Source organism: Drosophila bipectinata, chromosome 3R (assembly GCF_030179905.1).
Source record: "Drosophila bipectinata strain 14024-0381.07 chromosome 3R, DbipHiC1v2, whole genome shotgun sequence".
NCBI lineage: Eukaryota > Metazoa > Arthropoda > Insecta > Diptera > Drosophilidae > Drosophila > Drosophila bipectinata.
In genome coordinates, this window is record NC_091739.1 from 9,249,414 (window position 1) to 9,502,382 (window position 252,969).

Here is a 252,969-nt window from a genome sequence, read left to right on the forward strand (position 1 = left end):
GCGTCATCTGCATTTGTCGTAGCTTCCACTTGAAAGGGCCATAATTTATGATTTACGCGTGTAAATCATTTTTCAAGCACCACCCCCGCCATATTTGTGTGTGTGACAGTTGCAACGCCTCCACCCCTCCAGCAAAAGGACTCTGCCGTGCCCTGGGCTTGGTCCGCCGTTTCTAATTGCAGACATTCGCAATCACAGGCAAATCGGTCAAAATCGTGGCAAATCGCCTAATCAAGCACTTCAATTGACACTGCATTTTATCGCCATGGAGCCCCGAGTCAGTCGTGTGTTCAAGTTGTGTCGAGTGTGGGTACAGGAATTCACCCACACACACTCGTACACACATTTATCCGTACTGCCTTTGTGTTTTTGGCAGACGTTAAGGGCCTTCCTCATCCATTGTTGGCCAATCTATAGTCGAACTACAGAGCACTGATAGTGATCGCGGCACTTGCACCTCCGAGAAGTCTGACTGTAATTGCTATTTTGGGATTTCAAAAATTTATAAAGCTAAAAACCCCAGTAAATTAAACCTTAGAAAAAAAAATTGATAAAATAAAAATAACATACTAATTCTATTGAATTTAAAAATATGAATCACATCTTTAATGAAAATAATTATTGTCAATAATTAAATAATAGATCATGTGAATCGAAGAGTTCAAAAGGTAATTACATGACTCAAGTGAAAAGAAATGACAACACTTGAAAGGGTTCAAGTCAAGGGTTGTTACGAGCACTTCCAGGAACTTTCGATACCGATCTCAGGTTTTGGCTTTATTACGCATTTGTGGTAGGTCTGATTAGAATCGGCTTCGTTGGAAATACATTTTGCCATTTGTACAGTCCTTTGTTTATTTGTACCATTTGTACTACAGTCTTGTTTAATTGTTTGTAGAGTTGTTGAGAAAATTAAACCATTTTCTTTACGAATATATTACAAAGTTTCTATATACTGAAGGCACTTTAAGAATATACACTTAATTGGCGAGGTAATAAATTATTAAATTACGATGTTTTAATAGGTATTGTTTTAATTATTTCTTTCAAGATAATGTTGTAACTCTTGACAAATTTTTTCTACATTTTTAAACGGCTTTAAGCTATTGAATAAAGTAATTTAAATAGTAATTAGTAATATTTTTTCACTTGTAATTTTTTTTACACTTTTTATAAAATTCTTTTAAGCATATAAGAATATTTTAAGCTTCAAATGTGATTTACTTTTGAGATCAAAATATGTACATAAAAGGTTAATATGTACATATTAACATATTAAAATAATTTACAATTTTTACGATTCTTCTCCTGAAAAACTATTTGATTTTCAACAAAAACAATACCGATAGACTTATTATCTTCAACCGGAAACTGTTATCGAAAGTCGCGCTCGAATGGGAAAAGTCTTCGAATCGGAATGTAAACAGCGAATGAATGAAACGAAACGTCGGCCAAGATGTAACGGTAAATTTCACATGTGCCAAAATGACAATAGAAGCTGCTGCTGGTGCTGCTGGTCCTTCTGCTGACGTTGCTGCCTCCGTTGGCGTCGCTGCCGCGGCGACCGCGAAGCATTACCAGAGATTTTCCGCACTAACAATTGTGGATGCTACTGTAGATGTACTGTTAACTAGCTGTCAAGAGCTTAACAGTGCATGTTGCGCAGCGTCGGCGTTGGCGATATCGCTCATAAACGTCATTCAATGCCCATATCTTTATGTGTGCGACTGCTTCGGGGTGTGCGTGCAAGGGTGTGAGTGTGCCTGAGTGTATGAGTATGAGTGCCCAGCGAAGCGTTGCTAAATATGAAAGCATAAAAATTAATGTTATATTTATAGTGTGGCATCAAAAGTTGCGGCAGGAGGCGTTGCGGTAGCTGCAGGGCATCAGCCCAAGTAGTAGAGTCAGTACACTGAAAGAAACCTAGCCATCTATACAAGCTATCTTCTGGTACGATAATGCACATACCCCATTAATAACGGATTTGGCAATAATTCCAATAAATCCAAGAACTACTTTTGTGACATTTTAATGAAAACAATCTATATAATATTAATTTTATTTTCTGTGTACCGCCAAAAGTAACTGTTCTGGCCAAGTGCCGGGCCATGGATGTGTTAGCTGTTGTATTTGTTGGTATTTGCTTTGCCCAAAGGCAACTTGGTCGCTTCTGCTACTCTCCAGTCACCCAACTATTTGTAGTCCTGCCAGGGGGGAGTTATAAAATGCGACTGGGAGGGCACAGGCACGGAAAAAGGAGCCTCCGTTTATCCTGTTTGAATTTCAATAAACAGAGGAAAATATTTTTTGCGATAAATCGCTAAAATAAATATGGCATAGTATAGTTATGACTCGATAAAGAAAACAGGATAATGAAGCTGTCGGATGAAGCAGAGAAACAAAAGCTTATAAATGAGGAAACTAAAATATATCCCTATAACAGCTAAACTTAAGATTCCTACTTAAATATTCTTAATCTAAGCAGTTACCCACAGTCGATTACTTACTGTGAAGCTCCCCCGGCGGAATTTGTGGCATGCATTTGGTGTGTGCCCCACATACATACGTGGCATGCCTCGCCAGCAGCCGTGCGAAAGGGTTTGCGGCCAACGTGGCGTATGATGAATTCTTTTGTCTGGCAGAGCTTTGCCAGTCTGGCCGATCAGTTTAGTGAATGTTAGTTGATTATAGATAATAGTTGAATGGTTTTGGTTTTGGGAAGCCCGTGTAGCTCATGTAGTTCGGATTTTAAAGCTGATTTTGGAACAACGAAGAGCTGTAAGCCTCATCCTTTAACTGTTATCCTTCATCCACTTTCCTTTTTTGTTTCCATTTTATTGCTGTAAAAAAGGTGCACTTTGATTTCTGATTGCATCGCACTCAATTGGTCCACTTCCGTTTGGACCGTGCCAGTCCAAAGTACAAACGAGGAAACGAATCGCCAACCACTGGTACGTGTGCTTAGCCAGCATTTTTATTTTAAAGTAAGCCGCATCAGAGCTGTGGCTGCCACACCGGGCACAAAGGCTCTGGCCCGGGCCAACCAAGCCGCAAACCAGCCGAAAAGCGGCATCGTCCCTCACATTAGCAGTCGAATAATCATACGCCGCATTGTCGTGGGCCCAGAGATTGGTGGAATGAATGGGCGGGAGGACCTGTCACGGCATCTGTTGTGGATATTTGAATGTGCCATCAACAAGGTCCATGGAAAATGTTGGCATATCACAGGGAGTGGAAATGAAAATGCTACTGGGAACGGGTGAAGGGAACCTTAAACTGCGGGCCTCTTTTCGGAGAGGGAGGGGCAGGACGAATGCGTCCTCGGGCAGAGATAGCAACCACTCTGGCAGCAGTCAGGACTGCTAGCTGGCTGGTTGACAGTCCCTCAGGCCCCATCCCCATGCTGACTCCTGTGTGTGCAGGACAAAATTTACCGCTAAGCATTTGCCAACAACGTGCGACTGTTCAAAGGACAACGCAAACAGTCACCAAGCAGGATAAGGGAAGGCATGAGCCTGGAGCTGGAGCTGGGACTGGGACTGGGTCTGGAACTGGGTCTGACAGAATAAGGGAATGCTGGTCGGGATCATAGGGGTCATTGTAATCATAACGTGGCTCCTTTCTCGAAACGGGACAAAAAAACACACTGAAAAGGCGCCAAATTAGTCAAATCGTATAATGGCCAAAACAGGGTGCTTAATGCATAATGTCCTAAGCAATGGAATAAGCAATACCGATATCCTCGTCCCGTTCCCCATTAATATTTTCATCGCTTTTGGCAGGCTAACAAAAGCAATCGAGCGAAGAGAGGCTTTTCCTCCTCAACAGTTTCTTCTACTCGCTGCGCGCTGACTGCGCTGCTGCTGCTCTGTCGCGTCGCTGCCATTATCCTTGTTTTTTTCGCTGGTTTTCCTCTGCTCCTGGATGATGGACAAACACCAAGTACGGCGAGCCAGTAAGCAGCGACAGTTTTTACGATTCCAGCTGGCACATTCCCAGTGTTTGTTTTGCAATTATTTCCCCTAACTTTCCCCATGCCGAGTGGGCTGTTATCCTTTTCTGGTGGTGACTAGCCACTTTTCGTACATTAGACGCGGACATTAACATCCACACTCGGACAGAGTGTGCGCGCCTCCACCCCATCTACCTTACAGATGGCTACTTACCATCCCACACCCGAAAAACAGTCAAAAGTTTGGTCAAATAGGCAAACAAACAGCCAAAGAACTTATCACTTTCCACCTAATTGATATCAGTTTCTGATTCCGGGGCCCGGAAAAGTTTCTGATCTCCCGAGGGAGCCGCGCCAAGTGTTGCCCAATGTAAATCCGCTTACAGCGAAGTGGACTCATAAATTATTGATTTGATTATGTCACCCACTGGCCCGACACTCTCCAGTCGGTCGGTAGTCAGTCACTTTCAGCAGCAGCTGCTGTCCTGCTTGGTATTTATAAAGGATCAACAAGCGATTATGTCCTGCTGGCATTTGGCGGAAAGGGAAACGGAAATACGGAGATGGGGTTGGCTCGTTGGGAAGTGAGGTGAGTCGAGGTCGCAATCGAAAGTGCCAGTGGATTAGTTGACATATCAATGTCGGTTCCTTTTTCGCCATCGATGCATCGATTCAATATCCTCTTTCTTTCCCCCTCCTTCCTCCTCACTTGTATCTGTATCTCAATCTGAGCTTGTATCTGATCCAATGCGGAATGCATTATTGATGAGTGGAATCCGTTTTTAGCGCTCGTCCTTTTCCTTGTGGCCATTTGCATGCATGCTTGACGCTTGGCTATTTATAAGCCCTTCTACGGTTAACTCCACTCCAAGACCTTGGCCGAAGGCTTAACCCACGCACCGCTTCGCCCACTACACCCACCTTCAATGGCCTTGCCACATGTTTGCCATTTTCGTGCTGATTTCCATTTTTCTGTTTTTCTCTTCATATTACCTGAGTTGCCAAAAGTTGGACGGGTATATACAATATCAGCAAAAACATGTATTTTTGAGAATTAATATGTTAATGAATGTTTTTCTCAACGGTTTGAATACTCCCTTTGTACAAATTGTAGTCGGGTTTCTGATCTTATAGTTTAAATTCTGTAAAAAGTATGTATTTCCAACGAAGTGTATTTTGTAAGCCTTATTTCCGATTGGGATAAGTCCAATTTTGGCTACCTTGGCTTTTATTTTCTTTTTTGAATATCCAGCTCGTGCCTTTCTTGCTCCGCACTTTCCCACATGTGCCTCCTTTCCCTCCACCTCCTTTGACCATCCTCCATGTCCTGCTTGTTGGCCATTTGTGTGCCTGCCACGTTGGCCGGCCAGGAGCACATCGCATTCCATGTGTCCTGTTTGGATGCCACTCTCAGATTCCCCCTAGTCCTTGCGCGGCTGTCTCCCATACCGCACTTTGACAAGCTCATAATTAAACCTTCTCCCTGCTGCGGTTAGTGGTTTGCATATTTTGCGTGTTATCTTAACCAGCTCAGCCACGCCCAGGCCGCAAGGACCTTGACTCGAAAGCGCGCCACTCCATCCAAGCCGATCCATCCCCAAACCCTTTTTCACAATGTGTTAATCATTCCACTTGGCGCACGTTCCGTCTTGACTGCCTTGGGTCACTTGAGGGTCTTCCTTTCAACGGGCTCCCCTAGCCTTAATTTGTATCCCTCCTTCCGAACATCCTTGGATAGCGTCCATGCCCATTCCCACTTCCAAGGCCTTCCGTCGTCGACCATTTGTGGACATATTTGTTGTGCGGTCCGCCCACTTTGTCACTTTTCCGTCCACCGTCGCCCACGTCGCCTTTGGATGTTGGCTTTTATTTATTTGTTTGCCTTTTGTTGACAGCAATTTAAACGCTTCAATGGACTGCCACTGCCACCGTTACTGCCCCAGACCCGGCTATCACCCCCTGACCGTTAGAGCGCAAAAAGGGTTTCGCAAATAAGTTTCACCTCGTAAATTAATTTCTCCAGCTCTCTCGGCAAGCAGATACAATTTGTTTGAGTGTGCTTCCTGGGAGGGTGGGAACGAAACACACCTGGGGTGGGGCGTCTCTGCTCAAGACACGACCTCCGCCAAAGGTCAAAAAGCTTTCGGACCAGCGCCAGGCAACTCATTAATTACCTCTCCATCCCAAAATTGCAGTGCAACAAAGCACCAAACAACACCAAATTGCCACAAAATTACAAAACAAAATACCTTTGAAAAAGAATAAAAACAGTAATTGTTTGGTTGTTTGCGTTTCGATTATTTTATTTGATAATTCTGTTTGTTTAATATGTAAATCGTATATTTTTTTTCGGTCAGAGCTAATTTTCATTTGCGGATTACCAGACTGAGTATCTAATAATTTAAATGGTTTTTCGCATGAATTCTCGGGATGGGTTTTACAATTCAACGATGGGATGCTGTTAAGACCCCTTAATTTATTATTGCAATGTAATTGAACGCATATTTATTTATTTGAATTTAAATCGAGTATTAGAAAAGTTTTCACCCGAAATTGCTAATACCTTAGCCTCATAATCCCTCATTAAAAGTATGGAAAATATATGGCATTTAAATCGAAAATTAATTATTTAGCACAAACTACTCTTTTGTATAAAATGGTTCTTTAAAAACGGTTATTCGGGCAACCAAAGTTGCCCTTGATGTGTTTAATATTCAGGGGAGTGGGAGACTTCCTTCCTTCCTTTTTATTGGATCCTGTCACTTCAGCCAAAGTCAGATTAATGTCCCGCTGGGAAATGTGTGCTCCTTCTGACAGTTTTCACTTTCCATACGCACATAACACACTTGATACGGTCGCTGCTCAAGTCATTGTTTTTGGGACCCGATGGGCGCGTTTATGTGATTCAATTTACTTCGATTAGGAATGCCATTGGCCGGAATGGCGCGAACGGAGAATGGAGAGAGTGTGCGGCAAGGACATACATATGTGCCTTGTCATTGCTGACAGATTTATAGAAAGTCAAGACGCGGAGCGAGTGAAATTAAAATGGCTTTTGCTCATCCAGCCCGTTTCAGGACCAAGAGTAGAGGGCAGAGCTGTGACAGCTGCTCCGGGCGTGTGTGAGTTCGTGTGTGCGATATTTGGATATTAGGATAAGGCATTCCGGCAAACAGCCAAAACTGTTTGATATCCGGTGGCGGCGCCGGTTCCAACTTTACCGACGTCGTCCAGACAACACAGCCCGGCCGCCAGGAACCGGTCCTTGGCCCTCGGCCGCTTGAGTCCTTAACCCCGACTCTGCTTAGGGACTGTCACGTTTCGTTGGATGGAAAGCTGTCAACCTTATTGGTCGTACAGAGAACCAAATTTCAAATAATAGAGAGCTTAAATATTTTTGTAAATATATTTAAGTAGCTATTTCCATGATGTCTAAATGACTCCTGTTGGGGATATATATAAGTATGAAATAAGATATATATATTAAACATATTTCAAAGACTTTAATCTACATATAGATAGGTTTATAACTTTTTTAATTAACTTGAAAATAATACCCTCTTTTTCTATTTATTTCAAGTGTGGCAACTGTCTAGTCTGTCAATCTCCGTCACCACGTATCCCAAAACTTCCGGCCAGATCATATTTTAACTCCAGCATATGGCGATTCGGCAGCCTTCGCTACAGTGCAGCAATTTTCCCGAGGCGCCTCCATTATGTCCAGGCATTGCACGTGCCACGCGTGTTATGGCATCGGGGTGGGGTGGGGAGACACGCAGGCCGTTAAGCGGCCAGGAGAACAATTGAAAAATTAACAGTATTTATTTATGATGAACAACAAAAAAAAGAAAAGAGTGAAAGGGGGAGAGTGAAAGGGGGAGAGTGTCAGCAGCAGCTCATTCGCAATTCCATGGCCGAAATACCACTTCGCACCCCCACCCTGCATGCAACCACCACCCCTCTCATGCATCAGCCACCCCCTCGTGCGTGCGTGCCGGGCATGCAAAAGTGGCGAATGCCAAGGGCCAGAACCAAAAGCGGCCGGTTGCAACAATTTTTTAATTGGCGCGGAAATTGCTGATGGAATTGACGCTATGAAAGGCAATTTCGGGCAACAAGCTGCCCGGGCGTTGGCCAATTTGTTACAGAATGCAAGCGAAAGGATTGCAAGGATGGGGAGCAGCCGTGAGGCGGATGGCCGAGTAATGAAACGCTGCATAAGTAATATTGGCCGGAGAAAAGTCTACAGTTAATATTAAATTCGTATTTCTTATTTTTAAGGTTTAATGTAAAAAATAAAATTCCTTAATATTCTACATGTTTCTGGTACATGCTTCTTGAAAACTAATGCCTACTTTTAGGGATTTCCTATTAAAAACTACCATATCTTTATATTTAAACTGGATAAAATCAAGGTATTGTTATCCAAAAATACCAAAGTATGTATAAAATTTAATCAAAAATAATAATATTTTAAAATAGAAGCGTTACTTACATAAAATACCTGATTGAAACGTTAAAAGCGTAAAAAAGGGATAGCCACTTAAGTGGCTAACTTTAATCAGCGTCCCTTAGCCATAAATTTAAAAGGTAAATGGAAATCAATGCAAAATTATAGCACATTGAAGCCATAAATAAGGTGGAAATAAAAGCGAACCCAATCCAAATGGGAATGGGAAAATCGAGATGGTCATTTATTTAATTTTTCGCACGATTTCAGCATTTGCCGTTTGCTGGCCGGAAAAGGCCGCAGGATAAGAGAAAGCCAGAGCGAGCGAGAGAGCCATGTATGGTAAAGGAAAGAAAGACCTGGACGAGATAGAAACATCAGTTAAATGACCGCAATGGAATGGGAGGGGGAACTACGGAGAAAGTGCGGTGGAAGAAGAAGGAATGTGTGTACGTGTGTGTAGCTGGGGGTGGGAAATGGGAAAGTGGCAGCGTGTGAAGTGTCGGGCAAACAAAATGGGTGGAGGAAGTACTAAGAACGGGTTACACCGATGAATGCAAATAAAGGAAGAAAAAATTGGAAAAGGGAGGAGATGTTTTAACACACAAGATGAGCCAAGGCGAACAAATGAAATTATCCGAAGACACACAAACAATGTCACATGGATACTTTCACAGAAAAGGAAAAACTACTTAATTTTTGTGTTTTAAATAAAATTTAAGGTATACCGCTCAAGGTTCGGATGAAAATTGGCAAAGGTGTGGATACGTCTGTGGGCAATATGAGTCCCCATATATAAAACCCCCAATTTTCCAAAGGGGTCTCACCGGAAAAATTCTGAAAAAAATTGAAAAATATTATTGCATAAAAGTTTTTATGCAGATTGGTGGGAAATCGATCTACAAAACTTTTTAACTATTCCTCTCAAAAATCGGATAAAAATAAATAACGATATGGACATCACTGAGTGTAATGAGTCTTCCCCCTACATTCCCCAATTTTTAAAGGTGTCCACTAGAAAAATTGGTAAAAAATTGAAAAATATTTTTGCATGCGTGTTTTGATGAAGAATGGTAGGGAATTGATTTACAAAACGTTTAAGGTATTCCGCTCAAGGATCGGAGGAAAATTGGCAAAGATATGGACATCACTGTGGGCCACATGAGTCTTCCTCATGCATTTCGAAGGGGATCCTCCATAAAATTTGCCAAAAAATCTAAAAAATATTTTGTTTCTAGAATTTGATACAGATTAATGGCGCACCGGTCCACAAATCGTTTAGGGTATTTCGCTTAAGAATCGGATAAGTATTGGGAAAGATATAGCCTTCGCAATGAGTCATGGTATCCTCCCCATACATTTCCCACATTTTGAAGGGGATCCTCCCAAAATTTGACAACAAATTTAAAAAATATTTTGTGTATAGATTTTGATACAGATTGATGGTTAATCGGCCCACAAATCGGTTAAGGTATTTCGCTTAAGAATCGGATAAGTATTGGCAAAGATATAGCATTCGCAGTGGGTCATGGTATCCTCACCATGCATTTCTTAAAAGAGGAAGAGGAACCTACAAATCTAGAAAATTTGACAAAAAATATGAAAAGTATTTTGTATCTAGATTTTGATACAGGTTAATGGTGAATCTGCCCACAAATCGGTAAAGGTACTCCTCTTAAGGATCATATAAAAAATGAGAAATGCATACCATCGCCGTGGGCCATGGTACTCCATATTATTCCCCAATTTTCAAAAGGGGCTCACCGAAAAAAGGAATTAAAAACAAGAAAGGAAAGCTAACTTCGGGCAGAGCCGAAGTTTATATACCCTTGCAGTTAAAACCGGATTTATATCGCAAACATCGGATATAGTCGGCCGATCATTATGGCAATAGGAATATATAATCCAATTTTTTACAATACAAAATCTAAAAAAAGTCCCAAACTTCTATCTTCAAAAATACGAAAGTTGATATTTCTACCAAGTACCATTTCCGATCGTTCAGTTATATGGCAGCTATAGGATATAGTCGGCCGATCCTAATCAAATTTGGTAGGTCGGATCAACTGACCAAATATATAATCTGTAGCAAGTAATCTGTAGCTTTCTATTTTCTAAAAACACGAGTTGGGTCAAAGTTGGGTCATTTCCGATCGTTCAGTTATATGGCAGCTATAGGATATAGTCGGCCGATCCTTACGAAATTTCGCATGTCGTATTATTTTGCCAAAAATAGCTCTCACCTAAAATTTGAACTCTCTAACTTTAAAAACACCAAAGTTATATCATTTCCGATCAATCAGTTATATGGCAGCTATAGGATATAGTCGGCCGATCCGGGCCGACTTATATACTGCGTGCAAAGGAAAGAAGGGTGTGTGCAAAGTTTCAGGACGATAGCTTTAAAACTGAGAGACTAGTTTGCCGGACAGACAGACGGACAGACGGACATGCTCATATCAACTCAGGAGGTGATCCTGATCAAGAATATATATACTTTATAGGGTCGGAGATGTCTCCTTCACTGCGTTGCACACTTTTGACCAAAATTATAATATCCTCTGCAAGGGTATAATGAAACTATAAGACGTGGGGTTTGAAAAGAAAGGGTTGAGTTGCATACGGATTGATCTGACACCATTCTCTTTGGTGTGAAAAAAGTACCTAAGTGCAACTCATATGAAATGTATGCAAATGTTGCAAAATGTAAGTAAGACAAGGTCTCAAATTTCAAAGAGTAATGCCAAAACAAAGTGCGACAATTGAGGCAAAGTGGGGTTCATCGGAATTGAAGATGAGCCATTAGGGGTGAATGAAAGGACACTACAACAACAGCCACCACTGGAAAAGGACAGAAACATTAACATTGAAGTCCACACTCGTCGGCAGGGGAAATAATTGCAAAACAAACAAAAGAAAAACTGGCGGCGACCGAAAAATCATAAAAACTGTCGCTGCTTAGTTGCTCTTTTGGCGATGCCATTTGTCCATCATCCCAATCCCTAAGCAGAGGAAAAACAGAGGAAAACAGGAAAATCACAGGGCTGAGCAGAGACGAGGCAGAGCTGGGGCAGCGCAGTAGCTGAGCAGTCGGCGTAGCAGCCGGCAGAGGAAAGTCTTTGAGGAAAACACCAGCAGCAGCAGAACAGCGGTTGCTATTGCTATCCTGCCAAAAGGGATGCGTACTCGAAGACTGGGATTGGGTGCTGAGATGGTTCTTCAATTACAAAATTATTTCAAATTTCTGGGACATTATGTCCCAAGCACCCTGTTTTTGTTATGATATGACTAATTTGGCGCCTTTAAGGTCACTTACTTACAGTGCCACCATTAAGACTGTCATGACCCCCAAGATCCCAACCAGCATTTCAGTGTTCTGAGTACTTATCGCTGCCCTACCACTCCCCAACTGACTCCGTATTTGCGATGTCCTTTGAACAGGAGCACATTGCTTAGTGGTAAATGCTGAACGCCACACAGGAGCTAGTTTCAGAATGAGGTTTTTAAGGGACGGGCTACCAGCCCGCCGCTCTTGTCCTTGGTTCTGGGAATGCCTAATACTCCCTTTTACCACGAAACCCGCAGGTTAGAGGTCCCATTCCTTTGCCTGTCGTATTTTCACTGCCCGTCTCTGATATGCCAACGTTTTTCAAGGCCCGAGCTGATGCCACATTCAAATTTCCACAACAGATGTCGTGACAGGTCCTGTGGCCTGCTCCTCACCAGGTTGAGGACAATGCGGCGTATGATTGTTCGACTGTTGGTGTGAGAGTGGCCTGTGGTCTTGGACAGTCTTTTACTAAATTTCTGTTCCTGTTTTAAAGCACACAAATATGGCAGCAGTTGGCCAGCATTTGGCCAACGGAAGTAGACCAATTGAACATAGAACGCCCTGCAATCAGGAATCAGGAATCGCATCCCGTATCGGAGGTCATCATCAGGCATCAGTCGTCGGGGGGCGGATAGAGGATGGCGGATGCCTGTCGCAATAAGCCATGGCCGGAACAAATGTCGCTGGCTGAATCCGGAGGGGATCCCCGCCTTCCGATTGGCCAAAAAGTGTTGACAATGCCATTTCTCAGCGGAGGAGGAATCGTGCCTTCGGCCGGAGGCAGCTGTCCCGACTTTTCCGAGTGCGCTCATTTTTCAGAAGGACTGAGCACCAGTTTTGATTAATGGTCAGCCGGTCTAAGCCGGCGGGGACTTTTTTATTTGGCAATTATGTTGTTTAGACCTCGGCAACAGATTTCGCACCTCGAACATTTTTCATGCACCGAACACGCCCAAAGCCCAACGCCCAATGGACTTTGATTTCATGTTTCGAGGCTTGTCACTGGCATGCGCCGTCATTAATTCTCCCACCGCCTGCGCTCTCCTCGATATCTCTACCTAACATTGTCTATCCGCTTCCCTGTTATAGCCACTTTCATTTTTCAAACGGTTTTTGGCTTTTTCCGACACTTGACAAGTGTTTTCGACTTGCGGCAGAAGGTGTCACAAGCAATAGACAGACTTGAGGTGACGGCCCGAAATCTGCCACAAATCGTTTCCTCAACGCATTTTGGGGGCGTTACATTATGCAAATTTTTGGGGCTTGAGCCAATAATCTCTATAGACTATGTTTTATCCTAAATAATATGGCTTATACCATTGTCTTTACTTTGTTTTTACTATAGATATTATACTTAAGATATTTTCTTAGTGCCTGCTTTAGTGTACCATAATGCCCAGTTCACCTAGACATGACTTCAATTCGCAACCACAAATGGCAATCGGATAAAACTGACACGTGCCACTACCACCCCCATAGCTTTCCCACTCCCCCCAATATCCGCCCCGATTTGCAATGGTAATTAGCACATCGACTGCGGCATTAAATGGAGCGGAAAACTCGATTGTCTGGATTGCACGGGGAAAGGGTGTGTTTAATTTCCGAGGACAGACGGTCGTCAACGAAATGATAGTGATAGCCGTATTAGATTTGGTCAAAAGTTATCAATCGATATATGAAACTATAATGATAAATATTATATTTTCAAAAGTATATTTTGAAGATTTTAATAGAAGTTCATTCATTTTTTAAACAAAGTATTTTTTAATAAGAATAAACTACTGCCTCCTAAATTTTGAATAAATCCGAGTATCCAATCTAATCGATACTTGGCTTAAACCGATTGCTTACATTTCCATTGGGTTCCGTTGTGGGCCAGGGGACTATTGATTGTGGGCGAGATTATAGTCCAAAATCCCCGAAGGCCCAGCACCTCATGAAAGTTCTCCCGGAATCCCATATCGTAACTTTCTTTCGATTTGCTGCAAAACATTGTGTTATTCCGGACTAACCACATTTGATAGCCAAACTTGACTGCCGCAAACACGAAGGACACGACGTTGACATAAAAGATGACAAAAATGAAATATTTTAGATGTATCTCTTCCTTTCCAAGACCCACCAGCATTTCAACAACAAGGACATATAGGACTATAGGATCTATCAGGGTTAATTGTCCGTAGTTCACAGTATATATGAGATTGTAAACCAAGGCCAAGCCGGTGCCGAAAGTAATGTAGAACAGAAACCAAATAAAGTACCGATGGTTGTTGTGGCCGATGCAGCAGCCCGTGAAGTTGCAGTGGTGATCTCGCTTCAGAACACAGCGGTTGCATATCTTGCAGTGCCACGATCTGGGGGGCATAAGCAAGTTGCAAGGTTCGCAGCGGCTCCACGAGTACTCCTCCCCCTTCCGTGGGGTCAGTTCTGTTGCAGATAGACTAGCAACCCAGTTCTTGGTCCTGTTGCACGCCCACAAGTTTCCCAGGATATTAAAGACAATCCACGCACCGAGAAATCCATGGAAGGTCTGTCCAAACGATCCCATCATGGTTGGCAGCACGATGTAAATACCGTATATGTAGAAGAAAATGGTCAGAAAGATAACCACTGTGATGGCGAGGGATTCCAAACAGGACGTGGAGGCTTTCATGAGGCGGTTTGTCGAGTAGTGGGATGGCTGGCTCTCCTGACAACCCATGGCGCGAAGCTTGATCGAGTTACCCACAAAGTACATCAAAAACAAAATTGTTAACTTGTTGTGTTTTTGAGAATATTTCAAGTCTGATTAATATTACAAAGGTCTTAAAAATGATCATCTATTGACAAGCCCTTTAGATATAAATGTAGAAAGACTTAACCCTTTTTATTAATACTCATAGTATATAAGCGGATAAAAAGTTTATTGGAATCAGATGAATAACATTCTTATCTCCACACTATAATTTTTATAAAAATACCAATAGCTATCCACTGTTCTTTCGTTAAATATGTAATATGATCCCTTAATGGAAATATTTTTAGATTTTTTTTATTTGATGATCTTCCGCAGTTGCCACTGGGCGCCATCATGGGGCAAAGGGCTTTTTATAGAAGGCGACAGAAAAGTCCACAGGCCAGCTTTTCCCATTATAATATTTATGTTTTTCCGCAGTCCTAGATCATATCTGCCTTCTCTTTTGTAGAAGGACGCATTCCGGTAGATAATGCAAGTTTGGTTTACCAACATGATACCAGCAAGTGCCACGGAGAACAGGTTGAATGAGAATACAACGTTCTCCTTTAAATTGTACTTCACCATGGGCGAGTTTGATCCGGAAATCCAGATAAATATATTAAAGATAAAGGCTGGCCCGTGGAGCAAAATATTGTATTTAACCATGTAGGCGAAATTGGTCACTAAGGCCACGGCAGTTCCCAAGGTCACGTAGAAAGTGAACCAGAAAAAGTACCTGTGGTTGTTGTGCCCTATGCAATTGGCCGTGAAGATGCAGTGGTGGTCCCGCTTCAAGATGCAACATCTGCAAAATTTACAGTGCCAGGATCGTGGTGGTACTAATTGCTTGCAGTCCTCACAGTGGTGCCACAAGTGCTTCTCGTCAGGGCCTGGAACCAGACGATCCTTCGGAAGCCTCGCCACTGAGCAGTCCGTGCGGTAGCAGGCCAGCATGTTGGCCCAAACGTTGTAGGCTATAACCAAGTCCACGATCCAGTTGGCTTTGTAGAACCAGCCCTCTGTTCCAATCAAGTCGGGCAGCAAAAAGAACACCTCCCAGGTGAAAAAGAATACAGTGGCCGCGAACAGAAAAACTATCGAAATAGGATGCGCATATCGGATAAATTTTTTGGGATCGGTTTTTGCATAATACTGTAACAGATCCGATAAAACGCACATATTTATAAAAAATCGAGTATGTTATAGTCGAGTAAAAATGTTTCAATAATTTTTAGATAGTGTTAGTTGAAATTTGAAATAAATATCAAAGCAATGATGGCAATGAGTTTCTAAAAACGAATTTCTTTTTTTTAACTTAATTCCAGGCAGTATATTAACCTTTGAATTTATTTAAGCATAATCTAAATAATATTAATTTTTTTGCCACTGGGCTCTATGTACCACTGGGATCCATCGTGTGGCAAAGGACTCTTAATCGTGGGCCAGAGAAAAATCCAAAAGAGACGATTTCCTAAGACGACCTTAAGGTTTTGCCGCCAACCAAGATTGTAAGTCCGATCAAATATCTTGTAGCATGTACTGTTCCGACACGCCAGAATCATCTGAAAGGAAAACATGACGAGTGCTACCACAAATGCGAACAAATTAAGCTTGAAAATGGTGGCCACTACGAACTTCCAGCTCATAGCGTCGTAGTCGGTGATATTATTGGCCAAACTGGCTACCATAAGCAGTGGATCTGCTACTAAAAATGATCCGTATTTCCAGGTGTAGATCCCATTGTAAATAAGTGCCAGACCGCTGCCGAGGAACAGGTGAAAAACGAAGCCAAGGAAGTGCCGTTGATTTTTGTGCCCCACGCAGTTTGCCACAAAGGTGCAGTGGTGATCGCGCTTCAGAATGCAGCAGTTGCATGCTTTGCAGTGCCACGAGCGTGGCGGAACTTGCAACTGGCAGGTGGAGCAGTAGTGCCAGAGGTGAGCTTCGCCCTCAGCCGGCTTCTGGCGACCTATTGCCAGACTTGCCACCGAAGTGTCGCAGTGGAAAGCAGCCCACATATTGCCTAGGACATTGCAGACGAGGAATACCACCAAGAGCCAGTGTAAGCCATAAACGAGCCCCTCAGGATCGAATATCGTCGGGAGCACATACCACATATCATAGAAAATAAGGAAGAGTATCACTCCGACAAGGACCAAGGCGGAAGTGGAATGAAGAATGGCCATAAAGGTTCTTTTGTGCCTTTTCGTACAGCTCCTGATCGTCATACACACCCGATGTACCATCCTGCGAACGGGTCTACGAGGCCTTCGACACTTCACCTTCATTCGAACAGAGGACTTTTTTGAGTTCTGAGTCTTTTTCAAAAACGAAACTTTTATAATTTGATAAAGACATTAAAAGCGTGAACTAAAGCGATTTGCAAATATGTATTCAAGGCTATATATGAGGCTATAAGTGACTTAATCGCCTCTGCCATTCAGTCGGAAAAATCTTGCAGTCTGCTGGCCTTTTGGGGGCTGGGTTGCCAAATTCAATTTCTTTTCGTTTTTAAGCGGATTAGAGCGAAATTACATTTATAATTGCTAAAAAGGTTTGGAAAAAAAATCCTGAAAGACAAATTAGAAAAGGCATACATGTATATGCGTCTGCTGGGGGAACAAATGAAAAGAGCATTCAAGTAGACTAGAAATTAATGATAGAATTGTTGAAGCTTTAAAAATGTATGTTTCAATAACTTTTCCCAGAACAGAAACTATATAAAAACAAATTCAGACGATTCAGATTCAGTTTTCAGACGAAAAGTGAAATCCTATAGCCGTTATATGCCATGTATGAGTATCATTTCAACATGAAAATATTTTTTAAAAAGTGCACATGTAGAATGTATGGTCTTACAAAAATAAAACAAAGGAGGTACATGGAGGTACAGCTTTAAGGGCCGGGGCAGAATATGATGATTTTGCAGCAGCTGTATATTGTGTAAACAAAGGAGCAGCATAAAAAATAAAAACAGCGAATGCATATCAAATATACAAACCAGCTGGCAGAGTCGACTTCATTGGCCCCACCGACCGCAAAATGGCAGCTGTCAGCCAGGTTTAGACCGCAACAGCGACTGACAGAACCGGCGCAAATGTTGTCTATTTCGCATAAATTTTTATGAATTATTAATATGAACTAAGCATTTTGAATGTGGTAAGGCCACCTGCCAGCCTGCCAGCGCGCCCGCCCGCCAACCTGCCAGTAGATGAAGGTGGAAAAGTCGCGGTTTTCCATTTCATGTTTTTAGGAAAGGGAGTCCTTGCCTACTGAGAGGGTTCCGTGGGTGTCGGCCGAGTGGAATAGAGTGGAGTGGAACTCTGCTTTTAGTTTGCATAAAATATGTGCAAGGACGGGAAGGACTTTCCTCACTTCGTGGCTAAATGTGTTTGCCGTCTTTGGCCCAGACCGGAAGCAAACAAACAGCCATTTTGTGCTGTGCGGCGCTGCCATTTCCGGCGCAGAATCAGCCCCTCCCTCAGACATGCTGTCAATGTGTTTGTCAGTCAACCTGTGGCATGACTTTCTCCCAGTCCCATTTCGCTTTCTCTTTGACTTTGTGCGGGCACTTCAAGTCATTAGCATTTGCTCACAGAAGACACACAAAATGAAAAAAAAAGGAACCAAGAGAATGGTGTGCGGAGTTGGCAACTGCTTTTTGGCCAACTTCTCGCATAATTGCCGAGTTTTGCTGCTAATTTAAGATGATTTTCCCGCCAGCCTCCCAGTTACCCAACTCCCAGTTGGTGTCTTTGTTTCATTTCATTACAAGGAGACTCTCAACTTCAGGCAGCTGTGCTGAAAAGTTTTCGCAGTCTGTAGTCCACAGTCCTCAGGTTTTGTCCCTGTTCTGTTTTATATCCCAGGGTTATGCCCGGTGTGTTACTGTGTAATTTGCAAGCAATTACCTGGTACGGGGCCACCCCCACATACATCAGCTCCATACCCACGGCGCGTCTCCTCGGAATGTAATTGAGTTTGAAAAATGTTTAAAATTAGATATGTAGGGCCCAGGCCGAGTGGTTGATACACGCATGGAATACCTGGTAAGAATTTGTACTTCAGGTACTCAACTGCGAAATACTCCATCTTATGGTGGCTTAATATTTAATTATAATTGGTAGAAAATAGACATACTTTTGGTAAACAGTAAGCCACATGACCCAGTATGATATTTTAAATAAAATATTTATTTAATTTAAAATATGAAAATCACATTATTACACATGTATTTAACCCAAGAAACTGATAACCCCTTTGAACCCTCTAAGCAATATAACTCCCTCTAAGCACGCAATTTATTTATGAACATTATCTTTGTTGGGCCGAGGAGTCTCACAACCGTAAGTATCACAACCGTATTAGATTCCCTTCTCAGTACTTTATTTTATGTTTGTAATTTCATAGCAGGGAAAGATTGTAAATACTGCGACACATGCCTGCCGGGTGTGCTATTAATATTATTACACCGAATGCATACACATGTTTTATTTTTTTTTTGGGTTAAGACCCTCTCGGCAGGACTCGACTCTGCTCTGCAATTAAGGCGGTGGCCAGGATGGGGGGCTTAAGACCAGCAGCACACTTTAATTTATTCTGCTATTTATCTGAGCTAGCGGCAAAACATTAATTTTGCTTGGCTCCAACCTGTTATTGAGCTGGGAATTGCATCGTTCGTCTAAATGCTCGCTCGACACCTGGCCCCGATATATTGTGCTCGGTTGCTTCGAGCCAATGCAGCGAGCAACATTTTAATGAACCATCAAACGGCAATTGAAGCTGTTCAATGCTCCGGGCTCACGTTGCGTATGAGTGATTTTGCAAAGCGAGCCAGCTTCCAGCTGCCAGCTGCCGAAGTTCTTGCCATTTTGCGACTGTATTGGTTTCGTCCTGGAGATTTCGTTTCATATTCCTCTTCTTGGTGTGCTGTTTAGGGCCAAAATATGTTTGGCTGGCTGGCATGTAAAATATTTGGCACTTGGCACACAAAATGGCTTGTCATTTGGGCGAAATGAGTTGGAAGTTTTACGTAAACGAAGCGAAATTTTCATTTTTTTTCTCCTTGGTACGTTGCAAAACATGTTTTATTTTTTACAATCACTTTTTTTTTGTGGCATGGCGACATTTTTGTTGTCAGCTACTATTACTGCTTTTGTTTTTGCTTTTGTTTCATTTCCGTTTTCATAAATTTTTCATTTTGTTTGACAATGTTTTGCGCCTTCGACATGTGTTTGCAATTTGCATGAGGTGAGTGTGTAAGGGGGCCATTGGCTGCTGTGTGTTGAGTGTGTGCGAGTGCAGAAATGCGAACGAACAGGGACCGCTTTTTGCACGGGGACCCTTGGAAACAATGTTTGCTGATTGATACTCTGCGGGAAGTAAGGTATTTTACTTATTTAATAAAAGCTGTCTTTGAATTGTTAGATATTAATTTGAGATATTCTGGGATATTTATTTATTTGGTTTGGAATGCAATATAAAATTCAAAAAAAATCTCATTAGTTATTCTCGTATCCCAGCTATTTTATTGCCATTTAATATGGACACTATTTTACCTTCACTACGATGCATTAAGGCATCTATTGAGAATAGCAAATGATTCTAAATCTATCGCACTTTTGCAAATTTCAGAGTGTATTTTATTGTCGCACTGACCTCTCGGGCGACCCATCCATTTCAATATTGACATTCGCCTATATGTGTGAAATATTGAAATTGTAATAGTAATCCAGAATGGCGGGCAGCACTTTGGGTTTTTCATTATTTTCATAGATTTATTGCGAAAGTTTTCTGATTACATTCCTTTTTTCCCCGCAGCAGCAGCCTCTTTTTGCGTTTTCCTCTTATTGTTGGCGTATTGTTCGCGCCATTTCTAGGGCACCCATTTTCAGTTGACGTGAAGCAGACCCAATTACTGATTGACTTTTCCTCAGCTGGGCCGCCGTAAAGTTTCGAAATGGAAAATGGGAAATCTTTGGGATTTCGCATCTTAAACAAGTGAAGTGAACTATCCCGGGCTCGCATAGTTATGCTGCCTGAAAAGCAATTAAAAACTAATTACAGTAGCTGAAAGCAGTCGCCGAGGAGGAACGCAAAAATGCGCAAAGGCATTTAATAAAAATTTAAAACTTAATTCAGTAAATGCCAGACAACAACAACTGCCAGGTGGGTGACAACGCGGATAATTAGGCCAAAAGGCAAGCAAGGAATGGGGGCAGGATATGGCAGGAGCTGCAGTAACGCACACCTGACTACCTGACTTTCTTCCATCCGGGCAACGTGGCGTATGAGCAATTAGTAGTTAATTGTAAAGTTACCCCATTTGATGTGAAAGGGGCGGTAGCAGGGCGGGGCGGATGAGCATGCAGTCGTGACATTGACGTCGGGAACGAGCAAAGGACAAAGGAAGGGATAATTAAGTAGCAATTTTTGCCACTGCAGCTGAATTTTTAGCAGCGAACGTTACGTGCCAGTGGTGTTTTTAGGGGCGCGTGTGTTTGATAAATTATCGCGTGTAATTAGCGTATCAATGGCATTTATAACAAAAGCCAGCTAAGCCAAGCTAAAAATAATAAATTATCGACAGTTGGGTGCCAGGTGCCGGGTGGCAGGCTCCAGGATGGCGTCCAACTTTGATCTCCGTAAACGTCAATTAAATATTTACCTAATAACTCAGACTGCCTCAACTACCGGATTAACTCTCGCCAGGACAGCACTTTAAGCAGCGCTCCGACTAATTGAAATTGAAAGCCCGACTAAGAAGACTAAAGTCCTTCCGATGGGGGACCAGGGATGTGGGAGCAACAAACGGATAACTAAGCAAGGCGATTAAAAGACCAACTAACCGAGAAATGAACAATGGCCAGTGGGTAAGCCAAATAAAAATCAAACACGCAAGATGCTGAAACAAATAGCAGGAGCAGCCAGGACTCTTATGTAAGCAAGTCGGAGCAACAACACCGAAGGACCGTTGACAAAAATCAAACAATGAAGGCGCTGTTCAATAAAAACAAAAACAGGGGAAAAGCCGGAGCTGGAAGCTGAAAAAAAAAGGGCAGAGATAAGAAGCATCAGGCAGCAAACGGGTAGCCCGAAAGAGGCAAACAGATGATAAAAAACAAAAGCGGGTTGGCAAGCCCGTTTTTCTATCTTTCCGCCTCCTTTGGGCCAAAATGAAGTGGCAACAAAAACGGAGTTGTGGGCACAAAAAACAAGGGTCGTCTGTGCAAGGAATGTGCTGGCTAATGCTAAGGGCATACGAAAATGAAATTTAAGCCAAGTGACACCAACACATATACGGCAAGGACATGAAGTGTGAAAAGCACTTGACTCAATAGACACTCAATGACAAGACTCGTTTTTGCCGAGCGCAGGATTTGAGTATTTTTTCACCCAGCATCCCTGTTTGAGAAAAAGAGACTGCGAGAGGATAAAGCTGTCGAGGAAGAGCTTTTATGCAGGGAGAGGACACGAGAGAGAAAGGATTTTCTCCCATAAGAGAGTTGCTCTTTCATTTCAATTTTTGGCCCACACTCTTAGGACCTGCAAAGATTTAAATTCTTTGCGTGTTTCACAGTTTATAGGATAAATATTAAAATCCTGGCCAAACTGCAGTAATTCAATTAGGGTCAATATCTCGTCGCTCAGGCAAAGTAATATTTTCCCAGCTTCCAGGCGATTGAAAAGCAAACTTGTAAATACACAACATGCCACAGTTTGGTAAATGTAAATAGGCTCCTTGCTGGGATCACATCCTGGCAGTCCTGCAGACTAATAAGTTTTCAATAACTGTCTGGCCCAGGACGGATGGGATTTATCTTAGTGGCCCGGCTGATTACACACGGCTAATGCAATTAGGGTCTTAACCCTTTTGGCGCCCTGGTGATGGATCGGCTTCTGGTTCTGGTTCAGCTACTGGCTTGTGTGTGTGTGTCGTTGCTCAACTAATCCGTTTTAATTTTTGCGCCTCGTTCTTTGAACTTTGACCGGCAATGCCACACCCACAAACACATGTCACAGCTGCAGCGGCGCCTAAAAGAATGCTTTGTTTGCCTTTCATTATAAGGCAATGTCTTTGTTTCTGCTCCATCTTCGCCCCGGTACTGAATAAATTACATTTTTGCTCGGCGTGTAATTCGCATGCCATGTGTCATTGACACCCACTGGCCCATGAAAAGGTCACGACTTCCCCTTGCCCTTGCTCGCTTTCGTTTGTTTGTTTTGGAGTCCAGCTTAGGAAACTCATTTGGCATTTGGTTATCAATATTAAATTACAATTAAAACAAAGATGGGAAAATTTAATGCCGATTACTAATTAAAATGCAAAGTCAGAGCGCTCTGGCGCCCTATTATTATTTTCCTAATTTCGTTCTCGACTAAATTTATCGATTGGCCGGAGTGTTTGAGTTCGCACTTAATGAAATCATTTAGCGCTGGAAAAAGAAAACACGCAATATCAAGCATACGCCATGTGGCAAAATTCATTGACTTCTGGCCGCTCCTAGCCTGGCCAAAATGAAAATGTTTAGTCAAGTGTTGCCTGACCTCCCACACCACCAGCACACACACAACAGCATCACATACTCAACATGGCGGCAGGAAAACACAACAAAAACAAGGAGAACAGGCAGAACACCCTTGAGGCAGGCTATTTTTAAAGGTTGATGGCTCGGGGAAAATTCATTTGCCTAGTCCGGTTCCTGTTCCTTTCGGTCTGGCTTGGCTCTGCTCTGTTCCGCCTAACTGCGGTAATTACTCACACTTGAACCGAAGGTTTTAAGGTCCTGCAGTTTTGACCGGAATCAATTCAGTGGCTCAGCTGGCTGCAGATAAATTGAAATTTTTGGCTTCAAAGTGCGAGTGCTCCTCAGAGCTTCCCCAAAAGTATGCAACGGAACTATCGCAACCTTGTGTTGCAATTGATGAAGTGCGGCTGTGGAGCTTTAGCAATTTGCCCCACCTCTGGGCGGATTTATGGGGCTCGAGTTGATTAGATTAGAGGCAAGACTGTTTCTCATTCCGGTTTCTGATTAAGTGTTGGCCACTGAGCGATAATGCCAGTGGACCAGTGGACCTGAGGGCTGCTGGGCTGGTGGGCCGTTGGGCCGGAAACTGGCCACTGCCCTCCCTTGTGACAAATAAAACCTCTGACCTGGACTCGCCCGTAAGCCAGGCTGCCAGGTTATTAGGTAAATGTGGAACTGGCACAACTTTGGCTTCACATAAATCCACTTGTTATAGTTCACTAAGCAGACACACAGCATACTCACTCTCACACACACAGTTGCGAATAAACAATACTTTATTTACAATGTAACGACATATAAAATGGCTGCCGTTGCCATTTCTTGTGTCCTGTGCCCTTTGTTAGCCAAAGAGTCTGTGTACTCGGACTGTGTTCGCTTTTTCGGTTTATTTGCCAGCGGTCAGTTGCTTAATTTCTCCGCTTTTATTTGCCACAATTTCAGATACTGCATTGCCATATGTAAGTATGTATGTGGCAGGATAGCAGTGTGGCATGATGGCAGGGTGGGCGTGGCCCAGCCTCCTTATGCTCCTCGATTCATTTCTCGCTCTGCTGTGTCCTGCCTTTCTTATTTATTTTCGTAATAACAATAAATTACATTTTTCTTCGGCTGCGCCTCCTGCCCCACCCATTGTGAGTGTGTGTGGTGTGTGTGTGCTCATTTGCTAAGTTGTTTTATGTGGCTGTCGCTTGTTTGTGGCTTTTTGACATTATTTGGATTAAGAAAATAAATCCTGGCCCTGGTCCGACAGCAATTTTAATATTTTACTCCACACCCCGAAGCCAAACTTTGATTTTCATTTTAATCTCGTTTTTTCCCCATCCCATGTCTGTTTGCATTTTGGGGAAAATAGCAAAGTTTTAATCTTCGGAATGGCTTAAATCAAATTTCAGCTTACAGGACTAGAAAGTTTCACAACCTGTGGGTGTCATTGCAGCAAATATACAATTTACGAAGGAAAAACATTATTTTTGTATAAATAATCCATGATGTTGGCAGAGTTATTTATGAAATTAAAGTGGAAATACTACCTATAAATGGAAAATTCCATTTCAAAGTAAAGTTTATTAATTAAATGAAGGAACTCAACCTTGAAACAAATATTTTATATTGGTGCTTGACAATTTTTTCTGGAACACGTGTATGTGACAGAGTGTGTTTGCTTTTTATTATTTCCCCTTGAAAGTCGCCTATCTATCCTCAAAGAGAATAAAACAGCGAGGAGGATGAGGCGCAGGACGACGACAGGATACAAAGACAAAGTTGGCAGCGAGAATTGATGGATCAGACTGTTTTCTACGCTCCACGTCTCTGTCTCGGATTGAGGACACCGCCGAGAGAGATAGGAGGATATAAACAAGCAGATTTGCTCGCAGATACACACACACAGATAAAGACACATCCTGGGAAAGACAATCGTTGGGAGGCATGCATTAGGCTTAGTGGGGAATTGCGAAAATGTTTATGGCTCTGAAACCGCCACCGTTTATATTTTTTTTGCCTTTTTTCGCCATCTGCTGAATCGTTTGCCTAGTTTTAGACACTGCCTAGCTGGCTAAATGGGAAAGTTTAGCCTAATTGCACTCAGCTTTAATGCAGTTTTAAAAACCGCCACGCCGCCGGCAGACACATCATAATTTGGGTAATTTTCCAACAGCTTGGCTTGCATTTCGCACTAAAGTTTTTAATTAAGCCCAGTCCCGTGCAGGATTCTTTAATTTCCATACCCCCCGCTCTGCTCCCCTCTCCAGATTTCTGGCTTTAGCATTTTTTCGTTTATTTTTTCATCACTTTCTGTGGCAGACACGCACTCACAGCTCGGCAGGGCGTCCATTCAGTCACCCATTCATTCCACTCATTCAAAAAGGCTAAAGAATTCAAAAAATGTGTGTAACTATTCCAGTCCTTTGTGCCATTTGCCCTCCTGCTCGGTGGCCACCTATCCTAGCCTTCTCACTTGCAACCAAATGTGCTGCGCTTTTGTTTAAGCCAACTGTGTGTTTCGCTTTGTCATTTTGGCATCACACTCCCAACTCCCATCTCGGCTCATAATTCAAAGAGCTCCTGGCGGCAGCCATGTTTTATGTTTATTAGCCCGTCTAATTGAAATCTGAAATAAGGGAGTTTATGAAAGCGCCGTACAGGGGTCGCATTCCCGCTTCATTTGGCATAGAAACCCTCAAACTGCTGCGGATCCAGGAGTCCTTCGCGCTCGAATTGCACCACCAGCTGGCGTACGGAGTCCTGTATGCCGGCGTGTAGATACAAACGCCTTTTCATGTTCATACCACGGGGCTGGTCGGAGAGCAGGGCTGCGAAATCAGCGTCCGCATCATCGGTGTTCAGTAGCACGGGTTGGAGGAGCAGTCCGCAGTGAACAGCTGGCAGGACCAAAAATAAGCAAAACCATTAAATTATTCATTTTTTAAAATTCATAAGTACGTGTAAAATGAACAGATTCTAAAGTCTTCATTTACTACCTACTCCCTAAATAAAGCCTTAAGTAATATATGCAAATAATAATTTTAATGAGAAAGACTACCCACCGTAAAAGCGCTTCTGCTCCGACTCCAAGTGAAACTGCTTCCGGCTGGGCAGTCTCTGACCTTTGAACCCAAGTCGCCGCAGCTCCCGCACAAACACTTCGTGGTACACGCATCTCATTTCCACCTGAAGGTCGCTTCGCACCCGCTCCACCGCCGAGGTGTTGACCAGATGATGGATGTCCAGAGTGGGCGAGCCCCAGAAGGCGTACTGGAAGTCAATGAGCAGAACATCCGTCGGCACGCCCGCCTCGTACTTAAACATCATGTTGTTGGTCCAAGCATCGCCGTGAGTCAGAACGTTGATGTGTTCCGCTTCGGGCTGAAAACAGCGCAGTCCTAGTCCCATGTAGTAGGGGACAAGATCCTCTAATAATTGCGCATGCTTCTCAAAGCCCGGCTCTGTTTTTAGGTAGCTGGCACAGGATTTCAGGCAGCCCAAAAAATAGGCACTAAAACTTTCGGTGTAGCGGTTGAAAAAACCGCGGTCGTATCTTTTCAGAGAATTTTTTTCGTCTCTGCAATCTGATTCAAAGACTGCCGAGGCTGCTTGCATTTTGGCCAGCTTTTTGAGCACCAATCGCACATGGTCCCCATCCAGCCTCTGCAGTCGCGGAGCCATCTTATATCCTTGATACGTTAAGTCCTCCATTAGAAGAGATCCATGCTGGCGATCAGAGTGCCACACTTTGGGGCAAAGCGGTTCCCCAGCTAATTTTTCCAGCTGGGGGAGAACCCTTTCATAGATCTCCAGCTCTCTGTTGTAGATATCGTAGGGAGCCTTGCGCTCCTTGGTGTCCAAGTCCTCATCTTCCAGTGCTGTCTTTGCCATCAAATGCTCTTCCATTTCTGTACCATTTCCTAGGATGTAAACTAGGTCGATTTTTGTCAGAATGGCTCCATAGTTCTCCCCCTTTTTCAGGGCTGGTTTGAAATCCACAGACTTGACCTTAACGTGGTCATCAGCGTAGTGCTGGCGCAAGGCAGCTTCTAGATATTCCCTCGTTAGCCAAGCAGGTGCAACGGCTTCCATGACTGAACTGAGCGAGTTGAGTTCTGATTGTACAAATCTCGCAGCTGCTGAGATACAATTAAGATTTATTACCAAGTGGCTTTCGGATGATAAGAAAATAAACAAAGGAACTCAGTTGTTCTGCTTGTATACATTTCTAAGTCGTTTATAATTGGCAACATAATATAAGTAGAACAATATCGCCAACTTATTCAGAGCTAGAATTATAAAATAACAATAGTTTTAAGTCTTATGGACTATTAAAACAATTAGAGTGAAGGTATTGATTTATATTGATGAATATACATAGCTTTTCCCGGGGGCATATTGAAACTCTTATAGATAAGAGGTTTAGGTCCAGAGGCAGAGACCTTAATACTGTTACAGCCCAAGTAGCACAATAGGGTTATTGAGAGGCTATGTACAAATGATGGAATTATGAAATAAAAGTTAAGCAACGCAATTAGTGTTAAAGTATTGATGTATTTTAATTAATAAAGCTTATAAAGAGTCACCTGGCATTGTTTTCAATGCACATCTAGTAGCTTATAGATAAGAGATTTGTTTGGTTGCTTTATTAGGTTATGAAATATATATTAAAAGAGTATCTTATATCACGCGGCATAGCAGCTAGCCCTACACAAGATGCATTTGATTGGCCTAGTCATTTCCAGCTTACTGGCTGCCAGAAACAGAACCAGGTCCAGAGGTAGAGACCTTGGCTGATGCAGCTACCAATTCAAGACTCAATTCAAATCTGGCTGCTTGTTGCAAGTGCTGCTACTGGTAATGGTGGGCCGCCTGGTGGCACACTGATAGACGTAGTTGGCCAACAAGACCGCAGGGTGGGCAGCCTCAGAACCAGCATCCTTCCTGGCAAGGATATCCATTGTTGGCGTTGCTGGTGGCGTTACGGGTTCTGCCGTTTCTGTTGCATTGCCGGGTAGCAATAATGACGGCGGACGGTTGCAGCTGGGTGCACCGTGACCGCCGGTGGGCGTTGGCTTTGGCTGCCACATGTGGCGAGTGCCCCGCAGACAGTTGGCCTCCATCGCAATGACTACAATGATTTGGAAATGGGTCTCGAAATAGAATCGGTCGGTAGTCTAACCCACTTACCGAAAGAGTGGCTGAGCATCCAGCAGAGAATAAATTTCCAGTTCATATTTTCCCTTGTTTCTCGTTCAATATCCAGCTCTGTTCAGATCCTTTGTATTTTCTAGTTTGTGTTTTTTATTCAGCTTTTTGTGGCAAGGACTACTGCCACTCTGACTGGGTTTAGAAGTTTCTTTGGTGGAACTTTCGACACTTGTTCTTGTTGATGTTTTTATCTGCCGGAGTTACTTCTGCTGCTGCTTCCTCAACTGAAATCCATTCAAATTGACGCATTGACAATTGTTTTACCAATTTCATTTCGCTTGTTTTTCGACAGTTGGCCAAAACTTTGTACCCTCTGTCCCCTACACTCTGTACACTTCCAACCAGAACTGTGCTGAGTTGTTGCTTCAAGTGCCACTGTTGGCGCATTTGTTGCAGCTTAAAGTTGCTGATGCCACTTTTTGCTCGTCCTCTATTTTTTTGCCCCTTCTTTGCATTGCCAGAGCGCTAGTTTATCAAAACATTTTCAAGTCGGAGTGCGGCTGCAAAAACAAAGGCACCCAAGACATCATCGATTTTCTCAAGTGGAATGCCTCCCCGGGGGCTTACGGCTAGGCGGGGGCCGACAAGGAAAACAACTCAATCTCAATGCATGGCACTTAAGCAGCTGGAAGAGTGACAGCAAAGGCGGCAGCTCCAGTGGCAGCTACTTGGTTGCAAGGTGCGGAAACTTCTACGACAGCAGAATGCAATTTTATGGCGGGTGGCTGCCACTGTCGAGGGAGGGGCAGCTCCGGCAGCTTTCGCAGATTGTTTGAAGCTTTGAAGCCCGATCCTAGGCAGCAAATTTGTGTAATCAGTCAGAGCCAGCTCAACAGCTATCTATTCAGCTTACCATAACTCTCATCTTCGTCCAGGATCCACTTGCGAATAGCTTCGCGGTATTAATTCATTGAGAAAGAAACCAATGCCAGAAACTTTGCTCATTATAATTACGCGGATGCAGTGCAACCTGCAGCTGACTTTACTCTCATACGCGAAAGATACATATTTAACTTAGCTTCATGTATAGTTCCAAAGCGGGCACGAGGGTAGATAAATATAAGAAGAACCTCTTAGATTTTTTTAATATTATTTTTTACAATAAATATCCTACCTCACTTTCGATAAATAGTATATTTTGTTTCTTTAATAGAAACGTGTAAGCCATTCGTAGGAATTCGTGTGACTTCCTAGGCAACCCTCGCGCCCAAGCTAGCCCCGGGCTTTGGCACCTCCGAGAACCGTATTCGGTATCCCGGGCAAACCGAAAAGGGGAAAATGGGTGGCGGCACACGGAAGCGGCGGGAAAACGCCTGGCACGTGCATTTCATTTGATAAATGTTGTCGTTGTCGACGTCGCCTTTGCCTGATTATGCAGCGCAGCCAGCCAAGGATGCTCCAACGGTATCCGTTTCCCCTTCTTCGAATCGTGCCTCCCTGGATGCCAAAACTTGCCCCGACTTCCGTTATGCCGGCTAGGGTATATCTTTTTATTGCACACGCGCGTGAAAATAAACCGCAAAAGGTGAGGAGCGTTACCGAGGCAGCTCCCTCCGGCTCTTTGTATGCGGCATCAGGTTTCTCTGTGTGTAAAATTTACACTGACACGAGCTAACTAGTCGTTTATTTATGCCAGTGTGTGTCCTATGGTGTATCTGTATCTGTAGCTGAGCAGCATGAGGCATGCGGCACGTTGCCGTTGTAACTTGCAACTTAAATGCGCACGTGATGCGCTGTCTGCGTTTGCTTTATTGCGTGAGCTGCTCAAAATTAACAAAGTTTTTTCCACCACTGGCGGCAGCTCCTGTCCCTGCTCCTTTGGACTGCGCCGTTTTTGTGCCCACCCGCCTGCCAGGTTGGCAATATGAATGAAGATGCCAGCAAACAAGCTAGAAACTCAAGAGAAGTGCGAATGAGCACGACCTAACATAATATCACGCATACGACACGTTGTCCTCGTCGTTGTCGTTGCTGTCGTTCCTGTTGCCGTTGTCGCAGTCGATGTCGCTGCGAATTTTTGATAGCTACTGCAATCAGCTAAGTGAGCCCCACGGCATAACAACAGTGCTGAAAATGATTAAACGGAAGCTGGCGGCTGCCAGCTCGGCAGCTCCGGCAGTTCAGCAGTTCGAATTTCCAAGTTTTGAGAGACAACTTTTACGAAAACCAGAAGACGCTGTTCTCAAATTATAATCAAGTTGCAAGGACGCTACAGAGAGAATAAAATAAAGCGAAAAGGATACTTGTAAATTGAGTTTAAAGCTTAAATATTTAAAAATTCCATTTTAAATATGTATCTCAAGGTTTCCTCTCCAAAAATATTCTCGAAATTCAGTAAAATGTAATGGAATTTTTTCCCTGTGTAATCAACATCTTATACTCGCGCCCAGAAATTGAAAGTCAACACGACAAGGCAGTGCGAGTGAGACGCAGCCCAGATATCGAAATCAAATCACAGCGTCGTCAAATGCATTTAGAGCTATTTGCATTGCTTGGAATTCCTTCTGCTCGCTGATTTCTGCTCCCTGATTCCATTCGAATCAGATTCAGATTCAGTACCAGATTCGGATGCAAAGCTAAGAGCACGTCGTCTCATATCCAGAGCATGTGTCTCTGGATATTTTTCCCTTAGCTTTTCGATTTTTTTGCGAGCATTGCAAATTGATTTTTACCGCCCGGGGGACATGCGTTTGACTCGTTTGACAGACATTCAACTTGAAGTTTATATTTTTCAAGTTTTGGGCCCATTTGCAAAAAATGTGCGAGCTTTTCCTGACATGATTTCTTATTTTTAAACAACAATACAAACATTGAAAATAGTGTTTCTGAAAGGACATCATCGCTCTCCCATTGCAGAATACAATTAAGCGATTGAGCTGGTAATTTATTAATTAACCAAATGGCATCCATTTTTGTGCTTAACGTATTTAATATTGCTAATTGGCATAAATAAGAGTAAACAAATGCAAGTGTGAAACAAGGCTTTACGGAAAAGGCAGGATCATTAATAATAAATACAAAAAAGCATCATGTGTTTGCAGCTGATTATGCAAACGCCCCTGAAAACAGCAAAAAAAATTGTAATTCATTGCAGGATTCATTGTCGCTTCATAGTCTTAATTATTGACAATAACTATGCATTAATACGGAACAAATGTATAAATAATGGCTAGGACAATTGTTTCTGCATTCAATATTACGCATACGTAATGATGGCCCGGCATATGTTCTTGTATTCAGTTCAACACAATTTTATGATCGAATTCCAACAACCTGGAAGCTTGTTTTCCCAACTAAATGGTTCAAACAGTAATATGATTTCAGGGGCTCAGCCTCAGGTATCGAGTTATTTTTAACGCAACCTTTTAAGTTGGACGAGGGAACACCGTGTTGAAATGAAGCTGCCGACATAGGATGCTGTATATAAGTGTGCCGAGGAAGCCAGTTCTTCCTTTACTTTTAATTGAACATTTTTAATTTATGCACAATAAAAACTGATTTACCGCCGGCTACCCGTTCGGCTAGAAAAAGTTCAACTTTAACTTTTTATGACTGACCCAAACAGGAAAAAATGACCGAACGCAGAAGGATGAAAAAAATGATGAGCCATAAAAGCGAGCGAGGTGTGCGTTTGTATGGGTTTATTCAGGTGTCTGTTTGGCTGGGCTTGGGGTGTGTTTCGGTGTGCAGGATATCTAAACTAAACTTTTGGTAGAGCGAGCAACTTTTGCTTTTTAGTGCCGGCAGCTTGCTTCATTTTACAGCATTTAAGTGGCCATGAATTTCCTGGCCAGTGAGCACTGAGCGACCAGTGGGCCACTGCCTGCCTGAAAAACGAGCGCGTGGCTCCATAAAGACCCCGTATTTCCTCCTCCTCCAACCTCTGTCCTCCATTCCCCAACCCCAAATCAAACCACCACCTGCTGTGTCCAGGTTTGTTTTAGTTGTGGCGGTTATGGCCAGTTTTCAGGCTACGTGGAACTACAATTGGTTTTGGCCATACTTTCGTCATAGTCATCGGCACACGTGCGCCGGAAAATGATTTTAGTTTGAGTTCACTGGCGGCATTAGATTGAAAAAAGCTATCAAAGCACCTTTTATTAATACAACTCCTCTTGCAAAAAGTATACAGCTAAAAGTCTCTTCTGAATAATTTAGTGTCTCATCAAGTGTTTCTAATTAAATGCGACATGGAATTTTCTATACTTTCGGAAAAAACTAAGACCCTGTAGTTCATCAATAACTTTCCAACCATGATGAACCGACACCTGAGTATTTTCATTTTTGTTCTCACAGTGATTCTATCCGCCCTGAACGCCCAGGAATCGGACTATCCGTTTATATATGTCTGCCACAGGAACAATCCACACTGTATTCTCTTCAAGCCGTTTAATGAAACGATTCCTAAGGACAAACTACAAGAATAAACTCAACCCCTCCGTTGTTCTATCTTAGTCCTCAACGTTAAAAACTATATCACTCCCGTATTATCTTCTATGGAAACCTAAAATAAAGGATAGTTTTTCTTTAAGAGGCTTTTCATTTTAATACAACATAGTACCAGTTATAACCTGGATAAAGCAAACCAGCTTAATACTTATGTATCCTATTTTTATTACTTACCAAAGCATACGCCATTTGCAACATTATTCCAAAGATCTTAGGGTATAAAAAAATATAGCACAACGATGCATCACTCTGTCAGAGGTGGGAGGTTGTGGCATTTTGCATTGCATTGTTGTCCTGACAGCTGCAATGAAATGACGAAGATGTATGGTTGTAAAGAACAGAGGGGTCGGACGAAAAAGAAAGCTGGATGGAAAGTAGGTGAAGTAGCCGGGAGAAAGTGCATGTTGTCGGGCTGGCTACCATGTTGCTGTGACAACTAGCAGGGAAGAAGCCTGGGCGACAGCCATCCAAACGGGCGACACTCGTCCCGCCCTAGATCCTTAACTCACGGATGTCCTGGCCATCTGCATTCAGCTTGTTTAGGATTTTCGCATTTGCCACACATACAGCTCTCACACTGCACCCTCTGACATTGATTTGACGTGCAACACATTAGACTAATGAAAGTTTTTCCTGTTTCCAGCGTGGGAGGTCCCTCCTCCTGGCCGTCCACCTGACTATTAACACTCAAATGATTTCTGCGGCCCACCTATCTGGCTATTATTCCATCCCATAAACGTTTAAGGCGAGGCCCACCACCCTTTCGTACTGGCAGACTTCGAATTAGCCCCCAACCCACTGTTTTAATTACATTTGACTTGGCACTGTCTTTGGGCCTCAAGGCTCATTAAAATGTCCTGCCTATTGCCTGGCGGCCCACGAAAGACATTTAATTTAAATTGCGACCATAAATATACTGTCGGGTTTCTGAAGAGTGTGTAGGTGTGGATGTTATACACTTTAGCTATTATTTCTTATTACAAATTGTTAGTTATTGTTTAAAGTGTTGGACTTATGTTGGACTTGTCTAGCAATACCATACATGATGCAATTATTTGAAGGGATTTTATAGTGTACTATTATCTATTCTACCTATCTAAAAAGTGTTAGTATTATAGAGTATAACATATTTTGCATTGTAGTATTTTTTTTTTATTTTGGGGGCCCAAGCAAGTACACGTGCCACTTGCCTGTAAGACAACCTGGGCCACCCTTTTTCCTCTTTATAGGATCAAACTTTATTATATTTTTTAATGGCTTTGTAATTAAAATGCGGACTGGCAAACACTTCGAACTGGGAAAATTCCATCTTCGAAGGGGGAAAATTCAAAATAAAAACAAAAACTTGAGAGTGCAAAACGATTCCAAGTCTACCGAATATCAAAGACAATTTTGGGCCTCAAGTGGCAAAGGGGCAGCGCCTCTGATTGACTAAATGTCGCTGGAACTGACAAACTGACAGCCAGAATGACTGTCAAGCCGACTAACTGACTGATGAACTGCAGCTGAGAGGAGAGATCTGCGCGTCTCAGTTTCCAAAAACCTTGAGCTCCTTTTTTTCGTAATGGAAACTCAAACTTCAAAACAAGTTGAAATGCTTTGGGCCCCCACTTGGCAAGAGCTATTGTCGATTCCGGGGGAATCTGCCGAGCCGGGCTCAAGGCAATTTGGAATTTGCAAGAGTGGTACATCCCTACCTGATGCTTCTACCACGAGATGCCATGAAGATGCCGCCTCCTCCAGTCATTGCCATAAATCAACCCAAGTGCCTACGCCCCAGCTGATTTATTTTTGCCCTGGCAACTCGTCAGCATGCTGGGGAAATGGATATGGGGATGGAGGACAGCCTCTTGGTAGCTAGGGAGTGCCAGGGGTTAAGGCATTTGCCTAAAATATTTAACCGGCACTTGTGCACAACAATTCCAAGTTCTTCCTGGCTGTCTCTCTCGTGCTCAGCTCCTCTTGGCTTTGCCTTTACCTTTGCCCTTGGTCCTTGGTCCTTTTTTTTATTCTTTTATTAAATTCTCAAGTGGCATTCGAAGTCGAATTTTGTGTTGCCTTTTGCCTGTTTTCCTTTCTGCTATTTTCCAGCCAGAAGCAGCAACAACAATAGGGAAATTTCATTGTCAAATTTCGTATAATGCACAATAATAATACAGCAACGGCAACGGGAGCGCGCAAAGAAACAACAACCATTTGCGGCTAGTGATTACCTTAGACATTTTGCGGCTCACAAATTGCGCTATTCCCAGAGCCGCATGGCCCAAGGGGATGCGTCCTCGACCCCCAAGCCCCGTGACCTCCTGACCGCCCTTCCCCGGCCCTTAACTTGCCTTAAACTCTGATTGTTGTTACAGCCGCATTTGGGTTTTTCGAGCCTTCCTACAGGCCGCGTTTCCCCCCAACGAGATCAAAATCAGCACGCGAACAGTAAATTTAATTTTTAATTTCGTTGCGCATAATAAAAAACTTTACATGTTTTAAGGCCCATCAAAAAAAGACTTGATATAAAAAAAATTGTGGTTTTTTGTTTTAGAAAACTTTTCAACAAGTATCTCTTTCAATAAACACGATACATTCCAAACTACTAGCTTGTCAGTAACTGATATCCGGTAGTTTGCTTTTGCCCGGCAGGATGATTTTCCGGCGGAATAAGGATTAATTACGGAGTTTCAAATTCGGGCAAACAAAAGCTGCAACCTGCCCCCGGAAACCAGTGCAACTGGAATAAAACATGGCCATATTCGGAGGCAAGTTTGATATGCGGATCGGGTGGATGAGTAGCAATACTAGAACCTGCAGCTGGTCGAACTTTGTGCTCTTCGACTAATGCAATTAGATGCAGAATTACAGACGTGTCTAATGTGCATAGTAGAAACAGGGAAAAGGTGAAACAATAACAGGACTGCCAAACTAATTATACGAAACTTTTTTTCACCAAATTTTCCGGCACAAGCGCTCCGGTTTCGGGCGCTGTCGAATTTTTGGGCTAAACAAATACACACAGCGAAACGGAAGCCATAGAAAACAGTGAACCATTACAGCCATACCCGCTCACATCCCTAAACACCCACACACCCATACTGACACCCAAAACAACTGAAAAACTCAAACAAACGCACACAGAAGCCATTTTGTGGTCTCGTGCCACGCGTTGTGCTAATGAGATTTTTATAGAACTTTTTGAGGCGGGAGTTTGAGAGGCAGCTGCCTCGGAAACTGTTGACAGTTGCCTAATTAAAAGTCAATTCCTTTATCTACCGCCTTAGCTCCCTTCCCCCTTTAAAAAAATAAGAACAAAAAAAATCAGCGAAATACATCAACTGCAGATGCAAATTTGGTAGTGGATCTGAAGCGGAGAATTAAATTTCGGCATCCCGGATGGGCTGCATGAAATGTAAAGCCAGTGGGATGCACTATAGGCCGGATGACCACTTTTTCTGGCCAAAATTAATAACTTCTAAACGAAACAAAATATTTGGGTTCTGTTTTTTGATTTGGGTTCTTAGTAAGCTAAGGAACATATTTTGAGAAAATAGGCGTGGCACCGTCACCTCTGGCCGGAACTAGATTTTATGTCTTCCAAAGTTATATAAAAGAAGAAACAATAATATTAAGGTCTGGTTTTTTTATTTTGGTTTTTCAAACCGTTTAAAGTAATTATTATTAAAAAGGCCTGAGAGGTAAAATATAATCTAAACTGTTTCACATGCTCACCTAATCAACATCTTCTTCGGTCTCAAGTTCCATTTCCCTGAACTCAAGTGGATTGTCTTCAATATTTTACTGATACTGATCATCAGCGCTCCTTAAGGGACTGTGGAGCAATTCTAATACTTCTTTTGGAAGAAGCTTGGCTAGGTTAACCGATGATATTGTAGGGTCTGATACATATAATGATCTGTGGAATACGTCCTTTAAACTTTTGCTTCGACTGCTTTTTCTCGGCTTCAAATACAGAACCAGCTATAGAAACTTTGTATCTAGCCAATATTGCATTCTCTTTCGAACATTTGGTCGCAGCAGATCTCCAAACATCGAAAAACTCCATGTTGTCAAGCCTGAGGTTGCGACCTTAAAAAGTGAATTACGCAGAAAGTGCGCAAAAGGGCACTTTAATATTACATTCATATGAACAAGAATTGAATTACCTTCAACCCAGTATAAATATTAAGGTCAAACTAGCTCAAAGACCGTTTATATCTCTAACTAAACATTAGTTTTTGTTATTGATTAACACACACAAAAGCTCTGTTAAAAACACTCAATTACAGGGACAATCCCAAACAAACCAACATATGAGAATCGAAAACATATAGTACAAATCACTCCCTTTCGATGCCATAACAACTTTTTTATAAGATACTAAGTATAGTGCCTTTTTTATTAGCTTTAAATGGACTCTTTTTTCCGATAACAAGCACACGTGATCTCGACACTCCGAACTGCTGTTTTTGAAAACCGATAACTTAACGGAGCGTGGCTATGTCAAAATTTCTGTTACGTAATATTGAAGTCTGATATTATACTAATATAATGACATCATAAAATCTTAATTATAAGAACTTTCGAAAAATGGGTTTTTGGCCAGAAAAAGTGGTCATCCGGCCTATAGTGGGATGGGATGGGGACGCCAAAGAGCATAATTTATAAGCAGCAGTCATAGCGACTCAATTTTGTTGTCATGTTGCATGCAAATGAGTTGAACGAAAGCCAAGGGAGTAGTGGATATCGCATAAAGTATCGTGCCGCAGCTCCTGTTGCAGATTGAATGCTTGCCAAGCACAGGAGCAAGCCAACAGCAAACAGGGAACGGCGAATGCAACTTTAAGTCAATTTTTTTATGGAAAAAAAAACTTGGCGCCATAGGCACTGGATACTTGTCTATGCCCTTTTAAGAACCAGGGAGAATGAAAGGATTTTTTTAAGCCAATTTAAATATTATCACACTTATTATTAGTCATACATCTCAATGATATCATTTTTGCATTACTTTACACAAAAAGGTCTAATAAAAAGTTGAACATTATTTATTATATCATTTGCATAAGAGTTTAAAGGACCTATAAAAAACTTCATATTTCAAAGATTTTTATACATTTTTTTGTTCTTAGTATATTAATGACCTTCATGTCCTTCGTAAGCAGTAAGTGTATTATTTTATGTCCTTATAGTTTGCTTTGTTTAGCCTTCCTTTTTTGTATGCAACCACTTGGCGAAATAACATAAATTTCCGCTTCCTTCCCCCAAACACTTTACTTATTATGTGTTTTTCTTTGCGCTTAGCTTGAATGAAAGGACTTGGAAAGTAAATGCAAGGTAGGACGAAGAAAATGAAGAATGTGCAACAAAAGGGGCAGAGTCAGGCAGCTGACTGACATAGTTTTTCCCAACCGCTTCGTAATCGGTACTCGAAAGGATTCAAATTCTTAAAAAAATAGGATTTCAAAAATGTTTTAAACTTTAAACAGTAATCTCAACTAAAAGAAACTTGTGAAAAAGGCAAATAATAAGATTAATAAAATATAATTGTTAAACAACTATAGGGTATCCTTGGTCTTCTATTTTCACTAACCTTCCAATCCTCGGTTTCCGACTCAAAGTCTTTACTTGCTGTCGTTGCCTTGGGCCTGGGAAGCATTGAAATAAATCTGCGAGAGTTCCTTAGTGGAAAGTTTTCTTCTTGGCCGGTGCAAAGTGCACTACATATCTATAAGGCTGGGAGCTGGGGGCCACGAGCTGGGGCTGGGTGGCGTTGACGGAATGAGGAATGCCTCGTCGTCGTCTGCATCTGTGTCTCGCCGGGGGCCAGCCGAAAGTGTTATTTACCTTTTCTCTTTGTTGGCAAATGCCTTCTGGGGAAACTATGCAAAGTTCACTTGCAGCTCTGACTCTGATTCGGTCTGACTCTCCATTCTTTCCAGCCTCGGCTTTTTCACCTGCACTTTGCTTAATGTTTGTCCTGCATAATTAAACAATTGCTAGGCAAATTGTTGCAGCTTCTTGCAATGCCAAACAAAGGGTTCATTTGGCCCAATGACAGAAGGTGATCAGGGAAATGGCAGCCCCAGGACAACGAAGACGAAGCAGATGCCGAGGCCTGGTACTTTAACGAAATTATATTCCAGCTTCTGAAACACCACTGCTAGCACACATTCCTGCCAAAGATGTTGCCAAATATTTTAAAAGCAACTAAGAATAGCTATTGGCTAAAATGAGGGTAATTAAGTTTAGCCAAACAATTTGCCAACGACAGGCGAACGTGGAGAGAGCTGAGAACGGCATTTGGCCAACTCTCCTTAGTTGCCAATTTGATTAACCGTTAATTAATTTCATTATTAGACAAGGCGGGAGGAGGCTGAGTGGTAGCATAGCAATTAGGATGCCAAACTTTCCGACAGCAGTGAACGGAAGTTCTCACAAATTTTGTGAGGAGTAATAATACACTGAAATAAATGCCATCTACTCGATTCAAAAGGCTACAAGGATATACTTCGTGCGGCTTCCCGATGAACACTAGAGCCGGACCACAAATTGCACAGTCAGGAGGAATTTAAAAGGACTAAGGAATAAAAAGTAATCCACATAGCGCACAAATTGCTGGCCATTGAATGATGCCGAATAAAAAATGCTCGATATCGTTGCAGTGGAGAACGAAAAAACAAAACTGTGCTTCAAATTCACAAATAAAAGCTACGTAACATGCTAGCTAGAAAAACAAGAGGGGGAGGTTAGTTAGGAGCCAGGATCTACCGGGCCAGCAGGACAGACAGACAAATACAGGGAAATATGCAAAAACTGTGAATTTGTATTTCAATTTCTGCAAGCGCACTACTTTCGGAGCGGGTAGCCGCAAAAACGTAACCAAGTGGACGAGAGGCAGAGCCACCGACAGGTTGAGCAGCTATCCTGCCCAACTGTCCGGTTGTCCTGGTATCCTGGCATCGTGGCATCTCTGCATCCTGGCGTTCGTATTCAGTTTTCCCCTCAGTAGATGAAACCGACACAAATGACCGGGGTGGGGCTTTACTCCGAATCCGAAACCAGTGCCTCGACTGACACAGCGCATTTGAAAATTGATCACCGGAACATCCGTGCGCTGACCGGAAATGCACAAATACTGACGTGATTTATGTGTGTGTGAGAGAGAGTGCCAGTGCGTATGCATGCCTGCTTCAGTAACTGTTTTACATTTGGCAATTGTTGAAAATTTGCAAATGATTCACACACACATAACATTTAAAGTTAGGCTTTAAAATATTATTTGATTGATGGGTAGGTCTTAAACGACATTAATAATAATGGAAATCTTTATATCCTTAAGGGTTCTTACGGTTAAGAAAGGACTATATTTTGAAGTGCAACAGTTAAGAGAATCCGCCCTCCGGCAGCTGCAATATTATCTTTAATTCATGAGACTAAAATTGGACGGCAGGAAAATTACAATTCAGCAAGAATCTTCCTGATTAGTTATCTCGCCTCCAGTCGCCACTTGTCCGCATCTCTTAGCCAACTTTGCGCCACCTGGCCATGACCATATTTCAGCTGCTAGTTATTAACTTATTTATATCCCAGCAGCCCAGGCAAGTGAAACCACCGAATGTCAGTCCAGCTTGGCTTGGCTGCCTTGTCCACTGCTAGTTATCCAACTAATGGAAAATTATGTTGTGAGCTGGAAGTGAGCAACTAGCAATATGTCAAGACTGTCCTAAAGTTTACTTCAAGTTGTTGCTGGACTGCTTTTTTGGTCACTTCTCTCTGCCAGCTGGAATTTCTGCTGTCGATTTTTGACAGCTGCACTTCGGGTTTTTTGAAAGTTTTTTCCCCCAGTTCGATAGCTGAAAAGTTCCGCCCGCTATCTAGGCTATCCACCCACCCGAGTGGCCAATAACTGACAGGACTGCAGATAAATCCTCTGCCAGCCACCAGATTCGGCGAATTCGAAAGGCAATGAAAACATTAATTATTTCTGCTGTAACACCAATCCGACAAACTTTACTGACAGCCGGCGAACAACGCCTGCGATGACTCTATAATAGGCATAATTAAGCCGCACAATGTGCATTTAAATTATAAATTAATTGAGCATCGAGTGGGTCTCAAACCAAAATAACATTCCGAAAAATGTCAACAAAAAGATTGAAAACAGTTGTTTACTTTTGGACAAATAGTTTATATATGGTTTAAATGGCAAATTAGACAAAAACCGCTTGCCAAATTAAGAATTATTGGACTCAGCACAATGGCTCTTTTTTATAAGCTCAGTTCAAATATTTAATCAGCAAGTCTGGCAACAAAAAAAGGCTCACCGAAATGAAGTTTTATGACACGTTTTTCAGGACAAAACGCTGACAATTCAATTGAAATGCAACTTCCATGGGCGGGTTGGCCGAAACGGAGTTACCATTTCGTAGGACTGTCGTCAAAACCTCGCCCGGCCCGCTCAGCCAACCCTTTTGGCCAATTCCTTCTCTAACAAATGAAAGAAAAAAGCTGGAAGGGAAAAACAAAACGCCGGGAAACGAAATTAAAACGAGTGCCCGTATCAGGAAAAAATACGGCAGTAATGGAATGGGTTGCATGGGAGGAGCTTTAAGGGGCGGTAAGGCAGTCGAAAAAAATGCAAATATGTATGCCAATGTAAAACAGAAGCTGCAACCGGGGTACCATCATCACATAAAAGTGCCCGAGTACGATCCTCCTTCACAGCGACCCCGCTAACCATCCAAAAAGGACAAAGAAAGGACATAAAAAATGAACGGATGCAGGATGGGCGGGCGGTAAAGAATAACCCTACTGAATGACATGACTAAAAACAAAAAAACGCCAAACAAAAGAAATGATGAGAGTGTTGATGGAAAGCAAGGACGAAGGACTTCTGGAATGAGGGGCATCGAAGTGGCAATGCACTTGCCGAAAGGATAGTACGGGTGAAGGATAATTCAAACCTAAAAGAAAGTGCAAAACTTTGTGAAGGAGTTCCAACCGAAACAGAGAACCGTCTCGTAAAAAAATGGGTTAAACTGGTGGAAAATGGAACTGAGACAAGTGTACTTTTAATTAAAATAAAACACAGAAAAATACTCAATTAGAGAGCAAACGTAAGCCAAAAGCGAGAAAAAGGAAAAATGTAAGGGGAAGATAATAAAAGATACATCTTTAACTAATTTATTATTTGAATTTAGTATTGGCTTCTGAAGAATTCTTCCACTCTACCAATATCTATAAAAACCATAAAACAGTAATATTTTAATGATGAAATTTGAAATGAAATTCATTGCATCTCCATCAGTATATATTTCCGAGCATTTTCCCTTTGGTTTCTTTATTTCGTTTTCCCTCCACCCATGACATAAATTAAATTGCGCATTTGCTTGGTCCCGCAAATGTTCGTTTCAGTGAGTTTTATATATAAAATGTATACATAAATGGGTAGCTTTTCCTTTTGTGCTTCACTGTAAACATACACATTTATGCAAATACATATATGCGAGGACGCGGGATGCAATATAAAAAGCGACATGCAGCCAATAAAATATTGACAGTCAGTTGACCAAAACGGGGGGCACAGAAACCTTTATGTAAACACAACCGCGGTCTCAAGCCAACTGTGAAAAAAGAAAACAGCATGCCAATGGGGCGTATGCGTAATTTTTAGTCGAAAGCGCAGCGACCACACGGCGTATGCGAAATATTCTGTTGGCCTTCACGTTTTTGCCTTAAATTCCAGGGCCTCGACGCTTGGGTGCAATTTGATGCTCATTAGCTGACTTTAAAAAGGCTTAGCTATATTTTAGATGCATAAATTACAAGCTCGCAGCACAGGATGCTGCCATAAATGCAGATTCATAAATTGCCAGCAGCGGGCCATTATTTATTACTACAAGTTGACAGACAACGTCCCCGTCTCACTTTCCACCATTTTCCCATCTGCTTAGTATTTATCTTTTCATCGAGGAACCCTCTTTCCGGGAAAGCAAACAGGTTGGCCAGTTAAAAAATAAACATTTCCTTTTTATATACATTTTGTGCTTTTAATTGGCAATGACTTAGTTTTGTTTTGGGTGAGGGTCGAATAACCGTCGAAGTTTTCTTTTGAATTACAATTTTTAGCCCACTCTGGTCGCAGCGCACGTAGCAGTTTGAGTAATTTTTAATTATTTGCTCTGCGGCAGCCTTGAAGTAAGTTTGCAGGTTAGCCTGGTGGACCAGCAGACACCTGCGGCGTAATTTCCTACACTTTGCAGCATTTTTCTTTCAGCGACGGCATCTTATCATTTATCAGCAGTTGGAAAAGATCAAAAGCGAAAGCAAGCTAGCCATCAAAAGCAGGGATATATAGAGGACGAAAGAACCACCCACCCCAGTCATTTCTCACCCCGGCCTGACCCCCTCAATTTTTATCTAAGCCGAGTCCGCTATGTGGGTCGAAAAGCTCCGACTGCCAAGCCATGCCATTTGGCCAAATGAAACTAATTTTGTTGATTGTACAACCGCGGTGGTGGAATGGGGGCACCAGCAGATGCGGAGCTTTATAGCCATCGACAGTTGATATATGGGCGGATGGGGGCGTGGCTTAACGTTTTAAGAGCTGCTGCCAGTTTAGAGAAATCTCTTCTGTCTTTCTTTTAGATGTATCTGGAGCTCAAAAAGATATATTCCTTAAACTAACCTTGACACTGTGTTAGCTTTACTAAGTATAATTAGGCCAATTTAATCTATAGAATATTTAATGGCAGTCATTTTGTAATTATTTTAGTACACTCTATTGAAGAATTTAATGAACTATTGGTAGATTAAAATGTTCAATTGCTACTAAAAATTGTCCTAAATTGATAGAAATGCCTTTGTTTGAATGAGAAAATTACTTTGACTGCCTAATCGGAGCAAATCAAAATGCCTTCCTTGCATAGCTGCTGCAATCAATTGGAATGGCTCTGTCAGGGGACATCATCAATATAGTTATTTCCATTGTCCCTGGCGAGTCTGAATCTTTGACTCCAACCAATCATTGGATCCTTCTGCTTGTGCTTCTGTCCCCTGGTGCTGCTCCTGCTCCTGCTGCACTGCTCTTTCGTTTTATGACATTTTATTATACCAATTAGAGTTTTCTCCTTTGCATTGTTTCGGGCTCATGCCTCATGACAGACATTTCCCCGGTCCATTGTTCCCATCGGGCAGAATTCGTCCGTTGCCTTTATTCTCGATTCTTTTCCATTGTTTTCCTTATTCCTGGTTTTTCTTTTAGTTTTCCTTACACCTATTTCAGCTGATGACTGCTCAGAATTTACGGCTCTCGATTGTGCTTTAACATTTATTCATAGAGTGTTGTACTGGTGCTCCTGGACGTCCTGGTTGTCCTGTTAGTTCGGGTGCCACTTCAGTGAAAACACTGGCAACACATTCCTTCAAATGCTGCAACACTTGGCCCAGCCAGTTGCTGTTGTTGCTGCTTCATGCTCGACACACAAATGACATTTACATTTTGAGCACATAATGTAGGGAGAATTTGCTCCTAGAATTTCTTTTTTTTTCGTCCTTTTTTGTGTGTCCAGGAGAAGCACTCTTGGCCCCGGTAGTTTTTTTCAGGTGATAATTGCATACGGCGCCGTGCACTCAACAACAGCAGCAGCAGCTACAAAATTCCAGCAACACTACAAGTTGGATGTTTCTGCCACTGTTGCAATTGCCGCTTCTGTAACTGCTGCTGTTGCTGTTTTTCGTGTAGCCAGCAACTAACAACTTCCTACAGTTGGAGAGCAGCTTCATGGCTTTAATTTTGCTGCAACAAGCAAATATTGTTGAGCTCAAGGACACAGTAAAAAACTGAATCCTTTTTGAGTTACTCATCAGTCTCAATGTGATTTTTCAGGTACCTTTACGAAACTATTACATACTTTTTTTTTTAAAAACGTTTAATATATTAAATGTAATGCAAATTTAATAACATTTTTTACAGTGACGCTGAGAGCAAAAACAAATTATTGAAAGCACTACAGGCAGGGAAATTAAAGGGAAGCCTCCTGGCCAACGGCTTAAGCCGTTTATCAAACGAACTGACCAGCATCCTGACAGGCAATAAATTAACGAACCTAAATATAAACAGCTGATACAGTTGAACCTTTCGAAGGGTGGTTGGGCCGTCGGGGCGAAATAAAAGCCCACTTCAAAGAGACTGCCATGAAAAGTGGCTTAGTCGGAATATGTATTTTCTTCGGCCGCCTTGGCGGAGAAGAGGCTTTTGGCTTTAAAAGCGTTAGCAGAGAACGAAAGCCACTTTAGACGCATGTGATGCGATGATCAAAGGCAAGCCAAAAGCTGAGGGCAAACTTTATTGAACCAACTTTGTTACAGGTGGCTCGAAAGAGGTCACAGAAGTGGCAAAAGTGGCAAAGGGGCAAAAGGCAGATTGTGGTCCTAAGTGGCTGAAACGCAAGTTGGATTACAGATAAATCAGCAGCAAGATGAGCAGCTAAAAATAGAGTTGCCGAGCAGAAGACTAACAAGATTATGCACTTCACGGCTAGTTGGAAAACTTTTCTATACAAAGCCATGCGACCAGGAAATGTCACTACCACTTTTAAATTAAAGCGTAAACGAAACGAATTTCCCAACCATAAAAAGTTGTTTCATAATAGTTGGAATACTTAGTTTTCAAACGATGGGCTTGCATACATTGGTTGTGCTGACATTACTCGGCTTCGGCCTTTTAGGCCAACATCTGACGGAGGGTATGTTGGTTGGTCGATTAATTATTCTATTCATTATAACAAAACTCATTGGTATTTGCTTTACAGCTAACTGCGAGGATACCACCCATGACTTTTGGAAAGATGAGAGCCAAGTCGATGAAGGCACTTGCAGTCGTCCGCTGGAAACTCCCCAGGAGGAAGAAGCTATGGGTCCAAAAATAGGCCTAAATGGCGCTAAAGAATCCTTTCCGGAACGGACTAAACATGAAGTCCGGCCGCAGTCTTTTATGGACACCCTTGTAAAAGTAGGCTTATTTTTATGGCAGGTTATAAGGTGGTATTTTAATTTGAAATAAATAATCGTAAGCTGTTGGAAAAAGCCTTGGATGGGCAATACGATTTTTTAGAGTGCATCAGATTCAAGAGAAGACTGATCCATTTAGCCAGTGCGCACTAGTTTTGTGTTTATTTTGAGGCAGTAACATGTTTGTTTCACTTTTCTTTGTGCCTAGTTCTAGCCCCCTTGGTTGCATTTGCAATCTGAGTTATGAAAACGTTTCGTTTGGCTTTGTTGCTGAATTGTTCTCTATTGTGGCTTTGTTTACGTTTCTGCCTTGCATGCATTTCACATGAGCCGGCAGTTTCCGCTTTCCATTTGGTTTATTGCGAATTTTATTGTATAATGGTAGTTTATGCTCAACGCCATACACCAGGCCGTGTAAATAATTGTTCTGTTCTGGGCAAGCCGCTTTCGTCCTACACCAACCATTCATACCAGGATTAAATTAAAAATGGCCTAGTTGACAGAGGATGTGTTTACTGGACTGATGACCAAACTACTCAAAAAAAAGGGAATAAAGGAATATAATCATTAATTTTCATACAGATAACTTCATTTACAGAGACAGAAACAGTTAATTATTTTATTAAAAATATTAAATGTTTGGTAACTAAACAACAATGTGAGCCTGGTAATTAAAACACAGACAAAGAAGAGATTCTTTTATTTTTTTAAGTGGCTCTGATTATGGTTTTTTATGAGCCTTTTTTTTAATCGAATTTAAATCCCTCACTTAATAGTTAGGCTAAGCAGGCCCAAATAGGCTTATCTTCTAGCCATATTAATCTAAAACAAAAGTTAATTATACTAAATAAAGCTGGGCGACTGCTGTTCGGGCTATTAGGCTAATGGGCTTGCATAAAACTTTGGCCGGCTGAGAACAAACTGGCTGAAACAAACAAACAAACCAACTGCAGTAAAAACAAAGCGTGTAGAAATAATGTGCTAAATGAACAAAGCTCTAGTTTTAGTCCTTTTTTGTGAGGGTGTGCAAATACTTGCGAAATACAAATAAAATTAAGTAAAATTCAAACTCAAAGCAGCAGTGTCGGAGGCCAAAACCGAAGCTCTCGACCGAAAAGCGCACCGGAAATTTTTGGAAAGCGTTCAACGAAAAACTCTGAAATAATTAAAAACTAATTAAAGGGGTGGACAGGAGTCGGGCAGTGTGGCATGTGGCAAGCTGTTGTAAAACTTAATTAACTAAATGAGAGCTGGAACAACAAGAGCAATAACAATAACGCCACAGAAGTGTGTTGTCCGAGCGCACACACACGAGGCGTATGAGTAATTTAATCATGTTTCATGCTGTCATGACCAAGCAAAGGCGATCCAAAGAGTTGCGTTTTGTTGACACCCACAGAATGCAATTTGCGCCACAAAACAAACAAGGAAAATCTTAGGAAAGTGCAGGAAAATGGGGCAAAATACGAGGCGGCGAACAAAAGTCAAACAAAGTTATATCCCAGATTGGATTTTAAGTTTTCGGATTTGATGCTGCTCACAGAATGCTTTTAAAATAATATGAATGAGAAAAGCATAAATATTTGCGAAATCCTCTAAGACTGCATTTTCTTTAAAATTCCTGTTTATAATCCTAGTCTTTATAAATAATTTTCAATGTAATTCAAGCTGGAAACCATTCATTATTAAATATTCTCAATTGAGTTGGGATTATAAAAAGTCTTAAAGATAACTTTGCATTGCCTTTACCCATGCTTCCCCATGCTTTTACTTGCTGTACACTTTTCCTCGGGGCAACATACTGGTATTGACTTGGTTATTTGCTTTTCCACTTCAGTCGAATCAACCAGTCGTCTTCAGACACCTTCCCACAGTCTCACCTGGGTCGAGGGCACTTCACGCACGTGCCATCAACCTGGAATAGAAACAAACAAAAACCTAAACCTAGAAGCCAAAGAAGCAAGAGTTCCGCACTTCTTTCTTTGCCATCTGGCTTAAGTACGGTGTGTCTGGCATACTGACTGTAAAGCAGAACACTGAGAAAAAACATAGAACAAACAAAGAAACCTTAAATTTTAAACATATGTGTTTGTGTATATAGAATAAAGTTACTTTGGCACACTCTACAAATAAAAGGTTCATCTTCGCCATAAACTAACTCAATTCTCGCAATGTAAAGGTCATAGGAGTGGGGCCATCTGATATGCAAAAGCAACTTCACGGCCCAAGCAACTCAGTCTAGGGCCGAGGAGACAGTTGGCCATTAATGAAAAGTGACAGCTGCATCGGAGGAGATTGAATGTGAAAACAAAAGAAAGCACTGAAGGCTTTCATTTCTCACAAATGCCTGTTCTCATTGTGGGCCACAACTGATTGCCGTTGGCTATAATTCATTTCCGTTGCTGCACTTGTGACCGATTCCGGATCCGAGTCCAGCTGGGATACCCATCAGGCACTGCATGGGCAGCTGTACAGTGGCACTAGTACAGGCACTGTGGACTCACATATTGAAAACGTTTTGGCATAGACAAATCTACGCCAGTTCAGGCCCCGTCCAGAGCCGTCCCAACCCTTGACTGCAGTCCGACTTGATTGAACGACATTACTCTGAAACCTCAGGCCGGCGACTGAGCGCCTCGGATTCGATTTCTGGCTGTTGGTCGATGCCTGTCTGCCACTGCCCGCCATTCAACATCCAGTGGCCACTCAATTGGATTTCGGAGCAGGCCATTGTTTGTGGTTGTTGGCCAGAATCCGCAGTCATATCCGTAATTGGAGCGATATCTTTGAGAGCGTCAGAGACCAAGCGCTGCCGATTGCTTCGAATTGGAATAACTTTAGTTTAAAGATACAAATTATGAAGTGTTGACTGCACCATTTAATTTCCTTAAAGCATCAACTTAAAATGGTAAAACGTCAAATGGCATTGCTAGTTCGGGCCTTTTGAGGCCAAAGAGCAGTTCACTCGGGCGTATGCGCATTATCATACGGAGTCATTGGCCCAGCTCGTACATTAAGAGATTGGCCCTAGCCAACCCTTCCGTCGGATTGTGTGTCCCATTTCGCTACAGAAATGCAAATTACTCTAATCCCCCGAAGGTCTGTTGCCGTTTGGATTGTTGCCTTTCGTCCTGTGTATGCCTGATCAAAGTCAAACAACGGGCACATTCCTAGCTGCATTTGCCACACATTCGTATGCATATATTCCGGGTATCTGTTGGCCGAATTGTCCAGAGAAATTCCTTGGCAATCCCATGTCGTAGTGTCATGTGGCTAAACTCTGACCTGACTGCTCCAGCCACAATCCCCGCCTTGGCTCCTCATTAGCTGGCCACTCCCATTGATGGGCGCACGTGTGAGAAAGGATGGTCAAGGATATGGCATCCTCTTCTCCGGAATTATGCAAATGACTTGAAATTTCGCATTGGATAATTTTCCTATTAGCACGTAAAGCTTAATATAAAAGCACACTTAATGCCCGAGAGCACCAGCAGTGCCAGTGAAATGGCTGCCTCAACAGTTGTATAAATGCACCAAAAAACAACCTTCCAAAAAAATAAATAAAATTAAAACCAAAATAAAAAAAGAAACAAATTGCGTCGCATTTAATTAAAAATGTAATTACCCATGCTTTGCTACTTTCCCAGCAATTGAAGCCATGCCCGAAGGCCGTACAATCATTTTCGGAGAATTTTTGTAAATTTAATTGTCGAGTTCTTCTTCCCGGGATGTGGTCACTTACTGATGGTCACAAATTGTTTAACAAACTTTATACCCTCGTAGAGGATGGTTCCAAGCTCGCTTAAAGATGTAACATTTAAATATCTTATAGTGCTTAAATCTCCTGCTTCTCTTTGACTTTTCTTTTGACAAATTAAAACTAAAATTTTCATTATTTCCCTACCTGCTAGCTACTATTTCGATTTGTAAAAATTTTAAAAAAATTTCAAAATTCCCGAAAAAATTGCCAATTGAACATGGAGGAACTGTCGGACGTGGAAAAGTCGCTTTACCTCGCCATGAACGAGTTGAATGTCCAGAAACTGGAGGACTACAATCATAGTTTTGACCAACTGCACAAAAACGAACGTGGTGTGGTAACTGTGAAGGAGCTGGGCTCCATGATACGTTCTATGGGCGTAGACCCAACAGACGCAGAGCTGGAAGACATATTCAACGCCTCCGACGTGGATGGCAACGGCGAGATCGACTTCAAGGAGTTCTGCTACATAATGGCGCTTTATGAGCACGAGGAGCGGAACGAGAACCTTCAGGTATTCAAGATGTTCGACAAAGACGGTGACGGTTACATAACCGAAGAGGATCTTCTGAAACTGTTGGAGCACACGGACTTGTCCAACGATGTTCTGGCCGTGAGAAAGCTATTGGACTCTGAGAAAGATGGCCGGATAAGTTGTGAACAATTTTTGGCCATGATGACCATGAGCTCCCAGTATCCTCAACCAAACCACAATTCCTAAATATGTAGAGGTCATTTTTTCCTCAAATTTCAATTCATTCCTTTTTCATTCATTCTTTTTGAATCGAAATTCTGTATGAATAAAATTCCTTGTTTATTAAAAAAAATTTTACTCTTTTAATACCTCAGCAGGCTTTCGAAATATGATTCATTTAAATATGACTCAAAATTTGTAGTTGATGACAAAATTGTAGCCCAGAATTAACCAAATTCACATTTTATTTGAAAAAAATTTGTAATCTAAAAGTATTTTAAGTTCGCCATGGATGATTACGATTTCAGCACACCGCCGCCGGAAGTGCGAGTCATTCACACCCACAACTTGAATGACGAGCAGGTGAAGGACCTTGAGGAGGCATTTGCACTTTTCGATAAGGATGACACCAAGGTGATTCCCATTAAACATCTAAAGGACTGCCTGCGGGCCGTGGCCCACAACCCCCCCGAAAACGAGTTGCAGGATTACATCACTGAAATCGACACGGACAACTCCGGTGAGCTGTATCTCAGCGACTTTCTCTACATCATGTCTAAGAGGTACGAGGACATGACACCCGAGGATGAAGTTATACTTGCGTTCAAGGTCTTCGACAAGGAGGACAAGGGCTTCATTCCTGAGACCGAGTTTCGTCAGATAATCACTAACATGGGCGAGGAAATGGACGAGGATGAAATCGAGGAGATGATCCGCGACGCAGACGCCAACACGGAAATGAACATTGAGTATGTCAAGTTTGTGCAAATGATGATGGAGACTTAGGACTAAACACAATACCCTAAAAAAAGGACAAAGGTTAAAATTTAAATATTATTTTTTTTTTGATACACTCAGGCATTATTTTTATTTAGAAATCCTAAAGGACGGATGGACTCAACTCGGAGCATAATATTCCTCCATGGCTGAAGCAAGAATATGTTTAAAGACAATTGGATGCACATTTATTAACCTCGATTGAAAATTATTTGTTTAAAATAGTGATTTTTACAAATAAAATTATTTATTTATTACCCTTTATTAACTATGACTTTGTATTAATGTCTATTACTCGTAATTGCAAGTATTTTTACCTGAACTGTGTCTTAGTTTTACCTCGTTTTATACTTCAAAGCAAAAATGTTTCAGTAAAAACTAGTTAAAAATTTGAAGTAAGCATTTGGTGACCTACAAAATTTCCCAGGTCCCTCCCCCTAAGCCTAAGTCATGGATTTTACGGATTTTATGACTCCGCCGCCCGAGGAGCGAATAATCCGCAGCCACAACCTTTCCGACGAGCAGCTCAAGGACCTGGAAACGGCCTTTTCGCTATTCGACCATGAAAATAACCAGGTTATTCTCATGAAAGAGCTGCGACCCCTCATGCGGAGTGTAGCTTACCACCCCACGGACCTGGAGCTGCAGGACATCACCAACGAAATCGATCCGGAGGGTCTGGGGGAGCTGCATCTCAGCGACTTCCTGTACGTAATGTCCGAGAAGTATGCAAACATGACCCCCGAGGACGAGATCATTGCTGCTTTCAGGGTCTTCGACATGGAGGGTACCGGCTTTATTGCCGAATCGGAGTTCCGCCACATTATGACGAATCTGGGCGAGAAATTGACCGAGGACGAGATTGAGGAAATCATTCGGGATGCCGACTCCAATATTGAGGGAAACATCGACTACGTTCGTTTCGTTAACATGATGTCCGAGACATGAGGAACCTGGGCAGGCTTGGCTTTAGGGGGCTGGGAAGCTTGACATTTCAGTCTCAAAACCATTTCGACCCAGTTGCCTTCATAAATTCCAATTCCAAATTCACTCGATTTCTCCATACCAGCTTTGAGCTTCCGAACAAATAACACATCTGGGAAATATATTCTTAGATAAATTTTAACCATGAGCGACCTAACGGAGGAACAGGTGGCCGAGTTCAAGGAAGCCTTCACTCAGTTTGACACGGATGGAACCGGCAAGATCTCCACCCGGGAGCTGGGGGCTGTGATGCGCTCACTGGGCCAGAACCCCACAGAGACCGAGCTGCAGGACATGATCGCCGAGATAGACAACGACCCCAATGGCATGATGGACTTCAACGAATTCTGCACAATAATGGCCAAGCAAATGCGCGAAACCGACACCGAGGAGGAGATGCGCGAGGCCTTCAAGATCTTCGACCGCGATGGCGACGGATTCATTTCGCCGGCTGAGCTGCGGTTCGTGATGATCAATCTGGGCGAGAAGGTCACTGACGAGGAGATCGATGAGATGATCCGCGAGGCCGACTTCGACGGCGACGGCATGATCAACTACGAGGAGTTCGTTTGGATGATTGGTCAGAAGTAGTGGGCCAATTCATTTTATCACATTTTACCGAAATAAAACTTACGCAAGGTCATAGTTTAAAAGGGTTTTTTCATCCTGGCAGAAGGTATTAGAAGTATGGTAAAAATGGTGCAACATATAATTGTGACCCTATAATGTATATATTTCTTGATAATGATAAGCTCCTGATTCTTATAACCATGTCCATCTGTTTGTATGCAAACTAGTCTCTCATTTTCAAAGCCATTAACTATCACACACCCCTTCTTTTCTTTGCATGCATGATAAAAGTCGCAACGGCCGAGATCGGCCAAATATTATATATTCTATTAATTTTTTTATCAAATAAAAAATAATAATATATGTTTGTTTATAAATTTAAAATATGGGCGTCTAGAAGTTCGTAATAGATTACAATAATAGAGTAATAGAGTACAATCTTACCAATTTTTTTTGCGTACGATAACATCCAGAAGATGAAGATAATTTGGTAACTATTTAATAAAATATTTTAAAATAAATTATTAAAATTAAACGCCCTCCTCCTCGATTCTCATAGGTTGCACTTAAGCAAACCCGAAAAATCGGAAAAATTCAAATTTATTTTTTATTTTCTTTTTGTTGTCTTTTTTTTTTTATCATTTTTGTTGTTGTAATTGTTGTTTTTTTTGCAAATATAACCGAATATACCTTGTAATTGCCATAGTTGAAACAACGATGGCCAACTATACTGTATTTCCATATATATATTTGCAGAATGTAACCCATCCGGTACGATCTTTTAACATAAGCTGGCACTTTACTCCAATGGTATATTAACTCTGTCCGAAGTAAGCTTTCCTTTGTTGTTTTAATCTATACTTTAATATTAGTCATCTTGAATTTTTTAGATTTTCTAGAATAAATCTTTTACCTACTCTTTAACTAGAATTTTTCAAGTATTCTCCACTTAACATTTTTCGTATAACATTCCGGTTATTGTGGTTGCTTTGAGAATTTTCCTGACCCGTCCCACACTGCCTCGCTCTGTCTCTCAGGTGAAAACTGCCAACATGAAACACTACGAGTGGTTTTAGTCAGCTTTCCCCTTTCCGGGCCAAATGCTCTTACCTCCCGCACACGACGGCACCTTTGTGGCCAGACGAACAATTTTCCTGTTGCTTAAATTCAATTTGCTTATGCATTAAAATTAAATTTTACTGTGGCCTCAACGGCCCCAGTTGGTCCGCTTTCCAGGATGACTCACTCGCAAACGAGATTCGTTTGCATCTCCGGGGATCGAGAGCCTTGTGTCTGACTTTATAAATATTTCGTGTGCATATAGAACGAGTGTACCCGCATACATACATATGGGTATATTTCCAATTTTTCGGGGCAAAAGTTTCGGTTTCTGTTTCGGCCACAGCTCAGACATGTCAAAATGCCAACTTGCTTAATTGAGAGTCCACAAAAACATTGAAACCCAAAACGAGACCTTAACTGCAGTGTGCATCCACATGAAATAAGAACAAAGGGCCGAGCAGATTCCAATTTCAGATCTGACATCAATAAGCACTTACGGTGGCATAAATATTATATATAGTCGTACGTGCAAATATACATGTGTGTCTATATTGCTGGGAGCCCAGCTCCCAGCCCAATGACATCGGCACATCGCCAACTCACCACATAGACGTTGAGTCAGTTAGCAGGGCCCAGGACATTCCGATGTCCTGGCTGCAAAGGAAATTGAATTTGCGGGCAGAGGCCCTGACGGAGCATTCGGGGACATAGCAGTGGCAAAGGACCCATGAACCGGGGCCATTGCAATGTGGGACAGGATATTTGAGTGGCAAGAAAATCAAAAGCAGGCAAGATCAGATCGCCGAGTTTTCTTTGAGCTTGATATATTGGTGTCTTTACACAAGGCTTGGAACTCTTAAATGCGGGATTGGCAACTGCATTTCCCTTGATTCAATAGAGAAACATCAAAAGTATAGTATTTTACTAGCATCTAAGCCCAAAACCTCGCCCTCATTTTGGTGAGTGTGTTCAAAAAAATCATTTAGCTGACCGAAATTTTCATGCACTTCGAACACTTCTAGGAGATGCTTTTTGCGGTTTACCGCCCTCGTTTCGTGCTCAGAGTGTCATTGCGATGGGCAGGGGATGGAACACTTCCGCACAGGCACTTGAATGCCCAAAAAGGCGCATGCAAGTGTCGAGGTCCATGGACAAGGACAAGAGTGTCCTGGCCAGCAGAGGCACACAAATACGTACTGGCCGCATTCACAGTTTAAACTATTCGAGTTATCTGTTAACTCTAATTGGGAGAGAAATGGTCTTGTGTGTGGGGACTTAAACTCAAGTTTGTGATTTTATTACGTATACGCCTTGTGGATCCGGAAACTGAGCAAGGCTGCGGCCAAGAACCCTTTTTTGTGGCCATAACAAACTTAGCCGCTTAATGGCGGAGCTTTCTCTTCGGGCTCTCAATCAAATGGGGGGAAAATCCGAGGCTTTTCGTTCCTTGGGGAAGTTGGCAAACCCTTTCCGGATTAACAGATCAACGCACAAATGACCCGAGCAATCGTCTTGGGCTTTCCTATTCCCTATTTTGCTCTTTTTTCGACCGCTCCTTGTCAGCCATTTCGATAAGGACGAAAGCTTATCGGGGCTGAAGGACTTTGACGACCCAATTAATTCCTGTTCAACAACAAGAGCGGCTGCCGACCAACAAAAAAATAAATTGTTGCCACATGCGTAGTTAGTCTACTTTTCATGTCAGGGAAAAGGGGACTAAAAAACCAAGTGAATAAAGCACAAAAGAAAATAAAAATGGGAAACTCTTGAATGTTGAGTTAAATTGCGCGGAAAAGTTATGCGATGGCAGGTCCTGTGCGCCTGCCAGTTCCAAGTTTTTTTTTCCGAGTACGCCCCCGTTTTTTGTAACAAAAACTTTGCTAAACATTTTATTCCACAGAACTCCGGGCACGTTGGCTTAGCTAGAAACTACTTGAAAATGTAAAAATGTTCGAGCCGGAGCTGAAAAGGCAAACTTGCAGCAACTTTGAAGGCTCACATAATTATGCGCCTTGCACCACGGTCTCCTCCAGCCATGGGTCACCTCCTCCTCCAGTGCATCTGCCACCTGCTGCTCGTCTCCGTCGGCGGCAGTTCCCTCTACCACCGCCCCTGCTCGCAACAGCACCAGAACATGGATTCCAGCGAGGAACACATGCCCCGGAACTCCAAGGAGGCCTCCACCATCATTGCCCAGAAGGCAGCCCAGGAAGCCAAGATGGCCTCGGACTCCCAGCAGCCGGCAGCCATGGCCGCCGCCCACCAAGTGCGTGTCCAGCTGGCCGACAAGGCGGTACAGGCGGCGAAGGCCGCAGAGGCAGCTCTGGCCGGGAAAGAGCAGTTGGTCGAACAGCTCCAGGGAGAAGTGCGGGAGGCGGTCATAGTCGTCCAGGAAGAAAGCGCTTCTTTGGTGAACTCACAGGTCAATCTGAACGCGGCTACCACATCCGCGAAGCAGACTAGAATGCTGTTGGAAACGCTCCAGAAAACCATTAAGGTTGCCCAGGAGGCACTGAGCAACGCCGAGACAGCAGCGACGGGGGCCAAGCAGGAGCTGAGTGAGAAAATGGATTTAGTCGAGGCGGCTCGCAACCGAGCAGAGGTCCTATCCGAACACCTGCGATCCGCCAAGTTGGACTACGAGAACACGAAAAGAGCAGCCTATAGTGCCGCATGTGCGGCGTCCGAGGCGAGGCAAAAGGTTGACAGGGATCGAAGATCCATCAGCGGGGAGAGCCAGACGGCTAACGCGTTGCAAGAGCAGCAGCAGCAGCCAGAACCGAGACCGTGGGAGTCCAATGAACAGGGAAAAGCTATATTTTCTAAATGAAGACTTTTTAAATAGACAGGGTAGCAACTTTTACCACTAAACTTTCCGCAGCAGCTTTATTTTAAAGTTCATCAAACCCAGAACCCTGTTCAAATAGAACACTGTGGCACATTGACACTTTCTCGGCCGAGCGCCTTGGGGACTTTCTGCGGCAATCTAACCGTCCGGAGCCACAGGACATTGGAAAGGCAGCGTATAGCAAGGCCAAAAAAAAGGACACCAAACCCAATTGGCTTGTAAAACAATTTGACCAAAGCTATTTCGTTATAACTTTTGAGTTTTGTATTTTCTTTTCCCAATTCCCTGGCTTTCTGTTTTCCGTTTCGGGTGACAATGGATCCGGGCGTGACACAATAGGACGCATTACAAAACTTTCCAGCACACGTTTTCAATAATGATTAGTTTCGGGCCCTCATCGGGGAATTAACAAAGGATATGCGAAGACATAAAGTTTAAAGTTTTCCGTTCTCCTTCTCCGAATGGCAATAAATACATGTCGGCTGTCAGCGTATTAATTTGGTCATCAGTTGGCAACACAAAGGATTCCCCCTGGAGCGTGAAAAGTCAATAGCTAAAGGGCTCACCGAGGAGCGGTTAACTAAGCCATAAGGATATTTGGTGATTTGTGTCCTTTATTGGAAAACTATATCCCAAAATAATACATTCGATTGGCACTTGCTGGTGGAGTTATCAGGAAAAGGCAATAAACAGAAACTATTGCTAGTTGGCTTTATGATCTGGCCTAATCTGATGTATCTATAAGATAGAAAACTGTGTCCAAATAGCTGGCCAGTTTATTGGTCGGCCATGTTTTAAGAGCTCTTGGCATCCGCTTTTGACAGACGGAGGAAAAGGGTTTCCATGGAGAGGCGGCTTTTGTTTCTTTTTGGTGCGGATTTCACCTAGCTTACCAGGTTTTACACTTGGAGAAAAATATATATATATTTTTAAATTTATTAATATTCAAACAATAGAGTTATTTTAATATTTTTTGTACATTTTTATTAAAAAAACCTTTTGACAAAGCTGAGGTTAGAAGCCATCAATAAAAGGTCTCGGTGCACAGGAAGCTGTGGCTCTTTGGGGCGCATTAAGCCGCATGTGGGGGAATCATAGCCGGAACAGAACCATTTGGCTTCCCCCATACCGGGCATTCAGCTGCCAGATGCCATTGCCATTGCCTGGAATTCCACTCCACTCCACAGCCATCCCGAATATTTGCTGACACTTTAATGCCAAAGCAATCTGGCAAGTGTTGATCGCTCCGACAACTAAATAAACTACTACCAAAAGTCAGGCGCAGGCCCAGGACAACCAAGCATCTGTGGCCGGCAATGTCACTCAACGGCATCACCATAAACCACAATGCCACGCCCCCCAATCCCAAATCCCAGCCACGACCCCCTCGTCACGCCCACAAAACTGGGCCAAAATGTATTCATTTCAACACTCCAATGCGAATGGTGAGAGTTTTTGTTATCCCTGGTCCGGGTCCGGGCTTGGGTCGATTTCTCAGCTCTAGTCCGGTTTCCAATTTGCGTTCCTGCGTATTTTGGGGAAACAAATCAAAACAAATGAAATGAAATGAAATCAATTCAATGAAGCAAATCAAATTTCATGCGTATTTCGTCGCTTTTTCCTTCTGCTCGATGCTCGCTGCCCGACACCCGGTGCTGGACAATAAAAATTTTCGGCCTGAAATCGAAACCAAAGTCGAAACTGAGTAAAATCAAATCTGTTGCTGTTTTGGCCCAAAAGTTGCGGGAAATATTGTATTTATGGCTGGGAATTGTTCAAGGGGGTGTGTGTTAACGGGAAATGGGCGTTAAATTTGTGTGTGTGCGTGGTCTGGCCATTGCCATGGGCCATAAAAATCTCTGGCAACAACATAATTTGTGGAAGTTTTCTTCATTTGCCCCATCTTTTGGCAGTATTCTTGTTCGATTTCCTTGTTCGGGCTCGTATTCTGACTGTGTGACTGGCATGCAAATGAAAATCGACAATAGCATAAATTTTTCGGGTCTTAAATTGACTTTCGAACAAATACAAATGTTGCAACTCTGTTCAGAGCTGTTCCTGCCGAGCTGTCAATAGCACTGCCTCCGTAGATTTTTGTCTGCCGGCTAGTCGGCAAAGAGTCAATTTATTCCGCTCAGCTGGAGGCAGATATCATCGCATATCATTTACATTTTCACCTGGCGGCACCACCACCTTCACCTACTGGCACCCATGAAAACTCTCGAAGGTACCATCCGGAGGTATTGGATGCCATTACTATTCACTTTTATGGCAGGGAAGCCGCTGATATTTGCGAATTAATTTCATATCATTAAACATTTTCCGGGGTGTTATTATTTACCAAACTCCCAGAGACACCAGAGTGGCAAACGTACTGCAGATACCGACCCAACCCACAGTCCCGCAGTTAATTGGAAATGTATTCAGGTGGGTGGTCCTTGGGGTGATCATGGGTTAAGCGTGATGTCCTCGGTTGCGTATTGAAATTTATGCGAGCGACGAACTCTGAATGGGAAAATGTGTTTGTTTAGTTTAATGACGGTTATTATATTTCCACTGATTAATTATGGTCAATGATGCTCCCGATGGCCATAATGGTCCAGTATGTTTGTTGTTTTTCTGGTTAGGCTATTAGCTTGATTAAAGGTTATGAATATTGATTAATAGCTTGCTTTTTGATTAATCAGGGCTTAAAGCAAATAGTAACTACAACAAACTTTCTTTTTCTATTAAATTCCTAAGCACTATTGCTTCATTTCCCGAAAACAGTCGTGAACACATGATATCATTATGTAGTCTCCTAATAAATTGCAGGTCCCTCGACAACTACAACTTTTACGCTGGAAAAGTTTCTTTTCGAAAATGTTACTTTGTCGAGGATTTTAATAAAAAACCCGCCAGAAAATAAAACTTTCCCGCTAAGCAAATGCACCCCAGTGGCACTACAAAGTTTATATAATGGGTTAAGGAAAAATATTAATTTTCCACAACACTCTGGCAGGGAAAGGGTTCTCCAGCTTCACTCCCCGCCAAAAAAACTATGAAAACTCATTTAACAACTTGAAAGGGACAAAAAATAAGGGACACAGAACAAAAACACATCGCCAAATGCAAAACTTGTGTTGACAAGGCAACTGCCCCACCCAAGTTCACCCAACCAGCCACCCAGCCATCCAGCCATTGCCCACCTGGCTGAGCTCCTCCGCCAGGTGTTTGCTGATGTCTCTCCGTGCAAGTGGATTACCGGACGGATGCACTGCACACACAGACAAAGTGTGGCTGTTTCTTTTACTGTTGATGTTGCTGTTGCTGTTGCAGTTGCAACGTTGCTTTCGCAATTTCACTGACGGCGTGACAAACTTCGCACGTTGCACAAAAGACGGTGGGAGAACTTGAGAAGATTACTCAACGGCACCCCCAGCTCGGCCCCTGCACCCTGTGGCTATATATCCAGCGTTCCATTTTTTTTTTTTTATGTGTAACACAAACCCGGTACTTAGTGAAAAGTGAAAAACCAGTGTTACATTGTTGAGCTTTTAACGGTAAATTGTTGCGAGAGCAAGACCAAAGACAAAACTTTCTTTTTCCAAATGAACAACAACAAAGTTGAATGAGGTGAGGAGGTCGCCCCGCCAGGTGGGTGGCTGGATGTGTCAAGTAAGTGCAATGCTTCAAGTTGAAATTTATGCAAAGTGCGCCAGTTTAGGGGAGAAGTACTTCAGTAGTGCCAAGAATCCCCCATCAGATCCCCCGACCTTTCGGGCTCTTAGAGACATTTCTTGACAAAAGCAATTCACAATCTTTATGGAGTAATTTAATTGCGACAGCATTTTTCCAGCTTTGACATGATTTTTTCGCACAAAAGATTATCATAGAAATAATAATCCAAGCAATAGAGAATATACTCTCGTTCGAATACTTTATCATAAGTGTTTAAATTAAAAACTCCTCCTATTAAAACACCTCCTTCCCTTCAAAAATGTTAGGTCTCAGCTGATGTCTGGAACACCCCTGCAACTTTTTAAAGTATCTTTAATATATAATAAGATTTTTTTCATAAAGTCTCCTGTTACAACGAAATGACATTCTAAGAAAGAATCTGAATGGGGCTTCACCCCAGTTTTGTCAACATAATCAAAATTTCTTGCTGCTCCAAACTTTTAATAAGGATCAAGTTGCCAACAAATAGCTGCAATAGCACCAGCTGCAAGTGAAAGCCAGCTAATGGCCAAAAGTCTAGCTAGTTACGCCCTTTAAGACAACTCGGTCAGCTGTAGGAGAAAAATTAAAGATACTTTCAGGACACTTTCTGCAAGGGACCGTACAAGCTGTCAATTGTCCGCAACTTTCGGTCGGAGGGGCCATCACATCGGGCCGGCCGGGCCAAAAGCCAAAACCAATGAAATGCCACACAACTGACATGCTGACTGGCAGCCTAAGCGCTTCCCTGGCTCCTTGGCCAGGACATCCTGCTGCTGTTACTGCTCCTTTTGTTGCTGTAGTTGTTGGTGCTGGTGTGGCTCTAGCTTTGGCATCAGCTCCTTCCACTGACACAGGGAACAGGGTATGGACCAGGCTTTCCGTCCGGGTCGCAATGAATGACATGCAAGTCTGTAGTGTGCGTGATCCATTCGACCCACTCGACGCTTGTTTGACGAAATCGTAGCTGAGAGACGGCGCCCGAAGGACAAAGGAAACGATGTCCTGGCACGCAACATTTGCCTAGCCGCAGGCTAGAGATGTCAGCTTATTAAGAAAATATTGCACTATCGCTTAAATTTCAATTTTTAATAATTTACCAATATTACAAGGATAAAATGTTATTTTTTAAACTAACTTTTCTTAGGAAAATTAAACTAAGCTTCGGTATTACTGCCATCTCTACCGATGCCAACTTCCAATTGATGAGCTTTTGGGGAAGGAAAGAAGCCACTTGGTTGACTGTCTGTCAGTTTAGCGTTGTCACTTCAACTCCGGAGGGACAGGGGCCGGGGCACTTGACTGTAAGTAGCCAGGAGCAAAAGCTGAAGCAGGATGTAAAATCCAGGAAGGACCCCAGCCAGAGCCGATGCAGCTTGCATGGCATTAGGATTAGAAGTGTTTATGCAAATGCGGACAACTTTGAGTGATTGCACGGCAGGCGCTTAAAAGACAGGAACTTGACTTGACAGCCACTCCTTGGCGGAATGCCACCAGTCTCGTGGCATCGGGCCATTTAAAAAACATCTGGACTTAAATTTATTTGAAATCGTTTACATAACTCCGGTTGAATGTTTGCTGTACTCAAATTACCTTCTGGTAATCCAGGCTGGTGTCCAGCACATATTTGATGTACAGGTACGCGGAAAAGTGTTTATATAAAAACACAAATGAAATGCGCTCTCTAAAACAACATAGTTGTGCAAATGGTATTTTTATGAAAAAGTCTATATTGATATTGAAAATCACTCTCGCGAAGCAAATATCATCAATACAACAGCAATCAAATGCAACTCAACTCGTAGATATGCATTTTCCCATCCATTGTTCTTTTTATTTTATTTTTTTCTGTTGTTACCACACAAAAAATTGACCGTTCCGAGCTTTTATTTGTGGTTATCCAATTCGGGTTGCAATTGCAATTAAATTCTCACACATTTTAAAGTGATTTTTCCATTTTTTTTCCCCTATCTGCTGAATGGGTATGATTTTATGGCGTGTACTCGTACTTAACCAATGCAATTTCCGCTCTTCGTTTAAAATTGTTAATTCGATGTGCATTTCGAATGGGGTTTTGGGAGAATGCCGGCGAAGAGAGTTCAAGTGATGGCCACTTTTATCGGCATTGTTGTATAATTATAAATCTCATTGGGGCCACTACGACCGGATGCTGCGGAAGAACCTCTCCCCATTTGCATACCGTCGAACAAAGAGAAGACCACATTAAAAACGCAAATCAAAACGAAGGCAAATGCTTGACACAGTTCTGGTAGAGAAGTCTTTGAGGGGCACTGAGAACCGAAGATTGAAAAATCTTTTTTACAAACAACAGCAGCAGCCCAAGCAACAGCCAAACCGCAACAATGGCAAAGTCCTTGGCAGAGTGTTTCACTTTCACGCCGCAGCCACAAGGATCGAGTCCTGAGCCTGGAGACTCACTCACCCAGTAGCGCCAACAGATTTTGAGTAAGTAATTGCTGCAGTCCTCGATTCCCCTTTTCCCTTCCGGAGAAGGCTGTGCCTTAATTGTCTGCAGTTTTCCTTTCTTTTTAGCCAGCTGGGCAAAGTTTTGTTTTTGCCTACTCCGACTAGTTTTTCCAAACAGCTTTAAAGCGAATCAATTAAGCTGAGCCAACCACAAATCGAGGAACTCGTTTCCGGGGTCTTACTGTCATCGGTCGAGTAATTGAAGTTTAAAAATGACAGTTTCCTAATTGTCGCTCTTGACATTAATCTTTTCTAAGCGTTTTCCGATTTTTTTGGGGATCCCCCAGAAAATTTGACAAAACATCAAAAAAATATTTTGTTTTTAAATTTTGATACAGATTAATGGCGAATCGGCCTACAAATCGTTTAAGGTATTCCGCTTAAGAATCGGATAAGTATTGGCAAAGAAATAGCTTTTGCAGTGGGTCATATTGACCTCCCCATGCATTTCCCACATTTTGAAGGGGACCCTCCAGAAAATTTGACAAAAAATCTAAAAAATATTTCGTTTCTAGATTTTGATACAAATTAATGGCGAATCGGCCTACAAATCGTTTAAGGTATTCCGCTTAAGAATCGGATAAGTATTGGGAAAGATATAGCCTTTGCAGTGGGTCATGTTATCCTACCCATGCGTTTCCCTCATTTTGAAGGGGACCCTCCAGAAAATAGGACAAAAAACTAAAAAATATTTTGTTTCTAGATTTCGATACAGATCAATGGCGCATTGGCCCACAAATCGTTTAAGGTATTCCGCTTAATAATCGGATAAGTATTGGCAAAGATATAGCCTTCGCAATTGGTCATGGTATCCTCCCCATGCATTTCCCACATTTTGAAGGGACCCTCCAGAATATTTGACAAAAAACTAAAAAATATTTTGTTTTTAAATTTTGATACAGATTAATGGCGAATCGGTCCACAAATCGTTTAAGGTATTCCGCTTAATAATCGAATAAGTATTGGCAAAGAAATAGCTTTCGCAGTGGGTCATATTGACCTCCCCATGCATTTCCCACATTTTGAAGGGGACCCTTCAGAAAATTTGTCAAAAAATCTAAATAATATTTCGTTTCTAGATTTTGATACAGATCAATGGCGCATTGGCCCACAAATAGTTTAAAGTATTCCGCTTAAGAATCGGATAAGTATTGGGAATGATATAGATTTCGCTTATATTAGATATTTCGCTTAAGAATTGGATGCTTATTGGTAAAGATATTCCCATCAGGGATTGGGAGTGTTTGGGGGTATTAGGCAAGAACTTATTTTATTTGAACTACAGAAATTACAAATTGTCAATTACAGAATTATAATCACAATGACAAGCTTTTCAATCTGCCACACAATCATGGCATCATACTGAAATGTTTCAATCAAATATTCAGTTTGTTCAACGGGTATGAGCCACAGCCAAGGCTGTGGGCGTGATTAATTCATTGATAGATTCAAATCAAACACAACTCAATCTGTCGGCAATCAACCTCGGTTTCTGTGAATTTCTTATCTACACTCACCACATACATATATACGTACATAAATTAATTCCAGTGCAGCCTGCAGGCATTCGAGCCGTCGCAGGGGTGGCCGATTGGGCGGCGACGACAGTTGGCCAATTGGACACTTGGCCAGTACAATCATGGCCAGCTGATGGCCTTGCAATCGCACTTGCACTTGCTGGCGTTGTCGCTGCTGATTAATTTATGCCAATATGCAATTTTCACACCAACGAGCAGGGTCCTGCAATGACAGCCCAAGCGCATAATTGCATGGGTCTGGGGCTTATTTATGGCGCCCGAATGCCACCAGCCACCAGCTCGCATCTCCCAGCCGCCAGTCGCCCCAGGGTCAAATTAAGAGCTGCTGAAATGGCATGGAGGGAGGTCAACCTTATGGAAAATGCCTCTGAGCAAAGGTCATAAATTGAGCTGTCAGCTGGCAAATATGTTTTAACAATTTCCATGAAAAATCTCAAGAAATTCGAAAATGTCGAAATTTGCTTGCTTTCAGTTAATTGCTGCAAAGGATCTACCAGAAGAAGGAAAATATTATCGTTTTTCTTTAAAGCCTGAATTGAGGTCACCGGCAAATTTATGCTAAACATGTCAAGTTGTCCTGAGTTGTGGGAGTGCCAAGTGAAACTAACTTTTCCACCCAACACGTGTGCACTTTATGGAGCTCAGCAAAAACGAAAAACCAAGTCACAGTCAGGTATTGCATTTGATTAGGTTAAATATAAAAAAATATAAAAAAGAGAGCAGAATGCACATTAGGTTTTGGTTTAGAAATCTGCCACAGGAATCTTGTGAAAAAAGTTTGTTTTAATTAAGATTAATGCAATAAATCTTTCTTCTTAGTTAAAGTAAACAACTTTTCTAATGCAAAACTTTTTAAAACATTGAAGGAAACTTTAACTTAAAAACTCTTAGTTTCTTACTATTACTTTTGTTTTTAAACCTTATCTAGTAAAGTAGTAACTAAGACTAGTTATGGCACTTTATTTACCAAAATAAAAACTCTAAAGCCTGGCAACAGAACTAAAACAATTTAATTGGTTTCCAAGAAGAAAAAAAAGCCGCAGGACTCGAATTCTGTTACCTAGCAGCCCAATTCACATTCAAAATTTTCAAGAACCGGTAGTCCTTTACCACTTATACCATGCCACCCGTTTTTTGGGTTGGATGATGGTTGAAACCTGTCAAAATGCCCGCCCGCCTGTCAACCACAAGACACAACACAAAAAGCATTGGACAATTTGCTCGGCAGCGGATTAGATTGCTCTGGTACGATCTTTACTTATCCGAACTAGGGACGATGGGGGTGCTGGCATGGCAATCAACGTCAGGCATGTTTCAGAGTTGTTGGCCCTCTGATGGATTGCCAGGTTCGTCTAATAAGCAATGCACACGTCTGTACTTTTGTATCGAATTTTTGTGCACCAGCCGCCGCTTAAAGAGCCGTGAAAATTCACTTTTGCTCTGCTAGGTATGACTGTATAGTATTTGCCTTTGGGCCATTTTCCACATTTTTCCCGCTTATATGTGTGAGTGTGTGTTTGCCTTGACAAATGATGTTTGAAGGGAAAGTTAACTGGGGCGGCATGTCGCTGGCCATTTTGTGGTTTTCTCTCGGCTCTAGAAAAAAATACAAAATTTATATACAAATTTGAATTATGGCTAAGGGCGGCTGCATATACCTTTTTCCTGGTTCTGGGCCTGGTCCTGTTTTTCTGTTTTTAGCTTTCAACAAAACTCTTCCCTTGCTTTTTGAGTTTTCTTTTAGGTCACCGCATAATAAATAACTGTGGATGATTTTTTCCTCGTTCTGATACAACCGGTTTTCCGTATAATTTATGCAGGTTAAATTTGCAATTTTTTCCAGGAATGAGCCCATGTTTAAGGGCAATTATGAGGCTGTCAAATATATATTCCGACAATTGCGGACGGGCGAAGCTTTTGGGCCAAGCTTTAAATTGGCTGAAAGAAGCCTCCGAGCACCGAGCTTTTTCCTCCGCCTCCTCAGCGTTTATCCTTAGCATTTTGTTGTCTTTTCATTAGGACAAAAGGCAACTGTCCTTGGCCCCCTTGGGGTCCTTCAGTTTGCCTTGCACTTGAATGTTCCTCCGTTTGCACGGTCCCTGTATGAATTGGGTTCTCCTTTTGTCCATTTCATGTCCTGGCCATAAATTGTAACTAACATCTCGACGGGCAGTGCGGATAGGAGGGATTCCCCGAGATGGTTTAATGCATATTTATACCACCTAAATGGCTAATGAGCAAAACGTGCCACACATGCAGCCAATTTTTGAGGCTTGAATATGCGAAAACACGAAGAAAATACATTAATTAAATTTTCTCGCCGCCCGATCCTTCGCCCAGGAGGAAACTGAAAAAGGCGTAAGGGTGTAACTTGTAGTCGGGAATGTGGGCACGGCCGGGACTCGGATATCAACCGGGGAATAGTCGGAGGACCTATAAAGAAAATCATGCCCGGCCATGTGTGTCTGAATTCTGATTGAGAATAATGCCAAAGAAACAAAAAGCAGACAGGCGAAACAGGAAATAACGTGGCGGAGAGATTTCCCTTTGCATTATTTATAAGAATAAAAACCAAATAATGAAGCCTCATAAAAATGCCAGGGCTTAAACAATATTGCGGATATTACAAACAAAAGATAATAATATAATGAGCAATAAGCCAAAGGCAAATAATAAAGGCTGGCTTCGGAAAAGCCTTCAAGCCCATGACCGCAGGAGAATTCAATTATGTGCGATAAACAGAAGTCATTAAATATTAAAGTGCTAATGGAAAAGGAATCGCTGGCGATTCGAAAGGAGGTCTTTCTCGCAAATAAACGATTCGAAAGAAGCAAATACGGGATTGGAGGAGGGCACTGAACAAAAGGTTAAAGGGTAAAGTGGGAGTGGGGAGGCGAAAGAAGCTCAAATATTACTGGGAAACGACGAAAAAAATTAATGACAATGGGAAAATGGCAAAGTGCAAATACTCGGGGAAAAACAAAATGAGTTTTTCCTGCGCACCAGGTACGACGACTACGTTTCAACCATCTGGCGCCATCCATTTGAGTCACATGCATATTTCTGCCACCGGGGAGGAATTTTACAGTATTTTGATTTGTTATATATTGTGTTGGTTTGTTCTTAACTTTATTTCCTCGCTGTGTGCTTGTGTGTGGGCTGTGTACTTTGTTGGGGAACCACACCCCACCCAACCCACAGCCACACCCACACATGTTCCGGTTTTGGTGCTAATTTTACGCTCCTCTAATTCCGCATTATGAGATTATTATGCTCGTGCTTTTTGGGGCTGCAGCTTTGTCGGCAAGCAGCTGCCCTGTATATTTTGGGGTTTGCGGGCAAATAAAATATTCCATTTGATCCTCTTGTCTTGGTCATGATTTGGCCAACCAGTAATGAAGGTTTCCATTAAGTGACACCATGGTGTGCAAACAAAACAGGAGCCGCAACATGAAATAAATTATTAAAGCACAGAGCTAAATATTACGACACAAACTACATTTTGGTAGGTATAGGGATCATTTAATTGGAAATTCAATATCCTAACATTTTTGTAAGTACAATAATCCTGCTTTTACCCGTCCAACCAACTTGCATCTCAGTATGTTTAAAATTACAAAACTGTATTACTTTCGTTTATTTTACAACCATTTTTCAATTCTGCGACCAACTGTTGAAATGAGCCTGAAAATCACCTGCCGGGAACAAACCGCGAATTTCAAAACCAAAACCAGATTTTATAATCATGCAATTAATACATGGTAGAGTGCTGGACAAACAAAAATCTACGTCACTTTTGTGGCTGCACCTGCCAGCACCTGTTAGCGGCTAGCTGCTAGTGCATAGTGGGCCCCCTCTAAGCCGCTCGGTGTGCGGTGCACTTTCCAGGAAATAAATTATAAATAAAACGCATCGACATCAACACGAAACGCTGCCATGATTCTACTTTGCCCTTCGACACAGGACTCGTTCTGTTCCGGCGTGGCGACCAGATTAAATATATCCATTTTTTGGGCACTCTCCGCTGTGCGGATGCTTTATTTATGCCATGAATAAATGCAAATTTTCCAACGCCACAGCAGATTTTGCAACATATGAGAACGAAACTAGGAGGCGAGTGGAATGCGGGTTAGAGAGAGCACGCCAAAGGACTCCCAACATCCGTAGCGTGTCCTTTGCATAATAATAACTTGTAAATGTCATGTAGCCGTGTCCTCCATCAAAAACAAAAAAAGTAACTGAAGCTTCAGCTTGTGATCTGAAGTCCTGCTCCATCTGGGCTGCCCCAGAATTAGCATTTAATACGAGCCACAGGGCCAGGGTTCTTAAAGTCCTAATATGGGTAAAATATTACCTTTCGAAAGAAAGTCGGAATGCCGGAGAAAGTGGCAAGTGCACTTAAACTTCAAAGAAAATCAGCGCAATGTAAACATTTCTCGGACTCTCGGTTTGTTTGTTTGACTTTCTTAAGCTTTAACTCCTCGACCTTCGGCAAACCGATTAGACTGAGGAGTTTGTTGCTCCGGGAAGGGCGCTACTAATTGACCGGAAATGGGAAAAATTGATTTATTTGCCTGGCTCAAGGCCGTGACGCTCGCATCATTGCGATAAATTCCGAGATAAAACCAATTACGTTGCCGAATTGATTGATTGGAAAGCGATTAAACTAATCCAAGCAATCAGAAAACTTTTATCAAGCTCATTTGTAAGCCAAATTAAAAAATAACCAAGATTAAAACAATTTAAAAGTCGCTTTACATAGACTTAAAAAATTACGTACCCGGTAAGACGCTCTTAAAAAAATTACTCATACGCCACGTAAGCCAAACCGTGAACCATAGTCTTTTGTGGAGGACATCAGGAATCACCATTTGGCTTAGCATTGAATCGAAAATCAGTAACATGTTTAATTATTTATGGTCCTCTTAGGGCCAAGGCCTCTCAATGGCATAAACGGAAAATTGGTAGGAAACCGACACTCTCATTTTTGCATTGGCAAGCGTTTTTTCCCTTTCCTTGAAGCAGGCCACTTGAGAGCGATACTTTTGCAACAAAGACAGAAACAGAATCACAGAATCAGTGGCAGGGAGGCCGATTGGCTTGGAAAAGGAGGAGATGGCACTGGATTCTGGATTCTGGAGGCAGACACATGCGGAGAGCCATTTGAAAACTATTACGCCCAAGAGATTCATTCAAGTAGTGCGGCATTTATAACTCAAATGTTTCCCAAGTAACAAAAAGCCTAAGAACTCAAGAGGAGCGGAGCAGTAGGCAAAGGATTTGCAGGGAATCCAGAAAATAGATAGAGATGAGCAAAATGCTCATGAAGTGGAAGAGATGGAAGATAAATAACCTCTTAATATATAAGGAAAAAAATAATAAAATCCTTATTTTAGTCAATGCAGACTAAAATAATTACTTTGGTAATATATATGATATACTTTTTCTGTGCTTCTTATCGAATTTTTGTCCAAACAATGACTTTCAGTGATATCCCCTTTCCAAACTATAACGATATATGACAGGAAGACGAAGAAACTGTGGAAACAATGTTAAAAACGGCAGCACAGAGAATCCATTCCCTTGCTTTTTATTAGAATGTGTCCATGGGGACGTGGGCGCCAGCCATTGTCTGGCTGCTCTCGACCGAGTGCCTCGTTCCCCATGAATCTCTATCGCTCCCCGCACGGGTATATAATGTATAGATATGTCTGTATAGTTTGCTATATGTTTCTTAGCACGTACTTATCTATGGCAGCCACTGGAACAACAATGCCACTTGAAACAACAATAAAAACTTTGTTGAAAACAGAAAAAGCCAGATACTTTTATATGTGGACAAGTCTCCGGTCCTGCATAAAAAGGAGGTAACACCATAAAATATGAAATGTACGGAAGGTTCAGATTTTAATGGAGAAACCCAAAGATTGTATGATTTACTTGGCATTACTCGTGCACTTCCGTGAGTACCCCTTTAAATAAAAGCTCTCTCTGGAACTTCGTCAATTTATTTATTTATTTTTTATGTATAAAGATCAGATTATTGCTGCTTAGTATTTGTGGCTAAGAATTTTTTAACTGGACCAATCTAGTTTTTGTCTTTGTAATGAAAGTTTGTTGAAAATTATTTTGCATTCAACTGAAAAGATTTAGTAGAGAGCTTACCATTTTATTTCCGAATTTAAGGTATTTTTCAATTTTTTTTCATCCCAATTTAAAGTTTCAACTAAAAACAAGGTTATTCTTATCAAATGAACCAAACATTTGCAGCTTTTTTTTTTTAATAATCTGGAGAAACGCGAAAGCACACTTTGACTTTTGAGGAAATCGAATTGTTTCATTTATCTTAGAAGGCCAAACTGGTTTTTAAGTTAGGTCCATAAGATTTTCACTTATATTAATCCTTGAAAAATTAGTTTCCTAAGTCTTTTTTGACGGAGCTTGACGGGTTCTCTTCAAGTTCCAGGAATAGGCCAGTCTATCTAGATAGGGGTCGCATGCCGGCGGATGACCAAGGAGGGCCCCTTCAGGGTTCTGACTTTCCTTCTGTTTTACACAGTGGAAAAAATTGTGGACGTCAACTTCGACACCGCTCAAATAACGGTCTGCCGCCTGGCCTATTTAAGTATCGAGTTTCCGATAATTGTCTTTAATAGTCAATATATATATTACCCAATGAAGCAGCAAAAATAGCACTAAGCAAGACAAATTTTAGTGTATTTCTACAGCCCATCTTTTACAAAGATACAATGGATACTAACCAACTAGAAAAAGGACTGTAAATTTTAGCCAGTTTCGGATAAGGTCACGCTAAATTTACTTAATCCGCCGTAAATGTGGATTAACAATCGTTAAAAAATTACAAATAAAATTTCTTGAATTACAGTTTTTGTACATTTGGACCAATACAAGTCCAAACTTTTTTTGATTAAGAAATTCTATCATTTAATTTTATTTAAACTGAAAGTTTCTGTGTTTCATGGGCAACTACATGTGTAACATTTACATGGCTTATCGGGCTTGCTGGGGTTTACTTTTTTGTAAATTTTCCTGTTTTAACTCGATACCAAACACCAAAGAAACAAATCCTGCAAAAATTATATATTTTAAAGGGGAAAAAAATGAAAATTTTAGGAATTATTTAAAAAATATATCCTGGGAAGAAAATGCAAATTTAAACACCATTTCTTCAATATATAGATCTAATTAAGTAACTGATTATTAACTGAAAGTCCTTAAAGCAGGACCTGCAAGTCAGATCTAAATGATTAAAATATTTTTTTTTATGTATAAACATTTTTATATATTCAAGAAAAAATACTACCCCTTTTCCCAAAATAAAAAATTCAAACTATGTTATTTTCCAAACTGTTCCTTTATTGTATTGGCCGTCTTTTTAACGGAAACATTTCTATCAACTTGTATTATCGTTAACCACCAATGTCAATATCGTTGTTGTTAGTGTTGGTATTTCCTCCTCCTTGTGCGTTTGTCAAAGCCAGAGCTGCCAGCACGGAGAAAAGGCCCAGGAAGAACTTCATATTTGCGACTCTGGATGGAGTTTGAAGTCAAGTCCAAAGTTAACTCCATTTATAAGTCAAGGGTTATATAAGTAACAGTGATTATTTAATGTACTCGTCACGTCTAATTAAGCGCATTATGTAAATACGTATGTAAATGTCAATTTTGATATATCTAAATCTGTTACTAAATGAATTTAAAACTTCCTAATAATTTTTTGTATGGTATTTCACTTTTTTCTATAGAATTACGGATTTATTTAAACTATGGCTATTTAGGCTACTTCCTAAATAAAAAAATATTTCAGAATATATTTGTTTATTTTAAAGGTGTCCTTTATTTGTTTACTTGTTTTATAAGTTATATAAGTTACAAAATAATTGTATAAAACATTAATAAAATCTTAAAAACTTCATAAAAATCAATTTTATATTTAATGAAATGTTTCATAAAATTTTAAAGGTTTTTCATCGAAACATTGAACATTTTCACATTTCAAATATCTTTCTGAAATAGCTTAAAACTATATTCATAGTTAATTAAAATTAAATTTCATTTTTATATTAAAAGATTTTGGAAGGACTTCCAAGAGATTTCAGTCAAGGGATTTTTTGGGTTTTCCAATTATTTTTTAACTCTTGCAATTACTTAAAAGTATTCCTTCTAGTAGCGAATTTAAAAACCAATTTCCATTTTTTTATATCACCAGTAGTTATTGACCTTTTTATTAAAAAGACTTAACATTGGTTAACATATTTTTAAAATTGTCTTGATTAAAATATATTCTATAAAGTTTATTGTATTGGCCGTCCTTTTAACAGAAACATTTCGGTTAACTACAAACACTTCTATTTTCTACAAATTCTCTAACCAGCAACACTAATATCGTTGACATTTTTGTTGCTATTTCCAGCTCCACTTTGTGGTGAACCCTGTGCATTTGTCAAAGCCAGAGCAGCCAGCACAGAGAAAAGGGCCAGAAAGAACTTCATATTTGCGACTCTAGATGGAGTTTGAAATCGAATCAAAAGATTTCTTCATTTATACCTATAGTGTTGTATAAGCAAAAGTAAATAAATATTAAATGTTTTTAACACGCTTAATTTATTGTGAAATTTAGTTAAATAAGACCATTAAAACGTTAAAGGTTATTGTTAAATGTTAAACTGTGTTACCTAATAAGTTTAAAGGCTTGTAAAATTGAATTTATTTGTTATTTAGATAGATATTCTAATTTTTTTTACCTAAGTCTGTTTGGAATTATTCTCTTAAATAACACAGTTTTCCAGGACATAGAGAGATTATTTATCTACTTCTTTAACTTATTGTATAAACATTATTTAATATGTATTTGCATAAATTAAATGGCAAAAAAAGAATAAGAATTTTCTTGATTAAAAAGATAAATATATAAATAAGTTTGTAAATATAATACAATCAATTTTGTAATATAATATAATATACAAATATAAATAAGATATAGTCATGTTATATAAGCTACTTCCGCAAAAATTAGACAACCCTTCATTCTATATTCTTTATCCTACTTGTATCACGAAATTAGACTTCTAAAATCCTCTGAATTTTCTATTTCAACTAATTCCTATTTAAAAATACACTAAACCAATAACTCAAAACATATATTTTGTTGCTAAACCAGTTTTATTTCATTCAATCATAATTATAATAATTTTTGGATTGCTTCACAGCTATTTCTTTATTTTTACTTTGACGCAGGAGCAGGAGCAGGAGCAGCAGCAGCAGGAGCGTCTGCTGGCTTGCCAACTACAATCTTGTTAGTATTAGTATTATCGTTTTGTCCACTAGCCACGGCCAGAGCCAGGAGCAGGGTAACAAAGGCTGATAGGTACTTCATATTTGCTTGCCAAAGTCGTCGTTAAAGATAAACCTCAATTGGCCCCTTATATATGTGATGGTCGTAAGTATATCTAATCATGATATTAGCTATACTATTCAACGAGACGCTTTCTTTAAATTAGAGCGTAAATAAATAAATTAATGTGAATAAACGAATTACAAAAGGTGACCACTATTACGTGTCCCATAATCAGCAGATGCAACTCATAATGAAAATGGCATGATTACTAGCCATTAAGATTTCTCTTCTCGTTTGTAACCTGAACCTGGATTACAAATTGAGGTATCGATTTCAAAATGGTCCGTGCGGCTCATAGGAGGCAAACGGAAAAAAATCGGAAGGTAAAACAATATTTTCCCAAGTAACCTCACGAGTCAACCTTTAAAAAATCAAACTTCGAGAACGATTCTGGAAAATCGTATCTCTTCCTGTTCTTTTTATTAAAGGCGAAGAGCCAACCCAAGCGCTATTGTATTGCTCTTCGCCGGCGCCACACACCGGATGGACAGTGAAGATCCTTGGATAAGAATCTTTAATTTCTACAAGAATATACGCAGGGTTATCTACCAAAATGCCTTCTAGTATGGTATTCCCCTAGACACAGTAGAAGTAGTCTTCTCTAGAATCAGTTCTCTACATAAAGTTCTTTTTCAACTGTGGGGGACTTTTTCTTAAATCAAAAGACTTCTTAGTTATAAATAATTTAATTTGAAATGTTCTTTTATCTACTTCAAAGCCCAAAACTTATTTTTTAACACTAATCAGCTTAAAACTTTAAAAACAATTATGCTTTCGAATCATAATGGAAGGAACTTATTTTCTGCTAAAATATTCATAATATATTCCTATAGCTCTGCCAATTCATCCTCGTTTCTTTGTTGTCACAGCGCCATAAAGAACTAATTAATTCTTGCCAAATAAAGCCAAAGTAAATGGCCAAAAGCAATTTGACTGCCCGGGCATTATTAAAATTTTATAAAATATCTCGCGGCGCTTTCAAGTTTTGTATAAATATTTTGCCATCATTAAGTATAAGCCATGACTGAGATTTGTTTATGCAAAACGCTATTTTGGAATTTCTTGGCCAGCTATTTATATTTTCACTCTAAACACTTAAAAGGCCGCAGACGTCCAATGACCGTGCCTTCAGCCAACTCTTGATCTACGGCCCCGACCCTGTAGAACTAATGCTCGAATTTATTGTGACTTTTGGCACTGCCTGCAACAGCTGCTGCATATTATGTGGCACCCAGTAAAACTTCACCCAGAAATGGATGGAAAAAAGCTAAAAAACTGGAAAGGAACCAAAGCACACACATGTGTCTCCTGCTCAGTTTTATCTGCTGTGCTGCACGCGGCGCATTTGCATATTTCGGGCACAGGAGTCGCAGCTATAGCCGTGGCAACAGTGGCAGGAGCTGAGTTTTTATTTTTATTCCATTTTTATTAATGCGAAAAATGTAATTTCAAGACTTTGCAACTGCAGCGGGCCTTAGGGGCTGCACGTAAGCCAGACCCAAAAAAAATACAGAATTGACGTGTGCAAAATTGGAAATATTTCATAGAATTATTACATAAGAAAGCGGGTTAACTTTAAGGCGGGGCTGATTTTCAGTCTTATTAAAGAATATATAATTGAGATTGTTGTGATGCCCGAATAGTTACGCTCGATAGTACCATCAAATCTAATGTTTCCCCCAACATTCATAACAAATAGTAATCCAATCAAAACACTTGATTAGATTCTCCTCTTTAGCCTCAGCATTTGACTTTTTGTTATGTCATGTCCACTGGGTCAGATGAAATTCGGAGTCGCAACTTCCATTTGCATTTGTCACGCTCGTTAGGTTTGGGAATTCCCATCGGGAGCTACGTAATTTTCGGATACAGAAAGTCTGCCGCGTGACTTGAATCCCTTTCAAGGACAAAACAAAAAAAAATCCAGTAGGGCTCCTTGGAAAGCCTTAGTAAGCTGAAAACTATCCTTCTAGTTTCAATGCTTGTTTTAATATTAAACTTTCTCCTACATCTCATAAATAAATATTAAAAATAACTGAAACTCTCACTGGCCTCTGCAGGGACCGATGTATAAATGTCCAAGAAAATCTCTCAGAGCTAAAATCCTTTGGCTTTATCTAAGCACTGGTAATAGTATGAAAGATAAAACCGAGTCTCTCTCTCGGCCACAATTCCACAGCCTGTAAGCAGGACTCGGTTGAAAGGATGACAGAAAGCAAAATACCCGGAAAGAGGATTACAGGCAAGACATTGTGCCAAGGAAATTGTAAATACCTCGAATATAAAATGCAACAGGTTGTTTAATACAACTCCCACATATCTTAAATATTAAATTCAAGAATTTTTAATTTTATTCAAGAGCTAACCAAATCAAATGGATTAAATGAGTGGCTTTTCAATCAAGAAATAGTCTGCAAAATAAGAGAACTATTAGGTAAACACGAAAATTAAGTCACAAAATATTTTCACGATTTACCTTTCAAACTGTTTTCCATTTCAATGAAAATACGCGTTAAATGAAGTGCACACCTGTATGCTGAGCGAAAACACCAGAATCTAAAATTTAAATGAAACAAAGCTACTTGATTAAATTTCAGAAATGATTGCACACTGAAATGAATGCTGTGGCACATTGAAATTTTACGAATGAGTACCCCGGAATGCAGCACGTTCTTGCATTATGATTATTGTTGCAGTGGCCACACAACAGAAGAAAATGGCGCGACGGTAAGCGGCAACTGGCGGCAGCGGAAAATATAAAGCCAAATATTTTTGTGGCTGCACAAGGAAGTGGCCAAAAGCGCACTTTTCATAATCTCCTGCATTTTATGGTCGAGCGATGGCGGCAGTGGCAAGCAACCAGCGAACCAACCGAACAACAGAGCCAGCTGAAAATTCAAATGAATACCAAATTGTGGCAAATGCCTCGCGCAGTGCTGCCACAAAGCCTTTGCTGCCCTCCCAGCCCCCTCTAAGGATACCCATGGCTCTACCCACGGACCCCATCCGGTCTTGTTGGCGGAAACAGCTGTTTCCTTTACACAGACAACTTCTGACCCGATCTCTCGCCCCACCACCACCACTCATGCCCCCAAAAATGCTGCGAAATTATTATTACATTTTATGCCAATTCAACGAATTTTCCATGTGCATTGTCTGCGCCTGCAGATGAACCCAATCTCGAGTTTACCGGGAGTGGGTGGGCCTAAAGTTTGCTGTAACTTAATTAAAGCCACCTCCAGATGCACCAAACCGGAAGCTATAAATTTAAAATGCGGCACGAGCTTACCACAAAAATGAAGTTTTAAAATCTTGATGTCTTAGCTGCGCAGTTGTTTTTTTTTTTGGCTGCACAGGAAGTTCATATTTTTGCAATTTTGCCTTTGGACTTAATTTTTTTAACTAGACATTAAGTCAAAGCTTCTAACACCCTAAATAATTTATTAAAATTTAAATAAAGATTCTGAAATTATTGCCTACTTTTATGGTTCTTAATTATCTGTTTCTGATCAGATTTTTAAGACAATGAATATAGTACAAATATAATATATATTTTAAAAAACATGTATGGTCTTTTGAACTTATATTCTCACAAATACAATATACCCTTGTACTCAACCAGTACCCAGTATACAAATGGGCCATGAATGTTCGTCCAGAGTAAAATAAATGAGCTCCGGCCCTGGAACTTAAATTTTTGAAACGCTACCATGCGATGGCGGCGACTTTCCGCTAATTTTGTATGCGGCCCACACAAATCTTGTCATTATTACAGCCAGTCCAGCCAGGACTATACTCCCTAACTCCAACCCCTCCTCAAAAAGAACTGGACATTGCGGTATGGTGTCTGCTTTTTGCTCGTTTGATTTGCTCCATTAATTTTGAGCGAAAGCGGAGTTGGCCCCGGGAAAGTTCTGTGACAACAGCGGGACCCTGTTGGGCCCGTTGATTTGTGTGGCGCTTTTCTGGGTGATTAAGTCATTCATCAGGCGGCTGCTTCGCCTGGGACAAGTGGAAATAAGAAGGCATTTCTCGTTCTTGTTCTCTTTGCGGTATTCTAATGAAGCGTCATGCCGAATAATTAGAGGAGGCACCGCGTCCCGCCGCTGGCTTATCTAGTTGCCAATTTTTCCACTCACTTTTTTCAATTAAAAAGTTTTGCCTTTGTGACGGTTACGCAATAAATTTTGGGATTATTATTCCACTGGAAATAGCATTTATACGTAAATTACTGAAATACCAATACGAATAATTGAATTTTATTTTATTTTAAAGATGTATTCCTCTTGTATTCTATTTTATTTTAATAAAGCTTAACGAACTTCCCATTACTTAAATTTTTCTTTCTGTGACCCACGCGGCGTATGCGTAATAAGCATTCAATGATTGGGCACACGAAGCAGCCTTAAGCTCATTTAATTGGTATTAATAATGGCCCTGGACCATGGCAAGCTGTTGCCGGGTAACCTGCCAGAAGGTTGGCCTGAAAACGAGCTTTATGGGGGGCGGTGGTCTCCGATGGCGCCAAGGAGCATCTGTGAAGGTCATCGCTAAGTAGTTTTGTTCTGGCATTGGCATGCTCGGCAGGGAAAATGCTTTGATAAGCGTTGCAAGCGCCCATTCACTGTAATTTTATAGCTCACAGCATATTTTTTTGGTTTTCTTTAGCTTTTCCCATCTTATTTTTCCGCTTCCATTGTTTTACTTTGCAAGACTTTCGACTTTGAAAGGCAAATTTGCTTATTTATTTGTTAAAACTTAACATTCGGCTTGAGGGGATAGAAAGTAGAGGGCTTAAATACAATCAATTGTCTTAAACGCTGCAAATTGAGCTTAAAATTAATTACATGAAGGCATAATTCATAGTACATATTTTCAAGCGGTTGCAGATAATTACAAATTAAACAATAGGCTACTACACAGTTACCTGAAGAAGCTCTTTTGTGAAATAAATCATTAAAATTCTCACTTTCTAACAAATTTAATCCATAGTTAGCAATCCATATTAAGTATACGCACTGTTGGATTTATGAGCCAAGCTTGGCTTTTGAACATAGAAGAAAATATTAATTTATTCTTTAGGAGTTTTTTATCCTAACTATAAATATAAATTTGACCATAAAGATAATCCTAGTCAAAAAAATTTTGTGTCACCATTCCCTGACCAGACAGGATGTGTGGCAAGCAAACACATCATAATGGTGGACAAATAGGAGCAGAAGTGAGTGGCTATTGGCCACCTCTGGAATCTGCACAATCGTACTAATTTCCAAGCTATTCTTTGGAGCGTTTTCAGCGGTTTTTGTTTCCACCGCCATAAGGAAACGCCGTGACAAAGTTTTGTCCCAGTTTGTTTCGTCCTTCCTCGTTCGTTTCCATTATTAACATGCAGACTTTCAGTTTTTCCTGAACTCAGTCTTGAAATTCGAGTCAACTCACTCCGCCTCGCAGTCGTGTTAGTGACAGAAATTATTCTTGTTGACACATAAAAATTATTTAACCCTTTTTTTGCCACTCGCCCATTCGTGGCATGAAAAATGACAACAAATGATAAAATGTTTTGGAGCGTGTGGGAGTATGTGGCTGAGCAGTTGGCCCAAAACATTTTCCAGACATTGATGTATTTGGGTCAGATGCCAGAGGGATTTCTTCCCAAAAAGGATGCTTAAGAAATATATTTGGGTCGTGGCCACGCCCACTTTCTGGCTCATTAACAGCGCGAAAATTTACATAGTTAATTGCTTTTTAATTGTTGTGTTTGGAATTTTCAATTGCAGTCGAAATTTGTATATAGGTTTTAAGTTTAATCTTCAAGCCTAGCACGTTTTGTGCTCGGCTTTTTTGCGTGGCTATCGCCCCATTAGGCAAATAGAGTTTGCAGCTTGGCTAATGAAGCATAGTTTCGAGATTTGCCACGCCCCCACTCAGACAGACTTCAATTAGCCTGCCAGCAATGGCGGAATTTTTATTTCGCTCCCGGCACTCGGTAGACGTGGTATTCGGTGTTCTCGACTTGGTTTTTTAAGCATTTGCCTTTCGGTTGGTCGGGTGCTTTATTTTTTGGTTTTGCCTTTTGCGGTCATTAAAACTAATGGCAGCTCGGCGGTTCGGTGGCTTTAAAAATTCCACACTCGCCCTCGGGCCGAATGAAGCGCCCAGCGTCGGATATATCATTTGACCAACAAGCCAAACAAACAAGCCAGTAAAAAGGATCTAAAAAAAAGGCGAGAGAGCCCAAAGTTTTGTTGGCTCGCATGCGGTCACAAAAGAGCAGTAAATTAAAATTTACTCGACATGAAATTGAAGCGGCACACTACTGCTCCTTGCCATCCTTCTGCGCTCCAGGCCCGTGGAAAACCATTTCCGACTGTGGGAATCCATTCATTTTTGGCTGCACTTTCCTCGAAAAGGGGGTGGGTTGAAGGACTGGTCCTTTGGCTTCCAAAAGTCGATTCAATCGGCTTGCAACTGCACTCCCAACTGAAATGCCAGCGAAGTATTAATAAATATTAATGCTGGCATTCTGAGAATATACTTACATGGTGATGGTAGAAGAGGTGGAATTATTTCATCAATATTGCTTTACGATTTCAGAAACCATAAAAATTATATTTGTATTTATACATCATAATAATAAATATTAATTAAAGGATTAAAGCCACAATGATTCGTTATTGATTTATAATTATATCTTGATCTTAGAGCTTTTCTTTAATTTTAAAAGAAATGCCAAGTTCAATAATTTTGAATATTTTTACACATTTATGAATTTAATTGCCCGAAGCACTTTTTAGTTTTTAGTCTTTTAATGACGAACTCCGCAGTCTCGTTTCCAAAAGTTTTACATTTCGGACATGCAACTGACATGCAAAGTAGATTTGGCCAAAAAAACAGCGAAACTTCTCGCCAGGTCATGACCGTTGGCCTCTTTGCAGTCGAAGCGCGTGCACCAATTAAGCAGGATACAAAAAGAATAGCCTGCGGAAGCGGTCAGACAGTACAAAAAAGAAAGGACCCTGGAAAAGCAAACAACTTTAAAGAGCTCCAATCAATTATCAAGTTGATTCCACTCCGCTGTTACCACAATTTGCCGTTAAGCGACAATTTCCGCAGCGATTATTCAGTGTCAACTAAAAAGTTGCCAAACTGTTTGAAAAACCAGCAAAAGCAATTAAAAGCAGCTGCTGCCCGGCCACGCCCTACTTCCGCCCCTATGGCCCAAGCTACATGTTTATTTTATGTGGCAAAATATGTTTTCTTTTTTCGGAGAAATATTTATGTAAGCTCTGCTGCAGTTTATTTGTCGAGCCGGACATGCAGATGTCGTTGGTCCAGCCGGGGGATTAGATGGATTTATCGCACTGTGACAAATATATGGCGTAAATCATACGGTTGGCAACTTTTCCAGGACTCTGGATGCTAAGTGCAAAATTTATCGCAAATAAAAATAAATAATACATGCCCATGAATATGTTAAATTTTTTAAAACAAATTTTCCCTATGCAGCAATGAACCTATAATATATTTAATTTGATTTAAAAATATATTCAGCCCGGTACCTAATTATAATTTTGAACACATTTCTGCTTGAATTAGTAATTCTGTTCGAGTAATTCTGCATTTTAATTCGATTTTTTTATGAAACCTCTGCAGCTTGACTGTCAAACACAAAATTAATTCAATGCATTTTGCAGGGCAGGTCTTAATTAGCTCCAGCTTATCCACAGCTCAATAATGATGAATTGGCTTAGTCCCTGACCCGCAATTGCATTCACCCGAGTCCTGAACCGGGAGCAATAATTTCAGCTTTGAAGGCAAATGGAATTTCCCGGTTCGCATCCAAAATGAAACTACACGTCCAGCTTGTTATAGTTAATTGATTTGTTGGCTGTTTGTTTGGCCCTAGATATTGCCAGCTAGCGTACATGCCACATATTAGTTATTGATTTCCCACAGGTTGCAATGAGTATAATACCAATCAGCTAGAAATGGAGCTGGGGCTGGGGATGGGAAAACACATCGCAAACGCTGTGTTTATGTTACAGGTGAGTGTCAGAAAGGATATTCGGGATGATATTAATAAAACTCGTATAAAATGCAATACATGATATATTTAGAAAGTTATATCCATTACGTAGTTAAGATATATTTTATGCTTATCAATCATGCTACTGATTTTACTCTTGGGCTACTGCGATATAAGTATTTTGAATTGAAATCGAATTTGTTAAAAATTGTAATTTTATATATATGAACTGTTCTGTACAAAATCATTCTTTTTAACAAAATTACATGCCTTGTAGACCCAACATTTATACATATACATATATGTAAAAGAAATCGTACCAGCGTTGTTGAGAAAAATAGTACAGACATATGGATAATCTCAAGATGCATTGGGGAACAAAATTGAAGAAAACTACTTGCATGCAGTTGAGTATAAAAAATCTACGCAGTACATAAAAAGCCAAGAAGTATGTATATGCGCATATCAGAAGCGCCTGTGCCGCATGGGGTGATCTTTGAAAGATCCCGATGACGATCCCTGCGAAGTCTCTTTTGAGGTGGAAATGGCAGTTATAACCCCAGTCACATCAGCCATATATGGTGGCTGATTAATCGGGATATAAGATATTGTACCCTCAAAGGTTAAAGAGGTTTGCGATCCACTGGTATTAAGTACGTCGCCAACGTACTCCTCCAAGTCGCTTTCCGAGTCGTATAGGTGATCGCCACCCTCCAGATCGATTAGCAGACGCCTCAAATAACGCATTTCGTCATGCGCACGGGAAACTTTCCTCTCCAAAGCCTTCATTTGTGCCTGTTGTGGTGGATGATCAGTCAACATACATGGTTACCATTCTTATTCAACGCCAATCGTACCTGCGGAATCAGGGGGCATCCCAGCACATGCATAATGTATACCAAGGGATCCGCTGGCGGAGGATCGATATTCACCAGTTGCTTCAATATATCGAGAAGTCTGGGCAGAATTCCCTTCTCGTTCAGATAGTCGATGTATTCTTCCTCTAGCACAGACATATTTGGAACTAGTTAGGTATTATTTAATAGAAATAATAAAAAAGACGTGCAATAGATGCTATGGCGCCAGACTGCGAATAACTGTAAATCGATACAACGCTCGTATCGGCAACTTATGGAACTACAGCCTGCTAACGTTAATCAACACTGAACTGTAAGAACAAGAGAATTTAATTTTCCCCTGCGATATCTTGTAATCACCCTGTGTTTTAAAATACCATAGCTGGTTTCGGTATTTTATAAAAAACATCTGGTAACATCCACCGTCGATGGTTTTTGAAATAGTTTGACAACCCTACTACCTACACAACAAATATAGTCAAAATTCGAAAGAATACAAGTTAAATATAGCACCTACTTTGAGCGAAATGGAGAAGTTGGGAAAGGCGAAGGCAAAGGCGGCACGCGAGGAGAAGCAGAAGGAGCAGAAACTCGAGGAGTTGGTGAGTTTCATTTTCAGGAATCCATAAATCGGCGTTGGCCGCACCCGGCACCCGTTGCAATGGAAACGGTTATAAATAAAACGAATAATCCCACGTTTTTCCGCCCCTAGGTGTTAAAATCACTCGAAGAGTGCACCACGCCCGAGGATAAGGTGAAGCTACTGCTACAACGGCACGTGGAGAGCGAGAAAAATGTGAGCCGGCTAACCGGCGAGGTGCGGGTCCTCCAGCGGCACATGGAGTCCCAGCAGCGGGAAAAGGAGCAAGTGCAGCGGGATCTCAATAAGAGCGTTCTCATGCGTGACAAGCTGCAGGAGGTGTGCCGCGAGCAACAGCGGATAATTAAGTCTGTGAAGAACGAGAGCATGCTTCAGATTAAGGTTGAGGAGGAACGCCGAAAGGAGAGCCAGACCAAGTTCCAGTCATCCCTCAACGACGTACAGAAGTCCCTCGCCAAGAACAACGAGGAAAACATCAAGTTGCGCGATTACAACATCGAAATGACCAAAAAGTAAGCGGCCGCAAGTTGCCCCACCGAAATGTCTAAATATAGACACTGCACACACGCACCAGCGCATGCTTTTCGTTAACCATCTGGCCTCCGTTTTAGGTTAAAACTTTTGGCGGAGCAGTACCAGACGAGGGAGCAGCATCTTGAAAAACTGAACGAGCAGGTGCAGCTTGAGGCCCAGCTGCACCAGGCCAAGCTCAACAAAGCCCAGGTCGAGGCTGCCATGGAAAAGGAAATACTCACCAAGTTGGTAGCACAACTTCTGGTGGGTAGATGTCTAATCTAAAGGCTTCTTTAGAATAGACATTCGCCCAAACTTATAAGCTATCCTAACCTCTCCACCTTTGCAGAGAAAACCAAATCGGTCTGGAAAAGCTGCTGCAGGCGCAGCGAGCCATCAAGGATCTAACCGAGAGGGAGCATCAGTTAAAGGAACAGTTAAATATCTACACGGCCAAGTACGACGACTTCCAGCAATCCCTGCAAAAGTCGAACGAAGTATTCGGAAGCTACAAGGTTGAGTTGGACAAAATGTCCAAGCACACGAAAAAGATAGAAAAGGAGGCTCTGGGCTGGCGACAGAAGTACGAAAAGGCCAACGCGATGGTGATTGATCTTGCCACCGAGAAGCAGCTCTCTTCCCAGCATACGGATCGGCTACAGAAGCAAATTCAGCAGCTGCAGAAATTGCTGAGAGCCTTGCAGCAAGAAAGAACCACGCTGCACAAGAGCTTAAGAGATAATAACATTGAGATCCCCGCACTGCCACAATTGCCGCCAGAGCCCGAGCCCGTAAATGAAAAACCAACTCAAGACAATGTCAAAATGGAGATGATGTCTCGAAACTGTGCGGAACTGAAACAAACTTTGGCTAATCTCCAAAACCAAATGAAACTGCTCACGGCCACCGAATCAAAAACCGCTCTTGAGGAGAAGAATAAGGCGGCAGAAGAACAGCGACAGGCGAACAACGCCAAGAAGAACATTCGCAAGAAGGAAAAGAAGTCCAAGGCGAAGGCAGCAGCTGCAGCGGCGGCCGCTGCCGCATCATCCACTTCAGATGAGCAGCTCAGCTCTGTCCAGGAAAATGCTGCAGTGGAGCTGCAGGCAGCTGGCGATGCGAGCAATGTAAAAAAGACCCAGGAGCAAACTGTTCAAACCGTGGCCGAATCTGAGGCAATCTCAAGCGAAGACTCCTCAGCGCCTCCGTTCGACATATCCGAAGTGCCTGCCCTTATCGACGCCAATGCGGAGTAAAGCCTTGTCGTTGATACTTCTCTTCCAAAAATGGACGGAAGTGTTTTGCCTTCCCTTGAACGCATTTTGTGTCATTATTGTCTCAACTGAAATTTATCATCAATTATAATCATGAAAAGATTTTGTACTAGTTATTTATTGTATTTTGTATAATGTATTTATTCGAGAGGTCGTGTCCTTCTAAACTACAAATTAAAACGTGTTTCTTGCAAACAAAAGAAAAGTCATTTGAACTGCATTTCGAATTTTTAGATTCCACAATCGCCTATTTCTTTAACTAAACAGGGATGCATTTTTGTATTCTCAATATTTATATATAGTCTTTTTATACTTATTTCTTTCCTATATCCTTCTATTTAAGAGTATTTAAGGAACCATATAAAAAAAAAAACCCACAAGATATCGCACAAGCTCGATGGCCATGAATGGCTTTCGTCATTGTTTGCGCCGACAAAGTGTCTAGCGTTGCATGCAACACATTGCAGTGGCGAGTTGTGGGTGTTGAGTGTGGGTGGGGTGAGTGGTGAATGCCAGCGGTTCGTGGCCAGGGTCATTATAATTGCGCCTTAATTATTTTCAACACGCAGCTGTCATTTTTGCCGGGGCCCCAGATTTCCACCATAAAATATTCAAGACGCATGCAACGTGGCGTATGCGTAATACCCCCTGTTGATACTGGTCAAGTGGCGAGTATGAGAGTGAAAGTGGTTAGAGGGTGTTGAAATAAACCCATTTAAGCCACTAAAATAATTACAGAAATTAATTTAAATTGCATAAAGGAAGGGAGGTGAGGAAAAGGATGCGATTAAAGCGACAAAGGGAAGGTTTTCAAGGTCTCAACTAATAGTTACCCCAGTTTTTTTCATTAAATATTAATGCAAAAAAAATTCTGAGTCAAAAATAAGCTCCATCTAAGGTTTTTTTTTTTAATTAAAAACATAGAGGCTACAAAATTTAATTAAGGGTACATTTTATATGGAAGCTGCTCCCTACAATCCTTGCTGATTGCCCATTAAGCGGTATTAAAAATTCTCGCCACATCCAGCGAGTGCCAGGAACTGAAACACAACAACAAAGTCAGCAGGCGACACATATGCATATTTCACACCCTCACACACCAGGACTGGAGCCACTCCACACACAATCGCAGTCTCACAAAATGTGTGCACATTTCGCAGGCAATGAGCTTTTGAACATTTAATGAGTTAATACGCTAAATTTGAAGCCGCGCAAGCGTGGGCCAAGTGCTGCCAACACTTCCCGCAGCGCCCCTCCTTAAGCTGCCTATTTGCGACTTGAAAAAGGAAAATGAAAAAGCAAGCGTCTAAATACGACACTGAAGAAAATTAGGTGTATAATGGTTTACATACCGTGAAGATTTTTGGAACTAGACCATCACATTATTCTATCTGCTACCTAATTCTTCCGACTTGTTCTTTTATTTCAAAAAACAACATCTTTAATCTCTGATTAATTTAAAAGTATTTCTTTCAGTGCAATCCTCATATGCAAAACACAAACCACTTGTCATTTGGACGGGAAACCTTCCGTGTCCATTCGCTGGTGGAAAACAGTGCAAGTGTCCAACCACACGAACATATGCGAAGCAGAGGCGTGACTTTTTGGCAAGGAACGGGACCTTGTGGGTGGGCATCGTGTTCATCCCAAAACTCGTTAGTGTCCTTTTTCAGGAGCTCTCGAGTCTTCAGTCTGCAGGATAACAGCAACCTAACAGCAGACCCCATTTGGGACCCAAAAATGTAAAGGCTGCCAGACTGCTTGACTGCTAAGTGTTAAGAGACCGACCGAGACGCCGACGATGGGAGAGTGCGAAGTGTGGCAATATTTTTGGCAGCCAATTGTGCGGGTTGAGCAAGATGAATGAAGGATATGACAGTGGTAAGGACAGTGGGAGGGATTCAGGGCAATAGTTGAAGTTTTTAAAGTCCTAATAATTTACAATATTAAGAAGCATGCCCAATTCTCTATTATTATTCAGAATATTAATCATACGACCTGTGAACTGCCCCTAATGGTATAATATTAAAATCCTTATATTAGAGTTATTCCACTGTTTTTGATAATATTTAAGGATTCTTACTGTAAAATATTAAAAAATCAATATTATCCTTAATTATACTATAGATTAAAACCGTAATCTATTGCTTAACTTTCTTAAAATCAAGATCTAGATGACATATATCACTCATACGCAATGTAGTCCTGCAAAAATTATCTTCCATCAGATCTAGCAAATACCACTGTAACCTAACCATCTACGTTTGCCATTCCACTCAGGACCCATGATATATCCCACCCGCACCCATGTGAGTTCGCACCCACTTGCAGCTCCAGCTCCAGCTGCTGTGCTCCGGCAGCACTCTAGTATACAATTTCTCTCCGGCGGAGTGGCTCCGGTTCGCCGTCTCCGGCTTGTGTTCTCTCCGGATGTACTGCGTTGCGTGAGAGAAAGCGGCACCATGGCAGCAAGGCAGCGGAGCCTGCGACAAAGCTGTGCTTAGTCAAATTTCGGTAACAGAAGCCTGGCTGCCTGGCTGGCAGGACATTTTCCGACGGAGCTACCCGAAGCGAAGGGGACCCGAAGCGAAGGGAAAGCGAGGCGAAAGCGAATCAAACCGAAGCCCCGCTGCTGGCGAATATTTTCCATTTTCGCAGTCCTGTAATCAGTTGTGTATAGGACACTCGCGTGCGCGCGTCGAACGGTTTCTGGCCAAATTGTGCGAAGTGAAGGTGAAGGTGTGTGCGTGTGTGTGCGGGTGTGTATGAGCCTTAACGGTAAACGGAAAACGGGAAAGGGAAATGGGGAAAACGCTGCGCGGTTTCTGCTGATACCGAATCTCTAGAATTAATGGTAACGATTGTTGCTGCTGCTGCTGTTCATTTTTTTATGAAAAATTAGCTTACAAAAAAATAAAATAAATAAATAAATAGCCACAATGATCGAGCGGCATCAAGTATATATTTTTTGAAAGTAAAACCCAAAGGAACAAGTTGTGGGAAATTTTCCAGCTACGGCTACAGCTGCTGCTGTCGCTGCTGCTTCTGTCAGCGCCTCTGCGGCAGCGCTGTCGCTGTGTCCGAGATAAAGGATATGCCCGGATCTAAAAGATACAGTTTTTCTTCTTTTTCCTTTTTTGCTGCTTCTTGAGTTGTGCAGGCTGCTTGGTATTTTTTTTTTAATCCAAACAGCAACAGAAATAACAAAAACAAGAACGGCAACAGCAAACAGCAAGAACAATCGGTATTTTAACGTGAAACTAACGAAGGAATTTAGCCAGCTAGCAAAAATGTGAGCACCGAGCGAGTATGCAAATAAATTAATAAGCCAAAGTCATTAACAAATTAAAACGAGACACGCAAGGCCGAGAAAAATATCCTTTATATCCGTTAGCGGAGAGCAAACTATACACGATTAGTAACACAAGTCAAGTGCTTCAAGGAGCTGTTTGCTGGAATGCTTTGAGGTTAATACCACCCACCCATCTATCCAGCCTTTCTCCTCGTCTTGGCCATCTCTTCGCTCCACCCCTCCATCCGCTTTCTCCTCGACAGCGCCGCTTTCGTCACCGTCAAAAGGCATCGAAGGTAAATATAGGTATGCCAGTGAGGAGCAATACACACAATACACACGAATGGCCAAACAAACTAACCTACAAAGTAAACAAAAGCGTAACGCTACAAATGCAAATTTTTCGCATTCGCCTACACCCCGACACCAACACACACACACAATGTCACTAACACATGCTCGAGAACTATAAACAACAACTCATTTAACTGACGCCATGCCCCATAAAAAGGCAGCAACAAAGCCCGAGTCTAGAGAAAGAAAGGTGAAAAGTATGGGCGAGCAAACCGAATGGAACACAACAAAGCAAAACGCACGCTTCACCAGCTATTTGTATAAAATTTTAATCGCATGCGATTTATTTGACTAGGCGCCAAAGCCGCACACCATCACATACCAAATAGACGTTAACATACACACCCATAAACTCGCGCCAAATCGCAAATGCTCACTATGAATTTGAAAATAACTGCCAACACCTTCTCTGTTGGTTTTCCAAGAAAAAGATTATTCAATTTTGGGGTCTAAAGAGGGAGTTTCTTTGAAGAACTTCCTTGAAAAGCTTGACATTTTTAAAAAGAATAAAAGAATATTTATTTTCTTAAAGATTTCAAAATATCCTGTAACGTATAGCTCTTCATTAATCTTGGTATTCTATAACTTGTATAGTCTATTTATGGCAAAGGTAGTTTTTTATACAACTTTAGATATCTAGATACTAGTTGAATTTCTACCCCACCTTGGTAATGGAATTATCTTGCTGTTGAAACTATAATTATTCTTTTTGCATTTCCGAGCGATTTGATCCTTGATTCCCCGACATTAAAAAAAAACACAAACCCACAATAGTTTAGTGCAACAATTGAAAGGTTGTAACCGGATTTCGTGCATTTCAACCATAAACTATAAACCAACTGCCAATTCCATTTAGATGCACAAGCCGATTATAAAGTCAACTTAGCTTTTATGTTTGTTCTGTTTTATCGACATTTATTGGCATCGCTTTGCGTTATATCAGTTAAAAAATGTTAAATGCTCGTGCCGAGATTTCTGCTAAACCGAGTTCTTTATCTATTTATATAATACTTGACGCTATTTTGCCAACTATTTTAAGTGCTTCCAGCTAACAAGAGCTGCACCTGCACTGCCACCAGCGGCAACAATGAAATGAACTTGACTGATGGAGGGGATGGAATGGGCGGTGGGTGGATGGGATTCGAGGGTGATGCTGGATGGAAAACACTTAACGCGCCACTAAGCGACAATTGTTGTTTGTGTCGTTTTGTGTGGCGTTTAAAAATAGCATCAAGGTGCGCTCTAGTTTCAGTCACTCACACGGACCCACACAAACATCCCAAGAGCCTATACGAAAGTGGCTGCTGTTGTTCTGTAAGTGGGCGGACGAGAGGGAGCGAGAGCCGACGCCTAGATGTATGCAACGCGAAACTGCAAATAGAAATTTTATAAATAACATCCTGGCCAGAGCGACTATAAAAAGTCAAGGTGGTCAGAATTTGGATTGTAAGCTAGGGCAGATAAGGTCAGAGTACACCTGAGTATCGGCCATTCTCGCAGTTCACCATAAAAGACAAATAATTGTTCTAGTTCCATTTCATTAATCAGCCACGTCTTTGTGGTAAGGTCAGGGCACCTTAGCCTTGGTCAAAAGGAACTAAACTGAACCGCAATGTTTAGGACACGACACGCGAACTAATACGAAATGCCAACCGCAGCTGTGAGGTGCAAAATGATTCAACGCTTTTCGGCTATAAAGTGCCTAATCACTTAAGGTGTTAGCTGCGTGGGCTATCAAATGACACAGGTAATTACAGGCCCAATCGAATGCTATTATCCTGGATAGTGGACTAGGGAACAGGGCGTGACTATCAACCTTACGCCAGGACTTTTCATGAATAATTAAGACTGGACGGCTTGGCACTTAGATACTTTTCAGATACTTAAACAAACTTTAAGCTTTTTGTTAGAATTTTTGTTTAACTTATAAAGTCTATAAAACGGGCGAAATACCATTGGCTATCCATTTAAAGCTTTCCCAGCATGAACATCAATTTGCCAGCATTTGGCGACCATTAATGGTCAAGTTATCATGGGGGAAACACAGCTATTCCGCCTCCTATGGTTAAAGCCATAAAGCATGTGCATGTGTATAAAAAAAAACGTATACATATGCAACAAATAGGGAAAAAGAACGTTTAACTTTCGAGCAACAACAAACTGGAAATTTATTTAGCCAACCGCCAGATGTGTCTATAAAACTTGCACATTCCCATCCATCCCAAGCACATATATTATGGTGAGGTTTTTCCTTTATGTTTTTATCGCCAGCTGATAAGAACAAAGTTTGTCCGAAACTTGGCGCCTGCAGAAGTAACACGCATACGCCATGTGTTACATAGCAGCTACGAAGCATAAAAGGAAAAACGGAAAGGTACCTACAATTTCCAAAAAAGTTAAATGTCTTTGCTACCAAGGATTTAGCAACATTTTTTAATTGCCCCACTTGAAGGCTGGGGAAAAATCCACAGCTACAAGCAAACATATGTTGGAAACATGCAATTAACAACCAAGTCCAAGCTCTGGAATGAAAAGAAAATATAACAGAGATTTGGAAACTGCGGATACCCTTTAAAGAGCTTTTTAAATTTGATAGACATTTTCTTATATGAGAAAATGTTCTTGAATTTGGGAAGAAAAGAAAACTAAACACCTTCTTCAGAGACTTTCTCGTGACCTTTTCACAAAGCAAATGTTTATAAACTATATTATAAATATTTTAAATATATAAATTTAGCAATTTTCATTCATGGTTAGAAAAAATTTAAATTATTCCTGAGCAACCCAGCACCGAAATGGGAATACTCTCCCCAAAGTATCTGAATTTTCGGCAACACAGTCACATATACAATATGTTCACCCACCCGCACAAAGCATTTACAAGCATTAATTACTGTGTCGGGCCTGCCAAGTCAGCAGCGAGCCACCAAAAGTTGAAGGACCAACAGCAGGAGGCGATTCCACACAAAAAATATTGCATACTTTTTCGAAATTTTTTCTGTCCAATTTCGCCCTTTTCCCGCACTCTGACAAGTTGTATGAGTTGCCAGAGTTGAATGTTTCTTTTTATTGCCATTCCGTTGGTTGTTTTATGTTTTTGCTGTTATTGTTGGCTTTTGTATTATTTTGGTCTGTTTATTGTTCTTGTAGATGTTGATATTCATTGTGAACATAAAAGTAAGCCAAGCAATAACAAAAAGTTAGTTCATAGTTGATTTTCCAACGAGAAGAATTAAGTTGAGAAAACAAACAACAACTCATGTAATTGGTTTTCAGAATTCCCCAAAAAATAAATACACAAGAGAATGTCAAAAGATGACAGTGGTGAATAAAAATTATACAAAAAACAATTAAAATGAATTATTTAATAGTTAATATTTGATGATAGCTGAAAAAGTTGAAAAAAATAATGGCCCTGACTATCCTATAAGCCAATTAAACTTGTCTGATTCTGGCATTCATGTAGAATAGTTTTTCTTGGCGGAAATAAATTAAGTCAGCTCATAAATTAAATCAATTCAAGCAAAAAATTGTTGTCCAGTCGGGTTTTGTGGCTCATACACCCACGCAATGGTGGCTCTCATATGTATCTTCGCATATTTATAGCTCTGGCCCGAAATTCGCTAAGCTTTTGCCTTTGGCCAAGAAAGGGCACTGCCAGAATGATTGTCTGAAAGTTGGCGCATATCGCCGAACCGGAAGTTCCGGGCCCATCAAGACCAGTGGGTGGGTAGAATATATTCTCATGAACTTAAGAACATATATAAATATACATATGTATATATGTTTCTCTGTGGCGAGAAGTCGGAGCCAGTACGACGAGCTTCAATGGCGTTTTATTGTTGAGAATTTGAACTACACCCCTCGCCCAACAGCTCCCACTAATTCCATCTACACCCAATCGGGTAAGGCCCCACACCCATTTGAAGTAGTTGCAACTATTTTGGCAGTTTCCTTGTAACGCTTTTTGTTGGCCCGGCCAACAATGAAGTCAGTTTCTTGTCGGCCATTGCCAAAAATAACTGCATTTTCTGGACGAGGGAGTTACTAAAACTTTTCCCTGGGCCCGGAAGTGCAGTGGAAACTTTTTCATTGTTCCCCTGGCTTTTGCATACAACGAAGTCTCTAAATTTTCTTGAACCCATAACTAAGCGTAGATTGCTATTTAAGTTAGTCCTAACTATTGCCAAATTAATGAATTCCAGTTTGCCGAAACTCTGATTGCGCCAGAGATTGGCAGTAACGGGCTTCCGCAATCACAATTTACTTTCGTCCTTTGAAATCCACACATGTGTTTATCGAGCTGATTGCCGTATAATGCTTGACTGCCTCTGAGTGGACCGCCCACTTGAAATCTATACATCCTAGGGATGAGCTTATCAAGGGCAGGAATTGCTCATCTACGATGGCTACTTCATTTTCGATAAGACCACTTGAGTTGCAGTTTTCCCACTTGTGCACTGTAATTCAAATAAACAGTCCTTTTAAATAAAATGAATATGGGTGACAACTTTAAAGGGGAAACAAACATTTTACCATACCAGAATGTTGATAAAACAATTATATTTTTTTAACATTATATGAAACATTTCCATACCCATTCTGTTAAAAGTTCTAAACTACCCACTAGAGATATCTAGGTGCCGGCAATTACGTGTCGCGTGCCGTAAATGCGATTAGAGCATCAACAGCGACTAATAATAGCCCGGGGCTTGGTGGGTTCCTTTGTTGACTAAAGATATCCGAAATGATTCCCCGAAATTGCTTTTCCCTCCAATGTTTTACTAAAAAATTATTGCAAACCGAGGACTAAAGCCATACACACTGCTACACACGGCTCCGAGTGGCTCTGGGGAGTCGTTTGTTACTGGTGACAGGTGGCATGCCCTGCCTGGATCCTGGCTTATCTGAGGGCATGTGAAGGCTGGCTTTGAGAAAGAAAAACCCATCTTAAATTAATGCACATTTGGCCATTCATAACCGAAAACTAACTGCAGGCAGGGAATGTTCACCAACACTTTTAGCCTGATTTCCCCAAGCTCGTCCTCGGGCTCCAAGTGAAAGTCAAAAGGCAAACTTGAAACAAATAGTATGCATCGCTGAATTCCACATCCACCGAGGCGTCTAAACTAACTTTATTGAGCATTTATGTCATATAATCACTTCCTTTGACTATTCCCATAACTCTGCAATAGGCTATTTGTGTTTATGTTGGCTGAGAGCCAACTTGTGCCCATATCTTGTATCTCTTGGCAATTGGCAGTAACTCTTTTGGCAAAATTACCAACTTTAATTATGCGTCATGCTGCCAGATCCTTAAGGATAAGATAAATAGGGGTAGTATGGGTGGTACATATGTGTGGTAATCATTTAAAGACTTTCTTTTAAATTCTTTTTAGATTTAATTTTCTTAAAACCTCTTTCAAGCTACCACTTTAATTTTCCACACAATACTTGTAGATTAATTCTCAAACCTGAAATCAAAAATCATGAGCATAGGTGTGATAATTTTCACCTATTGACACATTTAACCCATAACATTGATTATCTCACCTAAACTCAAATGAAACATTGCTTTGGAAACTAGAGCTCAAACCGCAAAGCATTCCATCGCATCGGACTGCAATTATTATTAATAAATGAACATTTATCGAACGTTTTGGTAAACAGTCCGTCCATTATCTCCGACTCCCAGAAGGCCTGTGTCAACATCAAATTGCAACTTATAACAAAGCTAATCACTGGAAACTTGAGATAGAATGGCAGGCTAATGCAAATGCATTTCCGTTTTCCGTTTGGATTTGGATATCCGCATGAATTCCTCGAGGGATTTGTGGGCTTAACGTTCTGCCAGCTCTGCCTGTTCATTATTTTCCCATTTCCCCCAACCTTACCTGCCATCTGTGGCCTGATTGGATTTAGGCCTGGCCAAGAGGCGGATTGAAAAGTGTTGAAAACCGTACTTTATGTGTCGTCATCGCTTGCCTTGGCCAAGGCGATATCTGGTTTGGAGAACCGCAAAAAAGTCCCCTCAAAAAAAAGTATATAATTGGCGTTGATTTATTGTCTTTGGTAGGCGCAACGAGATTTGCCCACGACCTCGCCCTCGTGGGCGAGTGCCAACAAAAGCTGAAGCAAAAAATTCAATTGTTGGCCCAAAATGATCTACATACACAAACGTACTCTGCATAGGTACTATGTGGATGTGCCTTGGCTGTATCCGCAATTTAATAATGCTCTCAAATTGAAGTAGGACTGTGGTTTTTGCGGTTGCGTGTTAGATCAGGTCGGCAGTCTCTATTTAGATATAGCCTGCCGGTTTCGTTTCGTTGCCTTTCGAGCATGGCACTCCTTTCAGTGTGCCAGTCTGTCTCTGCTGTCCATGAAAGTGGCATGAAAACGGCAGAATATGACAATGAGACTAGTACAGTGTGGCGACAATCACCTGAAAACACTGCACTTATGGTAGATCCTAAGCTCTAGTATCATATTTGCACATTCTTATTCTATCCATTAAAAATCTCTCAGCTCTATTATAATTGCTTTTTATATAGACATTAGCCTTCGAAGAGTGTCTTGTCTTACCAAGAATGTCAAATATTGTTTTGTGTATGCGAGTATAAGCCAACCACTGTTGACAATTTCTGTTAGCAGTAAGCCGGAGAGAGTGTGAAGGAGGAAGCCTGGCGTGCGTTCTTGTTTAGTTTTAGTTTTATCTTTTTTCCCAGTCGAGTAGCATTGCATGACTGCATGCAAGCCGGGCCTGGCCAAGCCTTGTCCTTGCTGCTGCTCCTGGCGCTGTTGTCGTTACCATTTATAAGTTTAAGTCCTGGCATGCCACACACCAGGACCCACAAAAGCCCCGATCGCCCCGCCCTCATCAGCCTGAAAGCGGCAGCAACAAGAACAACACAATTAGACAAATGAATAAACATACAGTTCTTGGCATTGCCTTGCCAGAAAATTTGCATATCCAATCTACGCCTTGCCCTTCCCCCTAGCTCATTCAGCTTAAGTGCATTTCAGTGTCTGCGAATGTATGGAAATATTTTGCCAGAGTCAGAGTCAAGTGTCGAGTGTCTCGCAATTGGGAATCGGCTAATAAGGATTTTCGCCTTACAATGTTTACACACTGACCTGGTTTAACATTTAATTAGCTTTGCTGCCCTGGCAGTGAATGGGTTTGGCTCGACTCGGTCGGTTGGACGGCTATTCGTGGGTGTTCGTGCGCTCCCCGCCGGAAGCACATGTCGTATACGTGATATTTGACAAACATTTTACATGCACACATGCACACCCCCGAACACAGGCCTCGCCAAAAATGCATTTGAAAGTTAAATGCGTGAGTGTGGGATGAAAATCCCCAACAATGTATGCTACACAGAAAAAAAATACACAAAGTTAAGGAAGTTAAGTTAAACTAAATTACAAGAAGCAATTAAAATTCCTGAAAAATAAAGGATAAGATTTATTTTTAAAGAGTAAAGATTGTATAATATTAAACCTGTTTACATTTTTTTCAATGTACAAACGCAGATCCTGACCATGCTAGAGGCGTAACACCAACATGGTCTCGAATGTTGTAAACTGCAAGCAGTGGCAAGCATTTCCCTTTCCCGGACAGCCTCCCATTTTCGCCTTTTTCCATTTTCCATTTTCCCCACAGACTGTGCCACACTGATTTGTGCAAAATAGAGTCATGAAATTAGTTGGCTGCAGCTCGAGCAGCTAAGTATGACATTGTATTCGGTTTTATGGCTCTCTCCGCTTTTAATGCTGTTTATGCTAATGGCAGCCAGCATTTAACAGTTTCTTGTGGTTTAAAGAGCTCACCCAGCACATTTTCAGGACTTTGTGGCAGTTAAGCTATAGATTATACTTTCGCTTTGTTTGTGAGCCATTTATGAGAGCTATGGCAATTTGTATTAATATTTATTACTTGCAATGATACTTATAATGAAATCAATGGCTTTTAAAATAGTTACATAAAAGTGTTTGATGTAAGTAAATTTATAGAGTGGATTAAACAGAACCAGTAGTCAGTAGGAGATAAGTGCAGAGATGAGCAAAAGGAATATAAATCCCTTTTTTTCGGATTTAGACTGTCAAAGCTATTTCCGTTTCGAAGTGACCCCATTTCGGTCTATCTCCCGCCTAATCAATTCCAACTGAAAAATAACCGTGACGTCGGAAATGAAAGTACCTCCACCTATATCCTCCAGCTCTAGTCAGCGTGTCTGTGTGGGAGAAAATAAAACGAAAGCTCGAAATGGAAATAGAGTGGAAATAGTAGCAGCACACACTTTTTGACTTTTCGCTGATAAATATTGAAGTGCTGTTGAAATTTGTCAGGATAAAAAACGAGGAGAAATCGGCGAAGATTTGATTTGAGCTGGTGCAGGCGAATCATTGCCAAGGAAATTGAATTTGTGGATTTAGGAGAATAGAATTTATGGATTGAGTTTATTATGATGAATGAGCCGTGAATGTTGAAGGTGGATATTGCGACATAAGGAGTGTAGAGTGAAGAAGTAAAACAAATCAATGTAACATCAATTTGTCCAAAGAAGTTTACAATCTCATATTGAAACAAGAAAGGAAAGCTAACTTCGGGCGGAGCCGAAGTTGATATACCCTTGCAGCTAAAACCGGATATATATCGCAAACATCGGATATAGTTGGCCGATCCTTATGATTACATCATAATAAAACCAATTAACTAAAATAAAAAATCTAAAAAAAATGTCCCAAACTTCTATCTTCAAAAACACGAAAGTTGGGTCATTTCCGATCGTTCAGTTATATGGCAGCTATAGGATATAGTCGGCCGATCCTATTGAAATTCGGTAGGATGGATCAACTGGCCAAAAATATAATCTGTATTAAGTTTCAGCTTTCTATCTTCAAAAACACGAAAGTTGGGTCATTTTCGATCGTTCAGTTATATGGCAGCTATAAGATATAGTCGGCCGATCCTTATGAAATTTGGCATGTCGTAATGTTTTGCCAAAAATAGCTTTCCTGTAAAATTTGAACTCTCTAACTCTAAAAACACCAAAGTTATACCATTTCCGATCAATCCGTTATATGGCAGCTATAGGATATAGTCGGCCGATCCGGGCCGTTCCGACTTATATACTGCGTGCAAAAGAAAGAAGGGTGTGTGCAAAGTTTCAAGACGATAGCTTCAAAACTGAGAGACTAGTTCGCGTAGAAACAGACAGACAGACGGACAGACAGACGGACAGACAGACGGACAGACAGACGGACAGACGGACAGACGGACAGACGGACATGCTCATATCAACTCAGGAGGTGATCCTGATCAAGAATATATATACTTTATAGGGTCGGAGATGTCTCCTTCACTGCGTTGCACACTTTTGGACAAAATTATAATACCCTCTGCAAGGGTATAATAATTATAGTTTATTAAACGAAAGACTTTTATTAACGAAGCTTATTGCTGACGTGAACAAACACATAATCAGAATGAAATCGCATTCAATTCATTAGCATGCAAAGTGCTCATTAATTTGATCTGGCCAACAACCTTTCCACTACCTTTTCCCACGAAACCCCCGTCTCTGGCACCACCCTTTCGTTTCCTTTTCGCCAGAGGCAAGTGCAACGAAGGTGCTGCAAGTACACCAAAGACCGCGCATAACTCGATTCGCCTTTGATTTATGGTACGCAATAATAATCTGCATTTGCATGTTGCCTGGCCTGGCTTCTGGGACGGGGCCAGGCCTGAGGCAGTCAACAGGGCGTATACTCGATGTGCTTATATAAAAATGTAAATATAAATGTGAGCGCAAAAGGTACATAACTGCGGTTACGAGTTTCTCTTCCGGCAGCCGAAAGTGTCCTTGTCCCGGCGCAGGACTTTGATTTAAGTTCACTGGCAAAATTTATATAAGTATTTAATTCAAGGACTTTTATGAAAAACTTTTCCTGTTTGTAACAGTGTAATATACTCCCACCATCTCACTTTTGCTTTCTATTTCGTTGTAGAAATGGTAGCCTCATTAGCGACTTAGTGGAATGGCGTACGGGAAACCGTAGAAAGGAAACCAGAAACCACCAAAAAATAAAAAGGATATACTGAAAGGGATTAAAAGCAGCGACCGCTGAAAGGAGGCGAACCCATAAAAAAAGGACAAAGAAATTGAATACTTATAGCGAATTTGAGCATAATGAGTTCGTTCTCTTGCCTCTAAAACCGAGCACCTTAAATGCAAATTGATATTAAGCTACAAATCATAATCAACACGGCAATTAATTAAATACGAAACCAAGTCAACAATAATTAAGCAGCAACCATGGCCTCACCACCGGAGAGTCCCATCGAGGAGGTGGTCTATGAGTTGGAACACACACGCGTGCCTAAGCCCATTCCCGTTGCCCTAGAGGATCTCTGCCGCCAGACCAAGTTCACAAAACAGGAGATTCGGGTCATGTACAGAGGATTTAAAACGGTAAGTGTTAAAAAAAACCTTTATTTTAGTTAAAACATCCCACTTTTACATTAAATTTCTCTTATTTTATCCTTCATAATAACAAAAATCTTATGTAACTTATTAGGCTTAAAGTAAACAATATTATATGTATATTTTTTATTATACACCAAACTGGCAACTTTATTATCCAAGAATACTGCCCCGGATGTGAAAGAGAGCCTGCCATAAATGGCTGTCACTTTAATGCAGACGCGTTTTGAATTTCATTGCAAATGAATTCGGTCTTTGTAAGCGAATATGTGTGTCCAAGCACTTTTGATGTAAGTGCGGAAAACTTGCTAACTCAACACAAAAAGGAAAAAAGTTTCAATATGTGGGTCAACAAGAGATGAGCTCGGGGTCAAGCAAATGAATAGTTTCCGCCAGGGATAGTTTCGGATCACTTAGAGTTTGTCCTATTGATAGTTTGGCAGGGCATTGATAGTTTGCCCTTCTTAGTTTCTATGTCTATCTTAAAGTCATTTGAACTGTCCAATATTTCTCATTTCAGTTATTAAAGTTACTTTTCTTGTCAAGTGTCTTATAACCACCATGGTAATGAGAACCATTTATATTTTATGCCAGATTCCTTGCTCCTTTTAAACCCGAATCCATTACATTTGCCTTTTTCTTTATTAACCGAGCAAACACTGCCATGGCGATTTCTTTATTTGTAGGAATGCCCCGAGGGCGTGGTGCACGAGGATTGTTTTAAGGATATTTACGCCAAATTCTTTCCACATGGCAGTAAGTATTTGTATATGTGTGCGTGAATATAAATGTCCCGTTTCAGAGGTCGGGTGCCGAGTGGCGGGAGTGCTTGCCGCAATTCAATGCTGTCGCTGAGGTCTTATGCTTTTCCTTTTTATAGTTGCGCGTCATAAAGCGCCATTTAAGCGAAAATGTCGTCCTTGCAGCAGCTGCGCCCCCAAAATGCCAAAATACTCAAATAACCAGAAAACGGAAGACGAAAGAAAAAAATACTCTCACACGCCCTTAATTGTGCCCCTCTCCTTTGCTTATTCTATTTATATAGATTCCAGTTTATACGCTCATTATGTGTTCAAAGCGTTCGATGTTAATTGCAATGGCGCCATTAGTTTTCGGGTAATTATTTCTCATTATAATAGCGTTTACGCAATCTTCTCCGGCCATGCCTATTTATAAATTTTAATGATTATTAGGATTTACTGGTCACCTTATCGACATTGCTGCGCGGCTCCGTCTACGAGCGCCTGCGTTGGACCTTCAAGCTCTACGACTTGAACGGCGACGGTCGGATCAGTCGCGGCGAGTTGAGCGAAATCATATTGGCCATACACGAGCTTATGGGTAGGAGACCGCACCAGCCTGAGGACGATCGCAAGGCGAGAGATCAGGTGAGTTAACTTTAATCTCAAAAACTTAGAACTAAAACTATTTAACTTTCCGAGTCAAGTGAATTTATATTCTAAACTTTGCAAACTATGCAAAAACTTTATCCAAATGTCGACAAATGCCAAGACTGTGTTTACTCGTATCTAGAACAGGTGACATGTCCTAGGCTTTGTTACTGAAATCTCTATCTGTCCGTTGTTGCATGGCGCACAGTTGTATGCTTCATTTCGTATTCAAAAGCCGCTCTTGAAATATCGCGCAACATCCGCTGACGTTAGCCGGCGCACAGTGCGTATGAGTAATTATAATTGCGAACACAGTGAACATGAGCGGCGGGAGCGGGTGGTCCATATTCGTTGAATGGGAATTGAAAATGCATTGGAAACACCCGACATGCTTGAGAGGGGGAAACGGAAGCTTTCATGTGCGGAAGCAGCAACGGATATTTTACTTAATAATAAGGGCTTTACGTTTCCCCCTTTGATAATACTGAAAATACCAACGGAAAGTATCTGAAATCCAGATAAGGGATTGCAAAAGGATTTTTTTGCCAGCATTCGAGCTTAAGATGATTTTAATTTAAATTTTAAATAGATAAATGAACCACTGTTTAAAAGAGCATATTTGTTTCTTAGGTGGATCGTGTCTTTCGCAAGTTGGACTTGAATCAGGATGGGATTATAACGATAGAGGAATTTTTGGAGGCCTGTCTGAAGGACGACTTAGTAACGCGCTCTTTGCAAATGTTCGACAATGACCTTTGATGACAAGAGGATGAGCCCGAGCTACGCAACTCCAGGACTATAATATCGCTTATAGATCTCTAAATGAAATAAGCGTTGGAAAACAACATTAAAATTTGAAAAATATACAAAAAAAAGTAAGAAAAGAAGATACAATTCATAACAAATACATAACACCAGTGAAATTGATTGCAAAAATGGAAGTGAAACGTATTAGGAATTAACATTAGTTTAGGAAGAACATTTAAAAACCAAACTTTAAACTTTATGAGTGTGTTATTATATAACTAACGATGAGATCGACTAAGATTGATCGAATTATGAAGAATATGTAATTTTTTGAGCATATGAATTTATTCCTGCCGTGAAAAGCGAATTGGTCTTTTATGTATTTACGATATATATGTCTGTATGTATGTATATGTATGACATATAAAGAATGAACAATGCAAATGAACTTCACTTAAAGAACAAAACTAAACTAAACCACCAAACCGAATGTTTGATTCAGGAAAGGAATTGGTATACCGACAACAAGAGAAATCGAGCTCTAAACACGATTTACTTTACTATAAATATAAATAACAATATCTATAATATTTACACTTAACTAGCATTGATAGAAAACCAACACAAATGTTTTCAAGTTGATTTGGTTTTCGTTCTGATATAAATTTTCAAAGTTGCCAACCCTTTGCGTCGCTGTCAATTAAAACATTAACTGCGGCACATGAAAATTAAATTAAAGCTTGGGGGGATTTCTGTTTTTAATCATGTTTGAGTTGCACAACAATTTTCCCCATCGACTAATTGAATTTGCAATTTTCTCCATAAACATGGTCGCCACAACATTGGTTTTAAATGAAAAAATATTTTCTGTAAACACGCATTAATAAAATATGCCTGGGTTTTTTGTGCCCAACCAACCACCGATATATAAAAATAGCACATGACAATTATTTTTTATTTAATATTTAAACAAGGCCGTATGCAATTCATAACACGACTCTTCAATTGAATTCAATTACATACGTCACAACGTATTGTATGGTATTTACCAATAATAACAATAACCTCACCCCAATAATGAAATCAAGGTTTTCTGCACAGAAAGCTGGAAAAATATTGTTGAACAAACTAAGAAAATGCATCCTTTGGGAGCGATATCCTTCTGTGAAACTCACAAACATTGAATGCTTCACTGTGCACGGACAAGACAGGACAATCAATGTGGTTTGATATTTCCTTTTTAAGTTGTACACATTGTTCTTCCATAATTGCTTTAATTAAAGATCATATTATAATTCTGTACAAACTCAAGCAGAAGCCTTAAAAAGACGAAAAGAAATTAAAGAAAGAGAAAATAGAGAAAAGCGTATTTATAATATGGAATTGGCCTAAAACTGAAGGCGGATTCTTGAACGAAATATTTGAATGTTGGATTTGAAAACATGTCGGAGAATAATTAATAAATTTAGATGTTTAACATAGATTTGATCTTAATTTACTTAAGATGGATCTGAGCTTCAGCAGGGTTAAATAATAAATATATGGTAATTAAATATTCTTCTACATTTCTAAGAGTTTCCAATAGGCCTACAGAATACCACAGATCTTCTTCCATAAATGTTCACAGAAATGTGCAATCATCCGTCAAGTGTACTCCCATCAACCGGCAAAGCCATTTCATATGCAATCATTACCGAAAATCTAAACGTTAGTTGAAAAGTGTTAAAAATAACTTGCGTTTAAATGTATCTATGCGACCTACTTGATAAACCACCCACAATTTCTATATCTTAAGAAAGGCTCTATGCAATACAAACTTACACTGTCCAAAACTATGAACGGGAAACTAATTGATGTTAACTTATCATCACAAACGAGGATGCTAAATGTCTAACTAGTCGAAATAATAATTTATGAAATCGAAACGCTTAAACCTAAAGTTAAAACCCTCTTTAAAACCTAAGTCGTTTATTAGCCAAACTAATTGGAAAAAAATTACAAGAAATCGGTTTAAGAGCTATCTATTTCCAAATATAAATGTGCATAGCTAGTCGGAATGGATCCTGGATTCCATGCCAGGCTCCACTGTGTGTAACTATCATGTAGAAAATTATTTTTAGCATTACCCTAACATCAAATTTAGTTGTATCTAAATTGAATCAAAACGTACCTATAGTAAATGTAAATTACGATAATAATTTTTCAAGCTAAGTGATTTTTAAGAAAAATCAAAGAAATTGAATTCCACGCTGTCATTGAGCCATCTAGCATTTTACTTTCTAAATTAATATACCTATCTTATTTAATCCCTATGAATAATACAAAAAAAAAAACAAAATTAACAAGAGGAAACGTGGTTAGTGATTTGGATCGATTATACATAAGTACATGATAGTAAATCTCATTCCACTAATATTACTATCGTACTATACGAAAAACCCATAGACGTATCTATAAACTATAATTTAATTGTCTAAAAGTCCTCTTAATACGTTTTACCATCTCAAGTTCATTCCAGCATAGTTACATTTTAAATAAATGTTTATTTTTCCTTCCGAAGGGAAAATTAAAGGAATTTAAACTTAAAAGAAAAAAAAATAAATAATCTGTTAAATAATGTGGACTAACAACCGAATACTAAATGTTAGTTTTAGAGGGTCTTATGAATGTCACAACCTAAGTTCTTAACACTTCCACTCTGTTTTTGTTCCATTTAAGTTTCTAGTATGAAAATAAACCATATTAATAAATAAGAAATAAAAACAATTCTTATGCCACTTAATATAATAAAATTAAAGATTGAAAACAAGAAAAGCAAGCCTTGCCTATGACGAAATGGGTAAAGGATAAACAATTTTAATAAAAATAACTATTTAATTATGTACATTATAGAAGTGTTATTATTGGGTGGGATAGTTTCCCAAATCACACTCTACCCTCTATCCTTTATTAATACAAAATGCGTCAGTTTGTTTTAAAGTACGATTATTTATTTTGAAATATCAGTTTTGTATGCTTTTGTTCTCTAAATTTGTTTTCACAAACATCATGTTTTAATGTGTGCCTCTGTTTAGTTTTTTTTTGTTTTCGTACAAATCTTGAGCGTTGTTGTATTGCTTAACTTTTTTAATTATGTGTTAAGATGCCTCGCTAAATTGGAAAATTTCATAAAGACTATGTAGTTTCCATAAATAATGGAGATGAGTTGATTGTATTTATGGTATTCATGCTTCCAATTTTATTTAGGAGTACATGTGTACGTACTTTTTTGATTTGAAATGTTTGATGACGTTTTATGCTTTGAATTTTTTTCTAAATTTATTTCATTTTAAAGTGAAGATTTTATTGTTTTATGTGATGGTGAACTGTATTTGTAAGTGATTGATTTCTTAATCTAAATCATTATTCTTTTTATTTGATTTAACTCCAAGAAATTGTTCCTTAACTATATTCTAAACAATTTTAAAATAAATAATTTTCTTTAATGTGTACATTTAAATTTAGTATATATTTAGTTTAGATTTTTTGTTTTGTTTGTAAATTTATTATAATTTTGACCTTGGATTGGTTTTTGTAGATTTAGTTTACTTAAACATTGTGAAGGGGTACACGGTGACGTTCAGGATACGCTTAATCAACAACAAAATTCACATATAACAACAGGTAAATGAAAATGTTACAAAAAATATATATTATCATTATATTAAGGTGTATGGTAAAAATACAATGTAAATATAGAGATTTTTTGTTACATTCGTGTGTACTTTCCGTTCAACATTTTGTGCATTTCATATTGATTCTTCGTACAAGCACTTGCACTTCTACACAATAACGCCTAAGATGCATTCGAGTTTATGGGCTTACAAACAATTACTTTTGACCAATAATTTGAAATACTTTTATCTTGGGCTTTACTAAAATTGGCCAAATGTCAGTTGAGTGCAATTAAAAGTTCTATTAACAGATTAATAAACATTCACTTAATTGTTAATAAAATTTTGTTCTAGCTCTTTGTCTGCTTATGCTCAAATAAATATGTTTTGATGAAATAATTTACAATTTTGTTAAGTATAAAATATTTGGCATACAATTTCGAGAAGCTCTACGAATTAATTGGTTTTCGGTTTTTAGCACAACATTTTACACAAAGGTAATAAAATGATTTGAAAAATATTTTGGGCTGGGTCTTTGGATGGCAATGCGTTTTGTCCAGAACAAAAATTTGTCAATCATTCTCATTCTTGTGGAATGCTGTCATATGTCACATACGTGTGTATATGTGGATGTACTCATATTTCATTTGGCATTGTGTTAGCATAAAAATGGCCACAAAAACTTAATATATGTATGCTTTAATCAAAAGTCTTACAGGCAAAACTAATATGGAACGAAATTTGATTAAGTTTTCGTTTTGTTTACATTTTTTTGTTTTGGCAATTAACATTATTCTTTTGTGCTTATGCTTTTCTCTATATATTTTATATATAGTATGTCTATGAATTCGAAACTTTTTCGCTATTCTAAATATTATGGAGCTGCTTAAGTTGTTCATACATATACGGAGTTTACTGTTTGTGTTTTTTGCTTTTTTTTGTAGAAATAGTTTGGTTTAGAAAAGTGTTCTTTTGTTTACGTTTTCTCAAATAAAGTTGATTTCGTCATTATACGAATTCCTGACCTCCTGTTGTTTGTTTTTTAAAAAATGTTCACAAATTCCAAAACGCGTCGTATCTCAAATACAATTGCTCAACTTCCTCTGGTTGTTAAAAGTACTACAAAATTGTGTGTGTTTCGGTTGTTGTCGGTTTCGGTTCGGTTGCTAAAGTATTGACGAGGGGCCTCGGACTCTATCGTGCAAGCCTTTTCATTGGCAAGTACATTGCCTTTATTGCTCAGCTTCAGTGGTAGCCCTCGCTATGCACTCGCTTTGTTTTGGTTTGTTAGTACTTCTCATCGTCTGTGATCTCCCTATGGGAGTTCTGTAATTCTCAGGCCTTGTAGTGTTTGTTCCTCACAGCACAGCACAGGCTCAGAGCGAAGGTCAGAGACAGCAGCTCCAAAAATATGATGGAAACGGTGACGGCGAAAATAGGTATCCAGTTCTCAGTAACGCACTCAATCATTTTGTCCACACAACCCTGCAATACAGAAAGACACTCACATTACTCACAGAAGGCAGTTCAAATTTCTTTCAATTGGCTTGCGACACGCATTCCATGGGCGCCGTCTTACAAACAGATCGAAAATTGATATGCGACATGAATATAAATATTAATCAAAACTCTTTTTTTTATCGTCTCGGCGTTCCAGCGTCGGCAGACGGGAATTGGCAGACCAAAGACACCCCAAAGGCAATATAAAGGATTATTAACTTTTATGGCCAGAAAAGAGCGATAATGATCGCTCATCCAAGAACTTATGAGTCGCACCCACCTCTGCCAATTGACTTTTAATGGGTTTTTGGTTATTCAACGGAAAAGAGAATGAAAATTTAATAGAGGATTCTTGAAATGGAAAGTCGTAACATTTAAGTGGAAATACTATTATTTTAAACAAGAGTTTATAATAAAACCTCCTTCCTAGCAAATAAATAGCTTTATTTTTTCCGCTTAGTTACCGTTTGATAAATGGCTTGGTTTAAAGGACCCCCGAACTTAAGACGACGCGACATTTCACATTCGTTGTCCTTTAGATCTTCCTTGCAACAGGACTCGGGTATATTATAGAAGACATTCATGGAAGACACGGCGATCTCAACAATATTCGTCCGATCCACATTATTGAAGCGACTTGTGGCCCAATCTCCAGGACCATCAGCACCACAGCATTTTAACTAAACAAGAGAGGAAATAAATATCATAAATTTAATGTCTTCTCGAAAGTATTTCCAAATATTTACTTGTTTTTGCAACGCATCAAAGGTCACGGTCTGTGAACTCATGGTGGATTGCCCGTACTCGTGCTGAACTGTAGACTTGACGGCCGCCCGAATGATATCGTCCAGTTTGTCTTGATTGTGGAAGGCCCAGGCACCGGCCGCAATTTGGGCCACCATAACAACCAGTATGACACAGAAGAACTGCAAGAATATTTACAATTTATGAATGCCAGAGTGTGGGGTAACCGCGTAGGCGTTGAGTAAATAAACTCTCGGAGATCCGAAAATGATACATCCACAAATTCCCAGACTTGGCACTGCCATGTGGGCTGACTTCCAAATAGGGTTGTTGATAATATATCAAAATATCAATATATCGATATTTTATTCTAATAATGATATATTTATATCGTAATATTTTTTTTGCCTAAATATCGAAATATCGATGTTTGTTTTTGATATTTTTGGATATTATTTCCTTGGTCACTGAATTTCAAAGCAACGTGGATTGATCTTCTGTACCAAGTTTAGCAGTGGGATATGGGATTTTATGGATGGGATCGCTTTATGGGATTTCTATACATCCAATGGGTTGCTTTTCCACGTAGCTTGAGACAAGCTGAATTATAATTTCAGCTTCTTATTTTTTTCCGACAATAAGGAGCTGAAATTATATGACGGACACACACATAAAGCAAAGGGTATTCTTAAAATCCCTAAATTCAAAACATTGGGATTAATTTGGTATATCATAAAATAAAAGTTAAGTTTATACAATGTATAAAAATATAATTAAATAATTATTTAGGCAACTTGTCTTTTTAGTTCGAGATTTAACAGATAAGAGAACCCCCTAAGTGTGCAGGAAAACAATTTATTCAAAAAATATCAAATATATCGATATTTCCCATTGATATTTTAAATATTATCATCATATTTTTTTGATAAAAAAAATATCATCGATACGATATTTTTAAAAATATTTGACAACCCTACTTCCAAAGCAATTACATGAATGGAGTGGAGTAGTGTGGGCCACACAACTGCATTCATTTTAATTGGAATTCGCATATAATTAAAGTTCTTACTCCACTTTTTACTTACCGAAACGAGAAAACATTGCGACTCTCGGCACACGCCCCAGCAGCCGAAGAACGCGCCCAGAGTGATCAGTATTCCGATGCCCAGCAAGACATAGAGGGCTATTTGGTAGTGCTGGTAGGATTGGGACATGGACAGAACGAATGTGGGATCTGTTAGCATCCATACGGCGGATATGACAAAAGTCAATCCAATGATCTGCAAAACAAAAAATAAATATTTTTTTAAAATTTGTAAAGATTTTCTGTGAAGAGTGCATTTTTAATACTGGAGGCACGCGTCAGTGACGCCATCTGGTTGGGCGGCAATTAAAGTGGGAGTCTCGCCACGCCCTTACCACCCCATTTGTGGCCCCTGCTGCGTAACTTATGATGTCAGCTACGTTGAAAGTTTCAAATTCTATTCTATTATATTCTCTATTCTATTCTATTACTTTTAATTAAATTAAAAGAGTAGGGGGTTCTTTTCCAAAATTTTTAAACTTTGTTGAAATAATAAAATTATAGTTTTATTTTATTTTGTTTACTGATTATGGGATTTATTTTTAGAAATAATTCATTGATCTGAGCAGCAAAATCAGCTCTTATCGGCTTTTTTAATCACTGTTTTTTTAACAGCAATATATAAAGTAATGAATATAGTATATACCCGGTCTTTATATTACAAACTGAATCATAAAATATTATATTTTTTAAAACCAATTTTGTATTCAAGTTCTTATTCATGCACTGAATGAGAAAATCTAATAAGAGCTAATGACTTAATAGGTAGAACTCGACTGTGTCATATATTGTATGTGTTTATATTCATTAATTATTCAATTATTCATCCCAGAGAAAATGGGTTTGAGATGAAAATTAATCAAGGGATATACACAGTGTATGTGCTTTATAGGAAATAGCCAATTGAGAAGTATTTAGCAATGTAAAGAGCTCTTACAAAACACAAATATTTTTCGAAATACAACAAATGTACTTGTTTGTACAAAACTACTCTGCATTTCGGAATCTGATTGAAATCTGGAGCATCTCAGCTTCTAGATAAGATTACGCAGTAGACCTTGCTAGAAGACCTCTAAGAACAAAAAGACTATATAGTTGCTATAAATTTTGTGTTTTAAAATTGTTAAAGAACTGAAATGAATCTTCTTTAAAAACTTAATATTTAATTTTAAATTCTTTGGCAAGAGCAAGTAAAAAAAGTGTGCCACACAAAGTACTCGCTTATGCCCCAATGGCTCATATGTGTGCCTCTGTTCATGGAAATGTAATATCATACAATGTTGCGCCACACGAGGGTAGTTTATGGAGTAGCATAAAGTGCCAGCAAATGGTAACTAATATTAAACAAGATAATCGTACCACTTCTGTCTTGACCCACTTTACTAAGAATTTCTTTTATAATATCTTTTGGTAGCCCAATTTAGTATCAATTTTTTTGTATGTACCAATGGAATCCCTGCCTTTTTTCTTCACAACATTTTTACTATGTCGCGTGTCCATGACAAAAAAAAACACAAAAAGTCTGCCGAACGGGCTAATAAATGTGCAGGTCCTTCGTTGACCCACTTTCGAGTGCCGAGGCGTCGAAAGCGGAACACACAAGAGACCCAGTTGGAATCACGATGAGGACTTCGGGTGTGAGAATACATACAATGTATGCTCTTTACATTTCCAGTCGCTATTTTGTGCCACAATTAACCGCATCGATTGAGAACTGCAGTCGCATGACAGAAATTATATCAGAGATGGAAAATGAAGCGCCACTGACGAATAATTGAGGAGAAAATAGAACATCGGGTCTTGTAAATGGCTAAAAATAGTTTAAATTTATTTATAAAAATTACAAAATTTATACAAATTATTACAAAGTTTATTTTTGTAATATATGATTAAAAAAAATTAAATCTATCAATGCTTCTTGAAAATATATACTTTTTTAGTCATTTTTGTGGATGGACTGGACGGGATGGCCAACGGATGGCTTTTTTGGTCACTGACAACTTCAATGACGAAAGCGACAGCATCGGCCTCCCGTCCAGACCCGACCCGTATTCGCCCCTCGGATCTGGGATCATGGCATCGTCGGAAACACAGCGTCCTCAGAGATCGTGGCGTTTGATCACGATGCCCCACAGCGACGATGAAAATGGAAATGTTTGGAAACTGATGCACAGTGTCCACAGGGTAGAGAGAAATCTAAACGAATTTCAGACAATGCTCACAGTGGTTCACAATGGTTAGTTATTCTTAGTTCTCATTTATTTATAAATAAATGTCTTTGACGTACTTTTTCCCATCATAGCTTTAAAAATAGACCAGACCATTAATAAAACAAACTGCACAATTTCCATGGTCTTGAGATTTATTCATAATTGTGCCAACACACACCACTGTGCACAAAATAACGACTAAAACTAAGACATCTTGAAACGGACACATGTGTTGTTGTTGTTGGTTTCGCCCGTATTCGAAAATAGCTTTTGACTAATAAATACTATAGACAAAAATCGAAAAAGGCACCCACAACCAAGAGGAGGAACTGAAAAATGAAAACAACCAGCATAAGCATCAACATTATAAATTGATGCCCAAACGAAAAGGAAAATCGTATTTCGAAAGTCCATCCATACTACAGGCCCTGTAGATAAGATGCAAGCTTTCTAAGTGAACATAAACATTTCAGTGTGAATGCCCAGAGAATGATAAAAGTTTAATGAAACTGCTGCTGTGAGGCGAAAATTGCGTAAATCATTAAAGCTGTCCAGCAAATATTACTCTTTTTTCTGGGAGTTCTGGTAGGGATGAAAGGGTGATCGCCAAAATGTAAGTCCCTTTCTGGTTAAACTCTGCCTGCATACGAGCGCGTTATAAAACAAACAAAATTAATAAAAAAATAAATAAAAAACAGGAAAAAGGGCAGAAGCAGAAAAAACTAAACAGAAATGGAAAAGAGAGAAAAAAACGCTGCTAAGATGAGCGCCCGCCCCAGTGGGAGGATGGGCGGAGAAGAGGTGCTGCCCTTCCCAGAAGAATTCTCATTGTTGGCGGGTGGAGGAGTCAAATAATGCATGAAAAGTTATAAAGTAGTAATCACTTTTTTATAAAAAAAAATTATAAAATAAATAAAAATACTAATTAAACATGATCTTATAAATGTTATTTACTTATATTTTTTCTTCGAGTTCTTTTCACTTCAAATAAAATATATTATTTTTCGTCTTATCAGTAAAAGATTTATTTTTTTTTTGTGCACCTACAAGCGAGAGAACCTAAGAGCGGAGGGCTCCAAAGGAGCCGATTTCAAAGAGCGTGCGCGCGCTGCCCAGCCCCTCCCCCTATCTTCAGCCCACCTAGCAAAGGGGCGTCGGGAATACACAACACACACACACACATACAACCACGCAACATGCCCACACACACCCACCTACCCACCACACACACAGATTTAGGTCCCTGTTCCAGTTGTTGTTGTGATGGGAGAAAAGAATCTCGGATTTTGGTTGTAGCTTACATACCCAGAACAAAATGTTTATAAGGACCATAAGATATTTGACGCACGAACAGCAGCCGTTGAGACCCATTGCGGATTAAGTTCTTTAACTAATTTTCTCGCTGAAAGTGGGTTGGAATTAACTGGTTTTGTCACCACTTTTTAGATGCTTCTTGCAGCCACTCGGTTGGTTGCAGCAAAATCGTATTTAACTGCAACCTGCAAGGCGATTTCCGTTTTTCACTTTTCGACCTGCTCAGCGGACTTTTATCAAATAACTATTTATTTATTTTTTTAACACTTTTCTTTGAGCCACCGTTGGCGCAATTTTCCGTTGCAACCGTTGCAAATTATTTAAAAATTTTATTTGTACATCGAGCCGCAGCAAGCGTCCGTTCGAGTCGACTTTCAGTGTTGCCAGATGCCGATTAGTTACCCCCAAATATCTATCGAATTGTTTCTAGTGTGACCAATCAGCACCAACAAAAAAATATATATGTATGGCCACTTTGATGGCCTAGTAGCTGGTCACATTGGGAAATTTTCGTAGTTTGCTTTGCTCCGGTCCCTCAAACTGAAAAACACCAACACCGAGGCACTGTGGAAAACATTAAACTATTAGATTTACGTTTAAAATGGCTGTCTGACGTTAGCGCACGGCAACGAGAATCGAGTGGCAAAGTGCATTAAAATGGCTCGCAGCTGAAAAGTAGAGAATATGTAGCAGGGTAGCATAGACCCTTTTCTCGCGAAAAAAAAAATCGGTGCAAAGGAAAAACAAAACAAATACACAGCCAAATGCGAATGTAAATGTGAAGGCAAAGTAAGCGAAAGGTCCCCCAGCTTGGAGTATAGAGTGCAATATATGTTTTTTTTTTTTTTGTGGCTTAATTAAAGCCAAGTCTTGATCCCCACTTGCCCCAAACTCCCCGCTAGTAATGTTGTGTGTTTCCGCTTGCGAGTGTATGTGAGTGTCTTGTAATTTTGTTACGCAGTGGAGCGAAGTTGGAGTTGACTTTGTTGTTGTTGTTAATGTTATGGAATGAAGTGGAGTGTAACCAAACACGAACGAAAACGGGAAAAAACCTAAAAGCGCAGGCCAAGCTTTTCCAAATGAGCATATCTCAGGCACTGCACAGGCCAGTCTCTGTCCCACCGCCCCCCTTTTTGCATAATAAGACACTTTTCGCCAGGCTTACGCACTTGCTTAGGTACTCTTTCCGCCTAAAAGGCACCTGAAGAAATAAAGTCAAAGAATATTAATTATTTTTATTTATTAAAATTATTATTACATCTTTTTTTGCTTAAAAGTTTCCTACAGATACTTTATCTTGTATCTTTTAATCCAAAAAATGTTCAGTATTTGATGGATTTTTTTTCCTGTATCCCTCCCCCCTTTCTCCAACTCCCCTGGTTTCTTGGCAAATTTCACTTTCACATTCGTTGCGGGCAGTTACAGCAAAACCAATTGCCTGGCTGGGACTTCTTTTATTTTCAGTTCCCCACCACTTCGGGGCGTTTTAAATTAGAAAGTGTCGGGGTATGTGTGTGCGAAGTTGTGACATGAACGGCATTTTCTCAATGACTCTGGCTAATAGTGGATAGTATGGTGTTTGGTAACCGGCATGACAGCCATAAAGTTTCAAAAAAAAACGGCAATTAATATCTGTATCTGTATACTGCATCTGTGTATCTGAACCTAAAATATAATTCTAATTAGTGCTCGTTAACAATTCACTACCCGGCCCCCATCGTTTGCCAACTGCGGTGTGTGGGAACCAAAATTGTTGCATCCAGAGTGAGAGATGGAAATAAAAAAAGGGGACAAACACCAACACAATTGCGGAATGAGAGGCGGGCACAGATGGGGGGAAAACAATAGGACTAATTTGAATAAAAAATGTATGCAAAATATTAGTACTTCTAATAATGCTACCAAATATAGTAATAACTTGCTATATTTTATTTTCTGCCTCCGTACCTAGTATGTCAACCGCTATTGTTGACAAATTTTAATCATTTGCATTCCATAAAAAATTACAAATGCGTTTAAAGTACGACAGCAGCTTATGCCTTGGCCAACAGACAGCATAAATTGGTGCAAGCAACGGCACTTGGCAACATCCAATAGCAACAACAACAAAGCCACCAGGGAAGTTGGCAACTGCCTCCTATTATCATTAGCAGAGTTAACAGAGCTCTATTCCGCTAACAGCGCCTTAACATTTTCCAAGTGCAACAACCCTGCGTGGGTGTGTGGGTGTTTGGGTATGTGCCTTGGCCAGATGTGTGAACTTACAACAGCACTACTGTTGGCGATAACAATGGCCCAGACTTCATAGAAACTGGGTAACGCTTTTATAATTCATTCTATTTTTATTTCCCTCCCTTTGTGGCCTTCTTCTTGAATATTAAATCGGGCTATGCCATATGTAGATAGTTGGAGATATATAGTATTTATAATTCTGAAAGATTATATATCTGTGTACCTGTTTGTTTACATGATATCTAATGCTTGCCCGAATGCAGTTCCACCGATCTCCTGGATTTGGAACTGTAGACATAAATAAATCATTTATTTTTAAACATTGTTTGGCTGCCTGGAACCCAAACAAATATAAACTTCCATGGCTTCCAAGTTCTTGGAGGTACCAGTTTATTCATTTCTATATAATTAAATTGAGCGTTTGTGTTTGTTCTCAAGTTCCTCAAGTGGAGCATGAAAGTTGACCCCAAGGTTTCCAAACCCTAGCTGGGGAAAACAAACCTTGCGAGTGTGTACTTGGAATCGCAGCTGTCCAAAGAACTTTTGGAAAGTAAACACTGAATATGTCAGAAAAATGTGAATATTAGCGGGGGGTGGGGGACACCAGTGATAGGGTCAATAGACACAGCCTTTATCACTAAATCAATAAACCAAAACAAATTTCACTTTTCTTTCGTGTTTAGATTGAAGCGGCGCACCATCATAAAAACGCGATAAGCCCGGCGCAACTCGACAGATAAGCGGAGACGTTATCGCCCAACTCATCCAGGTACACAGTCAAAAATATTATATTTTGTCATAAAATATACCTATATAATATTTAAAATTTAATAAGTTTTAATGCCATCTATTTTTTTCAGTATAAGAGAAGAAAAGTAAAGGCAACTGCCAGGTACCGGCACCCGGAGGACCCAAAGGGAGCATGTCGCACGGCGGCGCCGGCGGCAGCGGCGGTTTGGGAGCGCAAACGGTAGTGGCCGGCAACCTTGGTGGCGGTGCAGCAGCAGCAGCGGCGGCGGCAGCAGCAGCGGCAGCAGCAGGTGGTGGCGGCGCAGGCGGTGGAGAGTACCGAGAACTCCACTGGACAGTATCGAGTGTGATGGACTCGTCGCGCGTCTCCACCTGCCTAATATCGATGCTGCTGATTGTTTACGGCAGCTTTCGCAGCCTAAACATCGAGCAGGAGGCTCGGGAACGGGAACAGAAGAAGCGGAATGAGTCGACGACTAATCTCTTGACCGGCGAGCAGGTGGAGAAGGAGCCAAGTAATTGTCTAGCTTCTTACTTTTTGAAATGTTTAATTAATAACATTCTTTCTTATAAATCTTAGCTGATAAATTCGCCACTCTGGACACGATGCACGCCCTTTGCTTGCCACTAGGAGCATCCATATCACTGCTTATTATGTTTTTCTTCTTCGACTCGATGCAGCTGCTCTTCGCCGTGTGCACAGCCAGTAAGTTAAAGGTCCTTCAAAGAAAGTTTGTCCTAATGTATGTCCTTTCTAGTAATTGCCACTGTGGCATTGGCCTTCTTGCTGCTGCCCATGTGCCAGTACATCATCCGGCCGTGTACGGACGGGAAGCGCTTTTCGTTTGGCATATGCGGACGCTTCACGGCAGCGGAACTCTTTAGCTTTACGCTCTCGGTGTCGATTGTGTGTATCTGGGTGCTGACCGGGCACTGGCTGCTAATGGACGGTGAGTTTACATCTTAAATATAATATTTTAAGTAATAATTGATATTTCTTATCCAGCTATGGGTATGGGCCTGTGTGTGGCTTTCATCGCGTTCGTTCGGCTGCCAAGCTTAAAGGTGTCGACGCTGCTGTTGACCGGCCTGCTCATCTACGACGTCTTTTGGGTTTTCCTCTCCTCATACATCTTCAGCACGAACGTAATGGTCAAGGTGGCCACACGACCCGCCGAGAATCCCGTCGGCATCGTAGCTAGAAAATTTAATCTAGGAGGAATCGTGCGGGACACGCCTAAGCTGAACTTGCCCGGAAAACTGGTGTTTCCCAGTATTCACAACTCGGGCCACTTTTCGATGCTGGGCCTGGGCGATGTGGTGATGCCCGGCCTGTTGCTGTGCTTCGTCCTGCGTTACGATGCCTACAAGAAGTCGCAAGGCGTCACCTCGGATCCCACGCTCTCACCGCCCCGTGGAGTAGGCTCTCGGCTAACATATTTTCATTGTTCCTTATTGGGGTAAGTAGTCTTACCGACTGTAATAATCAATTTTCATGAAATTATTTTATTTTAGTTACTTTTTGGGTCTGCTAACGGCTACGGTGAGCTCAGAGGTCTTCAAGGCGGCTCAGCCTGCACTACTGTACTTGGTGCCCTTTACGTTATTGCCTCTTTTACTAATGGCCTATCTGAAGGTAATATTAGTATTTCTTAGTTTGAATAATGTATAATAACCATGTTATTACAGGGCGACCTGCGTCGAATGTGGAGCGAGCCGTTCATCGCGCAACCACCATCAAAACAACTGGAAGTCTGAGTGTGCTCTTTCTCAAAGCAAAGAAAAACAAACGAAATATTGAAAAGGTTTATTTTTCAAAAAACACACACAAGCAAAACAAGATCTAAAGAAACGTTTGTCTCTTAACACATTGAGTGTGAATGTATTTTTTAACTCAACTTAACTAAGTTTCGTTTTAAGTTAGGTGATCCTCGTTTTCATAGTGAAATAAAACCACAACCGAGTAATTATAGTTTCTAGTGTAAGCAGAAAGTTTTATATATGCATATACTACACCTACTACATCCGGAAGTTCATTCAAATTGGCTTTAAGGTCTTCAATCATGCTATTACGTAGATAAGGATAAAGATCAAGCGAAATATTAGTTACAATTCATAGAGATTAATGCATTCGTATTACTATTGTATCAGTAAGCATTCTAATAATGCAAAACGATAGCGCAAGACTACAGACATTTTGAGATTCGAATTTCGACAGCATCCGCATCCGCATCCACATCCATTTCCAAATCTGTTCTGGGCAGTATGTTCTGTAAATACTTAAGTTGCTTTATGCATATTATAAAGATGTATGTATGTACGTATGCATATTGATAACGAACCACCATGCAACAAATAATAGTTAGTAAGCTCGCCTTCACACTTTCGTTGATTCTCGTTTCCGTATCACATGCCCATTTCCGTCCTTCTTCCCTGTAATCCCCTGTCTCCATTATCTTCATAATATCGAAATGATGTTTTTGCCAAATGCATGTGTTCGTTGCAAACAATAAATAAGCAAATAAAAATACAGATCAATAAAAAAAAACAACAAACGACAGTTGCACTGCGTGACTTTCACAAAAATTATGTTTCAAGAATTTACATTTTTTACGTTTACAAAATAATAATTATGGTATGCATATGGAAACGACAGTTACATATTAGTTCTAAGTAAATGCAATTTCGTAAAGTATAGAAACAATAAAAATGTGAGATTTAAACGATAAACCGGTTCTTTAATTCTTATAGAAGTTGGAGACTGTAATTACCTTAACTTAAATCCCAAGGATATGGCGGTTTCTAGCGTTAAGTTATGGGAAATTATATCTTTAAAAAAATAAATACATATTAGATGTATTCAGTCAATAGTTTTTTAACGTATGGGGGATCCTGATATATTCATATTCAAAAAAAGGACTTTTTAGATAATTAGTATCTACATACTTATGCATATGTATGGCTTCAATAACCAAAAATTTGGTACCACAGAAATGAAAATAAATTTTAAATTTGACACATTTTTTTCGATACATTTAATAAAAATACTACAATAATTAATTTGGAAAACAATTTATATTTAATTTAAACAATTATTTCCCCAACTCTTTTACCGGTTCATAATTTCCATTCCGATTCAAAGAGCAGCAAAGGGAAATTCTCTCTTGAGAGCAAGAGAGCCATTCCAGTGATGAGTAGAAAACGACGAAATTATCGATGCATCGATGTAATCCGGATTATCGATATATCTCCACCTCTACAAGTGCTGCGTAAATGCGTTATTTTGCATAAAACAAAAAAACAAACCGTTGCATAAACAAACCGGTGGAAAATATTGTGAATATTAAACATCAAGGTACGGTGCATGTGTGGGAGGCGTCCTCCCAAGGCTACTTTTGGCCACTGGCCACTCAAGTCGCGGGTCGTAGGCGTGGAAATTCCTGTGTGCAATAGTGGGCGTATGTGTGTGAGAGTGGCATCAAAATGCGTGTTTTTGATGTACATATGCGTACATCCGGCAATGTACAGACGAATTTATGTGCATATGTTTGTATGCACAAAGAGGTGTACCAATGCACTTGTGCATATAAACATTGATTCTAGTTCGGATCGCATCTTTATCTCCATCTTCTTCCAGCCCATTAGGGGGGGAACTAGTAACGATTTAAAAAATAATGTTTTCCATATAGTATATAAAAAAATGAATCGAATTTATGGGAAACTATGTACACAAAAGGTACATATGTATTTATTTTGGAATTTGGGAATCCTTATGCTTTGTCTGATGGAAATCTATTTAATTAATTTAAATTGTTTAATTTTAAAACTCTGAAACCCTGTTTTCATCCGTTTGATCCGCGCATCCACTTTATAATGCCACCTCACATCATACAAGCCTTGAATCCCAACCAGAGGCTTGCCCAGGTCCACATTACGCAACAATGCTACTACTGAAGGACTCTTTCCTAACTTAAGCCAGTGCTTTTGCAGTGCTTTCAGAAAAAGGACTCCAGCTGGGTAACTTGTGCGGCAAACTGAACCTCAACCGCCACCGCCAGCGACAGGGGCAGGAGCAGCAGCATCAGCGGCAAGCGCTCGGCCAGATGGGTGGCAACAGCACTGGGACCAACTCGAGCGCCTTCAGCGCGGGCGGATACATTGGACCGACCTCTGCCAGCAGCCACAACAACTTGGGCACCTCGGCGGCAGCAGCAGCGGCGGTTGCCGGTGGCAGCGACCTCATACCCGCACCTATTGGAACCGGAAACGCCATGGGAGTGTCCTCCTACGCGTATGGGGGAACCAGTTGGGAAGAATTCTGCGAGCGCCATGCCAAGGCGGCCGCCTCCGACTTTGCCAAGGCCTGCATCACCTACATAAACGGAAATCTGCCCCCGGAGGAGGCGCGCAACATTCAGCACCGCAGCTTCGCCCAGAAATTCGTAGAGTCCTTTTCAGCCCACTACGACACAGAGTTCTTTCGTAGGCGGAGCACACTGAAGTCGGGGGCGGGGTCGGTGGAATTTGATGAGGAGCACGAGGTACCCCGACTGCTTTCCAAGTCCCTCCTCAGGAGACTCTCCTTCAAGGGACTGCGCAAGGGCAAGGTGAGTAAAGCAGACTTTATAATTAAACGTTAATTATAGCCATTAGTTTCAATATTTAAGATTAGTTAAATAGTCGGAGCCCTCGGCTATATTCAACCCACTTGTTTCAACTTTCAAAGTTCTCTGTGATACAGGCCTTCTTCCACAAGAACTCCGACGACTTGGACGGGAGCGGAAGCAGCAAGCAGAGCAAGACAAAGCTGGCCAAGATCACGGTCGAGTGCCGCAAGGAGGGCTGGGTGAACAACCTCACCCCGGAGAGTCTGGACCAGCCGACGGGCTCACAGAAATGGGAGCGCTGCAAGTTGGTTTTGGTCAAGGCCGTGGGCGGCTACATGCTGGAGTTCTATCCAAACAAGTCGACAAAGCCACGCAGTGGCCTCTTCTGTTTCCTCATCTCGGAGGCGCGCGAAACAACGATTTTGGAGATGCCCGACAGGCTGAACACCTTTGTCCTCAAAGCGGACAACAACATGGAATACGTGATTGAGGCGGAGAACGCCGAGGAAATGCGCAGCTGGTTGGCCACCATTCGCTACTGCATGCGAACGCCGCCCACCCAGCAGCCCCTCATCGAGTCCGATGGTGTGATGGCCGCTGCGATGCAGACTTCGCCCACTAACCCAACCCCCAATCCCATTGGCGGTATCCAGAACCCGCAGTACCATCAGCATGGGGGCTCAAACGGAAACATTGTCGGCGGAGGACCTCCCCTCGCCTCTTCCCTGTCCGCAGACAGTGCTTTGGGACAAGGAGGTGCCACGTCCGCCAATGACTTGAATGCCATCAACGAATTGGGCACAACACCGCCCTCAGGTCCACCGGACATACCTTTGAGGCCACATCGAGGCGAGCAACGCTTGTCGGCCTCCAGTAATTTCGATGGCGTGGAGCTCGGCGAAGATGCGGATATAAACGTGGCTGATCTGACAGCTGAGATGAGTTCATTCCCGTGGTTTCACGGAACACTCACTCGCTCGGAAGCGGCCCGAATGGTTCTACAATCAGAAGCTGCCGGACATGGTTACTTTTTGGTCAGACAGAGCGAAACGCGCCGAGGCGAGTTCGTGCTGACGTTCAACTTTCAGGGGCGGGCCAAGCACCTCCGCCTCACGATTTCAGAGAAAGGGCAATGCCGGGTGCAGCACCTGTGGTTCCCCTCCATTCAGGAGATGCTCGAGCACTTCCGCCACAATCCGATACCATTGGAATCGGGCGGTACTTCGGATGTGACCCTAACCGACTGGGTCCTCAACAACAGCAGAATCAACGATCTATCGACCGCTGCAGCCGGTGGAGGAGGAGGTCATGATTCGGGACAGCTAAATGATCTGTCCATCACCAATGGTAATGGAAATGGAAATACGAATGGAGCGGCAGCAGCGGGTGGAGCTGGAACTGGAGCGGGAGCGGGAGCAACTGGCGGTGGTCATCCGTCTCCGAGACATGTGAGATAGCCAAAATTTTGGAGTCAATTCAGTGTCAGTGATGGTTTTTTATTTTACTTTGATTTCTATTTATTTCTTATCATTTCATTGCAATGAAACAAGATAGATAGGTTTAGGTCTTGAGAAGGTTGTTTATTTCAGGAACTGAGATAATTAGAGAGATTTTACTAGAATTTTGAGTTAAAGATTAAATGAAGGTTAAATAGTTTGAATTTTTGAAAAATATGAATTAAAGGTAAGAGATGAAGGCCAAGAGTAAAGGACATTTTTCAAAAAAAGAGCAGTTAATTGCAATACTAAATAATTAGTATTAAATACTATATGTATATTATATATTCAGAGCTTATCTTAACTAATTATATCTCACCCTTTTCTCAACTGAAATACAAGTCAACATTTTCTTCAGATTGCTTTGAATCAAGAGAACTTTTAGTATTTTTAGTTAGTTTTCGTGTTTTGTTAAAAGTTTAAACTGCTTGAGTTCATGTTGCATGCTAATTGTTTCATCACACACCCCCCTGTATCCTCTGTAATGCCATTGACTGACCAAGACTCTTGATTTTCTCGCTTAATCCTACAGTGCAACGAAGTGATTACCATGAATCTTAGTGTTCGCCTAAAGACAAACGAAATTGATCTGCCACAGGAGCCAACACACGTATATTTTCCGGACCAAGTCTATTTCCGTTTGGATCCCACATCTCTAACCGTGCATGGATCGCCACCAGCCGCCCAGAGTTTTCTGGATCAACCGCATCTACGGGCCTCGAACGCCTCGCTGCAGGCGGCGGCTCACCATCATCCGGCAGGACAATCACGACATCCCAGCGACAGTGGCAACAACAGCGCCAGCGGGGGAGCAGCGGGCTCCAACTCGGGTGCCGAATGCACCGGACGGGCTGTCGACAACCAGTATAGCTTCACCTAAATCACCTGGCCTGGACAGCCCTATCCGCGGAATGTGGAATGTGGTTTTCCGTGCGGAATTTATTTTTGTGCCATTTTAATTGTCTTGATGGGAAAAATTTGTGTTTTGCATTACAGAACGTAGTCTGTCCTATCTTCTGCTTTCTTTGCCATTTTTCTTAATTGTTTCTAAATTATTTAAGTACCTATTTTGGAAGACATGAAGTAACTGAATATTATTACGTATATATATTATATAGCTAAATGTGTGTGTTCATTTTAAGTACATCAATGTTGTATGTATAGAAGAGTAAAACAAAAATTTGAGATGTTTGTGGCACCAAAGGTGTGACTCATGCGAATCCTAAAACTTCCTGCTTTACAAAACAAAAAAATACATACATATATACTATACTTATAAATATTAATTATATATGCATAATTATGTATGTGTATGTATAAATAAATATATATATTGAAATTGGTAACTACAATAAATGAAGTTATGCAAAAATACAAATAGTCTGTCTTTTTAAGTTTATTGAACTTTTGAGACCGAAGCTTTAAGATCTGAATCTGTTTAAATAACGCGCCATTTTTGGTATTTTTTTATCTTTAGTGTTGTAAAAGGTAAAAATAGCAGTGCTAGGAAATCAGTGATGCAAAACGTTTCAAGCTCCACTAAGTGACCAAAAATCTGGTCACGTTAAAAAACCTAAAGCACAAGAAACATTAAGTCTGGTCGGCACGGAAACACCGGCACCGAAACAGCAAGGAATGGAACTTGAACTGGACGTGGTGGACTCGCTTCAGGCCTTGGCCTACAAGGGACCTTGCCTGCAGCAGGATAACCTCAGCAGGGCGCTGGATGGAGGCATCGGAAGTCCGGCACTGCGGTTGGTGCTCCACTGGCTGGCCCAGGAGCTGCATGTACTCCGGAAAACGGACGAGCGCGTCAGTTCTGGCAGCGGAGACCACGACGAGTTCGCCTTTGAACTTTCCCTGCTGCTCACTGAGCTGGGTTGCCCGTATCGGAAGCTCGTTGCTGGTCCCATTGAGGAGCGATTCCAAACTCGGGAGTCTTTGTTACAGCTGCTTGAATACCTCACTTCCGAGCTGATGGCCACCAAGATGGTGTTGAAGGCCCAGCCCGTAGGACCACCTTGCAAACGTTCGAAAACTGAGTCAAACGCCCAGCAGGCTATCGAGCAACTAGCGAAGGATCTGCAGCTGGGTGAGCTGCCAAAAAACATCAACACCAAACTGCTGTTCGAGAAGTTAATACCCAGCTTGGATAAGTCTCTGAAACAAACTAATCGCCAGGTGGTGAGCGAACCTCTACTGCATCTTAACAAGCCCCTCAACGACTCCCAGTGGCGTGCGCTGGAGTCACTGCACAGGGATCTAGAGGCGGAGTACAATCTCCGTCGCCAAATGATGAGCACTCGTCTGGAGGCCACTGTTCAGAGCTTCCAGTGGTCGGAGTCCATGCGCCATCGTGAAAACGAGATAATGGATCGTTTTCAGCGAAAGATGAGGGAACTGGAGCAGTTCAAAGTAGGCGGAGAACAGACTAATTTGGTGGCTTTGCTGGCTGCACGAACGGATTTGGCCATAATCGAGAAGACCAGCTCAGCAAATGTGAGGAAAAACACCGCGTCTAAGATACAGAAGCATGTGATTGGCAGCGTTCCAGACCGAGGAGGTCGTGCTAATGAGCATGCTCCTCCGCCACCGGAAATGCCTTCTTGGCAACAGCAGCGAGCTAGCGGTCCTCCTGGCGGTGGACGGGGTGGAGGAGGTAACTTCCGTGGTGGTCGAGGAGGAGGAGGTGGCGGAAGGGAAGGAGGAGGAGGAGGCGGAGGTGGAGGCGGCGGAGGTGGTGGAAATTGGCAGCAACCACAGCAACAACCTCAACATCAACGTGATCGTGATCGAAGTCGTGATAGAAATCAAGATCAACAGTGGATAAGCGGCAGTGGACGCGTCCAGGGCACCGGCTGGAATCCAAACGGAGGACGCGGCGGTGGTGGAGGCGGTGGCCGTGGAGGAGGAGGTGGTCGCGGTGGTGGAGGCGGCGGTCATCGCGGCGGCGGCTATCGATGATCTCGATACCTGATATTAAGCAGTTACCAATGGAAAGGGCCACTAAAACGACTGATCCTTTTATTTTTAACTATTACCGACATATAACCCAGTTTAATTTATTGCCAAATTATACGAATATGTTTATAATTGCGAATGGTTGCCCGTTTAAAAAATAAACTATCTATGTCATCGCTTTGCTAGCAAATCTCGCGTGTCGATTGCGCTTTTTTGAAATTGGGGTTAACATTTTCGCTTTCAATATGCCAACGACCTATTTTCTGTTTAATTGATGGATTTATATTTAAATTTAGATATGTCTATTTATTCGTCTGAAACAGTACAACTATCTATATGTACCATCTAGTTTTTGCAAATCGTTTGTGGGTACATTTTATAAACAATTCAGCTGTATAATTTAATTATTTGCACCTATAAGTATAGCAGGTGGCTAAAAAAATAATATAGGGTCTGTATAGTTAATAGATTCATATGGGGTTTACAATTCAGAAACATAGGCTTGGTTCTGCAGAGGATGAATAAGACATGTAATACATAGTTGGAGTAACTAATTGAATAAAGCCCCAACCCCTAGCAACACTACGCCCCTGGGACAAGTAACCAAGCATCAAATACACGCGACACTCAATTGCCATTAGCGTCCAATCTAGTCATCAACCGAGCCGACTATATGGCCACTATATCGCCACCACAACTGGCCAAATCCATTCCGATCCGATGCCAACAATTAACTTGGTCAATCAGCATGAAAACCATGTCGAAGTCATCATGGATGGGCCGGGTCTGGCACTGTGATCAGTTCATCCAAAGCCCCGGATCGGAAAGGTTGACAGTTCTCCCGTATTTTCGAGTCCCAAACCTATTTTTTAGTTGCATTACAATGCTTATTAAACTAATTCTGGTGTTGGTAATTGGATATGGTGGTCTTTTCGCGCCCGGTTGCGCACAAAATTTATTGGATCGTCTGCGCCCGGTGAACATGACCCGAATGGATGACGGAATCAAAGTGGTTTCCGGCACCAAAGTCAAGCGGTACGAACGGTTGACGGTGCCGCTGGGAGGTCCTGCAGGGATACCTGGGGCTGCTGGACTGCTTGGACCACTTCTACCGCCACAACCGGCTTATTTGGGATACACCTATGTAAGTTTCATTAAAAATTATTTTTAAAGGGTTAATAATAGTATAAAGTGTTGAATTACATTGTAATTGAAGGTCTAATTTAAAATTGAATGTAATTGTAGTGTTAACAAATTTAACCATATTTACATATATTTAATCATATTTATGAACTAACCAATTTCATGACTCTCCGTTTTCCCAGCAGTTAGTACCTCAGTGGCAAGCTGGAGCCAAGTTAATGGGCGATGGTGAGGCGGCGGGAGTAGCAGGAATGATATCTTTCCAGCAGCTGCCCTATAGTTCGGACATCAAGGTAACCATTAATGTGACAGGATTGCCTCCTGGAAAACATGCCCTGCACATCCATACCTTCGGAGATGTAAGTGATGGATGCAAATCCACAGGAGGACAGTTTCCCAATAATTTTGTAAGTAATTCTCCTAGTAGTTAGAGTTCCTAACCCTAATCTTCCTAAATTCCAGCTTGGAAATGTGGATACCAAGGACGATGGCAGTATTTCTGCCGTTTTTCAAAGCATATATTTACAGTTGTTTGGCTTCAATGGCATTGTGGGCCGGTCCATAGTGATCCACAGCAAGGCCATTGACCTGAACACGGCCTTAAATGCGGAGGTGTTTTCGTCCTCTTTGCAGCCCATGCCCAATGCCTTGGCCTACCAGAATGAGGAGAACTCCCTAGGGCCCTCGATTGCCTGCGGAGTGATAAGTCTGATGAGCACGGCAGCCAGTGCTGGTGGCATGGCTACTTCCCCACCAGCTGCTGCAACTCCGGAGGCCTAATTAACTTTTATAAACTTCCCGTAAAATATTATTAATAAATATTCCTTCTTACATTTAAGGAGTATCAAGTTTAAGGGGGTTTGGTGTTTAAAGTCAAATCCAACACCATTTCATCCAATAGAGCAGGCTTTACTTAATATATTTTCTATAAACCATTTGAAAAAAATGTAATTTAAATTATCTTTTTTATTTGTTTTTAAAAAAGAGTTATTAAGTAATGTAACTATAGCCCCTTACTTTACCGATCTCGTGCACCAGGTGTCGATCCGTAAGTCCCCGAATAATTCAGTGTTTTCGAGCCTATCAAATTCAGCTCAGCTTTAATGGCTAATACGTGCGGCGCATGCCCAAAGGTCTGGGTCGCCCACTGGGCCAAAACTTTCTTCGCCGGCTTCTCACAACCGAACTGGCCAGTTGACCGCCGCGGCTCGTCATGTTTAAACGCGAAAGTAAAAGTTTTCTCAGCCTTGGGTTGATACTGCTCCTGGTGTTGGGCGTAGCTCAGCTCCAGGCCGAGGTCCTCGACGAGGACTCGCAGCAGGCTAAATTCGAGTGGCCATCGTTTCCTTGGAGCCGCAACAAGACCAACAAGAACACCCACTCGTCCCTCAACGATCTGGATTTAAAGAACGATTACAGCCAGATGGAGTTGGCCAACTTTGGAGACTTTGATCGCAACCCGTGCAGAAGAGTGTGCCAGCAGGGTCAGTCCCAGAACTGTTATTACCAGCTAGTGGTTCACAATTACCAGAGACTGGGCCCAGAGTGTCAGAGGTGTCAGCAGGACGAAAGGGCCTGCGCAGCGGAGCATTGTATCTTCGGCGATGGCGTCGCCACTCCTGTGATGGCAGTTAATCGAATGGTGCCAGGACCTCCGATCGAACTGTGCGAAAATGATACTATAGTGGTTGACGTACTGAACTATCTGGGTGAACCCACCTCCATGCACTGGCACGGTGTCCACATGAAACGTACTCCCGAAATGGATGGCGCTCCCTACGCCACCCAGTATCCTTTGCAGCCGGGCGAAGTCCAGCGGTATGAGTTCCAGGTGGATCGGAGTGGTTTGCTTTGGTATCACAGTCACGTTGGCTGGCAGAGGGGCTTCGGTGTGGCAGGGGCCCTAATCGTCCGCCAAACGCGGCAGCAGAACGTCCACGCCCAACTCTATGACTATGATCTCGGGGAGCACACGTTGATGATACAGGACATCTTTTACAACTACAACCTGCAGGACGTTCGCAATATCCTAGTGAATGGAAAAGGGCGCAACCATCTCAGCCAGCTACCCGATAATGACAATCGCCATCGGTACGAAAAACTTCGAGTTACGCCGGGCTACCGCTACAGGATGCGAGTGGTCCTTAATGGAATCGCCAACTGTCCTGTGGAGTTTTCCATAGAACAACATAAACTTTTAATCATCAGCACCGATGGCAATGACATCGAGCCTGTCTTGGCAGATGGCTTCTTCCTGACCTCCGCCGAGCGATTTGATTTCATCTTGGAGGCCAATCAGTATGCGAAGAACTATTGGATCAGGGTGCGTGGGTATGAGATGTGTGAGGATAGAAATCTCTATCAAGGAGCTGTGCTCAGCTATCGCGGATCTGCTCGCACTGAACTGCCACAAGGAAGCGTCCTAGAGAATCAGAAAGGCCGCTCTGAGGAGGATGACTCCGTTTGGGTCAACGATTACCGTTTCCGGTCGCCAAATTCAACCGATAAATCCTCCCTGCGCCAATCATTGGACAAGGACAACAACGTAGGCACGGTGGCCCTGCGTTCCGTGGAACCAGTCTCCTGGTCGCGCTACACAAAATTCCTGACCCACTACTCTACCTTCGGATCGCGAATGGCACCCAATGGAGAAGAGCTATTCCAGATCGATGACATCTCTTACATCTCCCCGGCGATATCACTGTTGCAGGGTCGTTATCTCTACCAGGACGACGGTTACTTTTGCAACAAAAGCTCTCTGGCTCGCGAGGGTCGTAATTGCGAACGGGAGCAGTGCGAGTGTACTCACGTGATCCGCTTTCCAGCATACAGGCATGTTGAGATGGTGGTGGCTAACTTAATGGACAACACACATCCCTTCCATCTCCATGGCTATACGTTCCGCTTGGTGGGACAGGGAGTCCTTGGCAATGCCAACGATGCACGTAATGTAAGGATCATATTTTAATTGGAGCCTAATAATATTACTTTTAAAAACTATTTTTTTTAGATTCGAGAACTTGATCGTCGAGGCCGCCTCTCCCGTTTGAATGATGACTATGTCGCAGTGGCCAAGGACACAGTTCAGATTCCGGGTCTCGGCTACATAATAGTTCGCTTTGTCACTAATAATCCTGGATTTTGGTTATACCATTGCCATATTGAAGCCCATTCTGTACAAGGTATGGTGGCAGTCCTGAAAGTTGGCGAAGACCATCAAATGAAACGCATTCCGGCACGCGTGCGTTGCTAAAAGTGTATCTGTTTAATATTTTAAGATGAAGTAGGTGCCCTTGTTGCCAATTTAAAATATTTTATTCCTTAATAAATATTTATTATATTTTATTAAAAAATTCAATAATTGTTTTCAGTGTTTTAAAAGTTGAACTATTAAACTACCGGCAAACATATAACCATTAAAAACTCATAAACATTATTACGTTCAATAAACATTCCGTGGGAATTTCCCTTTTTTTGAATTGAGAAATTGAAGCGGAAAATCCTCAATATCTCCCCTAATGCATGTTTTTCCCAAAAAAAAAAGAAAGCATATTCTATAGTTAAGTTAAGGTGTGATAAAAGTTCTGCCGTTTGTTTATGGAATTGATATTCGTTTACGATATTTCTACCACCCGTGTTTATGATCTTTTAATTGGTTGGTCGTTTCGCTGATTGGTTGGCTATCAATATTGCCACTTTAATCGAAGCTGCCGGTGGTCTTTAAAAGGGAGCGATGTCTAAAATTTTTTCGTAGTTTAGCTTGAACATGTCTCGACCACTTTTTGTTTTAGCCACTGTTTTGGCTATCGTACAGGGAGCTCCTCTTGAGAAGGAACAAAGTCCTGCGGATGTTCCTGACTATTATGAGCTATTTAATAATCCAGAAGCTCATTTGACTTTGGCCAAAGCTCCAACTACGGTAAGAACTACATTCCTCTTTTGGCAACAAAAAAAATAAATTAATAAATTTTTAATATATTTTTTAACAGATTAAATTTATTGAAGATCATGGTTATCCAGCAGAACGGCATTATGTGACTACTGAGGATGGCTACATTATCAGTCTGTTCCGCATTCCTTATTCGCACAATCTGCAGAATCAGGATGTCCAGCGACCCATTGCCTTCCTTCAGCATGGACTTTTCGGCAGCTCTGATGTCTGGCCAAGCCTGGGACCGGATGATGCCCTTCCCTTCCTGCTTTCCGACGCGGGATACGATGTTTGGCTGGGCAATGCCCGCGGAAATAGGTACTCCAAGAACCACACTTCCCTTTCTTTGAAGCACCCGAACTTTTGGCGGTTCAGCTGGCACGAGATTGGATACTTCGACATTGCCGCTGCCATTGACTACACGCTCTCCACCGAAAACGGAAAGGGTCAGGAGGGCATCCACTACGTGGGCCACTCCCAAGGCACCACCGTCATGTTCGTCCTGCCGTCCACGCGGCCGGAATATAACGCCAAGATTAAGACTGCTCACCTGCTGGCCCCAGTGGCCTTTATGCATAGAATGGAAGACTTTATGGTCAATACTCTGTCGCCCACTCTCGGATTCAACAATATTTACTCAAAGCTCTTTGGCTCCCAAGAATTGTTGCCCCACAACGATGTGGTCCTGGCATTTTTCTACAACGTTTGTCGCCCCAAATCTCCAGTGATGTCTATGTTCTGCAGCGACGATGAGGAAGAGGAAACAGTTGTGGAACAAGGACGAACCAATTCGGTGGGTTGTACAGATACATTTTTAGTGTCATGCATATCTAATTTTTAATTTTTTAATTCCCTAAAGACCGCTAACTCAGTAATATCTGGTGTCATGCCAGCTGGAATATCCACCGACCAAGTTCTGCATTATTTGCAGGAACATCAATCAACACATTTCCGCCAGTTTGATTTTGGCACAAAAAAGAATTTGCTCGTTTATGGATCCGAAGAACCCACTGATTATCCAACGGAGAAAATTACCGCTGAAATGCATCTCTGGTATTCGGATAACGATGATATGTCTGCCGTGGAGGATGTCCTGCAGGTGGCAGCAACCCTTCCAAATAAAGTGATGCACCACATGGAGGATCCTTTGTGGGATCATGGAGATTTTGCAAATAATTGGGAAGTGCGAAAATACATCAACGATCCGATTATAGCTATCATGAATGAGTACGAGGCCAGAACTAAGTGATGATTAAAAAGATAATACAAATTCGAGAGGTACCAAAGATTTCCACTTCATGCATATATTTTTCCATGTATATATTTCATTCATAAAAATTCCTGGATTCATTCCTGGATCCTGGACAATGGCAACCATAATTTGCAATTAAACAGGACACAAGAAAAGTATTTTCGGTTAAAGGAAAAATGCGACAATTGTTTCATACAATATGTCAATTGTTATATAGTTAGTTTAAGATCACGATATTATATTACATGTTACAAAATAAAAAAAATTCCTATATTTAATATTCAATTCAAAGTTTTTTAATACTCTCCGACTAGAGATCATTTCTCAATATTTTGAAATTCTACTTATGTACACATATGCGCTTCGTGAAACCTTTCTAAAAGCCGGGATCAGAAGACTATTCAATAATTGGAACATAATTAATAAAGATGAAATGATATTTTAATGAACTTTATAAAAAAGAAGTATCTTTTATAATGATGTTAACCAATCTTTATAAAAATTAATATAAATCAGTCCAAAAGTGAAAATATTTAATCACTAACGGATGCAGCTTAGACGTTCAAAAGTGGGAATACTTCATTATTGAACAAGGTCCACCAGATTCCACTTCACGTAGAAATGCCTTTTCCTCGTGTGCATATTTAATTCATTAGATGTTAGCCGCCTCTTCTAATCAAAAAGCAATTTTCGCCACATACATGTAGAGTTTATAAATTTTACAACTACCCTCTTAAAATCTATTAATGGCTTAGTAATCTAAAAAAACTACGCTGCCAATCGGTGGGGGTAAATTCTTTCTTTAGATTATCGAACTGTTTTAAGTGCTTTCAATATAAGATAAGTTCAGCCCAGCGAAGTACATGTTGGATTGGTTTTTGATAATATTAATTATAAGTCACACGTTCTCACCGGTTGGGTTTTGCGTTAAGCAAATTGGGGCTAGCCCACTTTTAATGGTTTATTTTGATTTCAGTTTTTAAGATTAGAATTTACCAAATTTGCCCGATCTTTAATCTTTTGGATTGAACTTAAAATGTGTTTGCGGGGTGAAATGACTAAGGTATTTTATGCTGTTTAATATTCGTAAATTATTCGATTCTCAACTTATGTGGAAACTTATCGTCTGATTCTGGTTTGTCCAAACTTTAATTCAAACCAATGTATAAACTAGATTTACCAAATTTTTCATTAATTTTCAATCCCATTTTTATGACTTTTAGATTAACAGTTTCCTTATTCTTTATCAAAAATGTCTAAATATATTTAATCGAACCATTGATAGTATGGGTTACTTGAAAATAAGCCCCCATGGGTCTGCTACAAAAGTTAAGAGTCAAGTGTTTGCCAACAGTCAGTAGCAATCGAACCATCAAGGAGACATGAAGAAACGGTTTGCGAGTCTTTTTCTTATCCTGGCTGGATTAGCAGTTTCAGGAATACACTCGGCAGCTCTTGATGGAGTGATTGATTTCTACAAGCTGTACGATAATCCAGAGGCTCATGTGAGTCTCAAGGGTAAATTGACAACAGTGGGTATTGACAGAAAAAATGTTTGTTAAAAAGAAAATTTTCATGACTTATTTCCTATACCCAGGCTGATCGCATTGCCTCGCATGGATATCCTTCGGAGCATCATTATATTCCTACCAAGGATGGCTATGTATTGGGCGTATTCCGGATCCCATATTCCCATAAATTGCAGAACCAAAACCAAAAACGACCTATTGCATTTCTGCAACATGGACTATCTAGCTGCTCCGATGCCTGGATATTGCAAGGACCTGATGATAGTCTTCCGTACTTGCTGGCCGATGCTGGCTATGATGTCTGGATGGGAAATGCGCGAGGCACAGCCTACTCTAGAAATCACTCGACTCTGTCGACCGAAAACCCCCGATTCTGGCAATTCAGTTGGCATGAGATCGCCATTTACGATATTACCGCCATTATTGATTATGCTCTTAGAACGGAAAACGGCAAGGATCAGGATGCTCTTCATTATGTTGGTCATTCGCAGGGCACTACCGTTTATTTTGCTTTGATGTCCTCGCTTTTTGAATACAACTACAAAATTAAAACGGCTCACATGTTTGCCCCGGTGGCTATAATGAAAAACATGGCAAATCCTTTAGTGCGAGCCTTGGGCCCATATTTGGGCCACCAAGGTGTTTATGCCACTCTCTTTGGGGCTCAAGAGTTCCTGCCTCATAACGATTTCGTCATGTCCTTGTTTTTTAATATTTGCCAACCTGATTTCTTGCTGCGCCCGGTTTGCGAAAACACCGTGGAAACTCTCTATTCAGCAGGTCGTGTTAATATGGTAAGCGTTATTTATTAAAAATGTATTTATTTAGATCATAAAACAAACAAAAATTTATAATTTCAGACTGCAATGCCAGATGGCATGGCTACCCATCCGGCAGGTTGTTCCACCGATCAGATGCTTCACTATTTGCAGGAGCAGCAATCTGGATATTTCCGGCAGTTTGACTATGGATCTAAGAAGAATCTTCAGATCTACGGAACCGAAGAGCCTCCAGAGTATCCTGTGGAGCTAATTAACTCAGAAGTGCACATGTGGTACTCAGACAACGATGCTATGGCCGCCGTGGAGGATGTTGAAACATTTTCCAGCCGATTGCCTAAAAAGGTGATGCACCACATGCTGGACCCAATGTGGACCCACGGGGACTACGCCCTTAACCGGGAGGTCAGAAAGTACGTCAACGAGCCGGTGATTGCCATCATGGACGAGTACGAAGAAAAGTACGGTGGGGTGTGATGGATTGCTTTTCTAATCTCAAGGAGAATAAATGCCTATTATAATCGGATTTATTTTAAGTTCAGTGATAAGCTTATCAAAAATATTTTTAAGTGTGAGCCTACGTGAGCCGAATTGTTTTCCATATTATATTACCGAAATTAATGTTTGCTCTGATGGTTATTTGCAATGTTTTTACATCCTTCGCCGGGACCAGTAATTTAAAAATATTTTTGTCTAATATTTTGATGGGAACTGATAAAAACAGTTCAATTTATTGTTTCAGAATCGCATAGGTACAGACAAATCTCAAGCGCAAAGACTTCAATATCTTTTGGAAAAGATATAGCCAGAAAATTTGACAAAAAATATAAAAAAATATTTTGTTTCTAGATTTTGTTGCAGATTTATGAAAAATTGGTCCACAAATTGTTAAAGGTACTCCGCTTCCGAATCGGATATTTAAAATACATATATGCTTCGGGGTGGGACATAGTGGTCCATCTCTTGGTCCATCTCATAAAACCAAATTATAAATGTTAATACCTTCAACTTTAAAATGCATTGTAAATAAATATCTTTGGTACATTTTTGAAAACGTCCGACCACTTTAAACTTCACTTTTATGAAGTCACTTTTGGTAGGAGCATGTGGATGTGGACGTTGTGGGTTTCTTTTCCCACAATTTAAGTTAAACTATTTAAATCTGAATATAATCGGCTCTAATATACAGTGTTGCAGAAAAGAATCTAGCTGTTTAACACCTTAAATATTTTTCTGGACTTTTCAACCCTATGGATTTACATAGCTTTTGTTTGAAGTGGGCTCTGATTCCTATAAAAGGCAGCTTCTGGTATTTTGAAATTCATTCGGTTGTGAGTCTTCGACCACGAATCAATATTATTTTCTTTTTTATTTATTTATTTTTTGTTATTTTATATCAATTTTTTTTTTTATAATCCATGGGACCTTACATTCGTCTTCGAGTTTTGAATAAGTCATTTTTATACCCTTGCAGAGGGTATTATAATTTTGTCCAAAAGTGTGCAACGCAGTGAAGGAGACATCTCCGACCCTATAAAGTATATATATTCTTGATCAGGATCACCCCCTGAGTTGATATGAGCATGTCCGTCTGTCCGTCTGTCCGTCTGTCTGTCCGTCTGTCTGTCCGTCTGTCTGTCTGTTTCTACGCGAACTAGTCTCTCAGTTTTGAAGCTATCGTCTTGAAACTTTGCACACACCCTTCTTTCCTTTGCACGCAGTATATAAGTCGGAACGGCCTAGATCGGCCGACTATATCATATAGCTGCCATATAACTGATTGATCGGAAATGGTATAACTTTGGTGTTTTTAGAGTTAGAGAGTTCAAATTTAACAAGAGAGCTATTTTTGGCAAACCATTACGACATGCCAAATTTCATAAGGATCGGCCGACTATATCCTATAGCTGCCATATAACTGAACGATCGGAAATGACCCAACTTTCGTTTTTTTGAAGATAGAAAGCTGAAACTTAATACAGATTATATTTTTGGCCGGATGATCCAACCTACCAAATATCATAAGGATCGGCTGACTATATCCTATAGCTGCCATATAACTGAACGATCGGAAATGACCCAACTTTTTTGTTTTTGAAGATAGAAGTTTGGGACATTTTTAGGTTTGGTTTTTGTATTATAATAAATTGGGTAATATTATCATATTCTCATAAGGATTGGCCAACTATATCCGATGTTTGCGATATATATCCGGTTTTAACTGCAAGGGTATATAAACTTCGGCTCCGCCCGAAGTTAGCTTTCCTTTCTTGTTTATCTTAATTTTATGTATATAACATTAAAAGATTAGTTCGATAACTTGATTCTGGTTAAATATAGACGACTTTTATGCATTTTGCTGTTGTTTAATATATGACTTTGCTTACGATAATTGTATGAACAAGAAATTACTTAAATTGGTTGTTGTGTTTTACTTAAAACATTCGTACACACACTAGCTAAAAATATCAGGGAATTAAAGGTACTCCGGTTCCGAATCGGATATTAAACGCCAAAAATATATGCTTCGCGGTGCGACATAGTGGTCCATCTCTTGTTATTCAGTTTGGCTTTTCCACGATTTCTTGGATATATGGGTTTAGTTGGAACAAACCAGATTGGAAAAGGCTTGACGCCAGACTATGTTCATAAATGTGAAAAAAACGGTGTTTAAAGATAAGATGTTTGCCTGCACACATTTTAAAATAAAATGGCTTATACTAGATCCCCAACTTTGGATATGTTTTCCCTTGACTAAGACCGAAACCAAGACCAAGACCAAGACCAAGACCAAGAAATGGCCCCCAATTGCAACCAAATCTCGACGCTCTCCACATACATATTTGGACAGCGAAATACATTTAATTTTTCCACTCGAACAACTTCTGATTGCCAGTGAATGGCTGGCCAGTAGAAAGAATAATGCATATTCAAGCTTTTCATTCCCATTTCATTGCCCCTGGCATCCGAACAACTCTCCGAAGGGCCAAGTCGACTTCTGTTCATGTGTCTGGATCGGCGTAAATGGCCCCAAGTGAATATGTAAAAACGGCAGAGTAAGGAATTAGAACAGAGTCCCGATTGCGGCTAATGGATGAAAGCCGCCAAGTTCAAGGTCATGATTCGGTCCGGGCCATGGTATTCCCGTTCCGTCCCTACAATCTCGATTTGATTTAATTGGTCTTAATTTGTGGGCCGTGTAATCAATGGCCCTGAATAGTTCTTTGGCCAAAGAAATATGCCAACGATTACTTAACTGGATTAATTGAACTGTACATGGCAGCCACAGCGCTAATTTACGGATTGTGTTTGCTGTTTTTAGTTGGAAATTAAATCGTTTTTCCCCTTGCCCTCCAGTAGACACACAAAAAGTTCCCTCGGCAAAGTCAACGAGGCGTGGCAAGTAAAAAACACACGGAAGCGTTAAATTGGCTCAAGTGTGCCGAAAAAAAAAATACACGAAAAACAACTAAACTAACTATTTTTATGGTGGGAAATCTAAAAATACCTCTTACTTTAACTTAACTGATTTTATGTATATATACAGGTATATTTTTACAGAAGCAGAAGAATCTTCATTCTTCAGGATAAGTTCATGAGAAGAATAGTAAGGCTAAAGCCTTTGAGCCAAAACCACTAAAATCTATATCTACTGTGTGTTAAGTAAATAAAACGTTCTATTAAATAAATTTAATTTAATCTACCCTCTTGCAATTTGCTTACTGGGTAGAAATGTTCACAAAAAAGCAAAGCACACACAAGAAAACTAAACGGAGCCAAAGTCAAGGCAACTGCAAACTGAAGCTGCAGCCGGAAATGTGAAAATTCCCAAACACTAGAACTGCACAAACATTTGGGGCGGATTCGCAAAAGGGCCAAAAGCGTTGCCAGGGCGGTGGCTTCCCTTAAAGTTAAGCTGTTGTATTTGCGCCAAGTTAAAAGGCCGAAACAGCTGCCGCGGTGGCCAGACAAATTAAGCCCACCCAAAAGGGTCAAGAGCTGGTGTCGTTGCCGGTTCTGGCCATTATTTTGCATATGCTAAACTCGGGTTTTCATTTTCGCCAGCTTTTCATTTCGCTCGTCGCCTGGAAATAATTAAATTTTTTAGCACTTTGTGGCGTTTATTTGCCAGGGATTTGTTTTTTTGTAGCGCTTATATTTACACTGGCCGGTTTCTAAATTGCGGTTACTACTGGGCGCTATCAGTGGGTTAGTTGGGATCATTTATTCCGCACATAAGTTCTGTAATTATGATTTTATCTTTTGTTTTACGATTATAGTTACAAGTTCATCACGCCGTTTCCCCATGTTGTAATTTATATTTGTTTATTTGAGGATTTCCAGAAATTAGAGCACTTTGAAGTCTATTCTTAGAACAGGCATTTTTTGGTGTGGAAAATTCCATTTAAGATAGAGGAGTGTGAGGCTTCTGACTTAATGTGATGAAATTATTCGGGTATGGTATTTTCCAAAGCACTCGAATTGTTTAGAAAACTTTTATTAAAACTGAAGTTGAAGTATAAACTATCCCATCTTAAAGTCGCACTGAGGATTTCACGTTTCTATGTCCTTCTCTAATTCCTCTCTTACCATTTTCCGATTGTCCTTGCTCACAAGGGATTACCTCAGCAAAAGATTACACAAAGTCAAAGTCACGTTGCTGGGCATTGTGTGGGTTTCCCCAAATCGAATTTTCCTCCTCCGTTCGAAGCTCCATTCCTAAGAAATGGCCGTAATTGATTGTCAAAAATCAATTAGACGGTGAGCTGGCTGTTGCAGCATCATATGTTAGATGCACTGAACCGGAGTACAAGTTAAGTTAAATTGGTGCACAATTGCTCAGTTGATATGGATGCCATTGTCCGGCCATTAATGTGCATTAAACTCAATAAATCTGAAATTATGGAGAAGTAGAGCATTTCTCTGGAGTGGTTTTTCATCTCCGACTCCGCTTGTATTTCTCTCTTTAGAAAGATTGACATTCCATTGGGTCGAACTTGGACTCGTTTCAGTCAGAGCCATGGCCTCTGTGTCTGCCGGACATGGCCAATTTGGGAATTTAAACGGTTAGCTAACGTTATTGGCCATTTTGGAAATTCGATTTGTGTTGCATCCTGTTGGGTAGCAAATATCAAAGATTCTATCCACTGCGAAATCAACTGGGAACCTTTTTGAAATCAGTTTCCCTTTGGCTAGGTTCATCACGCATACGTCACGTCGTGCCCTTGCCCCTGTGGCAATAGGCAAATATTTGCTGCTACTGTCTAATCTCTAGCCAAGACACTTTGTTTGCCCCGTGGGCACCACGTCATCTTTGAGGTGTCCCACCTCTCGTTTAGTCAATCCGGGATCATAACCAGTAGCCACCTGTTTTATTTGGTTAGTGAGGCGCAAGGCCTGTATGTATTATGGTGATATCGTGGAAATGTACCCCTTTTTGAAGTTGTAAAGATAGTCTAAGTGAGCCAAGTCAAATGCGCGGGATATGTATTTTTATATATAGCCGAGTTATTAAATGCCAGGCAAGCCAGGTTCGCGCACAAAGAAATTAATTTACAATAGAGTATATCCGAGGCTAGACAACGTTTAGGGGGTGTGGACTTATCTATCTATTCCTAGACTAGACGTGACATGCCCCTGGACAATTAGGTGATAAAGCTTTACACAAAGCCTCTGTCCACACTCTTACAAGATTTGCGTGAATTATGGGCCGCTCGGATGTTTTCTCGCCTCGATAAGATCTCCGGTGATCTCTAACGCAGCTTGAGTCGTTCAGCGAGTTCAGTACCCGGCGGTGATTTGGATCAGCCACTTGTGTGAGCTCCCATCCAGTTCTAATTCTATTATCCTGAATCCGAAACTCAAGGATCAAGTGTGCGTGTGTGATAAATAGTTTAAAATATAACTACAAGTGTTGTGTTGAAGTATACCAGAAGGCAATGAAAGAAAATTGAAACCATTAAACATCAAAATAGTTTGTTAATTATTTGTTTGAGGTTTTTCTGATTCTGATGCTTCAGAGTCCTTTTAATCCTTTTAGTCTCAAAGAAAGAAGTTCAATAGTTAATAATTTATTTTCTCATGTTTAAAAGTCCTTTCCTTAGTTTATTTTTGCTTTTACCTTATTTAAGCAAGTGTCCTTTTAATAGGAAGGGCGAAAAAATATCTAATGAAAATTCGAATTTAGTTCGCAGTGTCGAGTGCTTGTGCCAAACTAATGCCAAAGTAATCAAAGCTAAACGCATTAAAGCGACCGACGACTCAACGCGGCTGGAAGTCAATAAAAGTAAACTACATAAAAGCAACTTGCGGTCCCGGAAATAATGTCCACCACTGCCGAGTCTATTGGAGGGGGACTGGGGGAAGTTGCCTCCGTCCCGGCATCCCGTCCCATTCCTACTATCGTGGCCGATGCCATTGTGAAGACAGCGGCCGTAATTAGCAGCACAGTCTCTCCAAGCTCAACAACTGGCGCCTCTCCGGCCACCTCTACAACTACCACGACCACGCCCTCGCCCTCGTCCTTGTCGGCGGCCATCTCCACTCCCACGCCCACTCCCGGCCAGTCATTCAGCCCCCCTGGGGGAAATGAGGATGGGAAAATCAGTGTGAAGGATTTGAGCCAGGCCCTGCAACATTTCGGAACTGTTGATTACTTGGTCTTCGTGGCCATGTTGGCGGTATGCGCCGTTATTGGCGTCTATTTCGGTTTCATCGAAAAGAAGCAGAAGAAGCAGAAGCTGAACGGCAAGGATGGGGCTGGAGCGGCGGGCATCGAGGAGCGACGTGGCTCAGAGGCGCTGGACTACCTGGTGGGCGGACGCCAAATGAAAGTGTTTCCGGTCGCGCTGTCACTTGTGGCCAGGTGAGTTACCGCTGCGGCTATATATGCAAATGCCAAATTGGCCTTGCGTGTTTTATAGCGTCTATACAGAGAGAGAAAGTATTTCCCCTTTTTTGAAGTGTTAAATTTGGTAGATAGATGCGGTGCTTTTGTAAGGTCCTTTTTTTTTTTTTTTAAATTGCTAGAAAAATTAAATGTGCAATTTTATTTTATCCTTTAATAAGCTCATCTTTTAGCTCCAGTTTTGACCAGATTAATGAATCAGAAAAAGTATTTATAGAAAATATAAACTTTGTAAAATAAAGTACAGAATCCTTTTTGCAAGTGTATCCTGTTTAATTGCTTCTGACCCAATCCGGAAGGCGTTTCAGAGCCTTGGGCGGAATAGTCGTAGGCAGGCAATTCGGAAATTAAAGGCTCAAGTTCCTTAAAGCTGGGATAATCCCCTCAAATCGAGTGCGATGCATTCGCTTCGATTCAGTTAATATTTGCACAAATTATCGTAATGGCCTTAGCTTGTCTTCACCTTCCCCACTGGCCCCTCCGGCGAATCAATCAAAATTTTTCAGTCATTTCATTTCATTTTGTGCCCTCAGCCAAACGTGCGTATACGTAATCTAAGCAAAAAATAATCTTTCCCCGCCCAGCCTTGTCTGGCCGATTGTTTGGCGAGGGCAAACAGAGTAGCATTTTATTTAAAAGTTTCCTCCACCAGGATGGAGCTTGCGTAAATAATTCATTGTCAGGGTCAAGCCTATTATGGATGGTTAAGGGGCATGCCTCTAGGTGCTGGTGGCTGGTTGATGTTGATGTTGATTGTGCTGATATTGAAATGGCTTGCGGAACTTTGCAAGTAAATATATCCCACGTATAAATACAACTTAGCAGCTTTCGGTGTCTAAGCCAGATTGAAGTTATTTAAACTTACGCCGGCCGCAAACTCAAATAATTTGCCCAAATTACTTTTTGTTTAGCCATGTATTGTTGTTGTGGTGGCTTGTTCGAGTGACCTTGGTCCCCGGTCTGAGAACGGTGCGAGTTGGGCTTTGTATTTGACACGTTTTGGTCAAGCACCTTTCGAAGGGTGCGGTCCTTTTGTCTTTTGTCTTAGGCGTGTTGTCGTCGCATTAATGACCAGGCGGACAGGTCCTGTTCCCTGCCATCCTAGAGTTCTAGAGTCCTGGCTTGGTCATTTGCCTTGCCCGCTGACAATTGTTTCGTGAGCCTTTTATTATTATGGCATTCTATTTGTTGTCGTTTGCTTTTTGCAACAAATTCAGCCAACGTGCTTTGAATTACAATTACATGCCACCATTTTTTCTTTCAAATTTCTTTTGTATTTTTTCAGATTTAAAAAATATTCCTCTTTTTTCGGTGGTGTTGTTTTTGTGTGTGGGTGTCTGCATACTTTAACGCTGCTTGTTATCAACTTTTAATGGCATTTCTCTCTTGGCCGTCAACTTTCAGTGTCTGTGGCAATTCATTTGTTTGGCGGCCTGGATTGAAATGATGATTGTTATGGACATTAATCATTAAAATCAGATTATGAAATGCATGGTAGGAAAAATCTATATACACTTGCCCACAAATGCGACTATGCATAATGTCATTTTGCTTTCAATTTAAGCCGCCAATATTTTGCACGCATAATCTAATCGATAAGGCTCAGAGCTTTGTTAAATTCAATATAATATTGCTACGAGTTTGTTTTAAAATTTCCCAAAACTCTGCCCGAAACTTGGAACTTTGCTCAGCTCAAACTTAATTTAATTAAAATGTGCTTCAGATTAATCTTTGGGCCTTGACGAAAATAACTTGGGCGAAGCAAAAATAAATCTTGATCAATCGGCCGGCAATTAGCCGGCCAACTTTTAGCCCTCGACGTAATTAGCTTGAACTAATTTTTTTTTGCCTTATTAACCTGTGTGAACTTGCAGCTTCGTGTCGGGCATCTCGCTTCTGGGAACTTCGACGGAAATTTACGTCTACGGCACCCAGTACGCCTTCATCCTGGTGACCCTGGCCATATCGGGAACCATTTCGTGGTACATCTTCCTGCCCGTTTTCTGCAACCTGCAGCTGACATCCACCTATGAGGTAAGCAGAACGTTGTCCAACTAGATGCATGATTTCTGTGTTTACTTATTGGACTGCATGTTACACATTAATTCAATGTTTCTGAGTGTACGATTTTGGATTCTTGTAATGTTCGCTGGCATGTTAATATGTGTAAGTAAGTTAAAGGCCAACAAAGCACTGCTGCTTTGGGGGCCCGCATATTCCTCTGAATATGAATGCAAAATGTATGGGATACATGGGGGTAAGCCGGGGTGCAATCAGCTGAAAGTACGAGTATTTTTCGCTGCCAGTTTATTTGCATGCCACTGGAATAACATTGTGGATGGCTGGGCTTGTGTGCCCGAGCATAGACACAATGCCAGCTCGAACAATGCCAATTGTAGTTGGCACACGGATAGTTGTAGTTTATAAGTCCAGGCAACATGTCGTATGAGTAATATTCGATTATGTATGCGTAGTCCCGCACAGGCACTCACACTCCGACGTGTCTGTGTTTGTGGGGGACAATCTTTATTGTGTTATCCGAGAGCCGACAAACCAATGGAAAAAAAATTCTTACAGTACTTCGAGTTGCGGTTCAACAAATCGGTTCGCCTGCTGGGATCCGCCTTCTTTACTGGCGCCAACGTAAGTATAATTCTATTTAAAGAGATAGAACTCTTATCGCAGTTCATATGGAAGTTTTAAGCTAAAAAGTTGTAATAATGTAATTGCCTAATTTTTTGATAGCTTATCTGGCTGCCTATTGTTATCTATGTGCCGGCGTTGGCCTTTAATCAAGGTGAGAGATCGGAAGTGCAAAAATAATATGTCAAGAACCCCAAAACAGATCTGCATAAACATACATCTAAATATTTTTTGGAAATATAATAAAATCTTTCAGTTACTGGCATAAACATTCATATTATCACGCCGATTGTCTGCCTCGTCTGCATTTTCTACACCACTGCCGGCGGCTTGAAAGCGGTTGTCTGGACAGATGTGATCCAAACCGTGGTCATGGTGGGAGCCATTTTCTTCGTCATCATTAAAGGCACCATCGATGTGGGAGGGTTGGGTGTCGTTATCCAACGCAACCTGGACAGTGGACGCTTCGAGTGGCCGGAGTAGGTGGTGGCACTAGAAGATCTATAGGGCTTTATTTAAAAGTTTTTAAACTCCCATAAAAGATTTACCTTTGACCCTAAAGTGCGGATGTCCATGCTGGCCTTGTTCGTAGGCGCTGTGGGTCATAATGCCTACCAATTTGGCTGTAACCAGTCAATGGTACAGCGCTACATGTCCTTGCCAAGTGTCAAAGAAATGGGTCACACTTCCTTCATTTTTATTGCGGGTCTAGTTGCCTTGTTTTCCCTTTGTATTTACAATGGACTTTTGCTCTTCGCCACTTACTATGACTGCGATCCCCTTACCACAAAGGTTCGGCTAATGAATCATAAATCTACTAAAATGTGACTGATCCGGACCATTATTTACAGTTGGCGGTGGCCAAGGATCAATTAGTACCTCTTCTGGTTGTGCAATCCCTAAGCAACTATCCCGGAGTTCCGGGAATGTTTGTGGCCGGCGTGTTCAGTGCCGCCCTTAGTTCGCTCTCCACGGGTCTCAATTCCCTGGCCGCCGTATTCCTGGAGGACTACATCAGGCCCCTGGCAAAGAAGCCCCTCACCGAACACCAGATCGCCGTTATTATGAGACTCTGCACAGTCATTATTGGAGTATTGAGTGTGGCTTTGGTGTTTGTGGTGGAACGCATGGGCTCCCATGTGATGCAGTTGGCCATCACCTTGGGCTCTGTGGTCCAAGGGCCCCTGCTGGGAATCTTCGTTATGGGGCTACTGTGTCCTAGCATCAACTCAAAAGTTAGTTATCCTCGACCCCCAGTTGATGAAATTGATTTTAAGTTAAAACCTACATGTTTTTTTTTCATTTAAGAGCGCCATTGCAGGATCTATTTTCTCGTTTTTCTTTATGAGCTGGCTTTCCTTTTCGGCTCAATTGGCCATCAATTCGGGGGAAATTAGTCCCGAGACTAAGCCGGTGAGCATCGAGGGCTGTGATTATGAGTTCGAGCGTCCCCTAGTGACCCTGGCAAATGCCACACTTCCGGAGGCAGGGCCTGTGTAAGTTTCCCGGAAAACCCCAAAAAGCCAATGCAACTCAACTCATATCATATGTATTCCCAATCACAATCCCACAGGTCCCTCAGTTTTGCCGAGCAACTCTACCACATATCCTTTCTGCTGTACACCGTGATTGGGGGCGCAGTGGGCGTGGCAGCCGGCTATATAGCGGGATGTTTCTTTGGCCGAAACAAAGCCGGCGAAGTGGACTTAGAGCTGCTGTCGCCGTGCATTCGCCGATTCCAGAAAAAGAAATACTCCAGCGTAGAACTGGATGAGAAAAAAGTTCAAAATTAAAATTATAAATAATACTTACTATAAATATCTTACCATAAAATTTACTTCTGATTTTGAAGTCAATTCCAATCATACTTTACTAATACCATGTTTCATTATGGGTTCTTGACGTTAACTTCAGTAATGGGTATAACTTCATCCTTCATCCTGAACCTCGAACATTATTTCAGTTACGGGCATTAATGTTCACATAATCACGCCAATCGTGTGCATTGTCTGCATTTTCTACACCACTGCTGGTGGCCTGAAGGCCGTTGTCTGGACAGATGTGATCCAAACTGTGGTGATGGTGGGAGCCATTTTCTTTGTCGTCATCAAGGGCACCATCGATGTGGGCGGACTGGGCGTGGTCATTCAGCGGAACTTTGACAGCGGACGCCTTGAGTGGCCAGAGTAGGTTTTTGTTTAAATTCCTGGCAACTAGAGTTTTTTTATTGAATTTTATTGAAATTTTATAAACAGGTTAACGTTCGATCCCAAAGTTCGTATGTCTATGCTGGCTATGTTGGTTGGAAATCTGGCCCACAACTCTTATAATTTGGGCTGCAACCAGATCATTACCCAGCGCTATCTGTCCCTGCCAGGACTAAAAGAGATGGCCCACACATCTTTCCTCTTTATCCTTGGATTGGTTGTTTTAATGTCCATCTGCATATACAATGGACTTTTGCTTTATGCCACCTACTACGACTGCGATCCCCTGACCACCAAGGTTTCTGAATTGCTTTTTTAAAGATGGATAGATGGATAGGACTAACCCACTCATTTCAGTTGGCAGTCGCCAAGGATCAATTAGTTCCCCTTCTGGTCGTGCAGTCCCTAAGCAACTTCCCCGGAGTTCCGGGGATGTTTGTGGCCGGCGTGTTTAGTGCGGCCCTCAGTTCCCTCTCTACGGGACTTAATTCGCTGGCAGCCGTGTTCCTGGAGGATTACATAAAGCCGCTGATGAAAAAGCCGCTTACGGAGCACCAGACTGCCATTACCATGCGCCTCTGCACGGTGGGCATTGGCGTTTTGAGCGTGGCTCTGGTCTTTGTGGTGGAACAAATGGGCTCCCATGTGATGCAGCTTTCCATGACTATTGGATCAGTGGCTCAGGGTCCTCTGTTGGGTCTGTTTGTGATGGGCCTGCTGTGCCCCAGCATCAACTCAAGGGTTAGTCTTCCGTTTCCTGGGAGAATTCCTTTTTCCCAGTATTTAAATTTTTAAATGGGTAGTTTCTAACAAAACTATTTTTTTCAAGAGTGCCTTGTTCGGATCCGTTGTTTCTGTCTTATTTATGGGATGGCTGTGTATCACAGCCCAACTGGCCATCAACTCCGGGGAAATGCAGTTCGAGAGCAAGCCTGTGAGCATCGATGGCTGCGACTACGATTTCCAGCGACCATTGGTGACCCCTGCCAACGCTACCTTTGCTTCCGATGAACCTGCGTAAGTTAACAGGAGCCGCACTATTAAGTGAAAATCACTCATCGTTCAAGACACTTCCCACAGATCTCTCACTTTCGCCCAGAAAATCTACCACATTTCCTTCATGTTCTATAGTGTGATGGGGGCGACAGTGGGCGTGTTAGCCGGTCACTTAGGAGGCTTTTTCTTTGGACGCAACAAGGCCGAGGACGTGGACTTGGAGCTTATTTCCCCGTGTATCCGTAGGTTCCAGAAGTCGAACTACCTGAGTGTCAAGCTCGATGAGACCATTCTGAAGAGCTCCAATGAGAAATCCTAGATAATAGTTTAATGTTGAGCACTTGTTAATAAAATTCACCCTTAAGCTTCTTGAATTCGTTGCACGTTTTGTTGTACCATAGTTTTATATACATATATGCATGAAACTAAATTTAACTCAAGTAAACAATCATATAGAGGAATAGGTACGAAAACATTTTCAACTAACCAAAATCTTCTTAAATACTTAGTACTTTCAATTGCGATATGGGGCTGGCATTCGCAATTTGGGTTCAGCTCTCTTCATAGTGGGCACTGTGAGTATCCTATCCTTATGTGTTCGAGTGTTCATTAGTTTTCTGCGCTTCGTATTTCTCAGATACTCTGGCTACCTGTGGTTTTGTATGTGCCTGCCATAACCTTCAGCCAAGGTGAGTTTGATGAACTATTACAAAATAGTTGTGGTATTGTGTAACATCATTATTATTGGACAACATTCTCGCACTTTAATTTCCAGTTACCGGGACTGGCATCCACGTAATTACACCCATTGTGTGCACTATCTGCACCTTCTACACCTGCGTGGTGAGGCTTAATTAAATTCTGATGCAAATTGTCGGGTGGGTGGTGACTGGAAGTCTGCCATTTCAGGGCGGGCTCAAGGCCGTGGTCTGGACAGATGTCACTCAGAGCTTCGTGATGTTCGGCTCTATTTTGGCGGTCTGCATCAAGGGCACTTTCGATGTGGGAGGACTGGGCGTGGTCATGGATCGCAACCGCCGTAAGTAGATGTGATGATTAATTTGCAAATTTAATGGCAAACTCAATTAAAGGTGGACTTGGGATCCCACAGTGCGATTGTCCATGTTGTCCGTGATTGTGGGCGGTACTCTGCACAAGATTCAGTCCTCGGACGTCAACCAGGTCTCCATTCAGCGCTTTCTCTCCCTGCCCAGTTACGAGCATGCCAAACGGTGTATGTTTGTGTTCACAGTGCTGTTAGTGTTCCTCCTGAGCTGCTGCAGCTACATGGGTCTTGTATCTTACGCAGTCTACCATGATTGTGATCCAATTAGTACAAAGGTTGGTTCATCAATAGGTCTTATCACTTAGGGATTCCTCTAACAAGAATCCCTTTCAGTTGGCATCAGCCAGTGATCAACTGCCCTCGCTCTTAATGATGCGAACTTTGGGATCCTTGCCAGGATTACCGGGGCTCTTTGTGGCCGGAGTTTTCAGTGCCGCCCTTAGCTCCTTGTCCACAGGCCTCAATTCTCTGGCCTGTGTGATTACGCAGGACATCGTGAAGCCTTTGCTAAGAAAACCCCTGACTGAACGACAGACAGCCTTTTTGTTGAGAGCGATTGTCATAGTGTTTGGATTCTCCTGCATTGGAATGGTCAATATTGTGGAGAAGCTGGGAACCGTAGTGCCACTGGCTAGTTCCACGGCAGCCGTGTCGATGGGTCCGCTCTTGGGGATCTACACTATTGGAGTGGGTCTGCCCTGGATCAAGGAAAAGGTGAGATTTACGCTTTTAATTTCTAAATACAAATCGGTTTTTGGCCTCTTTTGTAGAGCGTGTTGACTGGCAGCCTGGTGTCCTTTCTTGTCCTGGCTTGGATTTGTGCCAAGGCGCAGTTGTCTCAAATGAGTGGGGATATTCGTCATCCCAAACTGCCCGTTTCTGTCGATGGCTGTGACTATTCCTTCGACAATGCCACAGTTCATGCGACTATTCACGGGTACAGGTAAGTATGGGAGTAACAATACATAAATGTAGCCACAATTGACAAATGGAAACCCTATTTTATATGATTCCTCAGCCCATCGGAGCGCGACATCTATCATTTGTCTTTCCTATGGTACACTGCCCTGGGTGGAGTGATTTGTATAGTGATCTCGGTATTAGCAAGTTTCTTTTTTGGCTGGGAGGACCTCAACAAAATGGATCCTGCCCTGATCACACCCTGCATGCGTCGTTTTCTTCCCGAAAAGAACTACCATGTTGTGAAAATGCAGGACCTATTCAAGCGCAAATCTGAAGCTAATAATGATCCTTAAACTCTGTCAATAAAATGTTTCTCGTTGTTGTGTCGAAATCTTCTTTTTGTTTGTCTATTAAATTAGTAACATGAAGTAGGATTCATTCATTCTTATCATTATTAATGTATACCCATGACTCCTATAACCAATATTTTCTTGCTCCTGTTTAATATTTTTATATGAAGTACTTGGAAAGACGATTCGACAAGCGAGTGCGTTTCATTGGATCTTGTCTATTTGTGCTGATGAATGTGAGTAGCACTATTTGTTATTATTATTATTTTATTTTATGAATTTGTATGTTTTTTGTAGGTTCTTTGGCAGCCCATTTGCGTTTATGTACCAGCTTTGACTCTAAATCAAGGTGGTTTAACTTAAAAATATATTATTTCAGTTAACAATATATTTTTAAACAGTTTCTGGAATTAGTGTTAGCACGATTGTTCCCCTAACAAGTTTCATCTGCATTCTCTATACCTGCATCGTAAGTCTTGAATGTGAATATAACATATATGTACTGTCTATTATTGTTAAAATAATTTTATTAGGGCGGCATTAAGGGCGTGGTTTACACAGACGCCATTCAATGCGTTGTAATGCTCGGCTCTATGGCTATTGTTATTCTTAAAGGCACTTGGGACTTGGGGGGCGTGGGAGTCCTTATAGACCGTGCTGCTCAGTATGATAGACTGGTTGGCCCAGAGTAAGTCAAGCTCTTTTAAAAGGCCCTATATAATAATTGAATTTACTGCAGAATGACCTTTGATCCGAGAGCTCGAATGGGAGTGCTTGCTGTGCTAATTGGAGGCACTCTGTTTAAACTACAGGCTGATGGCATAAATCAACCCATAGTTCAGAGATATCTTACGCTACCGAACTACAGGGCTGTAAAACATGCCTTGATATTGGCCATAACTGGATTTGTGCTCATAATATCAATGTGTGTTTACATAGGTCTCTTGGCCTTTGCTGAGTTCTATCATTGTGATCCGATAACCACAGGCGTAAGTACAGAACTAGTTTAAGTTCATATAGTTATACTATTTTTTATTTCAGTTGGCAGGTGCCAGGGATCAAGTTATACCCCTGTACGTGTTAAAGAGTGTCGGAGACTTCCCCGGACTAGTCGGCTTATTTGTAGCTGGGATTTTCAGCGCTGCTCTCAGCTCCCTTTCTACGGCTTTAAATTCCCTATCTGGTGTAATTTTGGCGGACTTTGTGGAGCCGTATCGAAAAAAGCCTCTCACGGAACGTCAAACCGCCTTCGTTTTGAGGGGTGTGGTGGTAGTTTTCGGTCTGATCTCCATGGCCAGTGTCCCGATTGTCCAGAGACTCGGCCTTGTGATGCAGCTCTCCACTACAGTGGCTGGCATAGCCTGCGGTCCGCTCCTGGGAGCATTTACTGTGGGCATGCTAATGCCCTTTGTTAAGACAGAGGTTTGATCTTGAGAACGTTGATCCTAAATATAAGTCTAATGCGCATCCTCAATTTTTAGAGTCTCCTCGTAGGCATGTCCGGTGCATCTTCCTTAATAGCCTACATTGTAGTGAGGGCTCAAATGGCTATTTTCAACGGCACCCTGACTTTTTCATCGAAACCCGTTTCTGTTGAGGATTGCGATTACAGTTTTGACCTGAAGGATAATTGGAATGTGACCACCCCAGAGTATGTACTTGTTCCTGGCGGATGAATACTTTGAATCACTTTTCTAACTAAATTTTTTTTTTCAACAGATATTTAGGTGATTCTGGGAGCCATGGAATCCATGAGATCTCATTTCTGTTGTACACGGCAGTCGGATCTATAGGTACTATCCTTGGGTCCTTGCTGGCCACCCTCTATTTCGGGCGCCAGGATCTCAGGAAGGTGGATAGAGAACTGATAAGCCCCGTTCTGCGAAGTTACTGGTACGGGCAGTACAAGGGCGTGGCTAGTGATGACAAACCATGTGTGACTTCAGGACAAGTGGAACCAAAAAAACCTTAAATTAGTGAATTATATTCTTTGTAAATAAAATATAATCCCCTCCTTGTGCCGTGCAAGCGTTTTATTTTGTTTGTGTGCCAGTCCGAAAGCATGTCTCATTTATCAAGTGCATCCTGTAAATACGCATACATCATATAAAAACTCTGTTCTTGTTTCTGTTTTATTTCATTTATCGAAGTACTTTGAAAGGAGATTTGATGGACGAGTTCGCATCTTCGGATCCTGCTTATTTGTGGTGATGAATGTGAGTAGAGCTTTTGATGAAAAAAATATCAAAATAATTGACAATTTTTATTCCCCAGATTTTGTGGCAACCAATTTGCATTTATGTTCCTGCCCTCACTCTAAACCAAGGTGATGTGTCTTATTAGAGAAAAACTGTAATAATTTAATAATATTTTTATAATTTACAGTATCCGGAATAAGTGTTTCCACAATTGTGCCCCTGACTAGTTTTATCTGCATTCTCTACACCAGTGTGGTTAGTATATATGCTTAATCTTTCCTACCAGTTTATTATAATTATTTAAAATCCTCAGGGTGGTATTAAGGGCGTTGTTTGGACGGATGTGATTCAGGGATTTGTGATGATCGGCTCCATGGCATTTGTTATCGTCCAAGGCACCATTGATTTAGGTGGCTTGGGCGTTGTCCTGGATCGTAATCGCCAGTTTGATCGCTTGATAGTACCAGAGTAAGTTTCCTTTTAATTCGTAATTATATTTTTTTAACAGATATTGTTCTTTGATAGAATGACCTTTGATCCAACTGCTCGAATGGGGGTCTTCGCATTGTTTATTGGTGGTGCCCTGTTCAAACTTCAAGCCAATGGCATTAACCAGTCCATAGTGCAGCGTTACTTAACTTTACCCAACAACAAGGCTGTGAAGCAGGCTTTAATATTATCCTTGACTGGATTTATGCTTGTCTTGCTGATGTGCTGCTACATCGGGATGCTGGCCTTTGCCGAATTCTATCATTGTGATCCCATTACCACTGGGGTAAGTATCCATAAGCCTTCCAAAATAAATAAAAAAATATAAGCAATATTCAACTTTTATTAAATTCTTCAGTTAGCTCGTGCCAAGGATCAAGTCATTCCGCTGTACGTGGTCAGAAGTGTGGGCAGGTTTCCCGGCGTGGTGGGCTTGTTTGTGGCAGGAGTATTCAGTGCTGCTCTCAGTTCACTATCCACGGCCCTCAACTCCCTGTCCGGCGTGATACTCAAGGACTTTGTAGAGCCATATCGTTCGAAGCCGCTGACTGAACGGCAAACCGGCTATGTTCTGAGGGGTGTAGTGGTCGTCTTCGGCCTGATATCGATGGCCAGTGTCCCAATCGTCCAGAGACTCGGCCTGGTGATGCAGCTCTCCACCACAGTGGCTGCCATAACCTGCGGTCCGTTGCTGGGAGCATTCAGCGTAGGCATGCTGCTGCCTTTTGTCAAAACAGAGGTTTGATTCATTGGGTGGATAGCACCACTACGAGTACTCACTGGAAATTCCCTCTTATAATTACAGAGTCTTCTCGCCGGAATATCAACTGCCGCCAGCTTTACGGCCTACATTGTAGTTAGGGCTCAAATGGCCATTTTCAGCGGCACCCTGACTTTCCCAACGAAACCCGTTTCTATTGAGGATTGCGACTACAGTTTTGATATGCCATCCAATTGGAATGCCACCACTCCGGCGTATGTACTTGTTCCAGGCCGTGACACAATCTGAACTATGTCTCTAACCTATTACTATCCTTTTTCCACAGACCATCAGTCGAGTCCCGTAGCCATGGCATCCATGAAATCTCGTTTTTGTGGTATACCGCCATTGGGTCTTTGGGCACTGTGCTCTGCTCCCTTCTGGCCACTTTATACTTTGGCCGACAGGATCCTCGGGTTGTGGACAAGGAACTCATCAGCCCGGTTCTGCGAAACTATTGGTACGGGGAGTACGAGAGTGTGTTTTGCGAGGAGAAAACGGACTTGGCCCTGCACGAGTCAGTGACACAGCTCAAGTTGGATGAGCCAGAAAAGGCCTAGGGCTAGTCATAATTTATCTAATATTGTTTGCAAAAATATAAGCATTTTTCGTAAAAGCCGAATACCTGAAGTTTGGTCTTAGATTAGTCATTGTATTGTACCCTCTCATAACTGAATGCCTATAATTAACATTTTGTTTTAGCTTACCATCATAAGCAGTTCTCAATCGGGTCTGTCCTATGATTAAAGTTTCTACAGTCTACTCGAATCCTTACTCATACACACTCACTCTTTCAGTATTTTGAGAGACGTTTCAGCCGGCGAATGCGTTTGTTCGGAGCTAGCTTGTTCGTCCTGAAGGCGGTAAGTTAATCAAAGCTTTTTGTTGAATATTTAATACAATTCCCTATCCTCTATCTTTTCAGATCATATGGCTACCCATTGCCGTTTACGTTCCGGCCTTAACCTTCAACCAGGTATCTGGAATTGGAATACATACCATAACCCCCATTGTGATCATCATCTGCACCTTCTACACCTGCGTGGGCGGTCTCAAGGGCGTTGTCTACACGGATGTGGTTCAGAGCGTTATCATGTACGGGTCCTTGGTCATCATCATGATCAAAGGAACCTTGGATCTTGGGGGCCTGGATGTTGTTTTGCAGCGCAATTCGGAAGGCGGTCGACTTAATACCCCCGAGTAGGTTTATTTTATGAATTATAATCGACCAGATGCCCTTTTATTTTTTACTCTATCCCCCAGGTGGACCATGGATCCTACTGTTCGGCTGAGTGTGTTTTCAGTATTTGTTGGGGGAACTATCTTCAAGCTGCAGAGCACTTCCATTAACCAGGCTACGGTCCAAAGGTTCATGTCGCTGCCCACACTGAAGTCCATCAAGCAGACCCTAATCACCTTCTCCATTGGACTGACCTTGTTGTACTTGGGTTGTGTATATGTCGGCTTGGTTTGCTATGCCACCTATTTCGATTGCGATCCCATGTCCACAGGAGTAAGTTTCTTCTTTATTTAAAATTTTTATATACAACCTCTATGTTTATGTTATTTCTATATTTTTAGCTGGCTGGCCGTCGGGATCAATTGGTGCCTCTCCTGGTGATGCGAGTCCTGGGAGTTGTACCTGGACTGCCAGGACTCTTTGTGTCGGCCGTGTTCAGTGCCGCCTTGAGCTCTTTATCCACGCTCCTTAACTCCTTGGCCGCCGTAATCCTGGAGGACTTTGTGAAGCCGCGCATGGGAAAGGCCATGCAGGAGCGCCATGTGGCACTCACCATGCGCCTGGTGGTGGTGACCTTTGGCATAAGCTCCATCTTCATGGTGTATGTGGTGGAGAAACTGGGCATGGTCCTGCAGCTGTCGGCCACCCTCCAATCGAGCTTGTATGGTCCAATGCTGGGTATATTCACGGTGGGCATGCTAATGCCGTGGGTGGGCGATAAGGTGGGAACAATAACTTGAGGCCACAAAACGAAGGTCAACTATATGTTTTAAATCTTTCAGAGCATTTTTGCTGGAAGCATAATATCCTTCCTCACCATGGCCTGGATTGCTGTGAATGCCCAAATCGCAAACATAACCGGCACCTTCCAGCACACCAAACTGCCCGTTTCCGTGGAGAATTGTGAATACGACTTTGACATGAGTCGCTACTTGAACTCAACAGCCGAATAGTAAGCTCAAGATTTCTTATTAATCAAGCCCCTTACTCAAAAATAAAATTAAAACCATCCTTAGCGAGCCCCACAAAGGAACCTCAGTGTACCACATGTCCTTCTTATTGTACGCCATGCTGGGCTCCATTTTGACAATTGTCTTTTCAAACCTGGCCACCTTAGTTTATGGACGTCAGGATATCAGGGATGTGGACGAAAATTTGCTGGCTCCGTTTGTTCAACGTTATTTCCGTAAAAAGAACTACTATTACGAAACGGTGGAGCTCAAGACTGCTAATGTCATGAAAGTTTCGGAGACTTCCGATTAAGTGTTTGGAAGATACACTAATCCTTTTTATTATTGATTCTTTAATATTGAGACTGCTGTTCTCAATTGCGGGGTATCAGGTATTTTTGTTCCTATTAACTTTTAATTAAAATTTACAATTACTCTTGCTAATAAATTTGGTGTATAAATAAATTCAATGCAGTTGCAATTTAATATTTAAGGATCCCTTACCTTTTTTTTAAAACGAAGAGGCTTTGAAAATGATGTAATTATGAAAAGCTTAATATAACCTGTTGTAAGTACTATAGTACGAATTATTATACTAAACATTGTAAAGCTAATATAAATCCTATTAACACCGTTGAAAATAAATTGTTTGTTAAATGAAAATAACATTATTTCTGTGTTATACCTGGGATAAGTATGCTCCTTCATATGCTCCTAGTTTTATTAAAAGGATTTCTAAAACGGAAACCTTTTTAAAAAAAGTATAACAATTTTGAGAATCTTGGCGCGGCTTCCAGTTACAAGCATGAATAAGATTAAAAGAAGCTTCGAGTCCTGTTCCTAGCCATGCTTAGCAACTGGAAGCCTCAGCAGATGTCTGGACTAGGGGCCGAGGGTTGTAAAACTAAAGGTTGACTATCTCCCCAGCTTGCCCTCCGACAGTCCTACTCCGGACTTTATCCGCGGCAGAAGCTTTCGACGCGGAGTCGATCCACTGCGTTGGCTAGGTGGATAGGTCATAGCCGGCGCGCAGAGGGCCTGCGCCATCTTGCTGTTGAACTGGCGGCCGATGGGCACCCTCGGGAACCTGGTGGATGAGCTGTGCAGCTTTCCAGGCACGGAGTTGCGACTCGGCAGGTTTGGCATGCTGTGTGAGGCGGATCTTCGAATGGGAACGGGACCGGTTCGGTGCCTCGACGGCGGTCGGGCCTTCGCCTCCTGCTCCGAGCAGGACTGGCAAATGTAAGTCACGGGCACCTGTTGCTGGCAGAGCTGATGTTGCGGTTGTCGATGGGCACACTCCTTACCCGCCCCGCCAGCGGGTCTCCTGGATATGTCGACGCTGGAGCCCCGTTTCCTGCGCTCCCGCTCCATCTGCGAATCCTTCCGCTTCCGCTCGTTGACCTTCTTCCGCTGCTTTTCCTCCTCCTTCTGTTCCTTGCGGCGCTGCTTGTTTAGCTTCGCCTGGTTGAGCGCCCGGTAGTGAACCGTCTGGTTGTCAATCAGCATTTGGGTGACGAACTTGAACTGATTCATGTTCGTTTCGCATTGGTCCGATATTTCTATGGGATGGAGTTGAGATCTAAACCTTTTAAATTCTAATTATAATAACTATTATAATTTTTTTTATTTTTTTACTTTAGACTAATCCTAAAAACTAGTTAAACAGAAATATACTACTCACTGTTGGTAACATCGCGATAGATTTTATTTAGCAATGTCTCCTGCTGCACCAGATCCTTGGAGATGCGATCCATTTTCTCCATAGAATCGGCAAAGCATTTCGACACCATTTTCTCGACCGCACCCTGCACCGATTCCAGGACATTGTCGTGGATTATGCTGAAGAAGTCTGCAAAGGACTCCTGTAGCTCGCGATTGAGATCGCTTGAATTTTCGGGACCCATGCCTCCTTTTTCGCTCCGGGTCTTGTCGTCGCCGGCGGCTTCGCGGCTCTCTCTGGCTCCAGTGCAGACCACTGCCGGCAGTCGGAAACCAACGCTGCGTGAGGACGAGGCTTTCGGAGACGAAGAGCTCCACTTGGGCACCTTCTTCTGGCGCCGACTGCGTTTTACTGGGGAATCGCGGGGTTCGCACCCGTACCGGACTTCGGAGTTATTTCGGGCACTGCCGGCGGCGGACTTCACTTCACGTCGGGGGGGTTGTCGGCCAATTCGCTGGGAACTATCCTTGGTAATATAGTTTCTCCTTATAACATCGTAGCCGGACTGCCTGGCTGATTTAGTAAAGCAGTAATTTGGAAACATGACTTTTTTGACGAAATTTCAAACTATAGATCGATTAAAACCTTAACAGAATATGTTTCTTTCTCGTGTTGACCCATATTCCATAAAAATATTTATTTAAATCTTTGATTTTTGGGTATTTATTTTTATTATTATTGGTTTTTGTAAGGAAACCTATAGAATAAAACTAATGAAGAGCTGGAGATACAAGGTTGAATTTAAATCTAAAAGTTTATCATTTTCTCAAGGCTGTAAAAACTATAAAGTAACAACAAGTATTTCCATAAAAGGACCAATGCAGGCGGTTGATTGTTGTTTTTTTTCAACTTCTGTCTCACGAAAAAATGTTTTTCCTTTATACTGGCATTAGAATAAAAGCTATTGTTTGCCTATTTTCTAATAGGATTTGTATTAAAAGTTGAGTTATTAAAAAATCATAATTGCAAAAATCACTCAACAGTGGCCACCTGAAATAAGCTGCTTAATGGAATTCCTTCGCCTTGCTTGCCTAATGAAGTGTCCTGTGGTGAAAAAAATTCCTGCAGTCCTGTCCCCGCCAGGATGGGCAATAAATTCATCCGCAATTGCCTGAATCGGGGCTGCTGCTTACTCGTACGCTTAAGAACCAGGAAGCAGAGGACGTAAATACGAGGTCGAGGGAGAAGTTACAGAACTTAACCAGCCATAAGGCAAATATAAACAGATTCCTTGAACTTTGTTGGGCAAATTTGCCATTTACAGACAATGACAGCAAATGAACTACCCCGTTGGCTGTTTACTGGGCCCACAGAAACCAATATGTTTTCATTGTCTGCGTTGGGTTTGTCGCTCAATTTATCTGCCATGTTGACTTTGCCACCAGTGACGTCAGTCGGGGCCACAGACGCATACCACATCATCACAACAATTATAACCAAAGTGAGAGCAAAAATGAGCCCAACCATTGTCCCTGTTGTCCTTGTTCTGGTTGTTCATTGATGCGAAAGGAAGGAAGATTTTCCAGCGCGTGCCAAGACCCGAGAGCGAAAAATGTAAATGAAAGTGGAGACGCTTGAGAATCCGCTTACTTTATTCTTCCTTCTACTACCATAATGATGAAATAAATATTAGCTTAAACCAAATTGACTAAAATGTTATGCTCGTTTAACTCTTACGGTCTACTTATGCTCAATAGGTTTTGGTTTAAGGATCTTGGACAAGTTCATCAACCACAACTATTAGTGGCTATGTACATGGTTAAGATGGAATTTGAATGGACTTATCAGATACTTAGGACTAAAAAGAAATGCCGTATGAATTCCATGTGATTAGGCTCGAGTTTCACGAAAATAAGATCAGTCTGATAAATAGAATACAAAGTGGGGAGGCGACTGAAACCGACACTGCCAGGGAAGTCATAGAAATGGCCTAAAATCATAGTCTTGATAAAAAATACATAAGAAATCATATATAATAGACACCCCTGGCTGGTAAATTTCATTTCTTAGCTCTAATTAAAAGTCATATAAATACCAGTTACTAGACAATAAATACTTACGAGGAGCAGTTATAAATAGATTTGAAATTCGTAGCGTAGACTTGGCATACTTAAGAACTATTGGCTTACATTTGGCTTTCCCTATGCCTAGTACAACTATCGAACTTATTGTCTAAGCCTCTGGTGCATTCACATGTTGGACACTCCAATCCTGGAGCCACTCCTGGAACCTCCTGGGCCCTACTTAGAGAAACTCCGCGTCGCTGAAGGACGTCGGCCCGTGGACCGCGAACGTTGAACGCTTGCGGGTGGTGTGGGCCAGCTATCATACCTCCGACATGGCCGGCACAGTCACCACCTTGCTGGGCCGCTCACAGATGACGACCCGGGCATTGGCCTTGTTCGTGGAGCGGCGGGAGACGGTCAGGGAGGTGGTCAGGGTTCGCATGGAGTCGCAGCTGTTGTGGAGCCGCCGGCCCACAGTATGGCAACGATTTTGCTGCGAGTTGTTGCGGTACGACTTGCAGCAGCAGGTGAACCACTTGAATGGCGGAAACCGACTGGAACAAGGTAATATTTTATGCAAATTTGTAAAAAATACCAAACATTTTATTTTGTAAAGGCTTACTAACCTTAAAGTGCGAAAAACCTGGGAGGAGAAGAGACAGTAAATCAAAGGATTGGCCGCTGAATTCAAAGGAGCCAGGCTCTGAATAAAAGTGGCAATGGCTATGTTGGTCTGAGAATGCGGAATTTGGCCAAACACCTGGAGCAGATCAAAGACGATGTATGGCGACCAGCAGATGATGAATACAAAGACTATGGTAAGAGTCATCTTGACGGTCTTAACTTTGGCTCGGGGAATAATACCCCTAGAACTTGCTCTTCTGGCGGGAGCCGCTCCAAAGCCAGCTCGTTCTGAAAGCAAGTTGTATAAATTTATATTTTTAATAATAATTTTTCTACTAACCTGTGGGAACGAATATAGAGCCCTTGGCCCATATCGTCTTCACAATAATTGCATAGCACGCGGAAATGATCAGAGCTGGAATCGCAAATAATGTGGCCGACACCAGACTCATGTACACCTGCCAGGCCATGGGGGAGCCCAGTTCAATCCAACACTGTGGATGTCCTTGGATGAGCTTCTCCTCGTAGAGCACCAGAATGGGAAGGGAGAAGACTGCGGAGATGATCCAGGCACCAGCCACCAAGTGACGAGCTCTCTTCCCTATAAAGGTTATTTAAAATAATATTTTGAAGGATAATACTTTATTTAGTTTCAAAATATGATAAACTATTCTTCAGATTAAGTTAATTTCATAAATAAATGATTATGTCAAATTTTAAATTGCTGTGATAAAAACTGCCACGTTTTCGTAAAAATTTCATGTAATCCGAATAAACGAGCAGCAGGGCTTTGGCGAACAGCATTTTGCAATTAGAAAAGTTTTCACACGACGACGACTTACACGACTTTGAGAAGTTCATGGGGTGCGTTATTGCATCGTATCTGTCGATGCTCATGGCCACCAGCACGTAGGTGGATGAGTATGTGACGCAGACCTGCGAGAAGCGGATGACCTTGCAAGCCAGGTTGCCGGCACGCCACGAAATCGTAATCCGCCATATAATGTCCGTCAACACGTTGAGCAGTCCCACGCAGAGATCTGTGAAAATGGACAGGAGCTCGGAAATGGAAAATCTCAACAAGTCAGGAAACTCACCTGCCAGGGCCAGCTGCTTGATGAAGTAGTTCATTCGCGATTTGCGGTTCTTGTTGATGAACATCACGAACAGGACCGCCGAATTGCCCAGCACGATGACGGTGAAGAGGATCCACAGGACCGCAAACTGCTCCGTCTGGAAGGAAGCAGGTTTTGTCACATTTCATTAAGCGTCTATAAAATTCATTGTCAACAAAGTGTTAAGAACGGAAATCACGCATAAAACTCAATTTAATGCTCCCCCGACACACACGTTCACACACTCACACGCCACGTTGTTTATGGCCCTTTAAATAGCCATAAAAATGATAGAGCTATGAAGTCATAGCACGGAGGCGGGAGGTGGTGGGGGGATAGGGGCGTGGCTGATGACAGGATGTGCCGGCGGAAGTTTGTTCTTTCCAGCTCAGTACTAACAAGACTAGGACAACACGGCAGCCCACACAGACACAGCCGTGATGGAAGCAAAGACAGCAAACGTTGCCCCAGCAGGAAATTGCTGCCAGGATGAAGGACTACGTAGGTATTGGCTAAAGTATGACCATTTCGTGGGTCTATTTATGGAGTAATTTTAGAAACAAAATAATTAATTGTGTTTGAACTTCTCCACCGTTTATTATAATTTATAAAATTATGTTGGATTAGAGACGAATATGTTTGGGAATAGAGTTTTATATAATATAATTGAGTAACGAATAGGATATTTCAGAATATACAATTTTCAATATCAAAAAAAAAAAATATTAAAAACGGATAATAAAATTCAAAATAATTTCCTTAATCCGTTTGAGTTGTTTTATTGAATTTCAAAAGAGACTAAATGCAACGAATAAAATCATCATATGAAGCATTTCCTGGAAATAAAGCTCAATAATCCTTTTTTACCGAATCGGTTAAACATTCACAATAACTTTCATGTCCATCACATTCAACCGTCCCAAAGATGTGTGATTTTTTGAGCAAATTAAATTTGTTTTCAACGCATCGCGGAGCAAACTCATATATGTATGTAGGATGTCCTGGGAGTGGGTATTGAAGGTGAGTTTGAGTTATGGCCTCGGGGTCTGTGCAGTCTGACGCCAACGCTGATGTCGACGCCTTAAGGGCGAGCAGAAAGCAAACTTTCCCCGAAAAAAAACTTGACAGGCTTCGTCCTTGGCGCTCTACACCGACTAAAGTCGCCCCAGCTTATGCTACAACTTTTTGCTGCCCCAATGCCCTGCTTATGCTTGCAGCTTGCTCATTTTTTTGTCGGGAGAAGGGCCTAAGTGAGACATGTATACAAAAATAAGTATGGCCAGACAGATATAGTATTCTGTTCCGGAGACTCTTTGGCGCAATGAGCCTCTTTTCCGTCTGGCGGTACATCATGTTGCGCAAATTGGCGCATAAATCAGAAAATCAGCAAATGAGCAAACCTCGACCAAGCCCAGGCTATTTTTACTCATTCCTGGCACATCCTGTCTGGCCCGTTTTTCATTATTCGCCGGTGTCGCGTTTATTATTAAATACGCCTCCACTGTTGCTGTTGCTGATGTTATTGCTTCTGTTTCTGCTTCTGATGTTGCCCCACGTCATTTATTAGAGGCAAGTATTTTTGCATTTACCCCAGTGAAGTTGAAGGGTTCCCCTTGCCGAGCTTTGATTTGGCCTTCGTTTTTGTTCTTGCTCAGAAAATGACTTGGCAAGTTTCCTTAAAGCCTTTGTCGGCTTCATGTCGCTAGGTGTTTGGGCTTTGGCCTCTCAAGTGCAATTTTCCAGCGTGACTTTTAAGAAAGTAGATTCGCGCTTGAACTCAAGTTAACGCATTCAGAAGTTTTCACGCTTTGCAAAAGTTTTCCCCATTAGATGTTGGCTCAGCTCCTATTTTTGTAAAGGATCATGATTTTTTTTATTCAGGAAGTGTTTCCAAATATAAGCGTTAAGGCATTCAGATTCACACTTCGTGCCTATCGAGGCAAAAAGGTTTTATTTTCTTTTAAGTGGTTTTAAGATAGATTTTACCGGAAAATATTCTATTAAGCACTTAATTATTAAAGAAATAATAGGTTATCCAGCTTGAAAAAATGCTATAAAATTTTAATACAGAAAAATCAACTTTTGAAGATTTCTTTTTAGCCAGTATTAGGTTTTTATTATGTCCCATGCTGTGGCCGCTATAAAAATGTAATAAATGGCATATTGTAAGCCTTTTTTAATGATCGACCATTTCTGGCTGCCTTTTTTCTCTTATTTTTATTTATTTTCTTCGTTTGGCCGTGTGTGCTTGTGGTTGTAGGCGTTGCCCTTTTTTGGCAAGTCATTATGCCTTTTTCAATTTGGCTTTGCACCTCGAGGAAATTGCTTTTTTGCTGCGAGAACATTAAAAGTGCGAAATTCAATTTTAGGAGCCAAAGAGTTGAACGCATAAGCCCAAAGGCCAGCGTTTAAAGAAGCGCACAGATAAGACCCCAAAAGGGCAGAAATGGGAGGCTGGGAGGTCGGGATTCTCCGCCAGGACGACCGTAAATCCTCATTAAAAGGCAATTCTTGCAGAGGCAACAATAATACCACAGCGCCACCTGTTGAACGGTACCGGCGGTGGCTGCGGCAGCGGCATCTGGGCCCGGAGAAACTTTATCTGCAGCCTCAAACTATTATGTCTGATTATTAAGTGGGACAGCCATAACAATAGCAGCCACTTGGCACTTGAGTGCCACGCGCGGCGCATCGTTGCCTCTTCCTAGTCCTTTTTCCGTTTTCCGGGCACTGTATCCCTTAACCCTTGCCACACCCTCCTCTCTAGCAGGACCCTTTTACTTTTTGTGGCAGCGACTTTAAGTGCACTCTGCGGCTTGGGATCTTGTGGCTTTAAGCTCACTAAATCGCCGTGCTGACAAATTTCAACCGCTGCCTGCGGATCGTAAAATGCAGCAACAAAGACAAATGGGTGGCCGCAAACAAAAGGCAATGGGAAATTAATTTCATTTTTGCAAGAATGGAGCTTTCCATTCCACTCCGCCCTTGGCAGTTGTTGCAGTTGTAAGAGCCACAAGCAGCTGCGCTTATAAATCAGTCCTTGTAGCCCAGTTCCGCGACCAGCTGAGACCCCAACAGATTTCCTTTCAACAGAGATATGGACTTAAATATACGCTATTAGATATAATACTAGATTAAATACAAGTCTACACTTTATATTTGTCATAATATATCCATGAATACATTTATTTTTGAATATTATAGGACCCTTAAAAGTCTAGGACAAAGTATCCTACTTCGCCCATAAGCTTAATCAACTTTTATTTTCGCTGCTCATATTTAAAAAGCATCTGAGCCGAGGACGCGGAGCACATGCCACATGCCGCATGCCACTTGGCCCCCATTGTTTGCTGGCATTTCCAGCTTAAGTTTTTTCTGGTGTGTGTGTAGTTCTATGTGTATAAAGTGAGTTTATGCGAGTCTGCGTTGAATGTGTTTTGTTTGGTTGTTTGGCTCCTTGTTTGTTTTCGTTTCCTTCGCACTTTTCAGGGCATTCATTAATAGCGATTACATTGTGCTTGAGTGCCCTGGCTCCAGAAAAGTTGCATAAAGTAAAATTAAATTTCATATTACGTATTACGTATACGCCGCGTGCTGAGCCAGCAAATGGTCAGATAATAAGCATTAGCAGAAAACTTTCGCAACCAGTTCAACGAACCCTGAGAAAGCCGGGCCAACGCCGGAGCATATTGTGGGGAATGTATCCTTAGATATATAATCATCACCCAACGACGGACATTCATGCATACATAGTATTCGGGGAAGGACACTTGAGCTCGGTGGAGATAAGAGCGTATTATTTTGGCATAAAAACATGCATTTGGGTCAAGCCGAGCACATCAATCATGGTTTTTATAGTGGGTTTGTGTTGCTATTTCGGTAACAATGGCTGGCCAGTCTCGTTTTATGAACTGCTCTATGGCAAAAGCCACCAAAGTCAGCTCGGCAGAGGTTTGGGTTAAACGTACACCGGGAACAAAGCGAAGAGGTAACAGATCATAACTTTTGAAACTTATTTTTATGAATTTAGTTGGGAGAATTTTTGTAAGGGCCTCCAGGAAGACTACATGAAAATTCAAAATAATTAGAGTCATTTCTCTCACTGTCTGAAAGCCTGGACAGACTGCGCTTTAATTCGCCTAATGGCCAAACATTTTGTCATCAGCTGGCTTAAATCATTCCACCCAGAGCCACCCAGTCCCCTCTCGGCCGTGCATTTTTGGCGTTGATGTTGACACAAATTGAAATTAATAAAAGCCCGTCACCACGGCCAGTGCCAGTGCCAGTGCGTTTGTACATGATGTTGACAAACTGTTGAGTGGAATTTTGGGGCACTTAAGTGCGTGTGTGTTGGGAAACATGAAAAATTACCAAAGATTTGCCAACATAATTGTGGTTGGTTATGAAAGCCATCATAAAGAGCCACAGGCTGACATAATAGTTATTTAACTGGTCCCTCCGCTTTAAGCAGGACTTGTAGAAATATGACTTCATTTTGGTCAACTATAATAAGAGATTAATAGGGTGACTCTGAAATAATCTCCTCTTCTCCACTGACAACTAACAACTGACCCACTAAACGGCTCGATAAATTTCCAGTCTAACAGAGAAAAGAACCCACAGCCGAAACTCAAATTGTTACGCCAGTGACTCGTAAATTCAAGGGTCAACAAAACACATTAATCAAATGAGTCGAACATAAATTCAGCTAGTTGGCCCAAAGATGGCCATAAAAGAATCGCATAGATAGCCCAGTGGAATGTTGTCGCAATGCAAATGTGCCTAATGTATAAATAAATTAAGGGACCATACATAAATATGAGTCGGAATGGCCTGATGCTCAGATAACCTAAGCATCAGAGGTGGCCAAAAAAGAAAGCCGGAAAGAAGGACCTTTGGCATATACACCATTTTTTGGATGTGTGTTTTTAAAAATATAATTAATTAGTAGAATGTCTAGATAGAGTTTCCTTTTTTGATCATATATCTCGAGCTCTCAGGCTATTCCACAAAACTGTGACTGACCGACCAGACAATGGGAAAACAAAGGCGAGGTTGTACCAACATTATTAACAAGCAGACAGGCAAACAATAAATATAAGCACGCGCCTAGAACTATGCAAAACAAATTACAGCCTGCCCCCAGGACGAAGCAGAGGATGTGGAGAATCTGCTGCGGTTGACGGAAGTTACGGCCGAATTTCCATGTGTGTCTATGAGGGGGTGTGGCCCATGCCTGCCTAGCAATTTGCATAAACAACATAGGCATTTGTGATAGGCAACAAAAGTCAAGTCAGGCATAAATTTGAATATTTTTCCCAGCCATTTACCGCTTGAGTTGGGTTCCCATTGGGTTGCCGGCGATAATTAACACATAAGCGGCAGCCACATGTCCTGCCTTCGCACTGCCCCACTGTCTCTATATCAGACCCCATCTATCTCTGTCTTGGTCTGCCAAATGAACTGAGGGACAAGGCATTAAGTAGCCATGCCAAATCGTTTTATTTGTGTGGTCAGCAGATAAGTTGACAGGCGACGGGGCGTCGAAATTGAAGTCAGATTTTAACCAGACACCGCCTGTCAGTCCGCCAGTAAGCGGTTTGATATTCCCCGGCAGACAGCTTGATTTGGGAGCTCTCATAGATGGACGGGCTTATAAAGGTAGTCCTGCCAATCAAAAATAAATTCAAGGTGCTCTTAAAGCTTACTCTTCTATGAGTTTTGAGTCGCAACTTTATGATTCCATTACCCGATTCATTAGCTCTCATGATTCGCTTCCCAATGGAATGAACACTTAAGTATTTAGGCATAAACTACTTTATAATTAGAATGTAACTTTTGCAGTATGTGTCGAAAGTTTTGTCCACCTAATGCCCATAGACATCATTAGAAGCCTTTTGTCCAAGTTTAGATTAACTTTCCGTGCCGAAAGATACCAAACTAAATGGAAACTTTCAGCTTGCCTAAAGTTTGCATCAACATTTCTTTAACGACTAAGGACTAAGCAAACTGCAGGGATGTTTTGTTGATGTATCTACTTTAACTCCAACTCCGACCGTGGCTGCAAATGCCACTTGCCCCATCCCACCCGCTGGAATCCTACAAATTTAATTAACGTCCAGCTTGCCAAGGACAGCAACACCTAGCGATTAACGAAAAAGACAAGTTCCGGGCGGCAGTAGGAGCAGCAAAATCTATCGAAAGCAAAATAAACTTTTTCTTAATTTAAAATTCCACAACTGGCACTTGTCAAAGGAGGTCGGAATGCGGCAGCGGAGGCAGGGCTCTCTGGCAGCGGAGGCAGGACACACGGAAATGCAGCAGCTTCATGGGAGAACAGTTCATGGACCAGTTTGTAAGTCTGTCTGGGTGTCCGACTGTCTGACTGCCTGGCAGGCAGTCAAGTGGTCTGGAGTCTGTAGTACGGACTCCGGAGTCTCGACTCTGGAACGACTAAAAACTAGACGCCAGAGTTGTTACTTCTGATTTTGTTGTGCTTCTGCAGTTTACGGATTTTTCCCTTATTTTTTGTTATTTTTCCGCCTCCTTCCTTTTCCCTTCACTGCCTTTCACGTGTTTTTCTATATGCTTGAGCACCACTTGGCGGCTGACTTTGATTCCATTTAGAGTAAGACTTGATTCCTCTGCGAATGCCACCTCATTCCTTCAGTCCCTTCCGGACGCAGGGCTCCGGAGGTGCCAAGTCAAGTAATTTTGTGTGTAAATGAAAAGTGTTGCCATGTTCTGTTATGCAAATTGCTGCGGTTCTTGTCGTTGAGGGATTGCTGGAGCATGACTTTGGCATATAAAGTTGGGCAGCCAACTTTAGTAAGGATAAATTGTACAAAGAAGGACCACAGTTGAGTGTTGCTTTGGTAAACCTGAAAAATTTGCGTAATTTGTAGTGCAGCCATCTCTCATTTAGGCCTCAAATGTAAATTAACCACATAAGCAATTAAAACGAGACAAGATAAATAAATTAAAAGGTTTACTTGAGGCAGAAAATAACACAAACGTTATACTATTCCGTAGTAATTAGTTGCAGTACCATAATAATTAACCTTTATTAAAGTCTAAAATGATATTTAAAGGAACCTAATTCCAATGAAGAAGCCCTTGAAAATGATATGAAAATCCACATACTTATCCTTAATTAAATGCGATTTCAGGTGGTCAGAAATAGGACGGGTATCTGGCATTGAAAATCAACCCTTTTGTAGAATTAAACTCAAATCCGACCCTTCACTTTCAATCAAAATTTAGTTTCATGCATAAGAGCCCTTGAAAACTGATTCTAAATCATAATCTGTAATTAAAATACAATCCTCTGATTGAAATAAGTGGCATGCCATAACTTTTGAAATGCGAATCAAATGCAACATTAAATGGGTAACTGTGTGAGTGCGAGAGGGCATTATAAAGTGCTTTGTGTCAAAGGAAAAAATGCATGGCTGCTACGTGATGTGCAAGCCAAATGCAAGCACGCACTTAATCATTTATGCACACACTCACACCCATGTATTTGTGGGTGTCACATTTGACATTGCGCACGTAGAAAGCGGAAACGGAAACGTAAAGGCGGACGCGACTTTTACACGCTTCGGTAGAGTTCTGCCTTCAAGTTTATTTAGGATATGCTTTAGTGGAAACTCTTAATGCCATAATATTAAATTTTAGGACACATAAGAGAAAAAGAAGGTGTTGATAAAATCGATTATTCAATAAAATAAGTGTTTTTTCTTAGATATGTAGATAAATTAATACACAAATTTTACAGGATTTTGACATTAAGAACCTATTTAAATTTAGCATAAAATTTAAAACAAAATAACTCAAAACTTTCTAATAATTTCCCAATGGATCCTCCTTGACACCCTTGAAGCCCAAAATACTTAAAGTGCAAAAAGCTCTTTATTTCTTTTTATTTTCAGCTCTTAATGGATTTGCATTATTGTGTATTTAACTACCAAAGTTTTTGGTCTCTTTGCATATAAAGTCTTTAGGGGATTTAGACAGAAATAAATATAAAAAAATTTCTTATTGACATTTTTAATGGTATTCTAAGTATTAATATGTTATGGAGGAAAATATAAAAAGTTTATAGTTGTCTAGCATTTTTTGGACTCAGACATAATCAACTTTTCAGTAACATGGTCGGACAGAGGATGTTTGTGCCAATTTCGTTGGAATTGCGTAAATGACGTTGCTGCTTCCGCTGCATTGGCATTGGCACCGGCTATGTGTCCTCCCTCCTCACTCTGCCCCTCGCAAAAACGTCAGTCTTGCCACTTTGATGCTTTTTGGCATGTACTACCCGTTACTTTGATGTGGTACCAGCTCCCCCCCGCCTCAATGGTGAAAGAAATTTTGTTCTAGGTATGTCTGCGTGCTGATTGCCGTGTATTCCCCGCCCACTTCCGATTCAGTTCGCTTACATCGTAGTACAGGTGTATTTTAAACAAAAAGCTGCAGAAATTCGTCGAATTTTTTAAGTGAATTTCAACGGAAACTTGATTTTACAAGGGGATCGCTTGGTTTTGTTTAGCAAAAAAGTACAAAAAAACTGCGAAACCTTTAAAAGTGAAAACCAAGGTTGATTTTTAAATTTCAGCTTTTCTCTTGTTCATACGAACTGGTAAAGGTTATACGGGCTTTTAAATGAAAATGTTTAAACAATAAAATATTTCCAACAAATTCTTTTTTAAGACAACTTTGTAATAGAGCCGTCTTAAGCACTCACTTAAGTCATTTTACTTAATTTCATTGAAGACGCCGCACAATTCATTGCATACTTTGGTGCGACTCGGGGAGCTGACCTACTTCCTAGTAAGTCATGTAAATAGCTCACCGAGGCACTCAGACCCCCCCAATCTCCCCCTATCGCCAGCCATCTGTCTCACTCTGTTTCCTTCGTCTGGTGACACTTTTTCTGGTCCTGCTGCTCTTCAAGTATTTACGGAGCATAATTTCGCTGTTGGTTTGTCGCACTTTGCATTTTCTCATTAAGCGCATTTCGCGCACTTGCACAAAACCAGTTGGAGAAGAAGCTGAAGATGAATGTCCTCCGCTTTGGGAGATTTCTTCCTTTTTGCTTTCTCTGAGCTCTCTGCCTCTCCATTCCTCATTCTCCATGCAGCTTAGTATTCTGGGTAGTGTCGTAAAACTCCATACATTCTGCTGCAATTATCTGGCCGGGGGGTCATCTGGTCCCTTAGGCGCGGATTTCAGCGCTTTTACGATTTGCATAATTTACACAATCGCCCTTTTCTTTTTTTTTTTACGATTTTTTAAGTGCCACCCAAAGCGAGTGTATTCTGTGCTTCGCTATATTTTTAGTCACCCAAATGCAGTCGTGTGTACTCCGCTTACGTTCCTTGGCTTTTTTTGCGGGCCAACGCTCTGCATTGCTCATACGCAGTGTGGAACTGTAATTGACTCGGGCTATGTAAAATTTATTGTGTGCCCTGGCTGCTTATGCATGCAAATTGTAATGATGCGAAAATGTAGTTGCGGGTGCTTTCCGCCCCTGCCACTCTGCCTCTATGCCACTATTCCCTTATCCCTTAACACTTTGAGATAAATGCCAGTTTTCGGTGTGCCATGTGGGCGGGCTGTCAGCTGAAGTGAGTGGCATTTTGTGCTTATGAAAATGAAATTAAATTTTTTACTCAGCTCCGTTTTAGCAGCTAACAATTTTGGTTGAGTGTGCTGGGGGGATAGCTGGCCCGCCTTCATTGTTCTGGTCCTTATCGCCGCAGCTTATTGTTGCACAAAATGTCGCTTGATGTCTGTCATTAAGAGAACTTCCGCCCTGTGATTACAATTGTCAGACGGGAATAGGGGGCACATGCCACAGGATACATGTGCACTTATCAGCTGGGGTGTTTTTTTCCAGCATATCCCATTGATTTTCAACCTGTGTCTGTGCCACTTTTATTACACTCATATATATAAAGATAAACATATATTTTTGCGACATTTTTGTTTTCGGGAAACACAATCCCCTTGGCTAAACAAAAATATCAATAATAAAGCACACATTTGTCAGCAGCTGGCTGTATGGACGATTGGCCCAGGGCTTGTGTTTGCGCCTTCTGATTGCCAAAAAAATAACTACATCTAGAGAAAAAAAGAGTATTTTTTCTAAATTGGATTTCTTGTGGATCACTAGCCAAATAACTTTTTCCAGCTGTGTAGCGGACTACCAAAAATTGAGGAAAACAAACAGCAGCTTGAAGCCAAGGACATAGGGTGGGTGGATTGGATGAAGCTCCGTAAATTCCTCCTTAGCATAGTGGGAAAACAAATCAATTAGACGTTAAAAAGGAACAGAATCAGCACGAGGTCTCGAGTGGGAGTACCATAGCAATGGTAACCACAAAACACATGTGGATGGGTTTCCGTTTCACTGTTGGTATTTCGAGGCTGGCGATCTCCCCTGACGACGCCCACTTAATGGTTATCAGTTTGGGGGAAACGCTATTAACGCCATGTTGATTTATTGCAATTTAATTTGGTTTCAATTTGGGGTTTTCGCCTCAGCAGCGAGTATTTTATTTCACAAATTATGTGCAGACACAACGGGGCGTGGCACGGATTTGGCCAGACTTGGGCGTTCTTAGTCCTGTGGTTATTTATAGCGGTTAGCTCTCCCCAGCCAGGACCCTCTGAAGATTGATTGCCGATGGACAGTAAAAAGGTTTTCCCGACTTTAAAAGGAAGTTTGTATTTTTATTTACTTTTTATGGTTCATGAAATGCATAAAGAATTTTTTTCGCAATAAAAAGTGAGCCAGTCCTCCCAAAGGATGCCTTTGCAAACAGTTTTGGCTCTTCTATTATTTCCATTTCTTTGCTTTTCCTCTGCCATAAAATATACTCGTAATATATCCACATGTAGAGGCTCCTTTGTATTGCAAACAGCGCTGAAGGCGAACTTTGGCCGAAATTTATTGATTTCATGTTTAATATTTGACTACAAAATTTCAAAAACCCATTTCAAAGGGCAACCCGTTGGGTGGAAAACTTTTTTGGGCACCCTCTCCCCATTTTATTTGTTGCTCCGAGTTCAAAGTTCAAGCGTGACAAATAAACCAACAATTAACTCGAGCACTCATTAAGTCAATTCTTCATCCATCCACCCCCGGTTTGGTTCTGGAAAATATTTGTGAAATTAACACTTCCATTGTTGCTGTTGTCGTCTCGCATAAGTTTCGAAATTTAGCCCGTTTATAGCCATTGACAGGCTGGCAGGATGGGGCAGGCCGGGAGCCGAGGAGGCAAATTATAACAATTAGTTGGCAGAAGACGCTTATTGATTTTGTTGGTCAAGTGACACTTTGGGGAATTTGAACAGTCTGTTTTGCAAAATACGGCCATTAAAAGATTCGCCATCTCTTGGTGCGACCATTGAACCTGAGACATGGAATTGAACTACTGCTCCCTGGTGTTGGATTGGTGTTCTTGTCGGTGTCGGTGAACGCTTGATGAGCTGCCAAAAAATCAGCCAAGCCGAAAAGTCAAGAAACCTGTCCTGCGGCCTCATCTCGCTTAGATTAAAGTGGCGGAAGTGCATTGACTTCCAATGCGAAATGAAATACAATTCTCATATTTTTTCCAAAACAAACAAAGGCTACACTGAAATTCAAGAACTTACACTTCAGGATAATTAAAACCACATTGAATTCATCATCATGAATAATGTTTATAACCAGAAAGGCTAAAAATGTCTCTATTGTTTATGTTATATTTGAAAAATCCTACAATATAAGTAATTGAAAACCATTTCTTTCACTGCAACTGTCACAGGATATTCCTGGCAGCAACAAATCCTTATAAATCGCTATGACACATCCAACTAACAGGCGACGTGCCAGATAAAACTCTTGTCAAAACGTATTTTATGGGCCTTGCCCAAGGATGCGGCGAGCGCATAGAAAACGGCAGAAGTCATCAAGGACCTGCGGCCATCCTATCACGTTGCTGCCTTAATAAAATTGATGTTGGTCGCTTTGTCGCATTGTCGCACCGCCTTGGCCTGGCCTGGCCTGGCCGGGAGTGGTCTTGGCCGTTCCATTGCTACATACAATTCCACTGGCCAATGGGCAAATAATGTTGTTAACTCATTTTTAGCCAAGTGTGCGCCACATCGTCCCCATGGTCGCATTTGAGGCCAGCTCGTTGGCCACTCAAGCGCTTGATGGTCTTGATGTCCTTGTGGGCATTTCGTTTTGTCAACATCTCAACGCGACCCGGGCTCGGCTCGGATGGAGCAAATGTAATTAAGCCCAACCACGCGTGTCCGCCGCCTGGAATTATGCTTTAATTTGCGTTAAAGCTCGGCAAGTGTGATTACACCTCCTCTAGCTCCTTCGAGGCGATGGCAGCATCTCTGAAGGCAGTTCCCACATATGTTTATTTACTGCCAAGAGTGCTGGGCAAATACTTGAAGACGGGTACAATAAACAAGCAGCTCAGCTCAGCTCAGTCGCCCGGCTGTCTCCCCGAGCAGCTTAGTGCTGTAATTTTCCCTACTGCCCAGTACATCTACTCTCGGCACTCGACACTCAACGCTCCACACTCGGCTCGAGGCAAATTAAATTGCTAAAAAAGCTGTGAAAAAATGTGTAAAGAACTGGGCGAGAGGGAGATTCCCTGCAGCCGTCGGTTAATGATGCCGCTTTGTGGCCACTAAGTGTTTAACCTTCCAGACTCGAAGAGAGCCCCCAGAATCAAAATCAGTCTCAGGGCCAGAGCCAGGCCCAGACAGCGACATGTGTCCCATATTTTACATGCGTCAAGTCTCGCCGTTCTGCTGCCTGAGCTGCTTAATTTTCCTTGGCAAATAAGCTTAAGACAAAATTTTACGCTAGATTAATGAGTTCTTGGAATCGACGCGCTTTCGGAGAATAATATTTGCAAAAGCCGAGAAAATTGCGGCAAGGACGCAAATTTATCCTGCAGGCAAGCCTTTTTTCAAGGCCTATGCTGAGACAGTGGATCCTTAAACCAGCCTTGTTTAAAGTTTCATCATATTTGCGGCTAAGATAAGGACTTTAGCTTGAAAACCTAAAAAGTAACTTAGTATTTAAGATTGTTGGTATTAAATTCCATTCCATTGCAACATTTTAGCCACATCCTTATTCCGTTTGAGTGGCAAATTAGCCGCTATTATTATATTGGCAGCTGTTTGACTTTTATCAACATGCAAACAGGCCATGTTGTGTTTTTCGTTTTTGCAAATATTTACTTTGGCACCATAGAAAATAGCAATTAATTTTGGCCTTTGATGGCCACATTAGCCGGCGCACCAGGGCCACCGTTGTTGTATCAAAACTGTGTTGCATAAATATATGCACTGGGAGAGGACACGACATGAGGTCCTGGCTAAAATTAGATGAAGTGTGCCAGTGTTCTAGGGGAAATATGAAAGCCAGGACCTTGGAACGGTGACAAGCGGTTTGCTAAATGAGGGCCAGTCTCATTAGAGCATATGTAATTATGGGAGCAAAAACGCCGAGACGCAGCCAGTGAAGGATACGTCAAGGACTGGCGGCGTCAAGCTTTAATATTACATTTTCCTCCTACGCATTTGAATTTCCATCAATGGACCAACAATGGCTCAGGGCATGTGCGGCTGCATAATATGCTTTGGTTTCCTCAGGCTGGCAAACAAACAAACAAACAGACGGACATAAAATGGCGCAATACTCTCGATTATTCCTGCCACGGGCCAGCATGGAAAGTGATTCCCATCGGAAAATTGTGGCCAAGTGCTCGTTTTCATACGAGGGCTATAATGCTTTTTGATCCCCTCCCCATTTCTCTATTGAACGGCAATGCAGAGCTGGCCCTGGTCAGGACTTTTGGCTTCGTCCTGCTCCCAATGCAGCTGTAATTGGCGCACCCGTGGCCGACCAGCTTAATGTCCGGCCCTTTAACTTTAACTTTAAGGTGAGACATCAGAAAGGATGCTGGGACTTGGTGCTTAACTTAAAGATGATTTAGCGTAGTGAGATCTGTGTTAACAGGGGATTTGGAGCATGGAAAAAGCAATCACGATTGCGCCACGGACGACCGCTGGTCAAGGCAAATCCTCAACTAAGCCATTTAAATTGCAAATCATGTGAGACCCCTTTTAGCTGTTATGCCTGGAATCCTGCCCTCCCGCATTCACCTTCAACACCCACTCGGGACACACACGGTATCAGAGAAAAATATTGTCAGGTCGGCGACCTTTTTACGCCACAGCTTGTCGAATTTTTTTTATTTTCATTTTCCCTGTCACAGATTATCTAAATAAAGTTTCGTTTTGAAGTCTATCAGACCAATATAAAACATTTTATATTTATTTTTCATTTGCCGCCAGTTGTCAGAATCCTGTTAACAGAGGTACCAAAATAATAACATCCTTACAATTCGGGCGAAACAAAGGACCTGCAGTCTGAAAAATCAATATGCAATAAGTTTTTGATTGAATAAATTAAAGAATTTTTAATCTCGAAAGACAAGCAAGACTTTGTTTGGCCAGTCTTATTTAATATTGGGTTGTGGAGAGCATTGTTTAAAAATATCTCCAATAATAAAATTCTTCTTCGAAGCCCAACTATTATTTCACTCCACAGAGAAATAAAATAATATATTTTTACTTCTTATATTATTGGCAATCCCTGGAAACTTTTCGTTGTCATCCCAAGTATGGGACACCATATGGTGACGTGTCTCCTGCAACCCAGCATGTCGTCGCGTCTCCGCTTTTTTGTGGTCCTGGAAAGGACTCATTTAAATAAACCCAAATTTATGGCATCCCCATACGCACGCACGCACTTTGAGTGATTGGCGCGCTTAAACTTGGCTCACATGGTTTAGACGGCTGCTGTGCCTTGGCTGGAAATTGGACGGTCGAGGGCTACTTCCGTTCCAACAATGGTGTGATTTATACCATGGGGCGTATGGAAATTTCATTACATGGAGGACTTTTTATGGCAGTATGTAGCAGCTTCCAAACGAAACGAATCGGAAGTTTAGTTTAATCGAAGTTGTTGTCACGATCTGGCGAGGCCTCTGATTGATTGCCCCCCATTGATGTGGTCTGTGTTTCTTGATTTCCTCGGCATGCAAATCACCTTCTTCCCACCACTCTCTATCAAGAAAAGACAACAAAACTTTGGCCTCTTCTTGAGTTTTCTTAATTTTCTTTGGTTTTGTTACCAAATGACATTTGGCGTTTTATTGTTTGTCGCCGCTGCTGGTTGGTTTGTCAGCTTGAAATTAAGTTTTTCTTTGCCGCTGCTCAGTTTTCCGCTTTTCCAGCATTCCGAAAAAGGGAAAATTGCAACAAATTGGAATTTGTATCATCAAGCAACAAGCCAGCGCTGGCAGCTGTGACTTTGAGACCCTTGCTCCTTAGTTTCCTTTGTTTTCTTTGTTTGATTTTGGCAAGGATCCACGGACCGATACTCTTGCATCTTGTGGGTGAAGTGAGTTTTGTATGCAGGTTCAATTTAAGAGCACTGTCAGAAATGTTTTCTACGTACTAAAATTCATAAAATTAATTTTTGAGTAAAATATTAATAAGAATAATCATCTAGTGAAATATTTTTTTATATTTTTAACCAACTAACGTTGGTTTTTATATTCTTACTTATAAAGATTAAAAGTTCAAACTCTAACAGAAAACTACTGTATAATCATACAGTTCTTTTTTAGCCTTTTTGATATTAAAACAAGAAAGCAAAGCTAACTTCGGGCGGAGCCGAAGTTTATATACCCTTGCAGTTAAAACCGGATATATATCGCAAACATCGGATATAGTTGGCCGATCCTTATGGGAATAGGAATATATGCTCCAATTTATTACAATACAAAATCTAAAAAAAGTCCCAAGCTTCTATCTTCAAAAATACGAAAGTTGATATTTCTACCAAATACCATTTCCGATCGTTCAGTTATATGGCAGCTATAGGATATAGTCGGCCGATCCTAATGAAATTTGGTAGGTTGGATCAACTGTCTGTACTAAATTCCAGCTTTCTATCTTCAAAAACACGAAAGTTGGGTCATTTCCGATCGTTCAGTTATATGACAGCTATAGGATATAGTCGGCCGATCCTTATGAAATTTGGCATGTCGTATTATTTTGCCAAAAATAGCTCTCTCAAAAATAGCTCAAAATTTGAACTCTCTAACTCTAAAAATACTAAAGTTATACCATTTCCGATCAATCAGTTATATGGCAGCTATAGGATATAGTCGGCCGATCCGGGCCGTTCCGACTTATATACTGCGTGCAAAGGAAAGAAGGGTGTGTGCAAAGTTTCAAGACGATAGCTTTGAAACTGAGAGACTAGTTTGCGTAGAAACAGACAGACGGACAGACGGACAGACGGACATGCTCATATCAACTCAGGAGGTGATCCTGATCAAGAATATATATACTTTATAGGGTCGGAGATGTCTCCTTCACTGCGTTGCACACTTTTGGACAAAATTATAATACCCTCTGCAAGGGTATAATGAAATGGGAAATAAAATGGAGCAGCTGGGACTCAGATTTGAATAAATAAATTAGTTTAGTTTGTTTTCTCTCAATTTTCAGCTCGCACTCACCTCATAAAAGTAGAACGAATTTAAATTGTCCAATTCGCCGGGGTGCCCCGCTGTGGAGTTGCCCCCGGCCCCCGCCTCCAGTTCCATGCTCATATCCACCTCCGCCTGGGCCGCCACGGCTTCTAAGTCGTGGCTCGGCGCCGATGTCGTCTGGACTATTGCAGCCGAGGCTGTTGCCGCCGCCGTCGCTGCTGGCGCCAGCATCACATGTGATATCGCAGGTGTGAAGTATGTCAGATTAACTGGCGCTGCCATGGCCACGCCCCCGCCCAAGCTGTCATTGAGCGCCCGTCCCGCCCCCGCGGACAGGGAGGACTCCGAGACGGAGGCCAGGTAAAGCGAGCTATCGAATAGCCTTAAATGCAACATTGCTCCTCCTGATAGGGCTTACTCTGCCATGGCCTGCAACGATAAAATCAAAAGATATATTAAATAAGTATTTAAATTGCACCTCGAATGGGAGAACAATCAGTCTGTAATGAAAGAAAATTAAAAGTGTATTTAAAATTTATCTCCCAAAATACTCTTATATTGCCTCTGAGCCCGGGGCTGTGCGAATGCTTAAAAACACATAAATCCCAAATGAAAAGCCGCGTAATAAATGCTTTAAGTACTTCGGCGGCAAAATGTAAAAAATATTTGCTTCAGTTAACATGGCTTTTGTGTGTAAATTTCGAGAGCCAGCAGGTGCAGGATTCTCGGCCTGTTATTAATATCGCGCATACGCCGCGTGTGACATGGGTGACTTGGCCGACTTGGGGGAGTGTAAATCAGGGTTGGAAGCGAGTTTCTTAATGGAAGTCGAACTTGATTCCGACGAAGTAATGGTTATCACATGTAAAATAATACTGATAGAAATTATCTATACTGTATTGTCACTTCACCCGGAAACCATCCCCCGAGCAATTTGTTCACTGATTTGGAATAATTTATGACACCGAACGCGTGTCAAGTAATGCCACGAACGTGTCACTAATTAAATAGAACAGCCTCGGGTTGTCTTGACCCTGGGCCCTTCGGACCGTACAGGACTCGCAGCAATTAGCAGCTAACAATAGACATTTAAACCCTAAATAGCATTGTCACGTTTGCCGACCGCAAACAAAGGAGCCCCTGAACTTTGATGTGGCCTCTCGGAAATTTATGCATGCATATGTGACTACAATGTCTGGCATCCATCTGTCCATGTTCATGGTCGTGTTCGTGTTCCCGCCTGGGTCTGTTGCTCTTTGACTGCAACTTTAAATTGATTAGCCGCAACTTTGCGGGGCGCCTCGCACAACGTGCCCGAACTGAGCAAGTGAACTCTCCTTTAAAATGCCAAAAACTTTTACGCGCCGCTGCCAGGTATTTGGCCCACTAATGCGGGCACGCCACTATTTTGCCAATGATTTATATGAAAAACACAGACGCACGCACCAGTCTGGTCGCCCGCTTTCTTTTCTGACACATTCAATTTGGTCGCCCAGGGTGGCATGGCGGGAAAGGATCCAGGATCCAGGAGCAGGAGGTGAAGGGCCACAAGTGTAAGTTACGATAGTAACTGATTCTCATACATCATTATAAGTAATATCTCTGGTTTGCTTAATTCTCAGGCAAGCCCAGAAACCTAAAGCTATAATCTACTTAATAACATTGTCCTTCATTTGCCTTTAAAATAAACAAATAAAAGATGCCATGGCAACTTGTCGATGGTCATCAGGATAGTCCTCCAGCTAAAATTCCTTATTTGCCATATTTACATACCTATAATACCTATGTGCAAATCTCCTGAGAGCTTAAATCAACCCATTTGTGCTTTGCATAAGTTCCTCTCGGCATTAAAGTTTCAGGCGACTGTTAATGCGCATTTAATTTGCATGCAAAATAGCCTAAAATAAGAGTCGAGTCTAGTCGGCAGGACACCTTCCTCCACCGATGCCAAATCCGAGTTCTTGGTATTAAATGTATTTGCTTCGGCCTTGAGATTGAAAGGTAGGAGAAGGTGAAATGCAAAAGCTGAGTTTGATTGACATATTTTGAGTAAGCTGTCACTTAAGCCAACACTTTTTTTGTCATACGAATTGACTTAAGATACTGCCATTGGCGTCGAAAGGCGCTGAAACCGAAAGGCAGTTTATTGAATTTGATTGCAAAATCAAAGAAGCGCGCAAGAGGATTGTGATATCGCAACCAAAAATAACAAATAACTAAAGTGGATTTTTAAATTCAAGAGTTTTTTTTAGCTCTTTAAAGTCTTAACATAGTCTTTATAGCAAATTGGCTTCTTTGAAAATGGTGGCTCGTAAGTTAAAGATATCTTTTGTCCAGAAAATCTCAATTTCAAACTTGGCAAAAGACTTTCTGTGCAACGTGGCGTATGAGTCATAAAAGTCGAATGCATCTGGCTTTTGTTCTCCCAGAGCCACTTGCTGCATATTTATGTTATGTTGTTGTTCAGTATTTTTGGGAAAGGACGTGGCATTATATAAACCATTACGCTGTCTGCTCCGGAGTCACTTTTAATGTGCTCTGTGACAATTGTCGTGCCACATATTGTGCACTAAGAGAATGGGAATGGGAGAATGGCGTCGTCATGCTGCCTCAAAATGAAAAATTGATTTCACTGCGAAAAATATGGCATCGCAAGATAGCAAACGGGCACTAACTTTATTAGGTCACTCGGTCCGGGGCTGGTCCTGGCCCGTCCTGACGTGTCCTCTGGCTCCGGCTTATGTTTATGGCTCGGACAATGCACGCGGCACGATTTCTCGCATGCAATTGCAGTTCTCATCGCAATCAGAGTCATAACGAGCACAGTTTAGTATTTCATTTCAATTTTATGGAGCGTGACACGTGCATAAAGGATAATTGCCTGTGAGCCAATTCCAGCCAAGGGGACTCGATCGCTGATAGCATGCCACGGCGATTCGTTTTCATTATGTTTGAATTTGTTTCACATTTGGTACTTTGATTGTGCGAACAGCAGACTAATTGACAATTTGAAAGCCGTTTTCGGATCGCACCATTCAGACTGTCTCTAAAAATCCACTTAAGACGCCGGGGCCTTAAGTAGCCACTAAATTTAAATCTAAATGACAGACATAGTCGCACGTTGTGTTGGAAAGCAGACCCCTGAAAACAAAAACCCAAAAAGAAACACACGCAAATTTCAAAATGGTAGCCGAAACTGGATATCAAGGCTCGTTTGGTTGTCTCAGTGAATTTTCATGCCATTTTCTCAGCCCAGGCCGGCTCCCAGCATTTTCATTTCGGTTCGGTTCGGTTTGGCTTGGTTTTGTTTTCTTAAATTGTAAATAGACGAGGCGAGCAAATTGAAAAGTTGCAGCCTGCGTGGCAGTGTGGGCAAGTGTGTGAGTATTCAACTTTTGCGGCCCCTCGGAATGGTCCCCATTGGCTAAAAATGCCGACTCGTCTTTTCAACGTGGCAATGGTTCTGTACAGTGGGTGAGTCTCTAAGATTTTATAACAAAAATTATTCAAAGATCTTTAAAACTTGTCTTACTTGCGAAGAATAAATTAAATGTTCCTTTATCGTGACCCACGTGGACTGCCGACCAGATATTTTTACCTTTTGAATATTTTTACTTAGAGTTTTGATATGTAAAGCCATAGTGCACCTTTCACAGAGCCGCCATTGAATGGCATTTTATTTTATTATTGCACACAGCGTGCTCGCTGGCTGCTTGTGTATTTATATTCAAATTTGTAGCACCTGTAAAACAGTTTGCGAAACAATAAAGACGCCGCCAGACGGCAGACGGCGGAGAGGGAATGTCAGCTGCCGCCTGCCCCTGCAACCTTATATTCCTGGACCATTTGGGCAAAAGTTAGACAAATGTATGTAAATGTAAAATGGGCTGGGCGAAATTGCGTCAAAACATTTGCCACACGAGATTAAGTCTTCGGCCGGGTGGTCCATGATATGTTTTAAAGCTTGACTTTCTTATCGGCCAGGCAGACATTATGAATGGAACAGTGGGTCTAAGTTGACGGGTACGTGGTTACCGGAGGTAAGAGATCAGGCCGAAGCTAAAGCTAAAGCCAAAGCTCAAGCCATAGACATGATTTTTCTTTTCGCTTAGCAATCAGACAAAAGAAAAGTTAAACGAATTGCGTATACGACGCGTTGCCTTGACACCTTGTGTGGGCAGCTGAGCCGCCGAGTGGGAGCCATTTGTCAGGGACTTTCACCGTGTTCTTCTATATTTAAGCAGACTCCCGAACAACCAAAAACAATACACATTTATTATGAGTTTGTACAATAATTTATAAATACTTTCAACCCCAAGGCCAGTGTGTCTGACTGGTTGTCTGTCAAGTTTCCCTAATATGTGAACACACTTGGGCGTTTGATTGATATTTGGCAGCAAATAGAGAGAGAGTGGTTGGGCCGTGAAAACTGATACCTTGGCCAAGAAGACACTTCATCTGCCGTTTCTTGGCGCTACGGAAAGGTGTGCCATAAATTGGCCAAAATAATTAATTCGAATGGCATAAATGCCGAGGGCGGAACACAGGGATGGTTGAGTCTATTAAGTCAATTATAAATAAATTATGCCGCCTTCAGCTCCTGCCCCCAAAACCTGCTGATGCTGGCGGAAAAGTAATCGCCAAGTGGATGGAGGGTGTTAATTAGCCCAGTGAAGGGCGGTGGGGGTGGAAACGAACGGAAGACCGCTGGGAAATTATTATTATTTATGCGTATTCAAGGTATGCACTGCAGGTAATTGTTTCTCAGGGCGAATGAATTGTGAGAGTAATAATAAATTTTCATTTCGTTCAGCAAAGGGCTGTAGATTCCACCTGTCTAGCATGGGATGGGATACAAAGGACTAACCTCAAAGCCTTCAATGTCCTGAAATATTCACACAGTTAAATCACTTAGTTAGCTATCAGCTGATGGCCTCTTACGCTTCTAGTTAGTGCTAATGAAAGCCAACTGCCACGGGCCCTTGCCGCCACATCCTTGCTCTCGTCATCCGTCAGACACACACATACATCGACACTTGGCCATCAAGAGTGAGCCATAAGCGTGAGCGGGGCGTATAAATTATGCAGCACACAGTGTGCCACACACCCTCTCAGCAGTTGCGGGTGCCACGCGTTGCGAGTTAAGTAGAATTTTGAACTTGACTTAATTAGTCGCAAATGCAGAAAATAGAAAATGCCACAACAACAGCTCCACTGGGAGTTCGGAATCTTCGGTAGTGCTGACGAGTCTTCACTATATACCCATATAAGTAATGTTTTATTCAAAAAATTTGTGAATTATATGTGCTTAGTTGGTTGTACATAAGTACAATTAAGAATTAAATAATAATTAAAAGTAGATAAGTAGGCCTTATATCAAGAAAAAACCAAAAGCTTCTCCAAAAGGTACGACTTCTCTTACAGACTCATTTTGCAAGAGTGCGTACGTAGAACGAGGCCTGCAGCTCAGATGCTTCTCCGATGCCTAGAGGCCCCAAAGCACGTTGCTCGTTAATTAATCAAAATACTGCTGAAGCTGTCAGCGGGTTGCCCCTCCCCCCGGTGGCCCCTCAGTCCTTTGGCCTGGTCAACGAACCAGCCGCTGGAAATCTGTCACTCTTGTGTGGGCTCGTGTATCTGTATCTGGGCTAGGGCCTGGGCAAACAATTAAAGTCACGCGCCAAAGCCAAGAGTATTTAATTAAAAGCTGAATAATGTAACAAGTGCTGCGGCCAGGAAGTGTCGAAAAGTCGGAGAGCACAGAGCCTATGAAAAGCAATTATATTCCAGCGTAAATAAAACTTGCAACGCAGCTGACTGGTTCGACTGAAAATTGGAAATTCACGAAACGAAATCAAAGTGGGCACGGGGCCAGATGAGCAAATAGTCAGTAGCAGACAAGTCAACAGGCGGGTCGGACTCTCTGGAATAATTTTTTTTGCCAATTTTTTGTGGCACAGTGAATAAGAGATTGACACCTTCATGCAACGGCCGATTTCAATCAGCTGCCACACGTGGGCCACCGGGCAGGCCCCTGTAATTATAGGAGCGCCCCGAGAGGCGCGAGACAAAACAGGCATTTTAATTTCACCGAACGACTGATTTTGGAAATCAGAAGGCGTCTAACTCGAAGATTCGGCGCGTTTTTTAGCTGCACTGTAAAATATAACAGTTGCTTAAATTTAAACTTAATTTTAAGATTTTGGTGTTTGAGATAAAAGTATAAACCCAACCTTGTAGTTTTTAAATTCGTACATGCGTCCTACGTCGAATTAATGACGTCTACTTTCTATTTAATTATTTTTAACATTTAGTTTTATCATTTAAACCATCGGTTATTTATTAAATATTTATATTAAAGTATAATAAACTTCTTTATAAATATAAACCCCAATTCAAAAGTAGATTATAATCTCGCGTTAAAAATTCCCTCAGTGTCTGTTTTGTTTTCGTTTTGGGGATTTCTGGAAATGCTGTCAATCACAGGTTGGGTGGGCGAGGCGGGTAGGTCGCAGACATATCGCAAATCGCTCAGGTGTAAAATAATTTGTCTCGATTCCCTTCTGCCTGAACAAAATCAATAAGCACCGCCCCCGACCTGGCCGCAGACCGCCAAAACAATCGCCGCACGACAAGATGCTGCAAATGCCATTTTCGGCAATCAGCTAACAGAAATCCAGGCTCTCATTAGAGCCATCACCTCGTGGTGTTAGGAGAGTCTTTGAGCATTACAGCCTTAGAGCCATGGAACCGTAGAAGCAACCCGGCCCAGAATGCCGCATAATTGCGACGACTTTTTGGTCTCGAAAATCGCATTTCTAATGCTCGGCACGTTCGCGACGATGACTGGAAATGCTGCTTACTCCTTTCATGTGGCGTTTCTTCTTAGGCCCTCTCACCTGTGAGCTTTGCATAAGAGGTCAGGTGTCTAACCTCTGATTGCAGCACTTTGTCCTTAGACACAATCAACCAGATGTAAATACAATTGAGCGACAAACGTGCATGACTTTTGCAATGTTTGTCTTAAGTACCCTCAAAAATGTTCTCTTTTAAGTTTGCAGACGACATTTCTATGCACTTGTGTGCCTTATTGTTAGTACTATATGTCTTTGCCAACATGATATTATTCAAAGTTATCTGGTGGGCTGGTAATAAAGAGTATTTTTCTGTTCTATAAATGATTGAAGGAGACAGTTCAGCAAAGTTGGACAGCTTTGAAATAACTTTTGTTTTGCTAAAAAAAAATTAATGCAATAAAAAGAATACCCAAGTAGCCAACTTTGGGTGGGTATTGTTTCAAAAGTTTGCAGTGACTCACTCTGAAATACTTTCAAGAGGCACCCCCATTCACTCATTATTCATAAGTCACTTTGGTGTCAATCTTTTCCATCGATTAGCGTCAGGATTGTAGCTTACGCATTCAAGTAAAATCCTTTCAGTAACAAAACTGCAGTCTCACTCAGACCATCCAGTTGCCACCCAATCCTGTCCATCCCAGTGGAAACTTTTGCATTTGAATAAGTTGCATAAAAGTTTATTTGCTCTCGATTTCAATTTTGTCAGAGCGAGGAAGATACTTTGTCAGGAATCAGGAGGACGTGTTCCAGAATAAATAACACTATAAATTACACAAGTGTCAGAGTGATGATGGAAAGTTTTCAATAGAAACTATATATATCCGATGATAGCCGGTGGATGGATTACATTTGCTAATTAGGTTATGTAGCCTATTGATTCTGAAAATGTTGCCAAAATTATCTGGTAGAATATTTTTGGGCTTTATCTAATGGTTATTATATATGACACGAAGCGTGGGCTGCACTTCATTTTTGGTGTTGACACACTCACTTTGGAAAGCACCCATCTTTATGGCCGGCTGGTGTTTTTTTTTTTTTTGCTTAATGTAGATGGAACTCAACAGATACTCAACCTGTTTACATGGTCTGGCCTTATCGCCCATCACCCCTCCCCTTTTGGCCAGGCTAATTAGACAGTTGCTGGCACCGATAATGGGGCTTAGATAAATTCCACCATGTCCTATCTGGCCGGTGGTGAGATTTATGTGACATTTAAACTTGAATTCTGCTGACTCTGGCTCTGGTGGGCAAATAAAGCTGGGAAAATGTGCGGGATAGAGCCTGTTTGCCTAATATATGGTCTTGGCCATTATAATTGCAAATTGGACTTTTGGGTTTAGTTTTAACTAGACATATACTTTATACAAGTGTGAACAATGGCTGGAAAAGACTTTAAATTAAATTTGTAAAAATTCAATTATCAGATTAATCCTTTTCCGTTTTATTCTTAAGCCGGCGTAAAACAGGAATATTACTCATACGCCCGGACGGCACATGTTCGGAATCGCTCTTCTGCTTAATACGACGCCCAGATTATAAATGGCAAAGTAATAACAGTTTAAAATTATTGAAATGTCAGTAGCAGCGATTTATGCATAACTGCATGGCCAATAAAACGTATGAAATCCGCCGTTAAAATGTCAGCGACGATTATTGGCCTCCAGTGAGCTCGATAATTAAGCGACGAGAGTGCCGAGAGCAGCCGTATTAAAAGTAAATTGTTGTGTTAAAGCCTTTTCCAGTCGAGTGTTGGGTGGGGACAGCTCCGACACATCATTAAAAATGTGGCAAGCGCAGCAAAAAAATAAGAAGAGTTCCTGCGGCAGACAGCCAGACACATAGGCTGAGGAAGGCAGCGGCAGTCAGACAGACAGAGTGGCAGGCAGTCAGCACATTATAGGTAATCACAATATTTATGTGCGTTTAACGAGACATTCGGCAGGCGAAATTGTTGAAACAAATCATTGACAGCTGGCACAGCAGCCACACATTTGCGGCGGTCTTCATTGTGTGTTTTGAAACTTTTTGTGCCTTATTTTTTAAGACATTTGCTTGCTTGTTTGCCTGCTTTTTTGCCATTTATTGCTGAGGACCTTGCCACAATAAATCTGATTTTTCTGCTCCTTGAAGAAGCCATCTCCCCTGAGTCGAGGCTTGGGTACATTAAGTTGACAAACAATGGCAGTAATAACAAACTGGATGCGAATTGTGCAAATTGTTTCTAGTATACATGATTAAATCCTCATTTTGTTTTGAATATTTCAACTTTAATTTTTTTAATGATTTTAACAAGGCTGTAGTTCTCTTTTATTTGTAAGATATTTTTTGTCTAATTTGCATTTCAATGTGGCCTATTGTTGCAAAGCAATTAGCCATTTTCAGGGACATGCTGCAAAAACATTGTACAAAAATTGTCAGAGTTTTTATTGCAAAATGCGATATCCTTAAAAGAATGTAAATCACGCTGCCTATCAAGCCGAGCAGGAGCATTGTGACCCAATTTCTCAAACGATTTAACTTGAACAAATAAATTAGATACATTTATTTACAACGGGAGGAGAACAACGAAAAGAAGCAACTCGAAGATTCAATTAGGCATATTGGAGTGGCAACAAATCAGAGGCACATTCAGCTGAAGATGATAAACTTTTGGGTAGAAGTTTCCGGCAATGGCACCGCCACCGGCACCAGTGCAGCATACAAAAAATAGACTTTGGGGAAATGGGAAAACTCTGGACGGGGGAGGAGTGATAGACAGCCTGAAGACGGTCTGTCTGGGTATCTTTATTGCAATCTGTATCTTTTTTTTTGGGCAGAGTCGTGGGTGTATAATAGACAACTTCCTGTTATTGCTGGCCCAGCCCCACTCGGGCCCATCCCAACTCGGGCCGAACTGTCGAATCAATGGCATGTAAAATTTGTAGACTGTAGTAACCCCGAGAAGTCTCCTAATCAATGGCGGAGTTTAGGATTTTGGTTCTGTTTTTGTCCTCTTTTTATGGCCGTGACACACGTAAAGTTGCGATTAGCCATGCACTTCTATAAAGGGGAGTATGCCCTCGATAAGAACGTGACGGATGGGTATGAGAATGGGTATTCGCTATTGTACCATTCTGAAGTTTAAAGATACCATGCACGACCAGGAGCCGGCATAAGCAGCTTCTAAGCAAATAGACAACAGAGGGAATAACATAATCAATGCATCAAAAGTGCCAGCCATTGGAAATTGAAATCATCGGGAGCTTTCGAAACCAAAGCTACAAATGCGATTTGCAATTTTACACGCACGTATCTCTGTGCAAATATGTATGCTCTAGTATTTGAAGAACTCTGAACGAGGAGTGGCGGGGTGGTGCTTGGCAAATAGCACTCAAACGTGATATGGCTGGCACTTCCATTGCATACATCTGGGAGGGCTGTCGAGCTGGGATCCTTACTCCAGGATTGCCTGATGTTTTTGACGTAAAATGGGTTGGGGAGTAAGTGAATATGATCTTATAGAAGCTGAAAGGGATTTCCAGTTCAATTCACACATCAGCCTTCCAAGAGAAGTTGCCAAGTCGGGTACCAGCTGCAGAGGTGAACTTCTATGTGAAGGACCTTTATATTTCCAGGCCAGAATCAAAACTTGGCCAAGTTTGCCTCTACTTCCTGCGATATTTATGCGCATTTTTCTGACCCAATAACAAGGACATGATTAGCTGGACCCCAAAGTTACAAGCTCGTGAAAATGCGAGGAGAGGGAGAAAGGAGACCCCGGCATATGTTGGCCGGATTGCATGTCAGCCGGGATTGCTGGCACGGCCGACCACCAGTCAACAACTTCATAAATATGTCGAGCATGTGCAGATGGGAGTGTATCGGATGGCAGCTAACCCAGCCCCCGAGGACCCTCTGGCAGAGATTTGTGCCACATCATCGCTCCGAGCTGACCATTTTTACGCTTCCGTCTAACAACAAAATGGCATTAAACGCAGATCAATCACAATCAACACTGCTGACCCACATCCCGCACAAAGATACATGAGTTGCGGTCGTGGGGAGATTGACTCCGAGTTGGGAATAGAGTTGTCCCTTAGTGGGGTGAGTGGGTTCAGTCGGTTGAGTGGGTGGGTGCCTGCTCATAACTGACTTTCCTCTGACATTCATCTCCTCGCAGTTTGCCTTTTTTCACTTTCCGACCGAGTTGAAAAGTTTTTCTATTTACTTGACATTCTGTGTGCCTCGCCCGTGCCCGCTATTTTGGCAACTTCCGCAAACGCCAAGGACAACAAATGAGGCTGGCGAAGACTCAAGTTTTACTTCTTCGAGAAGTACACTTGTTCAACTTTATCTTGCCTCAATTTCGCTATTAATTGGCAAACACCATTGAAGCCGCTGTTCTCTGTTCTGGATCCAGCCAAGAGATGCTGTGGTTTGGGCCGTCTTCCCCCAGAGAATTGGTCAGTGTAGCCGACACTTTGAAACAAATTGTCAACTATAGACGGTATATACTATATATATTCCAACTAAATTTAATTTCCAGTCAAGCTATTGGGACTTTGTGTTGGCTTGTTCATGCACATCGGTCTGAGGTATGGCTGTGGTTTGTACCACTCGGAGAACATTTATTTGCACAGCTGCACACACTTTCGTTGGCTATTTAAATGGGTCAAAATACTGGTGAAATATTTTGTAAAGTTACCTATGATACTAGTCTTGATATTATATTTCTAACAAAGTAGTTTAATAACACAGTTGCCTTGGCATTTTTGAATTTAATAAAGCCTCTACCAGCAGACAAGTGACAAACTAAATTTTAATTAAATTTTGTACCATTCTTTTGTTTCTGGAATTACTAACAATTAGTTGACACTTTAAACTTGGCAAAATCGTATGTGTAACATGCACAATTTGGAAATCCAAAAAAGTAAATTAATTGCCAAGCTAAGCCTTTGCAATGGCCGGCGTGATTTCACATTCAAATGTTAAGATTAATCACTGTCAACTAAATGCGAACAAATATATAAATTGAATAGATACTTAGAGCTAAGAGGGAGACACATAGCCGTATAGTCCAAGGCATGGCGCTTAGCAATTGCGCAATCGTATCGCGATACTCACTCAAGCTACTAGCTGCGACATGAATTGCAATTGCAATTCCAATTGAATATTGTGCACTTCGAGTGGAAATCGAAATTGAAATTACAGTTTGAATTCAAATTGAAATTGAGTTCGGTGTTAAAAAAAATGTGTTAAACAAGCCCGCTGCCAATTGGCCAGCAATCCGGGACAACTGCAATTTGCACACCGATTTGTGCAACAAATTTCACTCGAGGCGTTAGCTGCGATGAGCCTCGTCATGCAAACGCGATCCGCAGGCTTGTATCTTGTCTGGCGAGTATCTGGAAGATGCACACGCGATGGCTGGGCAGTCTGCTGCCTAATTGAGTCGCCAAATTGATTACACTTTTTTCCGAATTGACGTAATTTGATTGCAACCTTTTTGGGCCACGACTTGTTAATGTAATGCCATTATTGGTTGTTGTCCTATTCCCAGTCACAGTTCTTACACCCGCACTTAACTCTGGTACGCGTTGGCTTTTGCCAACATTTACGCACTTGCCAACAAAAATTCTTTTGGCCACGCAGCGTTTAAATATTTCGCGTCTGGTTCATACAAAATTTCGCATTGAACTGAATTTCTGTGTGGCATCGTCGTGCGGATTTTCCTGTTTGGGCTGCTGTTGCTGCCAGTGTTGCTGGTGTTGCTGCTGCTATCGTTGCTTCTGGTGGGCCAACACCGACGACACGACGGCAACCGACACACGAGCCTGATTTCACTTCACAAAGCTTAGCCGGCTTCTTTCGCCGACAACCTTTCAACCAAAACAGCTGTTCTTTGTTTATGTTGCCGGACTCGTTTGCCTCACGTGCAACACACGTTGTCAACATGCTGTGTATCGCTTTGTTGTTCAGTCGCTGTTGCCATTGCACTTGACCAAGCCTTGCGGATGTGTGGCTCAAGTGTTCAGTTAATATTTATAACGAGTTGGCCAATTAATTATTGTTAGTACGAGCTAGCAACATGTTGCTGCCGGCAAGCAAAAGCTTAAGGTTGCTCAACATTTTTATGGCCAGGAGCTTTCTTATCACACTTTTTTGTAGGGTTCTTAAAAATTAATTGTAAAATATGATGTATATATTTTTAATTGTAGTTTGTTAGTAATTTAAATGCCTTTTAAGCTTATTGCTTTTTGAGTTGTCTTCCCCGTATTTATGATTTTAATTGATTCAACTGAAGTGATGTAAAAAATGGCGCTGACCCAAATACCATTTTCTTTTATTTTTCATTTCATTCAGTTTTCTGCACTGACTGTGAGCCAAAACAAAAGAGCCAGCCAGAACCCTGCTGCTGATCTTGTTTGTGTTTAAAAAATGACACAAAAAACATACATAAATGCCCTGCTCAGAATTCATGACAAAAAGCCATCAAAATGCCGAAAATAATCATCAACAATCAAAGTCGAGTAAGAGCAATTTTTATTAAAACAAAATAAAACAGAAAACAAAACAAAGCGACAGCAGCTGCATTTATGAAAAGGCCTGTTCGGAAACTCAATTCGAATCCCGAGAATCGAGAAATTTTGTTGGAAACTTTGTCAGCATCGCATAAATAAGCAAATTTATTTGTCTCATATCTGTAGCGGCAATTTATTTTATTGTATCATTTATTTATTGTGAACATTTTGTCATAAAGCACAAGGCAATTCTCGCCTGCGATGTCTCTCGTCATGTTTGTCTGGTTTTAAAATAAATAATCGCCAATAAATAGCTCTTGAATAAAATAAATAAAAGTGCCTTAAATTATTTACTTGCTTTAAACATAAATATGTGTAGATAACTCCTTAAATGAGCTCTACTCTTTCCGGTATTTTAATGTGAAATTCCTCATTCCAACTCAGAATAGAAAAATGAAAAGTGACGTATTTTGGGTGGGCAGTCTTGAAGAGACCCGATGACAGCGCTGAAGAATTTATGCGTCTGAAAACTGTAGCTGCAATGCTTGCTTGGCTTTTAATTGGTCGGGTCCGCAATTAAAATAAAACAAACGCCAGCGGAAACATTTCTGATTTTATGCGGCTTATAAATACTCAACAATTTGCTGGCGAATGACACGCGGTCAGCACTCATTTGATTTATCTGCGCCGCGGGCTAAACTTTCTTGGGTGATAAATTTCTTGGAAATGTTTCGGCCTTAAGCTGGTGTAGTGCTTGTGTAGTGCCACATCAAAATTTATGGTTGTGCCTAATGCTAATGACTAATATTCATTCCGAGTGGCTCACGTTTTAGACGGCCCCCTCGGCTCTTCTAATTTAGTTCGCATTTTGCAGCTAATCTGAGGCGACACTCGACAGATCGTTTGCCAGTCAGAGCCACAAATCAAGAGTCTCATTGAAGCAACTAGTTAGTGATGATTATAAACAAGTGTGGCTATATATCGGGATATGCCAACTCCAGCGTCAGGGCCATTCAGCATTGTGACAGCCTTTCATGGAGTCTCAGCAAATAAAGCCTGGCCTCCGACGGTTGCCACATAATGGATATTCGCAAGGAAACTCATTCGAAGGACATGCCAGGACTGCGGTCAACTGCAGGCTGCAGGCGGCGACACTGTCTGTCGTCGGCATTCATGGATGGCTTGTATCTATGCATACGACCGCTCTCACGCATTTTAAATAAGGTCATTTAGAGTAAACTATCGGGGCGGGCATTAAATTAAAAATTATCCAAACGGATAGCATCTTGTTCGTAATAACTTTGTTTGTGGCTTATCGCATGCAACAGATTGTCAGCAAAATTATCTGCTTGCAGAAATAGGATAATGCCTCATGCTGGGGCCCGCAGCCATCCGGCACACGCGTCGTATGCGCAATTTGCATAATGAGGACGGGCGGACATTCGGATATGAAGCAAGGAGTTAGTCATGCCCTGGGTTTTCTGTTTCAAGGCTCCGTCTCCGGGTGACCCAATTTTTAAAGGGCCCATCCGATTCGAGTCTTTATTAAGCCCTTGCCCCCTCTTCACTAGGCCGTATTTCTATTTTATGTCTTGAGTGTCTGTAACCTGAGGCTGAGCGGTCTATTTTCAGCAGGCCAGACATGGACTCCTGACTTCAGGCCTTAAAGCCACCGCGCCGGCAAGTCGGGTACTTAAGGATTCATCCTGCGTGGTCGTCCGTGTCGAATCATACGCCTCGGATGATACATTCGACACCCACATCCCCGACCTCCATCCGGGGACGGTTCAAAGGTAAATAATCGGATAAATATTTGTAATAATTTTTCGGGAGCGGTGTCGACGTGCTTTGAAGCACTTCCCAGGTCAGGCGGAGCATAAGTAGCAGCCGCAATCAACTGCAGCTCATTAGCATTTGATTTGGCATAAAATCAAACAAATATTTCCGGCAAAGCTGGCAAACATTGAACCGCAGTCTGTGGCCTTTGGTCTGCGTCATTGCCACTTGCGGTTAGTTGAGCGGCAAAAGGTAAACAAATTTTCGGGAAAGTCTTCTCATCTCACTGCACGGCATCTAATGAAACTCAGGTACTTGAGGTGTGAAATTCGACTTGATAAATGGATGTTCAATAGGCTTTAATATCTCTAGAGGAAAGTTCTGTCTTTGTTGCCATTTGTTTGGGTTTCCGCTCAGGAGTAACTTGCAAGCCCTGTAAGTTATATTAATGTTATTTTAAGGCAGATTTAAGAAACCAAATAATGTTTATCCTTGGCTTCAATTTCCTATAAAGAAGACCATCAATTTTGAGAAAGTCTGCTATTATTACTAAAATAATAGTACAAAAATGAGCAGCAAAGCAGGCCTTTAATCTTATTTGTACATGCTACAGACCAAAGGTAACACTATTTTAGAATTCAATTCAAGTTGGCCTTGCACAACACCTATCAACATTTTCTACCCTTTCTACTCATTTAAGATAAACCACCCGAAGCACATATATATTAGTGAAAAACTTTCAAAATACAGTTCAAACTTTTTTTTTGATTTGCGTTTTCTGGTAGAACACGAAACGATCGAAACTGGCTGAACTGGAACAGGCACTGGATAAGAAAGACCAGTGTATCCCGAGAATTGTTTCGTGATTTCGTGATCGGCCGGCGGTCCGATGAAAATGGTGCGCCCCAGTCGTCGCAAGGGGATCGAGGAGGTGTATGGCTCCAAGTTGGATCCCATACACCCGGCCAAGTCGATGGTGGTGTCACATATTGGAATGACCAAGACCGCCGCTTTGCGGGCCGAGCGAGCCATGGCGGGTGGTGCTGGGGGAGGCGGTGGTGCCGGGACCGGGGCCGCGGTGAATGGAACGATGAGCAACCGCCAGATGGAGTCTCGCACACAGCGTAGTTTCGTGACCGAAAACGACTACTACATCACCACGAATCTACCCCTGACGGCGGCCAACCTAAGGAACAGTGGAACACAGCCGTCGACATCCCAGATGATGCCCGGTCACGGCCACCACCAGCCGTCGCCCTACAACGCCATGTCCTCTAGGCGAAACTCCATGGCCAATAAGGCCAGTGCTCGTCACGCCCAGATGGCGAAGGTGCCCCACTTCACGTTACCCGAGAACAAGGTGAACAACAGTGTCTTTAGCTTGGCCAAGCCAAAGGATAGCCACCGCATGCATGGACACGGGAAAGCCACCTCCCAACGCGCCGCCTTTGGCATCGAGGATAACATGGACTTCTCGGACAAGGAGCTTATGGCGGCAGCCCCGAACCAGTGCAATAACCGTCGTCAGCACTCCCATGTCCATCAAATGCAACCAGGTATCTTGCCCCACTCGCATCCGACCCAGCATCAGCTCCACCAGCAGCAGTTGACCCACCACAGTAAGCATCAGTTACAGCCCCAACACCAGATACAGCAGATGCATCAGCACCACCACCACCACCACCAAGCGCACCACAGCCACAACTCGCATCAGAAGCACTCGCGTGGGCGGCAGCCGAATCCCACGAGCAAAGTGCACGTGAGTACCGCCGATGACGATGACGAGAAGGACGACGATCCAGAGGAGTTCTTCGAGTTGATCCGCCAGACCGTTCAAACGGCTGTAGGGGTATGTTTTGGTCTAGTTTTTGTTATACCTATAAAAAGGGTTATCTGGGTCTAATTCAGTTGATTATTTCTGATCATTATAACCTTACAAGTTTAGCTTTCATAGCTTTCTGTATAAATGTTAAGGTGCTTGAGTTTAAATTTTAATCTGGGGATCCTTATCGTTCCTTTTAGTAAAGGCTCTATTAGTTTTCATGGGATAATCTTTTTCATAACAAATTTATTATTATTACCCCACCTAGAACACCATCTCTGATGCTATGGTGAAAAGCTTCCGTGATCTGGGCCACAAGATCGATCGCTTCTTCGGGGAGCTCAAGCAGACCAACGAGAACTTGGATAAACTGCAAGAACATGTCACCGGCAGTAGGTTTCATAGTTTACTTATAGAATTATCATAAATCATAAAATTTCAGAGGTTATTTATTATGGAGAGGAGAACTCGAGGCACTTTAAATACTTGTGCATGAAATCCGAGTATGACAAGATGTTCTATCAGCATCAATACATGATGACCGGCAAGCCAACGCCGGAAATGGTGAACGCTTCGCAGCTGAACCTTTCGGCCGCGGACTCGGCCACCAAGAACCTGGGCTACAAGACGTCCCAGGTCATGAAGAATCCTACGGGAAAGGTCACCAAGAGTAAGAATAACACTAAAGCGACCACAAGCAGAGTAACCAAAAAAGACTTGATGGAAGCCCTGAAGGTTGGACCCTTCCACAGCACCCCTAAGTCCCATCAGGCGCAGCAATTGCTGACGACCCCATCTCCTATGCCTGATGCTCACAAGTCTTCCTCGGAGCAGAGCCTGAATGCCAAGTCCTCGGAGCTATGTATGCGCGAAGTACTGGGCCACATCCAGCGCTTCTGCACTCAGATGGAATTAAAAGACCTTAGCGGCAACGTCATGAATGATGCTCTCCCAAACCTGGATGACATAATGGTTCCCAAGAAGATGTCCAATTCTGGAATCGGCGATACTCCCGCCAAAACTTTGGTTCAAAAATTAGCCGACTGCCAGGTCGATAAGAAGGCAGACGATGCCGAGAACGACACCCCTGTGGATAGCATGGATGAGACCTATACCGAAATGGACGAGTTCCAGTTCTCCTCTGAAATATCGTCCTGCAGCGACGACGACGACTGCATGAAGTACGGAGCTGGGGATGTGACCACTCGGGCGCCACAAAAGTCGATCCGGAGACCCGTCAATGAGGGCGCCGGCGACGGCCAATAATGGAGACGCAACTGTAGCAACTATAATATGAAGCTTTTATCCTTTAACATACACAAAAACATACTACAATCCTTGAGACGGACACACAGGACGAATTATACCCTAGAAGCAGTCGAGATCACTAAAGAACATGCAAACTGCGTTTGCGTTATCCCGATTTGCTGTTCAAATCTTTGTTTAGAATGCACAAAATTATCCCATCGATATTGTAAAACCAAAAATAATTCATTTCGGCTTCGGACCTGGTTCTATAAAAATTAGCAAGGACCTTCCTAACGTCCGGCACACGCAGCTATTCGCGTTAAAGGGATGAACTTGAAACATAAAGACACGATGTTTTAGTTGAGAATAAATCAGAAATTGTAAAATCTTTGCGGAATCCAATTCCAAAAAGAAAAATTCGAGTTTTATTTTGAAATTTTTTAAGTATTTTAAACACACTAAATTCTTATTATTTTTAATTCACACTAAGATTAAAAGTAAATACAATAGCTTGAAGAAATCAAATAATTCCTGGAATATATTTAAAGGGTAAGTAGTTTATTTCTTTATATCATAATCATATACATAAAAACTGACCTATTTGCCCCCAACAAGTTCAATCCCAGCTAAGTAATGCTCATTGGTGTCACTAATAACTGAATATTATATTGACTGCAAAGCAAGCCACCTGAGCTGACACCAAAAACCGGGCAGGTGAGGGCTACTAGCGAGTCGAGTGGAAACTGAGGCCTAGCCACCCCCAACAAGCCCGACCCCGGGGCAACCTGCAGCTGCATTTTTATGGGCTTACAGCAGTCGCGGCTCAGTCAATTCTTCCGTGTCTGTGTTTTGGCCAAACAGTTGAGACGCGAACGTGGCCCGGAGGCAACACACTGCGGCTTTGTACCTCGGAATACAAAATTTGTGAAAAAATATCAGCCCATTTGTTACCAAAAAGTGATGTTTTAAAATTTAAATATTGATAAAAAGCTATCTTGTGTCGATTTTCCCAGGGGTGTGGAGGGCGAATGTGGCTGTAAAAAGTGACTGAATTTGTATTTTGATTGCCTTCTCTGTTGACATTAATTAAAATGTGTTATGCAAAAAACCGATTCGGCAACCCGGATGTGCGCTCTGCGAATGTCACAGCCCAAGGCCCGTGTGCCTGACCTTAGATTAAATGTCTCTCGAATTGAATGAAAATATTTTGAAACTGCAAGTGACAAAGTGCATATTGTATAAGCCATCGTGGCATATCCTTAGAGCTCTTCAAAGAGTTTGCAAACTGCCACCCCCTTAAAGGTGCAACCCGAAACTTTTCTTAGTGAGTCGGCTAATTGGAATGACCAATATTTGAACCCTTAGGGGTTGCGTTGCGTTACCCTCTGTACATATTTGGTTGGTTTATAATTATGGGAAAATGTACACTCGATGGGGCAAGCCAAAACCACTCAACACCGAGTGACAGTTTGAGCCAATAACCATAACAACCATCGGGTGGCCGGCCTAAGCCAAGTTAGTCAAAACAAAAGCCAAAACAGGTGCAAAACCTTGCCACATCAGTGTTCCGTGTTTCGAGCTGCGAGGGTGGGTCCCAAAGCACATATAAATAAAAAAGAGAAAAACTAAAAAATAAAACAAACCGAATAAAAAACCAATAGAACATAATTGCAACTTGGGGCACTGCAATGGTGCATCCGCTAACAGACGGGCTTACAAATCAGACTGATTGTTCGCCGAGAGTTGCGTACCTCACTGACCAAATATAAAAACGACAGCATTTAATTGACCCTAAAATCACTGAAGCATTCAGTTTGTAGTTTTTTGATTTTTTTTTTTTTTGCATTTTGCCTGTGAATCCGTGCTTGAAACCAAAAACTAACATATTACGGCCTAGATCGCCAGAGGGCCCAGTGCCGCGATGAGTGCGTGAATCTGTGGAACTATGTTATAAAGACTGTGTGTGCCTTAAAATAATGCTATTGATTTTTCTTTTAGAATCTAGAGTGAGAGAATATGAGAAAGAGAAATATTTTCCGCCGCATTACTTTGCACTGATAGTAGTCGTAGGGAAAATCACAAAGAGTCGACAATACAAGGCAAAAATGCAAAAGAGGAAACTGTGTCACGCCAAAGACTCTGGTCTCTTGTCTCTGGCTCTGGCCGGGCTCTGTGTTAGTGTGACAATTTTTAATGCGATTAAAGTGCAACACTCTCAACGCAGGCGGCAAATGGCAAATGGAAAATGGTTGAAGTGGCAAGGAAAAATGGCAAAAGCTAAAATTAAAATGTCCAGAAGTTCGCATAACGATTCAAAGCCCTGTCCAACAAGCACTTGCCGCCGAAACCGTCGCGTTCAATTCTCAAATTCCAATATTCTCTCTCTTCCAGAGTGCTCATAAAATGCTGCTAATTATCCCTAAATATTAAAAAAGAACTCTGAAGAACGATAAAATAAAAATTAAATTGAAAAACCATAAAGCTTCTGAAGAAGGGCCATGAGTTCGTGGCAGTGCGGTCCAAAAAAGCCATTACAGTTGGGTAAGTACTTTGTAAACGAAGCCAACAAGATATTCAATGGAATAAAAGACAATCGAACAATGAAGGCCACTTTTGGATGCCTAATATCTATTAATTACATTTTTAAGTAGACACTGCTCTCATGATTTTTCTCCTCAAGTTACGACATTTTAATGAGTTTTAGTCTCAATATATATCTTAATTTTTAATTTAAACATTTTCAGTTTTATTATGCCTCATTTTTACACTGTTCTGCCATGGCGCGGAGGTGACTTCTCCCACAAAGAAATCCGTACCCCTTCGCATTACCAAGCCGCAGCCCACAAGCCAACAGGCTAAGCCCAGCAGTATTACCACAAGAACTCCCACAACAGCTGCCTCCAGCACCACCGAAGATGGAGGTTCTAGCTCGTCGGACGGACTACTGGCCCCCCTTATTTCCTCCACGACGGAGGAAAGTGGCGGCAGTTCTGGATCCAGTGCTCCCACCGCCAGTCTGGTGCCCGAGATATGTCTCAACGGTCTCCAGATGTCCGTAAACAGTGCGGACGAGGGCACAGTAATCCGGAAACAAGAGGAGTTCGTTCAGATCATAGAGGGCGATGTCATGCTCAGTGTTCTGACCAAGGACCCCATTTCGGCCCTGTTTGTGATCAATCGAGTCAATCAGGCCAACATCATAATGGCAGACTTTGAAATTGGTAACAAAATTAAATAAAATTATTAACATTAAAAAATTTTTAATCACAAATACTAAATCATTTTTAAAGGAACACGCGCCATACATGTCGAGAACAGCAGCCTGGCCGAAAACATCCTTCTTCAGGAGGTTCAGTACCTACAGCAGTGCACCACGTATGCCATGGGCATATTCATGGACTTTGAGCTCTACAAACAGCTGGAGTCGGTTATCAAGGACCTTGAGTACAACATCTGGCCTATACCAGGTACCAGAGCTCATCTGTTCCCAAAAGTGGCCCACCTATTGCATCAAATGCCCTGGGGAGAGAAAATCGCCTCCGTGGAGATTGCCACCGAAACTCTAGAGATGTATAATGACTTCATGGAGGCTGCCCGCCAGGAGCACATGTGCCTGATGCACTTCAAGAGCGAGGAGAACGTCTACATCTTATTTGGCAACAAGGTGGCCAGTCACTTCAAGGAGAACGGAACCATATTCGCAGTGCCCACCGATCGAACGGATGATGAGTTTCTGGCGGGTGAGATTAGTTCGATATAACTCTAAACAGTATAATTTTTTATATCATTCTCCGTAGAACTGCCGAACCGAGCCTTTATCCTAATGGAGAATGAAATCGACCTTGGAACCACCGTGGAACTGGATCCTTCACCGACCACCCTGGACGAGGTGCTGATCGGGAAGAGCGTAGTGCCGTCGCGGGTGCTCAGCTTTGCCGGATCCATTATCGACCTAATGAACTGGCTCCGCGGCTCCCTGGCCAAGCACTGCAAGCGGGATGAGCAGTTGTACGTACTGGAGAGCTGCTTCAACTTCCTGAACTTCATCGAGGACTGGCGGACATCGGAGTTCCGGCAGATGCACGAGATTCCAGAGATCTTGGCCCTGCTGGCGATGCGCAAGCTGGGCACCGCCATGAACTTCCAGATGTACCAGAAGAAGGTTCTAACTCTGGGCAAGATCACTGGCGAGTCGCGGACTGAGCTGCGCGAAATCGCCTCCCAGAATTTTGTGACCAACGTCACCACCTACTATCACTACAACCGGGACAATGGCACCAGTCTGGAGCTGAAGACAAAGTTCGGCCAGGTCTTCAACTGCCAGTACAGTGCCGGAGACAACCGCAGGTATCCGTTCCTGTTCGACGGTGAGTCGGTGATGTTTTGGCGCATCAAGATGGACACCTGGGTGGCAACTGGGCTGACGGCCGCCATTCTCGGCCTGATAGCCACGCTGGCCATCCTGGTCTTCATAGTGGTGCGCATCTCCCTGGGGGATGTCTTCGAAGGCAACCCAGCCACCTCGATCCTGCTGCTCCTCTCGCTGATCCTGGTCTTCTGCTCCTTCGTCCCCTTTTCGATCGAGTACGTGGGCGAGCAGCGAAACTCGCATGTGACCTTCGAGGATGCCCAGACCTTGAACACCTTGTGCGCGGTGAGGGTATTCATCATGACCCTGGTGTACTGCTTCGTCTTCTCTCTGCTCCTCTGTCGCGCCATAATGCTGGCTTCCATTGGTTCCGAAGGAGGGTTCCTGTCCCACGTCAATGGCTATATCCAGGCGGTAATTTGCGCCTTCAGCGTGATTGTCCAGGTGGGCATGTCGGTGCAGCTTCTCGTCGTGATGCACGTGGCCTCGGAGGCGGTTTCCTGTGAGAACATCTATTACGGCAGGTGGTTGTGGGGGCTCGTGGCTTACGACTTTGTGCTTCTCTGCTGCGTCGGCGCCCTGATACCCTCGATTTACCGATCCCAGCGCAACTACCGCGAAGGAATCCTAATTGTTATCGGAGCAGTTCTCATCATGGTCATCTGGGTGGCCTGGATAGTGCTGTCCCTCTTTGGCGACGAATGGCGAGACGCTGCGATTCCCCTGGGACTCCAGGCGTCCGGATGGGCAGTGCTGGTGGGTATCCTGATACCCCGCACTTTCCTCATCGTAAGGGGCATCGAGCGGTCGGATATAGCTCAGGCGCTGCCCTCGCTCACCTCGCTGGCGTTTGCCCAAAATAATCAGTATTCCTCGGAACAGGTAGGACTATCTTTCTAATAAGACCTGAAATAAATTAAATTTCTTTTCAATTTTGATTCAGAGCGTCTACGAGTGTGTGAATCCCGCCATGCGCCACTGTTCCCAGGAGGAGGTCAATCATCAGTCGCCCAGCGAGATCCCCACGTTGCCCCTGCGAGGCGGCGGGCCGAGGCGCCAGCAATTCTTTGCCAATCTCCGCCAGGCCAACGCCAACATAAACCCACAACGCCCTCCTCCCCGCCCACATCAGAGTCCTTCTCGTTCTTCGGTGTCCTCGCTGCCGCCCTCACCCGAAAACAACAAGATCACGCGCTTCTAGCCAGAGTGCCACTGGGTATTGATGCCTTTCTAGTCAAAGATCTGAAAAAAGAACCCTACTTTTAAACTGTCCATCTATTCTTTGGAACTTGAGATAATAATAAATCGATAAACATTTTAAAAATAATTGAAATTGGTGTGCTTCATTAATTATTCTCCAGTTACCCTATTTTTTTATCCATTTTCATAAAAAATATTAAAACATGTAGGGCTCATCAAATTATGGAGTGCCACCGAAGCCGCTCCTGTCACGAATCGGGACTTTCCCGGGCTATGGTTTGTGCCTCTGCTAAGTGGAAAAAGCTTATAAAGCTCCATGCTCCTTCTCTCTCTGATGGACAATAACTCTAATTGGCTGGGCAAACACGTGATGGCGTAAACACCATCAGCAAGCCGGGCGAAAAGAAATTCATCTAAGGCGGCAACCACAACAACAACAAGGACGACGACGACAATCACAGGACTCAATATCCTTGTGCGTCACGCGACATTGGTAGTACGTTTGTTTGGCCTTGGACAGGGGCGGAGTTGTGCGTGCTGGAGAGTTGGGAGCCGAGGGATCGGGGGAGTGCTGAAATAGAAAAGTGGGTGTGGGAGATGTAGGTGTTGGGGCTAGGACGCTGTTAATCGGTAAATGGGGGACGCTGACGTCAGTTTGGCACTGGCCGGGCTCGAACATTGACCGGGTACATGGACAAATGCGCAACAAGATATGGCATCCAGCCTGAAAGGCCGGCTGGGAACCGACGAGGTTGCCGCAAACCACCGACTACACGCGACCATTTCGAGTGGCGCCGATTTCGTTGACAATGCCACGCGCCAAGCATTATAGAGGGCGTTGGATAGAAGGGCGAGGTCGAATCCATGCTCTAACCTCCATAAAGTTATGCTTTAACATGTAATCTCGAGCCCCGAAGTACCCCTCCCTTAAGTTTTCGGGTTTCCGGAAAATGTATGGCATACTTTTTGGGGCACGGGACGGAAAAAGCGCTTTGTTTTTTGCTTTTCGCGCATTTCCATGCACTGGCCGTCGGCATAATTTGCACTTCATTTGCCGACAGAAGAACCGAGCACACAAAAAGGAAATGTCTTTGGCCGCCAGGGACAAGGATAAGGATTTGCCGGTGGGTGGCTCTGATTGCTCAGCGGCGATAGCGCTGCGAAATGAGTTTTTCCTTCCGCCGTTCTCGAGTTTATTTGTATGGCGGCCGCGTTCTCTGTCCTTGCGTATGTTTTGGCATAATTTTCAGCCCTGTTGTTCGGTGCTTGGTTTTTGTAATTAAATTTTCGCTTCTACACAAGATTACAAAATATTTAAATGGATTTTTTTCACCAGGTTCTTCTCTCCCTGGCAGACCTCCATAACTTCTCCCACAATTAGCCGTGTTAAGAACCGTATAATCATGAGCATCCTCCAAGGACACCGGGCTGAAGTGCGTCTGGAAGTGGGAGTGACACTTGGCTGTCAAAAGCTGTGCTACGTGACATTATTAGCAATGCAGTCCTGCCGCAATATTCCGTACATTCGTCCTTGCCTCCTTGGCGTGCCGCCGCCGGCAACATCTACGGTTTGGGAAGGAGTGCCGGAGCGGGTGTCTCATGATTTATGACTATGACAGAACTAATGATGCCACATTCGTTAGATGGCAGGAGTGCGCCAGTGGCAATGGCACGGGGATATCATTATATTCCCATATATATCCACGTCTGCTCTGGTATGCTTTTCTCGACACAAAGTTTCACGTTTGACGCATTCGACACACGCCGAAGATAGCCGAACGTTTTGCAAAACAAATCACAAGAATGGCTGCCACTTGTAAACTTCAGCTTGTAGTTCAATCTGCCGCAGGAAAAGTTTCTGTTTTGTCGGGGCATGTCATAAAAACTCACCCACTTACCCCATCGCCTTTGCCGATGAATGATTCAACACAGTATCCATGGATTCAGTGACGACATCAGCGGCAAACACCCCATTGGCTCCCCGGCCGGTAAAAATCCGTCAGAATCCTAGGGCCTAGGGAAAAAACATAACGTGTTTGTACACTATAATTATACAAAATATCTTACAGATAATATAAAAAAGTAAACCAAAACAAAGAAACATAAAGGTTAATTGACAAAATAAGTATGTCTTCAACATATTTTAATATGAAATGTTTCCAAAATATCGCAGCCCTATAAAGTAAAGTAAACCTTATATTTTCAAAAAAAATTCTTATTGTGCAGGCCAAGTTTCTCGAACACTTCGTTTAAGAATGCGTATCTGCCCTGGCATGTCGCCAAATGTGCGCCACATCCTGCCACCCTGACGGCACTTGCCATTTGCCTATATTAGTCATGCGGATCGAAAAAGACATGTGACGCTCGGAATCCCACCCACTCCGGGAACTCCGGCTCTACCCCATCCGCCTCACTCTTCCAGCCCATGACTTACAGCAAGCTTTTACTATGCGGGGACGTCAGTGGCTGTCACTGTTTTACAACTACAACATGCTCTCTTGCGGTAAGAGCGGGTTGAGCGGGTCTTTTCGCCACCCGTCCACCCACACCACCCACCTTGCCACGCGGTAGCGCAGATAGCGGCAAAGCCAAAACAAAAAGCTTTTCATTCATCAAAAGTAATCAGGCGCGAGCAACAAAGACAGATGATGCGGCAGGACCGTGGGCGGGAAAGGAACGGTATGCTTTGGATAGAGTTTGCGCCATTTGGCGACTCGTGGAGCTATTTTTTGCCTATTTCATGGCCTGGCTCTTTGCTATTTTGGTTGGACATATTCGCGGGCCAACTTGACGAAGCTTCTATTTCTGTGCATTGGCTTTTCATATGCGGTTGTTGCTTTTTCCCATTCTTGTTGTTGTTTTTTTCACTTTTTTTTCATTTTTCGACTTCTTCAATTGCGCTTCAGGGTTCATTCATGAAATTTGACAAGCTGACTCGACTCGCGTTGAACAAACAAAGACGAATTCCGAGCTTTTATTTCTTTTGTCATTTTAATTGCCTTTGGCTGGCTGGCTATTTTTAGATCGCCATTGTGTCTCAAAGGAGTATTTTGTCAATAAATTCTAAATGGGACTCCTAAATAGCTATAAACTTTAGAGAAACGTCTATAAGACGTTATTTTAAGCTCGTCTTGATAATTGGGACCTAGGAATATAACAAAAATGAAAAGGAAAATATTTTGAAAAACAAATTTGGTATATTATTTTTTCTATATTTTGTGCGTTATTTATACGCCATGTGAGTTCAGAGTTTTGATAATAAATAATGATTTTTCTGATTTTATTGAATAATGTTTATTATTGAAATTTATACATATTAAAGAAAGATTTTCAAAACTCTAAACTAATTACTCATACGCCAGGTGGTACGAAATTAATATTTTATCTCTTATCTACAATAGAATATTTGAAGGCATTATTTAAAACTTAATATTTATTTCATATTTATATATGAAAACAACAATAATAATTTATAAGTTTATAATAAAATCTAACACTGACACATACATAAGCCCAATATTTAAGTTCATAATTGCATAACCCATACGCCATGTGGTACAAAGATGAACTCCCTTTAAATAAGAGCACTCAAGATTTTAAAAAAAGAATTCCTGTTTAAAAGATCATGTTCAGAAGAATGAAATGTCAGTGGAGAATTTTCCGCCTCAGTTTTCTCATCACTCACCCACTCCGCATCACTTTCCCTCTCGACAAACAGCTGAGAACCAGCGGCCCATACTCCAGAAAGCTTTCGTCAAGTTGGCCGAGCTTTTCCAATGCGTTCCACAGGCCGAACATGGTCGGAGCTCGAGCATGAAACACTTGAAAAAAAAAATCGAGTCTAAAGGTATAGGGATTGTGGGTATTGTAGAACCAGAAGCATCCTTGAACAAACGTTTGGAATCCAACGGGCCTTTCGCTTTACAGTACGCGACGTTGACTCCGAGAGTACAGACATGACAGCGGGTGAACGAAAACAGGAATCGCACTGAGACACAGGACACGCGCACTCACACTCACACATACACAGCTGTATATAATTGAAGCGCCAAGTGCCAGTGTCCTAGAAATCGAACATCAGAAACAACGGAAAACCGAATCGAACGCGATAATGGAAAAGTAATTGGAGGGTCGGGAAACGGGATGATAAGACAGCGCGATTCCGAGTGGAGGCAGAGGAAAAGTGCAAGTGAAAAGTGCCTATAAGAAGCAGAAAATCAAACACTCACACACACAACCGCGACACACACACGCGCGCGCACATACACACAAAGGAAACGTCATATGCCAGAGGCATTGACAGGAGCCAGTGGAAAAGCATTTTGTGTATCCTATTTTGTGGCCCCAACCAGGCAGGCGAGCGTGTCCTTAGCCATATCCCAAGCCGAAGCCGAAGCCAACAACAACAAAACAACAATACCACAACAACAGCAGCAATTACACCGTGTAGTTGCTCTATAATGATAGATTTCAAAAAATAAATTGAGCAAATTATCGTATAAAACGTGCCCTCGCCTCGAAAGTCTAAAAATATCCGCAGTACCCGTAGCTCCCCTCCGTGGTACCGTGCGACGCCAACTTGTCGAGGTCCTGTAATCCTCACCGCAGACCGCCCCCGCTCCCAGCCCGCAGGAAGAAGGGTCCAAGTGGCGCAACTGACTTTAAATTATGCATGCCCATTGATTTTCCGACCACCGTCGCCATCATCCAAACCGCCGTCGTTATATCCCCATCATCTATATTGCCAGCCTATCCGGGCTTTGTTGTCGCATGTTATCAGCGGAACTAGTGTCGTCGACGGCTTTGTTGAATGCGAGTTATCAGCGCAGCAACGGCCCCTCGAAAGGTGAGTCCTTGTCCACACCTCCATCCATCCCAGACAATCCATTCATCCGGCCTGGCCATCACCCATTCGCTCCATCCGCCAAGAGCACGCAGCGTGAGTGTGCTTTGTACTTTGGCTGTACAAACATGGTTCTAATATAATACAAGTATATTAAAATATGTACATAAATAGCCACATAATAGGCAAAAAGGGACATTAACTTTTTAAAGAATATTTTTAGACCTAAATAAATACCATTATTAAATAAATAATAATATTAAAAGCTTTAAAAGCTACTAATAATTAGACCTAAATAGTTAATAAGCTTGAACCACAAGGAATTACGTGAATAGTTTTAAATAAAATATGTAATAATTATAGACGAATAATATATTTGAATGGAGCCTAATAGAACATTTTTCTTTATTTTCTGAGAATTCTTTAAACTCACTTCAGACAGATTATAATTATAATAATAATAATTAAATTAATAATAATAAATATAATAATTAATTAATAATTATTTATAAATTTTAATGGAAAGAAAGTGAAGAAGAGCTCTATGAAGAGCTTTACGCATAACAGAGAATCACTGATTATAAAATTAATGAATAAATATTAGATATTCTATATTGGAAGATATACTGTATAATATATTTAAGATATATTTTATAATATATTTAAGCTATCCACAAATCAAACTAATAACTTTTCACATTACCTATTTTTGCTATTGCACATATACCTTTTTTTTTTTTTTTTAAACAAGTTCAATTTTATTGTAGTCGCCTGAATCGTTCAGAACTATTTGAACATAACCGGGCGCTTAGAAGATGGGGTGAATATGGTACATATGGGATATGAACCTAGACTATATACAATAATTTACAGTTATTTACATCAGTTTACAATATTATTGAACAAATACCTTAGAGCGTAAATATATACATTCATTTATTTAAAAATCAAATAATAATAATAATACGCATCAATTATAAACGATTCCAATCGATTTGATTTATCTGCCCCTCAGGACCCAGCCATTGGGATACTTTTCCCCTGCTTTTCCTCGGCTAATAATTTCTATCAAAAGGCCATAAAATACGTTTATAACTCGTTTAGAATGCTTATTAACACATACGCAGAGTGGGCGTCAACTCATTAGCACCCTTGGACATGACCTATTCGCAGTTTGCAGCCTCTAGTCCTTTGGCCTAGGACCAGGGCTCATTCTCCTCCCGCGTCTGCTGTTAATGCTGCGTCATTGTTGGCACTACACAACTGCTTTTAATCAGATTTCAATTATAATTCCATTTTACTGCACTAATGTCATTTGGCGCCCACTGCCAGAGAATGCCTGCCACCATTGCCCGCCCCTTGACATCCACTCACCACACACCGCCCAGCGCCCGCTGCACCACCCAGTGCCCTCCATTTGGGGCTGCCCACGCCGGGTAATTTCCTTTTGTGCAACAGCATTTTAATGAAATTTATTAGGGCTGACAACGGCTCTGCACCGATGGCGTTAAAATTTCCATTCGAACGACTGCTAAGGCTCCCACCGGAAATACAGTTATAAAATGTCAACAAGAATGCTAACCCGAAACAGTTGCCACACATCCGGAATGCAACTCTGTGTCTACTAGCTGGTGTGTGGTGTTTGTGTGTGTCACTTTTGTTTTTGTTTCAAGTTTTTTTTGCTGACGTTGTTCTAACGATTTTACGACTTGATGGCATGCTCTAAACGCAATAGTGCCTTCTTAGCTTTTCGTAGAATTTTCAACGACATGCAACAAGGAGTTGCACAGAAATTGACTTTATGGTTCGCATTCAGCGAGGCAATTGGCTTGATTATACAAATTGTTTGCAAGATTATAAATTACGGTGCAGTTTGCATATTGAAAGGGAAAAGATGGTATTTCCCAAATCCTTGACTTTTATCTGATTATTCGAGGTTTAAGTTGCAGCTTCTTTATACAAAAACTTGGCCAGATAAAAAATAAAGTTAAATTTATTAACAAAATTCTTCTAGTTTATAGAATTAAAAGGTTTACAAAAGATTAATACTTTGAGAGGATTTGAGGATACATATATTTGAGCCTTATTTTAAACAAAAGACTTTCGATACAATACTTTTCCTATCCACATTGCATATAACCAATTTAATCAAAAAAGTCAAATAGACAATACCATTGTGTGTGGCAAGGATTAAATGAAAAGTCAAGCCACATGTTGGGTTTAAGTGTTTCTTTTGACACGAAGTTGTTAAAACCATTTTCTTCCGTCCTCTTTTGTTGCAGATGAAGTTTGCCTCTCGACAACATATGACAAGGGCTACATCACAGCAACAACAACAATACCGACAACAACAACAACAGCCACAAGAGCAACATCAGCAGCAGCAGCAGAAAAGCCGACAACAGCAACAATGACCAAGCAATTGACAACCAGCATTGCCACCAATGCAGCATCGAGTATAACGCAAGCGGGCGATTTGGCGCCCACAGTTATATCCCCAACCACTGGAACCACCATTGAATCCGGATCAGGAGTGGGAGTGGTTGCTGCTGCAGGAACAGCAGCACCCATCACCGAGACAACAAAGACTTTGACGCAAGCTGCAGCATCTGCCACAGCATCGCAAACAACAACAGCAGCAGCAGCAACTACTAAACACTCGAGAAGCGATGCCAGTGGCAGATCAGCAGCTTTGGAACGTGCCTACGTCCACGATGTCTACGAGCACTGCGAAGAGCCCACGGGACCCATCCGACCCCGGATGGCCCACTTCCTGGGGAACCTCGAGCCCGGCTCCGTGGTCTGCGACGTCGGCTGTGGCAGTGGCCGATACCTCACCCAGTGCAACCCGTCTATCTGCACCATCGGCGTGGAGCGTTGCTACCGTCTGAGTAAAGTGGCCCACGAGAAAGGAGGCGAGGTAAGTGACCTAAAAACCACATGATATCTACAGGAGAAAGGGCAATTACCCACATTCCAAAATTTTCGTAGTGGGGTCTCTCAGAAAAATTGACAAAAAATATAAAAAATATTTTGCTATCTGATTTTGATGCGAATCGATGGAGAATTAATCAACAGATCATTTAAGCTACTTCGCTCAAGAATCGAGTTGAAATTAAACAAGTTATAGCCACCATTCTGGCACATATAGGGCGAAACCTCAAAAACCCCATTTTTCGTAGGGGGTCCCTCAGGAAAATTGACAAAAAAATTTAAAAATATTTTTCTGTCATATTTTAACCCAGATCGATGGAAAATCTATCTACAAATCTTTTAAGGTATTGCACTCCAGGATCGTGATGAAATTGGCAAAGATATTGCCACCTTTCTGGCACATATAGGGCGAAACCTCGAACACCCCATTTTTTGTAGGGAAAATTGACAAAAAATTTGAAAAATATTTTGCTTTCAGATTTTAATGCAGATCGATAGAGAATCCATCCACAAATCATTTAAGGTATTCCGCTCAATAATCGGAATGGAATTGGCAAAGATATATGGGAAATATGGGCCACATTCTGGCCCATATGGGAAGAAACCCAAATTCCCCACTTTTCGTAGGGGCTTCACGAAATTGCTCAGGAAAATTTACAAAAAAAATGTTTGCTATTATATTTTGATGCAGATCTATAGAGTATTTATCTACAAGTCAATAAAGACATTCCGCTTAAAAAGTTAAGGACGATTGATGAAGATGTAGACAGTATCAAGGTGAAAATGAAACCCAAACCTTAAAGTGCTTAAATACATAGCAAAAATATATATAAGGGGAACATATCCAAAAGTTGTGTGTGCAATCTAATTGCACCCTGCTAATTGCATGTGTTTGGTGCGGTCGTGTTCTTGGAATTCTCTTGGCCATGCAATTGACCCATTTTGCTCTAACAAGCCGCAGTGGGAACAGCCAAGGCTGGTGGCGAAAGGAGGAATGGAGAGGGCCCTGGCCATAAAACATTGCCAGTATATTCAAATGCCAGTTGCTCCACTTGAGTTGGGCCATTAGGAACATGCATAAATTATGCTTATCATTGGATATTATTTGCACATGTTCCGCTTTCTCACGCTGCATTGGGAGTTCTTAATGCCCCATAATTGCAATGGTCCACAATGGTGTCGTTAAGCGAGTCATTCGGCTAAGGAGCCAACGGGTCACGTCTAATAAACTGCAGATGCTTGTCGGGCAAAATTGTGCGAAATGGCCGATTGCACATTCTGTTGCAGGAGTTTCGAAATGAAATTACTTGAAATCGATACAGACCGAAGTGTGCATAAGTAGGATCTTAAATAGGAGAGAGTTTCCTACATATTCCTAAAGAAAAGTCAAACTACTCACTCGCCAAGTTTTTTAATTTTGCGGAATGACGTAGTTCCGTAAAATCTCTTCAACTATTTTAATATATTTGATGAAAGGGTTATGGTTTGAGATGCACCCATCTAACTTTTTGCCACAATTAAGTGATACGCTCTGCTATGTCATAATGAAAATGAACTATAGAGCACTTAGTTATCCCCGCGCACAATTCCCCCATAACAATGACACAACTGTTCTGCATACTTGTTCCCTGTCGCTATTGTCCTGTCGCTGTTGTTCGGCTCCTGGCTGGCAACCCACAGCATTTCCTTTAACAGCGTACAACAATAAATTGCGAAAACCCCTTCATCCGCGCAATAAAGACCGCGAGGCCTGAGGTATGCAATAATCTATTACTAACGCTGGGCTCTGGAGCGTTCCGCTTATTTATGGTGCCATTTGCAGGCAGGCGGGCTGCAGAAAACCATTTCCCAAGAAGTGCATTCTCCATTTTCTATTCGCTGCCAGGGGCTTTTCCGCTTTCCATTTTACCATAATCGACAACACGCATTCTTCGCATTTAAATTGCTTTTTGTGTGTGGCACTGACAGAGTGTGGTGTTGCAACAACAGGGAAGACCTGCCGCTGGCCCAACCTATTCACACTGCAACTGCAGCTGCTGAGGTTCGCCCACAATTTACGGTAAATGGTTTAATTTATTTAATAACATGCCACATTTCCGTGACCTGATAGGTTCGATTGTTCGCCGACCGGTCCTTGACATTTAACCAATGTCCTGCCATTGATTATCCGCATGTGCCTCTAATCATTTCACTGACCATAACAATACGTACGTAATGCGATGTGGCATTCGTTGTGCCAGAGACTCAGTGTCAGTTTTATTTCTATTTTCCTACATAATGTGTTTAATATAAAGCCGACTGCAAAATGCCCAAAATGCGAACGTGACATGCAAGCGAATGCAAGTTTTGTTGCCAACTGGAAGCGAAAACTTTATGCAAAACCAATTTAACTTGGTCCGGGCCAGAGTGCAGAGTCGGTGGGGCAACTTTGATTCCTGCAACTCGTGCACGGCCTGATTTTCAATAATTTTGTAAAGCAATAAGCCAGCAAGTGGAGCAACAGCAGCAATCTGACATCGACACGATCCACACAAGCAGAAAATAATTTGTAATAGGGAAAATTATACTAACCATATTTAGAATAAGAGATTACCTATCATCCCTGCTAACTAAAGACTTAAAAGCATTAAAAAGATTTTCTTATTAAAGAAATATAAAATCTGAATCAAATAGGATTTCTTTCAGTGCTCAGTGCTCAGTGCTTCCAGTGGGACATCCTGTAGAGCTGTGGTAGCTCGTAAATCTTAACCCGCCCAAAATGGCGCATAAAATGGGCAGCTCACAGCACAGCCGCAAACATAAAAAAGTTAAACTCAATAACAGCAGCTGAAAGCGAAAGCGAAAAAGGTGCAGAGTTTTTGGCCCACTTTTGCCTCAGAGCCCTCCTTATTTTGTTGGCCTGCAATTTTCAGTTGGCATAAAAAATGGCCTAAGGATTCGTTCTTGGCGTTCTTAAGCGTCATTTAAATGAGCCGCAAGAGCCGAAAAGAGAAACTGCATAAAGCATAAGTATTTTTGTATTTTCCTTCTAGGCCAGGTGAGGAGGTCTTTCTGCTGCTGCACTTTGGCCTCATTAGGGTGCAACGTGGCGTATGCGTAACGTGCTTCACTCTCACCTAGAAGCCCTGTCAACATAAATTTCAAAAGCGTCATGTGCCCGACCCGTGTGACATTACACACCCACAAAGCCCCCCGTAGGATGTGTGTGAAAAATGGCAACTGCTATAAATACGATTTGTAAGGCCCAGAGAGCACTGAAAAGCGAACCGAATAAAGGATGAGGGAATATGTCAGCGTGTGTATTCATCCTGCCCCATGGACATTGAAAGGAGAAACTATGAGAGCTGCATGGCTTTGAATTAAATGCACGCGTTGGAAAGTGTGCGGGGGATCTGATGGATTGAGGCTATCCATGAAAAAGTAGCAAATAACAACACAAAAGAAGCCATTTCAGACTGAAATGCATCATGCATTTAATAAATGAGCTATGTTTTTGCATTAGTTTATGGCCAAAAATCCATCCCTGACTTAAATGAAATTTCTCTTGAGGGCTGATAAAAACACTTATGTTAATGGATATTTACTATAAAATGGGAACTTTCCAGTCCAGCCTCAGTCTGAATTGCAGCCACCTAGCTAACTGCACCTGGAACAGAAAACTCTGAGCCAAGAAGAGGGCTTGGCGGGTCAAGGATATTTCTTTTTTGCAGAAAAACACACCCACAAACGGGTGAAAAGCAAATACACATTGGGGCTTGTAACATTGGCGGAGCAGGAGAGATTTACAAGCACAACTAAATTGCAGAAAATAAATTGTCATTTCATCAGGAAGCGAATCATTGATTTCCGTTTTCTATAAAATATATATATCCACAGTCGTTGAGGCAAATATTTATTTAGAATTTTTAGTGAAACTAGAGCTTAATAGAATTTCCTGACGGATTGCAAATCCGTATTTGCCGTTCGTGCTATTTTGCGATGCATTTTGTGAATAATGCGCAAATCGAAACGGAATTCCTCGTCGACACCATTGAGCCGTTAAGCAATTTGTCATTCATTCGATTGGCGACTAAAATAGACGAAGCTTTGTTTGGTTACTTCCTTTTGCGTTCTGCCGTGGTAATTGACACCATCAGTTGCGGCCATGACACGAAAATGAATATAAATGGCGTGCATCCACCTGAACGGACATATTGTTCTATTTGCCACCATTGGGTTAGGTCAGTTTGGGGCACCTGGTCAACTTACAGCGGACTTTGCTGCCACATGCAGACTATGCCTGTCCCACCCCTTTCCCTTGACAAATGGACGTAGTCAGCTTGACCAAATATTCCGATCGGAGCCAGCTGGGAAAACCGATAACTTTGTTATTCCGTTCACCGCATTGTCGTGGAAAAGTTTCTAATTGCAAATTGATGTTTTCAACCGAAAGAGATACTGGATTATTCAATCGGGCTGCTATGCTTTGATATGGAAATGGCTTCTGCCAGAGTTTGTGCCAAAAAGAAATCCTTGCTCGTTGGCCTGGACAGCCTGGACTCTGCAGCTTGAAATGGCATCAGCCCACATAGTTTCGCATTTTGCTTTATGCAGCTTTCAATTGCATACTTTTGCGGGCAGGACTCATGGGAAATTGCTTCCGGGAACTCAACGTCAGCGACAGAGAGCAGGAATTCTTGTGGTATTGAATCTGCAAAGAGATTCCTGCGCGGACTAAGTCCCGCCGCAGCGTAATTGGCATGTCCTCGCTGGGGATTTACTACGATAAGCTTCTTTCAATTGAATTATTTTTCAAAAAGCAATAAATGCACCGGAAATTAATAGTTTCTTGATGTTCTTTAAGTTTCTAGGATAATAGAAATAAATTTATAATAAAATTTAATAAGTCATGTACTAAATAAACTAATATTGCATTTTGTTTCTAGGTGGCCTTGTGCGACAATCTGGAGCTGCCTTTCCGGGACGACAGCTTCGATGCAGTGCTCTCCCTAGCGGTGGTCCATCACTTCGCCACCACCGAGCGACGCGTCCAGGCTCTGCGGGAACTAGCAAGAATCCTGCGGATCGGTGGGCGGGTAGTGATAACCGTATGGGCACTGGAGCAGCGCCACCGCCGCTTTGAATCGCAGGACGTTCTCATACCGTGGCAGCCACCCAAGAACCGAAACTACTCGTACTCCGATGAGGAAGACGATGACAATTTCCAGCCACCCTACCATGCATACACAGAGGACTCTACGAATTCCAGTCGATCGGCTGGGGATGGAGATAGTTCCAGCCTGAGCTCATCTTCCCCGGGGGAGTCCTGTTACAGCTTCGTGCGCCGCGCCATTCAGGTAAGAGGAATAAAGATTTGAATAAATTATTTAAATATAATCCACTTGATTTTTCCTTCCAGAAACTTGCTCGCGGACGTCGTCATGCGTGGTTTATGGACTCGTGGTCCTCAAAGGACACAAAAAATGACAGCAGCCTGGACTTCGAGGACGCCAAAGACCTTCCCATCGAGCTACGTCGTCTAGAGGACTTCGAAGACTTTCCCGACCCGCCCCTCACTGCAGGATTGAAGTCCCGCAGCCTGGGCAGCATTCTCCAGCCGCCTCCCCGCCAGATTGTCCGCTCCCGGTCGAGCGTCCCTAGCCTGGGAGGTCCACTAATCCCTGGGGAATCGAAGGCCGCTGCGGCGGCCTTGCTGCTTAATCCTACCGAGGCTCAACAGCAGCTCCAGATGAATGGGAGGCATTCGCCCACGACCACCGCTAGTGCCGGGAACACGCTAAGCCGCCGGCCCAAGCTCATCAAACAAAAGCAGTCCTTATGCGATGAGGATGCAGCGACGCCATCCGCTGCCCCGGACGCGTTCCAAATGGTGAGCAACTACAATGGAGCCAATGGGGCCGTGAGCACTAGCTTGTACCAGCGTAGTGGCTGCTATGCGGGAAACTTTCACCAGCATGCTTCCTCCTCGCCCTCCAACCCCGGCACTTCAGCCTCCCCCTCGGCGGTTCCAGCACAAGGAGGTGGTCCAGGTGGCTCGGGGGCAGCGCCTACATTCTTGCGCAAGCAGAGCTCCCTGAACGAGGAACTGATGGCCTGCAATAGACTGCGTGAGAAGGAGCGCGTGCGGAAGCGCATCCAGAAGCAGACCTCCCTGAATGAAGCCTTCCTCTGCCGATCGGCTTTGTTCTCCAAGCGGCTTCAGGTAATCCGTGAGGGATTCACCACTAAGATCAAGAGCTCCACCGGCAGTCTGGAGCGGGTGACAAAAACGGGCATCAGCAAGCTTATCCAGAATATCAAGAGTGGGCCGCAAAATATGACGAACCCGCTCCAGAATCCATCCCATGTAGACAAGAACCAGGCTCTAAACAACAACAACAAGCATGGAATGGCACAGGCAGGCCACCAGCATCACCACCACCATCACCACCACCATCTCGCAAACAGCCACCAGTCGCACAACCACCTGTCGCACCTAATACACGCGGCATCCGCGCCAGCCACTACCCCGGGAGGGCCCGTGACGTACTGCAGCATCGTGGAGTGCACCCAGGCTAATCTTTGTCACTGCAGCCAATACCAACAGGAGTGTCCGGCCTGTGCGGACGGCGGTCAGTGCGACAAGGCCAGACGTCATTCCCGGGAATCGGGATCTGACTCCTCCAAGGACAGCAGCCTGCAGTCGGACACAAGCATCGAGTCGGAGGACAGCTTTGCTTCCGTAATCTTCATACCCAAGCCGGAGCAGCACCAGCAGCAGCTCAACTACCAGCAACAGCACCAGAACTCTAACTCAAGTTCTAGTAACTCCTCCTCTAGCAACGGACAGCGAGGGGCGGGCGCGGCAGCTGGCGGCAATCCCGGGATGTCTGCTGGTGGATCCCGTCTGCCACCCACACACTCTGTGCCAACCTCCCCTCTGATCATGCCCTGCCCCCCGACCCCGGCACACTCCCCTGCTGCCATCCAGGGCACGGTGACCTCGCCGCCTCAATCCACGGCAGCGGTGTCGGCAGCCATGGCGATACTAACGCCTCCTTCGAAGCCAGCCCGATTCAGTTTCGACGAGGCTCACATAAAGCAGCAGAAGGAGCAGCAAAGGGAGCAGCATCTGGAGAACCTGAAAGAGCAGCAGAAGGGACAACTTAAGGAGCAAAAGGAAGCGCAAAAAGAGGAGCGCAAGGAGCAGCCACCCAAGGAACCCAAAGAAACAAAAAAGGTACCATCCCCCATCCATCGGATAACCCGGCAGGCCATACGGGACTTGCCACCCATTCCCAAGTTCCGGAAGCAGCAATCCCTGCAATTGCAACGCCAAAGTTTTCCCATTATCCGGAGAGCTTCCGGCTCGGGAATTTCTGCCTCGTGCTCTTCCTCATCGCTGGCCAGCAAGCTGCTCTCCCTGGAACTTTTTAACCCAGCCACCGATGACCTGGACAGTGACTCCAGTGAGCCCTCCTCCCCCGATTCCATTGACAGTGTGATTAGTGCACCGCGATCGGCCAAGGTGCCCTCAGGAAGCGGTGAGGGTGGCGAAGGATCGGCCAACTCCAACTCTGCTTCTCAAGACGAGGGAGAGCCCAGTCTGGCGAAGATAATTAGCATTCAGCAGGAGCAATACCACAAGGGAGAGTTGCAGATCAGCAACAGTTCTTGCTCGCAGAAAGCTCCCGAGGACGACATAATCCTGAATGCGGACAGTGCGCCCCTGCTTCCGGAAAAGCGGGAGGCGGCTAATCAACAGCAGGATTGTGCCGAGTTCGCCGAGCAACTAACAGCCCAGCTGCAACGGGAACTGGACGACAAGAGCAATCGCACAGAGTGCCGGTATCTAGACGGGATCGGGATGGGTGACCTGTCCGAGATATTCGGTGGCGGCAAGAAGCGTTCTAACGGCGATCTGAGCGCCTTTCGTGACGAGCTCCGGGAACGTCGGCTTATGCTGGCCAATCTCTCCACCCAGCCCAGTCTCCAGCAATCGCCGGTGAGCTCATCAACCTCTTCCCTGTCCTCGCAGACCCGCAGCTTCACCATCCAGGAGGAGGACGGCGAGGAGGAAGAGGAGGAGGAGAACGAGTCGAGCTATTCGCTAGGCGTGTACGAGCACTGCAAGATCTCCAAGTTCAGCTATAAGCGAAATCGCCACTACCAACTGAACCCGGAAACAGCCTATCTGCTGCAGGACGACGGCGACAGTGATGTGAGGGAAGAGGATGAGGACGATGTTATACCGGAGGAGGAGGAGCAGGAGGAGCCGGATGAGCAGGCCGAAGCAGAGGCCTTGGAAGCCAGGGGTGGAGATCAACTGGGCGAGGGCATGGCGGATTACGGTCAGCGGCGCCGTCACATGGCCGCCTTGAAGGTGCAATCACCTGTGGCCCCACAGCAGCACAATCAACAGCAACAGCAGACTCAGCAGCAGCAGCAGCCCCAGGAGCACACTATGCAGCAGCGTCACTCCTCCGATTCACTGGAGCACTCGAACAGCTCCACAAACTCCCTGGACAGTCCCTCTCAAGGCGGGTCCAGCACTCACCATCGCTACTACCACGTGTTCCGCGAGGGCGAGCTGGACGCACTGATCAACCATCACGTGGCCAGCCTGCACATCGTCAGTTCCTACTACGAGCGTGCCAGCTGGTGCGTGGTGGCCGAAAAGGTCCAGGTGTGGACCATCTAAAGCACTTTACAAGGTAGCAGGGTTTGGAACCGAAATGATATTCGATAGGGTTTAAATGAACTTTTCTGTCCACATAGCACATTTTAGTTAGTAGTAAATTATTGTTTGCTTTTTTATTAATTTTATTATATAGTAATACTATACAGAACAGCATTATTGTATCAGTTTAGATAGAGAATGTTTGGATAATCTAATCGCTATATCGACAAACCATTTCGGTTTCAATCCCTGCCCTATCGCGAAAGCCCATTACTAGCTATAGTCTCTGATGCCCCCAAAGGAATTGTTAAATTTAGTCTCTTACTCTAGTCGGCTGGTGAGCTGAGGCGGGGAAGCCCCGATCTCATGGCCAGCTTAATTATTAAATTTACTCAACTGTTAGCAGACCTGCTCAATATCGTGAAAGCAGGGATTGCACTTCATTGAAATCCAATTTCAAAAAGAAACCACCTAGATATAAGACCACAAACGAAACAAATCGAATCGAATACGATAATTATAACGATAATGAAACAACGCAAGCTAAATAGAAACTTTACAAATTCGTACAAAAGCTTAGTATCTACTTACAACGAAAGTATCTTTGTATCTTGCGCTATCTTCTCAATAAGTTTATTGCACTTTAAGCTATAATTTCTCAACAAATAATCATCAAACGTCCACATACATAAGATATAGAACTTATACAACAGATATACGGCTAGATGAAACAATATTGCAAGTATCTACAAAACTAAATACAAGTTAATAGAACCCCCTAACTGAATAATATCAATAATGCATTTAAGCCCACAAATCAATGCTTCATACATATGTATGTATATCAAATGCAAGATAAATCAAAAGATATTCATAACCTCTAGGATATCTAACTGCAAGTCTCATATTCTTTCCCCTATGCTTACAACAATATTTAAAACCTGTTTTCGATGCACAAACTTATATTTACATTGATTATTAGATTTAATATAGTAACCAACTCACTTCCCAAAAACGGCCAAGATTCACGATTGCAACATGCCTAAAATATACACTTTTTGTCAACTTAAGAACTGTTATTTGAAAAATAACGCAAACATTTTCAATAAAATATATTATATACATAACACCTATATGCGACTGTAAATGTGTTTTTTAGCTAGCAAAACTAACTTTATACCGTAAAATAATAGAACAATTGAAAGATTAAATATTAAATAACGTTGGGCGCAACATTAAATCATAACAGATAGAATTCGATTTAAAACTACTACTGCTCGAAATGCTGAAACATTTAAAGATATTTAGTATGTAAGTAACACATCCAGAAAGACACGACAACACCGGCTACTAAGGAGAAAACTATCAGAAATATTCAATATTTATAATTTGTAAAGCATTAACAAGGACATTAAATAAACTAATAATAATTGCCAAAGAAAAATGCTTTTATTCATGACATTTCTCAGCGATCTTGTTTGTAGGGGCGAAGTATCTAATTTTGAATCTCCCGCCGTTCACTTTGGAGCTAGTTCTAACACGCCAGTGCTGCAAAATGTTCAATTTTTTGGCGCCAATCGACCGTAAAACATGAAATGACCAATTAAATATATGAAATATAACAAAAATGTAGCAAATAGTATAAATCCTACATAAAATTGTCTGCGTAGGAGTATTTTTGCGTAAATGTACGCAAAAATTCCCCAGCCACCTTTTTGGACTTCGATATTTCAATGTTGGTCAACGAATGCAATACAGGCAATACAGTCGAGTCCTGTTATATCGAGCAAGGCTCTTATTTAGAATAGGAATATCGATACATTCATATTTTGATACACTATCAACATGTCCAGTTTGTTTACGAAAAATGCAGTGAAAGACCTGGAATAAAAGCTACAAATATTACAAAATGGGCACCCAAAAGCCAGGCGAGTGGGCCAGCGCCCTTTTGGCCCGCTTCGAGGATCAGGCAAGTGTTTTTAACCCGTTTTTTTCGCAGCTGCGACTTCGCCTTCGTCGGAGTCCCAAGCGAAAAAATGTACCTGCTGCTCTGCCACCACCCTCTCTCCCTTCATGCCACACGACTCGGCTGCGTTGTTTTGGGGACTGCGTGGGCGCAGGGGAGAGAGCTTGGGGAAGCCGAGACGAAAGTATGAATGAAATGGAAATAATCAATCAAATGCGTCTTTGCAGCTGCCGAACAGAATCGGAGCCTATGGAACGCAGGCGAGGATGAGCCAGGACCAGCTAGTGGCCTGCTTAATCCACATCTCTCGTTATCGTTTCTCGCTGGTCATATCTGGACTTACCAAAATGTTGCAAAGGGTCAATGAAGCGGTGCGTAATTTAATTATTTATTCATTCATTCATATTAATAATATTCGTATACATTCTAGGCCCTTCAAAATCGTCACGAACCAGAGCGTTGCTACTTCGAATCCCTGGTCATTATACTGACCACACTGGAGCGCTGTCTGACCAACCAGACCAAGGACACCGCCCGCTTCGAGGAGGCCATGAATGTGAAACTTCTGCTGCGGGAAATCTCCCAATTTGTGGACGTTCAGAGCGACAGTAATCCAAATGCTGCTCAACTGAAGGCTTTGGCATCGAAGGTGCTCTTTGCCCTATCCCAGAATCACTTCTCGGCCGTGTTCAATCGCATTTCGGCCAGGATTCAGGAGTTGACGTCGTGCTCCGAGGAGAACCCCGACTATAATGACATCGAGTTAATACAGCACATCGATATGGACATGATTAAGTTGACCAAGCTGCTGCAGGGTAAGTAGATATTTTAAAAAAGATGTTAAACCAACTAAAATTTGTAACATTTTAGAAACCATTACAAAGTTTCGATCCAAGCGAGCTCCACCCTTGATTTTGCTTTACTCGCTTGAGAAGGCCATCTGGAACTGGATTGAATACCATCCTCAAGAGTTTCAAGATCTGCAGCGGGGCACCAACCGCGATATATCCACGTAAGATTATTCGAACGAACTTTAAAAACATATCCCAAACCTTGTATTCTTTTAGCTGCTGGGAACCATTAATGGATCTGGTGGAGTACTTCAAATCGGAAAACAAGAAGAGCAAGACTCTTGTGTGGCCACTGCAGATGCTCTTATTGATTCTGAATCCCTCTTGTCTGGAGGCCACTGTGAACGAACTCCAACAATCGGAGAAGGAAAAAGAGAAAGAGAAAGTGCCCTCGAAGTCAACTCAATCTACTTCGCGGGACAAGGACTTTTCGGCAAAACAGTTTATTGAGAGTATTAAACGAGGATTGGGCCAGCATTCGCCCTCCAAACAGGTCACTGAGTCTTCCGCCATCGCTTGTGTAAAGCTCTGCAAAGCATCCACGTACATCAATAACACCGACTCCAATAATGTGGTATTTAAGCTGGTGCAGTACTTCATAAACGACCTCAAGGCCCTGCTCTTCAACCCGGCAAAGCCCTTCTCCCGAGGACAGGGCTATAACTTTGCGGATATCGAGCTGATGATTGACTGCTGGGTATCCTGCTTCCGCATCAATCCGCACAACATTGAAGCTTTGAAAGTGTGTCTGAATCTGTCATCGCCACAGGCCTATCACTTTGTTATTGTGTGCTCACTGCTAAGGTAAATATCCATACATTAATTGAATTCTACAAGCTAAAAACTTATTCTATCTATCCAGGTTGGCCCATATTTATGTAGACTTTCGCCTGCAAAATAAGAATCCCTTCCGCATCGTCAACCAACCACGACTGTCCTGGTGGCCACAAACCGATGTCGTCCACTACCGTTCTGCGGAGCTGCGAGCTTTATTCACAGACACCCTCAACAAAGCCACACAAGGTTACATAGCCCATACCCCACTAAGATATATCACCTCGCTTACGCTGAAATCAAAGGACACGCAAAAGGGCCTGACCCGGGCTGAAGAAGGTCCTGCCCACAAGATGCTTCTGTTGCTCCTCGTTCGATTGATCCATGCAGATCCAACCCTTCTGTTGAATGTAAGATTATAGTTACTAAGTTTCATGGAAAAACTGACAATTTATATTTCAGACCCAAGGAAAGGTGGCCCACGAAGTTCAGAGCTCGACTCTGGAGCTCATAAACGGACTAGTAAGTCTGGTTCACCAAACAACCATGCCAGATGTGGCCCAGGAAGCCATGGAGGCTCTGCTCGCATTGCATGCCCCGGAAAAAATAGAGGTCTGGAACCCGGAAGCACCGATCAACACCTTCTGGGACGTTAGCTCCCAGGTTCTGTTCTCCATCTCACAGAAGCTGATCCAACACCAGATTGCCAACTACACGGATGTGCTGAAGTGGTTGCGAGAGATTCTAATCTGCCGCAACACCTTCCTTCAGCGTCACAAGGACTATGCTCATGTGGGCAGCCAAATCGCCATATGCAAGCAGGCGCACATCAAGATGGAGGTGGTATTCTTTATGTACCTGTGGAGCGTTGATTTGGATGCAGTCCTAACATCGCTCTCCTGCTTCGGACTGCTTTGTGAGGAAGCTGAGATTTGCTGCAGCTCTGATGAGCTGACTGTGGGATTCATCATGCCCAACTACCACATTTACCAGGAGTTGGCACAGTTGTCCTCATGTGAGTTCTTTCATAAAACTATCTTTAGCTTTGTTGTAACTATCCTTTCGTTTTAGCTGCCACCGACACTCGTATTTGTTTCTTCGACAACACCCATGGCAACGTACTTAGCCGCCTTACGCTGCAGAAACGAATAATGACCCTTCTACGCAAAATCGAGCACTGTGTCCATGGAGTCCAACCTGCCTGGGAGGAGACCTTCCGCAATTGGGAGGTGTCCAGTAAGGTGCTCCAAACCTATCCAAAATGCAAGGGCGAGGATGCGCAGGCAGAGGTCTTTCATCGTGGCATGGGCAAGCGTCGAGCCAGTCATCAAAGCTCCGAGCACGACTTGGAGGAACAGATCAATGAGTGGGCCAACATGACCTGGTTTCTGCTTGCCCTCGGTGGCGTCTGTCTTCACAAGCGCAGCAGTAGTCGACAAATACTGCTCCAGCAATCCCAAAACAATGTGTCGTTGGGTTCGCTTGCCCAGAACTCACTTTACTCCAGTTCCACTAGTTCAGGACACGGGTCGTTGCATCCTAGTACGGTGTCCTTGTCCACTCTTCCTCCAGCGCCGCCCCAAGACGTCAGTTACTGTCCGGTTACCCAGTAAGTATTGGGAATTCCATGGAAACCTACTTAAAGCTAACGAACGTAATCTCTTTTACAGATTTATTGGACAACTGCTGCGTCTTTTAGTTTGCAGCAATGAAAAGATCGGCCTAAATATCCAAAAGAATGTGAAGGAACTCGTCGGCGAAGAGATGTCCTCCCAATTGTTTCCAATACTCTTCGACCAAGTGCGCGCCATCGTGGAAAAGTTTTTCGACCAACAAGGACAGGTTAATGTAAACGTTACGGACATCAACACACAGTTCATAGAGCACACCATCTACATTATGAAATCGATCCTCGACCCCAAAGCCAGCAAGGATCCCAACAGCGAACAGCCCGCGCCCTCGGAGCACTTGGGAGTGACCAGCATTGAGGGAATGATGCTTGGAATAGTGCGTTATGTACGCCATCTCGACATGACAGTCTACGCCATTAGGATTAAGACAAAACTGTGCCAGCTGGTGGAGGTTATGATGAAACGTCGAGACGACCTTGCCTTCCGCCAAGAGATGAAGTTCCGCAACAAACTCGTGGAGTACCTGACCGACTGGGTGATGGGCACATCTCATCAGATTGCACCACCGAGCTCAGCGGATGCCTCTATTCTCACCAACACATCGCTGATCTTTCGTGACTTGGACCAAGCATGCATGGAGGCAGTGGCCGCTCTGCTCCGCGGGCTACCTCTACAGCCAGAGGAATCGGATCGGGGAGATCTAATGGATGCTAAAAGCGCCTTGTTTCTGAAGTACTTTACCCTGTTCATGAACCTCCTAAACGATTGCATCGACAGCTCGGAGGCCGAAAAGGAGATGAACAATACACCACTGCTGCCACCACGTCCTCGTATGGCGGCCGGAAAGCTGACAGCCTTGAGAAACGCCACCATCCAGGCTATGTCCAACTTGCTGGGTGCCAACATAGATTCTGGCCTAATGCACTCGATCGACTTGGGCTATAATCCAGATCTTCAGACCCGTGCCGCTTTTATGGAGGTGCTTACCCAAATCCTTCAGCAGGGCACTGAGTTCGATACTTTGGCCGAGACTGTATTGGCGGATCGCTTCGAGCAACTGGTCCAATTGGTCACAATGATCAGTGACAAGGGCGAGCTTCCCATCGCCATGGCATTGGCCAACGTGGTGACCACTTCCCAAATGGATGAGCTGGCCAGGGTACTGGTCACTCTGTTCGACGCCAAGCACCTGTTGTCTCCGCTTCTGTGGAATATGTTCTACCGCGAGGTGGAGGTCTCCGACTGCATGCAGACCCTCTTCCGGGGAAATTCCCTGGGCAGCAAAATCATGGCTTTCTGCTTCAAGATTTACGGGGCGAGTTATCTGCAGATGCTGCTGGAGCCATTGATTCGACCGCTACTCGATGAAGAGGAGGAGACATGCTTCGAGGTAGATCCTGCTCGGCTGGATCCCACAGACGACATTGAACAGCATAGGAACAACCTGATTGCACTCACCCAGAAGGTTTTCGATGCCATCATTAACTCCTCGGACCGGTTTCCGCCGCAGCTACGCTCCATGTGCCATTGTCTTTACCAAGTGCTCAGCAAGCGCTTCCCGAACCTTCTTCAAAATAACATCGGCGCTGTGGGCACGGTTATATTCCTGCGCTTCATAAATCCTGCCATTGGTAAGGTCCTAAGATACGGGTTTCATTTTGTGTGCTAACCATTCTCCTTTCAGTCTCACCACAAGAGCTTGGAATTGTGGACAAGCAGGTCCACAGCTCAGCCAAACGGGGGCTAATGCTGATGTCGAAGATCCTGCAGAACATAGCCAACCACGTGGAATTTTCGAAGGAACAGCACATGCTCTGCTTCAACGACTTCCTGCGCGATCACTTCGAGGCCGGCCGTCGGTTCTTCATCCAGATCGCCTCCGATTGCGAGACAGTGGACCAAACGTCGCACAGCATGAGTTTTATTTCGGACGCCAATGTGCTGGCCCTGCATCGTTTGTTGTGGACACACCAGGAGAAGATCGGGGACTATCTATCCAGCAGCCGGGATCATAAAGCAGTGGGCAGACGACCCTTTGACAAAATGGCCACTCTCCTAGCATACTTGGGTCCTCCAGAGCACAAGCCAGTGGACTCGCACATGATGTTCAGTTCATACGCGCGCTGGAGCTCCATTGATATGTCCTCTACCAACTTTGAGGAAATCATGGTCAAGCACCAAATGCATGAGAAGGAGGAGTTCAAAACCCTCAAGTCCATGAACATATTTTACCAAGCGGGCACGAGCAAATCCGGTTATCCGGTGTTCTACTATATTGCCAGGAGATACAAGTGAGTGATAGTGTATTATTGTGGATATATACTAATTCTGTCTCTTTAAGGATCGGGGAAACCAACGGAGACCTCCTCATCTACCATGTCATTCTCACTCTGAAGCCCTTCTGCCATTCGCCCTTCGAAGTTGTTATTGATTTTACCCACACTTGCTCCGACAACCGATTCCGCACCGAGTTCTTACAGAAGTGGTTCTACGTTCTGCCCACAGTGGCTTATGAAAACGTCCATGCTGTGTACATCTATAACTGCAACTCGTGGGTACGGGAGTACACCAAGTTCCATGACCGCATTCTGGCACCTCTTAAAGGCAACCGAAAACTGCTCTTCCTGGAGTCGCCGAACAAGCTCAGTGACTTTATTGACGCAGAGCAGCAAAAGCTGCCCGGAGCCACTCTTTCCTTGGATGAGGATCTGAAGGTGTTTAGCAACGCTCTGAAATTAAGTCACAAGGACACCAAGGTGGCCATAAAAGTGGGCCCAACCGCCCTTCAGATTACCTCTGCCGAAAAGACAAAGGTTCTGGCTCATTCCGTGCTCTTGAACGACGTTTACTATGCCTCGGAAATCGAGGAAGTCTGTCTGGTGGACGACAACCAGTTCACACTGTCGATAACCAATGAAAGTGGCCAGTTGAGCTTCATCCACAACGATTGCGACAACATTGTCCAGGCCATTATCCACATTAGAAACCGCTGGGAGCTGAGTCAGCCAGATTCGGTGACAGTTCATCAGAAGATTCGGCCCAAGGATGTGCCGGGAACATTGCTGAACATGGCGCTTCTGAATCTTGGATCGTGTGATCCCAATCTTAGGACAGCTGCGTATAATTTGCTTTGTGCGCTGACCGCCACTTTTGATTTGAAAATAGAAGGACAACTCCTGGAAACTCAGGGATTATGTATTCCCTCGAACAACACGATCTTCATTAAGTCAGTCAGCGAGAAACTGGCCACCAATGAGCCACATCTGACCCTTGAGTTCCTCGAAGAATCGATTCAGGGATTCCAGCGCAGCACCATCGAGCTAAAACATTTGTGCTTGGAGTACATGACACCCTGGCTGAAGAATCTTGTCAAGTTCTGCAAGTCCAACGACGACTCCAAGAAGCTGAAGGTCTCTCAGATTCTGGACAAGCTCATAAACCTAACAATTGACCAGAAGGAGATGTATCCCTCGGTGCAAGCCAAAATCTGGGGTTCAATCGGACAAATACCCGAACTCATCGACATGGTGTTGGATAACTTTTTGCATAAATCCATCACTTATGGCTTGGGCTCTCCACAAGTGGAAATAATGGCCGATACGGCCGTGGCTCTGGCTTCTGCGAATGTTCAACTGGTGTCCAAGAAAGTCATCACTCGCATGTGCCGTGTAATGGACAAGTCGTGCACCAATCCCACTCAGTACCTAGAGCAGCATATGATGTGGGATGATATTGCCATCCTGGGACGCTACCTTCTTATGTTGTCCTTTAACAACTGCCTAGATGTGGCTACATCGGTGCCCTATTTGTTTCACACAATAACGTTCCTGGTGTGTTCCGGATCGTTGTCCATGAGAGCCTCGACCCACGGCTTGGTGATTAACATCATTCATTCTCTGTGCACCTGCACGAATCCCTCCTTCTCGGAGGAGGCCCAACGCGTACTCCGACTTTCGCTGGACGAGTTCTCTCTGCCCAAATTCTACTTGCTCTTCGGCATTAGCAAGGTGAAGTCAGCGGCGGTTACTGCCTTCCGCTCCAGCTGCCGACATCCCACAGACAAGTGGCTAGGAAACGAGCGGGTCACCCAACCTCTGCCGGCAGATCGCGAACGTCTGTCGCTGCCCTCCTTGGAAGTTATCACCGATGCCCTGCTCGAGATCATGGAGGCCTGCATGCGTGATGTCCCGGACTGCGAATGGTTACAGACATGGACTTCCCTGGCCCGTAGCTTTGCCTTCTGCTACAATCCGGCTCTGCAGCCACGGGCACTTATCGTTTACGGATGCATCAGCAAAAGTGTGACGGACCACGAAGTTAAGCAGTTGCTTCGCATTCTGGTCAAGGCATTGGAATCTTTCAACGATTTAATTCTGATTGAGGCCCTGGTGATGTGCTTGACTCGAATTCAACCCCTTCTGCGTCCGGAATCGCCCATCCACAGAGCACTCTTCTGGGTGGCCATCTCAGTACTCCAGCTGGATGAGATTACCCTTTATGGAGCTGGTCTAGCGCTACTGGAACAGAATCTGCACACACTTAAATCACAGGGCTGCTTTGACAAGAAGGAGACCATAGCGGAGGTCATGATGAAGACCCGCGAGAAGCTGGAGTGGCACTTCAAGCAGCTGGATCACGCCGTGGGACTCTCGTTTCGCAGTAACTTCCACTTTGCCCTGGTGGGCCATCTCATAAAGGTGAGTCTTTAGTGTTTTTAATGTTTGTATAAATAATATTTAATATGTAAACTAGGGATTCCGTCATCCGACTCCAACAACGGTTTCCCGTACCTCCCGAGTTCTGACCATGCTTCTGGGCATCATCGCCAAGCCCCTGCACCGGGACAAGTTTGAGGTGACACCGGATAGTGTGGCCTATCTGACGGCTCTGGTTGCCGTCTCCGAGGAGGTTCGCTCCCGCTGCCATGTGAAGCACGCTCTGCCGCGTTGGCCCGCCGAGTTGACAGGCAGTGTGGAGAACGGAGAAGTAGCCAATGGAGTTCAAGCTGTAAGATCACTTAGATCAGAGCAGTACCAGTAACTGACACAATAATCCTTCCCTCAGATTGGCCAGCCGCTGTCGCGTCGACAAAAGAGTTGGGACATCCTGGATCAGTCTGCCCTGCAGTTCGCTCGCCAGCACAAGGTCCCCACTCTTCAGGTAAGCTTTGTGATATAAATATGGAGTATATATATATATTAATTTCGGACTGAGCCGAGCTGTACTCCTCACTTGTTTAAATTCGCTGTACAAAAGTTGTTATAACCATCTGCTATAGTAACTTTTGGCTATCAATTTGAGTTTATATATTCAAACCTATATATACCCACTTATGAACCTAAGTACTATCGAATATCTATCCAGATCAGCCTTTGCATAACTAATAATCGTTTATTACTATTTTTCTTTTCTCTTTTTATGTTTTTATTTGAAAATTAAAAAAAAAAAACAAAAACGTTACATGCATATATCACAATGTATACTCGTTGAAACCGTATATATTTGCCATATTTTAATGCCTGCCGACTCTTACTCTAATTGGTGCTTGTAACTCTCATCAATATCGATATCAATAAATGTTCTATATCTATATATGATCAATAAACTATAAACCGCCTACCAATTTTACGACTACTACTACGCATGAACATTGTTATTTGATTTTCGTTTGATTTCGGTTATCGAATCCCCAACTGCAAACTACAAATCCAACATCAACACTCTGCCAACAACAACCACCACGTAAAAACATAAAAATAAACAAACATCCGTAGAACGCTCGAGTTTTGTTCAAAACTCAACGGTCATTCTCGGTGCCAACAACCAAAGATCCAAACAATGCTACCGGCATCGAAGAACGTCAGGTATTGCTCTACATAACTTGTATTTTTAGCTAAAACTAACCCCAACTACCCCACTGTTTCTCAAAGTTCGCAACTAAATCTTCACTTTTTTAAAAACCTTTCACTAGAATGTCATTTAGTTTGTTAGTTAATCTGCATGGCACTGAATGCTGGCGGCCGTAAAGCCTTCTCATCCACTGCATATTTTCGGACTCGTAGACTTTCAATTTTCATTCAATATCTCTGTGTGCTCTCCATCTCTGGGTGTTCTGTGTAGTTGCGCCATTATCATAAGTCTTGACTAATTCCATGACCATTCTTTGTACAGGAACGCGGTTCGCGTTCTTCAGTTTCCAACGAGTCGAACGTCCTGCTCGATCCAGAGGTTCTACCCGATTTGTCCATCCAGGCACTAGTGTTGACGGTTTTAGCCACCTTGGTTAAGTATTCTTCAGATGAAGGAGAAACAAGGGTTTTGTATCAGTATTTGGCCGAAGGTTCCGTCGTCTTTCCTAAAGTGTTTCCAGTAATGTAAGTACATGTTTTAGATGATTGAGGTAATAGGTGATATCCTTTTGTATCTTTAGCCACTCATTGCTGGATCAGAAAATCAATAATATCCTGTCAGTGTCACATGACCAGGTTGTTCTTAACTCAGTCCAAAATATAATCCAGAACATGCTGGCCAGCGAAGATCCGTCCCAGCAACAGTTGCACTTCCTACAGAGTTGCGGATTTGGCGGACTATGGCGATTCGCAGGTCCCTTTACCAAGGTAAGTCATTGGTTATACTTAAAATAATCTTTTTAATAATATAACCATCTTATTTTGCAGTATAATATGATGGGAGAGTCGTCGGAGCTTTTTGTCAACTGTTTGGAGGCCATGGTGGAGACCTGCTTGCCAGGCGACGAATCTGCTCCAGTGCCACCCTCACCGCGTCCCTACAACTTAAGCTCCAGCTTGAGTAGCCTGACCTTGGGGTCACCCACGGACAAGGGTATGTACACTCTGCCAATATCGGCGGATCCCAAATCGAGTACAAACTGCAATGCTTAACCTTAGTGCATTACCCTTTCACTAACAAATATTTACTCAGACGTAACCTTTTCTTTGTATCACACCAATTGCGTTCTATAGCATTCTCATCGGAATCATTAGATTTTTATGAAAATTGCCCGGGCAGCGTCAGCAGCCTGCGACGCCCCTCACACAGCAAATCACGCGCCAAACATCGAATTAACGACAGTCCATCACATTGAAAGTTCCACAGCTTAATCCAAAGTAAAACTGCAACCTAATCCAAACTGCTAAGGCAAACCTAATACAATATAAAAGCTAAAAAGCCACAGCAAGACACCTTAATTGGAAATACATATGTATTTTGTAGTTATCTAAGCTTTGCCAAACAAAATCATTGCCCATCACTGGAATTGATTCGTTTGTAGAAATTAAAGATACCATATGCATATTGTTAAATACAAACCGAATACCTAGGAAAATCCAAACGTAATGCACTTAATCGAACACATAATATCAAATTGATGTTTAAAATTTGAGAATTGTATTGATAATATTTACATATATCGTGTACCTTAAACCATATATACGCAAACATATTTTTGACAAAATATATACATATATGTATGCTTTAAATGCACCATTTGTAGCCTAGAGTAGTGTTGCCATTAATATTTGTTGCTCCCCCGTGAATCGAGACTCATGGGTCAATGCTACCATTATTAACTGACCCACTGAATATGTGGAATAAAAAAGTACGAGAAGATATACTGAGTACAAAAAAGTGGCCATGATTGGATTAAAGATATACGATATAAAGATTGTAACAGAGACCCAGAAAAACGTTTATAAAGTGCATGCGCAGAGTATTCCATTACATTGCCTTTATAATATAACACACAAAATAATATAACAAAATAAAAATAGTTCCCAATAACTTTTAAATTAGATAAGTCACAGTTGAAGACACAGAGCCGATATATTTTTATTGCAAATCACATTTTATACACGCGATTTGAAAATTGTACTAACATATGTATAAGCGAGTTAAATTCTTATGTCTAGGTTTTTATTTTAGTCCCGATTTTACCGATCCCTCCATATGTTTATGAATCTTTTGTCTTACTTTCAGCTGCATGAATAACAACAACAAATCCGCGCACTAGACGTACCACACTAATCGCAAAAGTAATGCGTTTCCTTAATCTTTTTAAAAAGTGCTTTTAGAGAGAGTGTGAATGAAAACCCCCACAGAAAGTCGTACAAAATGATAGAATATTTATATATTGGTATATGTATGTAAAGAAGGTCCAGAAACGCCAACGAAATGCAACAGGGGACGGACAGTAATCGAGAAAGGCGTTAAATGTATAAAATGTTTGTATATAAGTGTGTAGAAAGGAGGCGACCAAGCAGCTACCGCAGATGAGGATATCGAATGGGAATATTTTTAAACGATTTACGATTGTATATTTTGTAATCCGCAAAACTAAAACTAAGCACATACACAAAGTTCACCAGTTCCTGAGCAGATAATTACAACCTTGCGTAACGAAGTTAACCGACGAGAGCGAGCAGATCCATGATATAAATAAAAATTCAAATCAAAGGAATCGAAAAATGAAATGAAAGCTTTAAGAAGGCGACATGTTCACCATGTCGCTAACATTATTTGTATTATACAAGAATCTCCTCTGAAAGTGTATCAAACGGCATTTATTTTTTCTTATTATTATTATTATTATTTTTACCCAAGTTCATCTTACATTAACGATTACTAATTTATTTCATGAGCACATTCTACAGGTTACTTGTAAAACACCACACGAAGATCAAACTAACTAAAGTTAAGCTACAAAAATAATATCCAGTGCGCTTTAAAAGTAATTAAGTTATAGGCACAAATGCTAAGATTTTAATCCTTATAGGTCCTATAATGGGCGAAAAGAATCGAAACAAAATTTAAAAACTACCAAATTGTCAAACGCAACAAACTTATCCGTTAAACCTATTTTCTAGCACAAAATTTTAGCACCTAATTGTACTTGGCGTTAAATGTATTAACCGCATATTTTTTTTTTAATAACTAACTAGAGCGATACTAACCAAGTTAATTTGAATTAAAACTCTAAATGTATATGTGTGTGTTGCTATATGTGTATTAAACGAATATGTATCATTGTATATTACAACCACTTCAAGATATTTATGAAATGTTAATGTCTTCAAATTATCAATGTACAAGAATATCGATCAAAATAATATATACTTTCAATAAAAGTGTTACAATAAATGTTGGAGTTTTGCATTTCTGGTGGGTTAAGTTTATAATAAAACATTGGGATCTCCAAAGACCCTCTATATTTTGCATAAAGCCATCCTTTATCATCGGAATGGTCCCCTGATGATCTCGGAAACCTCCCCCACGACGAAAACTGACAATAAAATGTATGAAATCAGTGCCATCTGATGTCAATGTTTTCGCTTCTCTCCTTTTAACTTCTCGATTTCATGGATGTGATTGCGACGACCCTCGGTCCGGGTCTCGAACTCGGCTAACTCACCCTCGGGCAGGTGGATTTCGTCAATGGCAATGGCAATGGCCCAGTCCCAGTCCCAAGCCCAATCCCGAAAACAAATCTCGCAAAATGCGCCAAACAAGTGTCACAGCTGACCGAGGTCGGAAAACAGAAACAGAAACAGGGAAACCGGGAGCAGGAGTTTGCGGCACAATCCCAATACTTGTGGGAATGCCTCGAGTAAACTTTCTCACGATGCACCGACCCATCCGTGCACCGGCTGTTAGTTGCTAGCTGCTTGCCACACTTGCCTGGGTGGTGCTCTGCGGACGGTGGTGGTTTCTCTTGTTGCTGCCGTTGCGGTGGTTGCTGGCGTAAGTGTAACGCAATGTCGCTTCATAAAGGAAATAAGGTCTGTGTGACTGTGTGCCAAAAGGAAAGAGCCAAGCACTGAAAAATATAATTTAATATTTACATTTCCAATAGCTCTTATTAGGGCTCTGTCTCATCTTACCAATCATAGTTGCATCAATCCTAGTTCACTATTTATAGTTTTTGATAAAGTATATCAAAATATATAGCACATTTAGGTAAATAATTTATTTTAATCTATTATTATTTATTCTATCTATTTAATTATATCCCCGATAAGTCACCAGTTTTTCTTTCAATGCACTAGCACTTATACAGAGATAGGCCCGCACCCAAGTGCAACAATGCCGTCGTCTCCACGAGATCGGCTCTTTGGCTTAAGTGAGGAAGGCACGCATGGGGCACGTTTGGGCTGTCTCGAGCGGAGAGCGAGCGCAGAGCGGTGGCATGCGAGGAGCCAGAGATGCAAGGCAGGTCGAGGTCATGTCGCCGTTGTTTCCCAGTTGCCATGTCGTGTGTGCTAATGCTTGTGCGTGGCGGTGGTGGATCGCTCTGGCTCTCGTCTTTCTCCGGCTTTTTCCAACCCCTCCTCCTCCTCCTTGGGCTCTTCTTCCCCTATTAGGCCCTTCCCGATCGGTGCGCCGGCGCACGGGAACAGCACGAGGGAGAGACATGTCGCAGAGAGCAAGCGAATTGCCCTGAAGTGTCTCCCCAGAACGTGTTACAGGGCCCTATTGTCTACACTGAGAATATTTTGTGGTGTATTTTATAAGGTTTTAAGAAAAAATTGTAAAAGTAAGAAATAACCAAATTGAAGTACTCTCAGATAAAAATATATTTTAAGCTTCGGAAACCTAACCCAATAAACCCAATTACTGTTTGCTATTTTAGTAAAATATTGATATATATAAGTTTATATATTTTTTAAGACTTTAAAGCAACAAATTATTTTCAGTGTAAAGAGAGAGCTGCTTCCGCCCGATCCAATTTCTTTTAAGCTGCACACGTGCAACAGCGCCGAGTGGTTCTTGCCACAAGCAGAGAGCCACCAGACGCACCGACTGTGACCCGATTGATGCTTCGTGGTGATCGCAGTGCGTGGTAGCAAACAGTTAGGGGAGGATTTTGCAAGTGTACGAGCCACAGCTACAAAAAGGATCAGCTTACCTTGCGGCAAGATCATTTCTCAAGTGACTACCGTGCAGTGAGGAGCACCAGCGACAAGATCGCAACATCAGCAGCAGATCGCAACCTATATTTACAAACAACTCATTAAAACCAACAAACACACAATGGCCGTGGAGGGTCAGCGATTTATGACCAAGACCCAGCACTACCGCAAGGTGACCAAACCGCTGCTGGAGCGGAAGAGGCGGGCCCGGATGAATCTCTATCTGGACGAGCTGAAAGACCTCATTGTGGACACTATGGACGCCCAGGGCGAGCAGGTCAGCAAGCTGGAGAAGGCCGACATTCTGGAGCTGACAGTCAACTACCTAAAGTCACAGCAGCACCAACAGCGCCTGGCCAATCCCCAATCCCCCCGATCCTCCCAGGTCAACTTTGACAAGTTCCGAGCTGGATACACCCAGGCTGCATATGAAGTCTCGCACATATTCTCCACTGTTCCCGGCTTGGATCTCAAGTTCGGCACCCACCTGATGAAGCAGCTGGGACACCAGCTGAAGGACATGAAACAGGACATGGACTGCACCGAGCCTAATGACGAGCCCGTCAATCTTTCCGAGCGCAAATCGGATGAACACGTACCTCTGAAACGCTCCAGGTCGCCGCAGGAGCACGAACAGGAGAACCCCCAGGGCGAGGATGTCTGGCGTCCCTGGTGAAGAACTGAAGAACCAAAACACTCAACATTGAGAGCTTTACTACTCTGGTTTTAGAATCTAAAGTCTAGATGATAATCACTCAGAATAATCCATGTTTTCCAAGGCCTAGTGTCAACATTTGCCTCAGAATCGTATTAGCTTTTAGTAGATTTGATATGATGTGATGTTCCTGTGATAGTTTTTAAGTTCGTATTTTTAATTGATCTCCCTTAGTTTTTAAGATTCACGGATTTAACAATCATAATTTATTTTATTTACACATTTTATAGCTTTCTCACTGAGCTTCCACTTAGTTTTATCAATAAAATATATTCTTATGTGCTTTAATCTATGTATTTTTTCTATAAAATATCTAGAATAAGTCAATATCCATTTAATAAAAGAAAGACTGCAAAACAAACATATTCAGACTTTTAGATGAAGGGAAACTTTTAACTTATCTTTATTTCAACCCAAATGATCAAGGGTAATATATTTTTAATATTCAAAGACTTTCCTGTTTTGTCATATCGAAATCTATGGCATACTTCTCACATTTAGATAAAATAAATGAAAGAGAGATTTTCTAGACTAGAAGATACTCGCAACTACTATTGTCTTCTCCACGACCTTTAACCAATAAATTTTATTTTTTAACAAGCCATTTATATTTTTGAGAACATTACTAGATTTCATACTTTCAGGTTTGAAAATATGTTACAAAGCTGATTATGTCCTGGGAGAAGAATCTAAAGGATGGTACCACTCGCCAACTCTTCATTTACAGATTCAGAACGAAGCCTAGTAGTTTTTTTTATCGCTAAGCAAGAAATCTATCGAGATTTTTATATAAAAACTATTTCAACAATCTAATACCATTTTAAATGTGGGAGGACACTGAAAGTCTTACACTACTTGCAGCCGCCTTTTGCCAATAAGATTCACTACAATAACCGTCAACAAATATATTATATATCAAAACCAGGGTAATCATTTCCGAGACGTAGTTTATAGGAACCAATTCTTATTACTTTCAGATATCAATAAGTCATCAAACAAGGTATCTTGTTAACTCGATATAGCTTCGGGTATACCTCCATTCAGCCTCCAACTCGATTTTCCTATAAGATTGACCATCAATCAAACACTCGAAATAATATTAAAAGAGTCTAAGCTTCTTCTAAGCTTCACTTTCTATTTAAATAAAGAAACCCTTTTATGAAGTCCACTTTAAACTCCTATATACCTTTACTCCTTTAGTACCAAAGGAAATCGTCCTCAAGATTACAGACTCCTGGCATGCACGGTCCATCAGCCGCTTACAAAAGTCCTGGAACGCGAACAACTTACAGCCGAAAGTGTGTCCTCCCCGAGCCACACGCGAGGAGCGCTCCAAGAGCTGGATCGCCGGCCGCTTTTACATCGCAGCTCGACAAGGAGGGGAGAGGTCCTGCGGGTCATCCGTAAAGGTGAATGACGAGGAACAAGGACGAGGGAAAGTCGAGAAGACATTAAGCGCACTCGGCGCACACGAGCAATGTTCCCACAGGATCATAATAGCCGACCAACAAGTGCCAGGATGCCTTTAAACTCGAACCCGATCCAATGTGGAATGCCAACGGTAAACAGGAAGTCGTCGAGGAATCGAAACGCCCCATCCCCCGCCCGGAGATCCTTGCAACCGTGGGAACTCGAAGGGTATCCCTATGAGCTGGCATAAAGCAAGCGGTTCATTATCCTGGTCCCCCTCCTGCCCCGTCTCCGGACATAGTCAAATCATAACACACAAATCTAGAAACGGCAGCTGTTTCTTCGGCAAATTCCCATAGCCCTGGCCGAGGCTCATGCTTCGATGCTTTTGCGGGGCAGGTGAGCGAAGCGATGTGAGAAACCGAGGCAGAATGTGTTTCCCACGATCCTGGCAGCGATCCTGCTCCCTTGGCCCTTGATAAGGGTGCGCAGGGCAACAATAAGAAATCGAGCGAACAATAAGAAGCGGTCTCAAGAAGCGGAAGGGTCGTTCGCCGGCCGAGCAACCCTCATGCCAGCACACGGAGCGTGTCCCTGTCCCTTTTCCTCACCAAATGCCAGCACACAAGCGCACACATTTTGGGGGTTGGTTTTCGGGCCTGCTATAAAAGGCTGGCCGGGATCATGGGCCCAACACACAACGTCTTCGACCGTCAGAGCAGCAAGAGCTCAAGCCACTTACAAGAACACAAGAACACAAATTCCTCAATCCAATATGTCGTCGATGCAAATGTCCGAGATGTCCAAGACCTACCAGTACCGCAAATTGATGAAGCCCATGCTGGAGCGCAAACGCCGGGCCAGGATCAACAAATGCCTAGACGAGCTGAAGGACCTGATGGTAGCCACTCTGGAGTCCGAGGGCGAGCACGTCACCCGCCTGGAGAAGGCCGACATCCTGGAGCTCACAGTCACCCACCTGCAGAAAATGAAGCAGCAGCGCCAGCACAAGCGAGCTTCCGGAGATGAAAGTCTGACCCCGGCTGAGGGATTCCGATCCGGATACATCCACGCCGTCAACGAGGTTTCCCGTTCGCTGTCCCAACTTCCCGGCATGAACGTCAGCCTGGGCACCCAGTTGATGACCCACCTCGGCCAGCGCCTTAACCAGATCCAGCCAGCCGTTAAAGAAGTCCTGCCAGTCACGGCTCCTCTCTCCGTGCAGATCGCCACCCGGGACGCCTACTCCGTCCCTATTTCACCTGTCTCCAGCTTCGCCGGCAGTCCCAACTCCAATGCCAGCTCGGCCAGCACCTCCCTGTTGACCACCATTGATGTCACCAAAATGGAGGACGACAGCGAGGATGAGGAGAACGTGTGGCGCCCCTGGTAGATTCCAGCGAATCAGCGATAGAAAGTAAAAGTCTTCCAAGTCTGTGGAATTCCCCATTGGACTCACAATCTAGTTTTAAGCACACAAACCCCACAAACCCGAAAGCTTTAGACGAGGACGCGCACGCAGTTCATGTGATAACTAAATAAATAATAAATTATATAGATACAATTGAAAGATCACGAGTTTTTCTTCCGCTATTTGCTCGCCATTTCAGTGACTCACTTGGAAACATTCTTTCAAGCTTAACTGGCACTCCCAAAGTTAGAAAATAAATATTAACTTTGCAGTCACCACCGGAAATGCTATCAAAACTATTTTTCAGAACCCAAGTCTATGTAACATTTCGATCGCCCCATCAGCCAAGACAAAGGAAATCGAAAACAATGCCAAGGCCGAAGCCAGAAGGAATTAGGTAGAAATGGTCAAAAAAGAAGAAAAGACCAGGCCAAAGTCGGGGCTACCGATGGGCTATGTGGACCCTTGAACACGTGTGCAGACAATAAGCAAAGGTAACACGTAAAATTAGAGACTTATCCCAGCGTCTCTAATCGAGTTACGACAATGTCGCTCGGACTTTCAAGAAAAGATTTAGGAACCAGGGGAGGGTCCCAAAATAAAAAGGGATCGAACAATCATTCATCCTCGTTTTGTCTTATTTTCCTTTTCCTTTCTTTTTTTTTATAATTTTTTCTTTATTTATTTTTTTTGGGATTCTTTCCCCCGTCCACTCTCCGGGCTAGAAAATCGTGTGCACAATGGTCAAGGTAAGCCCCGGCTCACATAATTGCTTGGGATCAGGTAAATGAGGGCCTTGCCCTAGGGCAACTCGAAGATGGAGCCCCGGACAGGATATCGTTTTTTTCTGATTTTTTTAGGCATTCTTTTTTGGTTTTTTTTCGACTCATTCCAAGCCATTTGCTTATCTGTGTGGCAAGACCAGTAGTCGATCCCCAGACGCCTCTGTCTTGAAGATCGACGGCGGTAATAACGAGGAAATAGTCAACGAGATTGGTATCAGGGTTACCTTGGGCCTCTGGGGTTTCAGTTTAATATAATAAATTCAAAGGAACTTGATAATAATTTAATGATTTTATGTAGATTAATCGTAAACTAAAATCAGGCCAGGAACCCTAATTCTTGCCCCATAGTGTCACTTCCTGTCTTAAGACAATTATTTATCCTCAAACTTAAAGACCCTGATATATCTCAACTCATGTTCAAGGGTTATCCTTGCCTAGATGATCCGATCAGGCCACGTAACTGTCGGGACAATACCCAGTTACAATGGACAATAAGAAGTACAAGGACGTATATGGCGAGGAATCGCACCCAAAATGCCAAAAGGAAATGCAATGCAATGGCAGGCAGCACAAAAGATACTTAATCTTATAGGCAAACCCGATGAATGATGAACGTAACCGAAACCCCGATGCAGCAATATCCAGCGATCGAGCTCGAACGCAAGCCCAAGTCATTAAAAACTACAATACACAAACTGCATACGAATCACTCCAAGAGCCAAGACTGAGGTCCAAAAAAGGGTCTACTTCGAAGGGTGAGGGGAAGGGGCACAAGCCGGGGCTGGGGTAGGGACCGAACCAAGAGCCAGAAAAAGAAAAAAAAAAAAAGAAATATCAGAAGCGAAGATCGTGAGAAAATGGTTTGGAACGTGGTTCTCACACGATCGACACACCTGCCCTTTTTTATGTGTGTGTAGTGTGTGGCAGAGGGTATATCCGTGTGCCTGTGTGGGTATTTTTACGAATTCAAGATACAAGACCACTTACTGGCAAGATCACGACCGACTCGAGCTAGCCACACTTGGAGAAAAAAAAGGTACTTAAAAATATAAAAAAAAAATATCAAATATCAAAAATAAATATTTGTGAAACCTTTAAACTTATTAAGAATATGGTACTAACACCAACTAGTTTAAATCTTATTACCTTCTTGTGTAAAATTTTCTCTCAGTGCTCCTTTAGCGTTCGACATGAAAGAGAAAAGCAGCGTGCGGTAAGTGTGTCTCAGCCCAAGTCTCAGCCTCACTCACCAACATAGATGACTTTTGTGCATTGGCCAACATTGTAATGACTGTGGACACACGATCGTTAAGAGCGCGCCGTGTGATCTGGACAAAAGGGGTTTGAGGTTGGGCTCGGGCTGGATTTTGACTCGCGAGGAGGATGATAAAGCCGAGAAGATGGAGGAGGAGGAGGAGGTGCCGCATGCGCTTGCGTCCCTGCTTTGTTGAACGAACTCAATTTAGTGGAGTTATGACCAAAAAGCGAGAGGAAGCGAGATGGCAGTGGGGGATTCGGGCTTCGAGCCTCGAGCTGGGGGCCTTCAAAGATGAAGAGGCACCCAACCACACTTATATGGTGTGCTATTGACTCTGTAATATCTTTAATATGGGATGTTGTTACACTACATTGGCACACGCTCTTTCTGCCACTGGACAAGATGGGGCAACGTATGTATTTGTGAGCTGCTGCGCCTGCGCCTTCGAGTCGGATTCGAAGTTGTTGTACCTTTTGTGGAGGAGATTGAGTGGCGGCGTCGGCTCCAGTCCCAGCCCCAACTCCAGACCCATCACTATCCCAATCCCAATCCCATCCGAAGCCCATTGCCAGGCCGGTTTGCCGCAGCCTCTCCTTTATTAAGTGGTGGTCTTGTGCTTACTTTAGTATGGCTGCATTAAGCTGCAGCGGCGTGTGGTGTCCGCGTATTATGACTGAAGTAGGTGGCCGATCCCGCAGGGGATTCCGCTGCTCCGAGGTCACGTGATGGATGTCGTGTGGGCTCTACTGTACCCAGTGTCGTGGGGTTTATAATAAAAAGGATTAATGCATGTGATCTATCTAAGAAAATAAGTAATCTTTGTAGCTATTTAAGCTATGGTTTCTATGGCTGATAACTTTTAATTTTGGTCCATAACTAACCCAATTAGCACTGTTATTATAGCCAACAAACGATCTTGAAGTGATCGCTTTTCAACTGTTTCATCATAAAATAGATCACCCATTTTAGTAGACTACCGTTGAGCCCTATAAATAGCCGTTTTGTTGTTAACCAAAGCGCTAAAAAAAACCCCAAAGAGTCAACAGATCTAGAGTCTTGACCGTCTTCATGCCAAAGTTACGTGACTAATCACATTTTGTGAAGATTAACAGCAATCACCGACGGCTTGAACGGTCCCAGACTGGGTCTCGAGATGCGGCCCGGTAAGTAGTCATCATCATAGGTTGTCCACCAGACAAAAGCGCTGAAACCGAAGTTCCGTAATCGAACACCACCGCTCATCAGACAGATACAGATACAGATACTGAGAGACACTGGAGTTTTAAGTGGCGAGACGGTCGCGGTCGCAAGCTTAATTTGCAATGTCTGACCGGGCCGACCGACCGCCGGTCGACGGTACCCGGCGCATGTGCCAAGCGGTCAAGCGCAGTTAAGGCTGTCAAAGTCTTAAAAAAAAAAAAATTATATACATATCTACAAGTATAAAAATAAAATATCAAGCTCACAATACAATGGCCAGCCACAATGCTGAACCATTGACAGCGGAGCCGCGGTTCTCACACTCAGCCGTCGCGGGCCTCATAATAAATGACGTTTCCTAGAACTGACTTTTTGCTTTATTTTTATTATTTAATTGCGACAGCGCCGGCGCAAAACTTCCCGCAGAAACCCCTTTATGTCGGTGGCCCCCCACCAGCCCCGGAATCCCCTGATTACCCGGCCATAATGAGGCCAAGCTTGGGCCCAGACGATAGTCCGAGTGTGGGAAAATATTCAGACTTCCGGCTGGGGGCTCTACAATTGATATCGCCGCGGAGTTTAACTCGGTTCGGTTCTCGTTTGTGGGACTTTTCCTCTTCCCTATCCGTTTGCGGTTAGACCCCAGCTTCTAAACCAAGATTATAAAATAGTAGATTCTTTTCTTCCTACTCGAGATGGAATTAAACAAACAAATTCTTATTTCATTGACTTTATTTTGTTATCCGTTTTGGGTTAATTTTTATAATTTTATTCATGATGTGACGCCCCGTCTCTATAGCCAAGATTTGAGGCTCTGCTAGAGAGTGGCGTCGAAGTCCGTGGGTGGGCGGCAGGCGGCCCAGCTCCGGACAGGGGCAGGGGGCAGTGCGGTTTCAGATCCAGCTCTGCTTCTGCCGGGTGGCGATTTGTAGAAACCTTCCGCTCGAAGGTGATCCATATCCAGGCAAGCCGACTCACCAGGGACGCCACATGGGACCGGAGGTGGAGCTGGCCTCGCTGGGGGCCGGGCTGCAGGTGCCGCTCTCCAGGCTGCCGCACTCCGAGGGAGGTGGTGTCACCATGGCTTCCTCAGGTGCCTGCATGGGCACTCCCACTCCGACGCCGATGGGCAGAGATGGCACCACCACTTGCAGGTAGTTGAGACGATGTCCCAGATGACTCATCAGCTGGGTGCCCAGATCCACACTGACGCCGGGAACAGCAGCCAGGGTCTTGGATACCTCATTGGCGGCGTGGACGTAGCCGGCGCGGAAGCTCTCGGCAATGCTGAGCTTGGGATCCGATCCCTGGGTGGAGTTGGAAACACTGGATAGACGGAGCTGCTTCTGGGCGCGCAGCTTCTTCATGTGCTCCACGGTCAGCTCCAGAATGTCGGCTTTCTCCAGGCGGGTGATGTGCTCGCCCTCCTGCGTCAGGCACTCCACCATGATGTCCTTCAGCTCGTCCAGGCACTTGTTGATGCGGGCCCGACGCTTGCGCTCCAGCATGGGCTTCATCACCTTGCGGTACTGATAGGTCTTGGACATTTCCATTTCGAGAACCATGTCTTTGCTTGAGTCTTGTTGGGTAGTTGAAGAAATTCGCGTAATCCACGGAAGAAACGTTCCAGTCGATCGAGGCAATGTAGCGGATGAGACTCTATGTGCTCGCAACGAAGTCGAAGCTTTGAATGAATCGGCTGGCCCTCGGATCGGGTTTATATAGCCTCTGCCGGCGGGGTACCCCGTTGGGAGTGCGAGCGAGACACTCGTTTTGCCTCGTGCGGAGCCTGCTGCTGTTTCTGTTGCCAGCGGTGGTTCCAGTGGTGATGGTGGTGGTGATGGTGGTAGTGATGATGGTGGTGGTGGTGGCTTCTGTTTTTTTGTATGCTTTGCTCGTTCACAGTACGGGTGTACGGGTGTGTGTGTGTGTTTGTGTGTGAGGGCAATAAAATGACTTGAGCTGCGGCTGCGCCTCGCCTTCCTTCCCCCATCCCCCGGGGACTGTCTCACCCTCCTATATATGTGTTGTGATTGTTATACCGTGGGAAACTGTTTCGCAGCCGATTTCCACGACGACGACGATGACGACGGCTGGCCTGACTTCTTCTGATTGTGCATGCTTGGGGTCTTGTACGATCCCTCCTCTGTCTGTCCGCCGGTCCCTCAGTCCGTTTGTCCGCCTTTAGTGAGTGGATGGAGGGACGCATGGACGGACGGACGGACGGACGTCTTAAGAGCCCCGCAACTCTGCTGGATTCGAGCGATGCCATGCGATGCGATGCTCGGCAGCCAGGCGAGCACATGCCTTCCATCCATAACAAGATGTTTGCATTTCAATTCATTTGTATGGTCGGTCGGTTGGTCGCGCGGTCGGGCGGTTGGGCGGTCGGTTCGGGGTCCGGTCTTTTGGGTTTCGGTCTCAAGTCTTGCCATGTGCCTTCACCCTTTTGCAGTAGCTTATGGCATGCTGATAATTGTGGAATCGTCATCGGCCCGGGCCGGGACGGGACGGGCCAGCCTTGTTGTTGTTGTTGTTGTTGTGGCCTGTTGCTATACCACTGTTTTTTTCTTTTTTAGCGCTTTATGGATCATTGATTGGATCGTGGTAGTCGTGGGTTTCGTGGGACGAGCATTACGCTTTTCGTTTACATGATTATTCTTGATTGTCGGTTGGGGGGGTTTTGGGTCGGATTTGGATTTGAGTTCGAGCTTCAGCCGGGACGGGGATCTTGGCCCCGTCGCTCACTTCTATTTGTAGACAATTACCATCTCTCGACTGGGGCTGGGAACGATGAAAATCGACGTGTGCGCGAAAGTCGGTTACAGTCCAACAAACGATCGTTGTTTATTATTATTATTATTTTTTTTCTTGCCTTTTTTTTTTTTTTGTTGTGTTGTTGCCAGCACACGCTATAAATGTTATGGCTCGTGTGGTGTTACGGGTCGTATACGCGATATATTTAGTATGGCGGGTATTTATTTTTAACGCCTCGGTCCGAGAGGGTTTTTAGTGATTCATCGGCTCGAGATGCGGGGATTCATCCGGCGGCATCTCTGACACATCTCATAGAGCTCAAAGCTCAGATTTCACAATATTTAATTAGAAGTGCCGGCCACATGATGACGATCTCGACCCATTGAAAATGACACGGGCTCGACTCAGGGGAGCCAACAGAAGATTCAGATACGGCTTAAATGAATGAAAAGGCAAACACAAATAAGACAAATTAAGACTGCCTCTTGACGCATTCCCAATGAGCTACAGTTAGTCAGGGACAAGTCACAAACGGGCTAACACAATCATCGGCTAACAACTTATCTAACCGCAGCGTTTTGTTGTCTGGACCCGAACCGTTAAGCTGTTAAATGTCACAAAATCTGAATGCTCCGGAAATGGCTAATTGGATTTTATCGGTGCTGTTGGAAGATGTAATGAATTTTGAATTTGGAACAGGGAGATTACTTGTATACCACCCATAATTGATACATCAGTAGCTCAACTCGACTGTAGTGGCTCTGAATCACGTCAACGAGTATCATTAATTCCAATTTGTGCAATTAAGCAAACCAGTGCACAAGCACGTGCCCTTAATGGAATAAATCGAGTGTAACAATAGAATTTAAATTGCAGAAACTGCTGGTGCTATAATATAATATAATATATAAGCCTTAAAAAATAACTTTTTTTTCCTTAAATAGTTTCCTACTGATTCAGAAACACTTCCGTTCTTGGGTGTCGGAGCGATTTCGTCAGATTCTGCAATCCAGTGACGTGTAGCGCATATCCCCCAGTCGCCAAAGTCCAACTGGTACTTATAAACCCTGGTACAATAATCCCCAACCTCCACACACACACACAGTCGCAAACCTGAAGACCTCATTTCTCTCGCGTTATTATTTCTCTTTCTGGTGCTGTTGCTGTTTTTTATTTAGCCATTTTTTATCGATGGCATACGCACGCGCGAATTTCTGTGCCCGTGCCCCCGCCGAGCAAAAAGCGACCAGCATTCGGCCAGCGATCACCGACCACCAGGTAGGGGGGGGCGGCTGCCAAGGGGGCTACTGGGGGCAGGCAGGGAGGCGGGCAGTACGGGAGCAGCAGCACGAGAGCGTGCAAAGCTCGGAGACCCAGAGCAACACAGCTATAGCGTGTTGTTGAATTAATTTATATCCAACAGTGCGCTTTCAACTTTATTGCGCCGCGAAAAGCAGCCAGCCCAGTCAGTAGAGCTCCAACAACCCCCCACTCTCGCCCCCGCCACAAGCCCACACAGTCCCCCCCGCCGAAGATACACTCGGACACACAGATACGCGCCGGCACACACACCAAGACAGCGCCGGACCGTGGGAAACAAACTCGTGCCAGTCGTTTCATTGCTGTCAAATAATATCTTGATGGGGATCAACTTGAAAAGATTGGTTGGGGCTTGGGCTGGGGCTGGGGCATGGGTTCGGGGCTCGAGCTCGAGCCCGGGCCGTCTTTGTCTCGCCCTCTCTGTCGCTCCCGCGGTAGACCGTCTCTTTCCCTCGCGTCTGACGATTGCCGCTGTTTAGGATGCGGTCGACGCTTTGTTTTTTTTTTTAACTCAATTTTTTGTTGTATTTTTTAGATCTCTTTTTTAATGCTTTACACATTTGTTCGTCATAGCCGAGCGTTAAGTATGTGGAGTGTGGCTCTGTGTGTGTACCCACAAGTGCACTCGGAAAAAAAGGTACTAATTGGATAGGTTGGGTAACCTCATAGTGATTATCTAAGCTAATTTTTTAATAAGTTACTTATTTCGAAGGTATTTTAAGGTGGTCTAAGAGTTCTTAATATATGTTCTTATAAGTTTTCTGTACTAGCTATGATATACATAACCTAGCTTGTATAGGTTAGGAATCATCCGTAGGATGATAGGGGCTTAATAAGAAATCCATTAGTTAACAATTTTAATAAGCATGAGTTTGCGAAGAACGTTTGTATACTATACTATAATTGTATACTATTTCTATACTAGCTATGGTATATAGTTTATAAGTAATCTATAGGGTAGGTAGGGCCTAAAGAAGCAATCCATTAGTTAACAATTTTAATAAACATGAGTTTTGCGAAGAACGTTTGTAACTGAAACTTCTATGATCTATCTAACACATCTATCTTAGATCTATTTAAGCCGATCTAAGTACAAAAATTTAATCCCAACTAGTAGTTTCTCCTCAAAAGTCTTTCAAATAAGAAATCCTATAAGCCTTTTATAACATTTTTGTTTAGTGCATACTGGCATTGGCATCTTCATGGTGTAAGCAAAGATCCAAAAAGCCAGAAACCAGTTTGCCATCCGCCAAAGCCAGTGGACTCTGCTCTGAGTCTGAGTCTGAGACTGTTGGGATGCCGACACATACTCCGCTCGGAGATCACATAAAAGACCCGGCACACCTCCTACTGCAGTCCCTCCTCCCCATCGTCCCCACCCCCTGGTCTGACTATTTTTTTTTTTAACCACCGGCTTGTGAATGGCTCCTCCGCCTGCTTTTATGCACTGTTTGTTGTATATACACGGTCGAGCACTTGGCACGTTGCCCATTATCTTTCGGAGACGAAGAACTGGAACTGAAGCTGCGGCAGGGGCTTTTATTTTCTGTAAAGATTTCGGAGTGCATATATCATATTACCACCACCAGCAGGGTGGAGTCGAGATGGAGTCGTACCCCACCACCCGCCAAGTGTAAACTGTCAATGCCCCTTGACAGGAGGTCCCGATAGTGGGGTCTTCTCCCCCCCACAAAAAGTATCGCACTCTATGTTACCATTTCACATAAACATTGTCAGCCCATCTTGACGGGGGGTGCAGTCGCTTGGGTCCATTAGCTGCACTGATAAACAGAGAAGCAGAACTATTAAAAAACACGATCCCCTACGAAACAAAGCCCCCCTACCTCAAAAGTCCCTCGCTGCTCGCTTCGCACACACTTCATTCCTGCGCCTTATCGAGTAATCCCCTAAATAAAAACCTCCCTATCGCTCCACACTTTCAGCACACTTGGGCCGCAAGAAAAGAAATTAATTAAAATATCTATAAGATTCTCGCCACAAGGGAGTGTTTCTTCCCAAATGGAATGGAATAGGACAAGTGGCAGGGACGTGTTTTATTGCTGGTGGTGGTGGTGGTGGTTTTTTGGTGCATCGAGCCCTGTGGGAAAGTAAATTTTTGAAATCAAAACAGCGAGACAAGTGATTCGAGATGCCTATACAAACAGGGGTACGATCCAGCAACCCCATTTCCATTTAGTGTTCCATCTTTTGTCCCGAATCCACAACCAGGACGAAATGACTATGGGAATGCGTGGGAATGCTTGAGTTCGGGTCCCGTTTCCCTTATGTTGATTGCCCATTAGGAATACAATTTGCAACTCCTTTTCCACAACGTGATCCCCTTGTTGATCCTGGGCTTCCTTCGGAGTCGTGAGAAATTTTACCAAGGAACACCTGCCCCGTGTCGGTGTGAGCCGAATCCTCTTGGTCTGTATCAGTGTATTGGTGATTTTTTGTGGCTGCACTGGGGATTCTTGACGGCACTTGAATGCGTTTCCGAAAATTTTGAGGCCAACGAAAAATTGTTTCCCACACTCGTCGGACAGTTGCAGTTTCTGTAGGGGTTTGTTTCCTTAAAACTGTGCTCCCCCGCTCCGGTCCCTCCACTACCTGCTCCTGAAACTCCTGCGAGCGTCGTATTTCAGGTTCTCTGTCCCGATTATCTCCGCTGTCTGAGGGTTAGGGTGAGGGTAAGGGTTTCAGGTCTCAGGTCTCCGGCCTCCGGTCTCAGTTCTCTTGTCTGTAGTCTCTGTTTGTATTCCTCTCCTTGTCGGCAGTGCGTGTCTGCGGCAGGGGTCCGTTCGCCCCTCTCTTTCGGCGTGTACGTTTCCCTTCGAGCGTACAGGAAATGCATTTCGAGCGTTGCGCGGCCGGCCGGCTATAAAAGCCGGGTCTTTGCCGGTTGGGAAATCATTCTGACATCGTCAGCGATTCAAGCAACACACACACAAGTCATCCAAAACAAAAATTCATATTCCCAAAAATGTGCCAACAAGTAGTCGTCGTTGCCAACAACAACACCAACAACAAGATGAAGACCAACTACAGCATCAAGCAGGTCCTCAAGACCCTCTTCAAGAAGCAGCAGAAGCAGCTCCACCAGAAGCCCCAGGGCTCTCTGGAGTCTCTGGAATCCGTTGACAATCTTCGCAACGCCCAAGTCGAGGAGGCCTACTACGCCGAGATCGACGAGAACGCCGCCAATGAGAAGCTGGCTCAGATGGAGCACTCCATCGAGGAGGAGGAGGAGGACGTCTATGTCCCAGTTCGCTTCGCTCGCACCGAGGCCGGCACCTTCTTCTGGACCACCAACCTGCAGCCAGTTGCCAGCGTCGAGCCTGCCATGTGCTACTCCATGCAGTTCCAGGATCGTTGGATTCAGGCTTAAACAACATCGCCTTCAGCCTTCATCCCATCCATCTTCAAGCTTTAAAAACATTGTGATAGTAGCACTAGCAGCGGCTTTAACTCCTCATCGAGCGAATCTCATCTCGGCGATCCAGAGCTTCCATTAGTTATTAAGATATTGTGATAGACAAAGAAAGAGAGCTTTAAACAAAAAATCGTACAAAATACAAAACAAGAAATATCAAAATCAAATTACAACATTTTATTATTGGGCTTGGGATTTGGGGTTTTCAGTTTTTTTTTCGCAGAATAACATGATATGATTGAAGTCTGCAAGAACGAATCACATGTTTGAAAAGAAACATTGTTCTCGAAGTCGTCATTGCAGATAAGAAGCAGTCTCAGATATTTCCAGAAAATGATATAAGAAGTAAAAAATACGTAAACATTACTCATGAAATAACTTTTCGATGAATTGTGAATGAATTAAAATCTTTAAATTATTTTAATAACCATAGATTTAAGATGGGTTCGGGAAATCGAGAAGCAAAGACTGTTGGAAAGTAAAAACCTATTTCCTTGAAAATGTAAAACCGTCTTTATTGCGGCTTTTAAATGACGATGTAATCTTACTACAAATATTTCCATTTATTACCCGAATTATAATAAATAAAATAATTTTATATTTCCTGGTTCTTAACACTCCACTCAAACTAGGCCAATAAAATGATGTGTGAGCAGTTTTTACTGCACCCCACATCCTGCAATAAAGCAACCCACATTCACCAGAACTCAATACCCTGAATAGCTTCATCCAAAAATGGACAACCTTGCGGCCAGCCTTGTCATGTGGCAAGCTCATAGACACCCAAAGGTGTGATGTACGAGTGTCTGGAGAGATGGCCAAGAACCAACTTGGCCCGGTGCCAATGGGCAATGTTATGGCTATCACCTTGGCTAAGGCCACCATCGCCACCACCTGTGTGTGAGACCAAATATGGATGTCGTGCGCATAACTTCACGGCAGCTCCTGGCCAACGGACTGGATGTCGCTTGTCGTACAACTTATTTATGAGCCGTAGAGGGAGTGGAGAAAGGCGATTGCTGGAAGGGAGGCAATTGGGGATGGGGGGAGGTTGGGGAAAACCTCAAGAATCCGGTGAGATCCATGAGCCTGAGACTCGAGAATCAAAAACCGAAAAACCACAATTAAAATGCAACATGTAGACGTCAACACCTCAAGACATCGAATCACATGCCAAGGCGTCTCAAGGCGGACGTTGAAATTGGGCATAAAAACAGTTGCCGCAAAAGATAATCGCCTTAGCTAGGGAATCACAAACCAACGCAGGTCCCTCACACGATTCTCTCAGACGCCCCATCTCTTTCTCACTATCAATCACAAACGCATTTCTTCTACACTAAATATGCAAATTGATGTCGACAGGTGGGGCTACATAGGGGGAACGAGAAGGAGTTGGATAAAGAAAATCAAATAACAACAAGAATAACCTGAAAAATGCCAGATAAGCCCATAGTCGAATAAGTAATACACTTACCGATACAATACCGATAATTAGAAGTAAGAGTTATATGTATAAAAGGTGAGCTTCCTAGTTTATATTTTTCTAATAGATAAATTATGGGTAGTACGAATGGTTCCAAAAAATCAAAACTAGTAGAACCTCTCTAAAGCTTTATTTTCCTTTAATATATGTCTACACAATAGTATTATTATAATAAAACATTTTCAAGCCCCTCTAATGAGTGGTATATACCCCATCTAGGTAAATAAAAAGTTCTGGTAGCGCCGTGACGTAAATTAAGTAGCAATATAAGTTTCTGTTAAATTGCCTTTGACAGCACATAATTAATTTCGTATGCAAAGCGGTGCTTGTCTGCACGAAGGAATTGAAAATTGGAAGAAAGAACCCATCATGGAATGCCGTTGATAATGCTGATGACATTGTTTATGCCGATGATGAGGACGATGATTGCGAGGAGACGGAATCGGGGACGGAGTCTGATAGTTATCTACATGGGCCGTGCCTCATTTGCATATCTGTACAGTGGACACACATCACACACACACACCCCCCACCCGATGATCCTGCCGTGGCTTGAATCCGACTTTATGCTTGAGCTGGCCACTGGGATTGTGGATTGTGGTCTGGGGGTCTTCTTCATCGGTGGGTTTAATGGACGCGTGTGTACCCAATTCTTGACGACCGACGAAGCGGCCTTCGCGTGCGTGACGAGCATTCGCTTAGCGGTCATTGATTGGCCGGGTTGGTCGGTTGTCGGTGGCCGGTTGTTTGTTGTTGCCCATTTGGTTGTTGGTTTTTGGCCAGGTCTAGGCGATGGAGGGCGCCGGCAGCAACAAGTGTGTGAACACCATTAAACGGTGATTAGACCCGGCCACCACACTCCCTTGCCCATCGTCACTCCTCTGGCGATGAGGGGCACGTCGAGAGGCCTCAATTACCATTACCCCGTGGAGATCGCCGAGGCGATGAACTGTGCAACAATGTGGGCGGTCATAGAATCGGATCGATACGGGAGGGTATAGATCCAAGATCATTTGTCAAAACCTTTGGGAGAGCCGACACTCTCGTGGGGTAGTTTTGAAGATCAGAATACACCCATACACTTAGGAATTCATTGATAGGGGATTTACCAATTACACTTGATCTTAGTAGTAAAAATGACTTTATCATTACTCATTTTATATAATTTTTAAATTTTTTTATAACAAAATATATTTTTGAAAGCAAACAATGAGTATCATCTGAAATATATTAGGCAGTAATTTTTATCAAATTCTGTAGGGAAATTTCCTGCCATAAAATGACTAATCAAGCTTATGTCATTAAGGGACCATTTATGAAATTGAACTACAACTGAATACTCTCATTTTCCCGAGAATAGAACAACTTACATCTTCAAATGTTTTCCAGAACTACGCATTTGAAAAAAAGTCTGTCATCTTCCCCAAAAAGATGTTTTCTCATCGTTAGGAGTTGTAAACAATATTTATCTTAGACATAGTACCATCAAAATAATACTTCCCCGATTTTATCAATAATATTACACAGACCATAAGGAAAAACAATAAACAAGATAGTCGACTTAACATTTAATGATGCTGGTTCGGGACAACTTCCCCCTCAGACCGCAGACATGCCAATTAAATCTAAAAAGCAGGTTAGTCACTCAAACAGAACTGGCACATCGTAGAACTTTGTGGGCCACATAAACAAGTTTTTTGTTTGGCCCGCTGATAAGGGGCCCAGCCTTATCAGAGAACCATGGCTGATACACTATCTTCAGGTGAGTAGCTGCGGAGAGCCATAAAAATATATAAAAATCAATGGAACTTCAGACAGTCACAGCAATTGAAATCGATAGCTACTGAAGTGCGAACGCATTCCGCGGAAATAAATAAAGCAAACTTTATATAAATTATAAAAACCTTAAAATGATGAGCCAAACTTTTACACTCTGCTGCCTTGTTTTGGTGGCCTCCGTATCCGCCAACACGGTCTCCACCAACGACACGGACTGCCCCAAGTTCTGCCCCTCCCTTTACAAGCCGGTGTGCGCCACTGACGGATTGAACTTCAAGGAATTCGCCAGCGACTGCAACCTCCTGAGCCACAACTGCCGTCGCGAGAGGAACAGCCTGCAGGGTAAGTCCCGAGACTCTCCAAGCCCTACAAGTCCATTCTGACTAAGGATAACCCTTCTTTAGCCTATGCTGCCACCGATGCCGCTTGGTGCAGCTCCGAGTTTGTGGAGAATCTGCACGAGAAACTGGGCAACTTCAAGCTGGAGGTCCAGGAGTGCTTCAAGCCCTGCTCGATGATCTACCAGCCGGTGTGCGTTACCAATGGCAAGTACCGTGCCGAGCTGAGCAACTCCTGCCTGCTGGACAACTTCAACTGTGCTCTGCGGGTCAGCGGCGCCCAACCCGCCGAGAACTTCCGCATTCTGCGCGACCAAAAATGCTAGAAGCGATCGATCGTAAAACGGAACAATACAGGCCCATTCTTTGTACGATATAGTCCTTGCTTTGTCTAAAGCGAAAATATATTTCTTGAAACCCAATATGCACAATAAACGACTTGTTAATTACGGCCTTCACGGTGGGAGGGCAACGAAAGTGAAATACTCTTGTTCCTCACAAGAGTAGGGGGCATGGCTTGGTTAAAAGGCAAGAATGGTTAGACAGATAAGATGAAATGGGTGTGAAAGGGAAAGTTTACTTTAAAATTATAAACTCTATTTTTATAATATTATAAACCTAATTAAATATTATTTTAGATCTGGTCAAATTTGTACGAAAATGTACCACAAGTCGTTATCTTTACCACTTTTCTATCAATATAAAAAATTATTGATAGGAGTAGTCACAAGTTCAATATCCATATCAACTAATAAATAGTTTTATCAGTCATTTTCATCTTCACAGGATATTCGGCATCGATGAAAGCTTATTAAATGGTAATCGATGGTAATATTAAAACTTCTATAATTTTTAGTCAAAAAAAAAACAGTTGCTACATCCTTTGAAAGATGATACTTTTTTCATAACCTCCTTCTTCTTCTTACATTTTTTTAAAGCTTACTCCTTAAGGACCGTTCATATGTCAAGCCTCATTAGGTTCCACTCATAACATCGCTTCCGTTGTCCTTTACTCTGATCTTGGGTCTTCCGCTTTACGCAGTGTCAATGATCTCCATCCTCCATAAATTTTGAATACATTATACAAATTATATAAGGTATTTATGATGTTTTGCTAACCGTTTAAGTCTCGGGCGATAACTACCATTATAAAATAAACAAATTGCCTAATTAATTACTAATTGGTATTAGAACTAATTAATATAACATACATCCTATTTTTGGACTTCATTTCCCTTTTAAAATCAATCCAAAACCACTGTGCATATAGCCCGATCGTCGTGTATTCCACTCATAACATCGCATCCGTTGTCTGTTACTCTGATCTTGGGTCATCCGCCTTACCCAGACCCAATGATATCCATCTTCCATAAATTTTAAATAAATTATACTAATAATATTAACTCTTTATAAAATCCCAGTCGAGAACTGCCATTTTAATGAAACTTATAGCCTTATCAGTCTCCATTTTTATCAGTATTTTGACGCCCCTCCATTAAATTTAAAAACAAATGGTTTTCTGGCCATTTTCATGGTAAATATGTCTTTATATTTTGTTTTATATGCAAATTAATATCACATTAACAACGGTAAGTATTGCGCAGGAAAATAAATAAATGAAATTAAAATATTTAGGGGTGTAACCCCCTTGTGATTGAGATCTGTTCGGTGATGATTGATTCTGAATTGGCTAACACAGGGTGCCGGGGAGTTGGCTGAAACTCTGACACAGCCAGGCGTTCAGGAGATCGTCGTCCACTCGCTCCTGGGAGTTGGCCCAAAAGAAGGTGCCGTTGTCTGTGCTAAGGTATTGCAATGGCAACTGCAGATCCCAGAAGGCGCTGGGCAACTGTGTTGCACTTGTTGATGTGTTGATGTTGAGGTTGATGTTGCTGCTGCTGCTGCTGGAGTTGTTGTGATGTGTGTGCTGGCAGTTGCGTCCGTGTTGACAGTTTCGACATCCTTGGGAGCTGACCTTCTCCACGTAGACACTGCTGATCAAAGTGGGCGTGTTGGGCGGTTGCATAAGTGAGACCTCCTCCTCCAGGGGCTGTGTGCGCAGTTCCAAGCCATATTTGTGGACGAGCTCCTCGGGAGTTGACTTGCTCTCCGCCTCCTCTTGTGGTTGCTGCGGCTGCTGCGACTGTGTGTTGTTCAGATCCACGTTGTTGGGATGGGCCAAGGTCGGGTGGGTGGGTCGACCCTTGCCACCCACTGCCAACAGTCTGCGAAGTGGCAGCCATACTTTGCGCATGCGCCGCAGAGATTTCGAGCTCGAGTCCGACACTGTCACTGTGGATGTGTTTCCGCTGGCGGTCAGGTTTTTCGTATCCAGATACATGGCTGGGGCTTTGTGGAGCTTGTAGCTTTTCAGTGTGTTGATCGTTTCTGTTGTGTTTGGCTTGTTTCTGCTGCGAGTGTTGCGTGTGCGCACCTCGCGAGTGCTGGTCGTTTACTGATGCTGCTGCGCCGGCGTCGCTCATATTTATATATATGCCGCTGTCGCTGCGCAGCCGCTGTCCAGTCAAGAGTGAAATCGTATGCCGGCTGATCTCACGAGCACCAGAAGAAGCAGCAACGGCAACAGCAACAACAACAGCAACAGCCAAGCACCGTACGAAATTTGAGTGCACTCTCACACACACCGGACGAATGGTGAGGGTGAGAGGTGAGCCAGGGGCAGGAGCTGGGCAGGGGCAGGGGAAAGGTGATCGGTACGGGAACCAACGTTTTATGTGCGCGTACGAGTATTTCCCAAATAAATTCCAACAGGAATCCACAAGCTTCTTCTTCTGTGTGTGTACTTTTCCCATGCACGTACAATCGACAAGGGCCGGTTGATGAGTTTTGGCTGCAGGTAGATGAAGACCAAGACACTGCACAGTGGTTCCAGACCATTCAAATTGGATCTTCCAAGTGCTTAATGTTTATATTTGAAATAAGTAACAAAAATAAATAAAGTTGATCAACTAAATCTATTCAGTTCTTCCTACATGTCATAGAAATGAGAAGAACTTGGATATAAAAGTATATAAAGTTTAAATAAAAAACACTGTTTTCCGGGTATTCTGCATCTATATCTTGACTTAAACCAAAGAAACTAATGGTAAGCCTTTTAAAGTATTTCTATATTTACTTTTTTCAATAGGAAATAATGAAAAAACTGAGTTAAAAACTAATTGGTAATAAGAGTAAATGGTTTTTTAACATACATCCTATTTCTGAATTTAATATCCATTTTAAAATCGATCCAAAACCACTGTGCATATAGCCTGCTCGTCATTTATGCACGACTGACTTTGTTTTCACATTCACACGGTACCCACGGACCGAAGAGGGCCCAGTAGTACATGGGTTGTTGTCCGGCCCGGCTGAGGGGATTGGGATCGGGATAGGGATTGGGAGGGTTTTGCCACAGTGCCGTAGTGGCATGACTGGAAGAAAGGGGCCTCGGCAGCACCTGTTCCCTTCGCCGAGCGTGGGACTAAGACGCTGCCCGTATTTCCGTCCTGGGGAACAAGAAACCGAAAAAGCAAAAGGCGCAGGCGTCGCCGCTGTTCGATGACGATGTGCCTGTGAGTGTGCCTGTGTGAATCTGGTTGTGATTGTGGATGTGGATGTGCAGTGGATGCCTTCGAGTGTGGGAAAGGGCTTATAAGAATTTCACTTGGGTTTTTCGGCTTTTTGGGCACTATTATTGTTTCTGTTGTTGCTTTTGCTTTTGCTGTTATTTCTGTTTCCTTTGCATGTGATTTTGTTTCGATGGTGTTGCTGCCGCCGGGC

The 252,969-nt window shown here is 42.4% G+C and overlaps 40 protein-coding genes, 4 long non-coding RNA genes and 1 pseudogene across 68 annotated transcripts; 29 read left to right on the forward strand and 16 right to left on the reverse strand.

The window, feature by feature from the left end:
- Positions 1-13,496: 13,496 nt before the first annotated feature.
- Positions 13,497-14,539, reverse strand: LOC108128615 (probable palmitoyltransferase ZDHHC24). Its single transcript, XM_017246293.3, has one exon. The coding sequence runs from the start codon at positions 14,468-14,470 to the stop codon at positions 13,568-13,570; it is 903 nt and encodes a 300-aa protein (XP_017101782.2). The 5' UTR covers positions 14,471-14,539; the 3' UTR covers positions 13,497-13,567.
- An 87-nt stretch (positions 14,540-14,626) lies between these two features.
- Positions 14,627-15,721, reverse strand: LOC108128628 (probable palmitoyltransferase ZDHHC24). Its single transcript, XM_017246309.3, has one exon. The coding sequence runs from the start codon at positions 15,626-15,628 to the stop codon at positions 14,765-14,767; it is 864 nt and encodes a 287-aa protein (XP_017101798.2). The 5' UTR covers positions 15,629-15,721; the 3' UTR covers positions 14,627-14,764.
- Positions 15,722-15,768: 47 nt separating this feature from the next.
- LOC108128626 (probable palmitoyltransferase ZDHHC24) lies at positions 15,769-16,847 on the reverse strand. The gene has a single exon (XM_017246307.3). The coding sequence runs from the start codon at positions 16,735-16,737 to the stop codon at positions 15,811-15,813; it is 927 nt and encodes a 308-aa protein (XP_017101796.3). The 5' UTR covers positions 16,738-16,847; the 3' UTR covers positions 15,769-15,810.
- An 8,693-nt stretch (positions 16,848-25,540) lies between these two features.
- On the reverse strand, positions 25,541-27,071 carry LOC108128519 (uncharacterized). Of its 2 annotated transcripts, XM_070281390.1 has the most exons (3): positions 26,025-27,071; positions 25,656-25,859; positions 25,541-25,588 (listed from the first exon to the last, which is right to left on the reverse strand). In XM_070281390.1, the coding sequence occupies exons 1-3, from the start codon at positions 27,052-27,054 to the stop codon at positions 25,578-25,580; spliced, it is 1,245 nt and encodes a 414-aa protein (XP_070137491.1). In that variant the 5' UTR covers positions 27,055-27,071; the 3' UTR covers positions 25,541-25,577. The 2 variants fall into 2 exon arrangements, with proteins under 2 accessions (XP_070137491.1, XP_017101687.2); XM_017246198.3 differs by having other exon boundaries at positions 25,541-25,859.
- A 513-nt stretch (positions 27,072-27,584) lies between these two features.
- Positions 27,585-28,312, reverse strand: LOC108128639 (uncharacterized). The gene is made up of 2 exons (XM_017246317.3): positions 28,153-28,312; positions 27,585-28,093 (listed from the first exon to the last, which is right to left on the reverse strand). Exons 1-2 carry the CDS (start codon positions 28,196-28,198, stop codon positions 27,780-27,782), a joined length of 360 nt encoding a protein of 119 aa, XP_017101806.2. The 5' UTR covers positions 28,199-28,312; the 3' UTR covers positions 27,585-27,779.
- Positions 28,313-31,406: 3,094 nt separating this feature from the next.
- LOC138926568 (uncharacterized) lies at positions 31,407-32,113 on the reverse strand (annotated as a pseudogene).
- A 13,083-nt stretch (positions 32,114-45,196) lies between these two features.
- On the forward strand, positions 45,197-45,693 carry LOC108128653 (BG642167). The gene is made up of 2 exons (XM_070281153.1): positions 45,197-45,353; positions 45,420-45,693. The coding sequence occupies exons 1-2, from the start codon at positions 45,284-45,286 to the stop codon at positions 45,668-45,670; spliced, it is 321 nt and encodes a 106-aa protein (XP_070137254.1). The 5' UTR covers positions 45,197-45,283; the 3' UTR covers positions 45,671-45,693.
- A 3,902-nt stretch (positions 45,694-49,595) lies between these two features.
- LOC108128518 (calmodulin-like) lies at positions 49,596-50,099 on the forward strand. The gene has a single exon (XM_017246197.2). The coding sequence runs from the start codon at positions 49,596-49,598 to the stop codon at positions 50,097-50,099; it is 504 nt and encodes a 167-aa protein (XP_017101686.2).
- Positions 50,100-50,232: 133 nt separating this feature from the next.
- Positions 50,233-51,113, forward strand: LOC108128594 (uncharacterized). Its single transcript, XM_043212143.2, has 2 exons — positions 50,233-50,891; positions 50,948-51,113. The coding sequence occupies exon 1, from the start codon at positions 50,361-50,363 to the stop codon at positions 50,856-50,858; it is 498 nt and encodes a 165-aa protein (XP_043068078.1). The 5' UTR covers positions 50,233-50,360; the 3' UTR covers positions 50,859-50,891; positions 50,948-51,113.
- Positions 51,114-51,186: 73 nt separating this feature from the next.
- On the forward strand, positions 51,187-51,798 carry LOC108128580 (calmodulin). The gene has a single exon (XM_017246257.3). The coding sequence runs from the start codon at positions 51,300-51,302 to the stop codon at positions 51,795-51,797; it is 498 nt and encodes a 165-aa protein (XP_017101746.2). The 5' UTR covers positions 51,187-51,299; the 3' UTR covers position 51,798.
- Positions 51,799-51,977: 179 nt separating this feature from the next.
- LOC108128582 (calmodulin-related protein 97A) lies at positions 51,978-52,476 on the forward strand. Its single transcript, XM_017246258.3, has one exon. It carries the CDS (start codon positions 51,978-51,980, stop codon positions 52,422-52,424), a length of 447 nt encoding a protein of 148 aa, XP_017101747.1. The 3' UTR covers positions 52,425-52,476.
- Positions 52,477-55,365: 2,889 nt separating this feature from the next.
- On the forward strand, positions 55,366-56,336 carry LOC108128625 (uncharacterized protein CG45076). The gene has a single exon (XM_017246305.3). The coding sequence runs from the start codon at positions 55,471-55,473 to the stop codon at positions 56,293-56,295; it is 825 nt and encodes a 274-aa protein (XP_017101794.2). The 5' UTR covers positions 55,366-55,470; the 3' UTR covers positions 56,296-56,336.
- An 8,572-nt stretch (positions 56,337-64,908) lies between these two features.
- Positions 64,909-68,521, reverse strand: LOC138926797 (uncharacterized). 2 transcript variants are annotated; one of them, XR_011443459.1, is made up of 3 exons: positions 68,392-68,521; positions 65,696-66,384; positions 64,909-65,633 (listed from the first exon to the last, which is right to left on the reverse strand). It is a non-coding gene; the product is annotated as an uncharacterized lncRNA (long non-coding RNA). The 2 variants fall into 2 exon arrangements; XR_011443460.1 differs by having other exon boundaries at positions 65,696-66,309; positions 68,392-68,491.
- Positions 68,522-68,579: 58 nt separating this feature from the next.
- On the forward strand, positions 68,580-70,655 carry LOC138926798 (uncharacterized). 3 transcript variants are annotated; one of them, XR_011443462.1, is made up of 3 exons: positions 68,580-68,820; positions 68,967-69,460; positions 69,526-70,655. It is a non-coding gene; the product is annotated as an uncharacterized lncRNA (long non-coding RNA). The 3 variants fall into 3 exon arrangements; XR_011443463.1 differs by having other exon boundaries at positions 68,580-68,742; positions 68,800-69,460; XR_011443461.1 differs by having other exon boundaries at positions 68,580-69,460.
- LOC138926796 (uncharacterized) lies at positions 70,030-71,134 on the reverse strand. The gene is made up of 2 exons (XR_011443458.1): positions 70,710-71,134; positions 70,030-70,654 (listed from the first exon to the last, which is right to left on the reverse strand). It is a non-coding gene; the product is annotated as an uncharacterized lncRNA (long non-coding RNA).
- Positions 71,135-71,393: 259 nt separating this feature from the next.
- On the reverse strand, positions 71,394-73,468 carry Mst57Da (Male-specific RNA 57Da). 2 transcript variants are annotated; one of them, XR_011443457.1, is made up of 2 exons: positions 72,734-72,852; positions 71,394-72,605 (listed from the first exon to the last, which is right to left on the reverse strand). XR_011443457.1 is itself a non-coding variant. In XM_070282264.1 (2 exons), the coding sequence occupies exon 1, from the start codon at positions 73,432-73,434 to the stop codon at positions 73,282-73,284; it is 153 nt and encodes a 50-aa protein (XP_070138365.1). In that variant the 5' UTR covers positions 73,435-73,468; the 3' UTR covers positions 71,394-72,605; positions 73,106-73,281. The 2 variants fall into 2 exon arrangements, 1 of the variants encoding a protein (XP_070138365.1); XM_070282264.1 differs by lacking the exon at positions 72,734-72,852 and adding an exon at positions 73,106-73,468.
- A 126-nt stretch (positions 73,469-73,594) lies between these two features.
- Positions 73,595-76,926, forward strand: LOC138926799 (uncharacterized). 2 transcript variants are annotated; one of them, XR_011443465.1, is made up of 3 exons: positions 73,608-73,778; positions 75,516-75,750; positions 75,815-76,926. It is a non-coding gene; the product is annotated as an uncharacterized lncRNA (long non-coding RNA). The 2 variants fall into 2 exon arrangements; XR_011443464.1 differs by lacking the exons at positions 75,516-75,750; positions 75,815-76,926 and adding an exon at positions 73,884-74,297 and having other exon boundaries at positions 73,595-73,778.
- Positions 76,927-81,546: 4,620 nt separating this feature from the next.
- Positions 81,547-82,602, reverse strand: LOC108128589 (uncharacterized). The gene is made up of 2 exons (XM_017246266.3): positions 82,339-82,602; positions 81,547-82,276 (listed from the first exon to the last, which is right to left on the reverse strand). The coding sequence occupies exons 1-2, from the start codon at positions 82,495-82,497 to the stop codon at positions 81,947-81,949; spliced, it is 489 nt and encodes a 162-aa protein (XP_017101755.1). The 5' UTR covers positions 82,498-82,602; the 3' UTR covers positions 81,547-81,946.
- Positions 82,603-82,778: 176 nt separating this feature from the next.
- LOC108128555 (gamma-taxilin) lies at positions 82,779-84,937 on the forward strand. 2 transcript variants are annotated; one of them, XM_070281300.1, is made up of 4 exons: positions 82,779-82,940; positions 83,051-83,451; positions 83,551-83,716; positions 83,802-84,110. In XM_070281300.1, the coding sequence occupies exons 1-4, from the start codon at positions 82,866-82,868 to the stop codon at positions 83,970-83,972; spliced, it is 813 nt and encodes a 270-aa protein (XP_070137401.1). In that variant the 5' UTR covers positions 82,779-82,865; the 3' UTR covers positions 83,973-84,110. The 2 variants fall into 2 exon arrangements, with proteins under 2 accessions (XP_070137401.1, XP_017101720.1); XM_017246231.3 differs by having other exon boundaries at positions 82,780-82,940; positions 83,551-83,697; positions 83,802-84,937.
- Positions 84,938-87,402: 2,465 nt separating this feature from the next.
- LOC108128921 (A-type potassium channel modulatory protein KCNIP1) lies at positions 87,403-103,004 on the forward strand. Of its 8 annotated transcripts, none has more exons than XM_017246798.3 (7): positions 87,403-87,459; positions 88,004-88,314; positions 98,387-98,850; positions 99,549-99,618; positions 99,908-99,978; positions 100,056-100,250; positions 100,884-103,004. In XM_017246798.3, exons 3-7 carry the CDS (start codon positions 98,695-98,697, stop codon positions 101,010-101,012), a joined length of 621 nt encoding a protein of 206 aa, XP_017102287.1. In that variant the 5' UTR covers positions 87,403-87,459; positions 88,004-88,314; positions 98,387-98,694; the 3' UTR covers positions 101,013-103,004. The 8 variants fall into 8 exon arrangements, with proteins under 8 accessions (XP_017102287.1, XP_017102282.1, XP_017102281.1 ...); XM_017246793.3 differs by having other exon boundaries at positions 87,404-87,580; positions 88,004-88,324; XM_017246792.3 differs by having other exon boundaries at positions 87,404-87,580.
- Positions 103,005-103,968: 964 nt separating this feature from the next.
- Positions 103,969-111,901, reverse strand: Tsp96F (Tetraspanin 96F). Its single transcript, XM_017246631.3, has 5 exons — positions 111,497-111,901; positions 107,983-108,177; positions 106,900-107,079; positions 106,618-106,833; positions 103,969-106,138 (listed from the first exon to the last, which is right to left on the reverse strand). The coding sequence occupies exons 1-5, from the start codon at positions 111,560-111,562 to the stop codon at positions 105,989-105,991; spliced, it is 807 nt and encodes a 268-aa protein (XP_017102120.1). The 5' UTR covers positions 111,563-111,901; the 3' UTR covers positions 103,969-105,988.
- Positions 111,902-111,999: 98 nt separating this feature from the next.
- SppL (signal peptide peptidase-like protein) lies at positions 112,000-117,217 on the forward strand. The gene is made up of 8 exons (XM_017246630.3): positions 112,000-112,294; positions 114,421-114,506; positions 114,598-115,002; positions 115,068-115,193; positions 115,246-115,437; positions 115,494-115,947; positions 116,003-116,123; positions 116,177-117,217. Exons 3-8 carry the CDS (start codon positions 114,660-114,662, stop codon positions 116,243-116,245), a joined length of 1,305 nt encoding a protein of 434 aa, XP_017102119.2. The 5' UTR covers positions 112,000-112,294; positions 114,421-114,506; positions 114,598-114,659; the 3' UTR covers positions 116,246-117,217.
- A 471-nt stretch (positions 117,218-117,688) lies between these two features.
- Positions 117,689-121,968, forward strand: Lnk (SH2B adapter-like protein Lnk). 4 transcript variants are annotated; one of them, XM_017246739.3, is made up of 4 exons: positions 117,689-117,842; positions 118,478-119,094; positions 119,214-120,542; positions 121,123-121,968. In XM_017246739.3, the coding sequence occupies exons 2-4, from the start codon at positions 118,591-118,593 to the stop codon at positions 121,468-121,470; spliced, it is 2,181 nt and encodes a 726-aa protein (XP_017102228.2). In that variant the 5' UTR covers positions 117,689-117,842; positions 118,478-118,590; the 3' UTR covers positions 121,471-121,968. The 4 variants fall into 4 exon arrangements, with proteins under 4 accessions (XP_017102228.2, XP_017102230.2, XP_017102231.2 ...); XM_017246741.3 differs by having other exon boundaries at positions 119,229-120,542; XM_017246742.3 differs by having other exon boundaries at positions 119,214-120,575; positions 121,123-121,264.
- A 177-nt stretch (positions 121,969-122,145) lies between these two features.
- On the forward strand, positions 122,146-123,741 carry LOC108128566 (protein FAM98B). The gene has a single exon (XM_017246243.3). It carries the CDS (start codon positions 122,226-122,228, stop codon positions 123,552-123,554), a length of 1,329 nt encoding a protein of 442 aa, XP_017101732.2. The 5' UTR covers positions 122,146-122,225; the 3' UTR covers positions 123,555-123,741.
- Positions 123,742-124,342: 601 nt separating this feature from the next.
- Sodq (Sodesque) lies at positions 124,343-125,508 on the forward strand. 2 transcript variants are annotated; one of them, XM_017246845.3, is made up of 3 exons: positions 124,343-124,695; positions 124,877-125,101; positions 125,157-125,508. In XM_017246845.3, the coding sequence occupies exons 1-3, from the start codon at positions 124,435-124,437 to the stop codon at positions 125,472-125,474; spliced, it is 804 nt and encodes a 267-aa protein (XP_017102334.2). In that variant the 5' UTR covers positions 124,343-124,434; the 3' UTR covers positions 125,475-125,508. The 2 variants fall into 2 exon arrangements, with proteins under 2 accessions (XP_017102334.2, XP_070137642.1); XM_070281541.1 differs by having other exon boundaries at positions 124,344-124,695; positions 124,880-125,101.
- An 85-nt stretch (positions 125,509-125,593) lies between these two features.
- Positions 125,594-128,047, forward strand: Mco3 (Multicopper oxidase 3). 2 transcript variants are annotated; one of them, XM_017246844.3, is made up of 2 exons: positions 125,594-127,644; positions 127,705-128,047. In XM_017246844.3, the coding sequence occupies exons 1-2, from the start codon at positions 125,908-125,910 to the stop codon at positions 127,945-127,947; spliced, it is 1,980 nt and encodes a 659-aa protein (XP_017102333.2). In that variant the 5' UTR covers positions 125,594-125,907; the 3' UTR covers positions 127,948-128,047. The 2 variants fall into 2 exon arrangements, with proteins under 2 accessions (XP_017102333.2, XP_070137641.1); XM_070281540.1 differs by having other exon boundaries at positions 125,594-127,639; positions 127,705-127,864.
- A 412-nt stretch (positions 128,048-128,459) lies between these two features.
- On the forward strand, positions 128,460-130,112 carry LOC108128517 (lipase 3). The gene is made up of 3 exons (XM_017246196.3): positions 128,460-128,613; positions 128,684-129,418; positions 129,485-130,112. Exons 1-3 carry the CDS (start codon positions 128,461-128,463, stop codon positions 129,872-129,874), a joined length of 1,278 nt encoding a protein of 425 aa, XP_017101685.2. The 5' UTR covers position 128,460; the 3' UTR covers positions 129,875-130,112.
- A 1,145-nt stretch (positions 130,113-131,257) lies between these two features.
- On the forward strand, positions 131,258-132,760 carry LOC108128618 (lipase 3). The gene is made up of 3 exons (XM_017246297.3): positions 131,258-131,409; positions 131,475-132,200; positions 132,267-132,760. Exons 1-3 carry the CDS (start codon positions 131,260-131,262, stop codon positions 132,660-132,662), a joined length of 1,272 nt encoding a protein of 423 aa, XP_017101786.2. The 5' UTR covers positions 131,258-131,259; the 3' UTR covers positions 132,663-132,760.
- Positions 132,761-137,967: 5,207 nt separating this feature from the next.
- kumpel (kin of rumpel) lies at positions 137,968-151,279 on the forward strand. Of its 2 annotated transcripts, XM_070281017.1 has the most exons (11): positions 137,968-138,059; positions 138,373-139,050; positions 140,967-141,126; positions 149,408-149,473; positions 149,532-149,583; positions 149,643-149,710; positions 149,769-149,923; positions 149,981-150,230; positions 150,303-150,683; positions 150,750-150,919; positions 150,991-151,279. In XM_070281017.1, the coding sequence occupies exons 2-11, from the start codon at positions 138,509-138,511 to the stop codon at positions 151,262-151,264; spliced, it is 2,118 nt and encodes a 705-aa protein (XP_070137118.1). In that variant the 5' UTR covers positions 137,968-138,059; positions 138,373-138,508; the 3' UTR covers positions 151,265-151,279. The 2 variants fall into 2 exon arrangements, with proteins under 2 accessions (XP_070137118.1, XP_070137119.1); XM_070281018.1 differs by lacking the exons at positions 149,408-149,473; positions 149,532-149,583; positions 149,643-149,710; ... (3 more) ...; positions 150,750-150,919; positions 150,991-151,279 and adding exons at positions 141,670-141,735; positions 141,838-141,889; positions 143,699-143,921; ... (2 more) ...; positions 144,772-144,959; positions 145,023-145,312.
- Positions 145,865-147,361, forward strand: LOC138926674 (sodium-coupled monocarboxylate transporter 1-like). The gene is made up of 5 exons (XM_070281628.1): positions 145,865-145,977; positions 146,030-146,279; positions 146,338-146,718; positions 146,775-146,947; positions 147,023-147,361. Exons 2-5 carry the CDS (start codon positions 146,061-146,063, stop codon positions 147,258-147,260), a joined length of 1,011 nt encoding a protein of 336 aa, XP_070137729.1. The 5' UTR covers positions 145,865-145,977; positions 146,030-146,060; the 3' UTR covers positions 147,261-147,361.
- LOC108128734 (sodium-coupled monocarboxylate transporter 2) lies at positions 147,444-149,229 on the forward strand. The gene is made up of 8 exons (XM_017246495.3): positions 147,444-147,493; positions 147,555-147,606; positions 147,659-147,726; positions 147,791-147,945; positions 147,997-148,246; positions 148,299-148,679; positions 148,739-148,908; positions 148,977-149,229. Exons 1-8 carry the CDS (start codon positions 147,488-147,490, stop codon positions 149,227-149,229), a joined length of 1,335 nt encoding a protein of 444 aa, XP_017101984.3. The 5' UTR covers positions 147,444-147,487.
- Positions 151,280-151,487: 208 nt separating the features above from the next.
- LOC108128737 (kin of rumpel) lies at positions 151,488-153,451 on the forward strand. The gene is made up of 6 exons (XM_017246499.3): positions 151,488-151,567; positions 151,630-151,904; positions 151,968-152,217; positions 152,286-152,666; positions 152,727-152,896; positions 152,961-153,451. The coding sequence occupies exons 1-6, from the start codon at positions 151,529-151,531 to the stop codon at positions 153,205-153,207; spliced, it is 1,362 nt and encodes a 453-aa protein (XP_017101988.3). The 5' UTR covers positions 151,488-151,528; the 3' UTR covers positions 153,208-153,451.
- A 116-nt stretch (positions 153,452-153,567) lies between these two features.
- On the reverse strand, positions 153,568-155,232 carry LOC108128735 (uncharacterized). Its single transcript, XM_017246497.3, has 2 exons — positions 154,579-155,232; positions 153,568-154,456 (listed from the first exon to the last, which is right to left on the reverse strand). Exons 1-2 carry the CDS (start codon positions 155,159-155,161, stop codon positions 153,810-153,812), a joined length of 1,230 nt encoding a protein of 409 aa, XP_017101986.2. The 5' UTR covers positions 155,162-155,232; the 3' UTR covers positions 153,568-153,809.
- A 1,387-nt stretch (positions 155,233-156,619) lies between these two features.
- On the reverse strand, positions 156,620-187,461 carry CCAP-R (Crustacean cardioactive peptide receptor). Its single transcript, XM_070281411.1, has 7 exons — positions 186,903-187,461; positions 174,970-175,371; positions 158,345-158,480; positions 158,090-158,287; positions 157,588-157,848; positions 157,250-157,535; positions 156,620-157,177 (listed from the first exon to the last, which is right to left on the reverse strand). The coding sequence occupies exons 2-7, from the start codon at positions 175,336-175,338 to the stop codon at positions 156,943-156,945; spliced, it is 1,485 nt and encodes a 494-aa protein (XP_070137512.1). The 5' UTR covers positions 175,339-175,371; positions 186,903-187,461; the 3' UTR covers positions 156,620-156,942.
- A 3,277-nt stretch (positions 187,462-190,738) lies between these two features.
- LOC108128569 (myb-like protein Q) lies at positions 190,739-193,562 on the forward strand. The gene is made up of 3 exons (XM_017246246.3): positions 190,739-191,924; positions 192,166-192,289; positions 192,340-193,562. Exons 1-3 carry the CDS (start codon positions 190,965-190,967, stop codon positions 193,161-193,163), a joined length of 1,908 nt encoding a protein of 635 aa, XP_017101735.2. The 5' UTR covers positions 190,739-190,964; the 3' UTR covers positions 193,164-193,562.
- A 54-nt stretch (positions 193,563-193,616) lies between these two features.
- boss (bride of sevenless) lies at positions 193,617-198,818 on the forward strand. Of its 4 annotated transcripts, XM_017246802.3 has the most exons (7): positions 193,617-193,694; positions 193,761-194,102; positions 195,537-195,686; positions 195,890-196,366; positions 196,436-196,885; positions 196,943-198,396; positions 198,458-198,818. In XM_017246802.3, the coding sequence occupies exons 3-7, from the start codon at positions 195,644-195,646 to the stop codon at positions 198,713-198,715; spliced, it is 2,682 nt and encodes an 893-aa protein (XP_017102291.2). In that variant the 5' UTR covers positions 193,617-193,694; positions 193,761-194,102; positions 195,537-195,643; the 3' UTR covers positions 198,716-198,818. The 4 variants fall into 4 exon arrangements, with proteins under 4 accessions (XP_017102291.2, XP_017102292.2, XP_017102295.2 ...); XM_017246803.3 differs by lacking the exons at positions 193,617-193,694; positions 193,761-194,102 and adding an exon at positions 194,674-194,732; XM_017246806.3 differs by lacking the exons at positions 193,617-193,694; positions 193,761-194,102 and adding an exon at positions 195,032-195,104.
- Positions 198,819-202,654: 3,836 nt separating this feature from the next.
- fid (fire dancer) lies at positions 202,655-215,171 on the forward strand. Its single transcript, XM_017246762.3, has 4 exons — positions 202,655-203,560; positions 205,840-206,477; positions 211,417-211,827; positions 211,890-215,171. The coding sequence occupies exons 1-4, from the start codon at positions 203,485-203,487 to the stop codon at positions 215,169-215,171; spliced, it is 4,407 nt and encodes a 1,468-aa protein (XP_017102251.2). The 5' UTR covers positions 202,655-203,484.
- A 1,784-nt stretch (positions 215,172-216,955) lies between these two features.
- Positions 216,956-229,528, forward strand: Nf1 (neurofibromin 1). Of its 2 annotated transcripts, none has more exons than XM_017246587.3 (18): positions 216,956-217,119; positions 217,344-217,487; positions 217,547-217,931; positions 217,987-218,128; positions 218,184-218,771; positions 218,830-219,151; positions 219,204-219,756; positions 219,813-220,350; positions 220,412-222,003; positions 222,057-222,663; positions 222,714-225,069; positions 225,125-225,379; positions 225,437-225,532; positions 226,147-226,236; positions 226,544-226,746; positions 226,803-226,989; positions 227,050-227,215; positions 227,356-229,528. In XM_017246587.3, the coding sequence occupies exons 1-18, from the start codon at positions 217,060-217,062 to the stop codon at positions 227,475-227,477; spliced, it is 8,406 nt and encodes a 2,801-aa protein (XP_017102076.2). In that variant the 5' UTR covers positions 216,956-217,059; the 3' UTR covers positions 227,478-229,528. The 2 variants fall into 2 exon arrangements, with proteins under 2 accessions (XP_017102076.2, XP_070137033.1); XM_070280932.1 differs by having other exon boundaries at positions 228,368-229,528.
- Positions 229,529-229,819: 291 nt separating this feature from the next.
- On the reverse strand, positions 229,820-230,800 carry LOC108128516 (uncharacterized). Its single transcript, XM_043211597.2, is given in 4 exon segments — positions 229,820-230,127; positions 230,130-230,204; positions 230,457-230,553; positions 230,555-230,800. Coding segments are annotated over 4 exon segments (726 nt in total).
- Positions 230,801-231,169: 369 nt separating this feature from the next.
- Positions 231,170-232,354, forward strand: E(spl)mdelta-HLH (Enhancer of split mdelta, helix-loop-helix). Its single transcript, XM_017246278.3, has one exon. The coding sequence runs from the start codon at positions 231,419-231,421 to the stop codon at positions 231,971-231,973; it is 555 nt and encodes a 184-aa protein (XP_017101767.2). The 5' UTR covers positions 231,170-231,418; the 3' UTR covers positions 231,974-232,354.
- Positions 232,355-234,126: 1,772 nt separating this feature from the next.
- E(spl)mgamma-HLH (Enhancer of split mgamma, helix-loop-helix) lies at positions 234,127-234,962 on the forward strand. The gene has a single exon (XM_017246265.3). It carries the CDS (start codon positions 234,198-234,200, stop codon positions 234,813-234,815), a length of 618 nt encoding a protein of 205 aa, XP_017101754.1. The 5' UTR covers positions 234,127-234,197; the 3' UTR covers positions 234,816-234,962.
- A 3,828-nt stretch (positions 234,963-238,790) lies between these two features.
- On the reverse strand, positions 238,791-239,783 carry E(spl)mbeta-HLH (Enhancer of split mbeta, helix-loop-helix). Its single transcript, XM_017246223.3, has one exon. The coding sequence runs from the start codon at positions 239,639-239,641 to the stop codon at positions 239,051-239,053; it is 591 nt and encodes a 196-aa protein (XP_017101712.2). The 5' UTR covers positions 239,642-239,783; the 3' UTR covers positions 238,791-239,050.
- Positions 239,784-245,057: 5,274 nt separating this feature from the next.
- E(spl)malpha-BFM (Enhancer of split malpha, Bearded family member) lies at positions 245,058-245,753 on the forward strand. Its single transcript, XM_017246289.2, has one exon. It carries the CDS (start codon positions 245,137-245,139, stop codon positions 245,539-245,541), a length of 405 nt encoding a protein of 134 aa, XP_017101778.2. The 5' UTR covers positions 245,058-245,136; the 3' UTR covers positions 245,542-245,753.
- Positions 245,754-248,886: 3,133 nt separating this feature from the next.
- Kaz-m1 (Kazal-type protease inhibitor m1) lies at positions 248,887-249,608 on the forward strand. Its single transcript, XM_017246285.2, has 2 exons — positions 248,887-249,190; positions 249,253-249,608. The coding sequence occupies exons 1-2, from the start codon at positions 248,980-248,982 to the stop codon at positions 249,510-249,512; spliced, it is 471 nt and encodes a 156-aa protein (XP_017101774.2). The 5' UTR covers positions 248,887-248,979; the 3' UTR covers positions 249,513-249,608.
- A 1,102-nt stretch (positions 249,609-250,710) lies between these two features.
- E(spl)m2-BFM (Enhancer of split m2, Bearded family member) lies at positions 250,711-251,659 on the reverse strand. The gene has a single exon (XM_017246281.3). It carries the CDS (start codon positions 251,525-251,527, stop codon positions 250,877-250,879), a length of 651 nt encoding a protein of 216 aa, XP_017101770.2. The 5' UTR covers positions 251,528-251,659; the 3' UTR covers positions 250,711-250,876.
- Positions 251,660-252,969: the final 1,310 nt, after the last annotated feature.

Excerpts from the sequence above, each read along its gene's own strand:
- Tsp96F (XM_017246631.3), bottom strand. The coding sequence starts at position 111,562 with ATGGGTCTCAACGGCTGCTGTTCGTGCGTCAAATATCTTATGGTCCTT. Across the intron at positions 108,178-111,496 it reads TTATAAACATTTTGTTCTGG|ATCATTGGATTGACTTTTGT; the intron begins GTATGTAAGCTA and ends TTTGTTTTGCAG. Across the intron at positions 106,834-106,899 it reads TTGATGCGTTGCAAAAACAA|TTAAAATGCTGTGGTGCTGA; the intron begins GTAAATATTTGG and ends TCTCTTGTTTAG.
- LOC108128582 (XM_017246258.3), top strand. The coding sequence starts at position 51,978 with ATGAGCGACCTAACGGAGGAACAGGTGGCCGAGTTCAAGGAAGCCTTC.
- LOC108128589 (XM_017246266.3), bottom strand. The coding sequence starts at position 82,497 with ATGTCTGTGCTAGAGGAAGAATACATCGACTATCTGAACGAGAAGGGA. Across the intron at positions 82,277-82,338 it reads GATGCCCCCTGATTCCGCAG|GCACAAATGAAGGCTTTGGA; the intron begins GTACGATTGGCG and ends CCACCACAACAG.
- LOC108128626 (XM_017246307.3), bottom strand. The coding sequence starts at position 16,737 with ATGAAGGTGAAGTGTCGAAGGCCTCGTAGACCCGTTCGCAGGATGGTA.
- LOC108128519 (XM_017246198.3), bottom strand. The coding sequence starts at position 27,054 with ATGGAAGCCGTTGCACCTGCTTGGCTAACGAGGGAATATCTAGAAGCT. Across the intron at positions 25,860-26,024 it reads GGAGCAGAAGCGCTTTTACG|CTGTTCACTGCGGACTGCTC; the intron begins GTGGGTAGTCTT and ends TGGTCCTGCCAG.
- LOC108128555 (XM_017246231.3), top strand. The coding sequence starts at position 82,866 with ATGGAGAAGTTGGGAAAGGCGAAGGCAAAGGCGGCACGCGAGGAGAAG. Across the intron at positions 82,941-83,050 it reads AGCAGAAACTCGAGGAGTTG|GTGTTAAAATCACTCGAAGA; the intron begins GTGAGTTTCATT and ends TTCCGCCCCTAG. Across the intron at positions 83,452-83,550 it reads AACATCGAAATGACCAAAAA|GTTAAAACTTTTGGCGGAGC; the intron begins GTAAGCGGCCGC and ends CCTCCGTTTTAG.
- LOC108128921 (XM_017246798.3), top strand. The coding sequence starts at position 98,695 with ATGGCCTCACCACCGGAGAGTCCCATCGAGGAGGTGGTCTATGAGTTG. Across the intron at positions 98,851-99,548 it reads TGTACAGAGGATTTAAAACG|GAATGCCCCGAGGGCGTGGT; the intron begins GTAAGTGTTAAA and ends CTTTATTTGTAG. Across the intron at positions 99,979-100,055 it reads ATGGCGCCATTAGTTTTCGG|GATTTACTGGTCACCTTATC; the intron begins GTAATTATTTCT and ends AATGATTATTAG.
- LOC138926674 (XM_070281628.1), top strand. The coding sequence starts at position 146,061 with ATGTTGTCCGTGATTGTGGGCGGTACTCTGCACAAGATTCAGTCCTCG. Across the intron at positions 146,280-146,337 it reads GTGATCCAATTAGTACAAAG|TTGGCATCAGCCAGTGATCA; the intron begins GTTGGTTCATCA and ends AATCCCTTTCAG. Across the intron at positions 146,719-146,774 it reads TGCCCTGGATCAAGGAAAAG|AGCGTGTTGACTGGCAGCCT; the intron begins GTGAGATTTACG and ends CCTCTTTTGTAG.
- Nf1 (XM_017246587.3), top strand. The coding sequence starts at position 217,060 with ATGGGCACCCAAAAGCCAGGCGAGTGGGCCAGCGCCCTTTTGGCCCGC. Across the intron at positions 222,004-222,056 it reads CTTCATAAATCCTGCCATTG|TCTCACCACAAGAGCTTGGA; the intron begins GTAAGGTCCTAA and ends TTCTCCTTTCAG. Across the intron at positions 226,747-226,802 it reads CCTAAAGTGTTTCCAGTAAT|CCACTCATTGCTGGATCAGA; the intron begins GTAAGTACATGT and ends TTGTATCTTTAG.
- Lnk (XM_017246739.3), top strand. The coding sequence starts at position 118,591 with ATGGGTGGCAACAGCACTGGGACCAACTCGAGCGCCTTCAGCGCGGGC. Across the intron at positions 119,095-119,213 it reads AGGGACTGCGCAAGGGCAAG|TTCTCTGTGATACAGGCCTT; the intron begins GTGAGTAAAGCA and ends CAACTTTCAAAG. Across the intron at positions 120,543-121,122 it reads GTCATCCGTCTCCGAGACAT|TGCAACGAAGTGATTACCAT; the intron begins GTGAGATAGCCA and ends TTAATCCTACAG.
- LOC108128639 (XM_017246317.3), bottom strand. The coding sequence starts at position 28,198 with ATGAACTGGAAATTTATTCTCTGCTGGATGCTCAGCCACTCTTTCG. Across the intron at positions 28,094-28,152 it reads GATGCTCAGCCACTCTTTCG|TCATTGCGATGGAGGCCAAC; the intron begins GTAAGTGGGTTA and ends AAATCATTGTAG.
- LOC108128653 (XM_070281153.1), top strand. The coding sequence starts at position 45,284 with ATGGGCTTGCATACATTGGTTGTGCTGACATTACTCGGCTTCGGCCTT. Across the intron at positions 45,354-45,419 it reads AGGCCAACATCTGACGGAGG|CTAACTGCGAGGATACCACC; the intron begins GTATGTTGGTTG and ends TTTGCTTTACAG.
- SppL (XM_017246630.3), top strand. The coding sequence starts at position 114,660 with ATGTCGCACGGCGGCGCCGGCGGCAGCGGCGGTTTGGGAGCGCAAACG. Across the intron at positions 115,003-115,067 it reads GCAGGTGGAGAAGGAGCCAA|CTGATAAATTCGCCACTCTG; the intron begins GTAATTGTCTAG and ends TATAAATCTTAG. Across the intron at positions 116,124-116,176 it reads TACTAATGGCCTATCTGAAG|GGCGACCTGCGTCGAATGTG; the intron begins GTAATATTAGTA and ends ATGTTATTACAG.
- LOC108128615 (XM_017246293.3), bottom strand. The coding sequence starts at position 14,470 with ATGTACTTTGTGGGTAACTCGATCAAGCTTCGCGCCATGGGTTGTCAG.
- LOC108128518 (XM_017246197.2), top strand. The coding sequence starts at position 49,596 with ATGGAGGAACTGTCGGACGTGGAAAAGTCGCTTTACCTCGCCATGAAC.
- LOC108128566 (XM_017246243.3), top strand. The coding sequence starts at position 122,226 with ATGGAACTTGAACTGGACGTGGTGGACTCGCTTCAGGCCTTGGCCTAC.
- Sodq (XM_017246845.3), top strand. The coding sequence starts at position 124,435 with ATGCTTATTAAACTAATTCTGGTGTTGGTAATTGGATATGGTGGTCTT. Across the intron at positions 124,696-124,876 it reads CTTATTTGGGATACACCTAT|CAGTTAGTACCTCAGTGGCA; the intron begins GTAAGTTTCATT and ends CCGTTTTCCCAG. Across the intron at positions 125,102-125,156 it reads GACAGTTTCCCAATAATTTT|CTTGGAAATGTGGATACCAA; the intron begins GTAAGTAATTCT and ends CCTAAATTCCAG.
- LOC108128517 (XM_017246196.3), top strand. The coding sequence starts at position 128,461 with ATGTCTCGACCACTTTTTGTTTTAGCCACTGTTTTGGCTATCGTACAG. Across the intron at positions 128,614-128,683 it reads TGGCCAAAGCTCCAACTACG|ATTAAATTTATTGAAGATCA; the intron begins GTAAGAACTACA and ends ATTTTTTAACAG. Across the intron at positions 129,419-129,484 it reads AACAAGGACGAACCAATTCG|ACCGCTAACTCAGTAATATC; the intron begins GTGGGTTGTACA and ends AATTCCCTAAAG.
- LOC108128628 (XM_017246309.3), bottom strand. The coding sequence starts at position 15,628 with ATGTGCGTTTTATCGGATCTGTTACAGTATTATGCAAAAACCGATCCC.
- LOC108128734 (XM_017246495.3), top strand. Across the intron at positions 147,607-147,658 it reads AGCTTTGACTCTAAATCAAG|TTTCTGGAATTAGTGTTAGC; the intron begins GTGGTTTAACTT and ends ATTTTTAAACAG. Across the intron at positions 148,680-148,738 it reads TGCCCTTTGTTAAGACAGAG|AGTCTCCTCGTAGGCATGTC; the intron begins GTTTGATCTTGA and ends CTCAATTTTTAG.
- LOC108128625 (XM_017246305.3), top strand. The coding sequence starts at position 55,471 with ATGCGCCTTGCACCACGGTCTCCTCCAGCCATGGGTCACCTCCTCCTC.
- LOC108128737 (XM_017246499.3), top strand. The coding sequence starts at position 151,529 with ATGCGTTTGTTCGGAGCTAGCTTGTTCGTCCTGAAGGCG. Across the intron at positions 152,218-152,285 it reads GCGATCCCATGTCCACAGGA|CTGGCTGGCCGTCGGGATCA; the intron begins GTAAGTTTCTTC and ends CTATATTTTTAG. Across the intron at positions 152,897-152,960 it reads TTGAACTCAACAGCCGAATA|CGAGCCCCACAAAGGAACCT; the intron begins GTAAGCTCAAGA and ends AACCATCCTTAG.
- Kaz-m1 (XM_017246285.2), top strand. The coding sequence starts at position 248,980 with ATGATGAGCCAAACTTTTACACTCTGCTGCCTTGTTTTGGTGGCCTCC. Across the intron at positions 249,191-249,252 it reads CGAGAGGAACAGCCTGCAGG|CCTATGCTGCCACCGATGCC; the intron begins GTAAGTCCCGAG and ends ACCCTTCTTTAG.
- boss (XM_017246802.3), top strand. The coding sequence starts at position 195,644 with ATGAGTTCGTGGCAGTGCGGTCCAAAAAAGCCATTACAGTTGG. Across the intron at positions 196,367-196,435 it reads AATGGCAGACTTTGAAATTG|GAACACGCGCCATACATGTC; the intron begins GTAACAAAATTA and ends TCATTTTTAAAG. Across the intron at positions 196,886-196,942 it reads GGATGATGAGTTTCTGGCGG|AACTGCCGAACCGAGCCTTT; the intron begins GTGAGATTAGTT and ends CATTCTCCGTAG.
- Mco3 (XM_017246844.3), top strand. The coding sequence starts at position 125,908 with ATGTTTAAACGCGAAAGTAAAAGTTTTCTCAGCCTTGGGTTGATACTG. Across the intron at positions 127,645-127,704 it reads ATGCCAACGATGCACGTAAT|ATTCGAGAACTTGATCGTCG; the intron begins GTAAGGATCATA and ends TATTTTTTTTAG.
- Mst57Da (XM_070282264.1), bottom strand. The coding sequence starts at position 73,434 with ATGAAGTACCTATCAGCCTTTGTTACCCTGCTCCTGGCTCTGGCCGTG.
- kumpel (XM_070281017.1), top strand. The coding sequence starts at position 138,509 with ATGTCCACCACTGCCGAGTCTATTGGAGGGGGACTGGGGGAAGTTGCC. Across the intron at positions 149,584-149,642 it reads TGCCCTCACTCTAAACCAAG|TATCCGGAATAAGTGTTTCC; the intron begins GTGATGTGTCTT and ends TATAATTTACAG. Across the intron at positions 149,924-149,980 it reads GATCGCTTGATAGTACCAGA|AATGACCTTTGATCCAACTG; the intron begins GTAAGTTTCCTT and ends GTTCTTTGATAG.
- LOC108128618 (XM_017246297.3), top strand. The coding sequence starts at position 131,260 with ATGAAGAAACGGTTTGCGAGTCTTTTTCTTATCCTGGCTGGATTAGCA. Across the intron at positions 131,410-131,474 it reads TCAAGGGTAAATTGACAACA|GCTGATCGCATTGCCTCGCA; the intron begins GTGGGTATTGAC and ends TCCTATACCCAG. Across the intron at positions 132,201-132,266 it reads CAGCAGGTCGTGTTAATATG|ACTGCAATGCCAGATGGCAT; the intron begins GTAAGCGTTATT and ends TTATAATTTCAG.
- LOC108128735 (XM_017246497.3), bottom strand. The coding sequence starts at position 155,161 with ATGTTTCCAAATTACTGCTTTACTAAATCAGCCAGGCAGTCCGGCTAC. Across the intron at positions 154,457-154,578 it reads CTATCGCGATGTTACCAACA|AAATATCGGACCAATGCGAA; the intron begins GTGAGTAGTATA and ends TCCATCCCATAG.
- CCAP-R (XM_070281411.1), bottom strand. The coding sequence starts at position 175,338 with ATGTTGCATTTAAGGCTATTCGATAGCTCGCTTTACCTGGCCTCCGTC. Across the intron at positions 158,481-174,969 it reads ATTCGTTCTACTTTTATGAG|ACGGAGCAGTTTGCGGTCCT; the intron begins GTGAGTGCGAGC and ends GCTTCCTTCCAG. Across the intron at positions 157,178-157,249 it reads CAGGTTTTTCGCACTTTAAG|TCGGTTTCCGCCATTCAAGT; the intron begins GTTAGTAAGCCT and ends ACCTTGTTCCAG.
- LOC108128569 (XM_017246246.3), top strand. The coding sequence starts at position 190,965 with ATGAAAATGGTGCGCCCCAGTCGTCGCAAGGGGATCGAGGAGGTGTAT. Across the intron at positions 191,925-192,165 it reads CCGTTCAAACGGCTGTAGGG|AACACCATCTCTGATGCTAT; the intron begins GTATGTTTTGGT and ends TACCCCACCTAG. Across the intron at positions 192,290-192,339 it reads GCAAGAACATGTCACCGGCA|AGGTTATTTATTATGGAGAG; the intron begins GTAGGTTTCATA and ends ATAAAATTTCAG.
- LOC108128580 (XM_017246257.3), top strand. The coding sequence starts at position 51,300 with ATGGATTTTACGGATTTTATGACTCCGCCGCCCGAGGAGCGAATAATC.
- fid (XM_017246762.3), top strand. The coding sequence starts at position 203,485 with ATGTTATCAGCGGAACTAGTGTCGTCGACGGCTTTGTTGAATGCGAGT. Across the intron at positions 203,561-205,839 it reads CAGCAACGGCCCCTCGAAAG|ATGAAGTTTGCCTCTCGACA; the intron begins GTGAGTCCTTGT and ends CTTTTGTTGCAG. Across the intron at positions 206,478-211,416 it reads CCCACGAGAAAGGAGGCGAG|GTGGCCTTGTGCGACAATCT; the intron begins GTAAGTGACCTA and ends TTTTGTTTCTAG.
- LOC108128594 (XM_043212143.2), top strand. The coding sequence starts at position 50,361 with ATGGATGATTACGATTTCAGCACACCGCCGCCGGAAGTGCGAGTCATT.